This window comes from Cnephaeus nilssonii, assembly GCF_951640355.1.
Source record: "Cnephaeus nilssonii genome assembly, chromosome: 3".
Lineage (NCBI taxonomy): Eukaryota > Metazoa > Chordata > Mammalia > Chiroptera > Vespertilionidae > Cnephaeus > Cnephaeus nilssonii.
In genome coordinates, this window is record NC_137074.1 from 107,496,651 (window position 1) to 107,785,008 (window position 288,358).

The following is a 288,358-nucleotide window of genomic DNA, read 5'->3' on the forward strand; positions in this document are numbered from 1 at the left end:
AAGAAAGCACATATCTATCTTTTAAATATTTTTGAATGTTATTGAGCATATAATAGTAAAATATAGCACATTTACTTCTAAATTTTCTGTATTTATCTGAAAGAACCAGGACATTATTATTGTTGTTGTTAGTACATAAGAAAAACATACTGGCCAATGTGAAATTTACACAATAAATCCATTTTCCATTGTAAGTTTTGATATTAATACTATCAGGCCAATTACAATCAAATGTACACATGTTTTGTGTACATATAAAAGCAAAATACATGTTTGCCTGTTACAAAAGTGTTTTAGAGATGAGCAACATCAATATTGCCTTGATAAGGTGAAGAAATTGCTTGCTATTAAACTGTGCTTCAGTTTGCAAACTAAAACTTGTGCTATAGGAGGACATCAAAGGCTGTCCAGCTGTCATTAAAAGACATCAAAGGGCAACTTCCCTGAAGTCTTTAAGTTTTATGGCAGGTGCCTCATGGAGATGTCAGTTCATCTTGGGAAACAAGGACAAGACTCCATCTAAACTCAGTTGTCTTTGGTTCCTTTCATCTGTTTAGGAAGGTAGGCATCTTGGGTTAGAAAGTTTTGCAGTGACGAATACTGGACATCAAGCTTCTCTGATTTCAGTTGCTCTCAGCATGGAGGCTGCAGTCATGGTCTCTCCTGATGGACACATCTGGGAAACAGAAAAATGATCCTTGTGATAATCTTGAGTGTCTATGAGGCATGGAGGTATACACCTTTTTTGTGGGTCCTCTCAGGACACAAACACAAGGGTATTTTTTTTATACTTTGGCAACTCAGGATAAATTTGGAGAGGGACCATATCCAAATTCTAATGCACTACTCTCATTGTTTAACATGTTGCAGAGACATTTTCTACAGAAGAACAGAATAATGGGATTTCTATTTAAAGAAAGTAGCACAATAAATTTAATTTATATTCTTTTTAAACTGATTCATATAATCTTACCTTAATGGAGTATTATAATAACATACATGGAAAGTAATATCTTTACAATGAAATTAGGGGACAGCTATGGCTAATTTTTACCCAATTAGAGGAGTGCATGAAAACAAATACTTATGGTGGTAGATTACTTTGATGTTTTTATGATTTATTTTCTAGCCACATCTGTACCATCTCAGGGTGCATGCAGTAAATTTTGCTTAATAAGTATATCCTTCCTATTGTCATAAACTTAAAGCCTACCTTGACTAGTGGTTTTCACTTTACTAGAAACTAACAATTTATTGTGAGCTCTGAAAGTTTATTTATTTATTTATTTATTTATGTCTAAAGAATGAATATATTTAAAGAATGCAGTTAAAACCATTTTGTGCTGCTTTGATCATTCACTTACATGTCATTAAGTAGTCCAAGCATTGTGCTATGAAAGGGTTCTGTTTACAAATTAGACCAAAGAACATGTTTCACACTGAAGATCAGCATATATATTATGTTTTCTTTCAGATGCACATGACATGACACAACCTTAATATTAGAGCCAGATGATTAAAAGAATATTACCTGAGCCGTGAGAGTCACTGAATGAGCTATGCTAAATTGGTTGTTTTCTGTTTTGTGATTAATCGTGCTTCTAAACCATATTTTAGTGTGCTTTGTTTTTCTGTCCCCAGTCATCCCATATTATTAAAGAGAAATTCTGCATATCTCTCCTGGAGTCCAATTAAGGATTTGCATCATGACTAGATTTTTCACTTTAATTACTGTATATAAAGTAGGTTTTGACTTATTTCCATATTTATCAAACTATGCAGAAGAAGCAAAATTCATCAAATAAACAGATATCTGTGGCTATAATTGCAGCCTGCATCAAGCATGTAGGAAGAAAATATGAGGGTCCAAATTTCATTATGTAGAATATAATAAACATCTGAATAATTAAACTGTGTGTAAATCATAGGTTTGGCTCTAGTAAGAGTAGGAGAGACATCTTCATTTGATCCAAAAAATATTTAAAACATATTTCTAAAAAACACCCTGAACATTAAGACAAACAATGAGTTTAAATTCTTATGTCTCTAATCAAATAAGTGAAAAATATAACATTGGATAATGTACATTAAAATTATCTTTTTATTAATTATTATCTATAATACAATTTCTGTGTTCATAGACTTCCAAAAGTCCTTTTCTTCTTAGCAAATAAGAGAGTAAAACAAAAAGAAAGTTAACATTAACAAATTATTTTGATGATATTTCTTTGTAAGTAATTAACTGTGGGAAAGTAATCCATTAATTTCTAGGACCATGAAGATAATCCTGTCTTCTAAATATATGTAATTTAAAGCTCCAAATAATCATTCTACTTATAAATGTTTAACTATACTTCTTATTCAGTGTACTTAATAGTGTATTAAAGAAATTGTAACTAAATAAACATATTAAAATTTTATTGTATTAAAATTTAATGATTAGAAATATATTAATATTATGACCAAGATACAGCTTATCACAAGTGGAAAACACAGAACTTCTTACTATAAGCATGATTTTTCAACTTTTAAGACATTCAGAAAAAATATTTTAAATAATTTTTCATTTGGTTATTTAATTACAAAACCCAAATTGTCTTTATTATCACAAATGAATTATGTTTTTTAATTTCAAAAGTTTAACAGAGACATTTTTAAATTTAAATTTTACCTTAGTTAAAGCTTTTCTGACAAGGAAAGTTTAATTCTAATTATTGTAAGGGTGCTAAGGCCTTTGAATTAATTTATCTTCTAAGCTCTGCTGTGAAATGTAGCTGGTTACTTTTGAAATAGATATTTTAGGACAGATAAAGTGATGAACCTGCTTGGCTTCTTCTATGCAAAGATTCATCATATTTTGATTTTCAAAGGCTCCCAGAAGTGAGGATGTCAGGAAATAGGATCTGCTTAATGTTTTCTGAAATCATTCATTTTTCTCTTGCAATAGATATAGAAATTTTCTTTTTAACTTTATGTTACAAAATGAGAGAATGTGGCCATTTATTTATTGTTTTTGTTTATATAAATACTAGAGGCCCGGTGCACAACATTCGTGCACAGGGGTGTGTGTCCCTCAGCCCAGCTTGCACCCTCTCCAATCTGGGATCCCTCTCACAATCCAGGACTGCTGGCTCCCAACTGCTTGCCTGCCTGCCTTCCTGATTGCCCCTACCTGCTTCTGCCTGCCAGCCTGATTGATGCCTAACTTCCCTCCTCTGCCAGCCTGGTCCCTCCCAACTGCCCTCCCCTGCTGGCCTGATTGTCCCTAACTGCCCTCCCCTGCAGGCCTGGTCCCCCCCAAACTGCCCTCCTCTGCTGGACATCTTGTGGTGGCCATCTTGTGTCCACATGGGGGCAGCCATCTTTGACCACATGGGGGCAGCCATCTTGTGTGTTGGAATGATGGTCAATCTGCATATTACTCTTTTATTAGATAGGATAGAGGCCTGGTGCATGGGTGGGGGCCTGCTGGTTTGCCCTGAAGGGTGTCCTGGATCAGGATGGGTGTTCCCTTGGGGCATGGGATGGCCTGGGCGAGGTGCCTGTGTTGGTTTGCAGGCCAGCCATGCCCTCCGGCAACCCAAGCGGAGGCCCTGTTATCTGGGATTTATTTATCTTCTATAATTGAAACTTTGTAGCCTTGAGTGGAGGCCAAGGCAGGCCAGGATGTGTGGAAAGCTTGGCTTCCTCCATTGCCGAGAAAACCCAAGTCTCCATGGCCACAACCATCTTTTTTTTTTTTTTTTAATATATTTTATTGATTTTTTACAGAGAGGAAGGGAGAGGGAGAGAGAGTTAGAAACATTGATGAGAGAGAAACATCAATCAGCTGCCTCCTGCACATCCCCCACTGGGGATGTGCCCGCAACCAAGGCACATGCCCTTGACCGGAATCGAACCCAGGACCCTTCAGCCCGCAGGCCGACGCTCTATCCACTGAGCCAAACCGGTTTCGGCTACAACCATCTTGATTGGGTTAATTTGCATACTTGCTCCTGATTGGCTGGTGGGCGTGGCTTGTGGTTGTAGCAGAGTGATGGTTAATTTGCATATTACTCTTTTATTAGGTAGGATTTTTTATTATTAACTAGAGGCCCAGTGCATGAAATTTGTGCACAGGGGAGGGGGTTCCCTCAGCCCAGTCTGCACCCTCTCCAAACCGGGTCCCCTCGGACATCCCTCTCACAATCCAGGACCACTAGCTCTTAACTGTTCACCTGCCTGCCTGCCTGATTGCCCCTAACTGCCCCCTCCTGCTGGCCTGGTCACCCCCAACTGCCCTCCCTGCCAGCGTAGTCATCCCCAACTGCCCCCCTATCGGCCTGGTCACCCCTAACTGGCCCCCCACCAGGCTCACCCCCTTACTGCTGGTGTTGTCGCCCCATGCAGCCTGCTGCTCAGTTGTTTGGTCACCCTTCACTAAGGCCCCCTGCCAGCCTGGTTGCCCCACACAGCCTGCTTGTTCAATTGTTTGGTCACCCCTCACTGCCTGCCCCTGCCAGCCTGGTCACCCCCAACTGCCCCCCCTGTGGGCCTGGTCACCCCACACAGCCTGCTGCTCAGTCATTTGGTCACCCATCACTAACCCCCCTGCTGGCCTGGTCTCCCCACACAGCCTGTTTGGCATCTGTTTAGTTGTTTTGGATGCTACAGCCGCTTAGACTTTTATATATATAGATAGTATTACAGATGTCTTCCATTTTCCTTTTCTTTACCCCCCTCCCCGCAACCCCTCCCCCATAGCTCTTCAACCAACCAACATATTATCCATGTCCATGGCCTATGCAAATCCTATATAATAAAAGCTTAATATGCTAAGTGTCTGGATGTCTGGTTGTCTGTTCAACCAATCAAAACATAATATGCTAATGATATGCTAAGGCCACTCAACTGCTCGCTATGTTGTGCACTAACCACCAGGGGGCAGATGCTCCAACGGATAGATTAGCTTGCTACTGGGGTCCGGCCATTTGGGACTGAGTGAGACAGGCCAGACATGCCCTGGAGCCCTCCCGCTGTCCCTTTCTGGCTGGCCAACTTCCCGTGTCCCTCCCTGGCCCCAATCGTGCACCAGTGGGGTTCCTCGGCCGGCCCTGTGCCCTCTTGCAATTTGGGACCCCTCGGGCAATGTCGGTGAGCCATTTTGCCCTAATCCCACAGGCATAAAAGGCTAATATGCAAATCGACTGAATGGCAGATCCACCAGAAGCTATGACACACAATGACCACCAGGGGGCAGACACCCAATGCAGGAAGTGCCCCCTGGTGGTCAATGGGGGAGCACTGCTCAGCCACAAGCCAGGCTCACGGCTTACGAGTGCAACGGCGGTGGCAGGAGTTGCTCCCGCCTCTGCAGCAGTGCTAAGGATGTCTGACTGCCCGCTTAGGCCCACTCCCTAAGCCATCAGTTGGAAATCCCCTGAGGGCTCTTGCACTGTGAGAGGGCATAGACTGGGCTGAGGGACACACAACCCCTGAGTGCATGAATTTTGTGCACCAGGCCTCTAGTAAGTATATAAGTTCTTTGATTTATCTCTTCTCATCATCCAATCCCCACATCGAGATATGTCAGTCTGTTCCATGACTCCATGCTTTGGGTCTTATTTTGTTGCTCTTTTTTTTTTTAAATATATATATATATATTTTTTTTTACAGAGAGGAAGAGAGAGGGTTAGAGAGTTAGAAACATCGATGAGAGAGAAACATAGATCAGCTGCCTCTTGCACACCCCCTACTGGGGATGTGCCCACAACCAAGGTACATGCCCTTGACCAGAATCAAACCTGGGACCTTTCAGTCCACAGGACGACACTCTATCCACTGAGCCAAACCAGTTTCGGCTTTTGTTGCTCTTTTAATTTTGTTTTTTAGATTCAACAAATAAGTGAGATCATGTGACATTTGTGTTTTTCAGAATCACTTATTTCACATAGCATAATATTCTCCAAGTCAATCCATGCTGTTCAAAGGGTAAGATATCCCTCTTTTTTACAGCTGCATGTTTTACATTGTGCAAATGTCCCACAGTTTTTTATCCACTCATCTACTGATGGGCACTTGGGCTATTTTCAGATTTTAGCTACTGTAAATTGCACTGCTATGAACATCGGGGGTATGTATATTCTTTCTGATTGGTGTTTTGGGAGCCAGTGGTGCAATCTCTCAAGTCTTCTGGGCTGGGTATTCTAGGGATGTCCCCTACTTGGGATATTTGGGTTCTCTTGGTGTAGCTGGGTCTTGAGTGTTATTGTCCCATTCATGGATGAAGTCTCCTCTCAGGTATCTGGTTATGTGGCTCACTCTCTACACATTGACTGAACAGCACAAAATACAACTCCACAAGACATGATACAAAGTGAACAAAACATGAATATACTCATGACATCGATAAACCCAATAAAAGTGACCACCAGAGAAAAGAGAATTAGGAGAGAGAAAAAATGATATTGAAGGAAAAAAGGAAAGTGAGAAAAGATAAATAAAAAAATTATGGGGAGAAAACACCTCAGAACAAATAAATAAACCAAAAAATGCAAACAAGAAACACACAGAAAAAAGGGGGGACAGAATCTGTCGAGGCAGAGTAATATACAAAAAGTAAGGTTAAGGAATTGGATGTATAGGGGAAGAACTACAGTTTAGTATAGAAAAGGTAGAAAGAGAATGAATAGATAAGAAGAAAAAAAGAAAAAAGATAAAACAACAAAATATTTTTAAAATTTATTTATTTATTTATTCATTTATTTTTGGCAAAGGAGAATAGAGGAGAGAACAGATAGGCTTGAGTTTAGTGAGTGAAACTAAATTAAACAATTACGAGAAGAGGAGAGTAGGAGAGGAGAGGAAAAACAAAAGCATAAAAAATTGACTAGGGGAGAAACCAAGATGGTGGCATACTAAACACCTGAACTTGCTGCCACGCACAAACACATCAAAACTGCAACTAAAAGACAAAATGGATATCATCCAGAACCACTGGAAGGCTGGCTGAGTGGAAGTTATAAAAATAGAAGGAAAGAGAAAAGCACACTGAGACTGGGAAGAGGTGCGGATCCATGGAAGTGAAATGTGGAGGTATGGAGGTGCACGTGGAAAGGGGCTGGCAACAGGGTATGCTGTTGTCTTTTTCAATCGGGAGGGAGATACAAGCTCCTGACTGCTATGAATTCTAGTTCCGGGTGAGACTCTGGGGACCCAGGCTCATACAAGGAGAAACTGGACTGTCTGACATCGGGCCGAAACACGAGGGCGGCTTTCTCTCACAGGTGCTTGCAGCAATCATTGTTCCTGCACAGTGCTGTGGGACACAGAGACCCGGGGACCTCTTCAAGGCAGGGCTGACGGTCAGCCATTGCTGTTTGCTCTGCCCTGGTGATTTCCTGAGACCCCCACCGCACCCAATTTACAACCCCACCCAAGCTGTGCTCAGAGGCTTTTGCATATGAATGGCCTGGCCCTTTGCAATCTAAAACCTAACAAACTGCAGCTGGGTCAGAGAGCCCAAGAGCCTCCAAAAGAAGGCCCAAGGCTCGACAGCAGCTTGCATTGCTTCACAGCTGGGCCTCATCTGGGCACCTCCAAATCCCAAATAAAGAGGAGGAATCTGCAGATCTCTCTGTAGCTCCTGCTAGGTGGCCTCAGGCAGTGGCTGACATTGCACCTCCTTTGAGATCCAAGAGCCAGTGTACCCAGTGGTCAGAGTGAGACCATCCAGATTACAACTCTTCACACCCATAAGAGACACACTCAGGGGGCAGACTCAGTGAGTGCCAAAGCCCCACTGAAGCAAATCTTGACCCATAAGGGTGTCTCCAGCACAGAAGTTCTCCCATTGTAGACACAACTGGTCCTCACAGCCAATTGGCCTGGTGGTCAATTCCTCCCAGTGATACCAACAGGAATCAAGGCTTAACTACAACGAGACTGTGCACACAGCCCACAAAGGGGTGCACAAAGAGTGTCCACCTCAGGTTACTAGGGAGGCTGAGCCACTGGGCCCTATAGGACACCTAGCACACAAAGCCACTCTATCAACACAGGGAAGCAGCCAAAATGTGGATAAAAAGAAACAGGTCACAAATGAAAGAAATGGAGGAAAGCAAATGACTGGATATAGAGTTCAAAACCACTTTTATAAGGTTACTCAAGAATCTTCCAGAAACCTCCAAGAAATATAGTGAGACCCTCAAGGATATGAAAAAGGACCAACTAGAAATTAAGCATACACTGACTGAAATAAGGAATAATATACAGAGATCCAACAGCAGACTAGAGAATCCCAAGAATCAAATCAAAGATTTGAAATGTGAAGAAACAAAAAACACCCAACCAGAAAAGCAAAAAGAAAAAAGAATCCAAAAATATGAAGATGGTGTAAGGAGCCTCTGGGACAACTTCAAGCGTACCAACATTTGAATTATGGGAGTACCAGACGGAGAGAGAGAGCAAGATATTGAAAAACTATTTGAAGAAATAATAATAGAAAACTTCCCTTACCTGGTGAAAGAAATAGACTTACAAGTGCAGAGAACCCCAAACAAAAGTAATCTAAAGAGGCCCACACCAAGACACATCATAATTAAAATACCAAGGGCAAAAGACAAAGAGAGGATATAAAAAGCAGCAAGAGAAACACAGTTAGTTACCTACAAGGGAGTACCCATATGACTGTCAGTTGATTTCTCAACAGAAACTATGCAGACCAGAAGGAAGTGGCAAGAAATATTCAAAGTGATGAATAGCAAGAACCTACAACCAAGATTACTCTACCCAGCAAAGCTATCATTCAGATAAAGAGCTTCACACATAAGAAAAAGCTAAAGGAGTTCATCAACACCAAACCAGTATTATATGAAATCCTGAAGGGTATTCTTTAAGAAGAAGAAGAAGAAAAAGTTAAAGATAAAAATTATGAACAACAAAGTGACAACAAATACATATCTACCAACAAGTGAATCTAAAAACCAAGTGAATAAAAAATCTGATGAACAGAATAAACTGTTGAATATAATAGAATCAGGGGCATAGATAGGGAGTGGACTGACATTCTCGGGGAGAAGGGGGTGTGAGAGGTGTTGGAATAGACTGGACAAAAATCGTACACCTATGAATGAGGACAGGGGCAAAGGTGGATGTTAAGGGCAGAGGGTGGGGTGGAAACCGGGTGGAGGGGAGCTATGGGGGGGGGGAAGAGGAACAACTGTAATAATCTGAACAATAAAGATTTATTTTAAAAAAGAATAAAAAGAAAAAGAAGGTGAGTTCAGTAATTTGCATTATATAAAATACATTGTTATTTTGTTATTAGAGAATGAGAGCACAGACTACTTAGGTTTGCATTCTAGCTCTACCATGTATCAGTTTTGTGACTTTGAAAAAGTTATTTGACTTTTCTCTGTCTCAGTTTCTTCATCTGTAAAGTGAATTTAATAATGTTTCCTTCCTTAAGAGGATTAGCTGAGTTAATGTTTATAAAACACTTAGAACAATGCCTGGTAGATAGTAAACACTCTGTAATGAATACATAAGCAATCAAATCTGATTAATAGTATAAATATGAATTGTCACACTGGAGAGCCTCTGTTGTGCTTCATGCCTATTGTCATGAGCCTTGTTAAGATCACAAGTTTTGTAGCTGGAGGTATATTTTAAATAAAAGAGTGATATTTCTCTTGAAAAAAAAAAGTGAAGTGTCGTTTGCTTCAGCCAAGTTTTTTTATTGTTTTATCTTTTATTATTATTATTATTATTATTATTATTATTGTTTAAAGTATTACATATAGTAGTACACGTGTCTCATTTTTCTCCCCAATGCACCTTCCCCCAGCCTCCCCTACCCAACAGCAGATGCCCTCACCCTCCTCCCAGTATCTTGTGTCCATTGGTTATGCTTATATGCATGCATACAAGTCCTTCGGTTGATTTCTTAACCCCCTCTCCAACCCTCCCCAGCCTTCCCGCTGTAATTTGACAGTCTGTTTGATGCTTTACTACCTCTGTATCTATCTTTTTGTTCATCAGTTTATAATGTTCTTTATTATCCACAAATGAGTGAGATCATGTGGTATTTTTCTTTCATTGACTGGCTTATTTCACGTAGCATAATGCTCTCCAGGTCCATTCATGCTGTTGCAAATGGTAAGAATTCCTTCTTTTTTATATCAGTGTAGTATTGCATTGTGTAGATGTACCATAGTTTTCTAATCCATGCATCTGCTGATGCACATTTAGGCTGTTTCCAAATATTAACTATTGTAAATTGTGCTGCTATGAACATAGGGGTGCATATATCCTTTCTGATTGGTGTTTCTCTTTTCTTGGGATCTATTCCTAGAAGTGGTATTACTGGGTCAAGTGGAAGTTCCAGTTTTAATTTTTTGAGGAAACACCATACTATTTTCCACAGTGGCTGCACCAGTCTGCATTCCCTCCAGCAGTGAAGGAGGGTTCCTTTTTCTCCTCATCCTTTCCAGCACTTATCATTTATTGATTTATTGATGATAGCCATTCTGAGAGGTGTGAGGTGATACCTCATCATTGTTTTGATTTTCATCTCTCAGATGATTAGTGACTTTGAGCATGTTTTCATATGTCTCTTGGATTTCTGAATGTCCTTTTTCAAAAAGTGTCTATTTAGGCCATTTCCCCCATTTTTTGATTGAGCTGTTTATTTTCCTTTTGTTAAATTGTAGGAGATTAAACCCTTTTCGGAGATAACATTGGCAAATATGTTCTCCCATGCAGTGGGCTTTCTTGTTTTGTTGATGGTTTCTTTTGCTGTGCAGAAGCTTTTTATTTTGATGTAGTCCCATTTGTTTATTTTCTCCTTAGTTTCCATTGCCCTAGGAGCTGTATCTGTGAAGATATTACTTTGGCATATGTCTGATATTTTGCTGCCCATGGCTGCTTCTAAGAACTTTATGGTTTCCCTTCTGATGTTTAAGTCCTTTATCCATTTTGAGTTTATTTTTGTGAATGGTATAAGTTGGTGTTCTAATTTTATTTTTTGTTTTGCAAGTATCTGTCCAATTTTCACAACACCATTTAATGCGGAGACTTTCTTGACTCCATTGTATGCTCTTCCCTACTTTGTCAAATATTAATTGAGCATTATGGCTTAAGTCAATTTCTGGATTCTCTGTTCTCTTCCACTGGTATATATGTCTGTTCTTGTGCCTGAACCAGGCAGTTTTGAGAACAGTGGCTTTATAATATAGCTTGATATTTGGTATTGTGATCTCTCCAACTTTGTCCTTCTTTCCCAAGACTGCTGTGGCTATTTGGGGTCTTTTATTTTAATTACAAATGAAGTTTTAGAGAGTTTGTTCAAAATGTTTGAAGTATGCCATTGGTATTTTAAAGGGGATTTCATTGAATCTATAGATTGCTTTGGGTAGTATGGACATTTTAATGATGTTGATTCTGCAATCCATGAACATGGTATATTCTTCCGTTTGTTCATGTCTTCCTCTCTCTCTCTCTCTCTCTCTCTCTCTCTCTCTCTCTCTCTCTCTCTTTTTTTTTTTCCAGAATCGTGTAATTTTCTGAGTACAGGTCCTTTACCTCCTTGGTTAAATTTATTCCTAGGTATCTTTTATTTATTTTTTAAAATATATTTTATTGATTTTTTACAGAGAGGAAGAGAGAGGGATAGAGAGTTAGAAACATCAATGAGAGAGAGACATCGATCAGCTGCCTCCTGCACAACCCCCACTGGAGATGTGCCCGCAACCAAGGTACATGCCCTTGACCGGAATCAAACCTGGGACCTTTCAGTCCGAAGGCTGATGCTCTATCCACTGAGCCAAACCGGTTTCGGCTATTCCTAGGTATCTTAATGTTTTTGTTGCAATGGTAAATGGGATTTTTTTTTTTAAGTTTCTCTTTCTGTGAGTTCATTATTGTTCTATAAAAAAGCCATAGATTTCTGGGTGCAATTTCTGTAATTTTTTATCCTGCTACATTGCCAAATTCATTTATTAGTTCTAGTAGTTTTTTGATGGAGTCTTTGGGGTTTTCTATGTATAATATCATATCAGCTGTGAATAATGACAATTTTACTTCTTCTTTTCCAATTTGGCTGCCTTTCATTTTCTCTTCTTGTATGTTTTCTATGGCTAGCACTTCCAGTACTATGTTGAACAGGAGTGGTGAAAGTGGGCATCCCAGTCTCATTCCTGTTCTTAAGGGAGATGGTTTTAGTTTTTGAACATTGAGTATGATGTTGGCTATACGTTTGTCATATATAAGGCTTTTATTATGTTGAGGTATGATCCCTCTCTTCCCACTTTGTTGAGAATTTTTATTAGGAAAGGGTGTTGGATTTTGTCAAATGCTTTTTTTTGCATCAGTTGATATGGTTATTTTTGTCTCTCTGTTTATGTTGTGTATCACATTGATTGATTTCTGGATATTGCACCAGCCTTGCATACCTGGAATAAATCCCATTTGGTCATGGTGTATGATCCTTCTAATGTAATGCTGGATTTGATTTGCTAGAATTTTGTTGAGGATTTTAGCATCATTAGGGATATTGACCTGTAATTCTCTTTCTTTGTGGTGTCTTTATCTGGTTTTGGGATTAGAGTAATGTTGACCTCATAGAAAGAGCTTGGATGTGTGTCTTCCTCTTGAATTTTTTGGAATAATTTGAGAACGATAGGTTTTCGGGGTTTTTTTTGTTCTTTTTGTTTGTTTGTTTGTTTTTTTGAATGTTTGGTAAAATTCCCCTGTGAAGCCTTTTGGACCCGGGCTTTTGTTTGCTGGAAGTTTTTTGATACTCTTTCGATTTCACCAGTAGTTATTGGCCTATTCAGGTTTTTTGCTCTTCTGGTTTGAATTTTGGAAGCTTGTATATTTCTAGGAATATTTCCATTTTGTCAAGGTTGTCCAGTTTGTTGGAATAGAGTTGTTCGTAGTTTTTTTTTTTTTTTTTTTTTTTTAACAACCCTTTGTATGTCTGTGGGGTTGGATGTTATTTCATCTCTTTCATTTCTGATTTTGTTTATTTGGATTCTTTTTCTGTTTCTTGGTGAGCCTGGCTAGAGGTTCATCAATCTTGTTCTTCCTTTCAAAGTACCAGCTCTTGGTTTTATTGATCTTTTGTATTTTTTTTTTTGTGTGTGTGTGTGTGTCTCTATGTCATTTATTTCTGCTCTGATATTTATTATTTCCTTCTGCTCACTCTGGGCTTTTCTTATTGCTCTTTGTAATTCTTAAAGTTTCAGGGTTAGGTAATTTATCACCATTTTTTCTTGTTCTTTGATGTTGGCCTGTAGAGCTATGAACTTCCCTCTCAGGACTGCTTTCACCGTGTTCCATTGATTTTGGATTGTTGTACTTTCATTGTCATTTGTTTCCAGGATGCGTTTTATTTATTTTTTGATCTCTTTGGTAAACCAATCATTGTTTAATAGCATGTTATTTAGCATCCAAATGTTTGATTTTTTTATTGTTTTTATTGTAGTTGATTTCTAATTTAATGCCATTTTGATATGAGAAGATGCTTGATGTTATTTCTATCTCCTTGAATTTGAAGAGACTTTACCTGTGTCCTAATATGTGGTCTATCTTTGGAAATATCCTGTGTGCACTTGAGGATAATCTATATTCCATGGCTTTGGGGTAAAATATTCTGAAGATGTCAATTAATTCTATCAGATCTAGAGAGTCATTTAGGATTGCTGTTTCTTTGTTGTTTTTTTTTGTTTAGAGGATTTATCCAGTGGTGTCAATGGGGTATTAAAGTCCTTTACTATGATTGTCTTGCTATTGATGTCTCATTTGATATCTTCCAGAATTTTTTTTTTTTATGTATTAAGTGCTCCTAGATTGGGTGCATATATGTTTAGTAGAGTTATATCCTCTTGTTGAATTGCTCCCTTTAGTATTCTGAATTGGCCATCCTTAACTGTTGTTATCACCTTCACTTTGAGGTCTATATTGTCAGATATAACTATTGCAACACCAGCTTTTTTCTCATTTCCATTGCCTGAAAATTTTTTTCCATCCCTTCCCTATCAGTCTGTGAGAGTCCTTTGTTCTGAGGTGGCTCTCTTTTAGACAGCAAATATACGGGTCATTTTTTCTTATTCATTCAGCTACCCTAGGTCTTTTGATTGGAGCATCTAACCCATTTATGTTAAGGTTATTATTGGTAGGTACTTGTTTGTTGGCATTTTTCTTCTTTTTGCCTGTGTTCCGTCTTCCCTTTTTATTTCTTCTTTTTTACAGCAGTCCGTTTAGCACTTCTAGCATTGCTGGCTTGCTGGTAATAAACACTCTTAGCCCTCTTTTGTCTGTCAAACTCCTGTTTTCACCTTCAATTTTGAATGATATCCTTGCTGGGTATAGTATTCTTGGATTCAGTCCTTTGCTTTGCATCACTTTGTATATTTCATTTCATTCACCTCTGGCCTGATGTGTTTCTGTTGAGAAATCAGTTGATATTCTAAGGGGAGATCCATTTTTGGTTACTTTCTGTCTCTCTCTGGCAGCCTTTAAGATTTTTACTTTTTCATCGATGTTTGCCAATTTAATTATGTGTTTTGATGTCAGTCTTTTGGGGTTCATCTTGTTTGGGACTCTGTGTGCTTCTTGCACATGTGTGGCAATCATCTTTCCAACATCATGGAAATTTAATGTCATTATTTCTTCAAACAGGTTTTCTATTCCTTGCTCAGCTTTCCCTCCTTCTGGCACCCCTATTATGTGGATGTTGTTTCATTTTGTGTTGTCTCAAAGCTCCCTTAGGATTTCCTCCTGTTTTTTTAAGGTTTCTTTCCAGTTGCTGCTGTGCTTGGATGGATTTTTCTACCTAGTCTGCTAACTCAGCGGTTGCCAACCAGTGGTCCATGGACCACTAATGGTCTGTGAGGTCCGAAAGGTTGGTGACCTCTGTTCTAACTCACTGATGAGTTACTCACCTTCTTATAGTCTACTATTGTAGCTTTCCATTGTGTTCTTTACTATGGCTATGTCATTCTTCATTTCCTCTTGATTCTTACACATGTTAAATTGGTCTTCCATCCTTTTCAGTGTCCTTATAACCACTGCTCCTAATTCTCTGTCTGACAAATTGCTTTCCTCCATTTTGTTTATTTCCTTTTCTGGTGATTCCTCCTTTTCTTTCTAATGGGCTTGTTTCTTTGTCTCTTCATTTTGCTGTTCCTTTGTGATTATTTCTACATGTCAGATCCAACTGCTCTGCCACCCAGATTTTTTGTTTGTCATATATAGTAGATGTTTTGTGGAACCCAGTGGTGCAATCTCTTTGCTCTTCTGGGCTGGGCAATTTAGGGATGCCTCCTACTTGGGATATTTGGGTTCTCTTGGTGTAGTTGGGTCTTGAGTGTTATTGTCCCATTTGTGGATGTAGTCTCCTCTCAGGGTGTCTATTTATGTGGCTTGCTCTCTACACATTGACCAAGCAGCACAAAATACAGCTCAACAAGACATGACACAAAGGGAACAAAACATGAATGTACTCATGACACCGATAACCCCAAAATAAGTGAGCACCAGAGAAAAGATAATTAGGAGAGAGAAAAGAGGGCAAAAATGATATTGAGGAAAGAAAAAATGGTAAGAGAGAAAAGAAAAAGGAAGAAAAAATGTATGGAAAAAACAGCACAGAACAAACAGATAAACCAAATAATGCAAAAAACAAACACCCAGAAGAAAGGGTGGGGGCAGAATCTGTAGAGGTAGAGCTTATATACAGAAAGTAAGGTTAAGGAATTGAATGAATATGGCAGGGGGACCTCAGTTCAGTATAGAGGAGGTAGAAAGAGGATGAGTGGATAAGAAGAAAAGGGAAAGAAAAAAGATAATATATCAATAAAAAATAAAAATGGAATGATAAAAAAGTAATGTGAAAAAAATCAAAAATAAAGAAACAAAAAATCCAAATAAAATTAAGAAAAAATTTAAATAAAAGATAAAATTAAAAAAAAAAGGGAAATGTGATTCATTTTAGCTGAGTTTTAATGCCCCATGGGGGCTGGTTTAAGATTCCACTCTTCTGTACTGTCTGGCACTTCTCAGTTTCCTGTTAGGTGATCAGCACCATGTTGAAGTTCCAAGTGATCTACCACTTCCCTGTTGTGTCTATCTCCACTGCCTTGACCGGCAGCAGGCAGGACCAATCTGCCCACTCAACCTGTTTGAATGCAGACAATCTTAATTTCTCAAGCGGCTTTTTTTTGACAGGGCTATTGTTAGGGGTGTTGCTGTTATCACTTTCAGGGACTGAACAGCCTCTCTTCAACCCAGTCCCTTAGGGTTCTTAGGGGCTATTCAGATTTTTTGTGTCCTTTGTATCATTCAGGGTGTAGTCTTGGTGTGGCTATATTGGTTGTCTCAAGACTGCTGGGAGGGGCTAGCTCTTCAGGAGAAAATGGTTGCTTAAGTCTGGAGTGTCAGGAATGTCCTAGTGCTGGACTCCCAGTCACCTCTCCCTGACGTGGTCTTCTCCACAGCCTCTCCCCAGACTCCACAAGTCCACACCTTCACCTGCACCTCAGCCACAAGTGAGTGTTTGTATTTGAAAGGTCCTATGAACTGGGTTTTGCAAATAAAAGCAAAGACCAAAAAGAGGGGAAACAACTGTCCCACTGCGAGTTTCTCTCTCCTGGCACCATGTGGCTTAGGCAGTTCTTCAGACTGCCCACTCTGGTTTCAGCCTCTCATGGCTGTAGACTTAGGTCTAGAATCCTCTACCACCAACAGCTCTGTGTACTTCCTTTCCACAGTCATTTGTTATGCCTGTCTCCAAGGCAGATGGACTTGGTGCTGTGTGGCTTCCTTCTGAACCTCTCAGCTTGGAAGTCATGCAACTCTCTCCAGCCCAGATCCCCGATCCTACCATTCTCCAGGCATCCTCTGCCCTAACCAGCTTTGAATTGTCTCACCAGCTGCATCTACTTCACCATTTCTGGGTGGATGTTATTTGATTTAGATGTTCCTTCTATCTGCCCCGGGATAAGGCTTAGGACATGCCTGCCTCTTCAGCCACCTTTTATCTCCTTCTCTGTTGGATTATTACTCATGGCCTCTATTTCCCTTTACATGCTATTGTAGTTACACAAATTTCCTTAAGCATATTTATAACCATTGCATTGAACTCTATGTCTGATAGGTTGCTCGCCTACATGTCATTTAGTTCTTTTTCTGGAGATTCCTTTTTTTTCTTTCATTTGGGGGTTGTTTCTTTGTCTCCCCATTGTTTGCCTCCCAGTCTTTGTGGGGGAGTCTTATGTTGAAAGTGTCTTGAGGGGTCAAATGGTGCAGACTCTTTGTTCACTTTAGCTGAATTCTCTAGGAGTACCCCTTGTATGCCTTATTTGGGTTCTTCTCTTGTAATTGGGACTTGAGTGTTGATGTCCCATTTGTGAGAGCAGTCTCCCCTCCTACTGGCTGCCAGTAAAGTTCAATGCCAACATTGTCGTTCCAGCTATTATACAGGTGCTGACAGAACAGAATAAGACAAAATAGGACCAAAACAAAATTACCACAAAAATCAAGCTACTCAATGCAACAACAACAGGAAATAGTAAGAAAGAAAAAGAAGAGAAAGCAATGCAAAGCAAGAAAAAATAAAAAAAAATAGTATACTAAAAGACACACAGATAGGAGATATAATAAAAATGGGAAAGAGGAAGAAATGGCTATATGGAAGCAAGTAGAAAGCTAAAAGAAGTAGTATAGGAGGGAAAAAGAAAAGGAAACAGAAAATAAGTGACATAAAAATAGTAAATTTAAAATGTAGTGATAATGGATATAAGTATAAATAGAAAATCTAAAATGGGAAAAATGAGAGAAAAGAGAAAAAAAATGAAATAAGGAAAATCCTATATAATAAAGAGCTAATATGCAAATGGTCATTATGCCCTTGCGCTCTCATGCCCTCGTGCCCTCGCGCCCTCACACCCTTTTACTCTTGCACCCTCATGCCGGGGCCGGGAAACCTCAGGCTGGGCTGGGGGACCTGAGGCCACACCCCCCGCCCCAGTGCTGGGGTCAGGGGACCTGAGATTGTGCCCCCCACTCTGCGGGATTTGACGGGGGTGGGGCCTGCCGGTCTGGGTCTCGTGCGATTTTGAGGCACACATGTGTGGGCAGGGACTTGACTCTGGGTCCCGCGGCATGCCCCAGACTCTGACAGGAGGGAGATTTTCATATATATTTTACTAATTTTCTTTCATCTCTGACATTTCTATTATAGAGAAAGTGCAAATAGCAATATTAAAATATTTCCTCTAATTAATTCTCTTTTAATGTGCATAAATTTTGTGCACTGGGCCACTAGTTAATAATAACAAGAATAGACAAAAGTAGAATCAAATCAAAGAGAAATTAGAGATATGCAAAAAAAGACAAGAATGAAAAAAAGTGGAAAAACAAGCAAACAACAAAAAACAAAAACAAAAGAATCCATTCACACACACCAAAAAAAAAAAAAACACACAAAAAAAAAAACAAAACAAAACAAAAAAAAATGGAACCGCACATAATCACACACTCAAAAATCTTTGAGTCCACTCTTTGTTGAGCTCACTGGATTTTGCTGTGATGTTGTTGAATCTGGTCTATTCTGGCCCCCCTGGAAGCTTCTCTGCAGGTCAATGTGAGCAACCTGATTGAGGTCTAAGGAGTTGAAGCCCTTAGTAGTCCAGTAGGTGGGACTCTTTAGCCCAGAGGCTGGTTCTGCCTCAAACCCCATGCCTTGATTGTCCCTGTTCTAAGCTTTACTCCCTTCCCCCATGGAGCTGGGCTTTGTGGGAGTTTCCTGGTGTTGAGTGGGATGGCTTGATCAAACACATGTTGGGGGTGGTGCCAGAGGCTTGTAGGAGAGGGTGTGGGCCTTTCTTCTCCTTCTAATGCCTCAGGTCTGTCTGGTTTGCTGACACCTCCGCTCTGTCACTTGCATGGGCACAGATTTCCTGCCCCAGTGTGTTCCCCTTATGTCCAGTAACTGCAGTTCAGTCAGAAGCAGCTGTTTTGCTGGCTGGAAAGAAGAGACCTCCCCTGCATTCCAGGTGGGCAGGACTGATATTCCTGGACCTACTGTCCAGTCCCCTTTCTGCTTACCTGCATAAGTTCCTCTAAGAAATAGAAGGCCCCCGATTCAATATTAAGTGTGTCCTTCAGACCCCTCCAATGTATGCTGGCCCCGAGCTTCACTGTGTGGCCCTTCCTACTGGTCAGAGGAACTTCCCAGGCTGCAGCATGGCAGGCACTAGAGCTACTCTATCCAGGCACTTCAGCTCCAGGCTTCCACTGCTTCATTCACTCTGCAGTCTGCACAGCCAGTGCCCTCAAGGCCTCCTCTCTCAGTCTCAGCCCCTCCTGTATCACCTACAGAGCTGCAACCTCTTCAGTCTCCTCAGGTCCTCAGTTCAATAGGTCCAGGTCAGGGGAAGCTACATCCATCTCCCGGCTTTCAGTGCAGTCCCTGCCCCCGAACCCTGGCATTGGAGCCCTGAAGCTGGGCTCTAGGGCTGCAGTGGCAGCACAGTAGCAGTGGCAGTGGGTGAGTACACAGCAAGGGCAAGAGCCCTGACAGGTCAGTGGTGGTCGCAGGGTGGTGGCACAGTGTCCAGGCTGTGTCCTGTCAGGTGCACCGTTTCAGGCTGGATGCACTGCAGGTGCACAGAGGCCCTGCTGTTATCTGTTGCAGGCATGAGAGTCTGGGTTGTGACCTTTGTGGGCACAAGGTGGGGTGCACGTGATTTCGGGCTCAGGCCGCGGTGAGTTCTGATGATAGCAAGGTTGAGTGCCTAGCCGCTGCTGCACCTTGCAGCCTCCTTCCACAGAGGACCTTGTAAACCCTTCAAGATGGCGTTGTGGTTTCTGAGCCACAGCCATGCCCAGTGAGTGCTTGTGGCAGTAGAAGGGGCTCTTTGAACAGGAGGGCCTGAACCACACTCCCTCGAGACTCCTGCATGATCAAACTGTCCCCCCTCCACACACACACACACGCATGTCCACAAATGCCCTCTCCCTACCTCCCTCCCTCACACTCTCTCTCTCACTCCAGTCCTGCCAGCCCCATGTGGGAATCAGAGAATGTGGCCTTTTAAAGGTAACTGCAGCTAATCATAGCAAGGCCACTATGTTATATTTCATCCAAATAATGATTATATTCCCATGTGCAATTCATAGGGACAGTGAATGTATAACATTAGTTATGGAGGTGCAGTATGTGCCTTTTATTTTGGGGAGAAGTGAAGAAATAGGTTTGAATTTACTTGATGGGTTACTGTCCATCTCTTTGTAAGAATTCTGATAAGTGTATGAATATCTTCCTTGATCCATTTGAATGTTTTTGCTGGCCTTTCTGGACAGGCTCACTATTCCCTTCTTTACATTTAAATGCAGGGAACTATTGAACAATAAGAACATAACATCACAAGAGATTTTAATGTAAACACATTAAAAGTGAGTAGCAGAATTGAATAGAATCAGTAATTGGATATCTAATGGTTTCTCATCAGAAATAACGAGATGATTTATTTAGAACTGTTTTCAAAACCCATGTGTATAGATAAAGTCATTTAGATGGTCATAATCTAAGGTTATCACATCATGAAACCAGGAGAAAACGTTTCAAAATATTTGTCACTATGAGGGTGGAAATATTGATAAAATATTAAAAGGGCAATTAGAAATATAGAAGTTATAAATTTCAATGGTGAGTTATAGTTAAGTTTTCTGAATAGAGAACACTTTAGTACAACATTCTCTGAGCTATCTTTACCTTAGGGTTGAAAACAATTGTCAATAGTATTAGTTTTCTAGAATAATAATAATAATAATTTAAAAAAAAACCCTATAATAGCCCTGGCCAGTGTGGCTCAGTTGGGCATTGTTAGTTCATGGAAAGGTTGGCAGTTCAATTCCTGGTCAGGGCACATGCCTGGGTTTTGGGTTTGATTCCCAGTAGGGGCATGAAGAAGGTAGCCAATTGATGTTTTACTCTCACATCCATATTTCTCTCTCCCTCTCTCTCTTTCTCTAAAAATCAATTAAAAATCTTTAAAAACACTATAATAAACATACATATTTCGTGAATAATTCTGAAATAGCTTCTTATTTTCACACTGGTTTTGACTGCAGTGGCAGTGTTAAATGAATAATTTAGGAAATAAGAATTTTTTGAAGAAAAATATTTTAATCTTAATTTACAAAATAGATTTGCTTTGTCTAATACCCAGTGAAAAATCATGAACATAGATTAAGTTCCCTCCTCAAAAAGAGAATATAGTCCCTTTTACTGGTACCTGTAGATTTCTTCTTAAAGAAAGTATCTACTGATATCTAGACCTCTTCTAAACTCAAACAAGATATATTTCATTTTGTTACTTTTCTCTTCTCCTTAATCATACCTAAAGCTTGCACTGTAGAAAAGAAATGTTGTTTCAAGAAAAGATTGCTGGGCCTCACCCCAGATGCACTGATTTAGAATCTGAGGGAGTGAGTCCTGGGAATTTCATGGTAAACATCCTACGCAGTACTATGCTGGAAAATGTTTAATAACTTGTTCCATGAAAAAGTTCATGTGCATGTGTATACATATATATATACATTTATTTCATTATAAATTTGAAATTTTATTTTATAAAAATTCTGTATATCTATACATATATACACATATTATAAAGTTGTTAGATATAGAGAATATACAATGCACAACTTAAAAATAATAAAATATTCAATATTCTTTATTATAAATTTTATATAGTCAATTTATTTTCACAGAATGATTTCTTTAGCTTCTGCTGAACTCTTATCTGCAGCCACACTACAATTGCAACTGATGAACAAATATCTTTCCATGACTCTTGGTTGATATTTTTGTTTATGGTAAGACAAAAATGAACCAATGAAGAAAATATTGGAACTCATTTGTTAGTCAATGTTGTCAGTAATTTTCTTGCTGAATAACATAATAACTTTTTAAAATTAAAAGAATATTTCTTTAATTTTATGTGTCATGCACAATGTCTTAGTTATAGACATGTTATGCTTTTAATTTTAATCTGCATTTGACAACATAGACAATAAAATCAACAAAATAAAAAGCCCTATTTTATGGCATTTAAAAAAATTTCATGTTGTTAACACTCCACCTTAGCCAATTTCAAGCCACCAATATGATATACTTAAAGCAAAATTAGGAAGGGATGCCCAGTTGAGAACAATTATCTATTTCCACCCTAGTGATATGATAGAAGTAAATAAAATGAAGAACAAGATATTAGTAAAATGTGGTAAATAACTAGGCACAGATGATTTTATGTATTTATTAACTTTTTTTAAGATAATTTATTTTGATAATTTTAAATATATAAGGTAATTTATATTTTAAAAAATTTAATTTTAATGACTGTGTTTTACAACTGACTTGCAAAATTCCTGAAAGTTTAACAATTTAAATATTAATTTAAAATTAATAATCAGAAATATTAAAAATTATTAAGATAATATATATAAAAAAACTATCCTATATAATGAAACCCTAATATGCAAATTGACTGAACTGGGGAATGACTGGTGGAAGGACCAATCGCTATGATGTGCACTGACCACCAGGGGGCAGACGCTCAATGCAAGAGTGGGCAGAGCCAGACCACCAGCCAAGGTGGGTGCCAGCAGGGAACCTCCCAATCGCCCTTCTGGTCACCCCACAGATAGGCCCTGATCTCTGGCCAGGCCTAGGGACCCTACCCTATATATTGGGAACAGTCTTTTAGATTTAAAAATTAAAACCTGGCAAGGCTACTCTAACACTGAAAAAACAGGATGATGCAGTGATGACATGCATGGACTGTGGCTTGCACATTTTGTGGTCAGCCCTGATTCTGACACTTATAACTGTGTGACGAAGCCAATTACTTAACTTCTTTCTGTTTCAGTTTTTCCACCCATAAGATGGGGAAAATGGTACTACTGCCTCAGCAGGATCATGTTATGTACTACTTTTTATGCTCAGGGCAAAAAAAATGTAGCTGCCCATACAACAGCAAGATGCCTTTCACCTGTATGAAAAGTATGGTCACTGGTGCATGCAGCATCCCGGATTGCAAGAGGGATGTCCGACTGCCGGTTTAGGCCCAATAAACCTGCAGTCAGACATCCCCCAAGGGGTCCTGGATTGCGAGAGAGCGCAGGCCTGGTTGAGGAACCCTCCCGCCTCCGTACAATATATATGTAAATATATATACATACAGAGTACTTTTATAATGGGTTGAAGACAATTTATAGACATAGGCATGTGGTAGGTTTCTGTGTACGTGCATTAAAATAAAACTATAAAATGTTTCCTAGGGCCTTGAGGTACTTAGATTTGTGTTAATATTTATGGAAAATGCAGAAATATTAAAACTTTAGGACCTCATAAGAATTACTTTTTTTCCTTATACAGCCACCAGTTGTTTTTTTTATTTGGAAAAGTTTTTTTTTTTAATCTTTATTGTTCAGATTATTACAGATGTTCCTCTTTTTTCCCCCTATAGTTCCCCTCCACCCCATTCCCACCCTATTCCCACCCCATCCCATGCTCTCACCACCCCAACTGTCCTCATCCATAGGTGTAAGATTTTTGTCCAATCTCTTCCCGTACCCCCCACAAACCCAGCCCCCAGAGAATTGTCAGTCTGCTCCTTTTCTATGCTCCTGATCCTATTACATTCACCAGTTTATTCTTTTCATCAGATTTTTTATTCACTTGAGTTTTAGATTTACTTGTTGATAGAAATGTACTTGTTGTCACTTTGTTGTTCATAATTTTTTATCTTTACCTTTTTATTCTTCCTCCTCTTCTTAAAGAATACCATCAGCATTTCATATAATACTGGTTCGGTGTTGATGAACTCCTTTAGCTTTTTCTTATCTGTGAAGCTCTTTATCTGACTTTCAATTCTAAATGATAGCTTTGCTGGGTAGAGTAATTTGGTTGTAGGTTCTTGCTATTCATCACTTTGAATATTTCTTGCCACTCCCGTCTGGCCTGCATAGTTTCTGTTGAGAAATCAGCTGATAGTCATATGGGTGCTCCCTTGTAGGTAACTAACTGTTTTTCTCTTGCTGCTTGTAAGATTCTCTCTTTGTCTTTTGCCCTTAGCATTTTAATTATGATGTGTCTTGGCATGGTCCTCTTTGGATTCCTTTTGTTTGGGGTTCTCTGCGCTTCCTGGACTTGTAAGTCTGTTTCTTTCACCAGGTGGGGGAAGTTTTCTGTCATTATTTCTTCAAATAGGTTTTCAATATCTTACTCTCTCTCTCCTTCTGTCACCCCTGTAATTCGGATGTTAGTACGCTTGAAGTTATCCCAGAGGATCCTTACACTATCTTCATATTTTTGGATTTATTTTTTTTTTTTGCTTTTTTGGTTGGGTGTTTTGTTTTTTTTTTCATCATATTTCAAATCTTTGACTTGATACTTGGGATCCTCTAGTCTACTGTTGAATCTTTGTATATTATTCTTTTGTTTTAATTTATTTTCTTATTGACTAAGGTATTACATATGTGTCCATATCTGCACATTGCCCCCGAACCCACTCCTGTATGTGCCCTAACCCCCCTGCTGTCTGTGTCCATTGGTTAGGCTTATATGCATGAATACAAGTCTTTTGGTTGATTTCAACCCCTTACCCCTACCCTTCCCTACCTTCCCTCTGAGGTTTGAGCATCACATCAATGCTTCTCTGTCTTTGGAACTGTTTTTGTTCATCAGTTTATGTTGTGAGATCATGTGGTGTTTTTCTTTCACTGACTGGCTTATTTCACTTAGCATAATGCTTTCCAGTCCCATCCATGCTGTTGCAAATGGTAAGAATTCCTTCTTTTTTATTGCAGCTTAGTATTCCATTGCATAGATGTACCACAAGTTGTTTTTATTTATTTATTTATTTATTTATTTATTTATTTATTTATTTATTTATTTTTATTGAGGTATTATATGTGTACATATCTTACCATTACCTCCCACCCCACACCCATACATGCCCTCACCCCCCCCCAGAGTTTTGCGTCCATTGTTTATGCTTATATGCATGCATATAAGTCCTTCGTTTGATTTCTTATCTCCCCCACCTCTCCCTAACTTTCCCCCTGTAATTTGAAAGTCTGTTTGTTGCTTCACTGTCTCTGTATCTATCTTTTTGTTCATTAGTTTATAATGTTCTTTATTATCCATAAATGAGTGAGATCATGTGGTATTTTTCTTTCATTGACTGGCTTATTTCACTTAGTATAATACTCTCCAATTCCATCCAGGTTGCTGCAAATGATGAGAATTCCTTCTTTTTTATGGCAGCATAGTATTCCATTGTGTAGATGTACCACAGTTTTCTGATCCAGTCATCTGCTGACGGGCACCTAGGCTGTTTCCAAATCTTAGCTATTGTAAATTGTGCTGCTATGAACATAGGGGTGCATATATCCTTTCTGATTGGTGTTTCTAGTTTCTTCGGATATATTCCCAGGAGTGGGATTACTGGGTCAAATGGGAGCTCCATTTTCAGTTTTTTGAGGAAACTCCATACTGTTCTCCACAGTGGCTGCACCAGTCTGCATTCCCACCAGCAGTGCACGAGGGTTCCTTTTTCTCCGCATCCTCTCCAACACTTGTCGTTTGTTGATTTGTTGATGATAGCCATTCTGACAGGTGTGAGATGGTACCTCATTGTTGTTTTGATTTGCATCTCTCGGATAATAAGTGACTGAGCATGTTTTCATGTGTCTCTTGGCCTTCCTTCTGTCTTCTTTTGAAAATATTCTGTTTAGGTCCGTTGCCCATTTTTTTATTGGATCATTTATCTTCCTTTTATTAAGTTGCATAAGCTGCCTGTAGATGTTGGAGATTAAACCTTTATCAGTGATAGCATTTGCAAATATGTTCTCCCATGCAGTGGGCTTTCTTGTTGTTTTGTTGAAGGTTTCTTTTGCTGTAAAAAAGTTTTTTATTTTGATGTAGTCCCATTTGTTAATTTTCTGTTTAGCTTCCATTGCCCTAGGGGCAGGGTCAGTGAAGAAGTTCTTTTGGCATATGTCTGAGATTTTGTTGCCTGTGGATTGCTCTAGTATTTTTATGGTTTCCCGTCTTATGTTTAAGTCCTGTATCCATTTTGAGTTTATTTTTGTTTATGGTGTAAGTTTTGGTGATCTAGTTTCATTTTTTTGCATGTGTGTGTCCAATTTTTCCAACACCATTTATTGAAGAGACTGTCTTGACTCCATTGTATGTTCATGCCTCCTTTGTCAAATATTAATTGAGCATAGTGGTTTGGGTCGATATCTGGATTCTCTATTCTGTTCCATTGATCTATATGTCTGTTCTTGTGCCAGTACCAGGCTGTTTTGCGAACAGTGGCTTTGTAATACAGCTTGAAATCTGGTATTGAGATCCCTCCTACTTTATTCTTTTTTCTCAGGATTGCTGTGGCTATTCGGGGTCTTTTTTTATTCCAGATGAATTTTTGGAGAGTTCTTTCTAGGTCTGTGAAATATGCTGTTGGTATTTTGATGGGGAGTGCATTGAATCTGTAGATTGCTTTGGGTAGTATGGACATTTTAATGATGTTGATTCTACCAATCCATGAACATGGTATGTTTTTCCATCTGTTTACGTCTTCCTCTATCTTTTTTTTCGGTTTCCTGTAGTTTTCTGCGTATAGGTCCTTTACCTCCTTAGTTAAGTTTATTCCTAGGTATCTTAATTTTTTTGGTGCGATGGTAAATGGGATTGCCTTTTTAGTCTCTCTGTCTGTAATTTCACTATTGGTGTATAGAAAGGCCATAGATTTCTTGGCGTTAATTTTGTATCCCGCTACATTGCCGAATTCATTTATTAAGTCTATTAGTTTTTTGATGGAATCTTTTGGTATTTTTATGTACAATATCATGTCATCTGCAAATAAGGACAGCTTCACTTCTTCTTTTCCAATTTGGATGCCTCTTATTTCTTCTTCTTGCCTAATTGCAATAGCTAATACTTCCAGTACTATGTCAAACAGGAGTGGTGAGAGTGGGCATCCCTGTCTTGTTCCTGTTCTTAGGGGGAATGGTTTTAGTTTTTGCCCATTGAGTATGATGTTTGCTGTGGGTTTATCATATATAGCTTTTATTATGTTGAGGTATGAGCCTTCTATTCCCACCTTGTTGAGAGTTTATATCAAGAAAGGGTGTTGGATTTTGTCAAATGCTTTTTCTGCATCTATTGATATGACTATGTGATTTTTATCTCTCAATTTGTTTATGTGGTGTATCACATTTATTGATTTGCGGATATTGTACCATCCTTGCATTCCTGGGATAAATCCTACTTGGTCATGATGTATGATATTTCTGATGTATTGCTGGAGCCGATTTGCTAGGATTTTGTTGAGGATTTTGGCATCTATGTTCATGAGGGATATTGGTCTGTAATTCTCTTTCATTGTGTTGTCTTTATCTGGTTTTTGTGTTAGGGTGATCCTGGCTTCATAGAAGGAGTCTGGAAGTGTTCCTTCCTCTTGAATTTTTTGTAATAGTCTGAGGAGGATAGGTTTTAGTTCTTCCTTGAAAGTTTGGTAAAACTCTCCTGTGAAGCTGTCTGGCCCCGGGCTTTTGTTTGCCGGAAGCTTTTTGATGACTGCTTCAATTTCTTCCATAGTTACTGGCCTGTTGAGCTGTTTAGATTCTTCCTGATTGAGTTTTGGAAGGTTGTATTTGTCTAGGAATATGTCCATTTCCTCCAGGTTGTCCAGTTTGTTGGAATAGAGTTGTTTGTAGTATTTTTAAACAATCCTTTGTATTTCTGTGGGGTCTGTTGTTATTTCACCTCTTTCATTTCTCCTTTTGTTTATTTGGGTCCTCTCTCTTTGCTTCTTGGTGAGCCTAGCTAGAGGTTCATCAATCTTGTTTATCCTTTCAAAGAACCAGCTCTTGGTTTTGTTGATATTTTGTATTGTTTCTTTGGTCTCTATGTCGTTTATCTCCGCTCTGATCTTTATTATTTTTTTCCTTCTGCTTACACTGGAATTTTCTTGTTGCTCTCTCTCTAACTCTGAGTTGTTGGGTTAGGTAATTTATTACCATTGTTTCTTGTTTTTTGCAGTAGGCTTGTAGAGCTATGAACTTCCCTCTCAGGACTGCTTTCGCTGTGTCCCATAAATTTTGGATTGTTGTGTTTTCATTGTCATTTGTTGCCATGATGTTTTTTATTTCTTCCTTGATGTCTTTGGTAACCCAGTCATGGTTTAATAGCTGCTGTTTAGTCTCCATGTGTTTGATTTCTTTGGGTTGTTTTTATTGTAGTTGATTTCCAGTTTTATGCCACTGTGATCTGAGAAGATACTTGATATGATTTCTATCTTCTTGAATTTGGAGAGACTTTGCCTATGTCCTAACATATGGTCTATCTTTGAAAATGACCCATGTGCACTTGAGGAGAATGTATATTCTGTGGCTTTGGGGTGTAATGTTCTGAAGATGTCAATTAATTCCATATGGTCTAGTGAGTAATTTAGGATTGATGTTTCTTTGCTGATTTTTTGTTTAGAGGATTTGTCCAATGGTGATAGTGGGGTATTGAAGTCTCCTACTATGATTGTATTGCTGTCAATCTCTCCTTTGATATCTTCCAGGAGTTTTTTAATGTATCTTGGTGCTCCTGTATTGGGTGCATATATGTTTACCAGAGTTATTTCTTCTTGTTTGATTTCTCCCTTTAGTATTATGAAGTGGCCTTCATTATCTCTTGTTATGTCCTTCACTTTGAGATCTAATTTGTCAGATATAAGTATTGCTACCCCAGCTTTTTTTTCATTTCCATTCGCCTGGAAAACCTTTTTCCATCCCTTTACTCTCAGTCTGTATATGTCCTTTTTTTTGAGGTAGGTTTCCTGTAGACAGCAGATATATGGGTTTTGTTTTCTTATCCAATCTGTTACCCTTTGTCTTTTGATTGGGACATTCAATCTATTTACATTTAAAGTTATTATTGATAGGCACTTATTTGTCGCCATTTTTATTCTATACCCCTGTGTTCCTTCTTTGCTTCCTATTTCTTTCTTTCTTTTTTTTTTTTTTTACAGCAGACCCTTTAGCATTTCTTTCATTGCTGGTTTGGTGGTGATAAACTCCCTTAGCCCTTTTTTGTCTGTGAAGCTCCTGATTTCACCTTCAATTTTGATTGATAGCCTTTTGGGTACAGTATTCTTGGATTGAGACCCTTCCTTTGCATGACTTTGTATATTTCATTCCATTCCCTTCTGGCCTGATGAGTTTCTGTTGAGAAATCAGTTGCTAGTCTGATGGGGGTTCCTTTGTATGTAACTGTCTGTCTCTCTTTGGCTGCTTTTAAGATTCTTACTTTGTCGTTGGTGTTTGCCAACTTAATTATAATGTGTCTTGGCGTCGGTCTTTTGGGGTTCATTTTGCTTGGAACTCTGTGAGCTTCTTGGATTGGTGTGGGTTTTTTCTTCCCTATATCTGGGAAGTTTTCTGTTATTATTTCTTCAAACAGGTATTCTATTCCTTGCTCCGTTTCCTTTCCTTCTGGTACTCCTATTATCCTGATGTTGTTTTGTTTTGTGTTGTCCCGAAGTTCCCTTAGGCTCTCCTCATGCTTTCTAATTTTTGTTTCTAGAAGCTGTTGTAATTGGGTATTTTTTTCCATCTTGACTTCTAGCTCACTTATGCGGTCCTCTGCTTCTTCTAGTCTACTCTTGATGCTTTCTATTGAGTTCTTTACAGCAGCGATGTCATTTTTCATTTCTTCTTGGTTCTTCTTCATTTCCTCTTGGTTCTTACTCATATTGTCGAATTTGTCTTCCATCCTTTTCAGCCACCTTATGACCATTTCTCTGAATTCTTTCTCTGATAGGTTGTTTTCCTCTAATTCATTTATTTCCTTTTCTAGTGATGCCTGCTTCTCTTTCCTATGGGGGCTATTTCTTTGTCTCCCCATGGTCTCTCTTCTCCGGATGTCTGGTTATATAGTTCTCTCTCTCCAGCGTTGATTTAAAGGTACAAAATACAACACAACCAGGCACAACACACAAGGCACTGAACAGAATTGTATTCACGATATTAATAACCTACAATAAAGGTAACCACCAGAGAAAGACAAATTAGGGAATAGGAGTGGAAGAGGGAGAGTAAAAAGAAAGAACAACAACAAAAAAAGAGTGTGAATCTGAACTTGGGAAAAGAGCAGAAAAAAAAAGAAAAGAAAAAAAGTAAGAGAGACAAGAACAATACTAAGAGAGAAAAGGGGAACAAACTATATATATGGGGAGTAGACTCCACTAGAACAACCACTAATCCCAGCAACATGAGCCTGGAGATTAATACAAACTGCAACACCAACTAATATCAAGTGAGGCAAGGGAAAACAAAAGTAAAAAACAAACAAAAACAAAGCAAACAAAAGAACCAACCAAACAAACACAAAGAATAATCAAAACAATCTCATAAAAAAGCATAAAAATTCAATCTAATCAACATTCAAGCAAACAACAACAAAAGGCCAGAGAGAAAAATAATTTTTTTAAGGTAGTGTAGAGAGAGGTATGTATGGATTTGGAGCAGGGGGTTGGGAATTAGATATATAAGTAGGGTGAAATTTTACCCGAGGGTAAACTGAAAAAGTAGGGAAAATCTAAAGCCAGAAAGGGTTAAGATAAACAGGAGACCAAAAGGGGAAAGGTTAGGAGGAGAGTGATAGCAAAATGTTAGTGTTGTATTCTCTTGCATCCTTTGTCAAATATTAATTGAACATAATGGCTTGGGTTGATTTCTGGGTTCTTTGTTCTGTTCCTCTGTTCTATATGTCTGTTCTTGTGCCAGTACCAAGCAGTTTTGAGAACAGTGGCTTTGTAGTGTAGCTTGATATCTGGTATTGTGATCTCTCCAACATTGTTTTACTTTTGCAAGATTGCTGCAGCTATTTGGGGTACTTTTTTATTTCAGATGAATTTTTAGAGAGTTTGTTCTAGGTCTTTAAAGTATGTTATTTGTATTTTAATGGGGATTGCATTGAATTTATAGATTGCTTTGGGCAGTATGGACATTTTAATGATGTTGGTTCTACCAATCCATGAACATGGTATATTCTTCCATTTGTTCATGTGTTCTTCTATCTCTTTTTCAGTGACCTGAAATTTTTGAATATGGGTCCTTTATATCCTAGGTTAAGTTTATTCCTAGGTATCTTAATGTTTTTGTTGAAATGGTAAATGGGATTACTTTTTAGTTTCTCTTTCTGTGAGTTCTTTATTGGTGTATAGAAAAGCCATAGACTTCTGGGTGTTATTTTTTTATCCTGCTACATTGCCAAATTCATTTATTAAGTCTAATAGTTTTTTGATGGAGTCTTTGGGGTTTTCTATATACAATATCATGGCATCGGCAAATAAAGACTGTTTTACTTCTTCTTTTCCAATTTGGATGCCTTTTATTTCTCCTTCTTGTCTGATCACAATGGCTAGGACTTCCAGTACTATGTGAAAAAGGAGTGATGAGAGTAGGCATCCCTGTCTGTTCCTGTTCTTAGGGGAAATGTTTTTAGTTTCTGCCCATTGAATATGATGTTGGCTATGGGTTTATCATATATGGCTTTTATTATGTTGAGGTATGATCCTTCTATTTCCGCCTTGCTGAGAGTTTTTATCATAAAAGGGTGTTGGATTTTCTAAAATGGTTTTTCTGCATCAATGGATGTGATTATATGGTTTTTATCTCTCAGTTTGTTTATGTGGTGTATCACATATAGTCATTTGCGGATATTGTACCATTCTTTCATCGACAGAGTAAATCCCACTTGATCATGGTGAATAATCTTTCTAATATATTCCTCGAATAAATTTGCTAGAATTTTGTTGAGAATTTTGGCATCTATGTTCATGAGGGATATTGGCCTGTAATTCTCTTTTTTGTATTGTTTTTATCTGGTTTTGGGATTAGGGTAATGTTGGCTCTGTAGAAAGTGCTTGCAAGTGTGTCTTCCTTAAGAATTTTTTGGAATTGTCTGAGGAATATATGTTTATTTCTTCTTTGAATGTTTGATAAAACTCCACAGTGAAGCCATCTGGTCCAGTGCTTTTGTTTGTTGGAAGTTTTTTGATTGCTGCTTCAATTTTCTCCATAGATATTGGCTTATTCAGATTTTTTTATTCCACCTGGTTGAGTTTTGGAAGGTCATATTTTTCTAGGAATATGTCCGTTTCTTCTAGATTGACCTGTTTGATGAAATAGAGTTGCTCATAGTATTTTTTAATTTTTATTTTATGATTTTTCGTATTTCGGTGGGGTCTGTTGTTATTGCACCTCTTTTATTTCTGATTTTGTTTATTTGGGTCTTCTCTCTTTGCTTCTTGTTGAGCCTGGCTAGAGGTTCATCAACCTTGTTTATCCTTTCGAAGAACCAGCTCTTGGTTTCATTGATCTTTTGTATTAGTTTTTTTTTTTTTTTTTTTTTGGTCTCTATGTCATTTATTTCCGCACTGATCTTATTATTTCCTTCCTTCTGCTCACTCTGGGCTTTTCTTGTTGCTCTCTCTCTAATTCTTCCAGTTGTAGATTTAGATGGTTTATTACCAGTTTTTCTTGATTTTTTGAGGTAGGCCTGTTATGCTATGAACCTCCCTCTAGGACTGCTTTCACTGTCTCCCAAAGACTTTGGATTGTTTTGTTTTCATTGTCATTTGTTTCCAAGATGTTTTTTTATTTCTTCTTTGATCTCTTTGGCAACTCACTCATTGTTTAATAGTATGCTATTCAGCCTCCAAGTGTTTGAATTTCTTGTGATTGTTTTTATTGTTGTTGATTTCTAATTTCATTCCATTGTGGTCTGAGAAGATGATTTATATGATTTCAATCATCTTGAATTTGGAGAGACTTTGTTTGTTTCCCAATATGTGGTCTATGTTTGAAAATGTCTCATATGCACTTGTGAAATATGTATATTCAGTAGTTTTCAGGTAGAATGTTCCAAATATGCCGATTATGTCCATTTGATCTAGTGAGTATTTTAGGATTGCCGTTTCTTTGCTATTTTTTTTGTCTAGAGGATTTATCCAGTGATGTTAATGGGGTATTAAAGTCTCCTACTATGATTGTATTGCTATCAATCTCTCCCATGATATATTCTTGAAGTTTTTTTTATGTATTTGGGTGCTCCTGAATTGTGTGCATATATGTTTACCAGAATTATATCCTCTTGTTTTATTGATCCCTTTAAAATTATGAAGTGTCCTTCCTTGTCTCTTGTTATGATCTTCACTTTGAGGTCTATTTTGTCAGATATAAATATTGCTACCCCAGCTTTATTTTTCATTTCCATTTGCCTGATAGATATTTTTCCATCCCTTCACTTTTACTCTGTGTGAGTCCCTTATTCTGAGGTGGGTATCCTTTAGACAGCATATATATGGGTCATGTTTTCTTATCCATTCAGTCACTCTATGTCTTTTGATTGGTGCATTTAATCCATTTACATTTAATGTTATTATTGATAGGTAATTGTTTGTAGCCATTTTAATTTTTTGTGCCTGTGTTCATTCTTCCCTTTTTATTTCTTCTTTTTACAGCATTCCCTTTAGCATTTCTTGTTTTTCTGGCTTGGTAGTGATAAACTCCCTTAGCATTTTTGTTTTGTTTGTTTGCGAAGCTCATGATTTCACCTTCAATTTTGATTGATAGTTTTGCTGGATAGAGTATTCTTGGATTCAGTTCTTTACTTTGTATCACTTTGCATATTTCATTCCATTTCCTTCTACCTAGGTGTGTTTCTGTTAAGAAATCATTTGATAATCTGATAGGTGATCCTTTGTAGGTAACTTTCTGTCTCTCTTTTGCAGCTTTTAAGATTCTGTCTTTGTTGTTAACATTTGCCATTATAATTATGACGTGTTTTGGTGTGCGTCTTTTGGGATTCATCTTTCTTGGGACTCTGTACTTGTGTGACTTTTTTCTTCCCCATATCAGGGAAGTGTTCTATCATTATTTCTCCAAATAGATTCTATACTTTTTGGTGCTCTTCTTGTCCTTCTGGCAACCCTATTATATGTATGTTACTTTGTTTCATGTTGTCCCAGGTCTCCCTTAGGCTCTCCTCCTGCTTTTTAATTTTTTCTCCAGTTGGTTTTCAGATTGGGCTTGTTTCTCTGCCTTCTCTTCTAACTCACTAATTATGTCCTCTGCTTCTTCTAGTTTGCTGGTGAAACCTTCCATAGCATTTATGTTGTAGCTATATCACTTTTGATTTCTTCCTGATTTTTGCATAGGTTGTTGATTTTCTCATCCATCTGGTTTATGAACCGTATGACCATTACTCTGAATTCTTTTTCTGTCATATTGCATGCCTCAGTTTCACTTATTTCCTTTCTTGGCGATTCCTCTTTTTCTTTATTCTAGGGGTTGTTTTGCTGTCTCCCCATTCTATCTATCACTGGAAAGTCCAAATGCTGAGTTGCGGGGGCCTGAGCCATGTGCAGTGGAAGCATCACGCCACCCCTGTGTCACTGATGATCTCCAATACCACGATATGTCACTGAAGATCTCCAACACCAAGATATGTGCAGTGGGAGCATCACGCCACCCATGTGTCACTGAAGATCTCCACGCACCCTGAGAATCAGAGTCACCAGTGCTCACTGCAGCCTTGTGCGCACACCTAGAACCAGGGAACCCGCATGTGCCATGCTGAAAAAAAGTACCTATGGGTGTACGCCAGGAGTCAGAGACCCCATGTGCATGTGCCAAGAATCGAGTACCAGATCTCTGTTGCTTGGTGAGGCCTTGCCCCGTGAATCAGGGTCCCTGTGTGCGCATGCACGAAGAATTGCAGTCACAGGCGCTCAGTGTGTGTGCACTATGAATCAGGGATCCCGTGCGTGCAGGATGAGAAACAGAGTCCCCATGAGTTCGCACCATGTGTCATGTCACTGGTGCTCAGTGCTACCTCTAGCATAGAGAATCAGGGTCCCCAGTCTGCTTGGGGGGCTGGGTTGCACAGATGCCCTGTGTCAGCAGGAGGCCCACTCCTGCACTGCAGGAAACAGACTCTTGTGTGCGCGCTGTGCCCAGAGTCAAAGTTAAGTCGCACAGCCGCCCTGTGTCAGCAGGAAGCCTGCTTGTGCAGAGTGGGTCTGGCAGGTCCTATGCCACTGCAGCGGGACAGTGGGGAGAGGGATGGGGTCTGTGACTCACAGTAATCTTCAGCCAAGATGTCTGGAGTATTGGTGTCCGTGGGTCTACAGGTCTTTGTCCTGAGTGCTTGTAGGGTCCTGACTTGCATCTGAGACCAGATTGTGTGGTGGTAGAGGCTAGGGTGCTAGTCGCAAGCAGTCCTGCTCTTCAAGATGGCATAGTCTCTGTCGCATCCCTTGCTTTTCACCTGACACATAGTATGCTATAATTAAATACTTGTTAAATAAATGAATGCTTTTCCTTTTTCTTCTCTTCCCTTTCTTTGCCTTTCCTTCTCTTCATCTTTCTTTCTCTCTTTCTTCTCTCTCTTTCTTTCTTTCTTTCTATTATTTTTATTTTTAATTAATCAAGAAAATAATCCAGAGAAGATCAATAATGTAATCATTTAAAAACCTCTTTGAGTTTTCAATTAATAAAATGGTTATACTTATAGTGGACATTGCAATAGCAATGTTTATTTATTTATTTATTTATTTATTTCTTGTTGATAGTATTACAGATATCCCCCATTTTCCCCCTTTGCCCCCCTCCACACAGCCCCCACCTCACCCCAGGCCTTCCCCCCACTATTATCTGTGTCAATGGGTTGCGCATATATGTTCTTTGGATAATTTCTTCCCATCTCCTCCATTCCCATCCACTCTGAGATCTGTCATTCTATTCCAAATGCCTCTTGACCTAATTTGTTTGTCAGTTTATTTTGTTTGTTAGATTCCACATATAAGTGAGATCATGTGATATTTGTCTTTCTCTGACTGGCTTATTTCACTTAGCATATAATCTCCACACTATGTGGCTGTAAAAAATAATCTTTTACCCTTTGCAACAGTATGGATTAACCTGGAGATTATTATGCTAAGCGATGTTTAATTTTGAGGTATATTTATTTGGAAGTTTACAGTGCAAAATATATTAAGTTTATAAAAAAGAAATTAAGGGTATTATAAGCTTTAACTTGACAATATTTTACAAATGTTCAAGGAATCCCTTTATCTTTTTTAAGGACTATAAACACAGCAAGGAATGATCCATTCATTCTGTCAGACCATTTCTTACTTCCTATTTTGTATGTAATAAGATATTTTTCAGTTTTTTGAGAAAACTATCTATGTAACTCATGATTTAGTAAACAGTATGTTTATATATACATGTAGACACACCTTAGCTTTCTGCTTGAGAACTATAGGTAACATAATGTAGTGTGGCTGAAAATGGTAATGATCATTATTACTTTGTGTTCTTCCTTGTGGGACCACACTTATAATAGGCAAATCTTTTGTACTTCTACCCACAATTTTATTTGTGACAGTTTTTTTCTTTCATCTGTAAAAACCTGATTCACCTTCTATTGGATTATAGCTTTCTGAATCATACTATGGTTTATGCTACATCCCCAAAAGGCAACTTTGTGAATTTTACATAAATGGCATGTATTTTTGTTTAATTATCTCAAAATATATACTACAGCAGGGGTGAGTGACAGCTGCATGAGAATGTGTATATTCAATAATTTTCTTGCTGGGTTTGGCAGAGCCTGCTGTAGTTTCAGTCTCTTTGTTTACCATGTGCAAAAGGCTGGATCAACTTTCAAACACTTTTATTATGGTTTAATGGGGGAATCATTAGTAGATGAGTTTAACACTCCCAAATGCTAGATACTTAGTGGTTTTTTTCAGGATTAAAATAATGTCTCTTTCTAACCTTCAGTAGTTTAATGCAAATTTGCATACAGCTGTATCCAGTTAAGTGCCTTTCAGTCTTCTTGTTACATTAAGAATGTACAAGCATTAAGAGTGCTTGTAATACAATTGACTTTAAGCTGAATTTTACTTTAATGGCCCCCATTGTTATTTAGCTGGCATTAAAGGCTTAAGTACAAGAAAATCCATGTACAAAGTGTATCATTTTTATTTTAATTTAAACTCCCAAGAAATTTAGTGACTAAAACACCCGTTATACCATTTGGAATAATCCCCCTCCTTCCCCCAACACTCTTTGTAGCAAGAGACAAATGTTAGCAGAATCCTGAAATGCAGTTACCTCAGGATTGCTGAGCAAATTGATAAAGACTACAGTGATACAGATTGGAACCACAATGGCCAGGGACACAAAGCTGATGGAGTTTGGGCCTCTCTTTGGATGCAGTTAGGAAAAGGGCCATTAACACTGGTAAATAGGAAAAAGAGCTGTGAGTAGGATGCTAACAAATACGGCAATGTGGACCAGAACAGGAAGTGATTTCAGTGACTCTCTAAGGGAAATCCATTAGACAATCTTCCTTCAACAAATGCCAGAAATTATCCTGTATATGTGACATCTACCTGCTTATTAACATCTCTACAAGAATGTTTCAATGTTAATAAAATCTTTACTTTCCTAGAAATGTTAGAATATCCTAGGTGATTGAATTTTATGGTTCACTTTAACATTGCAACTCTGTAAAATAACTAGTCTGCATTTCATTGTATTCATAAAAAATTAGGGCATGACTCTGCATAAGGCCAGGAACTTTCTTGTCTTGGTATGTGGGAAATGCATTGAATATAACAGTAATTTCTTTGATGACCTGGGAACTAGTAGTGCCTCCTGTAGCTTTCATTCTGAATGTTTATTCTATTTGAAAATTAGTTCAGAAATTACTATAAAAGGTGAGACGACACTAAACTCTATGATTACCTCTGGAAATATATACCTTTGTATTTAACATGTTTTTTGCTTCTTTTTTGTAAAAGTAAAGTACTAAGAAAAATTTTGTTAATTGAGGGAACTGTATAGTTGAGTTCTAAATAATTGGTTATCACAAGCTCAGCTTTTCATATGTTTTGTTTATTCTTTTAAAGAGTGTTTATTGAAACCAAGCTACCTAATATAATTTGATAAATGATGTTTCATTGCCTAATGAACAAAAGATGGAAAAGATGGATGAGAAGACAGATGTGGTTATATCTGTTGGCCGAGATTAGTATATTACTGAACTACTACTTAACTATAAATCCATTGGAAGGAAAATGAATACCTGGAAAGTATGGTCAAAGAAAACATTTGGTAGAATAAATAAATATAACCAGGACCTCCAAATAGGTGGGTAGAAAATAGCAACTTGGAGAGCTTGCCATACCCAGAGATCCCCGTGCTAGATGTATGGGAGGAAGATTATGAGATAATCTTCGAAAATATTTCAGAAGGGCTGGATATCAAGATGTAACTTCAAGAAGCAAGGTGGTGATTCACTCACCATAGTAGACACAAAATTGAAGCTGGATTTGAGGGCTCATGCCTTGTCTACTTGGTGAAGTGATATTTATCTATTGTCTTCCTGTGGAAATGCAGGCCCAATGTGGCCAGATCTTATAATTATGGAATTAGAAAAAAATTAATATCCTGAATTTTTAAATGTTATAATTAATGCACACTAAAACAATAGAAAGTAGGTTAAAAAATTGATAGATCAGATGTATGTCTTCCATATTTATGTATATTCTTAAAATGACCTGTAACATCCTTACTTCTCCTCTTTACCCACTGTGCTAGTCCTTCATCACTCCACACTAGGGACACTTCCCGTTAAGTTCTTCAAATGATTCTGCTTCAGGAATGCTCTTCAGTCATCCATTTTATTTGGTTATCTTTCATTTATTTCTAAGATATTGGGAAAACAAAATGTTACCTCTCAGGAAAATTATTCCTGGCAACCACCCCGACTCAGCTCCCCCAAATTTGGTAAGCATTTCTCTCTTAGGACTTTGAACCTTTTTTTTTTTTTATCATAACTGAGAAAAGTTAGCTTGAAATGCAGGCAGATAGGGCAGGGGTTCAGTGGGAAACAAAGGCAGTTAAAACATTGGCAGGGGCAGACACGACAGTTTGAGCAAGCCTAATCATAGAAACCAACCATGTTGAAATAATAGAATGTTTTTGGACACAGAGCGGGAGGCATGGGAAGCAAGGGCGGGCTTGCAGTAACAAGGTGTACAGATGCACACACAAGCAGGGAAAGTTCAGGTCCTTTGCTGGGCAAGAACAATAAAGAAATCAATCAGGTGGTGACACAGGTAGACATAGAGCAGGCTTTTAACAAATATAAACCCCTGGAACTACAAGGCTTCACAGGTAATCCACTATTTGGCCCCCCACCCCATTGGAGAGTCTGAATCTGCTTGTAATAAATTGTCCACACTTTTGCTTAAATATTCTGATTAGAGGAGCTCATTCTTCGGCATCACAAGACACCACCCAGGAAAAATGCTTGGCTCACCATTCTGGTTATCATAACTATTCAGTTAGTATTTGTACTTTTTGGGGGGTAATGGTGAAAGAGTCAGATTATAATTATTTGATGTCTACTTTTCCATTGAACAATAAGCATCACAAGTATGGGGGCTTGTTTACTTTGTTTTTTTTTTTTTTTGTCTACTTTATTGAATGCTGTGTTGTTGTTTTTTTTCACAGAACTTAAAATAGTGTCTACATAGAACTTCAAAATATTTAACGTCAGGGTTCTTGATCTGGCATCTAGAAATCTGGAGAAGGCTGTGCGTAAATTTATCAAGAGTCCAGAGATGAAACATAATTTTGGAAGGCATTATGAGAGCCAGAGCAGCATGGCTAAAGAAACCAAGTTCTCCTCGACTCAGGACCCCTTGCTTTTTATTAACATAAATTGTCCTAAGGCGAGGTGGAGATATACATATCAAAGGGTAGGGTTTCATTTACACAGTCCATTGTCAAAATGGGAAATTGCCTGTGGCTGTTTGGGTGTTTAGCCAGTAGGAGGCAATAACATGTAGATTAAGATGCCCTGAGCTGTCTGGCAGCAAACAATGATTTTATGCATCCTTTTCAGGTGAGGGAAAATGCCTTTTGCCATTTTCCAGATGATTCAGCCCTGCTGACATGCTGGAATTGGCTTCCGGCATCTCACCCTTTTTGATTTTTTAATTGAACAAGAATATATGTTTTAATATTTTTAAATTCCATGCAAAGGATAAAGTTCTATCAAGTCTCTTTAAATTGCTGTCTGGCATTAAAGAAATCAGCCTACAGTCAGTTTCTTTTGGGCCAAGAGTAGTCCCAATTTAAATGTCCAACAGTTCCTTATGTGAACATGTCAGCAATTATATTTCATTTCGAGATGGTGAACAAATGGTGGCAATGCAGGTCTAACCTTCTCTGGTTTGGTCCTGGGAAACCTGCAGTGATGCACAGCTGCTAACTACCAGTACTGCAAGGTGTCTTCACCATTTTCATTTCTGGACTGTTTCTCCTCTGTCCTTGGGGGCCACTGCTATTTTGTGGCTGGAGCAATCTGGTCAGTTCCTCTCTGGGATCCATTGTTGCAGGAATCCACACAGGATTGGAGGAATTTTCTGGAAATATACAAACATATTCTCAACCAAAGGTTAATAAAGGAATATTTTCTATAAATTAGACTTAGGATATTTTCATTTTTGCTCAAACGATTTTTCTTTGGCTTATTTTGTCATCATGGGTGTTTTGCTATCAGTATTACAAATGAAAAATAATTTTCAAAGTAAAAAATGTAAAGGAATTAAGGCTTGATGTAATTTTCTTACAGGATATTTTTCCACTATCCCCCCTTTTTTTATTTAAATATTAGGAGGCTTTGGAAATTTTACAATGTAGTCTTGATAACTTTTATTTTTTTAATTTCTTTATTGATTAAGGTGTTACATATGTGTCTTTATTCCTTGATTACCCCTTCCATCCCCCCCCACTCATGGCCTCACCCCTCTGTTGTCTGTGTCCATTGGTTAGGCATATATTCATGCATACAAGTCCTTTGGTTGATCTCTCCCCCTTACCGCACCCTCCCATAACTTCCCTCTGAAGTTTGACGGTCTGATTTAAGTTATCACTTTTTGTTATTCATTATATTCCATAAATGAGTGAGATCATGTGATATTTATCTTTCTCTGAATGGCTTATTTCACTTAGAATAATGCTCTCCAGTTCCATCCATGCTGTTGCAAATGATAAGAACTCCTTTTTTCCATTGTGTAGATGTACCACAGTTTTTTAATCCACTCATCTGCTGATGGGCACTTAGGCTGTTTCCAAATCTTAGCTATGGTGAATTGTGCTGCTATAAACATAGGGGTGCACATACCTTTTCTGATTGGTGTTTCTAGTTTCTTGGAATATATTCCAAAAAGTGGGATTACTGGGTCAAATGAGAGTTCCATTTTAAGTTTTTTGAGGAAACTCAAAACTGTTCTCCACACCACAGTGGCTGCACCAGTCTGCATTCCCACCAGCAGTGCACGAGGGTTCCTTTTTCTCCACATCCTCACCAGCACTTGTTGTTTGTTGATTTGTTGATGATTGCCATTCTGACAGTTGTGACATGGTACAGATTTGTCATTTTGATTTGCATCTCTCAGATAATTAGTGACTTTGAGCATCTTTTCATACGTCTCTTGGCCTTCCTTCTGTCTACTTTCAAAAAGTATCTATTTAAGTCCGTTGCCCATTTTTTGATTGGGTTGTTTATCTTCCTTTTATTAAGTTCCCTGTAGATGTTGGAGATTAAACCTTTATCAGTGATGACATTTGCAAATATGTTCTCCCATACAGTGGGCTTTCTTGTTGTTTTGTTGATGGTTTCTTTTGCTGTAAAAAAAAAAAGCTTTTTATTTTGATGTAGTCCAATTTGTTTATTTTCTCCTTAGTTTCCATTGCCCTAGAAGTGGTATCGGTGAAGAAATTGCTTTATCATATGTCTGAGATTTCTAGCCTGTGGACTCCTCTAGTATTTTTATGGTTTCCTGTCTTATATTTAAGTCCTTTATCCATTTTGAGTTCATTTTTGTGTATGGTGTAAGTTGGTGGTCTAGTTTAATTTTTTTCCATGTATCTGTCCAATTTTCTCAACACCATTTATTGAAGAGATTGTCTTGACTCCATTGTATGTTCATTCCTCCTTTGTCAAATATTAATTGAGCATAGTGGTTTGGGTCAATATCTGGGTTCTCTATTCTATTCCATTGGTCTATATGTCTGTTCTTGTGCCAGTACCAGGCTGTTTTGAGAATAGTGGCTTTGTAATACAGCTTGATATCTGGTATTGAGATCTCTCCTACTTTGTTTTTCTTTCTCATGATTGCTGTGGCTATTCGGAGTCTTTTTTATTCCAGATGAATTTTTGGAGAGTTCTTTCTAGGTCTGTGAAATATGCCGTTGGTATTTTAATGGGGAGTGCATTGAATCTATAGATTGCTTAGGGTAGTATGGACATTTTAATTACGCTGATTCTACCAATCCATGAACATGGTATGTTCTTCCATCTGTTTATGTCTTCCCCTATCTCTTTTTTCAGTGTCCTGTAGTTTTCTGCATATAGGTCTTTTACCTCCCTAGTTAACTTTATTCCTAGGTATCTTAATATTTTTGGTGTGATGGTAAATGGGATTTCTTTTTTAGTCTCTCTTTCTTTAAGTTCACTAATGGTGTATAGAAATGCCATAGATTTCTTGGTGTTAATTTTGTATCTTGCTACATTGCCGAATTCATTTATTAACTCTATTAGTTTTTTGATGGAGTCTTTCGGGTTTTTTTATGTACACTATCATGTCATCTGCAAATAAGGACAGCTTTATTTCTTCTTTTCCAGTTTGGATGCCTTTTATATCTTCTTCTTGTCTAATTGCAATGGCTAATACTTCCAGTACTATGTCAAACAGGAGTGGTGAGAGTGGGCATCCCTGTCTTGTTCCTGTTCTTAGGAGAAATGGTTTTAGTTGTTGCCCATTTATTATGATGTTAGCTGTGGGTTTATCATATATAGCTTTTATTATGTTGAGGTATGATCTTTCTATTCCCACCTTGTTGAGAGTTTTTATCAAGAAAGGGTGTTGGATTTTGTCAAATGCTTTTTCTGCATCAATTAATATGACTATGTGATTTTTATCTCTCAATTATTTTATGTGGTGTATCACATTTATTGATTTGCGGATATTGTACCATCCTTGTATCCCTGGGATAAATCCTACTTGGTCATGGTGTATGATCTTTTTTATGTACTGCTGGATCCGATTTGTTAGAATTTTTTTGAGGATTTTGGCATCTATGTTCTTGAGGGATTTTGGCCTGTAATTCTCTTTCATTGTGTTGTTTTTATCTGATTTTGGTATTAGGGAAATGCTGGTTTCATAGAATGAGCTTGGAAGTGTTCCTTCCTCTTGAATTTTTTGGAATAATCTGAGAAGGATAGGTTTTAGTTCTTCCTTGAATGTTTGGTATAACTCTCCTGTGAAGCTGTCTGGCCCCGGGCTTTAGTTTGCTGGAAGCTTTTTGATGACTGCCTCAATTTCTTCCATAGTTATCAGCCTATTGAGTATTTTAGAATCTTCCTGATTGCGTTTTGGAAGGTTGTATTTTTCTCGGAATATGTCCATTTCCTCCAGGTTGTCCAGTTTGTTGGAATAGAGTTGTTCATAGTATTTTTAAACAATCCTTTGTATTTCTGTGGGGTCTGTTGTTATTTCTCCTCTTTCATTTCTGATTTTATTTATTTGGGTCCTCTCTCTTTGCTTCTTGGTGAGCCTGGTTAGAGGTTCATCAATCTTGTTTATCCTTTCAAAGAACCAGCTCTTGGTATCATTGATCTTTTGTATTATTTTTGTCTCTATATCATTTATTTCTGCTCTGGTATTTATTATCTCCTTTCTTCTGCTCACTCTGGGCTTTTCTTGTTGCTCTCTTTCTAATTATTTGAGTTGTAGAGTTAGGTAATTTATTACCATTTTTCCTTGTTTTTTGAGGTAGTCCTGTAGAGCGATAAACTTCCCTCTCAGGACTGCTTTCATTGTGTCCCATATATTTTAGATTGTTGTGTTTTTATTGTCATTAGTTTTCAGGATGTTTTTAATTTATTCTTTGATATCATTGGTAACCCAATCAATATTTAATAACATGGTATTCAGCTTCCAAGTGTTTGAGTTTTTTGTATTGTTTTTATTTTAGTTTATTTCTAATATTATGCCAATGTGGTCTGAGAAGTTGCTTGGTATGTTTTCAATATTCTTGAATTGGGGAGACTTTGCTTGTGATCCAATATGTTGTCTATTTTTGAAAATGTCTTATATGCACTTGAGAAGAACGTATATTTTTTGGTTTTGGGGTGAAATATTCTGAAGATGTCCATTAAGTCCATGTGATCTAGTGAGTCATTTAGGATTGCTGTTTCTTTGCTGATTTTTTGTCTAGAGTATTTATCCAGTGATGTCAGTCGTATATTAAAGTTCCCTACTATTATTGTATTGTTGTCAATCTCTCCCTTGATATCTTCCAGGATTTTTTTTTATGTATTTGGGTGCTCCTGCATTGGTTGCGTAAATGTTTACCACAGTTATATCCCTCTTGTTGTATCGATCCCTTTAGTATTATGAAATGGCCTTCCTTATCTCTTTTTGTGGCCTTCACTTTGAGGTCTATTTTGTCAGATATAAGTATTGCTATCCCAGCTTTTTTTTTCATTTCCATTTGCCTGAAGGATATTTTTCTATCCCTTCATTTTCAGTGTGTGTAAGTCCCTTGTTCTGTGGTGGGTCTCTTGTAGACAGCATATATATGAGTCATGTTTTTTTTTTTGTTTGTTTTTTTTATCCATTCAGCCACTCGATGTCTTTTGATTGGAATTTTTAGTCCGTTTATGTTTAATGTTATTATTGAAAGGTACTTCTTTGTAGCAATTTTTATTTTTTGAGCCTGTGTTCCTTCTTACCTTTTTATTTCTTCCTTTTACATAATTCCCTTTAGCATTTCTTTTATTGCTGGCTTGGTAGTGATAAACTCCCTAGCCTTTTTTTTTTTTTTTTTTTTGTCTGCGAATCTCCTTATTTCCCCTTCAATTTTGATTAATCGTCTTGCTGGATAGAGTATTCTAGGATTCAGTCCTTGCTTTGCATCACTTTGTATATCTCCTTCCATTCCCTTCTATCTTGATGTGTTTCTGTTGAGAAATCCTTTGATAATCTGATGGGGGATCCTTTCTTGGTAACTCTCTCTCTCTTGCCACCTTTAAGGTTCTCTCTTTGTCGTTCATATTTGCCATTGAAATTATGACATGTCTTGGTGTGGGTCTTTTGGGATTGATCTTGCTTGGGACTCTCTGTACTTGTGTAACTTTTTCTTCCCCATATCCAGGAAGTTTTCTGTCATTATTTCTTCAAATAGATTTTCTAAGTTCTCTAGTGCATGTCAGGAGTCAGAGGCTCCCTATGTCCACGCCGATAATCGAGTATCAGAGTCTCTGTTGCTTGGTGTGGCCTCGCACTGAGAATCAGGGTCCCTGTGTACACATGTGCCAGAAATTGGAGTCGCTGGCTCTTAGTGTGAATGTTTTGGGAATCAGGGATCCCAGGCGCATGCAATGAGAAGCAGAGTCTAGTCAATGGTGCTCATTGCTACCTCTTGCATGGAGATTCATGGTCTCTGATATGTTTGGGAGACCGGGTTGCACAGTCAAATTTAGCACAGTCTCCCTGCCTAGGCACAGAGACTTGTCACAAAAAACAAATTCCCCGAGTTCGCACATCCAGGCTCAAATTCAGCGCTGTCTCTCTGCCCTGCATGGGCGCAGTATCTTGTCACAGAAAATGATCTCCCCAAGGATGCGCACCTAAGCTCAAATTCAGCACAGTCTCCCTGTCTGGGCATGGAGCCTGGTCACGGGAAACAAACTTCCCATGTCCGACACCACAGCTCAAAGTCAAATAGAGCTGCCGCTGCTGTGTGTGTGCATAAAGCCTTATTGTGCGGCCTGGGTAGTTCCTATGCTGCTGCCACGGGGGTGGCGGGGGGGGTGGTGGCATTGGCTTTGTGACTCACAGAAATCTGTGGCCAGTGTGCCTGGAGTCTTGGTGTCCTTGGGTCTGCAGCTGTGGTCACAGGTCTTTTTCCAGAGTAGCTATAGGGACCCGGTTTGCTACTGAGACCAGACTGGGTGGTGGTGAAGCTAGGTTCCTAGTCTCAAGCAGTTCTGTTCTTCAAGATGGCATGGTCTCTGTGCCACTGGTGTCCTCCCTGTAGTGTTTGCGGTGGCAGCGGGGTTTTGCCATCTAAGATTGCCCAGATTGGTATCCCCTTGGAAGACCTGCAGGATCTAACTGTCCCTATTTCACTCACTCACACACCCACACACGTCCACACACTCCTCTATTGCTCCTTCACTCTCTCACACATTATCCCTCCCTACCTTCTTGCTGGTCGCCATCTTTTTTTCCAAATCAGCAATTTTAAATATGAGGAAGCACAAAACATCCAGTCAGAAGAGCAAAAAGAAATAAGAATCCAAAAATATGAAGATATTAAGGAGCCTCTGGTACAACTTCAAGCATACCAACATCTGAATTATGTGGGTGCCTGAAGAAGAGATAGAACAAGATATTGAAAACCTATTTGAAGAAATAATGACAGAAAATTTCCCCTACCTGGTGAAAGAAATAGACTTACAAGTCCAGGAAGCACAGAGAGTTCCAAACAAGAGGAACCCAAAGAGGACCACACCAAGACACAACATAATTAAAATGTCAAGGGCAAAAGACACAGAGAGAATCTTAAAAGAAACAACAGGAAAGCATTTAGTTACCTACAAGGAAGCACCCATGTGACTATCACCTGATTTCTCAACAGAAACTATACAGGCCAGAAGGAAATGGAAGGAATATTCAATGTGATGAATAGCAAGAACCTGCAACCAAGATTACGCTACCCAGCAAAGCTCTTATTTAGAATTGAAGGTCAGCTAAAGAACTTCACAGACAATAAAAAGCTAAAGGAGTTCATCACCACCAAACCAGTATTATATGAAATTCTGAAGGGTATTCTTTAAGAAGAGGAAGAAGAAAATATAAGATAAAAAGTATGAATGTTAAAATGGCAACAAATACATACCTATCAACAATTGAATCTAACAATCAAAATAGACTATTAAGAAATGTAATGAACAGAATAAACTGGGGGATCAAATAGAATCAGAGGCATGGAAACATGGACTAGACTGACAATTCTCAGAGGGAAGGCAGTTGTGTGGGAGGGAAGAGATAAAACAATCATCTTATATGCATATATGCATTACCTATGGAAACAGACAATAGGGTGGTGAAGGCTTGGGGTGGGGCAGGAATTGGGTAGAGGGGGATAAAAAGGGGCATCTGTAATACTCTTTACTATAAAGATATGCCCTATCTAATAAAGAGGGAATATGCAAATTGACCATCACTCCATCACAAAGATGGAAGTGTCCATAGCCACAAGATGATGGCGCCCAGTCCTCTCAGCCCTGCCAGAGTCCCCTAGTCCCGGGGTTTGGCCACTAAAAGTGGGCAGCATGAGCGGCCTGGCAGAGTTCTTGCTTTGTTGCCATGGAGACAAGGCAAGCATTTCCTCTCCACCCCTGGCTTCAGAAGGCCTTTGTGCAGCAGGCACGGAGCAGCCAGGGTGGCGGGGGGAACGCTTGCATCATCGCCCCAGGGACGAAGCAAGCATTCTGCACCTAGCCACGGAGGATTGTAATATGTCCATCATTTACCATTAAAAAAGCTATTTTCATATATATATGAAAATAGCTTTTTTAATGGTAAATGATGGACATATTACAAGACATTAGTTACTGAATACAAAGGATGTTGCTGTTTATCATCAGAAGTCACATTTTGACAAAGTTTAATCCTGAGAAGTAAAGATAATAATTTCATGATTGTAGGGCTTTTTTTTTTTTTCCCCTTGAAGGGCACTTAGAAATGCCTAAAGGTATATTCAGTATCCTAATGATATTAATTACCTAAATTATTCCTCAAATATCTTTATTCTGAAATTGGCAATGTATTACTTGTAAAGGATACTCACAATACCAAACATTTACTTGCACTTGTAGTGTTTGAAAAATGAGTGAACTGTCTAGCTGTGCACAAGGGACTCCTTTGATATACCCATGAGTGGAGTACAGATGGTGTCTTTGAGGAATGGATTCAAGTGCAAAACAACTAAGAGAATCTCAGATGGGAAGAGGAGAGAGAAGAACATGATGATGGGTCCAAGTTCAAATTCAAAGTAAGTCCCAGGTACTGACCCATGGGCATAGGGAGACCCTATAGTCACACCCACAAACCCCAATCATGAGAGGGGCGGAAGCAGGAGATATATGATTATACCTCATACTCAGTTCACATAGTATAGTATTGCTCCTTGATAGTTCAGATGTTATAGGTAAACATTCCTGCTGGTCAACCCCTTATTTATTTTTTTCCCCTTTGGAGCCCTCAACCTCAATGCATCCTCTCTCTACTGCATTCCAGCTGTAATTTTATAAACTGCATAAAAATAAAAACAGTGATTTTATCTGGGTTCTCATTACTGCTGGAAGTGGGGGAATAATAGAGTACATGAGGGTGCTTGATAATATCTAGTTCTGGAAGACACACAAAAATTTTAAGAAGACCCAACTAATGAAGTAATAAAAAGCTTTCCTCATTTATGACAGTGAGGATGTTCAAATTCCGTTTGAGAATCTATTAAATTGTTTTTATTTCTCACTTGTTTTAAAATATGCATACAATTTAGCCTTCAAAGGGTCAATTAAAACATCATCTAAACCTGTTGATATATTTCAGTTTTCCCAAAATAACAGATTTTTTTGGGGGGAGGGGGTCTCATGTACTCATTAAATCTGCAGATTTTATGTAATTTCCTTCCTATTAAAAATTACAAAGATGTAAGCATTATAGGCAGAAAATTATGGCCTAGATGTCAAGATTCTAAACAAGTAGCTGCTTCATGGCATAAAAGATAAAGAATCTATATAAAAGCCTAAATGACCAGATGACCAGACGACCGGACTACTGGCCAGTAGCTATGATGCGCACTGGCCACCAGGGGGCAGACTCTAAATGCAGGAGCTTCCGCCTTGTGGTCAGTGAGCTCCCACAGCATGAGCACCGCCCAACTGATGGAGGGGTGCCAGACACTGGGCTCATGGCTGGCAAGTGCTGCTGCTATGGCACGAGCCTCTCCTGTGGACACTCCCCCTGTATGCCAAGTGGCTGCAGTGGCAGGTACAGCGGAGCTGGGATGAACAGGAGCGGTGGGGCACCCAGCCCGGGCTTGGCCTCCTCCCCAGCTGCCTGCCACTTTGCGCACTACTTTGTGCTGTGTGGGATCGAGGTGGGCAACGGGCTGGAGCTCGGGGAGCTGGCAGGTAAGGCCAGGCTGTGGTGGTGCGGAGGTCCACTGATCCCCACAGGCCAGGCCGAGGGACCCCACCGATGCATGAATCCATGCACTGGGCCTCTAGTATAGTATAATATCTTATGCTGCTTTCTTCTTATTTCACTTTGTGTAAGGTAATGAATATGGTATGCATTTAAAGCAGATTGCTTTTCAAGTATAGGGTTTAACTAGAAAATGAGATGGATTTCAAAATTTCCTGTTCTAAAAATGATACATTCACAAACATGAGCTACAATGAACCTTCAGATAAGATAAGTCTGGGGCTTTCGAAGTAATAGCATTAGAGCAATAAAGAATGTTAACTTTAGCAAAATAAATTTTGTCATCCTTCTGTGATTTAGACCTGCTAAAAATATAAACTCTTTAAAAGATTTATTTAGTAGTTTCCATTATGCAGCTGTCTATTTAAATCATTCCAACTATCAGTCTCCATCAGAGAAAAATAAGAAACCTTATGTGAAAGCATCTGTAGAAACCTTCATTTTATTTATGACAAATTAAAGTAAGACTCTTGATGTCAGTTATTTAACAATAAGACACATTCTTTCGCACCTATAGTGCTGGGTTACTTTGGCATATCCCTCAGTGGTATCTTATACCTACTGCTGTTTGCTTCATTATATACAGATGCACAGCAGTGGAGACAGTAATAGTCTTTCTTAATTAAATAAAGCTAAATGTTAATTAGTCCAAAATTGATTTATTTTCAGTGCATGAAACATTTCATACTCAGCCTTCACTTTTAAAAAACAAGTTGTATTCTCATTTAGAACTTTCCATATTTCCCCTTTATTTTGGGTTTGTATTTGGAGTCTTGTGGTGGGCTCTAATCGCCATAGAGAAATTATAGGTCTACAGATGTTTTCAAGATGTTCCTCTGTCAGTAGCAGATTATCCCCTGTAGCAAAATCTCATTAAAGTGCAATTTACAGAGCTCTGCTGATGTTGCCATCAACCAAAATTAAAGGCATTAATTTTTCAAAGTTCACAGAAGTCCTTACATAAATGATGTAGCAGTTTGCAAGAACAATTTACAGAAGTGCTATTTGCAGAATTAACCTACATTAACAGAACAAATGTTGTAAGGGTTGAAGAAAGGGCTGGGCAGTGAAATTGCAGCTGTTTCCATTCTATATTAGGTACTTGATATAAAGAAGTGTTGAAATGTAACAATGACTGCTTGCTGCTTGAAAAGTTGAGAAGGGAAAGTAGGAATTTGAACGACCTTGCTAAAGAGTTAAGCTTACAATAGAGTGATCACCAGTTGGGGACACCCAGTGAGACCTAAAATTCTACTTTGAAACATCTGTAGTCAGTATCTTTTAAAATATTCTCATTTAGAGGATGAGTTTATGTAGCTCATGTTGTGAGTATTTCTCTTCAATAAACTGCCAAAATGTTTGACAATTTATTACCTATACCTCAATACTAGCTAAAAGGTATGTGCATAGTGGTGTTTGTGGCCCAAGATACTAAGGTTTGACTTTTCCCCGGTAGAATAGGTATACTTTTTTCTATTGTTATCATATTTATTTTTCTATATGTCCATTTTCTCTAACAAATGCTTGATTGTTGAATTTAAAACATTATTGTTGAAACTTCAAAAGGATTAGACATTTCAGAGATTAAAATCAGGAAAAAAAAAGACTTTTTGGAAGCTATAACTATTTTCCTCCCACATTTGTTTCAGAACAGAGTACAGTCCTTAAAACTCATTAATCTTTACTAGTCTTTTTCCTTTCATTCCATTCATTATTTCAGCCTGGATTTGAATCTCATTGTATAAATGAGAGGGCTCATCAATCACACCTGGTCTCAGCCACTCTTTCTCTGTAAGTCTCTTGCGTTCAGGATCTCAGGCAGGGATGTCCTTTCTTTATTTCAAAAAACATCTGGGTGATGCATGGTGGTCACAGTGAACTGTTGGGATGATATCTGTGCTGGTGAAAGGTTGATCTTGATAGTTCACACCAATGCAAACACAAGCTGTTTCAGTTTAGCCATTTAATGTGAAATTGTGTTCCTCAAGAACAGGTGTGCATATAATACAATGACCCCACAAATGCTCTTACATCCATATCAATTTTTGTGGTTTGACTTGTTTCATGCATGCCAGGCTCCATGTGCTCTGTCTGAACTTTGGGTAAAACCTGGTTTGATTACATAGTTGGGTTTATTCCCCTGTGAATCTCAAGAAGTTCATGGACTTTTGTCAGGAAATTCACCTTTGCGTGAGTTATTATAATAAATGTGCCTTTTAGAAATCTTAACCCATTATTCAACAGACAACATGATTACAAACATAAAATATATTTTATAAAATTACAAATATAAATTACAAAATTTAAAATATATCTGGACAGTATGAAAAGTCAGAATATGAGGGGAAATTTGGAAAGAGTACTTTTGCTTTTAGTAAACATGAAATTTAGGAATTTGACAATAAACACTGTTGTTTGTGAAAGTTTCCTTTCTGAAATGAGAATCCCTCAAGGGACCAGGTCGAATACATGTCCATCAGCCTTTCAGTTGAGATTTTCAAAGAGGATATCAATTATGTCCCAGAATGATGGGGCCATCTGTTAACCAAGGGCTGATTTCAAATCATCAAATATTGGTAGGAACATTAAGCTTTGCTAATTTGTATAGTATCATTATCTCTAATACCAAAAATACATTTGAGAAAAAGTACTCTTTAGTACATTCAAATATGAAGATATCTAGTTGGGTTCTTTAATATATACAATGGGTAAAGTTTACAGATATTACTTATATCTGCCTTGACACAGTAAAGGCAGCAATTGTTACTTTATTATATCTTAGATAATAAATGTGAGAAACAAACACAGATGGATTATGAATTTGATGAACTGTCCTACTCAAAATATTCTTGAATTCTAATCTAAATTTTCCTTGATTATATGTTTCTTAAGCTGTTTTAATATTCTACAAATACATGTATACGATGCCTTCTTAATAATATTAGTAAGATAAGTAATTTGATCATTAGATGAGGTTTTATGCTTTGTTTAAGGTGACCAACCTATGGACATATTGGCTGAATAATTTATTTTCATTTATATTTTATAATAAATTTTCCTTACTCATACAGAACGTCTCATTTAAAGAAATAATTAACCAATAGAAATATTAAATAATCCGACACAATAAGTATATGTATATTTATATATCTCATGCATAAAGATAATTATATAGCATCAGAACAACAGAATTAAAATTGAAGATAGTAATTTTGTGAATGATTTGGAAAACATGAATGCAGTAATAAGAATGCATAAAACAAACGTCTTTTTGAAATGTTCCAATTAACAAACTAAATGTTAAAATGAGACATATACATATTAAACAATATTGAATGTTACATTTTTAATATTACTAAAGATTAATCCCAGCTTGTTTCTTTTTCCATAAGTGGAGGTAATTTTTTTTTTACACTTGACTGGTCAAAACTGAATTCCATTTAAATAACAGATTCTGGAGGACCTATGTTTAAGAAAAGGTAACTTGAACTCATCCTAGAACTGAACTCACAATTCCTGGAGTTAACTAATAATTTGGACTAATCTTAATCCTTGCCGTTTGTGCAAGTAGCCCACATACTTTCTTCACAGGGGCAGCCTGCACAATATTTCAGTAGCTTGCTGCTAGTCTGACCTAGCAACACCTAGCCTAGTTCTCTCTTATGCTCTGACTTGATTTTAACCAATTTCTTGCCAGATACTCAGGTTTTTACCAGCAGTTTTGTTCCCCTGTCCTCTTTAGAAGTTTTCTATGTCCAGATTCTCTTCTTGAATATTTTACTTTAAGACAATAAAGTAGCAAAGAGAACTAAACATGTATTTCTTTTGCCAAATTTAGTCAAAATCAGCCCACGCCTTTGGCAATTATTGTGGAAGGAATGGACATAAACATGTTAAATGATATAATGAGCAGATGAAATAATGTCTATTTAGGTAACTGGTTATTTTTCATAATCTCTGGAAATTAGTTGTTCACAGTGGGAGGCACCATAGTGCGATTCCAGACAGATGGGGTGTGTGGATTCTTTTCTGCCCCAGAACTAAACACATGATTTTGAGGAATGACTTAACCTCTTAATGCCTCAGTTTCTTATTAGAAAAATGGAGGGGGTAATAGTATTTACCTCATAAGGTTGTTGTGAGATTATTTTTTCAGTGCCTGGCACACAGTAACCACTTCATGAATGCCACTTAAAAAGATTAATTGGCTGTTATCCTTAGATCTGGAAAAGTAAAGACAAGGCAAGTTCATGGCCTACACAACCAGAGTAAAGAATTCAGAACAATATGTAAAAACAGAAAGTTTCTCCTTTGGTTTTACATATGCATGATCTATACTATTTTTTGAAAATGTCTAGTTAATTTGCTTACAGAAAGCTTTTGTAATGTGCATTAAGAAACATGTTTTCTTCTATGCTTTTGGAGCCCAGGCAAATGGGTAAAACTGCTGTTTTCCATTCAGAGAACTTCAGGAATAGCTTGCTGGTAAAGCTGACATCTGCAATGAATCCAACACATTGCTTATTTATTTAATTTTGGTTAGAGAGGTCTTAAAAGCTTAGTGATGGAAATATCCATCTAAATCTTAAATATTAGAAAAGTTGAATTTTAATAATATTGAGAACTCCTCCCCCACCCCTCTTCCACCAGTATTTGTTTGTGGGTCTGAGAGTAATTCATTGATCTAAATCAAAGCCATCTTTTAGAAAATAATTATCTTTCATATAGGTTAAATCAATAAATGCTTATTCAGGAACAGTGCTAAAAATAGTGGTACCCCAAACCAAAAGGTAATAAGATCTTCTTACAGAGAGGGGAAACTGATATTTGCTTAAGTAGAGATCATGAAGATCTATAAAGAGGTGGAACAAAGAACTCTGAGAGTGCATAGGAAGACTGACTCACTGTAGCAGGTGCTGGCACATAAGGAGGGCCTAGAAGGGATCATAGAATTGCATTAGGGTGAAAACTAAGGAGACGGGATGTAAATAATGAGGCATAAAAACACATGATGACTTTTATTGGATTATAATAATAAAGTTAGAAATTAATTATTATAAAATAATGAGTATATGTTTATATTTTGAGGCATTTGACCAACATGTAAATGCATTTTTCTTTGCCCAAATACTGTCTCTTTCTGTTTTGTGCAAAATTATTATACATTCAAAACCTTTATGTTGTAAAAAATAGTATTAATCAAATAGTGTGTCATAGTCTTTATAACTTTCCTTGTTTCATGCTTAGTGTTATCTGTAAAATTTTACAAATAAATAGTATATTGGTCATAATAAAAGCCATAAGTTATTTATCTTATTCACACATTAACATGCAAATATATATGAGAAAGAAGCAGAGAGAGCAATTATTTTCTTGGATATAGCAAAAATCTTTCTTATATGTAGGAAAATACTAAAGGTTAAATTGATTAACCTTTTTAAAAAAATATAAAATCAATTACTTCCTGCAAATTCATTAGAAATGTAGACTTTTACAATTACTTAATCTTTTAAATATAATAAAATTTAAAGTTTATATCCTATTTTAAAATCTCTAAGGAATAATGTATTGCAATAAAACTACCTAATGTATAAAATTAAGCATGCTTTCACCTTTAGAGTACATTATGGATACAGCATACCACTCAAGAACAATGGATACATTACTTTGGAAACTATTAATATTTTTAAGAAAACTGTTTAAAAGTGTCTTACCATTTTGTTGCTTTTATTAAAAGCTGGAACAAAAAGGTGGGAGGGGATAAAAATGCCTTATACAAAAGATATAGCAGATAATTGCAATACTTTTTTATTTCATCAGTTTTAAATTTAATTTTTAAAATATATTTCATAACTTTAATATCAACAACAGGGGAAATTAAGTAATGACAAATGAAGGTGATTTGTGTTTCTGTTACATTACGAACTAACTAGTCAGAATGATGATGCACCAGGCTCTGATGCTAGGAAGCTCTGTGCTCAAATCAGGCTGATTTTACCAGATGTGTGACTAAAAGCAAGTCATTCACTTCAAGTCTCAGTTTTCTCTGTTATATAATGTGTACAATAACAGACTATCATAATAATATAGCACATGTAAAGAATTTAGCACATTGTTTTTGGGTAAACATTCATATATGTTTAATATTGACGATAACAGTATAATAAATACATAAATAAAGTTAATAATATTAATGATAAAAAAGTAATATGAACAAAGTAATATGAAAAATAAAGCCAGTTTTAAAATAGTATAAGGATCATGTTAGACTAGCTCATATTCCTGCTGTAGATATTATAAACTCTGAAAGCATGCATTATTTAACAAATATATATCAATTAAATATAATTTATCAGAATATATTAAAAATAAATTCAAGTTGAAAAATATTCTATAACAAAACTCTGAAATCAAGTATTTTTAGAACACATTTGGCCCTAACACTCCATATGTTGTGTTTTAAATTATATATAGTTATATCTATATCTACATATAGTTATATATTTTTAGTTGTGAGTATACAATTCATCCTTAAAAAACAACTATTTGTTTATAAAAGAAAATATGTATAGCACAACAAAAATGAAACTTTTATTAATGTTAGGTTGTATACTCAAATAAGATTGCCTTATCTGTAAGAATACTTTGCCCCCTGTAGGAGGTTCTTGTGAAATTGGAATTGGACTACCAATAATCAGCATGGTGGGATTTTCATTACCACAGAGGAAACATTTTAGTTTTCAGATATATATGTAACAGTACTGGATACTATTGGGAACGAAAATGGAAAAAAACAGGCACATGCTATTTTAAATGGTGGCAGTCACGGAGCTGGAGAGAGCAGGAGGCTAGGGTTGCCCCCAGCGATGGAGGAAGCCAAGCTTTCCGCACACCCTGGCCTGCCTTGGCCTCTGCATAAGGCTACAAAGTTTCAATTACAGAATATAAATAAATCCTACAGAAATGGCTGCCTCCACAGAGTGAGCAGCAGGCTTGGCTCCGCTCCAGGCTACAAAGTTTCAATTGTAGAAGATAAATAAATCCCAGATACCAGGGCCTCCGCTTGTGGCCGGCCTGCAAACCACCACAGGTCCCTCGCCCAGGCCGCCCCACGCCCCAAGGGAACCCCCACACTGCCAGCTGGCCCCCACCAATGCACCAGGCCTCTATCCTATCTAACAAAAGAGTAATATGCAGATTGACCATCCTTCCAACACACAAGATGGCTGCCCCCATGTGGTCAAAGATCCTGCCCCCATGTGGACACAAGATGGCCACCACAAGATGGCCAGCAGGGGAGGGCAGTTGGGAGGGACCAGGCCTGCAAGGGAGGGCAGTTGGGGGTGATCAGGCCTGCAGGGGAGGGCAGTTAGGGGTGACCAGGCTGGCAGAGGAGGGAAGATGGGGGTGACTGGGCCTGCAGGGAAGGGCAGTTGGGGACGACCAGGGGTGGGCAGTTAGGGGAAAACAGGCTGGCAGGGGAGCAGTTAGACATCAATCAGGCTGGCAGGGGAGTGGTTAGGGGGTGATCAGGCTGGCAGGCAGAAGTGGTTAGGGACAATCAGGAAGGCAGGCAGGCAAGCAGTTGGGAGCCAGCAGTCCTGGATTGTGAGAGGGATGTCCAACTGCCCGTTTAGGCCCAATCCCACTGGGGGGTCCCAGATTGGAGAGGGTGCAGGCTAGGCTGAGGGACACCTCCCCCATGCACAAATTTCATGCACCGGGCCTCTAGTAGATATATATATAAATTTTACAGCAGCAGAAAATATACGTGTGTGTGTGTGTGTGTGTGTGTGTGTGTGTGTGTGTGTGACAGAGAGAGAGAGAGAGAGAGAGAGAGAGAGAGAGAGAGAGAGAGAGAGAGTTTTATTTTAGCCTTCCCCCATCCCTATTTCACAGTGTTATGACAGTAACTCTTCTGACTAATGACAAAATGCATGGCTTCTGTCAGGTATGCCTTCCTTCAGTTGGGGAGAGTGGCCAGACAGAGTGAATGCAAGAGATGCTCCATGCTTCCTTCCCTTTGCACTTTTCACTCTTTCCACCCTTTCCATGACTTCTCCTGTGCTTTCCTCCTAATCTGTCATTTATACCACTTATTTTCAACTTTCCATGTTTCCTGCTTCCAATCCTTGTCACCTGTTTTATTAGTAGGTAAATTATAGGAGGGCATTATATAGCAAATCAGGGTGTGACCACCTGATCCACCTGTGTTCACTCCTTTCAAGAGTCATTTGAGATGATAAATTGGTTAATAATAGTCTTGCCAGCACTCTATGTACTATGACTATAGTTTAGTAGAAACAACAGCAGAACATCATTCACTGAGGGACTTTCAGTGCCAGGTAATACACATAACTCTGTGTGGTGATTATTACTCTCTTATTTTTATGAATGAGAAATCTGAAGTTTATAGAAGTTGAAAACTGAATGAGAGGGGCTCGTAGATTTAAATCCATCTCTATCTCCAAAGTCCATGGCCATAATCACTAGGGTTATTCCCTCAACTTTATTTTATTTAAAAGTCCATGTTTCTCTCTCCTCCTTCTGGTATGCCCATAATGCAAATGTTGGTACACTTCAAATTGTACCAGAGATTCCTTACACAATCTTCATATTTTTGGATTTTTTTTTGCTCTTCTGATTGGATGTTTTTTGCTTCCTCATATTCCAATTCATTGATTTAATTCTCAGAATCCTCTACTCTACTGTTGAATCCCTGTAAATTATTCTTTATTTCAGTTAGTGTATGCTTAATTTCTGACTGGTCCTTTTTCATGTCTTTGACATTGTGAGAATAAACAAGTAATCGTTTCTGTCAAAGAAGGGAGTTTTAAGCAGCCACCATTTTGAAACCACAAATGTCAACCCTTCCCTGTCCTTTGAATTAGCCAATTGTGCAAGAATGTGAACCTAAGCTCTGACCAATCAAGAACGAGGGAAATACAGCGTGCATCTGGAATAAAACCTGAGCAGACTCCCTGTATGGTGTGTGTGCTTACCAGACCTTGTGTTGGTTGCACAACCTTCTGCAGATGTAAAGATATTTGCCCTGTTGTCTGGCTCCTGAGTATCCTTCACCAGGACCACTGGTTCTGGGGTTTGCCTTCTTTCTAACAACATTCTCACTAAGATCCTTGAAAGTCTAACTAAGTTCCTTGAAGCTCTCATGAAGATCCTTGAATAGCCTTATAACAATGGTTTTGAACTAAGTATCCAGTAGTTTGCTTGGTTTCATTTCTTTCATTTGAGACATGTTTCTTTGTCTGCATTTTGGCTGCTTCCCTGTGTTTATTTCTATGTATTGGGTAGAGCTGCTATGTCTCCTTGAGTTGGTAGAGTGGCCTTGTGTAATAGGTATCCTGTAGAGCTCAGTGGCTCAGCATCCCAGTCTCCTGAGCTGGGCACTCTAGATGCATCCCTTTGTGGGCTGAGTGCACAATCTTGTTGTAGTTGGGCCTTGATTGCTGTTGATGTCTTTGGGAGGAATTGACCTCTAGAGCTGCTGTGCAGGAAAAACTTCTATGCAGAATGATTTGCTTCAGTGGGGCTTGGGTGTTCACTGAGTCTGCCCCTTGAGTGTGTTGCTTGTGGATGTGTAGAGTTGTAATCTGCTATGGTCTAAAGCTGTCCACTGGGTGTTCTGGCTCTAGAGCTTCCAGGGAGGTGAAAAGACAGCCACTGCTTGGGGCCATCCTCCAGGAGCTATTTGTATTGGACATGGAAGTGCCCAAGTGAGGCCCAGATATGAAACAATGCAGGCTGGTGCTAGTTTGAGGTCTTGGGCCTTTTATTGATAGGTTTGGGGCATGCTGACACCAGCTACAGCTTATTTGAGAGACTTTAGCAAAGTTTGAAGCCTGAGCAAGGACAAGCCATTCATATGGAAACGCTCCTGCAAATAGGTTGGGTAAGGCTGAAAATTGGATGGGGCAGGGTCTCAGGGAGTAACCTGGTGGACCAAACAGTGTGGGCCATGCTAATGGAAACTCATATATGGTTTCCAGTCAACCCTGTGACAGTGGAAGTCACAGCACAGGAATAACAACCCCTGCGAAAACCCCCATCTGGGAAAAATCCACCCCTGTGTTCCTGCCCTGATGCCTGACAATCCAGTCCTTCCCATATGTTTCTGGGTCCCCCAGAGCCACTGCCCAGTGCTGGAGCTCAGAGAAAGTGGGACCTTGTAAGTTCAATTCATGTGCAGGCCCTTTGAAAGGAACATCTGTGTCTCCAGCAGCCTTTGTGTTACCGAGGCCAAATCTCTGCTAATTTTTACAGCCCCTAGTTACAGGGACTTCTCTTCCCAGCTCTGGGACCCTGGGCTGTGGGTCTGGTGTGGGCCTGGGACCCCTTGCTCTTCACAGGCAGCCTCCATAGATGCGATCTCCCTCCATATTAAAGAAATAGCACTCTTGCGTGTCGGGCCAGCCCGGAGACGCTCCTACCAGTCTTAATGTGCTTTCTTCTTTACTTCTCTAATGTAGGACTTCCATTCAGCCAGTTTTCGGGCAGTTCTGGATGATGGTTGTTCTGTATTTTAGTTGTAATTTTGATGTGGTTGTGGGAGGTGGTGAATACAATCATTTTCCTACACCACAATCTTGGTTCTCCTTTGGTTGAGAACATTTTAAAGATTTAAAAGACAGACCATGTTTGTAAGAAAGGATTTACAATAGAAGAAGTAATTGGTTTTCAGAAAATTTAGGTTACAAATTAATAATAATAATAAAGATCCAGTGCTTTTGCTTTGGGCAGACCCAGATGATTTATAAAAGGTGAAGTTAAACATCATTTGACTTCCACTCAAACCAAAGCAAACAGGTTAAGCATTAGTGAGCAGCTTGCTGGAATCATGCTCTTTACAGAGCCCTGGAATAGTTGAGAGTTTCCTGTGGCAGATGTCAAAACTGATTCAACAATTAATCATTTAGAGAATACAAATCTAGGTTCTTGTTCTGCTTTTAGAAAAATGCTAATTGAACAAATAACAATAAAGCTTGTGATTTCCATTTACCTGGTCTCTACAGAAATTAAAATTTAGTGCTCTATTTGTTACAAACTATATAAGTACATACATACATACATACACCTGCTTAATTTGAATCAATATGAGTGCAATAATTTGTGCATGCATGTAATTATAGGAATTTTTATTATTGAAAAAGTCTGTTAGTTTTTATAGAAAAGGTGTGTTTATTTTCATGAACTCTTTAAATTTTGTTTCTTCCCCAGTACTTTCTAAGCTGACTGGTGCTTCTGAATGAAAATAATAACTAATTAGTGTGAAATTCTACTTGAATGATAGGATTTTTGGGAAAAGAATTACCAGATTATTTTACACATTCTAGTTTTTTGTAAATCATTGTATGTGACTCCCCAGAAGAACTAAAAAATTTTAATTTCTTTTTTAGTTCTGTATCCATTTGCTTAGCAATTTAATTGAGCGAAAATAAAAAAAATTGGATGAGGTTTTATTCTTAATCTTTGATTGACTTCTAAGCTTTTGCCTTTAGTCAGGATGTGCATATGGAACTTCTTAGAGGACCATGGGATACCATGATCCCACCCTGGAGTAGGAACAGCCTTGAAGCCACATTTGCATAGAGGTGACTCCAAGCCACACAGAAAATTTCCAGGGAGCTGGTAATGTCACAGAAGTAGCCTAAACTATATTGATGTTTCTCTTTACTACCACTCAAATTTATATACTTTCCTGTTTATGCTACATACTTTCAGCTCTTGAAATCTTTTCTATAAATAGGATTTATGGAAACACTTGTGTACTGGCAGAATTCTAATTCAACTCCCAGGTTTTTCTACCCCACAATGAGGTTAAATTCACTTTCTTTATGGCTGCAAGAACAATCTTTCCAGTGTCACATACTTGAACCACTTCACTTCATGTGTGAATGAGACAACAGGTGATTTGGATAAAGCAAAAGCCTGGGCTTAACCTCTAAGTTCAAGTTTTGGCTATGCTCTTAAATAATTATCTAGCCCGGTGACCTTGAGTGAGTTACTGAACTCAGTTTAGTGAGGCCTCACTTTTCTTTCTGTTGAAACAACTAGAATCTCATAGCTATAAGAAATGTTGGACTATGGCAAGGATCATAGACTCAAGTGTCTAGGCTGAGCAGCCATAGGTAACCTATGAAATGGTCCTGATGTAAGATAAGAGGATGTGAGGACTGTGATCACCCAGAGATACAATGCCCATTTTAGGAGAGGTAGTGGCTGATAGCTGATTGTTGTCATGTGAGAACCTGCCCAGATTGGACTGAACTTTATGTTTTCTTCAAGACAAGAGTATAAATCCAGATTTGCTGTGAAATCCTCTGATTTTTAAGTGTCCTTAAATCTTTGAAAAACAAACCAATTTGGTATGTAGGTAGTCAGTGGCTTCTAGTATGGGGTCCATGTAGTCCCCACACTGCCTTCAGCCACAAGATCATGAGATCAGTACAGACTACCCTGAAGCTATAGAGAGGGCTTCTGAGGACATTGTTGCTTTTCTTCATCTAGTGTGTGGGAATGTAAAATTTTGATTCTGGTTCCATTAGACCTTGAATAGTTATATTAGCAGAGAAGAAATTTCCAGGACCATGTTTTTTGTTTTGTTTTGTTTTCACTGAAATTCTGTGAAACTCTTTCTGGTTCCAAAATATCCAATAATTTGTACAAGCAGCAAAGACAGTATGGCAGATGACTGGTGTTCAAATCTTACAACTGCACATGTGGCACTGAAAAGAGGACTGTCTCAGTAGCAGACACCTGGGGAATTAGTTGGGGAAAAGGACTTTGGAAAATCAATCTAAAGCTATTTCAGTGTAGGCCAGTATAAAATAAAAGATAGATGTTTGAAAATCTCAGTATTCCATACAAATAAGTAATAAGGCAGTGTTTTGAAGAGACCTGCTTTGGGATTTTAAATTCTCTCTGCCTCAGTACCATCATCTGTAAAATGGTAAAATGGACATTATAATAGCAATATTAATACCTATGTTACCACACTTGCTATAAGGATATGATAAATGAAATAGTGCATGAAAAGTGCAGAATCATAAGTAGAGATTATGCAGACAGCTTTGGTGGTTTGTGTGAGTGGGGAGTTGTTGGGGGGTGGGCAGAGGGATTGAGTAAAAAAAAAAAGAAAAAGAACTCATTGAGGTGGGTAGGGGGTAGATGAAATGGAATAGGGTTTAGAAGGGATAAATGGTGATGGAAAAATTAAAATAAAATAAAATAAATAAATTTTAAAAGTGCTTAGAAAAGTGCCTACTACATGAGCACTAAACAAATGTTAGCTATTATTTTACCTTCTCCTTACACCATCTCAGACTTAGCTCTACTCATACAACATGAGGTGGTATTAAAACATCTTTTGCTTTGTAAAGATTCCTTAAAATATATGTTGATAAAATATATGTTGAGAGCGCATATATATATATATATATATATATATATATATATACACACACACATATATATATTAACCATAAACTGATGAATATCTATAAGTGATTAGCAAATTAATAAGTTGGGTTTGTATTAAATGTTGTTTCCTACCTAGTGCTTTGTGCATTTTAAACTGAGGATTGTTGTTCATATTTTTGGATGTTTGCATATCAAAATAGCACTGATTATATTATATTAATATTTTTACAAACTAGGCAATATATTATTATTTAAAAATATTTAATGTTATAAGCCAATAATTAGTAGAGCAAAGGCTAATTAGATAGTGTAATCATTAGGTTCAAAATTTAAATGTGCAGACAGCTCCTGGCCACTTCTATGAGCTGCCACTGGGTGTGTGCCTCTCCAACCAAGGGTGTACAGCTCCCTCAGCAGGGAGTTTTTCACTCATATGTGGGATATAATGATCAACATAATTTGATGAACATAAATAGATCCAGAGACAAATGACAGAGGAGGTGGAGGGGTTAGAGGGCAACCAAAGGACTTATATGCATGCATACTAGCATAACCAATGGACACAGATACTGGGGCAGTGGGGGCTTGCCTGTGGTGGGAATGGCTGGGGGGGGGTAGGGGGCGTCAATCGGGGATAAAGGTGACATATGTAAATCTTTAGACAATAAATTTAAAAAAATCAGATGCTAAAATTTCTATTGACTCCAATTTTGAGTTGTTAATAGGCTGAATATCCCCCTATAAATACAAAGACTATAGAGTAGTTTGTAAACGACTTTTAGTGGTTTCTGCAGATGTGGGTTCAGTTGCTTCTGGATTAGACTTAAATCAAGAATTTAGAATACAGTCTAGTTTGTAATCAATGTTATTATCCTTTGTACATTACAAATATTAAGCAATACCAATCATTTTTCTCTTAATTGAGTTATTTTTTTATTATAAAAGAAGTAGTTCTTAAACCAAATTAGGAACATAATTGAGCACTGAGAAGCAGATATATTACCACGCACACACATGCCATTTTATTAGTTATTATTTAAATCTTTATTGTTGAAAATATTACATAAATGCTCCTTTATCCCCCCATTGACCTCTTCCAGCCCACCCCTCTTCCCTAGCTCAGGCCCTCACCACCCCATTGTCTATGTTCATGGGTTATGTATATATGCATATAACTTCATTGGTTGATCTCTTCCCACCCACTCTCCCCTGCTTCCTTCTGAGATTCCACAGTCTGTTCCATGCATTTATGTCTCTGGTTCTACTTTTGTTCACCAGTTTATTTTGTTCATTAGATCCCACATATGAGTGAGATCATGTGATACTTATTTTTCTCTGACTGGTTTATTTTACTTAGCATAATACTCTCCAGTTCCATCCATTCTGTTGCAAATGGTAAGAATTCCTTCTTTTTTATAGCAGCATAGTATTCCATTGTGTAGATGTATCACAGTTTTCTAATCCACTCATCTGCTGATGGGCACTTAGGCTGTTTCCAAATCTTAGCTATCGTAAATTATACTGCTATGAACATAGGGTTGCACATATTATTTCTGATGAATGTTTCGGTTTTCTTAGAATATATTCCTAGAAGTGGGAACACTGGGTCAAATGGGAGTTCCATTCCTAATTATTTGAGGAAAGTCCATACTGTTTCCCACAGCTGTTGCACCAGTCTGCATTTACAACAGCAGCGTACTAGGGTTCCCTTTTCTCCACATCATCGCCAACACTTGTCTTTTGTTGATTTGCAGGTGTGAGGTGATACCTCCTTGTCATTTTAATTTGCAACTCTGAGATGACTAGTGATTTTGAATATTTTTTCAGATGTCTCTTGATCTTCTGTAAGCCCACTATGGATAAATATTTATTTAATCCTTTACCCATTTTTAAATTGGATTATTTGTCTTCCTTTTGTTAAGTTGTATGAGCTACCTATATATTTTGGAGATTAGCCCCTTATCAAATGTACCATTGGCAAATATGTTCTCCCATGTAGTGGGCTTTCTTGTTATTTTGTTGATAGTTTCTTTTGCTGTGCAAACACTTTTTATTTTGATGAAGTTCCATTTGTCTATTTTCTCCTTGGTTTCCATTGTCCTAGGTGATGTATCGGTAAACATATTGCTACAAGAGATGACTGATATTTTGGTGCCTATGGTTTCATCTAGGATTTTTATGGTTTCACATCTGACATTTAAGTTTTTTATCCATTTTGAGTTTATTCTTGTGTATGGTGTAAGTTGGTGGTCTAGTTTCATTTTTTGCATGTATCTGTCCAATTTTCTCAACACCATTTATTGGAGAGACTATCTTTGCTCCATTGTATGCTCTTGCCTCCTTTGTCAAATATTGATTGAGTGTAATGGCTTGAGTTGATTTCTGGGTTCTCTGTTCTGTTCCATTGATCTACATGCCTGTTCCTGTGTCAGTATCAGGCTGTTTTGAGTACAGTGGATTTGTAGTATAACATGATATTTGGTATTGTGATTCCTCCAACTTTGTTCTTCTTTCTCAAAATTGCTGCTGCTATTTGGGGTCTTTTTTGGTTCCATATACATTTTTGTAGTGTTTGTTTCTGGCCTGTGAAATATGCCATCAGTATTTTAATAAGGACTGCATTCAATTTATAGATTTCTTTGTGTAGTATGGACAGTTTAATGATGTTTCTACCAATCCATGAACATGGCATATTCTTCCACTTGTTTATATCTCCCTCTATCTCTTTTTTTCAAGTACAGGTCTTTTACCTCCTTGGTTAAGTTTATTCCTAAGTATCTTAGTTTTTTTTCTTTTTTTTGAAATGGTAAATGGCATTGTTTGTTTTTGGTTTCTCTTTCTGAGAGTTCATTATGGGTGTATAAAAATGCCATGAATTTCTAGGTGTTACACGCATGCCATTTTAACTCTTTTCATTTTAGTTTAGTACTGACAGGGTCCTCTTTACGGATATCTTTCTGTAAATTCAGTGGGTACTCATTCCACTGTTACTATCCATGTATATGTGAACAAATCTATTTGTGAAGTAGCTTTAAGTATAGTAGTTGAGCATATTTAATTTGTATTTCATATTTTGTAATTACTTGTTCAATGATATGTTTCCACTAACATTATTTACAGAATAGTAAAATTAGAGGAGAAATGATGCATGAACTGAATACAAGACCACAAGATCACATTTATTTTACACGAAAGGGTATGTATTTGAAAAACAAGATTAGCTTGGTAATTGAATCCTTTGGACATGGTTGTCAATGTTTTAGTTCGTTGATCTATTGCAAAAGAGGGATAAGACTATGTTTGTAATGGAATATTTTGAGAAATGGAACTTAGCTCTAAACTAATTTATTCATTGCCGCTTATAAAATATGTTTGTCAATAATTCTGTGCTTTTGCTGAGTGGCAATCTCTATGAAGGTAGGGACCATCTTGGCATTCTTACCTTGGCCTACTCAGCCCTACATGCCCAGAATCTTCCCTCCTTTCTTTTCCTACTCCTCACTAACTGCACTCTAGACACAATGATCTTGTTTAGCTTCTGAAAACCACTCTGTTCCTTTCTGTCTAAGAGCATTAGCTAATAACTCTTAGTCATCCTAAGAAGACCCCAGCATAAGATTAATTTCCCTTTACATGTGGCTGTCATGGTAATTGTCTGCTTCCTTAGTCAGAATGTGAGCATAGTGAAGATGGGATGCAAACTTTCCTTATGTTCCACTGATGGTACAGTATCCTGCATATAGCACATACTTGCCGGATGAATGAATGCTTGAAAAATCATATACCAAATAAATTGTTATTAAGCAAACATGTTGTTTCCAATTTTTTTCCAGCTCTGAAATCCAAACTATTTTTGTAAAAACTATTCATGTACAAATGTAATTATATATATACTGTATATATAAAGTGCAAATGCTAGCTGGGTCATGTACTAGTTGTATGAATTTGAGCAAATAAATGTTTAAAGACTTCTTCTGTAAAATGGCTATAATAATGTGTTCCTCCTAGTGTTGTGAGGCCTGAATGAAATAGGTACATAAGGTAGTGCTGACATGTGACAGGTACTAAATATTAGTCGTTTTGGTTTTATACAATGAATACTACTAGCAGTAGAATCTCTTGGCATCTCAGAGAGGCTGTGTATCAGGTAGTCACTGTGGTCAGATTTCCTTCTTCTGTAGCATTGGACTTTTTTCAGAAATTATATTTTTAAAATCTCGTTGTAAACCATCAGAAAGAAGACATGATGTTGTTGAAAATGTAGCATGGGACTGTGATTTCATGACCTGAGTTACTAGGTAGTTGTGTGATTCCAGCAAAGCAATGTAACTCTTGGCTTTGAAAAAACCACTTAAACAAAATAATCTCAGGATGGGAATTTTATGATTGGAGCTTAAATGTCTAAATAATTGCCTGGAAACTTAGCCCCTCTTTGAGACTTCAAGTTATATAGGTATAATGACAATCATTCTTTTGTCATTTGAGGGCAAGGAGGAGATGTTAAGGTCTTGGTTATAAAACTACCAATATTTTACCCAGTGAAGTATGGGTTAAATAAACCTTGTGGCAACCTGAAATCTAAAACACCTCATTTGATATATTTTTTCCTATTGCCAAAGCTCATTGTTATGGATAAAAATTTTAAATACAATCCAGTAGTGAACTGGTCTTACCAACTGAGTCTTTTTCTCTTTCTCAACCTATAAGTAACTTAAATTATAGAAAACATTTTTAAATACTAAGAACATCTTTGATATAACCTAATATAGTTCTCAACCATGGCTGCTGTTCCCCACATAACGGGAAATGGCCTGCTCGGTCATGTGATTTTTTTATTTGTGACTGAATGTGGACATATATAAGTAGTGAACAATGGCAAAAACAAAGGGAAATGTTCACAACCAGAAGTGGCATTTGATACAGAAAGGGAGGGTATACCCACACAAATAAGCAAAGGAAGACAATTAATGAATAAAACATATTTTTAGAAGCTCAGAAAAGTCAGTTGCACCATGGTAAGGCTGTTGCCAGGCAACATATCTTTTCACAATAAAGTCTTGTGAGTCAGATAACTCATGGAAACACTAAATTGGCAAATGTAGTTGCTCTCAGGAAACTTCTGCAGGGTAGAGAATGCTTCCAATCCTCAGCACAACATCAGGAACGCATCTCTTCTTATAACAACTTCTCCTTTGAACCGCATCATTTGTTTTTGTCTTTTCATGTGAATTCCCAGTCTTCTATGTCTGAAACCCTCTTCATCTTGCAGGCAGCCAGGATGCACATGCAGATCAGGAATGCATTCTTCATGGTCTAAGGCTGGGAGAATGCAAGCATCCCACTTCAGGTGTGGAATCTGCAACCTCTGCAGAAGAGTTTATAAGTATGAATAACTATAGCTATTTGATATCTATATTGGTGAAAGAGAAAACTAAAACAAAACAAACCTCAAGGTTTTTTTGTTTTGCTTTTTATGAAATCAATTTGGTGATAGAACAAAAATCCTCAAAACTTGGTCATCAGGAAAGACACAGGACACAACATCAGGAATAGTGATTGTCTTTTTGATGATGGAATGAGATGACCTCAGGACCACCCACCCTAGTATTAACAGAGCAGACTGAAAAAGCAGATTTTGAACAGTAACTTGACTTACAAAAACATACTTCCCTCTTAAATTTATTGCACCATAATGTATTCCCTTTAAGCTTTCCAGATCGTTCCCATTGCCAAATGTGACCAAAGCATCATCACAGTGACTAAACAAATTGAATGTTCTGTTAAAGACAAGCCCGAAAAAAAAAAATGAGTAAGGGAAAGAAAAGCCTCCTTATTGTACTAACACCACGTCAGGCCTTTAAAGAGCTACTATAGTGCCATGTGGTCCAAGTGGGCAAGTTTCTCTCCAGGGATGGAACTGCCCTGCACAGGCCAGTGCTGAACTCATGTCCCACTTTATAGAGTATACACAGCAACAATGGCCAGTTTTAAATATATTTGTGGTTATTTTCATATTATACTTTAAAGTAGATTCAGTTTTTGTATTATAGCATGACAAAATCTTTGGTTCCTTTAAGATAAATGAGATTTCAATGTTCCTGATGTTTATTGACTAAGATTAAACATTCATTATTATTAATATTACTAAAGGCCTGGTGCACGAAATTCATGCATGGGGTGGGGGGTGTCCCTCAGCCTGGCCTGCACCCTCAACAATTCAGGATCTCTCGGACATCCCTCTCGCAATCCGAGACCGCTGGCTCCTAACTACTCACCTGCCTGCCTGCCTGATCACCCCTAACCACTTCTGCCTGCTGGCCTGATGCCTCTAACTGCTCCCCTGCTGGCCTGATCACCCCTAACCACCTCTGCCTGCTGACCTGATCAACCCTAACCACCTCTGCCTGCTGGCCTGATTGTCCCCTAACTGCTCCCCCGCAGGCCTAATAACTCCTAACTGCCCTCCCCTGCTGCCAGAAACCAATCACTGTTTCACTAATAGAGAGATATGGACAGGAAGTCAGGAAGGCTGATCAACAACATTAAATTGCTCTAACCACTCACCCTTTAGATTAAACATTGTTAGCTGAAGCAGCCTCCACTTCTGTTTATCTTGTGTATATTTCTGTTATTTCCTGCCTAAGCACTATGGGTGTTTTTCCCATAGCCTCAATAAAAGGGATAGCAGGGCCAGAGCAGGGTGTAGTTCTCCCACTAGAGTTGGACTACCGCCTGGCCCCCCCATCGCCAAATTAAATTTCTTCTAGTCTCTTTTCATTTGTGTGTGGCCCTTCTCCAGAACCCGAACCCTGAACCACACAGGATGTGGAAAGGGGATCCCACACCCTGCTGGCTTGATTACCCCTAACTGCCCTCCCTTGCTGGTCTGATCACGCCCTAACTGCCCTCTCCTACCCTCCTGATCGCCCCTAACCACCTCTGCCTTGGCCCCTGCCACCGTGGCTTTGTCTGGAAGGATGTCCGGAAGATGTCTAGTCTAATTAGCTTATTACCCTTTTATTAGTATAGATTATTTTTTCTTTATTGTTGAAAGTATTATACATGTCCCCTTTGTTGTTGTTGTTATTATTGTTTCTCATTTACCCCTTCTACCCTGAGTCTGCCCCTCCCAGGCTTTCACCACTCTATTGTCTGTGTCCATATAAGCATATAAGTTCCCTGATTAATCACACCCCACCCACTCCCCATTCCCACCTTCCCTCCTTTTTATGTGGAAATTAGTGGCCCGGTGCATGAAATTCGTGCATGGGGCGGGGGTGTCCCTCAGCCCAGCCTGCACCCTCTCTAATCAGGGACATCCCTCTCGCAATCTGGGACCACTGGCTCCTAACTGCTCACCTGCCTGCCTGCCTGATCACCTGTAATTGCCTCTGCCTGCCTGCCTGATTGCCCCTAACCCCTCTGCCTGCCTGATTGCCCCTATCTCTCTGCCTCCCTGCCTGATTGCCCCTTACTGCCCTCCCCTGCCAGCCTGATCTCACCGCCAACTGCTCTCCCCTGCCAGCCTAATCTCTCTCCCAAGTGCCCTCCCCTTCTGGCCTGATCTCACCCCCAACTTCCCTCTCCTGCCAGCCTGGTTGCCTCCAACTGCCCTTCCCTGCAGGCCTTTTCTCTCCCCCAACTATCCTCTCCTGCTGGTCTGATCTTGCCTTCAACTGCCCTCCCCTGTCAGCCTGATTGCCCTTAATGGCCTCTGCCTCGGCCCCCACCATCATGACTTTGTCCGGAAGGAAGTTGGATATCTGGAAGATGGCTTGTCGACCTGATCAAATTAGCATATTACCCTTTTAGTTATATAGATAGATTATATAGGATAGGATTGCTTAAGTGGGGGGGGGGGGTACCTTTTTCATCAGGAGGAGATGCTCTTGGCAGACAAAAATACATAATCTCTATATTTGGACTGATAGCCAACCATATGCATTATACTGCCAAACCAGTCATTAAAAAATTGAACCGCTTTCTTACACCTTACATCAAACAGCTGTTACCCTTAAAACCCCTCCTCAGCCCCCACCTTAGGTTCTGCCTTCACAGTTCACCTAGATTTGGTTCTGATTTGTCAGTTTCTATGCCAGTCAGCATCAAAAGCTCCACCTTCTAGGCAGCCATTTTCTCCTCACACTTCACCCAGATTTGGTTCTGATTGGTCGCTTTCTATGACAGTCAGCATCTCTGGGCCTATCAACAGGCCTGATCACAAAGGCGGGGCTGATCAGCAGCCCCAGTAAAGGCCCAAGAGAAAGAGAAGTGCGGCTGCTGGCCAGGCCCAGAGCGAAAGACAGAGGCAAGTGCTGATCAACAGATGCCACAGAGGCTACAGATCAGACCCTGCCTCTTTCTCCCCAGGCCTCTCTCTGGGCCTGATCCACAGCCCCTCGGCAGTCAGTTGGTCGAGCTTTCAGTCATTTTGGGTGTTGTGGACCCTGGGTTTTTATATATTAGGATTCCCTCCCTCACTTGTTAAGTGTTAATATTTAAAAACATACTTACAAATACTTTACTATCCTTCCATTATCCATTTTTTATGTGTACTAATTTTCAAAGTATGATTGTGTTAAACAATATGAAAATTTTCTTTTGGAAAAGAATGAATTAAGCTGACAAATATTGAAAAGTAGCAAAGCTGAAGGGGAAAAAAGCCTCTTTTATACATGGCCCTCAATATTTATATATTCTAATAATTTTGTGTTATAGTTGTAGAAATTGAGACCCTGAAATATGGAATAAATTACTTCAGTTAATCAGTGTACTGTACTTTCCGGTGTATAGGATGACTTTTTAACCCAGGAAAATCTTCTCAAAAGTTGGGGGTCTTATACGCCGGAAAATACTGTAGGTTAGAAAAATCTCTGACAATGTATATCAGATTGCTTAAAACCCAAATACCGTATTTTCCAGCGTATAAGACCCCCGACTTTGAGATTTTTCTGGGTTAAAAAGTTGTCTTATACGCCAGAAAATACGGTAGTTTAGAGTCAGCAGCACTTCCTCACATTTATGCCTGTTTCTTATAATAAAGTATAAGACTGCAAAAATACAAATGAAAGAGTAGTATCCTCAAACTTTAAAAACAAAGGGAATAAAACTGCAATGCCATTTAAAAATAAGAATCTACATTTTATATTTCGTCACTAATTTTTAAGATAAAAATTTATTTAGGAGAAAATTTTATCTAAACCTGTGTCTTGAATATAAAAATATAGAGCAACAAATGTCAAATCTTGTATTGTGTAGCTATTTGTATATTTATTCAGATTGTCCATGCCTTATTCAATATATTTTTCTCTTTTTCATTTTATAAATGTAAAAAAGGAACAAGTTATAAAACACATAAAAAAGACTTTAAATGCTGTTAGTGACTGATGTGAATTGGTTGATGACCTAAAAAATATAATGTATTAAAGTTGATTGTCCAATTCTATAAGTATACTTGAATTTTTCCAAGAACTAAATATTGTCCCTTTATTACATATCTTAGAAATTATACTGAGTACCTGGCATATGAGTTAGTCATTTTAAGATGTTAATCTTGGGCAAGATACTAACCTTATTTACCCATGAGATAGAGATAGTAATATTTGCCATAAACATTTACACAGGGGCAAAATGCAATCACAAATATAAACTTGGCCAGTTGTAAAACACCATACAATCATAAGGAAATATTATATTCCTTATATACAAATATCAGGAAACAAAGAACTATATTGAATTTTCTTTGCTTTGTCTCAATGGGCAAATAATTAGCAGAAAATTAGTGTGGCAAAAATATATTCTGCCAGTTTTTCTGGCCTTTATGGCTATCTTGGAGTTTAAGGGTAGGGGATAAATATGTTTGGTCAATTGTTTCTTTTTATTATATGTCCATGAAGGTTTTCCATCCATTTGTCACTATTTTAAAATAATAAAATGTAAACTATGTGTTCTGAATAAACTGAAAATTTCACTACAAACTGTATTACAATAGAAATAATAATTTTGTTACAGAAATTCATATCAAATTATAATAATTTTAGTGTATCTTTTGTAACTGCTTGTTTCTCCTATTGCTTCAAAGCTAATTTAGGCCACATTATATACAAAATTAAATCTTATTTTTATAGCTACACCCTTGGGGTTCAATGGAAAGGCTTTATGAGCTAGAAATTAAAAGTACTGGTTGAAAATACTATTATATTATACCAGCTATTATTAAGGTAATTTACAAAGTTCGTGCTAAAACTATGCACATTTTTCATTGTTAGCCCTCATAAATTCAGTAAGCCCATGGGACTGTTTAGTATATAATTTGGCAAATAAAATCAATTGAAAAGTAAATAGCAAGTCAATGGCATTTATCACAAAAGAAAATTACACTGTTCCAAGAATAACATTTATTTAACCAAATTTTGTTATGATTTAACACATTTATACTAAATGATTCCAGAAAGACATTGGATGCTGCATTCTCAGCTATAAATGGATATGGTCTAAACATGGCAATTTCTTCTTTGAATTTGGAAAAAAATAATGAAATGTATTAGTGTACTTTTAACAAAATATACTGACCTTTTTGTAGTTTCTCTAGAAAAGTATGGTGTGATGTGTACACATCTTTATGTCATACAAAAGTCTGATAGTCCTCAGACAATTTAAAAATATATTTCAGAATTATAAAATAAGTAGTTTAAGCTAGGTAATATGCAAATACAAATTATTATTTTTAAAGACTTGAAAAGATCAGTAGTATTTGAATTGCTATGAGCATACCTATGCAAAGTTGTGATTTGTGATTTTATCATCTTTATTTTTGCATGTTAAAGTGCTTTACAATTATTCCCTGTGATTCTTCAAGTCCCTATAGCAAAATGTAAAAACAAAAACCAAAAAAAAAAAGCACAACAAAAGACACTTTGAAAAACTTCTGAATTTATTTTGTTAAGTGCATCATAAAATTTTTGATGGTACACGATATTATGGTATTTCATAACAAAAAAGCATCTCTATCAAGAGAATAATATTTGACTGCTTCCAACATGAAAAATAGCTATTAATATTTTCTATTGAAGGAAAAACAATTTAATGTTCTAGTTGATAGACAATTGACATATATTATCTTTTAGAGTTTACTTTTTCTGTTGCTATGCAGTAATAAATTATATTTCCACATGGAAGTGCCTTTTTTGGTTTCTTCTATTTAGAATGGTTGGTAGTTTTGAACAGATTGTGGTAACTACATTGCAGATTAATAAAAGTGAAGTTGTCTTCATATTGTGACAACCTTCAGAGTTAGGAAGAAGTAATGGATAATTTTAGAATCTAAAAGATGTCCATAGAAAGAATGGAATGACAACAATAGGCCTTTTCTAAGTCAGGAGAATCCAATCTTTTTGTGAGAACATAATACTTTGTCAGGCCAAAGCAAGGGTAACAAATTCAAATAATGGCATGCACCTGGCACTGTGTGAACTGTGCCAAACATAAGCCCACGGGAAATGATGGGCTTGTAATAAATTGACCAACCAGGGATGCCTGCTTAGATGCAAGCAAATTGAGAAATTTTAAAATCCTCCTGAGGCCAAAGCCAATCCTTCTGAAGGCTGCGTTTACCCAATGGTATTACCATTTAGCAATCCCTAAGCGTTTAGTATTACTTTGTGTGTGTGTATGAGTGTGTGTTCATATGTGGGTGCATGTGTATTTTCTAACCATGAGTTTTAAAATAGATAAAAAGTGGAAAGGGGCACTGTAACTGGTTGAAATGTTTCACATTGGCAATTCCACTAGATTTCAGGGAGAATATAGGTTACAAGTAGTGTAGAAATGTACCACATAAGTAGATTGTGGATACTTGAGTAGATTTTGGCTGACTAATAGATAACTTTTGGTATGGGCAAAGTAAAGCATATGAATGATACATGTTAAAGTAGTGAATTATTTAAAATTTCTACTTACTCTTTAGGGCAATTTCCATATTTCCCAAAACACAAAGAAAATGGATTTGTAACTGTTTACTTAAAAAAGCTGAAAATAGTTTCTTTACTGGATTTCCATATTTATAACTGCAGCAAATAATGTACCTAATTTGATTACATGAGAACTAATTCAATTTTATGATATCAACAACAATTAAATTTATCAAGGTTCATAAATTATGAGAATAGAGTAAAGAATAATGTGTGAAATTTCAACTATCTAAAATGTTTCTATACAAGATAATTTTTTTATATATTAATTCTCTAAAACATTTTATAATTTTATAAGAAAACACTATTGGTTTTTAGTTTAAGATTTGAAATTTGGATATTACCTTTGAACAGTTTTATATAATGTTAATCATATATATTATTTATTTAAAATATTGTGGTTATTTCTATTTATGGAACCATTTATTTGGAGCCATTAATCCAGGAACTTTTTTGCTCTAAGAAGGAAGACTAAATATCAAAGCTCTATGTTGATGATGAAAAAGAAGATAGCCATAGATTTAACATTTAATTCTCTAAACAATTATTGTATCCCTAAACAATTAGTTTACATGCCTTTTCTAGTGTCTCTAAATGAATGATTTAAAAATAAGACTAATAAGTAAATGGGGGAAATGAATATTATATTTAGGAATTTTATTAGGCTGTCAATTTAAATATTCATTCCTTGGACAAAGTGCAACTTCATACTTAAATAAATGTATATTAAACATTTTAAATTAATAGCACCAATTTTTCCCTGAGGTATGAGTCATTTAGACTTTTCTAGTATACTATTGTAAAGCATGACATTACACTACATTATTCTAGTATATTAATATTTTTATTATGAGTTCATCAGTAAGAGTACCAAAATTAAAATATATTTCTGTTATATCTAGAAAAATGTTTCAATAGTAGTGGTATCAATTATTTTAAAGCCAATTTTTAAAACAATAAACTTTTAAATCTGCTCCATTAAATGGCCTTTAATATGTAGATCATCAGACAATTAAATTTGACTATTTATTCACACAAGTGTTGTTAGCATATAATTTATTTTATCTTGTTACAACAGATCAGTTTTGGACACATCAGAAAATCAAATTTTGAGAGAAAGTTGAAATGAAATATTTGATGATATACTGTATTTTTTTTCTATCTTGAAAGCTCAGATTTTAAAATTTCAAATTATACTGGACTGATTTGTTAGTTTTAAAGCTTGTTTGACACTAACATATTTTAAATTGAAAGAAATAGAACAGCACCAAACTCTTCCTCAGGTACAGAAATACATTTAAAAATTTGAATAACAGTGAGCTCTTTACTACATGACAGATAATGCCTACATATTGTTATCTGATTAAGAAAAAATATGAAAATAGAATTTAAAGATGAACTATTTCTGTAACTAGGAGGAAATTGTTTTTAATTTACTTCATTTAAAGATTGAGGAAAATTGCATTGTTTAAAATGTTAATGTATCATTTTCTGCTTGACCTTTTAAATATTTGGGAGAGTGAATACTTAAAATGAATGAGAAGATTGTTTATTTACTAATTTACCTAGATTATTTGTCATCAATTATATTATATTAATTACAGAAAATATGCTCATAAATATTTTTTAATTACAGGTAATATGCTCATAATTACATATAATATGCTCTAAATGTTTTTTAAATATATTTTTATTGATTTCAGAGATGAAGGGAGAGGGAGAGAGAGATGGAAACATCATTGATCGGCTGCCTCCTTCAGGCTCCCTACTGAGGATTGGGCGCGCAACCCTGACACGTGCCCTTGACCGGAATCAAACCTGGGACTCTTCAGTCCACAGGCTGACGGTCTATCCACTGAGCCAAACCAGATAGGGCATAAATATTTTTAATAAGTTAAATTCCACCGACGAGTATTTACAAATAATATGCTCATAAATATTTTTATAAGTTAAATTCCACTGACATTGTTTTTGTAGACCCTTTCATGTTTATAAATATATAATAGCTCACCAAGTTTACTGTTTACTTCAAGTCTGACAGATAGCCAATTCTTCATTAATTAAATATATCTTCCCAAGTTGGTTTTTTAAAGACATACCAATGAATTCAAATTAGTTTGTAAAATGGTAGGCAAATCAAATTTGGATTCCCCTTACTTTGAATATCCACTTGTCTAGATTCTTCCCACCTGCTGTCATGTGTAAATTTTTTAAAAAGAGCTTTATCTATTTGGAAAATAAAGAAAGAAATTGATATTGTCTTGTGTTGTTTCATCCTTAAAGAGCAACCATTTGCAAGAAAATTATAGGTCCCTAGTGTTGAGTTTCTTTGCATATTAATTTTGTTAGCCTTACCTCCTGTGGTCTTTAGTTCTGTAAGGCCTATTAGATAATTTTTTTCCTTGTATCTTTATACTAGTATAAAATACATTCATTTTCTCTTAAAACTGAAATTTGCAGTACTAATCACACATATTTTTCCTTATTTTACAAATAGAGATTTATTTAATTAAGCATGGTAAGCACTGTAATAATCAATATTAGTTATATTTCTGTAATCTAAGTTCCTAAGAATATATGTTATAAGTAAATACAACAAGTATTACACAGTGTGCTAAACTAGTTAATGTAATATCATGGAATGTGAACTTGGAGTAAAAGTCTGAAATCGTAAGAATTACCTTTTACTGTAAATAAGTAATAGCACAAATAAGTTTAGAAAAACAAATAATTCATGTATATTAAAAATGTAATTATATAAAAAGCAGTCTATTTTAAATGGAAATCATCCATTGCTAGTGACATAAGCTTATGAGGATTAACTGAAAGGAAACGTACTTATCACTTTTTAAAATTTTGAATGGTACTTCTTTGATTTATTTAGCTTACACCAGTTATGTTGGTCATATTTGAATGATCATATATTGAAAATTCCTAAGTTTAACTTAGAAATATTGAAACCAATTTAAAAGATTAAATATGATAATGAAGAGAGAATATAAGACGATGAAATAGTGATTCAACTTGCCATTAGATCTCTGTTGAAAGTTGGACTAAGAATAATGAATGTAGAGTGAGTTTCAAATATATTTTCCTTTTAAAAACCGGCAGCAAATTTTTATTCAAAACACAGAAACTGAGTCTTTTAAGGCAAATGACCACTGCATATTGTTAGAAAAAGGCTCAGGGGCTTACACATTGATAATTTTGTAAAATTACAGGATAATTTTAGTTTTTAAAATTGTTTTTACTGTTGTAGGAAGGAAGCAATAAAGATAAATAAATTGTTACTGAAGTAAAAAAAATAATTCTTTTGTGATATTATTTAAAACAAATCACTGATTACTTCTATTAATTGATAAAAGTTTTAACCAGGGATTTACTAGATTTTAATATTTGTATATTTTTAGCATTATGAGCTTACAGATATATCCTATATAATAAAAGGGTAATATGCAAATCGACCGAATGGTAGAACGACTGGTCACTATGACCCACACTGACCACCAGGGAGCAGACACTCAACATAGGAGCTGCCCCCCAGTGGTCAGTGCGCTCCCACAGGGGAAGCACCACTCAGCCAGAAGCTGGGCTCAATGGCTGGCGAGCACAGCAGTGGTAGCGGGAGCCTTTCTTGCCTCTGCAGCAACACTAAGGATGTCCGACTGCCGGCTTATGCCTGCTCCCCGCAGGCCTAAACCCATCAGCCGGACATCCCCTGAGGGCTCCCGGACTGCAAAAGAGTGCAGGCCGGGCTGAGGGAGGATTCCCTACCCCCAGTGCATGAATGTCATGCACCAGGCCTCTAGTAAAGATATAATACCAAGGAGGAAGCAAAGTGCTTTATTATTGAAAATGATATATATAATATTGACCATTTTAAAAAATGGATTTTTTTAAAGAAAACCTCCTCAAGCCCTGGATGGCATGGCTCAGTGGTTAGAGTGTGGTTTGTGCACTGAAGGGTCACGGGATCTATTCCGGAGGGCCAACCAATCTATGTGTCTCTCTCTTGCTTTCCCTTCCCCCCATCCTTTCCAGTCTTTCTGAAAATCAATGGAAAAAGTGAGGACTAAAAAAAATATATACAAAGAGCCATCTATTTAATAAAATTATTTAAAAACAAAGCAAAACCGTCTTCAAATCTTGGAACTTTCTAAAAGTTGACCCTCTATGTATTCTAAGTAGGTCAAAGTGAAGAGAAAAGTAGAATGCCTAGTAATGTAACTTCTTCATCTGAATCTAAGATTATGTTACTGCTAGAGGCTCAGTGTATGAAATTCTTGTGCGGGTGTGGTCCCTAGGCCTGGCCAGCGATGGAAGCATGAGCATCTGGCATGGAAGGGCAGTCCCAGCTGACCTCTGGGCCTTGGGCAGCACCTGGGCCCTTGGGCCCCCCCCCACACCCTTCTGCCTGATTTATGGCATCTAAGTCCCCATGCAGAGATGTGATGAGCATGGCCGGACACCGTGGGCCGCGGTGCAGCATGGGCCTCTGGGCCGCCTAGCAGCGCTGCACGGAAGCCAGGCAGACAGCATGCTCTCTCCCTGCTGGCCTCACAGACTGGCTCCTGCACAAACCCACAGGGAGCCCGACCGGCCCCTGTGGTCCCAGCGGCTGTGGCCCTGCTCACTCAGAAGAGGCCACGTCGGTGTGGGACAGGCTCCTCATGGGCATCTGGCACCTGAGTGCAGGGGCTTCCCCGGAGCGCGAGCCCTGGCTCCTGGGGAAAGGTAGCAGGGGGAGTGAGAGTGAGCTTGGTGAACATCCCGTATTCTCGCCACACCTCCATCCCCTCCCCTGCCCCCTCCCCCACCCCAGGTAGTTGGCAAGAGGTTGCAACCCCCTGATTGGGCACCATGGGAGGTTGGCTGCAGCCACCCACTCCCAGTTCCTCATTCCAGCCCAGGACCCGGCTCTGATTGGACGATCAGGGCCTGCCGGCTGCAGGTTACCATCTGCAGGGAGATTGGTTAGTGCGGGCCCCTCCACCTGGCTCCCTCAGTGTTTGGGAGCTGGGAGGCAGCCCCACCCCTGCCAACGCCATCTGCGGGGTGATCCGCGGGGCCCCTGCTGCCCACTCATCTGTTCCACCATCCCACTGAGGTCCCACTCTCATCAGGTCCCATCGGGCGGCAGCACCTCCACTGCTGCCCGCTGCCAGCTCTGCGTTGCTGATGCTCACCATATTCCACACCACCCCCTGGTGGTCAGCACACATCATAGTGAGCAGTCAAACTCCCTGTTGAGGGACAATTTGCATATTATGCTTTTATTATATAGGATTAGAGGCCCCGTGTACAAAATTCGTGCACTGGGAAGGGTGTCCCTCAGCCCAGCTTGCACCCTCTCCAATCTGGGACCCCTCGGGGGATGTCCAACTGCAGAGTTAGGCCCGATCCCTGTGGACAACCCTCTCACAATCTGGGACCACTGGCTCCTAACCGCTCGCCTGCCTGCCTGATTGCCCCCTAACTGCTCCCTTGCTGGCCTGATTGACACCTAATTGCTCCTCTGCCGGCCTGATTGCCCCCAACTACCCTCCCCTGCTGGCCTGATCACCCCCAAGGCTTTTATTATAGATATGACCCTGCACAGAAAATTTTACTAACCCTGCTTTACAATAAGGGCTTGACGATTGAATTATTGGGACCAGACACCAAGATTTCCTTTCTTTGAATAGTGGAGGGAATAATTATCTTGTCTTTAAGTTGCCCTGAAATTAAAATGAGATAATGACTTAGAAAAGTATAAAAGCACCATATAAAGACAACTTTCTTTTTCATGTACTGAAAAGACAATAAAGTGGTAAAATGAAAAACACTATTTTTATTCTCCCCCTTCCTTCCTTTACAGCCTGTATTTAAACTTTGAAATTTATAAAAATTTCACTCAAATTTTCATTCAATATTATTTTGTATTGGTTTCAGGTTTTATATTAGTTACAGAATAGTGGTTAGACAACCATGTACTTTACAAAGTGTTCCCCGATATTTCCAGTACCCACCTGGCATCATACCATCATTACAACACTATTGACTATATTCCCTATTTAAGTGACAATGGGTTTACAGGTTCCTTTCAGTCTTTCTTTTGTGTTGCTCATCCTTCCTTTTCTTTCTCACTTCTTCCCTCATTTTCTTTATATAGTATCTCAATTGGCCCTCAAAGCTCAGTGAAGGCATTGGGACACGCTTAATACCTTTTACAGACCAGGAAACTGAGGCCAGTTCCAGTTGGCTGTGGAACTTGACTCAGCACACAGGGAGCCCTCAGAGCCATGCTCTTCGCACTTCCTAAGGGGCAGCCACCCGGCAAACAGAACAAACCTTCCAGTCAGGCTTCCAAGCCTCTTTGTCAAGCACCTCTTCATTGCGGACGCTCCACATTCTTTCCTCTCCCTGGTCCCCTGCCCCCATTCTTTACTGCCCCCCTTCTCCGGAGCAGGTGGAAGGCTTTGCACTCCCCATCTAGGTATGCTCTGCCATGGGGCAGGGTGGCACAGGCTTGCTTTTGGGTCAAGGCGGGAGCAGGAGTCGCTGCCTCTGAAGTGCAAAGGCTGCCTGGACGAGGCTGGTTAGCACTGGGAGCTTCTCTGAATCACGTCAGTCAGTCCGGTACCCTGCAGTGCGGCACCCCTCCACTGAGGTGGCACTGCCCCTCTTCCTCTGCCTCAGGGCTGCAGGTCCTTGCCCCTCTGCCTGGGCATCCTTCCATGCCCCTTGATACCTGGCCGGGCCCATCCTCGTCTTGGGGCCACTGCAGAACCTCTCTCTCTGCAGGCGAGGCAGATCCCTGCCCGCCAGTCAGTCCCCTGCCCCAGCCGGAGCCCCCTATGGTGCATCCCGCCTTGCCAGGTTTTTGCCTTTGATCTATGGCATTGGTGACAGCACACTCCTAGCAAGCTTGGTACCCAGAGGGACACAGGGTTAGTTCTTTGCCCAGAATGTTAGAGTTTGCAGTAGCATTTGCAATGTCGCCAAGAGCCTGCTGGCGAAGGCAGCGCCTGTGTGGGGTGTCCTCATAGAGGAATGGTGAGGTGCTGCTCGGGGGCCCCTTGGAACGCCTGCCTCCTGGCCAGCTGCTTTGCCAAAGCTGTGGCATTCGCCCTGGAGCTGCCCTTCAGACAGCCCAGCAGTCATGTTCACGGGCCCCACAGGAGTGGCTAAGCAGGCCAGCCACGCCTCCCTGGGCCCTGTTGGACTAGTACCTTGCAGTCAGCTTCTGGCGCTGCCCTAACGGCCTCCCCTGGCCCCCAATGGACCTGAACCCTGAGGGGTGGGCCATGGCGCTGCCCAGCCCACCTGCGTATGCAAATTCACATGCCATCTTTGATGGGTTAATTTGCATACTCGCTCCTGATTGGCTGGTAGGCGTGGCTTGTGGGTGTAGCTGAGGTACAGTCAATTGGCGTGTTTCTCTTTTATTAGTGTAGATTACCTTTTGAATGTATTTTCAAATATTTTCAAATATTACACTATGTTGAAGTAAGAATTAAAATGGAGTTTGCAATACATGAAATCACATTTCAAAAACCCAACAAAATATTTTGATGGGAATCAACAAACCCTTGTTCTATATCTAAAATATATATGCTTTTTATGCATCTTGAGTAGAAAAATCATATATATTTTTATATATAGGATTATATATATTTATATTATATATATATATATATATATATATATATATATTCCTATAAATATATAGGACATATATATTTCAGAGGTCAAGTAAAATATAAAACACAGAAATGTGTTTAAATAAAATTCTTATTATACTTAGGTATCAATATTAAATTTTAAGGCAAATATATACCAAATAATTGAAGAATGACTGTTAACACCTTTTTGGTTCTCAACTTTTAAAAAAAAATCTTTATTGTTGAGAGTATTACAGATGTCCTTCTTTTTCTCCCCATTGTCCCCCTCCACCAGGTTCCCTTCCAGCCCCAGGCCTTCACCACCCTATTGTCTGTGTCCATATGTAATGCATATATGCATATAAGATATTTGTTTAATTTCTTCCTGTTCAGAATTGTCAGTTTGTTCCATTTCCATGCCTCTATTTTTATTTCATTCACCAATTTATTCTATTCATTAGATTTCTTATTCATTTATTTTGATTTCTAGATTCAATTGTTGATAGATATATATTTATTGTCTTTTTATTGCTGATATTTATTATCTTTTTATTTTTCTTCTTTTCTTTCCTCTTCTTAAATAAGACCTTTTAACATTTCATGTAATACTGGTTTGGTGTTGATGAACTCCTTTAGCTTTTTATTGTCAGTAAAGAACTTTATCTGACCTTCAATTCAAATGATAGGTTTGCTGGGTAGAGTAATCTTGGTTGTAGGTACTGCTATTCATCACTTTGAATATTTCTTGCCATTCTCTTCTGGCCTGCATAGTTTCTATTGAAAAATCAGCTGACGGTCGTATGGGTGTTCCATTGTAGGTAACTAACTGCTTTTCTGTTGCTGCTATTAAGATTCTCTCTGTGTCTGTAGCCCTTGGTAATTAAATTATGATGTGTTTTGGTGTGGTCCTCTTTGGGTGCCTCTTGTTTGGAGATCTCTGTGCTTCCTGGACTTGTAAGTCTATTTCTTACACCAGGGAGGGAAAATGTCATTATTGCTTCAAATATGTTTTCAATATCATGCTCTTTCTCTTCTTCTTTCTTTATTGATTAAGGTAGTACATATGTGTCAGTATCCTCCCATTACTCCCAAACCACCATCACTCATGCCTTCACTCTTCTGTTGTCTTTTCCACTGGTTAGGCTTATATGCACGCATACAAGTCCTTTGGTTGATCTCTTCCCCTTACCCCCACCCTCCCCTACCTTTCCTCTGAGCTTTGATGGTCTGATCCATGCTTCTGTGCCTCTGGATCTCTTTTTGTTCATCAGTTTATGTTGTTCATTATATTCCAAAATGAGGAGATCATGTGATATTTATCTTTCTCTGACTGGCTTATTTTGCTTAGCATAACGCTCTCCAGTTCCATCCAAGCTGTTGCAAATAGTAAGAATTCCTTCCTTTTTACCACAGCATAGTATTCCATTGTGTAGCTATACCACAGTTCTTGAATCCACTCATCTGCTGATGGACACTTAGGCTGTTTCCAAATCTTAGCTATGGTGAATTGTGCTGCTATGAACATAGGGGTGCATATGTCCTTTCTGATTGGTGTTTCTAGCTTCTTGGGATATATTCCTAGAAGGGGATCACTGGGTCAAATGGGAGCTCCATTTTTAGTTTTTTTAGGAAACTCCATACTGTTCTCCACAGTGGCTACACCAGTCTGCATTCCCACCAGCAGTGCACAAGGGTTCCTTTTTCCCCGCATCCTCACCAGCACTTGTTGTTTGTTGATTTGTTGATGATAGCCATTCTGACAGGTGTGAGATGATACCACATTGTTGTTTAGATTTTCATCTCTCAGATAATTAGTGACTTTGAGCAGTTTTCATATGTCTCTTGGATTTTCTTCTTTCACTTTCAAAAAGATTCTGTTTAGATCCATTGTCCATTTTTTTATTGGATCATTTATCTTCCTTTTATTAAGTTGTATGAGTTCTCTATAAATGTTGGAGATTAAAAACTTATCGGTGATAACATTGGCAAATATGTTCTCCCAGGTAGTGGTCTTTCTTGTTGTTTTGTTGATGTTTTCTTTTTGCTGTGCAGAAGCTTTTTATTTTTATGCAGTCCCATTTGTTTATTTTCACTTTAGTTTCCATTGTCCTAGGAGGGGTATCGGTGAACAAAATTGCTTTGTCATATGTCTGAGATTTCGCTGCCTGTGGATTCCAATAGTATTTTTATGGTTCCCCATCTTATGTTTAAGTCCTTTATTCATTTTGAGTTTATTTTTGTGTATGGTGTAAGTTGGTGGTCTAGTTTCATTTTTTGCATGTATCTGTCCAATTTTCCCAACACCATTTGTTGAAGAGACTGTCTTGACTCCAATGTATGTTCATGCCTCCTTTGTCAAATATTAATTGAGCATAGTAGTTTGGGTCGACATCTGGATTCTCTATTCTATTCCATTCGTCTATATGTCTGTTCTTGTGCCAGTACCAGGCTGTTTTGAGAACAGCGGCTTTGTAATACAGCTTGATATCTGGTATTGATATCCCTCCTACTTTGTTCTTCTTTCTCAGGATTGCTTCAGCTATTCGGGGTGTTATTTTATACCAGATGAATTTTTGGAAAGTTTGTTCTCAGTCTGTGAAATATGCTGTTGTTATTTTAATGGGGAGTGCATTGAATCTATAGATTGCTTTGGGTAGTCAGGGCATTTTAATGATGCTGATTCTACCAATCCATGAATATGTCATGTCCTTCCATCTGTTTATGTCTTCCTCTATCTCTTTTTTTCAGTGTCCTATAGTTTTCCGCGTACAGGTCTTTTACCTCCTTAGTTAACTTTATTCCTAGGCATCCTAATTTTTTTGGTGCAATGGTAAATGGATCGCTTTTTTAGTCTCTCTTTATGTAAGTTCACTATTGGTGTATAGAAATGCCATAGATTTCTTGGCGTTCATTTTGTATCCTGCCATATTGCTTAATTCATTTATTAAGTCTAATAGTTTTACTTCTTTTCCAATTTGGATGCCTTTTATTTCTTCTTCTTTTCTGATTGCAATGGCTAGCACTTCCAGTACTCTGTTCAACAGGAGTGGTGAGAGTGGGCATCACTATATTGTTCCTGTTCTCCGTGGAAATGGTTTTAGTTTTTGCCCATTGAGTATGATGTTGGCTGTGGGTTTATCATATATGGACTTTATTATGTTGAGGTATGATCCTTCTATTCCCACGTTGCTGAGAGTTTTTATCAAGAAAGGGTGTTGGATTTTGTCAAATGCTTTTTCTGCATCAATTGATATGACTATTTGATTTTTATCTCCAAAATTTTTTATGTGATGTATCACGTTTATTGATTTGCGGATATTGTACCATCCTTGCATTCCTGGATAAATCCTACTTGGTCATGGTGTGTGATCTTTCTGATGTACTGATGGATCCAATTTGCTAGAATTTTGTTGAGGATTTTGGCATCTATGTTCATGAGGGATATTGGTCTGTAATTCTCTTTCATTGTGTTGTCTTTATCTGGTTTTGGTATTAGGGTGATGCTGGCTTCATAGAAGGAGCTTGGAAGTGTTCCTTCCTCTTGAATTTTTTGGAATAGTCTGAGAAGGAGAGGTTTTAGTTCTCCCTTGAATGTTTGGTAAAACTGCCCTGTGAAGCTGTCTGGCCCCAGGCTTTTGTTTGCTGGAAGCTTTTTGATGACTGCTTAAATTTCTTCCATACTTATCAGCCTCTTGAGATTTTTAGAATCTTCCTGATTGATTTTTGGAAGGTTGTATTTTTCTAAGAATATGTCCATTTCCTCCAGGTTGTCTAGTTTGTTGGAATAGAGTTGTTTATCGTATTTTTAACAATCATTTGTATTTCTGTAGGGTATGTTGTTATTTTGCCTCTTTCATTTGTGATTTTGTTTATTTGGGTCCTCTCTGTTCACTTCTTGGTGAGCCTGGCTAGAGGTTCATCAATCTTGTTTATCCATTCAAAGAACCAGCTCTTAGTTTCATTGATCTTTTGTACTCTTGTGTTGTTGTTTTTTTTGTGTGTGTGTGTTTTTTTTTTTGTCTCTATGTCATTTATTTTTGCTCTGATCTTTATTATCTCCGTCCTTGTGCTTACTCTGGGCTTTTCTTGTTGCTCAGGCTCTAAATTTTGAGTTGCAGATTTAGATGATTTACTACCATTTTTTCTTGTTTTTTTGAGCAGGCCAAAATCCCTCGCAGGACTGCTTTCATTGTGTCTCATAGGTTTTGGATTGTTGTTTTTTTATTGTCATTAGTTTCCAGGATGTTTTCAATTTCTTCTTTGATCTCTTTGGTAACCCAGTCTTTGTTTTATAGCATGCTACTCATCTTCCCATTTTTTGAATTTTTTGGATTGTTTTTATTGTACTTTATTTCTAATACCAGAGGCCCGGTGCATGAAATTTGTGCACTGGGAGGGAGGGTGTCCTTCCACCCAGCGTGGATCTTCCCCAATTTGGGACCCCACTGGGGATGTCCAACCGCCGGTTTAGGTCTGATCCCTGTGGCAGTCGGACATTCCTTTCACAATCCCAGACTGCTGGCTGCTAACCACTTGCCTGCCTTGCAGCCTGATCATCCCCTAACCAATCCCCTGCTGGCCTGATTGATACCTAACTGATCCCTTGCAGGCCAAATCAGCCCCAACTGCCCTCTCTTGCAGGCCATGTTGTGACACGAGGGCGTGAAAGTCAATTTGCACATTACCTCTTTATTATATAGGATTATGCCATTGTGGTCTGAGAAGATGTGTGATATGATTTCAATCTTCTTGAATTTGGGTAGACTTTGCTTGTGACAAATATGTGGTATATTTTTTTAAATGTCCCATATGCACTTGAGAAGAACATATATTCCATGGCTTTGGGGTGAAATATTCTGAAGATGTCAATTAAGTCCGTCTGATCTAGTAAGTCATTTAGGATTGCTGTTTCTTTGCTGATTTTGTTGTCTAGAGGATTTATCCAGTGATGTCAGTGGGGTATTAAAGTCCCCTTCTATGATTGTATTCTTGTCAATCTTTCCCTTGATATCTTCAAGGAGTTTTTGTTTTGTTTTGTTTTGTTTTTATGTATTTGGGTGCTCCTGCATTGGGTGCATATATGTTTATCATGGTTATATCCTCTTGTGGTATTAATCCCTTTAGTATTATTAAGTCACCTTCCTTATCTCTTGTTATGGCCTTCACTTTGAGGTCTATTTTGTCAGATATAAGTATTGCTACCCCAGCTTTTTTTTCATTTGCATTTGCCTGAAAGATATTTTCCATCCCTTCACTTTCAAACTGTGTGAGTCCCCTTTTCTGAGATGGGTCTCTTGTGGACAGAATGTATATGGATTGTTTTCTTATCCATTCTGCAACTTGATGTCTTTTGATAGGAGCATTTAGGCCTTTTATGTTTAAAGTTATTATTGAAAGATACTTGTTTGTACCCATTTTAATTTTTTATGCCTATGTTCCTTCTACCTTTTTATTTCTTCTTCTTAAAGCATTCCCTTTAGCATTTCTTGTATTGCTGGCTTGGTAGTGTTAAACTCCCTTAGGTTTGTTGTTTGTTTGTTTCTTTGTTTGTTTGTTTGTTTTTGTCTGTGAAGCTCCTTATTTCCCCTTCAATTTTTTAAATTAATTTCTTTATTGATTAAGGTATCACATATTTGTCCTCATTCCCCCAATCCAATCCCAAACTCCTCCCCACACATGCCCCCACCTCCCTGTTGTCCTTAACCACTGGTTAGGCTCATATGCATGCACACGAGTCCTTTGGTTGATCTCTCCCCTTTACGCCCGCCCTCCCCTACCCTCCCTCTGAGGCCCGACAGTCTGATCCATGCCTCCTTGTTTCTGGGTCTGTTCTTGTTCATCAGTCTATGTTGTTCATTATTTCCCCTAGATGAGTGAGATCATGTGCTATTAGAAATACACTTATAAGAACCGAAAATGAGACAAGCAATAATGGTTATGCTGACAGGCAAATGAATCAGTCTGTAGTGAGTCTCTTTCTGGGCCAACAGTTCTTTGGAGACCCAATTTCAATATCAAACAGTTCCTTATGTATACATGTCAGCAATGACATTGCAGTTCTGGATGGTTGACAAATGGTGGTAATGCAGGTCCGACTCTCTCTGGTTTGGTCCTGGGCAACCTGCAGTGATGCACAGCTGCTAACTGCTAGTATGGCAAGGCGATGTCAGTGTCTTCCATCTCTGGACTGCTTCTCTTCTGTCTTCATGGCTGGAGTAGTCCTGTCGATTCCTCTCTGTTGCTGGAATCCACATGGTCTTGGAGTTGTTTTTTGAAAATATACAAACATATTCTCTACCAAAAGTTAATAAAGGAATATTTTCTATAAATTTGACTTAGGGTCCTATTTCATTTTTTGCCCAAATGATTTTCCTCTGACTTGTTTTGACACCTTGTGTGTTTTTCATGGTTGTCTTGCTTTTAGCCTTACAATTAATTTTCTAAAGTATTAATTTTTTAGATGTAATTTGCTTACAGGATATTTTTCCTTACATGATATTCTTCTACTATCCCCCCTTTTTTGATTTAAATATTAGGAGGCTTTTGAAAATTTTATAATGTAGTCTTGATGGCTTTTGAATTTTAATTTTTTGCACTATAATATACTGTTTTAGGTTCATCACATGGTGCACAATTTTATCATGAGATGAACTACCAATAAAAATTTTAGTTAACACTTTAGGAACTCCTTTTTGTCCAGTACAATTAATTTTTCTAGAATATTCACTTGTTTCAACTAGCCAATTTAAATTTGCCTGAAAACTTGACTACTATTTTACTGTCAAATTTATTTCTCTATCAAAAATCTTATTTTGCCCTTTAAATATTAGTGGAAAGGATTATTTGCCTTCTTGAGTAGGTCCTGAGCATTCCTGGTGGTAGGCTGGATTTAGATATCATAAACCCACTTCCCTACACCATGGGTACAAGACAACTCAAAGAATTCTTGTTGGAGTGAGAGGGCAGCTACTGTCGGCCAAGTCTCTCTCTGTTACCTGGGTCCTGATTTGAGCTGGGCATGGGACATTATCAGCCCTGGGGGCAGGAGTCTTCCTTCAGAAGGGGTGAGTGTTCAGACCCCTGCAAAGTTGGGGGGTGAGGGTCTGTGCCCCACCTCTGTTGACCCTCAGGTTCTCTCCTGATGGCCCCTCTGTGACTGTGCCTGTCTTAGGTTGTTCCTTCCCTGAGGAATCTTACCCATCTCTGGCTAACCAGCCATCCTCCAGGGCCAAGCAGGGTGATGTGAGGTTCAGTTCTGTCTCCTTGGTAGCCTATGCCCCCATGGCCTCCACACCCAGCACCTGCCTTGGGATCCCCTTGCCTGCTGGCGGGGCCCCAGCACTGATCACATATCTTGGGGAACCCGGGTTTCTTCTCCAGGGAGGGCTCAGTTCGCCCCACTGGGTGAGAGACAGATCCATGATACCAGTCATCATGAGACTTCAACCTCGACATGAACAGAGAGCTCAGGCAACAGCTGTGAGCAATTGAACTGTGAGAAGAGGGTCCCTCTTGGCCTAAAGGGCAAGAGGGACTAATATAGAATGCTCAGGTGCCTTCCCAGGAGGCCCTCTACCCAATGAAAGCAAGAAAGTATAAATACACAGGGGTCTCCACCCAGCTTCCCTTTTGTATGACACAAAATCAATACAATGCCCCTTTGTGTGTAAACTTAAAGAGAGGTTTCTGGTTTGTGTGGACACCAAAGAAAGGGTGTCACTACTATCACTACTTGCCCCTGGTAGAGGTGCAGAAAATGTAACTAAGACTTTGTCTATACAAAAAGAAATGGACAGCCAGTTTGAAAGGGAATTGCCATGGCATACAACAAAGAATATCCTTACATGATATTATTCTACACTGTCATTAAAATTTTTCCCAGATTTGGATCACCCCCATTACTTATAATAGTTCCTCGCACACTTGGGGATAAAAAAAAAATCATCTGTTTGGTGCTTGGAGACAAACGTAACACATCTCTTGATATTTTAGGATTACAACAGCATAATATACAATTATCCCAAGCAAACTTACAAACTTATTCTTTGAATGTCTGGCAGCAATTTAGAAAGGATATGTAAGGATTTAATCCCTTTCAATTTTGAATGATAGCCTTGCTGGATAGAATATTCTTGGATCCTTTGCTTTGCATCACTTTGTAAATTTCCTTCCATTCTTTTCCAGCCTGATGTGTTTCTGTTGAGAAATCATTTGATAATCTAATGGGAGATCCCTTGTATGTAACTTTCTCTCTCTCTCTTGCAGTCTTTAAGATTCTCTCTTTGTCCTGAACATTTGCCATCATAATGATGATGTGTCTGGTTGTGGGTCTTTTTGGGCTAATCTTGTTTGGGAGTCTCTGTGCTTGTGTGAGTTTTTTCTTCCCCTCATCAGGGAAGTTTTCTGACATTATTTCTTCAAATAGGTTTTCTAAACCTTGTTCCTCTTCCTGTTTTCTGGCACCCCTATTATTCACATGTTTCTTTGTTTCATGTTGTCCCATCGCTCCCTCAGGCTCTCCTCCTGTCTTTTAATTTTTTTCTCCAATTGCAGTTCAGTTTGGGTGTGTTTTTCTTCCCAGTCTTCTAACTAGGTAATTTGGTCCTCCACTTCTCCTACTCTACTGTTGAAACTTTCCATGGTGTTTTTTTATTGCAGCTATATCACTCTTCATTTCTTCTTGATTCTTGCATAGGTTGTTGATTTTTTCATCCATCCAGTTTATGAACTGTATGACCTTTATTCTGAATTATTTTTCTGACATATTGCATGCCTCTGTTTCACTGAGCTGCTTTTTGATAATTTCTCCTTTTCTTTGGGGGTTTCTTTGTCTACCCACATTTGATCTCACTGAAGGATCGAGATGTCAAGTCATGCAGGGGCTGCTACACAGTTGACAGTGGCTCCTCTGGTGGGTGATGTTCACAGTTGTGGTGGTTCCTCTGTCGGGTGCAGGGAGGCTGGTTGCATAGCTGCTGTTCCTCAGATGGGGGTGGGCTTATCATGAGGCTGCTGCTTCTTGGATGGGGCAGACTGCTCATATGGCTGCCGCTCCTTGGATGGGGGTTGGCTGTGTGTTTCTCAGATGGAGCAGGCTGCTCATGAGGCTGCTGATCTTTGGACAGGGGCAGGTTGCTTGCAGGACTACTGCTCCTCACACAGAGGCAGGCTGCTCGTGCAGCTGCTGCTCCTCAGATGGGGGACGGGCTGCTTGCATGGCTGCTGCTCTTCGGAAGGGGGCAGGCCGGTCACCCTGCTGCTGCTTGTTGGACAGGTGCAGGCTGTGTGTGGCTGCTGCTCCTCAGACCGTTGCGGGCTGCGCAGGGCTGCTGCTCCTCAGACATGGGCAGTCTGCTCGTGTGGCTGCTGCTCCTTGGACCCAGGCGGGCTGCTCGGGCAGCTTCTGCTCTTCAAATGGGGTCAGGCTGCTCCAGAAGCTGCTGTTCCTTGGAAGGGGGCAGGCTGCTCATGTGGCTGCTGCTCCTCGGACGGGGGAAGGTTGCTCGTGCAGCTGCTGCTCCTTGGACAGGTATAGGGTGCAAGCTGCATGCAGCTTCTGCTCCTTGGATGGGGGCAGAATGTGCTAGGCTGCTATTCCTCGGACAAGGACAGGCTGCGTGGGGCTGCTGCTCCTCAGACAGGCACAGGCTGTGTGAGGCTAATGCTCCTCAGATGGGGGCAGGCTGCGTGGGACTGCTGCTCCTCAGTTGTGGGCAGGCTGCTCATGCGGCTGCTGCTCCTTGGACAGGAGCAGGCTGCTTACATATCTACTGCTCACGTGGTCGCAGTGCCCTGGGCTAAAGACTTGGGCCAGTCAGAGGAGAGTGCACTTTAGAACTCACAGGAGCCTTCTCCCAAGGTGGCTGGAGACACGGTGACCGTGGGACCACAGCTGATGTAGCAGGTCCCTGGCAGGGGTGGCTGTAGAGTCCCAGGTGTTATCTGAGGGCACCCTCAGTGGAGGTGAGACTGGGCTCACAGTTACAGTAGCTCTCCCCTTCAAAAAGATGAGGCCTCTGAGGAAGAGCCAGCCTCCCGGTACTGTTTGCAATGGTATCAGAGGCTGCCTGGTTAGGTGAGCCTGGTTAGCCTGCCCCCAAAGGTCTTGCAGGATCTAAATGTGACACACACACACACACACACACACACGACCACACACTCCTCTTTTGCTCCCTCACTCACTCATGCTCTCTCCCTCACTGCCACCTTCTTCTTGACTCTGTAGTTGGGTCTGGGGTGTTATTGACCCATTTGTGGATGGAGGTTCCTCTCCAGGTGACAGGTTATGTGGCTCGCTCTCTAGCACATTGGCCAGACAGGATAAAATTCACCTCAACAAGACATGACACAAAGGGAACAAAACACGAATAGTACTCATGACACTGATAACCCCAATATAAGTGACAACTTGAGGAAAGATAATTAGGGGAGAGAAAAGAGAGCACAAATGATATTGAAGAGAGAAAAAAAGATAAGAGAGAAAAGAAAAAGGAAAGAAAAGGCGAATACATTATATATATATATATATATATATATATATATATATATATATATATATATAGAGAGAGAGAGAGAGAGAGAGAGAGAGAGAGAAAACACCACAGAACCAACAGATAAACAAAAAAAATACAAACACCAAACACCCAGCAAAGAAGGTGGGGGAAAAATCTGTAGAGGCTGAGCTTATATACAGAAAATAAGGTTAAGAATTGGATGAATATGGGGAGGATGTCAATTCAGTTTAGAGGAAGTAGAAAGGGGATGAGTGGATAAGAAGAAAAAGAGAAGAAAATAATAACCCTATTTAATAAAGAGGTAATATGCAAATTGATCATCATTCCAACACAAGATGGCCACCCCATGTGGTCAAAGATGGTCACCCCCATGTGGACACAAGATGGCCACCACAAGATGGCCAGCAAGAGAGGGCAGTTGTGGGTGATCAGGCCAACAGGGGAGCACAGTTAGGGGTGACTGGGCCAGCAGAGGAGGTCAGTTTGGGGCAACCAGGCCTGCAGGGGTGGGCAGTTGGGCGGGACAAGGCCTGCAGGGGAGGGCAGTTGGTGGGATGAGGCCTGCAGGGGAGGGCAGTTTGGGGAATCAAGCCTCCAGGGGAGGACAGTTAGTGGTGACTAGGCCTGCAGGGGAAGGCAGTTAGGGGCAACCAGGCTGGCAAGGGACCAGGCCTGCAGGGCAGGACAGTTAGGGGCAACCAGGCCAGCAGGGGAAGGCAGTTAGGGGTGACTAGACCAGCAGGGGAGGGCAGTTAGGGGCAATCAGGCCAGCAGGGGAGCAGTTAAGCATCGATCAGGCTACCAGGGGAGTGCTTAGGGGGTGATCAGGCTGGCAGGCAGAAGTGGTTAGGGACAATCAGGCAGGCAGGCAGGTGAGCAGTTGGGAGCCAGCATTCCTGGATTATGAGAGGGATGTCCAACTGCCCATTTAGGCCCAATAATTGGGCCTAAACGGGCAGTTGGACATCCCTCGAGGGGTCCCAGATTGGAGAGGGTGCAGGCTGGGTTGAGGGACACACACACACCCCCATGCACAAATTTCATGCATTGGACCTCTAGTAATAATAATAAATTTACAAAAAAATTGATTTAAAGAATGGTATGAAAAATAAAAATAGCAAGTAAAAATAAAATAAAATAGAACAATGGGAAAATATTCCAAAAAGAAATAGAAAATAAAGCAATGAACAAAAAAAGAAAAAAGAAGAAAAATAAGAGATAGCAAAAACATGAAAATGAAAAAGTGAAGTGTCGTTCCTTTGGCTGGCTTAAGATCCTAATCTTCTGTACTGTCTGCGGTTTCTTAGTTTCCTGTTGCTGTGACTGAAGGCCTCTCTTTAGACCAGACATTCTAGACTCTCAGGGACTTTTCAGATTTTTTTTTAATCCTTTGTACCATTCATGGTGTAATCTGGGTGTGGCTGTATTGGTTGCCTGGAGATTGGAGGGAGGGGCTATCTCTTCAGGAGCAAATGGCTGTCCAGGTCCTAGGCTCAGGTATGACTCAGCACCAGACTTGCTGCCACTTCTCCTGGACCTCCTCTTCTATCCAGCCTCTCCCAGACTCTACAAATCCACACCTTCTCCCGCACCTCAGCCACAGGGTGTGTCTGTATCTGAAAGGTCCTATGAACTAGGTTCAGTGAAGAAAAGCACAGGCCACAGAGAGGGGTAAGACTGCACCTCTGCGAGCTCCCCTCCTGCTGGCACTGCATGGTCTGGACAGCCCTTCAGGCTGCCCTCTCTGGGCTCAGTCTTTTGTGACTGTGGGCCCAGATCTAGAATTCCCTGCCACCAGCAGTCCTGCGGACCTCCTTTCCACAGTCAGACGCTGTACCTGTCCCAAGGGATGTGGCTCGTTGCAGTGCAGATTCCCTCTGACCCTCTGGGCTCAGCAGTCTGGCAGACTCTCCTGCCCAGATCCTTGACTTTACTTTTCTCCAAGGGTCCTCTGCTCTTGGCTGCAAATTGTCTCACCAGCTGAGTCTCCTTCGCCAATTTGGGTTGGATGTTATTCGTTTCAGTTGATCGTTATATTTGCTCCAGGACAAGGATTGGGACACATCTGTCTATTCCGCCGCCATTTTGTCTCTCCCTACTTATATTCTTTATTTCAGTCAGTGTATGCTTAATTTCTGACTAGTCCTTTTTCTTTCTTTCTTTCTTTCTTTCTTTCTTTCTTTCTTTCTTTCTTTCTTTCTTTCTTCCTTCCTCTCTCCCTCCCTCCCTCCCTCCCTCCCTCCCTCCCTCCCTCCCTCCCTTCCTTCCTTCCTTCCTTCCTTCCTTCCTTCCTTCCTTTCTTTTTTTTTTTTTTTTTTTTTGCATTCTCACTAAGATACTTGAAACTCTCACTAAGTCCCTTGGATGTTTCTAGGAGATTATTGAGTATCCTTATAACTGTGGTTTTAAATTATATGTCCAGTAATTTGCTTTTTTTCATTACTTTCTGTTGTGACATGTTTCTTTGTCTCCGCATTTTGGCTGCTCCCCCATGTTTTTTTTTTTTTTTTTCTTTTCTTTTCTGTATATTGGTTAGAGCTACTATATCTCCTTGAGTTGGTAGAATGGCCTTGTGTAATAGGTGTCCTATAGGGCTCCATGGGTTAGCCTCCTCAGTCGCCTGAGCTGAATATTCTAGGAGCACCCCTTTGTGGGCTGGGTGCACAGGCTTTTCATTGAGATTTGAGTTGTGTTTCTGGCACTGGGAGGAATTGACCTCCAGGCCAATTGTCTGTGAGGACCAGCTGTGACTACAGTGGGAGAGCTGCTGTGCAGGAGACACCCCTATGGAGCAGGATTTGCTTCCGTGGGGCTTTGGTGCTCACCAAGTCTGCCCCTGGACTGTGGCACTTATGGATGTGTAGAATTTTAACCGGCTATGGTCTGACACTGACCACTGGGCCCACTTATTCTTGGATCTCCAGGGAGGTGCAAAGTCAGCCACTATCTAAGCCACACAGCAGGAGCTACAGAGAGATTTGCAGATTCCTCCTGTTTGTATTGGGTTTGGCAGTGTCCAGTGAGACCCCGTTGTGAAACAAGGCAGGGTGGTGCTAGTGTTGGATCGTGGGCCTTTTATTGATAGGTTTGGGGCTCCCTGACACAGTTGCAGCTTGTTTGAGACATTTTATCAAAGTCTGAAGCCTGTGCAAGAATAGGCCATTCATATGCAAAAGCTTCTGCAAATAGATTGGGTGGGGCTGTAAATTGGATGAGGCAGGATCCCAGGGAATCACCAGGGTGGAGCAAACAGAAATTGCTGCCAGTTAGCCCTGTGACAGGGAAGGTTCTAGCATAGGAACAGTGACCCCTGTGAGCATCTCTGTGTAGTAGAAAGCTGCCCCTGAGTTCCTGCCCCAATGCCAGACAATCTAGTTCCTCCTTGTATATGTCTATGTCTCTCAGAGCCTAGCTTTGCTGCTGGAGCTCACAGGAAGTGGGGCCTTATAAGTTCAGTTCATCTGCCAGCCCTTTAATAAGAACTGCTGGGTCTCCAGTAGCCTCTGTGTCACTGAGTCCCACTCCCCACTGGCTTTTAGAGCCCATAGTTACAGGGATTTCTCTTCCCATCTCTGAGATCCTGGGCTGGGGGTCTGGTGTGGGACTGGGACCCCTTGCTCCTCAAGTGGGTCTTCTGCAGTGACAATCTCCCTCCCAATTAAAAAAAGTGGTACATGAGGGTGTCAGTCCAACCCATTCTGCATCTCTGACCCCCTACCAGTCTTAATGTGCTTTCTTCTTTACTTCTCTAGTTGTAGGACTTCCATTCAGCCAGCTTTCAGGCAGTTCTGGATGTTGGTTGCTCTGCATTTTAGTTGTAATTTTGATGTGGTTGTGGTCGATGGTGAGTACAAGCATTCACCTACATTCTTTCTTGGTTCTCCTGGTTCTCAGCTTTTAATGTGTTTTGTTTTCTTGTTATCAATATATGCTTTGTTTTTCATTACAAATCCTGTGGATATTAAAATTATAATAGCAATTTAATAATGTGTTTTTCTATGCTCTCTAATTTTATTATTTTGTTTATATAACTATTGAAGACAACATTATCCAGAAAAATGGTTTTAACCTTTAAGTATCTGATCAAAGTATAGAATTATGAAAGCAGGGCCATATTATTAGGAGGAGTTTTAAGAATGTTGAATATGTTTATGTAGTTTCCTGTTGGTATAACAACAGAAATGTTGGAAGTGTAAGTTAGAGAGTGACATATGGTGATGTATTCTCACAAGAAAGGTGGTGACTACAGTCCCCACTACTTTGACTTCTTCCACTGTAGTTAGGCTTTGAAACAGCAAATAATTTTGTAATTTTAAATGAATATTGATTCCTTAATTCATTTGCTCTCTCATTGATTCTAAAATTGGCAAAAATGCATAAAATATGTGATGGGATTCCTTAAGTTTTATTAATAAAGCATAAAATAATGTTGGCAAATAAATACCATTTTTATTTTTAATTAAAAAAATTTAGTTGAAATATATGGTGCCCTGGCCCATATGGCTCAGTTGGTTGGGCATTAACCCTTGCACTAAAAGGTTGCTGGTTTGGTTCTGGATCAGAGCACATGAGGGTTCAATCCCTGGGTAAGGGGTGTGAAGGAGGCAACCCATCCATGTTATGCTCTCACATTGATGTTTCTATCTTGCTCCCTCTCCCTTCCTCTCTCTCTGAAAACCAAGTAAAATTAAAATATATATATATATATATATATATATATATATATGGTGATGGAAGGAAACTTGACTTGGTGTGGTAAACATGCAATACAGATGATGTATGGTAGGATTGTGTAGTTTATACTATATAATTTTATTAATCAAAGTCATCCCAATAAATTCAATAAAAAATAAATATTTTTGAGTTAAAATTTAAAACTGCACATTTTAATTCAGTTATTTGCTGCACTCAAGCATGTGCTTCTTAGTTCTCTGTACTATGACACCTAATTTTCTGTACCTGTCAAGTTGTGTCAAATTTTACAATAACCTGTACTCTGTTTCTTATCACACTCACTCCCTATGTTTAATTTATTAAAAAATGTATTTCCTTTTCTGTCTCCCAAACTAACTTATATGCTTTCCTTAATGCCCAACTCAGGGCAGTCTTCCCTAAACAGTATCTATTTTTCCTTTCTCCTTATTGCATACAGATGTTATGTCTATTTGCATGCTGCTTCATGGTATTGGGTTTCTGTTATTCATGGTATCATTCATATGTTAGCTCTTCAATGTAAATATATGTTCCCTGATAACAGGGCCTGGCCATAGAGTATATAACAGAATAAATCCTCATATTTCTTATTTCATTGTCCAATGTTCTTTTCACTTTATCATGATCTGATATTATGATGACAGCAAAAATGGAGTGTCTATTTTAATATGTTTAACTAATCCACTCATGTTTAATTGCTACATAGCCAGTCAAAACAAAAATATGAAATTAAATTCCTTCATGTATGTAATGTGGCATCTACTAGAAGTTTTCCAAGTTCCCTTAAAGTGAGTTTAAGAAACTTGAATAAACATTTTAAAAATCATTGCTGCAATGTTTAGCAGAAGTTGAACATAAAAAATAAATGTTTAAAAAATTGAGGATTCAAGATGGTGTCAGATAGGACGGCAGTGGGAAAGAGTGTAAGTGAGAGTGAGAGAGTAAAAGGGGAGTGTGTGGACATGAGAGGCATGTGTGTATGTGTGAGTGAGGGACAGTTATATTCCGCAGGACTGTTGGGATATATATATATTTTTTATTGAGTGTTTTTCTTCTCCTGTTCTTGCTTTAGTTTTTCTCTCTCCTTTCTTTTTACTCCTTGATGAAAATTGATCTTCTTTATCTGCTCTATATATACTAGAGGCCTGGTGCATCTGGGACCCCTTGAGGGATGTTCAACTGCCCATTTAGGCCCGATCCCGGTAGCATCAGTCCTAAATGGGCAGTCGGACATTCCTCTCACAATCCAGGACTGCTGGCTCCCAACTGCTCACCTGCCTGCTGTCCTGATTGCCCCTAACTGCTTCTGTCTGCCAGCCTGATCACCCCCTAACCACTCCCCTGCCAGCCTGTTTGCTCCTAACTGCCCTCCCCTGCAGGCCTTGTCCCCTGCAACTGCCCTTTCCTGCAGGCCTGGTCACCCGCAACTTCCCTCCTCTGTCAGCCTGGTCACCCCTAACTGCCCTCCCTTGCTGGCCTGATTGCCCCCAACTGCCCTCCCTTGCAGACCTGGTTCCTCCCAACTGCCCTCCCCTGCTGGCCATCTTGTGGCGGCCACCTTGTGTTCACAGGGGGACAGCCATCTTTGACCACATGGGGGCAGCCCTCTTGTGTGTTGGAGTGATGGTCAATTTGCATATTACTCTTTTATTAGATAAGATAGAGGCTTGGTGCACGGGTGTGGGCCAGCTGGTTTGCCCTGAAGGGTGTCCCAGATCAGGGTGGAGGTTCCCTTGGGGCATGGGGCGGCCTGGGTGAGGGACCTGTGGTGGTTTGCAGGCTGGCCACACCCCCCGGCGACCTAAGCGGAGGCCCTGGTTTCTGGGATTTATTTATCTTCTAAATTGAAACTTTGTAGCCTTGAGCGGAGGCCGGGGCTGACCAGGGCTGCTGAAGCTTGGCTTCCTCCATTGACAGGACAACCCTACCAGCCAATTGGCCAGTTGGACTGTTGCTTAGGCTTTTATATAGATTATTATTCTTTTTTTATTAGTGTTTTACATTCTATTTTTGTTTTATTATTATTTTTTATCATTATTTTACTCTATCTCATTTTTTCCTTTATGCCAACACTTTCTTCCTCACTTCCCCCCTTTTAATTCCTGTTTCTCTTCTCCTGTTCTTGCTTTAGTTTTTCTCTCTCCTTTCTTTTTACTCATTGATGAAAATTGATCTCCTTTATCTGCTCTATTGACACATAATTATTTTAGTAATCTCTGTTGGCTTACTCATATATCTAATTTCCTTTCCCCTGCTCCAAATCCATGCACTCTTCTCTTTTCTCTTTCTTCGTGAGTCAATATTTTTCTTCTTCTTCTTGTTTGTTTGATTGTTTGTTAGTTTGTTTTTGTTTTGCTTTTTATTTTATGCTTTTGTTTTTCCTTTCCTTGCTTGTTCTCTTCTTCTATTAATAGCTTAATTAATTTCACTCACCAAATTAAGGCCTATCTGTGCCCTACCCTATTCTTTTCCAAAAATAGATAAATACATAGAAAGATAAAAGGGAAAAAATTTTTATTGAGTATTTTGTTTTTTACTTTTCATATTACGCACTCATTCTCTTTCTACCTCCTCTATACTGAATCATGACCATTCCCCCATTCATTCAATTTCTTTACCTTACCTTCTGGAAATAAGTGCTGCCTCTTCAGATTCAGCTCCCCTCCTTTTGTCTGGGTGTTTGTTGTTTGCATTTTTTACTTTAGTTGTTGGTTTTGTGGAGTTTTCCCCCCATATGCATATATTTTCCCCTTCTTCTTTTCTCTCTTACTTTTTTTTCCTTTTCTCAATATCATTTTTGCACTCTTTTCTCTCCCCTAATTCTCTTTTCTCTGGAGGTCACCTTAATTTGGGGTTATCTGTGTCGTGAATACACTCATGTTTTGTTCTCTCTGTGTTCTGTCTTGTCGAGTTGTATTTTGTGCCTTTTGGTTGATGTGGTAGAGAGTGAGTCACATAACAAGACACCCTGATAGGAGCAAAAATGGGAGGACAAAGAAGCAGCCCCTATACCAAATAAAGGGAGTAATTACCAAAAAAGGAAGTTAACAAAATGGAAGCAACCACTTTGTTAGAGAAAGAATTCAGAGCAGTGCTGATAAGGACACTGAAAAGGATGGAAGATAAATTCAAAAACATGTGTAAGAACCAAGAAGAAATAAAGAAGAATCAAGAAGAAATGAAGAATGACATCGCTACAATACAGAACACAACAGAAAGCATCAACAGTAAACTAGAAGAAGTGGAGGACCGCATCAGTGAGCTAGAAAACAAGGTAGGAAAAAAACACCCAAGCAGCAACTGGAAAAATAACTTAAAAAACAGGAAGAGGGAACATTGGGACAAAATGAAATAAAACAACATCTGCAAAATAGGGTTGCCAGAAGGAGAGGAAACTGAGCAAGTAATAGACACCTTGTTTGAAGAAATAATGACAGAAAACTTCCCCGATATTGGGAAATAAAAACTCACACAAGTCCAAGAAGCTCACAGAGTCCCAAATAAGATGAACTCAAGAAGACTGACAACAAGACACCTCATAATTATTTTGAGAAACACCAACGACAAAGTAAGAATCTTAAAGTATGCCAGAGAGAGACAGAAAGTTACCTTCAAGGGATCTCCCATTAGACTATCAACTGATTTCTCAACAGAAACACATCAGGCCAGAAGGGAATGGAATTAAATATACAAAATGATGCAAAGCAAGGAACTGAATCTAAGAATACTATACCTAGAAAGGCTATCATTCAAAATTGAAGGTGAAATCAAGTGCTTCACAGCCAAAAAAGATCTAAAGGAGTTTATTACCACCAAACCAGCAATGCAAGAAATGCTAAAGGGACTTCTGTTAAAAGAAGAAATAGGAGGGAAGAAGGAAAACAGGCATAAAGAATAAAAATGGTAGCAAACAAGTACCTATCAATAATAACCTTAAATGCAAATGGATAAATGCTTCAATCAAAAGACATAGGGTAGCTGAATGGATAAGAAGAAAACCCATATCTCCGCTGTCTATAAGAGACCCACCTCAGAATAAAGGACTCACACAGACTGATAGTGAACAAATGAAAAAACATGTTTCAGGTGAATAATAAAAAAAAAAGGTAGGGTAGCAATACTTATATCTGGCAAGTTAGATGTCAAAGTGGAGGTCATATCAAGAAATAAGGAAGGCCATATCATAATACTAAAGGGATCAATACAACAAGAGGATAGAACTCTGGTAAACATATATGCACCCAATACAGGAGCACACAAATACATAAAAAAAACAAAAAAACTTCTGGAAGATATCAAGGGAGAAATTGATAGCAATACAGTCATATTAGGGGACTTTAATACCCCATTGACACCACTAGATAAATCCTCTAAACAAAAACTCAACAAAGAAACAGCAATCCTAAATGACTCACTAGATCAAATGGACTTAACTGACATCTTCAGAACATTTCACCACAAAGCTACAGAATATACATTCTTCTCAAGTGCAAAGGGGTCATTTTCAAAGATAGACACAGGCAAAGTCTCTTCAAATTCAGGAAGATAGAAATCATATCAAGCATCTTCTCAGACCACAATGCCATAAAATTAGAAATCAACTACAATAAAAACAATGAAAAAAAATCAAACATTTTGTTGCTAAATAGCATGCTATTAAACAATGATTGGGTTACCAAAGAGATCAAAGAGGAAATAAAAAGCATTCTTGTAATAACAACAATGAAAACACAACAATCTAAAAATCTATGAGACACGATGAAAGCAGTCTTGAGAGGAAAGTTCATAGCTCTACAGGCCTACCTCAAAATACAAGAAAAAAATGGTAATAAATTATCTAACCCTACAACTCAAAGAATTAGAAAGAGAGCAACAAGAAAAGCCCATATATGTACTAATATTTGTAATACTTTAAATGATTAAAAAAGAAAAAGAAAAAAGAAAGAAAACTAAAACTAAAAAAAAAACAAATAAATAAAAAGCCCAGAGTAAGCAGAAGTAAGGAAATAATAATGATCAGAGCAGAAATAAACGACATGGAGCAAAAAAAAAAAATTACAAAAGATCAATAAAACCAAGAGATGGTTGTTTGAAATGATCAACAAGCTTGATGAACTTCTAGCCAGGTTCACCAAAGAGCAAAGAGAGAGGACCCAAATAAACAAAAGCAGAAATGAAAGAGGTGAAGTAATAACCGACTCCAAAGAAATAGAAAGGATTATGAAAAAATACTATGAAAAATTCTATTCCAACAAACTGGACAACAAAGATGAAATGGACATATTTTTTTAGAATAAACAAGCTCCCAAAACTCAATCAGGAAGAATCAAAAAACCTGAATACGCCGATAACTACAGAAGAAATTAAAGTAGTAATCAAAATCTTCCAGCAAACAAAAGCCCTGAACCATAAGGTTTCACAGGGTACTTTAACCAAACATTCAAAGAAGAACTAAAACCTATCCTCAGATTATTCAAAAAAATTCAAGAGGAGGGCACACTTCCAAGCTCTTTCTATAAAGCCAGCATTACCCTAATTCCAGATAAAGACACCACAAAGAAAGTGAACTACAGGTCAATATCCTTGATGAACGTAGATGCTGAAATCCTCAACAAAATTCTAGCAAATCGGATCCAGAATTATATTTGAAAGATCATACACCATGACCAAGTGGGATTTATTCTGGGTATGCAAGGATGGTACAATATCCACAAAGCAATAAATGTGAAACATCACATAAACAAAGTGAGAGACAAAAATTACATAATCAGACTAATCGATGCTGAAAAAGCATTTGACAAAATCCAACACCCTTTCTTGATAAAAACTCTCAGCAAAGTGGGAATAGAGGGATCAGACTTTAACATAATAAAAGCCTTATAACAAACCTACAGCCAACATCATATTCAGTGGGGAAAAACTAAATTCATTTCCCCTAAGAACAGGAACAAGACAGGGATGCCCATTTTCACCACTCCTGTTCGATGTAGTACTGGAAGTACTAGCCATAGCGATCAGACAAGAAGAAGAAATAAAAGGCATCCAAATTGGAGTTGAAGAAGTAAAACTGTCATTATTCCCAGATGAAATAGAAAATTCCAAAGACTTCATAAAAAAAACTACTAGACTTAATAAGTGAATTTGGCAATAACTGGATACAAAATTAACACCCAGAAATCTATTGCTTTTTTATACACCAATAATGACCTCACAGAAAGAGAAACTAAAAAAAATTTTTTTTAAAAATCACATTTACCATTGCACCAAAAAAATTAAGATACCCAGGAATAAACTCAACTAAGGAGGTAAAAGACCTGTACTCTGAAAACTATAGGACATTGAAAAAAGAGTTAGAGGAAGATGTAAACAAATGGAGGAACATACCATGTTGGTGGATTGGTAGAATCTACATCATTAAAATGTCCATACTATCCAAAGCAATCTACAGATTCAATGCAATCCCCATTAAAATACCAATGGCATATTTCAAAGACCTAGAACAAACTATCCAAAAATTCTCCTGGTATAAAAAAAGACCCCGAATAGCCAGACAATCCTGAAAAAGAAGAATAAAGTTGGAGGGATCACAATACCAGATATCAAGCTATATTACAAAGCCACTGTTCTCAAAACTACCTTGTACTGGCATAAGAACAGACATATAGATCAATGGAATAGAACAGAGAACCCAGAAATTGACCCATTATGCTCAATTAATATTTGCCAAAGGAGGCAAGAGCATACAGTGGAGTGAAGACAATCTCTTCAATAAATGGTGCTGGGAAATTTGGTCAGGTATATGCAAAAAAATGAAAGTAGACTTAAATGTAAGTTGGGAAACCATAAAAATTCTTAGAAGACCTCATAGGCAGCAAAATATCAGACATTTGTCATAGCAATATCTTTACTGACACAGCTCCTAGGGCAATGGAGACTAAGGATAAAATAAACAAATGAGAGTACTTCAAAATAAAAAGCTTCTGCACAGCAAAAGAAACTATCAATAAAACAACAAGAAATCCCACTGCATGAAAGAACATATTTGCCTGAAAATGGCATCCTGGAGACACCAGGGAAGTCTACTCTGTCACTACACCAATGCATACAGTTTGGAGGAGAAGGTAGAATTTCTGGATTTCATGAATATTGAAATTTATTACTTAGGTTTTAATAAGGAAGAAGATAATGGAGCAAGGCAGTAAATATGTGGATGCAAAAATAACTAAAACATGAAATCAGATCTAAGTTAGACTGAGTTCGGCATTTGTTCTTGAAGGTGTTTGGAACCTGAAACCAGAATATTTCTGGAAATTGTGGATACTGTTAGGGGTTTGATGGTAAAGCTAAAGGCCCAATAGGAATACTTATTCTGTTGCTTAGAAGATGTAAGCCAGTTGAGTTTAATTTTAAACAGTTTAGTAGGTTTGGAGTACTCCTGAGGTTGGGGAAAAAATAGAATTTTGGACCATGAACTAAAAGAATACATATTCTGGAATGAAACTGATTTAACACCAGTCTTGATCCTTTGAAGGATTCTCAGGGTGCTGAGTGAAAGAAACCTGTTACTTGTCAACTTTATTTTCTTTTGCTTATTTTTTCATCAATTTTGGGTTATTTCAAACTTCAGATCAACACTAACTTTCAATGCCTACTAGGTGCACAGGTCCAAGGTAGTTGCAGAGATATAAATATATACAAAGTCATAACCTTTGCTCCATTTAATATCCAGTTGGAAAAATAAAGCCAAAATATAAGTAAAGTTTTAAAGTAATATAAACAATACAGTGTAAGAAATTGCAAGGTAGCACATGATAACTTCGGAAATCAATAACACTCTTTGTGGTCTGTAATTAGTGCTTTCCACAGCACTCTGACTACCAACAAGAAAAGTGTGTGTGTATTCTATATGATAATAATATAAAACTAAATTTTACGTTGGTAATCAGAGATTGGGCTGATGGTCACTTTTGGGTTTTGATTGCCGGTTTCTCCTGACAAGTCATTTACAGAACTGGGATAATGTTTGCAATCATTATTTTATTCACTCAGAAAATATTATTTTACTGCTTGCAATGGAATGAAAATGTACTAAATAAGACATATATGTTTCCTCCTTCTTGGAACCTGCTGCCTAGAAGAAGACAGATGTGGAATAATTAATTTTAAGTGTAATCTGTGTTACAAAGAGAAGTAGACAGTGCTGTGTAAGTATATGCCAAGACCTAATCTAGTGTGCAAGTGTTAAAGAAATACCTTAAAATTCTTTATTTTTTATTGGTGAAAGTATTACAGATGTCCCCTTTTATTTATTATTTTTTTATATTGATCTTCCCACTCCACATGCACCCCTTCCAGGCCTTCACCACACTGTTGTCTGTGTCCATGGGCTGTGATATGCATATAAGTTCACAGGTTAATCTCTCCACCAACCATCCACCCTGGCCTTCATTCAGATTTGTCAGTCTGTTCCATGCTTCTGTGTCTCTGGATTTATTTTGTTCATTAGATTCCACATATGAGTGAGATCATGTGATATTTATGTTTCTCTGACTGGCTTATTTCACTTAGCATAATGCTCTCTAAGTTCCTCCATGCTGTGTCAAAGGGTAAGAGATCCTTCTTTTTTACTGCTGCATAGTATTCCACAATGTAAATGTACCACTACTTTATTATTATTATTTTTTGATCACACAGCAATGTCTTTTATTATGTATGGGTTTTACTGTTTAGCATATTAGAACTTGAAAAACTGATCATTGCCTACAACAGGGAAAATTATTCCTAAAACATACTTAACCAGGAGGCCAACTCATCTGCCAACCTCCAAGAACATGGAGATGAACATAATAGACAGACTGTCCCCCATCTGTGCCTTCATTCACTACCATACGATACCTCTTCTTTAAGCCCAGATCAACAGCACATTTCTTGCTAACAATCATTAAATGTCCAAGAAGATTTTCATCATCATCTTCTGCTACAGAAATCTGTGATATATGCTTCTTAAAATGTGTTGGCGCTTGAGGGAAAATGTCATGGAAGGCAAGACACTGGTTATCCTAAAAAATGATTTTGGCTGGGATTTCCTTGCGAATGATCTTCCTGAAGAAGATCGTGTCACCACCAGGCCGAGCGGCCTGAGCCTTGGCGATCTCATCTGCCATGGTGGCCTCACTTCCGCAAGGCTGGGAGGCGGGGTGCGCAGCTCTGGAGGAGGAAGGAGCTGGGGAGTGGAAGCCTGCACCCAAACTGTGCTGGGACCACTGCTCAGCGGCCCAGCTGGTTCTGTGCTTTCCTGTACCACTACTTTTTTATCTACTCATCTACTGATAGGCACTTGGGCTGTTTCCAGGTCTTAGCTATTGCAAATTGCAGGGCTATGAACGTAGGGGTGTATACATTCTTTCTGATTGGTGTTTAGGGTCTCTTAGGATATATTCCTAGAAGTGGAATCAATGGGTCAAATGAGAGTTCTATTTTTAATTTTTTTGAGGAAACTCCATCCTGTTTTCCACCGTGGCTGCACCAGTCTGCTTTCCTACCAGCAGTGTACTAGGGTTACTTTTCTCCACATGCTTGCCAGGACTTGTCATTTGTTGATTTGTTGATGGTAGCCATTCTGACAGGTGTATGGTGATACCACATTTTCATTTTAATTTGCAACTCTCTGATGATCAGTGACTTTGAAAATTTTTTCATATGTATTATGGTCTTCTGTATGTCTGCCCATTTTCATATGTATTATGGTCTTCTGTATGTCTGGTCCTTTGCCCATTTTAAAATTAGACTGTCTTCCTTTTGTTAAGTTGCATGAGTTCCTTTTATATTTTGGATATTAATCCTTTATCAGATATATCATTGCCATATATGTTATCCCATAAAGTGGGCTCCCTTTTCATTATGTTGATGGTTTCTTTTGCTGTGCAGAAGCTTTTTATTTTGATGTAGTCCCATTTGTTTATTTTCTCCTTAGTTTCCATTGCTGTAGAAGATGTATCAGCAACATATTGCTACAAGAGATGTCTGAGATATTGCTGCCTACGATTTATTCTAATATTTTTATGGTATTACAACTTAGATTTAAATATTTTATCCACTTTGAATTCATTCTTGTGTATGGTTTATTCTTGATCATAGTATTTATTTACATTCCTTTGGTGGTCTAGTTTCATTATTTTACATGTAGCTGTCCAATTATCTCAACACCATTTATTGAAGAGACTGTCTTTATGCCATTGTATGCTCTTGCCTCCTTTGTCAAACATTAATTGCGCACGGTGGCTTGGGTTCTCCGTTCTGTTCCATTGATCTATGTGTGTGTTCTTGTGCAAATACCAGGGTGTTTTAAATACAGTGGCTTTGTAGTATAACTTAATATCTGGTGTTGTGATTCTTCCAATTTGTTCTGGATAACAAAATTATACAGGTTTCAGGTACACAATTTTACAACATACCCTCTGTACACTATATTGTGTGTTCCTCCCCGCAAGCAAGTTTCCATCTATCCCCATTTATCCTTCTTATACCTTCCTTCACCTCTCCCAACCCAGGCAGATGGCTGGTCTTCTGTGTGTCTCCTCCTCCGGCTCCCCCCAAGTAATTAGCACAGTGTGATTCTCTGTGTCCATGTGTTTTTTCTCTCTCTTTGTTTAATGTATATATTTTTAAGTTGTCACTGTAGCCACCTACACCCTTCCTTTCATGGATCACTTTTGTAGGCTACTAGTACAGGGTTCCAGGGAAGAAAGTTGGGGCCTGGTACCCCCACTATGCTGCCAACCCTGCACTTAGAGAAAAAGTCAAAACAAATTATCATAACAATTAGCATCTGTACTTGGAAGATGGGCAAAGTGAGGGGGCTCAGCCTTAAAGAGTTGATGTTGATAAAACCAAGGGCATCCATTGGCTAGTAATTTCCCTGCATGTTCATGCTTACCAGCTGCTCCTTGTAGAGGGACAGTGGGGACTCCCTGCCCAGGATGTACAACTGGCCCTTGAAGACAGATACCAGAACTTTCCTTTCCACATAATCTTGTCTCTTGGTGATGCAGTGACAAACAAATTCATACTCAGAGCTGTGCCAGAAACTGGTATGCTGGGTGAATATCAAGCCAAGGCTCTGTTTTATTTTGCACACTTCCCAATCCATGGTGAAGGCCTCAATGTTTAAATGAACATGGTAAAGGACTACCTCAGATGGGATCTTGTAAATACCTTTGGACTTCATCCTGATGAAGTGGTTTTCCTGATGTTACTGTGGCCCAGGCCATGCTTGCCTGCAACTTCATTCAAGTAAATAAAGAGCTTCAAGGACATACCATGAGTGGTGCCATCCTTGATGTTGGTCACCTTCTCAGGGACCCCTTTCTTGAGCTCAATTTCAACAATGTCAAGTCTGTTTGGACCTTTGGCCAGGTCCTGGGTCTTTGTGTTGTGGTCTGGAGGTGCTTGGTCCTTGAGGTCCTCCAGGATTCTAGCCTCATAGGTGATGTACATGAAGTCTTTCCATGCTGCATGGGTCCTTAAAGGTGACTGGGATGGGGATTCCATGTTGCTTTATGTAGTCTATAAGATCTGGACCTGGTTGTAGAACTCAGGCATCCTCCAGGGAGTGATGACCTTAATTTGGGGGTGCAGGGGGGAGGTGGAGGGGCAGTGAGTATCAGGTTAGCTTAAAACAGATCTGGTTATTCCCCTTTCCCATGGCACCTTGGGACACATACTTGACTCCCTTTCACTGGTGGTTCTCTACTTGTTTGTGGGGATGCAGGGCCTGGCCAGAGAGGTGCCCAGGAGGAAGCGGTCTTCTACAGTGCACTAGACTGGATGGCAGGGCAAATGAAATTCACAAACTCTTTGTTGACATCCTTGATGAACACCTTTTTGTCCCCAAGCTTCAGCACTTTGCTTGTTTCCTTGAAGTTTTCATTCTTACTGATTTGGGCCAGGCAGGCAATGACATCATAGCCTTGTTCCTGCAGCCACAGGAGAATGCAGGAGGTATCCAGGCCAACACTGTAGGCCAGAACCACCGAGACTTTGCTGGACACTGTCTGGGGTTGGCAGTGTGTGTTCTTGGCTTCTGGAATCTGTCGTCACCTCTTGGCAAAGCATTTGGGATCCAGGTGGTAGTGACAGAGCAGGGCCAGTTGCAGTGGGTATCCTGCAAAATAAAACAGAGCCAGGGCAAGTTTTTTTTTTTTTTTTCTCTCTCTCTCTTTCCCCTCCCCCCTCAATATCTCCATACCCACCTCCTCAGCTGTCAGCTTGCTCTTAATGAGTCCATTTCTATGTTGCTTGTTAGTTCATTTTGTTCATGACAAATTTCACATATGAGTGAAACCATATGGTACTTGTCTTTCTTTGAGTGACTTATTTCACTTAGCATAATGTTCTCCAGTTCCATCCATGCTGTTGTAAAAATTAAACTTCTCTTCCTTTTTGTAGTTGAATAGTATTCCATTGTGTAAATATTAGTTTTATTATTCACTCATCTGCTGATAGACACTGGGCTGCTTTCAAATCTTGTTTGTTGTACATAACTCTGCAATGAACATAGGGGTGCAAGTATTTTTTCTAATTAGTGTTTTGGGTTTCTTTGGATAAATTCCCAGGAATGGAATTCCTGGGTCATAAGGCAGTTCTTCTTTTAATTTTTTGAGGACACTCCATACTGCGTTCCACAGTTGACTGCAGCAATCTGCATTCCCACCAATAGTGCCAAGGCTTTCCTTTTCTCCATACCCTCACCAGCACTTGTTGCTTTATTGAGGATAGCCATTCTGACAAGTGTAAGGTGATACCTCATTGTGGTTTTAATTTGCATTTCTCTGATAGTTAGTGATATTGGGCATCTTTACATATGTCTATTAGTGCTCTGTATGTCCTCTTTTTATGTTCTTCATAAATTTTGGATATTAACCCCTTATTAAATGTATTGCAAATACGTTCTCCCATTCAGTGAATTGTCTTTTCATTTTCTTGATGGTTTATTTGCTGTGCAAAAATTTTTAGTTTGATATAGTCCCATTTGTTTATTTTTTCTTTTGTTTTACTTGCCCAAGGACACATATTAGAAAAAATATAGCTATAAGAAATGCCTGAGATTTTACTGCCTGTGATTTCTTTGAGGATTATTATGGTTCTGTGTCTAACATTTTTTTTTTTTTTACTTTTTAAAATATTTTTATTTTTCAATTTCAGTAACATACATTATTATATTAATTTCAGGTGTATACCCCAGTGATTAGACATTACATAACGCATTAAGTGGTCATCCCAATAAATCTAGTAGCCATCTAACACCATACATAGTTGTTACAATATTATTGAGTATATCTCTTATGCTGTCCTTTACATCCCCATGACTATTCTGTACAACCAATTTGTACTTCTTAATCCCTTCACCTTTTTCATCCATCATCCCAACCTCCCTTCTATCTGGCAACCAACAAAATCTAATCTGTATCTATGAGTTTGTTTTACTTCTGCTTGTTCATTTTTTTGTAGATTCAATTGTTGATAAATATATATTTGTTGCCATTTTATTATTCATATTTTTCTTTTTTTCAATCTTTAATTTCTTTTTGATTAAGTTATTACATATGTGTCCTCATCCCCTCAATAAACCCCCAAACCCACCCCACTCATGCCCTCACCCCCCTGTTGTCTGTGTCCATTGGTTGGGCTTATATGCACGCATACAAGTCCTTTGGTTGATCTCTCCCCCTTACCCCCACCATCCCCTACCTTCCCTCTGAGGTTTGACAGTCTGATTGCTGCTTCACTGTCTCTGGATCTGTTTTGTTCATCAGTTTATGTTGTTCATTATATTCCATAAATGAGTGAGATGATGTGGTATTTATCTTTCTCTGACTGGCTTATTTCATTTAGCATAATGCTCTCCAGTTCCAACCATGCTGTTGCAAATGGTAATAATTTCTTCTTTTTTTACCGCAGGATAGTATTCCATTGTGTAGATGTACCACAGTTTTTGAATCCACTCATCGGCTGATGGACACTCAGGCTGTTTCCAAATCTTAGTTACGGTGAATTGTACTGCTATGAACATAGGGGTGCATATATCCTTTCTGATTGGTGTTTCTAGCTTCTTGGGATATATTCTAGAAGTGGGATCATTGGGTAAAATGGGAGTTCCATTTTTAGTTTTTTGAGGAAACTTCATAATGTTCTCCATTCCCACCAGTAGTGCAAAAGGGTTCCCTTTTCTCTGCATCCTCATCAATACTTGTCCTTTGTTGATTTGTTGATAATATCCATTCTGACTGGTGTGAGATGATACCACATTGTTGTTTAGATTTGCATCTCTCATATAATTAGTGACTTTGAACATGTTTTCATGTCTCTTGGCCTTCCTTATGTCTTCTTTCAAAAAGTATCTATTTAGGTCCTTTGCCCATTTTTTTATGGGATTGTTAATCTTCCTTTTGTTAAGTTGTATGAGTTCCCTGTAAATGTTGGAGATTAAACCCTTTTTGGTGATAACATTGGCAAATATGTTCTCCCACGCAGAGGGTGTTCTTGTTGTTTTGTTGATGGTTTCCTTTGCTGTGCAACAGCTTTTTATTTTCATGTAGTTCCATTTGTTTATTTTTTCTTTAGTTTACATTGCCCTAGGAGCAGTATCAGTGAAGAAATTGCTTCAGCATATGTCTGAGATTTTGCTGCCTGTGGATTCCTCTAGTATTTTTATGGTTTACCGTCTTACATTTAAGTCCTTTATCCATTTTGAGTTTATTTTTCTGTATGGTGTAAGTTGGTGGTCCAGTTTCATCTTTTTGCATGTATCTGTCCAATTTTCCCAACACCATTTATTGAAGAGACTGTCTTGACTCCATTGTATGTTCATGCCTCCTTTGTCGAATATTAATTGGGCATAGTGGTTTGGGTCGATTTTTGGGTTCTCTATTCTATTCCATTGATCTATATGTCTGTTCTTGTGCCAGTACCAGGGTGTTTTAAGAACAGTGTCTTTGTAATACAGCTTGATATCTGGAATTGAGATCCCACCTACTTTGTTCTTCTTTCTCAGGATTGCTGCAGCTATTCAGAGTCTTTTTTTTATTCCAGATGAATTTTTGGAAAGTTCTTTCTAGGTCTGTGAAATATGCCATTGGTATTCTAATGGGGATTATATTGAGTCTATAGATTGCTGTGGGTATTATGGACATTTTGATGATGTTGATTCTACCAATCCATGAACACGGTATGTTCTTCCATCTATTTATGTCTGCCTCTATCTCTTTTTTCAGTGTCGTGTAGTTTTTCACATATAGGTCTTTTACCTCCTTAGTTAAGTTTATTCCTAGGCATCTTAATTTTTTTGGTGCAATGGTAAATGGGATTGCTTTTTTAGTTTCTCTTTCTGTAAGTTCACTATTGCTGTAAAGAAATGCCATAGAATTTTTGGCATTAATTTTGTATCTAGCTACATTGCCAAATTCATTTATTAAGTTTAATAATTTTTTATTGAGTTTTTAGGGTTTTCTATGCACAATATCATGTCATCTGCAAATAAGGACTGTTTTACTTCTTCTTTTCCAGTTTGGATGTCTTTTATTTCTTCTTCTTGTCTGATCACAATGACTAGTACTTCCAGCACTATGTTGAATAGGAGTGGTGAGAGTGGGCATCCCTGTCTTGTTCCTGTTCAAGTTATTTCTTCTTGTTGCATTGCTCCCTTTAGTATTATGAAGTGGCCTTCCTTATCTCTTTTTATGTCCTTCACTTTGAAATCTAATTTGTCAGATATAAGTATTGCTACCCCAGCTTTTTTTTCATTTCCATTCACCTGAAAAACCTTTTTATATCCCTTCACCATCAGTCTGTGTGCGTCTTTTTTTCTGAGGTGGGTTTCCTGTATACAGCAGATACATGGGTCTTGTTTTCTTATCCACTCAGTTACCCTATGTCTTTTGATTGGGGCATTTACATTTAAAGTTATTATTGATAGGTACTTGTTTGTCACCATTTTTATTCTTTACCCCTGTGTTCCTTCTTCACTTCTTTTTACAGCAGATCCTTCAGCATTTCTTGCATTGCTGGCTTGGTGGTAATAAACTCCCTTAAGTCCTTTTTTGTCTGTGAAGCTCCTGATTCCACCTTCAATTCTGAATGATAGCCTTGCTGGGTATAGTATTCTTGGATTTATAGAATAAATATTTCATCACTTTTTATATTTCATTCCATTCCCTTCTGGCCTGGTGTGTTTCTGTTGAGAAATCAGTTGATATTCTAATAGGAGATCCCTTGTAGGTAACTTTCTGTCTCTCTCTTGCAGCCTTTAAGATTCTTACTTTGTCATTGGTGTTCGCCAATTTAATTATGATGTGTCTTGGTGTTGGTCTTTTGGGGTTCAACTTGTTTGGGACTCTACGTACTTTTTGGACTTGCATAGTTTTTTTCTTGCCAATATCAGGGAAGTTTTCTGTCATTATTTCTTCAAATAGGTTTTCTATTACTTGCTTCTCTTCCTCTCCTTCTGGTACCCTGATTATGTGAATGTTGTTTTGTTTTATGGTGTCCTAAAGCTCCCTTAGGCTCTACCCTTGCTTTTTAAGTCTTCTTTCCAGTTGCTGCTGTGTTTGTGTGTTTTTTACTACCTTGTCTTCTAATTCACTGATGCAGTCCTCAGCCTCTTCTAGTCTACTGTTTAAGCCTTCCATTGTGTTTTTTATTGCAGGTATGTTATTCTTCATCTCCTCTTGGTTCCTTTTCATGTTGGTGACATTCTTATTCAGCTCCTTATAGTTCTCATTGAGTTGTGTGTATTTGTCATTGAGTTGTGTGTATTTGTCATCCAGCCATTTAAACATCCTTATAACCATTACTCTGAATTCTTTTTCTGATATGCTGGTAGCCTCAATTTCATTTAACTCCCTTTCTGGTGATTCTTCTTTTTCTTTCCTTTGGGGATTGCTTTTTTGTCTTCCCATGTTTTGCTGTAAAATTTTAATTGTAGGTCTGATTGGTTTGATACTCAGGTTCTTTTGGGGATGGTGCTACTTGTGTGATCTCTCAGGTCTCCTGGGCTTGGTAATCTAGTGTAGCTCACAAGTTGAGCTATCGGGGTTCTCTTGATGTAAGTCTGTGAGCTAGAAAGGTATAACTGCAGTGTCTAGAAGTCAGCAGCCATGGAGGGGAGTGTCCCAATTTTTGCTGTCTTGTGCCCTTGATTGAAATCACACGTGTCCAGCGGGGACTCACAGTGGCACCCAGGAACCGTCTGTTAGAGTGATGAGTCTCAGGAGGCCTGCGTTCTTGAAAGGCATGACTGCGGTGTCCAGAGTTCTGTAGTTGTGGGGTGGGCAGACTCAACTTTTGCTGCTGCACCTGTGGTGGATATGTGCACACTCCCAGTGGAGGATCACAGGGGCCCTGCTGTGCGTTTGCCAGTGTGGGACGCTGAAGTACTCTGATGGGACCTGGCACTGAAGCCACGTAATTGAGGCGTCTGTGTGCAGGTAGCCGGGATGAGTGAATTCAGAATTTCTACTGCCAGGGGGAGTTCATCCTGTTTGTCCAAGATCACACCCAGCAGGGACTCACAGCAGCTCCCACAAGCACCCTGTGGATAGATGGGCTCAGGGTGCCTGCCCATTGGAAGTGCACGTGCGGACTGGCAGTGCATTTGCCTGCACAGAGCTCTGATGCACTTTGAGGGGCCCTGGCACTGAAGTTAAGCAGCTGGGGTGTATGTGGGCAGTTATTCAGGAGGAAGGAGTTCAGAGTTTCTACTGCGGGCAGCGAGTCCTTGTCTGTACAGAATCACACCCAGTAGGAGCTCAAAGCAGCTCCCCAGTGGACCCTGTGGATATATGGGCTCAAGGTGCCTTCCCTTTTGAAATGTGTGCGTCTGTGAGTTTGCCAGCACAGAGCTCTGACGCACTTTGGGGGGCCCTGGCACTGAATTTACACAGCTGGGGTGTCTGCGGTCAGTTATTCAGTTAGAGGAAATTCAGAATTTCTACTGCGGGGCAGTGTGCCCTTGTCTGTAAAGAATCACACCAGAAGGGGCTCCCAGTGGCTCCCAGGAGCTCCCTACAGAATGGTGTGCCCTGGCTGTCTGCGCAGCTGGAAACACGTGAAAGGAAGTAGTGTCCAGAGTTCTGCCACTGGGGAGGGGGAAGATGCACTTACTGCTGCCGGAGCGGTGCACCTTTGGAGGTGGAGGTCCCAGGGTCTGCGGGTCTGTGGGTCTGCAGCTGGAGTAGCAGGATTTTGGCTGGAGTGGCTGCTGGGTTGCGGTCAGTGTCAAAGTCCTGTCTGTGTGGTGGTGCTGATGAGTTCCTAAAAAAAGGCCATTCTCCCCTTCAAGATGGCATGGGCTCCGTGCCGAAGTCCCGCAGTCTGGGGAGTGCCCGCAGCGGTGGTAGTCTCTCCTTGTCCAAGAGAGCCTGTCTACCAGCCCCTGCTGTTCCTGAGAGATTTAACTGTCCCTCACTCACTGACACACACACCACGCACATCCACACACTCTCCTTTCATACCCTCACTCACTCACTTCCTCTCCTTCACCTCCGTCCTGCCAGCCGCCATCTTTTTCCTCGCCATAGATTTCTTGGCATTAATTTTGTATCCTGCTACATTGCTGAATTCTTTTATTAAGTCTAATAATTTTTGATGAAGTCTTTAGGGTTTTTTATGTACAGTATCTTGTCATCTGCAAATAATGACAATTTTACATCTTCTTTTTCAATTTGGATGCCTTTTATTTCTTCTTGTCTGATCACAATGTCTAGCACTTCCAGTACTATGTCGAACAGGAGTGGTGAAAGCGGGCATCCCTGTCTCATTCCTGTTCTTAGGGGAACTGGTTTTAGTTTTTGCCCAATGAGTATGATGTTGGCTGTAGTTTGTCATATAAGGCTTTTATTATGTTGAGGTATAATCACTCTATTCCCAAATTGCTGAGTGTTTTTATCAGAAAAGGGTGTTGGATTTTGTCAAATGCCTTTTCTGCATTAATTGATACGATTATGTGATTTTTGACTCTCAATTTATTTATGTGATGTATCACATTTATTGATTTGTGGATATTGCTCCAGCCTTGCATCCCTGGAATAAATCTCACTTGGTCATGGTCTATCATCTTTCTAATGTAATGCTGGATCCAGTTTGCTAGAATTTTGTTGAGGATTTTAGCATCTATGTTCATCATAGATATTGGCCTGTACTTCACTTTTTTGTTGTGTCTTTATCTGGTTTTGGGATTAGAGTAATACCTAATAGAATGAGCTTGGAAGTGTTTCTTCCTCTTGAATTTTTTTGAATAGTCTGAGAAGGATAGGTTTTAGATCTTCTTTGAATGTTTGCTAACCATCCGGTTCAGGCTTTTGCTTGCTGGAAGCTTTTTGATTACCATTTCAATTTCATTAGTAGTTAACAACTTATTCTGGTTTTTTTATTCTTTCTGATTGAGTTTTGGAAGGTTGTATTTTTCTAGGAATATGTCCATTTTGTTGAGGTTGTCCAGTTTGTTGGAGTAGAGTTGTTCATAGTATATTTTACAATCCTTTGTATATCTGTGGGGTCAGTTGTTACTTTACCTATTTCATTTCTGATTTTGTTTATTTGGGCCCTCTCACTTTGTTTCTTGCTGAGCCTGGCTCGAGGTTCATCAATCTTGTTTATCCTTTCAAACAATCAGCTCTTGGTTGTATTGATCTTTGTATTTTTTTTGTCTCTATGTCGTTTATTTCTGCTCTTTACTTTGTTATTTTCTTCCTTCTTGTTACTGTGGGCTTTTCTTGTTGCTCTCTTTCTAATTCTTTAAGTTGCATGGTTAGAGAATTTATTACCGTTTTTTCTTCCTTCCTTCCTTCCTTCCTTCCTTCCTTCCTTCCTTCCTTCCTTCCTTCCTTCCTTCCTTCCTTCCTTCCTTCCTTCCTTTCTTTCTTTCTTTCTTTCTTTCTTTCTTTCTTTCTTTCTTTCTTTCTTTCTTTCTTTCTTTTTCTTCTTTCTTTCTTTCTTTCTTTCTTTCTTTCTTTCTTTCTTTCTTTCTTTCTTCTTTCTTCCTTTTTTTTGAGGTAGGCCTCTAGAGCTATAAATTTCCCATCTCAGGTATGTTTTCATTGTGTCCCATAGATTTTGGATTGTTGTGTTTTCATTGTCATTTGTTTCCAGGATGCTTTTTATTTCTTCTTTGATACATTTGGTAACCCACACATTGTTTAGTAGCATGCTATTTACCCTGCAAGTGTTTGATTTTTTTTCATTGTTTTTATTGTAGTTGATTTCTAATTTTATGCAATTGTGATCTGAAAAGACGCTTGTTATGATTTCTATCTTCTTGAATTTGAAGAGACTTTGCCTGTGTCCTAAGATGATGTCTATCATTTTTTAAAATTTATTCATTGATTAAGGTGTTACATATGTGTCCTTATTCCCTCATTACCCCCCCCATCCCCCAATGGACACAGACAACAGGGGGTTGAGGGCATGAGTGTGTTCTATCTTTGAAAATGTCCCATGTGTACTTGAGAAGAATGTATATTTTGTAACTTTGGGGTGAAATGTTCTGAAGATGTCAGTTAAGACCATCTGATCTAGTGAGACATTTAGGATGGCCATTTCTTTCCTGGTTTTTCGTTTAGAGGATTTATTCAGTGGTGTCAGTGGCATATTAATGTCCCCTACTATGCATCACTGTTGATCTCTCCCTTGATATCTTCCTGAAGTTGTTTTATGTATTTGTGTGCTCCTGTATTGGGTGCATATATGTTTACCAGAGTTATATCCTCTTGATGAATTGCTCCTTTTATTATTATGAAGTGACCCTCCTTATTTTTTGTTATGGCCTTTTCTTTGAGGTCTATTTTGTCAGATATAAGTATTGCAACCCCAGCTTTTTTCTCATTTCCATTTGCCTGAAAAAAATTTTTCCACCCCTCACTATCAGTCTGTTTGAATCCTTTGTTCTGAGGTGGGTCTCTTGTAGACAGCAAATATATTGGTCATGTTTTCTTATCCATTCAGCTACCCTATGTCTTTTGATTGGAGCATTTAGTCCATTTACGTTTAATGTTATTATTGATAAGTACTTGTTTGTTGCCATTTTTATTCTTTATGTTTGTGTCCCTTCTTGCTTTTCTGTTTCTTCTTTTTACAGCCGTCCCTTTAACATTTCTTGTATTGCTGGCTTGGTGGTAATAAACTCTCTTAGCCCTTATTTGTCTCTTAAACTCCTGATTCCACCTTCACTTTTAAATGATATCTTTGTGGGTAGTATTCTTGGATTCAGTGTCTTGCTTTGCATGACTTTTTAGATTTCATTTCATTCCTTTCTGGCCTGATGTGTTTATTTTGAGAAATCAGATGATATTCTAATGGGAGAACCCTTGTAGGTAACTTTCTTTCTGTCAGCCTTTAAGATTCTCATTTTGTCATTTTTTTTTCAATTTTTTTATTAAGGTATTATATGTGTACATATCTTACCATTGCCCTCCCCACACCCCACTCCCATATATGCCCCCACCCCCCAGAGTTTTGCATCCATTGGTTATGCTTATATGCATGCATACAAGTCCTTTGATTGATCTCTTATCTCCCCCACCTCTCCCTAACCTTCCCCTTGTAATTTGACAGTCTGTTTGATGCTTTACTGTCCCTGTATCTATCTTTTTGTTCAAGTTTATAATGTTCTTTATTATCCATAAATGAGTGAGATCATGTGGTATTTTTCTTTCATTGACTGACTTATTTCACTTAACATAATGTTCTCCAATTCCTCCCAGGTTGCTGCAAATGATGAGAATTCCTTCTTTTTTATGGCAGCATAGTATTCCATTGTGTAGATGTACCACAGTTTTCTGATCCAGTCATCTGCTGACGGGCACCTAGGCTGTTTCCAAATCTTAGCTATGGTGAATTGCGCTGCTATGAACATAGGGGTGCATATATCCTTTCTAATTGGTGTTTCTAGTTTCTTCGGATATATTCCCAGGAGTGGGATTACTGGGTCAAATGGGAGTTCCATTTTCAGTTTTTTGAGGAAACTCCATACTGTTCTCCACAGTGGCTGCACCAGTCTGCAATCCCACCAGCAGTGCACGAGGGTTCCTTTTTCTCCGCATCCTCGCCAACACTTGTCGTTTGTTGATTTGTTGATGATAGCCATTCTGACAGGTGTGAGATGGTACCGCATTGTTGTTTTGATTTGCATCTCTCGGATAATTAGTGACGTTGAGCATGTTTTCATGTGTCTCTTGGCCTTCCTTCTGTCTTCTTTTGAAAAGATTCTATTTAGGTCTGTTGCCCATTTTTTTATTGGATCATTTATCTTCCTTTTATTAAGTTGTATAAGCTGCCTGTAGATGTTGGAGATTAAACCTTTATCAGTGATGCCATTTGCAAATATGTTCTCCCATGCAGTGGGCCTTCTTGTTGTTTTGTTGATGGTTTCTTTTGCTGTGAAAAAGCTTTTTATTTTGATGTAGTCCCATTTGTTAATTTTCTCTTTAGCTTCCATTGCCCTAGGGGCAGTGTCAGTGAAGAATTTCTTTTGGCATATGTCTGACATTTTGCTGCCTGTGGATTGCTCTAGTATTTTTATGGTTTCCCGTCTTATGTTTAAGTCCTGTATCCATTTTGAGTTTATTTTTGTGTATGGCGTAAGTTGGTGATCAAGCTTCATTTTTTTGCATGTATCTGTCCAATTTTCCCAACACCATTTATTGAAGAGACTGTCTTTATTCCATTGTATGTTCATGCCTCCCTTGTCAAATATTAATTGAGCATAGTGGTTTGGGTCAATATCTGGATTCTCTATTCTGTTCCATTGATCTATATGTCTGTTCTTGTGCCAGTACCAGGCTGTTTTGAGAAGAGTGGCTTTGTAATACAGCTTGAAATCTGGTATTGAGATCCCTCCTACTTTATTCTTCTTTCTCAGGATTGCTGTGGCTATTCGGGGTCTTTTTTTATTCCAGATGAATTTTTGGAGAGTTCTTTCAAGGTCTGTGAAATATGCCGTTGGTATTTTAATGGGGAGTGCATTGAATCTATAGATTGCTTTGGGTAGTATGGACATTTTAATGATGTTGATTCTACCAATCCATGAACATGGTATGTTCTTCCATCTGTTTACGTCTTCCTCTATCTCTTTTTTCAGTGTCCTGTAGTTTTCCGTGTATAGGTCTTTTACCTCCTTAGTTAAGTTTATTCCTAGGTATCTTAATTTTTTTGGTGCGATGGTAAATGGGATTGCCTTTTTGGTCTCTCTGTCTGTAAGTTCACTATTGGTGTATAGAAAGACCATAGATTTCTTGGCGTTAATTTTGTATCCTGCTACATTGCCGAATTCATTTATTAAGTCTATGAGTTTTTTGACGGAGTCTTTCGGATTTTTTATGTACAATATCATGTCGTCTGCAAATAAAGACAGCTTTACTTGTTCTTTTCCAATCTGGATGCCTTTTATTTCTTCTTCTTGTCTAATTGCAATGGCTAATACTTCCAGTACTATGTCAAACAGGAGTGGTGAGAGTGGGCATCCCTGTCTTGTTCCTGTTCTTAGGGGAAATGTCTTTAGTTTTTGTCCATTGAGTATGATGTTTGCTGTGGGTTTATCATATATAGCTTTTATTATGTTGAGGTATGAGCCATCTATTCCCACCTTGTTGAGAGCTTTTATCAAGAAAGGGTGTTGGATTTTGTCAAATGCTTTTTCTGCATCAATTGATATGACTATGTGATTTTTATCTTTCAATTTGTTTATGTGATGTATCACGTTTATTGATTTGCGGATATTGTACCATCCTTGCATTCCTGGGATAAATCCTACTTGGTCATGGTGTATGATCTTTCTGATGTACTGCTGGAGCCGATTTGCTAGAATTTTGTTGAGGATTTTGGCATCTATGTTCATGAGGGATATTGGTCTGTAATTCTCTTTCATTGTGTTGTCTTTATCTGGTTTTGGTATTAGGGTGATGCTGGCTTCATAGAAGGAGCTTGGAAGTGTTGCTTCCACTTGAATTTTTTGAAATAGTCTGAGGAGGATAGGTTTTAGTTCTTCCTTGAATGTTTGGTAAAACTCTCCTGTGAAGCCATCTGGCCCCGGGCTTTTGTTTGCTGGAAGCTTTTTGATGACTGCTTCAATTTCGTCCATAGTTATTGGCCTATTGAGCTGTTTAGATTCTTCTTGATTGATTTTTGGAAGGTTATATTTTTCTAGGAATATGTCCATTTCCTCCAGATTGTCCAGTTTGTTGGAATAGAGTTGTTCGTAGTATTTTGTAACAATCCTTTGTATCTCAGCGGGGTCTGTTGTTATTTCACCTCTTTCATTTCTGATTTTGTTTATTTGGGTCCTCTCTCTTTGCTTCTTGGTGAGCCTGGCTAGAGGTCCATCAATCTTGTTTATCCTTTCAAAGAACCAGCTCTTGGTTTTGTTGATCTTATGTATTGTTTCTTTGGTCTCTATGTCATTTATCTCCGCTCTGATCTTTGTTATTTCCTTCCTTCTGGTTACACTGGGCTTTTCTTGCTGCTCTTTTTCTAGCTCTTTGAGTTGTAGGGTTAAGTAATTTATTACCATTGTTTCTTGTTTTTTGCAATAGGTCTGTAGAGCTATGAACTTCCCTCTCAAGACTGCTTTCGCTGTGTCCCATAGATTTTGGATTGTTGTGTTTTCATTGTCATTTGTTGCCATGATGTTTTTTATTTCTTCCTTGATCTCTCTGGTGACCCAGTCCTTGTTTAATAGCATGCTGTTTAGTCTCCATGTGTTTGATTTCTTTGGATTGTTTTTATTGTAGTTGATTTCCAGTTTTATGCCACTGTGACCTGAAAAGATGCTTGATATAATTTCTATCTTCTTGAATTTGAGGAGACTTTGCCTGTGACCCAGCATATGGTCTATCTTTGAAAATGACCCATGTGCACTTGAGAAGAATGTATATTCTGTGGCTTTGGGGTGAAATGTTCTGAAGATGTCAATTAATTCCGTCTGGTCTAGTGAGTCATTTAGGATTGCTGTTTCTTTGCTGATTTTTTGTTTAGAGGATTTGTCCAGTGGTGATAGTGGGGTATTAAAGTCTCCTACTATGATTGTGTTGCTATTAATCTCTCCCTTGATATCCTCCAGGAGTTTTTTTATGTAATTGGGTGCTCCTATATTGGGAGCGTATATGTTTACCAGAATTATTTCTTCTTGTTGGATTTCTCCCTTTAGTATTATGAAGTGGCCTTCCTTATCTCTTGTTATGGCATTTACTTTGAGGTCTATTTTGTCAGATATAAGTATTGCTACCCCAGCTTTTTTTTCATTTCCATTTGCCTGAAAGATATTTTTCCATCCCTTCACTTTCAATCTGTGTGAGTCTCTTGTTCTGAGGTGGGTCTCTTGTAGACAGCATATATATGGGTCGTGTTTTTTTATCCATTCAGCTACTCGATGTCTTTTGATTGGAGCATTTAGTCCGTTTACATTTAAAGTTATTACTGAAAGGTATTTGTTTGCAGTCATATCTATTTTTGTGTCTGTATTCCTTCTTACCTGTTTATTTCTTCTTTTTACAGTATTCACTTTAGCAATTCTTGCATTGCTGGTTTGGTGGTGATAAACTCCCTGAGGCTTTTTTTGTCTGCAAAGCTCCTGATTTCCCCTTCAATTTTGATTGATAGTCTTGCTGGATATAGTATTCTTGGATTCAGACCTTTGCTTTGCAACACTTTGTATACCTCCTTCCATTCACTTCTAGCTTGTTGTGTTTCTGATGAGTAATCATTTGACAATCTGATGGGTGTTCCTTTGTAGGTAACTCTCTGTCTCTCTCTTGCCGCCTTTAGGATTCTCTCTTTATCATTTATATTTGCCATTGAAATTATGACATGTCTTGGTGTGGGTCTTTTGGGGTTGATCCTGCTTGGGACTCTCTTTACTTGCGTAACTTTTATCTTTCCCATATCCGGGAAGTTTTCTGTCATTATTTCTTCAAATAGATTTTCTAATCCCTGCTGCTCTTCTTGTCCTTCTGGCAGCCCTATTATACGCATGTTACTTCGTTTCATGTTGTCCCGAAGCTCCCTTAGGCTTTCCTCCTGCTTTTTAATTTTTTTCTCCAATTGCTGTTCAGCTTGAGCTTGTTTCTGTACCTGATCTTCTAACTCACTAATTCGGTCCTCTGCTTCTTGTAATCTACTGTTGAAACTTTCCATGGTGTTTTTGATTGTAGCTATATCACTTTTCATTTCTTCCTGATTCTTGCATAAGTTGTTGATTTTCTCATCCATCCGATGTATAAATTCCATGACCATTACTCTGAACTCCTTTTCGGTCATGTTGCAAGCTTCATTTTCACTAATTTCCTTTCTTGGCGACTCCACATTTTCTTTCCTCTGTGAGTTATTTCGTTTCCCCATTCTGGCTATTACCAGAAAGCTCAAGCTTCTGTTTGCGTGGACCTGGGTCGTGTGCTGTGGGGACTTCGCTCCACCCTAGTTTCACTGAAGTGCTCTGACACTAGGATGTGTGACTGTCTTTGGTTGGTGGGAACCAAACTTGCCCAGGATCAGTGTCCCCAGTGTTCCGTGTGGTCTCGTGTGCACATTTAGAATCAGGGGCCCTGTCTGCACCACACTGTTGGTATGTGCCGAGAATGAGATCCTTAGCATGTGCCAGGAGTCAGAGTTTCCCTGTGTCTGCACCAAGACTCGAGTGTCAAAGTCTCTGTTGCCTTGTGCGGTTTCTCGTTGAGAATCAGGGTCCCTATATGTGCACGTACCAACAATTGGGGTCGTTGGCTCTTAGTGTGAATGCGCTGTGAGTCAGGGATCCCAGGCAGCTGTGTCCGGCGTGCCAAATTCCCTGAAGTGGGGCTGCGTCCTGTGTGTGCTCTCTCTACTGAGCCAAACCGGCTAGAGCGCACATTCTTAAAAACCTGAAGGTGAGCCGGCTCAGTGCACTCTCCCAAAGTCCCAGAAGGGGGGCGGAGTCCGTCCTGTGCGCCAAATTCCCCAAAGGGAAGCCCCTCTGTGCACGCTTTTAAGAATCTCCGAAGGGGGAGCTGTGCCCCGCGAGCCAAATTCCCCCAAATTCCCCGAAGGGGAGCCCTCTGTGCGCACTGACAGATTTCCCCGACGGGGAGCTGCTTCTGTCCCGTGCGCGAGCGCGCGCCAAATTCCCTAAGAGGGAGCGAGACCCTGCGCAAAGCTCGGCAGCTTGGGCCAGGGGCGGGTCTATCAGTTACTATGACGCTGTCTGTGCGCGCGCCTGTGAGCAGCTTGGGCAAGGGGCGCGTCTATCAGTTACTATGGCGCTTTCCGCACGCCTGTGGGCGCTCAGCAGCTTGGGGGAGGGGCGGGTCTATCAGTTACTATGGCGCTATCAGCGCCTGCGAGGAGGGGGATAGGCTCTTTGACTCACGGAAATCTGCCGGGAAGTCTGGATTCTTGTTTGTTTGTCTGAAGCTGTGATAGCAGTTCTCTGTCCCCAGTGGCTGCAGGGTCCTGGTTTGTGTCAGAAGCCAGGATCCGAGTCTCGGGCAGCTCTGTTTCCCAAGATGGCGTGGTCTCTGCGTCCGCACCAGCCGCCGAGAAGTGTCCGCTTTGTGCGCGGGGCTCCGCCGTCTAGGGCTGCCCTGTTCGGGAGCCCCTAGGAAGACCTGCAGAATCTAACTGACCCTATCTCATACACACACACACACCACACACATCTACACTCTCCTCTATGGGTTCCTCACTCACACTCTCTCTCTCCCTACCTTCCTGCCGGTCGCCATCTTTTCCCAACCCCTCATTTTGTCATTGATGTTTGCCAATTTAATTATGATGTGACTTTGTGCTGTTCTTTTTGGGTTCATCTTGTTTGGAACTCTATGTGCTCCTTGGACTTATGTGTTTTTTGTTTTGTTTTGTTTTTCCTTGTCAAGATCAGGGAAGTTTTCTGTCATTATTTCTTCAAACAGGTTTTCTATTCCTTTCTCCACTTCCTCTCTGTCTGGTACCGCTATTATGCAGATGTTGTTTCATTTTGTGTTGTCCCAAAGCTCTCTTAAGTTCTCCTCCTGCTTTTCAAGTTTCCTTTTCATTTGCTGCTGTGTTTGTGTGTTTTTTCCTACCTCATCTTCTAATTCTCTGATGTAGTCCTCAGCCTCTTCTAGTCTACTGTTTAACCCTTCCATTGTGTTCTTTATTGCAGCTATGTAATTCTTCATTTATTCTTGGTTCCTTTTCATGTTGGTGATATTCTCATTCAGCTCCTTGTAATTCTCATTTAGTTGTGTGTATTTGTCACCCAGCCATTTGAGCATCCTTATAACCATTACTCTGAATTCTTTCTCTGACATGTTACTTACCTCTATTTCATTTAATTCCTTTGCTGGTGATTCCTCTTTTTCTTTCCTTTGGGGATTGTTTTTTTACTCACCATTTTTGTTGTAACATTTTAATTGTTTCTGTGTCTTAGATCCAACTGCTTTGCTACCAAGGTTCTTTTGGGGTTGGTGCTACTGTTGCAGTCTCTCGGTTCTCTTGGGTTTGATAATCTATCCAAACTCCCTACTTAAGCTATTTGGGTTCTCTTGATGTATTTGGATCTTGAATGTTAGTTTCTTATTCATGAGTGAAATCTCATCACAGGTTGGGGTTGTGACTCTCCCCTGGGTTTATTGTGTAAGCTGTTTTGGATGTGATTGTGGTTCTGGCTCTTGTGGAACAAGTTGTCTGAGGTCTCTCTGGTATGTGCTCACTGTGTGTTCCCAGAGTCCACAGCTTGGGAGATGGAGTCTCGGGGCCTGAGGCTCAGGTACTGTGACTTTGGCCTGTGTGGTGTGACGCTTGCTAGAATAGCATCACTCTGAAACTCACTACGAGTGTCCTGGAGACTGTGGCAGTGCAGGGGGGGTTGTCTCATAGTCTGTGGTTGAGGCAGTGGAACTCTGGCTGAATGATTCCCCTCTCTGTATCATGAGAGTGTTCAGGATCCAGCAGCTGGGGTGTGAGAATCTTGGAGACTGTGGATGAACCAATGTGACCTTGTTCAGGGAGGTAAGTCCTCATTAACTCACCAAGCTGTCCAGAGGTAGGCATCCAGGAGGGGGATTTCATGGATCCTGCTGAGGGAGCTGTGCGCCCTTGGTTGGAGAGGCACACACCCTGTGGCAGCTCACAGAGCAGCCCAGAAGCCATCTGCAAGGGATGTGCACATGTGGGGCCCACACACTGGATCAGAGAAATTGTGGTTGTGCCTCCATCCCTGTGGAGGGAGAAGTCCCAGTTTCTATTTTGGGGGATGTGCACTCTTGGTTGGATATGCATGGCCAGTGGCTGCTTACAGAGGTGCCCTGGAGCTGTCTGCTGGAGTACTGGGCTCAGGAGGCCTGTGTACTGGAGTGGGTCTACCGTGGGGACTGGATACCAGTGCCAGGGTTGTGCGTTACGGTGGCTCAGAGAAGCACCCAGTGGCCACCTTCCTGGGCAGCAGGCTCAGGGGGCTTGTGCTCAGGATCAGTGTGACTGCAGTGACCAGAGGTTCACAGCTGAAGAGGGAGAAGTTTGAGTTTCTGCTGCCAGGGCCTTTTGCCCTTTGTTTGGATATGAGTGTGCATAGTGGCAGCTCACAGTGGCACCTGGGAGTTGCCTGCTGGGGCAGCAGCTTCATGGGGCCTGCATGCTAAAACCACACAACCGTGGTGTCTATGGGTAGGCAGCCAGAAAGGAGGAAATCCAAATTTCTACTGTGGGGCCATGCACCCTTGTTTGAAGATGGGCACACCCAGTGGGGCTCAAGGAGGCACCTAGGAGCCACCTATAGGGGCAGCAGGCTCAGTAGGCCTCCATGTAGGAAAGGCGCAACTGCAGTGTCTGGAGGTCAGCATACGGGGAGGGGTAAGTCCCAATTTTTGCTGCCTTGTGCCCTTGCTTGAATTTGCACATGCCCTGTGGGGCCTCACAGAGGCACCCAAGAGCCGCCTTTGTGGTGGTGGGTTCAGGAGGCCTGCACTCTGGAAAGGTGCGACTGTCGTGCCTGGAGGTTAGCAACTGTGGAGTAGGAAGACTCTGTTTTTGCTGCCGGGGCCTTGCGGCCTTGGTTGGATTTGCACACGCCCAGCTGTGGCTCACAGAGGCATCCGGGAGCTGTTTGCCAGGTTGGTTCATTCAGAGGGTCCCTTGTGCTGAAGCCACATCATCGAGGTGTCTGTGGGCAGACAGCCGGGATGGGGGGAAGTCCAAATTTCTACTGCTGGGGCTGTGCGCCCTTGTTTGGGTATGAGCAGGCCTAGCAGGGGCTCACAGAGGCACCCAGGAGCTGCCTTTGGGGTGGTGGGCTCAGGAGGCCTGCGTGCTGGAAAGGCATGACTTTGGTGTCTGGAGGTCAGCAGCTGTGGAGTGGGAAGACTCAGATTTTGCTGCCTGGGCCTCCCACCCTTGGTTGGATTCGCTCATGCCCAGCGGCGGCTCACAGAAGCACCCAGAGTCCATTTGCCAGGGCGGTGCACTCAGCTCTCAGAGGGGCCCTGGCGATGAAGTCGCATGACTGAGGTGTCTGTGGGCAGGCAGCTGGCAAGGGGGGATTCAGAATTTCTACTGCTGGGGCCATGCACCCTTGTTTGGATAAGAGCATGCCCAGCAGGGCCTCAGAGCGATACCCAAGAGCAGCCTGTAGGGTGGTGGGCTCAATCCTGCATGCTGGGAAGGCAGAGCTTAGGTGTCCTGGCTGCTGGGGAGGGGGAAGTCACACTTACTGCTGTGGGAGCCATGACCCTTGGAGGTGGAAGTCCTAGGGTCTGCAGGTCTATGGGCAGGGCAGCAGGATTTTGACTGGAGTGGCTGCAGGGTCATGAGCATGTCCAAGGGCAGTCTGGGTGGTGGTGCTGATGAGCTCCTAGAAGAGGCTGCTCTCTCCTTCAAGATAGTGTGGGCTCCATGCCCAAGCCCCTCAGCCCAGGGAGTGCCCGCAGTGGTGGCAGGTGCTCCCTGTCCAGGAAAGTTTGGTCTGCCAGCCCCTGCTAGTCCTGCCAGATTTAACTGTCCATCACTCACTCACACACACACACCACACATCCACACACTCTCCTTTCACTCCCTCACTCACTTACACCCTCTCCCTCACCTCCATCCTGCCAGCCACCATCTTCCCTCCACTTTTTACATATTTTTAAGCAATGCCTTTTAAATCAAGTGCAAATAGTAGAAAACTTTGAGGCAGGCAAATAGCAGTGAGAGGAGTAAATAGATGTGAGGGATACTTAAGAGACATAAATGACAAAGACTTGTCAACTAATACTTTGAAGTGTATGAGAGGGAGTGGAGAAGCATGACCACTAGTCCTCAGGCTTGAGTAATTTTTTTGTTGTGGAAAGTATAACATATGTCTCCTTTTCCCCACTTTGACCTCTCCGCACCCACTGCCAGGCATATAAGGCTTTTGGTTGAACTCTTATCCCCAACTTCTACCCTCGCCTGCCCTCCCTCTGAGGTTTGACGGTCTGTTTGATGCTTCTATATCTCTGGATCTATTTTTGTTCATCAGTTTATGTTGTTCATTATACTTCACAAATGAATGAGATCATGTGATCTTTATCTTTTTCCTACTGGCTTATTTCACTTAGCATAATGTTCTCCAGGTTCATCCATCCTTTTGTGAATGGTAAGAGTGCTTTCTTTTTTACAATAGCATAGTATTCCATGGTGTATATGCCCCACAGTTATTGAATCCATTTATCTGCTGATGGGCCCTTAGGCTGTTTCCAAGTCTTAGCTATTGTAAATTGAGTGGCTATGACCTTAGGGGTGCATATATTCTTTGTGATTGGTATTTCTGATTTCTTAGGATATATTCCTAGAAGTGGGATTACTGGGTCAAATGGGAGTTCCATTTTTAATTTTTTGAGGAAACTCCATACTGTTTTCCACAGTGGCTGCACCAGTCTGCATTCCCACCAGCAGTGTACCAGGGTTTGTTTGTTTCTTTCTTCACTTTCTCACCAGCACTTGTCATTTGTTGATTTGTTGATGATAGCTATTCTGAGAGGTATGAGATGATACCTCATTGTGGATTTGATTTGCATCTCTTGCAATGATTAGTGACTTTGAGCATTTTTTCATATACCTTGTGAACTTCTGTATGTCCATGTTGGAAAAGTGTGTATTTAGGTCATTTGTACATATTTTTTGATTGGATTGTTTATCTTCCTTTTGTTAAGTTGTATGAGTTCCCTATAAATTTTGGAGATTAACCCCTTATCTGTGATAACATTGGCAAATATGTTCTCCCATGCAGTGGGCTCTCTTCTTGTTTTGTTGATGGTTTCTTTTGCTGTGAAGAAGCTTTGTATTTTGGTGTAGTCCCACTACTTTATTTTCTCATTAGTTTCCATTGTCCTAGGAGATGTAATAATAACGATATTACTATGACATATGTCTGATATTTCGCTGCTTATGGATTCTTCTAAGATTTCTATGGTTTCTCATCTTAAGTCCTTTATCCATTTTGAGGTTATTTTTGTGTATGGTGTAAGTTGGTGATCTAGTTTCATTTTTTTTGCATGTATCTGTCCAATTTTCCCAACATCATTTATTGAAGAGACTGTGTTGACTCCATTGTATGCTCTTGCCTCCTTTGTCAAATATTAATTGAGCATAATGGCGTGGGACTATTTCTGGGTTCTCTGTTCTGTTCCATTGGTCTATATGTCTGTTCTTCTGTCAGTACCAGGGTGTATTGAGAATAGTGGCTTCACTATTGTATACTTTATTCTATTCCCTTCTGGCCTGGTTTGTTTCTGTTGTGAAATCAGTTGATAGTCTAATGGGAGATCCCTTGTAGTTAACTTTCTCTCTCTCTGGCAACTTTTATGATTCTTACTTTGTCGATGACATTTGCCATTGTAATTACATGTCTTGGTGTGGGTCTTTTTGGGTTCATCTTCTTTGGGCCTCTGTCCTTTTTGGTCTTGTGTGACTTTTTTCCTTCCAACATCAGGTTGTTTTTCTGTCATTATTTCTTCAAACAGGTTTTCTGTTCTTGCTCAGCTTCCTCTCCTTTTGGCAACCCTATTATGCAGATGTTGTTGCATTTTGTATTGTCCCACAGCTCTCTTAGACTCTCTTCCTGCTTTTTAAGTTTTTTTTCCCCCATTTCCTGCTCTGCTTGGGTGTTTTTCTCCTTGTCTTCTAACTGTCAGCTTCTTCTATCCTCCAGTTGAAACCTTCCATTGTGTTATTTATTGTAGGTCTGTCATATTTCATTTCTTCTTTATTCTTACACATGTTGGTGAATTTCTCTTCCAGCCTTTTGAGCATCTGAATAACCATTACTCTGAATTCTTTGACAAATTGCTTGCCTCTGTTTCATTTATTTCCTCTTCTGGTGACTCCTCATTTTCTTTCCTTTGGGCATTGTTTCTTTGTCTCCCCTTTTTCTGTTGCTTTGTATTTGTTTCTATGTAATGTGAATTGCTGTCACTTTGTGGCCCTGGGTACCTGCTTGAGCTCCGAGAAGTTGAAGCCCCTAGAATTCCAATTGCCCATGACTCCTTAGCCCAGAGTCTGGGTATTCCTTAAGTCTCATGCCTTTGTCTCTGCTCTGAGTTGAATTCCTTTCCCCTATGGATCTGGTTCCTCAGTTTTCCAATGTAGTTGCTTGAGAGTCAGCTGGGGTCATGTGCACATTTCTTCTGGTGTGTGATACCAGCGGGGTCCTGAAGTGCAGGATTCGGGCACATGGAATCCTGGTGTGTCTAGCTGGGTCCTGGTATGCGGGGTGTTGGTGCATGGGGTGCTAGCGTGCAAGGTGCCAGCATGGCATTCAAGCACTGGATAGCAGGGTCCTTGAAGTGCGAGGTGTGGGCGTGCAGCAAGTGGGCATGCTGGGTCCATATGCGCAGGGTTCCTGAAGCGCTAGTTCTGGGTGCAGGGACCAGACTCACAGTGTCTTGGTGAGCTGGGTCCTGTTATATGGGGTGCTGGAGGGTGTAGTGCTGGTTTGTGGGGTGCTGGAGCAGCGACTGGGCACTGGCGCCCAAGGGTTCTTCAAGTGTTGCATCCAGGTGTGCTGTCCTGAGTGCGGGAACTGGTTGAGTGGGGAGGCGCAACGCAAGAGGTCTCTCTAGCCTGCAGTAACTAATGGGAGCCAGCACTTAGGTTGGGCGCCTCTTACTGCAGGGTTGGCAGGTGAGCGGCTTACTGTGTGGGTGCCAGGTGATGTCAGACAGCAGTCTGGGTGTTGGTGTGGGTGTGCTCCTGGCCTCTGCTCCTTCTCCCTTCAAGATGGCTTTGGCTCTGAGCCCAAGTCGCACTGGTTAGGGAATGCCTGCCTGGGCAGCAGAGGCTCTGCATCCAGAAGAGCCCTGTCCACTAGTCCCCGAGATTCCTGTGAGATCTAACTGTCCCTCACTCACCCCCCCAACACACACACACACCACACATGTCCACACACGCCCCTCTCACTTCTTTACACACTTACACTCTCTCTCTGCCTGCAATCCTGCTGGCTGCCATGTTGGGATCCCCTGGCCTGAATAGTTATATGACAAGATATGAATCCTTGGAAGAGGATCAAGTTTGGAGTGAGGAGGTAATAATGGAGGAAAAAAAAATACATTCCTTAACTGAGATGTGAGCTTTCAAAGTAATAATACCAACTAGTGATTAACTATTTAGATCTTGAGATTACAAAGTGGTTTGGGCTGGATATATATGCTTGGAGTCTTTGATATATAGTATGGAAGCCCAAGGAATGATAACATTGATACAGAAGGGAGAAGCAGCAAGAGAGCAAGATAGGGACAGAGGAAAAGAAAAGGAAAGAAGTTTTGGAGAAGGAAACTCTCAATTATAATAATACTCAGAAAGTTCAGTAAGAATTGAAAATATTCTTATTATTTAATACACAGTACTCTTCCAGTTATCCATGTAACCAATCACCCCCAAACTGCTAGTTTAAAGCAGTAACTTATTATTATCTTTCATGGTTTTGGGAAAGATTTGGCTCAGCCATTTTGTCAGCTGCTGAGGCTGAAATCATCTGAAGGCTTGATCAATCAGGGCAACAAAGATAGCTTCCTCGCCCACATGTTTGTGCCTCACTGCTTCTGAACACGGTCTCTCTCCAACAGAGTAGTCTACACTCCTTACAGCTGTAGTATAGTCAGAACAAGTGTAGTGATTTTATTTATTTCTTTTTTTAATCTTTGCTGCTCCATTTTTAATTCCTAACAGTAGAGTCTGATAAGAAAAATAGAGAAGTCATTAATTAATTTTAAATTATTTATAAAAATTACTTTGCCCAACTTATAATTATTTCCCCCAAACAGTTTCAAATGCCTAACAGAATGAAAGAAAAAGCAGTTCAACATTGATTTTAATGAACATTTTAATGCTATGTATAACAGAACATTACAAAACAATGGAAACAAAGTTCTATCAATAAAAATTTTCAACACAAAGTGGGAGGTAATAATTTGATACCTATATTATAACATTTATTTATTTTTTTATATATTTTATTGATTTTTTTACAGAGAGGAAGGGAGAGGGATAGAGAGTTAGAAACATCAAGGAGAGAGAAACATTGATCAGCTGCCTCCAGCACACCCCCTACTGGGGATGTGCCCGCAACCAAGGTACATGCCCTTGACCAGAATCGAACCTGGGACCCTTCAGTCCACAGACCTGTGCTCTATCCACTGAGCCAAACCGGTTAGGGCTATAACATTTAGTTTTAAAAAATATTCTCAGTTTGAGGGTTTGTACAATTTTGCATTCCAAACTCCGGAAGAGAAGGACAGCAGAAACTGCCATACTAGTTAAGGGCTGCACTTAAATATGATACCATTTTGCTTTGGATGTCATAGGGCTAACTAGATGCATGGGAATGGTGTGAAAAAATATATTTCGTTTGATGAAGGAGTAGTAGAAGCATGTGTGTGATTGGAGATATTGTTGTGGCTATATTTTAAAGTACATTATTCTATGTTACTAACTACAGTTATCATTTATTGCATATCACATACACTGAGATGTAGTAGGAGCTGTATATACATTATCCCCATAGCTTACTATGAAACTTTTAAGGTAGATATTATTATCCTCATATTACTAAGTGAGAAAAACAAGCTCAATGTGGTTAAAAGACTGGTTAAGGTGTCATAGCTAAGAACATAACAAATGCCCACTTGTTATTCTTAGATTTAGTAGACTACTGAACTCATGATGTTTCCTGTAATTACTTTAAAGCGATAATTAGTAAGAAATGTTTGTCCCATTGTCAGTGGAAAACATTTATGAGGGAGGAGGATAAAGTGAAGGAGGAAGGGAATGAGGGGAGAGCTAGAAGAAAGAAATGAAAGTTTTATGAAGAAGGCAACTTGCCAATTGTGTTTACTTCCATATCTGTAGGGCCTAGACTACTACTGCCCACCAACCATATGTTAAGTGATTTAAAAATGTATTTAACTATTTCCTATTTTCTTACAATTATAATTAGCCTCAAAATAATATTTATATCAATGCATTGTACTTTTTATTAAAATATTTCTTTAGGAAAATGTTTGTGATTATACTGTTAATAATTGCCAATATCACCACCATCATTATCTCAATGTATGAAGTAGCTACCTTCTGTGATCATTATCATGCAGTTCTTATCTTCAAAATGCTAATTGTTTCAAATAAAGCAGAAAAATATAATGACATTTAGAATGCCCCTAAATATTTATGTCAATCTATAAGACAGAGGATACAAACCAAAGGTTAAAGTTATATGTAAAAAGGTAAAGAGTGTATCATAAAAGTTTTGTGTTTAAAAAGAAGTTTAGGAAAAATATTTTGGTTAGTATGAGAACATTTCATATACTTTCACTGGTTCTTTAAATAAGGAAAACTTATTTGGAGAAGGAAGACACAGGAGATTATGCCCTGTGCTCCATTATTTCTGAGATTCCAGGAAGGCAAGAACGAAGAGAGAAGACCACAGGTGCTAGAAACTTTTGGAGAACATGGAGCATTTGTGAACAAAACTTTTCTTACCTTCAGTACCAACAGTTATGACATTTTGAATGTTGTTCTTTTTCTTTTTCAGATTTTTCTCTAATTCTCTTCTGTGTAATTTTGTACTTCTGGAACTTAAGAATCACTCTGCAGACATCCTGCTTGGAACATAAAGCCTTAATTAAATGCAATGAAAAGTGTTTAGGGACTGGTTTTAGAATCTCTGGTGATTTAAAGCCTGCCAAACCTTCCATTGTTTCTAAGAGAACATTTTTTTTTTTGAACAAGTACAGTGTTGAAAATTATTTCAAATGATAAATATTAGAAGTTACTAGGAAAAAGACAGAAAAGGAAATGTGCAAAGGAAAAGACATAATATCCAAACTTTCCTAGAGTTTTTGTGGGCAAACCAAGGTTCAGCAATGTAGATTAATTTATTTGTCTACTATGAGGAACCTGTATTCATAATTCATTTGTTCATTTATTGAACAGTTATTGAGTGCCACCAGGTGCTAAGCATTGTACTGGGTATTGCAGATATGGACATAAACAAAACAAAAAATCCCATCTTTACTGAGTTCTCATTCATTTTTTTGTTTCTTGAAATTTAAATCTTCAGAGTAGATTTCTATCTTTAATTTTAAATTGAGCTAAAATACTTAGTACTGTTTTAGTTATGACCAGCATTGGCTAGAAATGCCACAGAATCTCTTTCCATGGATCTTTAGATTTCTGCTATACATATATTTCGTCTGCTTTTAAAATTAAAGACAACATAAAACACCTGATTACATCATCTGGATAAGTAACTAAAGAAAAAACCAACATTGTTAACTTTACTCAACAAGAGCTAACAAAAATATTGAGCCTGTAGAGGTTCATCTGAAATTGGACAACCCACCTTTCACACACTTTGATTTCAACTTTCACATGTGCATTCACACCATGTGTTGTATGGGTCAGTGGACTGAAACCACATGGTGGGCAAGGTAGTTAATATTATCAAAGGAGCATCTGGAGGATGTTCAAGGTTAATGAGAATTCCATTCTTAAACATTTTATTGAATACTGAGAGTTCCTTCTAAGACTCTTAGATTCAGTAAAGTATCATTTTTACCAATATGAGCTTAAATTTTGCTTATTACATGAACAGTTTCCCTTTTCTCAAATAATATATCAGAAATAAATAAATAGCACTACCAAATTTTTCCTATTTATTATATGAATGAGTATAGACTTACAAGCAATCATACACATCTTTGTAAAAAACATAATACAAAAGAAAATTATGGTATGCAAATATGGTCTCAAAGGAGTTTTCCATAAAACATGGACTTTGGGTTATATTGCAGCATAATTACTTAAGTGAAGCACATTTGAAATATTCTATTCTTTTTTTGAAGAAATTTCTCCTGCTCAAATTTGTTTTCTCCTGTTGTTTCATAAGAAAATTCAGTAAATAGTCTGTTGCAGGTGAGAACACAGAGGCTAAGAAAGGGAAAGTGATTTCTCTAAAGTCACACAGCTGGTAACTGGATAAGTCAGGATTTAAATGTGTGATTTTCTGATTAGATTGTCCAGGAACTTCATTTACTTTTTTATTATCCTCTGATTTCTGGCTTCTCTGGTTGTCCTGACCTAATTTGGGTTTCAGAGGGGTTTTTGTTTTTGTTATGTTGTGTGTGGTTTTTTTTTCTGTGCACCAGCATTAAGTTAAATAACAAAACTGTCAACATAAGAAACATTCAAACCTGTAGAGAATTTTTGTCAGTTTATTTGAGCCAAACTGATGACAATCACCGGGAAACAAAATTTCAACAAATTGAGATAATGCTCCAGAGAATGGCAGTTTTGCACCTTATTGTATACATTACAACCAAAGGAGGAAGTACAATGGGTTACATGAAATCTATTGGTTGATAGATTAGGGAGGTGAGAGAAAGCAAAGTGGGGTAACCACTGGATAAACACTTCTTTTACAAAGGTGGGTGCAAGACAATTAACAGTCAGCAATTAATTCAATAACTATGAGGGGATTTGTAGTCTCTGCACTTGTGGTGTGGTATCTGTACTTTGAGAAGTTTGGAACAAGGAAATTACTTTGATATTCCAAAGATATATTATCATATAAGAAAGAGACAATAGAAAGGCTCAGGTAAGGTAAATATTTTACTAGGGAAGATTTTAGCATACAACATGACTATCTGCCATGAACTGCTTTTAGTTAAAAAGTTTTAATTTCAGACCATCCTTTATGGTTACTTTAGATCTATTTTTTTTTCCAATTTTTTTATTAAGGTATTATATGTGTACATATCTTACCATTGCCCTCCCCACACCCCACTCCCATATATGCCCCCACCCCCCAGAGTTTTGCATCCATTGGTTATGCTTATATGCATGCATACAAGTCCTTTGATTGATCTCTTATCTCCCCCACCTCTCCCTAACCTTCCCCTTGTAATTTGACAGTCTGTTTGATGCTTTACTGTCTCTGTATCTATCTTTTTGTTCAAGTTTATAATGTTCTTTATTATCCATAAATGAGTGAGATCATGTGGTATTTTTCTTTCATTGACTGACTTATTTCACTTAACATAATGTTCTCCAATTCCTCCCAGGTTGCTGCAAATGATGAGAATTCCTTCTTTTTTATGGCAGCATAGTATTCCATTGTGTAGATGTACCACAGTTTTCTGATCCAGTCATCTGCTGACGGGCACCTAGGCTGTTTCCAAATCTTAGCTATGGTGAATTGCGCTGCTATGAACATAGGGGTGCATATATCCTTTCTAATTGGTGTTTCTAGTTTCTTCGGATATATTCCCAGGAGTGGGATTACTGGGTCAAATGGGAGTTCCATTTTCAGTTTTTTGAGGAAACTCCATACTGTTCTCCACAGTGGCTGCACCAGTCTGCAATCCCACCAGCAGTGCACGAGGGTTCCTTTTTCTCCGCATCCTCGCCAACACTTGTCGTTTGTTGATTTGTTGATGTTAGCCATTCGGACAGGTGTGAGATGGTACCGCATTGTTGTTTTGATTTGCATCTCTCGGATAATTAGTGACGTTGAGCATGTTTTCATGTGTCTCTTGGCCTTCCTTCTGTCTTCTTTTGAAAAGATTCTATTTAGGTCTGTTGCCCATTTTTTTATTGGATCATTTATCTTCCTTTTATTAAGTTGTATAAGCTGCCTGTAGATGTTGGAGATTAAACCTTTATCAGTGATGCCATTTGCAAATATGTTCTCCCATGCAGTGGGCCTTCTTGTTGTTTTGTTGATGGTTTCTTTTGCTGTGAAAAAGCTTTTTATTTTGATGTAGTCCCATTTGTTAATTTTCTCTTTAGCTTCCATTGCCCTAGGGGCAGTGTCAGTGAAGAATTTCTTTTGGCATATGTCTGACATTTTGCTGCCTGTGGATTGCTCTAGTATTTTTATGGTTTCCCGTCTTATGTTTAAGTCCTGTATCCATTTTGAGTTTATTTTTGTGTATGGCGTAAGTTGGTGATCAAGCTTCATTTTTTTGCATGTATCTGTCCAATTTTCCCAACACCATTTATTGAAGAGACTGTCTTTATTCCATTGTATGTTCATGCCTCCTTTGTCAAATATTAAGGGTCAATATCTGGATTCTCTATTCTGTTCCATTGATCTATATGTCTGTTCTTGTGCCAGTACCAGGCTGTTTTGAGAAGAGTGGCTTTGTAATACAGCTTGAAATCTGGTATTGAGATCCCTCCTACTTTATTCTTCTTTCTCAGGATTGCTGTGGCTATTCGGGGTCTTTTTTTATTCCAGATGAATTTTTGGAGAGTTCTTTCAAGGTCTGTGAAATATGCCGTTGGTATTTTAATGGGGAGTGCATTGAATCTATAGATTGCTTTGGGTAGTATGGACATTTTAATGATGTTGATTCTACCAATCCATGAACATGGTATGTTCTTCCATCTGTTTACGTCTTCCTCTATCTCTTTTTTCAGTGTCCTGTAGTTTTCCGTGTATAGGTCTTTTACCTCCTTAGTTAAGTTTATTCCTAGGTATCTTAATTTTTTTGGTGCGATGGTAAATGGGATTGCCTTTTTAGTCTCTCTGTCTGTAAGTTCACTATTGGTGTATAGAAAGGCCATAGATTTCTTGGCGTTAATTTTGTATCCTGCTACATTGCCGAATTCATTTATTAAGTCTATGAGTTTTTTGACGGAGTCTTTCGGATTTTTTATGTACAATATCATGTCGTCTGCAAATAAAGACAGCTTTACTTGTTCTTTTCCAATCTGGATGCCTTTTATTTCTTCTTCTTGTCTAATTGCAATGGCTAATACTTCCAGTACTATGTCAAACAGGAGTGGTGAGAGTGGGCATCCCTGTCTTGTTCCTGTTCTTAGGGGAAATGTCTTTAGTTTTTATCCATTGAGTATGATGTTTGCTGTGGGTTTATCATATATAGCTTTTATTATGTTGAGGTATGAGCCATCTATTCCCACCTTGTTGAGAGCTTTTATCAAGAAAGGGTGTTGGATTTTGTCAAATGCTTTTTCTGCATCAATTGATATGACTATGTGATTTTTATCTTTCAATTTGTTTATGTGATGTATCACGTTTATTGATTTGCGGATATTGTACCATCCTTGCATTCCTGGGATAAATCCTACTTGGTCATGGTGTATGATCTTTCTGATGTACTGCTGGAGCCGATTTGCTAGAATTTTGTTGAGGATTTTGGCATCTATGTTCATGAGGGATATTGGTCTGTAATTCTCTTTCATTGTGTTGTCTTTATCTGGTTTTGGTATTAGGGTGATGCTGGCTTCATAGAAGGAGCTTGGAAGTGTTCCTTCCACTTGAATTTTTTGGAATAGTCTGAGGAGGATAGGTTTTAGTTCTTCCTTGAATGTTTGGTAAAACTCTCCTGTGAAGCCATCTGGCCCCGGGCTTTTGTTTGCTGGAAGCTTTTTGATGACTGCTTCAATTTCGTCCATAGTTATTGGCCTATTGAGCTGTTTAGATTCTTCTTGATTGATTTTTGGAAGGTTATATTTTTCTAGGAATATGTCCATTTCCTCCAGATTGTCCAGTTTGTTGGAATAGAGTTGTTCGTAGTATTTTGTAACAATCCTTTGTATCTCAGCGGGGTCTGTTGTTATTTCACCTCTTTCATTTCTGATTTTGTTTATTTGGGTCCTCTCTCTTTGCTTCTTGGTGAGCCTGGCTAGAGGTCCATCAATCTTGTTTATCCTTTCAAAGAACCAGCTCTTGGTTTTGTTGATCTTATGTATTGTTTCTTTGGTCTCTATGTCATTTATCTCCGCTCTGATCTTTGTTATTTCCTTCCTTCTGGTTACACTGGGCTTTTCTTGCTGCTCCTTTTCTAGCTCTTTGAGTTGTAGGTTTAAGTAATTTATTACCATTGTTTCTTGTTTTTTGCAATAGGCCTGTAGAGCTATGAACTTCCCTCTCAAGACTGCTTTCGCTGTGTCCCATAGATTTTGGATTGTTGTGTTTTCATTGTCATTTGTTGCCATGATGTTTTTTATTTCTTCCTTGATCTCTCTGGTGACCCAGTCCTTGTTTAATAGCATGCTGTTTAGTCTCCATGTGTTTGATTTCTTTGGATTGTATTTATTGTAGTTGATTTCCAGTTTTATGCCACTGTGATCTGAGAAGATGCTTGATATAATTTCTATCTTCTTGAATTTGAAGAGACTTTGCCTGTGACCCAGAATATGGTCTATCTTTGAAAATGACCCATGTGCACTTGAGAAGAATGTATATTCTGTGGCTTTGGGGTGAAATGTTCTGAAGATGTCACTTAATTCCATCTGGTCTAGTGAGTCATTTAGGATTGCTGTTTCTTTGCTGATTTTTTGTTTAGAGGATTTGTCCAGTGGTGATAGTGGGGTATTAAAGTCTCCTACTATGATTGTGTTGCTATTAATCTCTCCCTTGATATCCTCCAGGAGTTTTTTTATGTAATTGGGTGCTCCTATATTGGGAGCGTATATGTTTACCAGAATTATTTCTTCTTGTTGGATTTCTCCCTTTAGTATTATGAAGTGGCCTTCCTTATCTCTTGTTATGGCATTTACTTTGAGGTCTATTTTGTCAGATATAAGTATTGCTACCCCAGCTTTTTTTTCATTTCCATTTGCCTGAAAGATATTTTTCCATCCCTTCACTTTCAATCTGTGTGAGTCTCTTGTTCTGAGGTGGGTCTCTTGTAGACAGCATATATATGGGTCGTGTTTTTTTATCCATTCAGCTACTCGATGTCTTTTGATTGGAGCATTTAGTCCGTTTACATTTAAAGTTATTACTGAAAGGTATTTGTTTGCAGTCATATCTATTTTTGTGTCTGTATTCCTTCTTACCTGTTTATTTCTTCTTTTTACAGTATTCCCTTTAGCAATTCTTGCATTGCTGGTTTGGTGGTGATAAACTCCCTGAGGCTTTTTTTGTCTGCAAAGCTCCTGATTTCCCCTTCAATTTTGATTGATAGTCTTGCTGGATATAGTATTCTTGGATTCAGACCTTTGCTTTGCAACACTTTGTATACCTCCTTCCATTCACTTCTAGCTTGTTGTGTTTCTGATGAGTAATCATTTGACAATCTGATGGGTGTTCCTTTGTAGGTAACTCTCTGTCTCTCTCTTGCCGCCTTTAGGATTCTCTCTTTATCATTTATATTTGCCATTGAAATTATGACATGTCTTGGTGTGGGTCTTTTGGGGTTGATCCTGCTTGGGACTCTCTTTACTTGCGTAACTTTTATCTTTCCCATATCCGGGAAGTTTTCTGTCATTATTTCTTCAAATAGATTTTCTAATCCCTGCTGCTCTTCTTGTCCTTCTGGCAGCCCTATTATACGCATGTTACTTCGTTTCATGTTGTCCCGAAGCTCCCTTAGGCTTTCCTCCTGCTTTTTAATTTTTTTCTCCAATTGCTGTTCAGCTTGAGCTTGTTTCTGTACCTGATCTTCTAACTCACTAATTCGGTCCTCTGCTTCTTGTAATCTACTGTTGAAACTTTCCATGGTGTTTTTGATTGTAGCTATATCACTTTTCATTTCTTCCTGATTCTTGCATAAGTTGTTGATTTTCTCATCCATCCGATGTATAAATTCCATGACCATTACTCTGAACTCCTTTTCGGTCATGTTGCAAGCTTCATTTTCACTAATTTCCTTTCTTGGCGACTCCACATTTTCTTTCCTCTGTAAGTTATTTCGTTTCCCCATTCTGGCTATTACCAGAAAGCTCAAGCTTCTGTTTGCGTGGACCTGGGTTGTGTGCTGTGGGGACTTCGCTCCACCCTAGTTTCACTGAAGTGCTCTGACATTAGGACGTGTGACTGTCTTTGGTTGGTGGGAACCAAACTTGCCCAGGATCAGTGTCCCCAGTGTTCCGTGTGGTCTCGTGTGCACATTTAGAATCAGGGGTCCTGTCTGCACCACACTGTTGGTATGTGCCGAGAATGAGGTCCTTAGCATGTGCCAGGAGTCAGAGTTTCCCTGTGTCTGCACCAAGACTCGAGTGTCAAAGTCTCTGTTGCCTTGTGCGGTTTCTCGTTGAGAATCAGGGTCCCTGTGTGTGCACGCACCAACAATTGGGGTCGCTGGCTCTTAGTGTGAATGCGCTGTGAGTCAGGGATCCCAGGCAGCTGTGTCCGGCGTGCCAAATTCCCTGAAGTGGGGCTGCGTCCTGTGTGTGCTCTCTCTACTGAGCCAAACCGGCTAGAGCGCACATTCTTAAAAACCTGAAGGTGAGCCGGCTCAGTGCACTCTCCCAAAGTCCCAGAAGGGGGGCGGAGTCCGTCCTGCGCGCCAAATTCCCCAAAGGGAAGCCCCTCTGTGCACGCTTTTAAGAATCTCCGAAGGGGGAGCTGTGCCCCGCGAGCCAAATTCCCCCAAATTCCCCGAAGGGGAGCCCTCTGTGCGCACTGACAGATTTCCCCGACGGGGAGCTGCTTCTGTCCCGTGCGCGAGCGCGCGCCAAATTCCCTAAGAGGGAGCGAGACCCTGCGCAAAGCTTGGCAGCTTGGGCCAGGGGCGGGTCTATCAGTTACTATGACGCTGTCTGTGCGCGCGCCTGTGAGCAGCTTGGGCGAGGGGCGCGTCTATCAGTTACTATGGCGCTATCAGCGCCTGCGAGGAGGGGGATAGGCTCTTTGACTCACGGAAATCTGCCGGGAAGTCTGGATTCTTGTTTGTTTGTCTGAAGCTGTGAAAGCAGTTCTCTGTCCCCAGTGGCTGCAGGGTCCTGGTTTGTGTCAGAAGCCAGGATCCGAGTCTCGGGCAGCTCTGTTTCCCAAGATGGCGTGGTCTCTGCGTCCGCACCAGCCGCCGAGAAGTGTCCGCTTTGTGCGCGGGGCTCCGCCGTCTAGGGCTGCCCTGTTCGGGAGCCCCTTGGAAGACCTGCAGAATCTAACTGACCCTATCTCATACACACACACACACCACACACATCTACACTCTCCTCTATGGGTTCCTCACTCACACTCTCTCTCTCCCTACCTTCCTGCCGGTCGCCATCTTTCCCAATCCCTACTTTAGATCTATTGATTTGTAAGGCCATGATGCTTGCCTCCACTGAGCTTGTCAGGTTTAGTATGTGGCCCCTTTTTGTCCAGAAAAGTAAGAGAAAATTTTCAGGAGTGGAACTTTACTCTTTAAAAAAATGATTTTTTATTGGTTTTTAGAGAGATAGGAAAGGAGAAGCAGAGAGAGAAAAAAATACCACTGCTGGTGGGAATTAGTGCAGCCATGGTGGAAAACAGTATGGAGTTTTCTCAAAAAATTAAATAGGGAACTCCCATTTGACCCGGTAATCCCACTTTTAGGAATATATCCCAAGAAATCAGAAATACCAATCAGAAAGGACATATGCACCCCTATGGCCATAGCAACACAATTTACAATAGCCAAGATTTGGAAACAACTTAAGAGCCCATCAGCAGATGACTGGATTAAAAAGCTGTGGTACATCCACACAATGAAATACTAGGCTGCAGTAAAAAAGAAGGAATTCTTAACATTTGCAACAGCATGGATGGACCCGGAGAGCATTAGGCTAAGCAAAATAATCCAGTCAGAGAAAGATAAATATCACATGATCTCACTCATTTGTGGAATATAATGAGCAACTTAAACTGATGGACAAAAATAGATCCAGAGAGAAAGAAATATCAAACAGTCCGTCAATCTTCAGAGGGAAGGCAGGAGAAGGTGGGGGTCAGAGATCAAACAAAGGACTCGTATGCATGCATATAAGCATAACCAATGGGCACAGACACTGGGGGAGGGGGGGGCATGTGCGGGGGGGCAGGTAGGGGTGGCCTGTGGGGGGAAAAGGAGACATGTGTAATACTATATGTAATACTTTAAACAATAAAGAATTAAAAAAAAGAAACATCAATGTGAGAACAAAACATAAATCGGCTGCCTTCTGAATGCTCCCTACTGGGGATTAAGACTGCAACCTGAGAACATGAACTTGACCCTGAATGGAATCTGCACAGGTTGGCGTCGACCAACTGAGGTACACATGCCAGGGCTGGAACTATACTTTGCCTGTGCAACTTTGATTTGAATTAATTTTACTCTTTTTACAATTTTCTGGAGTAGATGCAACTATATTTAATACAAAAGGCTCAGCACACGAAATCGCGATGCTCACCTCCACTGCCCTGCAATACTCTCTGAAGCTCCCCACCCCACGAAGCTCCATGACGTTGGCCTCCACAGCTTCAAAATGCTCACCACTGGATGCTCACCACCCACCGCCCACCACCGCTTAACAGTCCCTAGTCCTGCCCCACCACCACCCCCGGGGGGAGGTACCGAGAGGTGGTCAATGCACCTCAGCTATTGGTCGATGGTAAATATGGTTGTGACGCTGCTATGGTCACTGGCCTTTTTAAAATATATATTTTTTTATTGTTTAAAGTATTACATATATTAGTACATATATTCCCCCCCCCCACATTGACCTTCCCCCAGCCTCCCCTAACCCCTGTCGCATGCCCTCATCCCACCCCCCCAGTGTCTTGTGTCCATTGGTTGTGCTTATATGCATGCATACAAGTCCTTTGGTTGATCTATTTCCCTCCCACCCCAACACTCCCCAGCCTTCCCGCTGTAATTTGACAGTCTGTTGGGTGCTTTACTGGCTCTGTATCTATTTTTTTATTCATCAGGTTATAATGTTCTTTATTTTCCATAAATGAGTGAGATCATGTGGTATTTTTCTTTCATTGCCTGGCTTATTTCACTTAAGATAATGCTCTCCAGGTCCATCCATGCTGCTGCAAATGGTAAGAATTCCTTCTTTTTTTATAGCAGCGTAGTATTCCATTGTGTAGCTGTACCACAGTTTTCTAATCCACTCATCTGCTGATGGACACTTAGGCTGTTTCCAAATCTTAGCTATGGTGAATTGTGCTGCTATGAACATAGGGGTGCATATATCCTTTCTGATTGGTGTTTTTAGTTTTTTGGGATATATTCCTAGAAGTGGGATTACTGGGTAAAATGGAAGCTCCATTTTTAGTTTTTTGAGGAAACTCCATACTGTTCTCCACAGTGGCTGCACCTATCTGCATTCCCACCAGCAGTGGACGAGGGTTCCTTTTACTCCACACTTGACGTTTGATTTGTTCATGATTGCCATTCTGACAGGTGTGAGATGGTACCGCATTGTCGTTTTGATTTGCATCTCTCGGATAATTAGTGACTTTGAGCATGTTTTCATGTGTCTCTTGGCCTTCCTTCTGTCTTCTTTCGAAAATATTCTATTTAGGTCCATTGTCCTTTTTTTTTTTAAATTTCTTTATTGATTAAGGTGTTACATATGTGTCCTTATTCCCCCATTACCCCCCATCCCCCCACTCATGCCCTCACCCCCCTGTTGTCTGTGTCCATTGGTTAGGCCCATATGCATGCATACAAGTCCTTTGGTTGATCTCTACCCCTTACCCCCACCCTCCCATACCTTCCCTCCGAGGTTTAATGGTCTGATCGATGTTTCTCTGTCTCAGGAACTGTTTTTGTTCATCAGTTTATGTTGTTCATTATATTCCACAAATGAGTGAGATCATGTGATACTTGACTTTCTCTGACTGGCTTATTTCACTTAGCATAATGCTCTCCAGTTCATCCATGTTGTTGCAAATGGTAGGAATTCCTTCTTTTTTAGTACAGCGTAGTATTCATATGTCTCTTGGCCTTCCTTCTGTCTTCTTTTGAAAAGTTTCTATTTAGGTCTGTTGCCCATTTCTTGATTGGATTGTTTATCTTCCTTTTGTTGAGTTGTATGAGTTCCCTGTAAATGTTGTAGATTAAACCCTTATCAGTGATAACATTGGCAAATATGTTCTCCCATGTAGTGGTCTTTCTTGCTGTTTTGTTGATGGTTCCTTTTGCTGTGCAAAAGCTTTTTATTTTGATGTAGTCCCATTTGTTAATTTTCTCTTTATTTTCCATTGTCCTAGGAGCCGTATCAGTGAAGAAGTTCCTTCAGCATATGTCTGAGATTTTGCTGCCTAGGTCACTGGCCTTTTATTATATAGGATCGCCCAGACATTTTTGAAGGGTAAAACATAATCCAGGTAAAAATATAATAGTGATGCTTCTTTAATTCAAATATGACAATAGTTTTTAGCTAATTTGTTGTGAACTTTTATCAAAATACTAGAGGCCCGGTGCACAAAATTCGTGCACGGCGGGGGGTTGTCCCTCAGCCCAGACTGTACCCTCTCCAATCTGGGACTCCTGGAGGGCAGTCGGACATCCCTCTCACAATCTAGGACTGCTGGCTCCCAACTGCTTGTCTGCCTGCCTTCCTGATTGCCCCTAACCGCTTCTGCCTGCCAGCCTGATCACCCCCTAACCACTCCACTGCCAGCCTGGTTGATGATTAACTGCTCCCCTGCCAGCCTGTTTGCCCCCAACTTCCCTCCTCTGCCGGCCTGGTCACCCCTAACTGCCCTCTCCTGCAGGGTTGATCACCTCCAACTGCCCTCCCTTGCAAGCCTGGTCCCTCTCAACTGCCCTCCCTTGCAGGCCGGGTGCCTCCCAACTGCCCTCTCCTGATGGCCATCTTGTGGTGGCCATCTTGTGTCCACATGGGAGCAGGATCTTTAACCACATGGGGGCAGCTATATTGTGTGTTGCAGTGATGATCAATCTGCATATTACTCTTTTATTAGATAGGATAGAGGCCTGGTGCACGGGTGGGGGCCAGCTGGTTTGCCCTGAAGGGTGTCCCAGATCAGGGTGGGGTTCCCTTGGGGCATGGAGCGGCCTGAGCGAGGGGCCTGTGGTGGTTTGCAGGCCGGCCACGCCCCCTGGCAACCCAAGGGGAGGCCCTGGTATCTGGAATTTATTCTCCTTCTACAATTGAAACTTTGTAGCCTGGAGCGGAGCCAAGCCTGCTGCTCCCTCCGTGGCGGCAGCCATCTCTGTGGCAGTTAATTCACCTTCTACAATTGAAACTTTATAGCCTTAAGCGGGTGAGCCCGGCCAGGGTGTGGGGAAAACTTTGCTTCCCCTGTTGCCACTGGCAACCCTGGCCTGCTCTCTCAAGCTCCATTCTGCCGCCATTTGTGTGAATTTGTTTACCTTCTATAATTGAAACTTTGTAGCTTGAGTGGAGGCTTAGGCCTGCAACGGCTATGGAAAGCTTGGCTTGCTCTGTTACCTGGGAAACCTTGCTCACTGTGGCTGTAGCCATCTTGGATTGGGGTTAATTTGCATACTCGCCCTGATTGGCTGGTGGGCGTGACTTGGCTGGTGGGCGTGGCTTATGTAGCGGAGTGATGGTTAATTTGCATATTACCATTTTATTAGAGAGGATTAACACATGGCCCTGGCCAAGTAGCTCAGGTGTTTAGAGTGTTAACCCCATACTCCAGTTAGGGGCACATACAACAATCAACCAATGAATGTATAAATAAGTGGAACAACAATTTGCTCTCTCTCACTCTCTCTCTCTCTCTTTCTCTCAAATCAATCAATCAATAACATTAAAAAAGAAATATTGAAAAAATACAGAAAAGTGCACAAATTACAAGTATACATCTTGACTTTTTATTAACTGATCACACCCATCTGCACCCAAATTAAAAACAGTATTTCATCAGTACCTAAGAAGCCCCTATTGTGGCCTCTTCCAGGTTTCAGGAGTTTTTTATTTATTTATTTATTTATTTATTTATTTATTTATTTAATTTATTTTTTTTAGGTTAGAACCTCTTCTTAATTTATTTTTTATTTTTTTCATGATTGATAAATCTTTATTGCACAGACTTTTACAATTGTTCCTCTTTTTTCTCCCCATAGCTCCCCTCCACCCAGTTCCCACCCCACCCTCTGCCCTTACCCTGCCCCACCTCCACTGTCCTCATCCATAGGTGTACGATTTTTGTCCCTTCTTTTCCCACACGTCCCACACCCCTTTCCCCCACAAGAATTGTCAGTCCACTCCCTTTCTATGCCCTTGACTCTATTATATTCACCAGTTTATTCTGTTCATCAGATTTTTTATTCACTTGAGTTTTAGATTCACTTGTTGATAGATATGAATTTGTTGTTCATAATTTTTATCTTTACCTTTTCCTTCTTCTTCCTCTTCTTAAAGAATACCTTTCAGCATTTCATATAATACTTTTTGGCGTTGATTAACTCCTTTAGCTTTTTCTTATCTGTGAAGCTCTTTATCGGACCTTCAATTCTGAATGATAGCTTTGCTGGATAGAGTAATCTTGTTTGTAGGTTCTTGCTATTCATCACTTTGAATATTTCTTGCCACTCCCAGCTGGCCTGCATAGTTTCTGTTGATAAATCATCTGGAAATCGTATGGGTGCTCCCTTGTAGGTAACTAACTGTTTTTCTCTTGCTGCTTCTAAGATTCTCTCTTTGTCTTTAGCTCTTGGCATTTTAATTATGATGTGTCTTGGTGTGGTCCTCTTTGGATTCCTTTTGTTTGGGGTTCTCTGCACTTCCTGGACTTTTAAGTCTATTTCTTTCACCAGGTGGGGAAGTTTTCTGTCATTATTTCTTCAAATAGGTTTTCACTATCTTGCTCTCTCTTCTTCTGGCACCATTATAATTTGGATGTTGGTACGCTTGAAGTTGTCCCAGAGGCTCCTTACACTATCTTCATATTTTTGGATTCTTTTTTTCTTTTTGCTTTTCTGGTTGGGTGTTTTTTGCTTCTTTGTATTTCAAAACTTTGACTTGATTCTTGGAATCCTCTAGTCTGCTGTTGGATCTCTGTATATTATTTTTTATTTCAGTCAGTGTATGCTTAATTTCTAGTTGGTCCTTTTTCATATCCTCAAGGGTCTTGGTAAGTTTATTGGCCTTTTCTAGAAAATTCTTGAAAAAACCTTATAACCGTGGTTTTGAACTCTATATCTGGTCATTTACTTTCTTCCTTTTCTTTCATTTGTGACCTGTTTCTTTGTCTCCGCATTTTGGCTGCTTCCCTGAGTTGATAGAGTGGCTTTGTGTTTTAGGTGTCCTATAGGGCCCAGTGGCTCAGCCTTCCCAGTTATCTGAGGTGGACAATCTAAGTGCACCCCTTTGTGGGCTGTGTGCACAGTTTTGTTGTAGTTAAGCCTTGATTGTTGTTGGTATCACTGGGAGGAATTGACCTCCAGGCCAATTGGCTGTGAGGATCAGCTGTGTCTATGCTGGGAGAACTTCTGTGCTGGAGACACCCTTATGAGACAAGACTTGCAAAAGCCTCTGCGCACAGTTTGTATGGGGTGGAGTCTCAGGGTAGAGCAAGCTGCAGAGCAAGCAGCAATGGGTTCCCGTCAACCCTGCCCTAAGAGGCCCCTGGGTCTCAGTGTCCCACAGTAATCGCTGCAAGCACCTCTGAGAGAAAGCCGCCCTCGAGTTTCGCCCACTGCCAGACAGTCCAGTTTCTCCCCGAATGAGTTTGGGTCCCCAGAATCTCGCCCGGAAGTGGAGTTCAGAGCAGTCGGGTGCTTTTGTCTCCCTCCCGATTGAGAAAGCCAGCCGCATACTCAGTTGCCAGCCCTCTCTGAGAGTGCACCTTCATACCTCTGCCTTCTGCAGCTCCTCTGAGTCTCAGTATGCTTTTCTCTTTTCTTCTAGTTGTAGAATTTCAACTCAGCCAGCCTTCCTGTGGTTCTAGATGATGTCCATTTGGTCTTTTAGTTGTAGTTTTGAAATTGTTGTGTTAGGCAGCAGTTTAGGTGTTTACCTATGCTACCATCTTGGTTTTCCAGGAGTTTTTAAATATATTTAATTTATCCTATATTGGGTGCATATATGTTTACCAGGGTTGTATCTTCTTGTTGGATTGATCCCTTTATTATTATGCAGTGCCTTCTTTATCACTTGTTATGAACTTTGTTTTGAAGTCTATTTTGTCAGAAAAAAATATATTGCTACCTCTGCTTTTTGTTTGTTTGTTTGTTTCCATTTGCATGGATTATTTTTCCCATCCCTTCACTTTCATCATGTGTGAGTCTTTTGTTCTGAGGTGGGTCTCTTGTAGACAGCATATATGTGGGTCATGCTTTCTTTTCCATTCAGCTACCTTATGTCTTTTGACAGAAGCATTTAATTCCTTTACATTTAAGGTTATTATTGAAAGGTACTTCATTTTTATTCTTTACTAGAGGCCCGGTGCACGAAATTCGTGCATGGAGAGGGGTTGTCCCTCAGCCCAGCTTGTACCCTCTCCAATCTGGGACATCCCTCTCACAATCCAGAACTGCTGGCTCCCAACTGCTTGCCTCCCTGCCTTCCTGATTGCCCCTAACCGCTCTTGCCTGCCAGCCTGATAACCCCCTAACCACTCCACTGCCAGCCTGTTTGCCCCCAACTTCCCTCCTCTGCTGGCCTGGTCACCCCTAACTGCCCTCTCCTGCAGGGTTGATCACCTCCAACTGCCCTCCCTTGCAAGCCTGATCCCTCTCAACTGCCCTCCCTTGCAGGCCTGGTCCTTCTCAACTGCCCTCCCTTGCAGGCTGGGTGCCTCCCAACTGTCCTTGTGGTGGCCATATTGTGTCCACCTGGGGCAGGTTCTTTGACCACCTGGGGGCTGGCCATCTTGTGGTGGCCATATTGTGTCCACATGGAGGAAGGATCTTTGACCACATGGGGGCAGCTATATTGTGTGTTGCAGTGATGATCAATCTGCATATTACTCTTTTATTAGATAGGATAGAGGCCTGGTACAGGGGTGGGGGCCAGCTGGTTTGCCCTGAAGGGTGTCCCTGATCAGGGTGGGGTTCCTTTGAGGCGTGGGGCAGCCTGAGCGAGGGGCCTGTGGTGGTTTGCAGGACAGCCACGCCCCCTGGCAACCCAAGCGGAGGCCCTGGTATCTGGAATTTATTCTCCTTCTACAATTGAAACTTTGTAGCCTGGAGCGGGTGAGCCCGGCCAAGGTGTGCAGAAAGCTTTGCTTCCCCTGTTGCTGGGGACAACCGTGGCCTGCTCTCTCAAGCTCCATTCTGCCGCCATTTCTGTTTGAATTTGTTTACCTTCTATAATTGAAACTTTGTAGCTTGAGTGGAGGCTTAGGCTTGGCAAGGGCAGGCGGAAAGCTTGGCTTCCTCTGTTACCTAGGAAACCTTGCTCTCTGTGGCTGTAGCCATCTTGGTTGGGTTAATTTGCATACTCGCTTTGATTGGATGGTGGGCGTGGCTTGTGGGTGTGTCGGAGGTATGGTCAATTTGCATATTTGTCTATTTTAGGTAGGATGCCTATGTTCCCCTCTCTCTTTATTTCTTATTTTTCTTACTGCAGTTCTTTTAACATTTCTTACAATGCTGGTTTGGTGGTAATAAATACTTGTAGCTTATTTATTTATTTATTTATTTGTCTGAGAAACTCTTTATTTCACCTTTAATTTTGAATAATAGCTTTGTTAGAGTAGGCTTGGTTTCAGATCCTTGCTTTTCATTTATTTGAACACTTCATGACAATTCCCTCTGGCATGAAGTGTTTCTGTGGAGAAACACTTATGGGAGCTCCCTTGTAGGTAATTAACTATCTCTTGCTTGCTGTCCTTAATATTCTCTCTTTGCCTTTAACTTTTGCCATTTTAATTATGATGTGTCCTGGTGTGGGTATCTTTGGGTTCCTTTTGATTAGTACACCGTGCCTCCTGAATTTTTGTGTGTTTTTCCATCACCAGGTTAGTAAAGTTTTCTGTTACTATTTTTTCCAATAGGTTCTCTATCCCTTTCTCACCTTCTTCTGCCTCTTATACTCCTACTGGGGATGTTGTTCTATTTCATATTTTCCCATAGTTCCCTTAAAATGTCCTCATGCTCTTAAAGTATTTTTTCTTTTCACTGTTCTAATTGTGTAATTTCTTTTTCTATCTAGTCTTCTAATTCACTGATTTGATCCTCTACTTCTTCTCACTTACTGTTAATTTCTTCCTGGGTATTTTTTATTTCAATTATTTCATTTTTCATTTCTGACTGATTGTTTCCATGGTTTTTATGTTCTTTTTCTTGCTGTTGAGCATTCTATAAATCATTACTTTATGCTCTGTTCCTGATGAATTGCCTTCCTCTATTTCTTTTAGCTCTTTTTTTTTCCTGGAGATTCAATAATCTTTCCTGTGCTATCCTATATAATAAAGAGGTAATATGCAAATTGACCATCACTCCAAAACACAAGGTGGCCATCCCCATGTGGTCAAAGATGGCCAGCAGGGGAGGGCAGTTGGGAGGGATCAGGCCTGCAAGGGAGGGCAGTTGGAGGTGATCAGGACTGCAGGGGAGGGCAGTTAGGGGTTACTGGGCATGCAGGGGATGGCAGTTGGGGGCGACCAGGCCTGCAGGGGAGGACAGTTAGGGGCGACAAGTCTGGCAAGGGAGGGCAGTTAGGGGTGACCAGACCATCAGGAGAGGGCAGTTGGGGGTAACCAGGCTAGCAGGGGAGGGCAGTTAGGGGTGACTGGGCCAGCAGGGGAGCAGTTAGGTGTCGATCAGGCTAGCAGGGGAGGGCAGTTAGGGGTGACTGGGCCAGCAGGGGAGCAGTTAGGTGTCGATCAGGCTAGCAGGGGAGTTGTTAGGAGGTGATCAGTCTGGCAGTCAGAAGTGGTTAGGGGCAATCAGGCAGGCAGGCAGGTGAGCTGTTGGGAGCCAGCAGTCCTGGATTGTGAGAAGGAAGTCCGACTGTCCATTTAAGCCCAACCCCGCTGGGACATCCCTCGAGGGGTCCCCGATTCGAGAGAGTGCAGGCTGGGCTGTGGGACACCCTCAAACCCCCGTGCATGAATTTTGTGCACTGGGCCTCTAGTAAAATAATAAGATTCATAACTTGTTTTGCTTGGCCCTATGACTATTTTGCAACTTTCTGAAACATAAAGCATTCTTTTTGTATTTTTTAAATCTTTATTGTTGAAAGTATTACATATGTCCCCTTTTTCTCCCATTGACCCCTTCTAGCCTGCTCCCAGTCCCCACCCCAGGCCTTCACCACACTATTGTCTGTGTCCATGAGTTATGCATATATATACATACAAGTTCTTTGGTTGACCTCTTTCCACCCACCCCTACCCCCACCTTTCCTCTGAGATTCATAAGTCTTTTCCATGCTTCTATGTCTCTGGATATATTTTGTTCATCAGTTTATTTTGTTTATTAGATTCCACATATGTGTGAGATCATGTGATACTTGCATTTTCTTACTGGCTTATTTCACTTAGTACAATACTCTCCAGGTCCCAACAGGCTGTCTCAATGGGTAAGAGATCTGTCCTTTTTTACTGCTGCATAGTATTCCATGGTGTAGATGTACCTAGCTTTGTACCTACTCATTTGCTGATGGGCACTTGGTCTGTTTCAACATCTTAGCTATTGTAAATATCACTGCTATGAACATAGGGGTGCATATGTTCTTTCTGATCAGTATTCCAGGCTTCCTATGATATATTCCTAGAAGTGGGGTCACTGGGTCAAATGGCAGTTCCATATTAAATTTTTTGAGGAAACTCCACACTGATTTCCATATTAGCTGTACCAGTCTGCATTCCCACCCGCAGTGTAATAGAGTTCCTTTTTCTCAAAATTCTTGCCAGCACTGGTTGTTTGTTGTTTCATTGATGGAAGCCATTCTGAAAGGTGTGAGGGGGGGTACCTCATTATCATTTTAATTTACATCTCTCTCATGATTAGTGACATTGAGCCATTTTTCCATATATATCTTGGCCATTTGTATGTCTGCTTTGGACTATGTCTATTTAGGTCTTCTGCCCATTTTTAAAATTTTTATTTTATTTTATTTTTAAAATCTTTATTGTTGAAAGTATTACATATGCCCCCTTTATCTCCCATTGACCTCTCCCAGCCCGGCCCCAAACCCCACCCTAGGCCTTCACCACCCTATTTTCTGTGTCCATGGCTTATGCATAAATGCATATAAGTTCATTGGTCGATCCCTTCCTATCCAACCATCCTCCCCTAGCATCCCTCTGAAATTTGACATTTTATGTGATGCTTCTATGTCTCTGGATCTATTTTTGTTCATCAGTTTATGTTGTTCATTAGATTCCACATATGAGTGGGATCATGTGAGACTTATATTTCTCAGACTGCCTTATTTCGCTTAACATAATGCTATCCAGGTCCATCCATGCTGTGGCAAATAGAAAGAGTTCTTTCTTTTTTACAGCTGTGGAGTATTCCATTGTGTAGGTATGCCACAGTTTTTTAAACCACTCATCTGCTTATGGGCACTTAGGCTATATCCAAATATTAGCTATTGTAAATTGGCCTTCAATGAACATAAGGGTGCATATATTCTTACTGATTTCTTAGGATATATTCATTCTGATTGGTGTTTTTAGTTTGTTGGCTTATATTCCTGGTAGTGGGATCACTGGGTCAAATGGGAGTTTCATTTTTAGTTTTTTGAGGAAACTCCATACTGTTCTCCACAGTGGCTGCACCAGTCTGCATTCCCATCAGTAGTGCACGAGGGTTCTTTTTTCTCCGCATCCATGCCAGCAGTTGCCATTTGTTGATTTATTGATGATAGTCATTCTGACAGGTGTGAGATGGTACCTCATTGTTGTTTTGATTTGCATCTTTTGGATGATTAGTGACTTTGAGCATGTTTACATATGTCTCTTGGCCTTACTTATGTCCTCTTTTGAAAAGTATCTATTTAGGTCTTTTGCTCATTTTTTGATGGGGTGGTTTATCTTCATTTTGTTAACTTGTATGAGTTCACTGTAAATGTTGGAGATTAAATCCTTGTTGGATATAACATTGGCAAATATGTTCTCCCATGCAGTGGGCTTTCTTGTTGTTTTGTTGATGTTTTCCTTTGCTGTGCAGAAGCTTTTTATTTTGATGTTGCCGTATTTATTTATTTTATCTTTAGTTTCCATTGCCCTAGGAACTTTATTGGTGAAGATATTGTTTTGGCATATGTTTGAGATTTTGCTGCCTGTGTATTTCTCTGAGATTTTTATGATTTCTTATCTTACGTTTAAGTCCTTTATCCATTTTGAGTTTATTTTTATATATGGTGTAAGTTGGTGGTCTAATTTCATTTTTTTGCATGTATGTGTCCAATTTTCCCAACACCATATATTAAAGAAACTGTCTTGATCCATTGTATGCTCTTGCTTCCTTTGTCAAATTTAAATGAGCATAGTGGTTTGGGTTTATTTCTGGATTCTCTATTCTATCTCATTGGTCTATATTTCTGTTCTTGTGCCAGTGCCAGGATTTTTTGAGAACAGTGGCTTTGTAATATAGATTGATAGCTGATATTTAGATTCCTCCTACTTTGTTCTTCTTTCTCAGGATTGCTGCAGCTATTCGGGGTCTTTTTTTATTCCAGATGAATTTTTGGAGAGTTTGTTCTAGGTCTGTGAAATATGCTATTGGTATTTTATTTTATCTTTTAAAAAATATTTTATTGAATTTTTACAGAGAGGAAGGGTGAGGGATAGAGAGTTAGAAACATTGATGAGAGAGAAACATCGATCAGCTGCCTCCTGCATACCCTGCACTGGGGATATGTCTGCAACCAAGGTATATGCCCTTGACCAGAATCAAACCTGGGACCCTTCAGTCCACAGGCCATCTCTCTATCCACTAAGCCAAACTGGTTAGGGCGCTGTTGGTATTTTAATGAGGAGTGCATTGAATCTAGATTGCTTTGGGGAGTATGGACATTTTAATGATGTTGATTCTACCAGTCCATGAACACTGTATCTTCTTTTTATTTCTTTATTGATTAAGGTATTACATATGTGTCTTTACCCCTGATTGCCTCCCCACCCCCCGCTCATGCCCTCACTCCCCTGGTGTCTGTATCCATAGGGTATACTTATAGGCATGCATACAAGTCCTTTGGTTGTTGTAGGAAGTGGTTATAGGGTTAAGCCTCGGACTGACTTGCTGGTAAAGTCACAAACAAGTCCCAAGCTTGGAAGGGCACAGTCCTCTAAGCATAATTAAGCTTGATCCTGTAACTGATCCCTAGATCTTTCCTGGGTAGCTAGTGGGCTGTGGGAGGGGCAGCAAGTGCTGCCAAAACAAGTGAAACTTACAAGAACATTGTCAATTGCCTTGTTTGTCCCTGACTATAAATAAAGCCTCAGCTTTGCAGTCTGGATCGGTTCTGTGGCCTCAGCCAGGCACAGAAAGATCCACCCAGGCTCCCAGCTTCATGAATCTATTTCTGCGTCTTGTTTTCTTTATTTCTATTATTTTCTCAATCCCTGGCCGCCTCCATTTAGAACCGGTTCGTTCATCTCTCTTTTCGCACGGGACGCGGAAAAGGGAGATCCCCACCATGTCTGGCCCCCGCCGCATCAGGCCCCTGCAGGTTGTTCTCTCCCCATAAGCCCCAACATCCCCTGCCTTCCCTCTTAGGTTTGATGGTCTGATCGATGCTTCTCTGTCTCTGGATCTGTTTTTGTTCATCAGTTTATGTTGTTCATTATATTTCACAAAAGAATGAGATCATGTGATAATTATCTCCTTCCAACTCACTTATTTCGGTTAGCATAATGCTCTCCAGGTCCACACATGCTGTTGCAAATGGTAGGAGTTTGTTTCTTTCTTTTTAACAGCAGCGCACTATTTCATTGTGTAGATGTACCACAGTTTTTTAATCCCTCATCTGCTGACAGGCACTTAGGCTGTTTCCAATTCTTAGCTATTGTAAATTGTGCTGCTATGAACAAAAAGGTGCATATATCCTTTCTGATTGGTGTTTCTAATTTCTTAGGCTATATTCTTAGAAGTGGGATCACTGGATCAAGTGGGAGTTCCATTTTTAGTTTTTTGAGGAAACTCCATGCCCTACTCCACAGTGGCTGCACCAATCTGCATTCTCACCAGCAGTGAAGGAGGGTTCCTTTTTCTCCGCGTCCTCTCCAGCACTTGTCATCTGTTGATTTGCTGATGATAGTCATTCTGACAGATATGAGATGGTACCTTATTGTCATTTTGATTTGCATCTCTTGGACGATTAGTGACTTTGAGTATGTTTTCATATGTCTCTCCGCCTTCGGTATGCCTTCTTTCAAAAGAATCTATTTAGTTCCATTGCCCATTGTTTGATTGGGTTGTTTATGTTCCTTTTGTGAAGTTGTATGAGTTCATTGTAAATGTTGGAGATAAAAGCCTTATCAGAGATAACATTGGCAAATATGTTCTCCCATGCAGTGGGCTTTCTTGTTTTGTTGATGTTTTCTTTTGCAGTGCAAAAGCTTTTTATTTTGATGTAGTCCCATTTGCTTATTCTCTCTTTAGTTTCAATTGTCCTAGGAGCTGTATTGGTGAAGATATTGCTTCAGTATATATCTGAGGTTTTGTTGTCTGTGGATTCCTCTAGTATTTTTATGGTTTCCCGTCTTATGTTTAAGTCCTTTATCCGTTTTGAGTTTATTTTTGTGTATGGTGTAAGTTGGTGGTCTAGTTTCATTTATTGCATGTATGTGTCCTATTTTCCCAACACCATTTATTGAAGAGACTCTCTTGACTCCATTCTATGCTCTTGCCTCTTTTGTTAAATATTAATTGAGCATAATGGCTTGGGTCGATTTGTGGGTTCTCTATTCTGTTCTATTGGTCTATATGTCTGTTCTTGTGCCAGTACCAGACAGTTTTGAGAACAGTGTCTTTGTAATACATCTTGATATCTGGAATTGATATCCCTCCTAAAGTTCTTCTTTCTCAGGATTTCTGCAGCTATTTGGGGTCTTTTATTATTATTATTATTCCAGATGAATTTTTGGAGAGTTTATTCTATGTCTGGGAAATATGTCATTGGTATTTTAATAGGGATGCATTGAATCTATAGCTTACTTTGGGTACTATGGACATTTTAATGATGTTTATTCTACCAATCCATGAACATGGAATGTTCTTCTATCTTTTTATATCTTCCTCTATCTCTTTTTTCAGTGTCCTGTAGTTTTCTGAGTACAGGATTCTTACCTCCTTACTTAAATGTATTCCTAGGTATCTTGAACTTTTTGGTGCAATTGTAAATGGGATTTTTTTAAAAATCTCTCTTTCCGTAAGTTTGCTATAGGTGTATAAAAATCCCATAGATTTCTGGGTGTTAATTTTGTATCCTGCTACATTGCCAAATTCATTTTTTAATTCTAATAACTTATTGAAGGAGTTCTTAGGGTTTTCTTTGTACAGAATTATGTGATCTGTGAATAATGACAGTTTTACTTCTTCTTTTCCAATTTGGATACCTATTATTTATTTTTCTTGTCTGATCGCTATGGATAGCACTTCCAGTACTATGCTGAACAGGAATGGTGAAAGTGGTCATCCCTGTCTTGTTCCTGTTAGTAGGGGAAATGGTTTTTTGTTTTTGCCCATTGAGTATGATGTTGGTTGTAGGTTTGTCATATAAGGCTTTTATTATGGTGTGGTATGATCCCTCTATTCCAACTTTGCTGAGGGTTTTTATCAGGAAATTGTGTTGAATTTTGTCAAATGCCTTTACTGCATCAATTGATATGACTATGCTGTTTTATCTCACATTTTGTTTATGTGATGTATCACATTTATTGATTTGCAGATATTGTATCAACTTTGCATTCCCTGAATAAATCCCACTTGGCTATGGTGTATGATCTTTCTGAAGTTTTGCTGTATCTGATTTTCTAGAATTTAATTGAGGATTTTGGCATCTAGGTTCATGTGAAATATTGGCCTATAATTCTCTTTCATTGTGTTGTCTTTATCTGGGTTTGGTATTATGGTAATGCTGGTTTCATAGAATGAACTTGGAAGTCTTCCTTCCTGTTGAATTTTTTGGAATTTTCTGAGGAGGCTAGGTTTTATTTCTTCTTTGAATGTTTGGTAAAACCACCCTGGGAAGCCACCTGGCCTTAGGCTTTTGTTTGTTGGAAGCTTTTTGATGACTGCTTCAATTTCCTCCATAGTTATTAGCATATTGATATTTTTAGTTCCTTCCTGATTGAGTTTTGGAAGGTTGTATTTTCTAGAAACATGTACATTTCTTCTAGGTTGTTTAGTTTGTTGGAATAGAGTTGTTCATAGTATTTTTTTTTACAATCATTTGTATTTCTGTGGGGTCTGTTGTTATTTCACCTCTTTCATTTCTAATTTTGTTTTCTTGGGTCATCCCTCTTTGCTTCTTGGTGAGCCTGGCTAGAGGTTCATCAATCTTGTTTATCCTTTCAAAGAACCAGCTCTTGGTTTCATTGATCGTTTTTTTTGGTTTGTTTGTTTGTTTGTTTTTTTGTTTTTGCTTTTTGGTCTCTATGTCATATATTTCTGCTCTGATGTTTATTATCTCCTTCCTTCTGCTTACTCTGGGCTTTTCCTGTTGGCCTCTTTCTAATTCTTTAAGTTGTAAGTTTAGATAATTTATTATGATTTGATTTTTTTATTTTTTTAGGTAGGACTGTAGAGCTCTAAATTTCCCTCTCAGGACTGGTTTCCCTGTGTCCCAATGATATTGCATTATTGTGTTTTCATTGTAATTTGTTTCCAGGATGTTTTAAATTTCTTTTTTGATCTCTTTGGTAACCAAATCATTGTTTAATAGCATGCTGTTCAGCTTCCAAGTGTTTGAATTTTTTTATTGTTTTTATTATAATTGATTTCTAATATGTCATTGTGAAGCATTAATCTATTTACATTTAAGTTTATATTGATAGGTACTTGTTTGGAGACATTTTTATTTTTTGTGCCTGTGTTCCTTCTTTCTTTTTTATTTCTTATTTTTACACTAGTCCCTTTAGCATTTCTTACATGCTGGCTTGATAGTGATAAACTCCCTTAGCCTTTTTCTTTTCTTTTTTTTTTTTGTCTGTGAAGCTCCTTATTTCCCCATCAATTTTTAATGATAGCCTTGGTGGATAGAATATTCTTAGATTCAGTCCTTTGCTTTGCATCACTTTATAAACTTCCTTCCATTCCTTTCTGGCCTAATGTGTTTCTGTTGAGAAATCATTTGATAATCTAATGGGAGATCACTCATACATAACTTTCTGTCTTTCTCTTGCAGCCTTTAAGATTCTCTCTTTGTCCTGACCGTTTGCCATCATAATTACAATATGTCTTAGTCTGAGTCTTTTCATATTCATCTTGTTCGGGACTCTCTGTGCTTGTGTGACTTTTTTCTTCTCTAATTTAGGAAAGTTTCCTGACATCATTTCTTCAAATAGGTTTTCTAACCCTTGTTCCTCTTCTTGTCATTCTGGCTCCCCTGTTATTCATATGTTGCTTCTTTTCATGTTGTCCCAAAGCTCCCTTAAGCTCTCCTCCTGTCTTTTAATTTTTTTCTCCAATTGCAGTTCAGTTTGTCTGTGTTTTGCTTCCCTGCCTTCTAATTCATTAATTGAGGCCTCTGCTTCTCCTAGTCTACTGTTGAAACTTTCTATAGTGTTTTTTTTTAATTGCAGCTATATAACTCTTTATTTCTTCTTGATTCTTACATAAGTTGTTTATTTTTTCATCCATACGGTTTATGAACTGTATGACACTTATGCTGAATTCTTTTTCTGACATACTGCATGTGTCCATTTCACTTAGCTCTTTTTCTCACAATTCCTCCTCTTCTTTCCTTTGGGGATTTCTTTGTCACCCCATTTTTGCTCTCACTGAAGGATCTAGGTGTCGAGTCATGTGAGGGCTGCTTCTAGGGCGGCAATGGCTACTTGTGTGGTGACTGTTCCTCAGGTGGTCATGGCAGCAGCTGCTCCTCAGTTGGCAGTGGCTTCTTGGTTGGATAGTGCTCACTCAGTTGCTTGCAGCAGTGGTGGCTCTTCTGGCTGGCAGGGACAGGCTGTTCATGCAGCTGCTGCTCCTTGGATGGGGGCAGCCTGTGCACAGCTAGTGCTACTCAGATGGGAGTGGGCAGCTTCACGGCTGCTCTTCCTCGAACAGGGGTGGGCTTCTCATGTGGCTGTTGCTCCTTGGATGGGGGCAGGCTGCTCCTGCTGCTCCTCAGATGGGTTTGGGCTCTTAATCTATTAGTTTTTGTTAGAGTATTTCCAGTTTTCTATGTACAATATCATGTCATCTGTGAATAATGACAGTTTTACTTCCTCCTTTCTAATTTGGATGCCTTTTATTTCTTCTTCTTGTCTGATTGCTATTGCTAACACTTCCAGTACCATGTTGAACAGGAGTGGTGAAAGTGGGCATCCCTGTTTCATTCCTGTACTTATGGGAAATGGTTTTTGTTTTTGCCCATAGAGTATGATGTTGATTGTAGGTTTGTCATATAAGGCTTTTATTATGTTGAGGTATGATCCCTCTATTCCCTCTTTGCTGAAAGTTTTTATCAAAAAAGGATGTTGAATTTTGTTGAATACTTTTTCTCTATCAATTGATATGATCCAACACCAAAAATGGGTGTTGGATTTTGTCAAATGGGTGTTGTGATTTTTGTCTTGCAATCTGTTAATGTGCTGTATCACATTTATTTATTTTCAGACATTTTACCAGCCTTGCATCCTCGAAATAAATCCCACTTGATCATGATGTATGATCTTTTTAATGTATTGTTGGATCTGATTTGATGAAATTTTGTTGAAATTTTTAGCCTCTATATTCATCAGGGATATTGGCCTGTAATTGTCTTTCTTTGTAGTGTCTTTATCTGGTTTTGGGATCAGGGTAATGCTGGCCTCATAGAAAGACCTTGGAAGTGTTACTTCCTCTTGAATTTTTGGAATAGTTTGAGAATGATGTATGTTGGTTCTTCTTTGAATGTTTGGAAACACTCCCCTGTGAAGCTGTCCAGACCAGAGCTCTTGTTTGCTGGATTTTTTTTTTTTAAATTACTGCTTCAATTTCATCAGTAGTTATCAGCCTATTCAGGGTTTCTAATTCTTCCTAATTGAGTTTTAGAAGATTGTATTTTTCTAGGAATATGCCCATTTCATCAAGGTTGTCCATTTTGTTGGAATAGAGTTGTTTATTGTATTTTTTCATGATCTTTTGTATTTCAGTGGTGTCAGTTGTTACTTCACCTCTTTTATTTCTCATTTTGTTAATTTGGTCCTCTCTTTTGTTTCTTGGTGAGTCTGGTTAGAGGTTCATGAATCTTGTTTATCCTTTAAAAGAACCAGCTCTTGATTTTATTGATCTTTTATATTGTTTTCTTGGTCTCTATGTCATATATTTATGCTCTGGTCTTTATTATTTTCTTCCTTCTACTTACTTTGGGCTTTTTTGTTGCTCTTTCTTGCCCAATTTTTTTATTGGTTTATTTGCTTTCCCTTTGTTGATTTCTATGAGTTTTTATACATTTTGGATACTAACCTTTATCAAATGTATCATTGGCAAATATGTTCTCCTTTTTTGTTTTGATGATGTTTTCTTTTGTTATGCAGAAGCTTTTAATTTTGATATAGTCCCATTTGTTTATTTTTTTCCTTTGTTTCTCTTTTGCTAGGCATTGTATCAGTGAAAATTTGCTACATGAAATGTCTGATATTTTGTTGCATATGTTTTCTTCATAGATTTGTATGGTTTCAGGACTTATATTTAAATATTAGAGGCCAGGTGCATGAAATTTGTGCACTTGGGGTGGGGTCCCTTAGCCTAGTCTGCACCCTCTCACAGTCTGGGAGCCCTTGGGGGATGTCTGCCTGCTGGTTTAGGCTCGCTCCCTGTGGGTAGCGGGCCTAAGCCAGCAGTCAGACATCCTTAGCACTGCTGCAGAGGTGGAAGAGGCTCCCGCCACCGCCACTGTGCTCACCAGCATTGAGCCCAGCTTCTGGCTGAGCAGTGCTCCCTTTTTGAAGTGCACTGACCACCAGAGGGCAACTCCTGTGTTGAGCATCTGTCCTCGGGTGGTCAGTGTGCATCATTGTGACCAGTCATTCCGCATTTAATTGATTTGCATATTAGCCTTTTAGTATATAGGATTTTATACATTTTTGGTTTATTCTTGTGTATGGTGTAAATTGGTGGTTTAGTTTCATATTTTTACATGTAGCTGTGCAATTATCCAAACATTATTTATTTGAGAGACTGTCTTTACTCCATTGTATGCTCTTGCCTCCTGTATCAATGATTAGTTGAGTATAATGGCCTGGTTTGACTATTGGGTTCTCTCTTCTGTTCCATTGATCTATATGTCTGTTTTTGTACCAGTATCAGCTTGTTTTGATTATATTGGATTTGTAGTATAACTTGATATCCTTCCAACTTTGTTCCTCTTTCTCATGATTACTGTAGCTATTCAGGGTATTTTTTGGTTCCATACACATTTTTGGAGTGTTTGTTCTAGACATTTAAAGTATACCATTGGTATTTTAATAGGAATTGCATTGAATCTGTAGATTGCTTTGGGTATTATGGACATTTTAATGATGATAATTCTACTAATCGATAAACACAATATGTTCTTCTGTTTGTTTATATACTCTTCTATATCTTTTTTCATTGTTTGATGATTTTGCTAATACAGGTCTTTTACTTCCTTGGTTACACTTATTCCTAACTATCTCGATATTTTTGTTGCAATGGTAATTAGGATTATTTTTTTAATTTTTCTTTTTGACAGTTCATTATTGGTGTATAAGAATACCAAGATTTCTGGGTATTAATTTTGTATCCTGTTACATTGCTAAAATCTTTTATTAAATCTAATAATTGTTTTGTGTGGAAACCTTGGGTTTTTCTATGTACAATGTCATGTTATCAACTAATACTGACAATTTTACAACATTTTTTCCTATTTGTGTGCCTTTTATGTTTTCTTCTTGCCTGATCACTGTTGGCTAGGACCTCCAGTACTATGTTGAATAATAGTGGTGAAAGTGGACAACTGTGTCTTGTTCCTGTTCTTAGGGAAAGTGATTTTAGTTTTTGCCCATTGGGTATGATGTTGGCTGGAGGTTTCTCAAATATGGGCTCTTATATGTTAAGGTATGATTCCTCTATTCCCACTTTATAGATTGTTTTCATTAAAAAAAAATGGGTGTTGGATTTTGTCGAATGCTTTTTCTGCATCAATTGATATGATCATGTGATTTTTGTTTTTCAGTTTATTTATGTGGTGTATCACATTTGTTGATTTGTGAATATTATATAAGCCCAGCATCCCTGGAGTAAGTCCCACTTGGTCATGTTGTATAATCTTTTAAATGTATTTATGAATCTGATTTGCTAATATTTTCATAAGGATTTTAGCATCTATGGTCATCAGTGATATTGGGGTATGAGTCTCTTTCTCTGTTGTGTCTTTTCTGAATTAGGAATTAGGCTAATGTTGGCCTCAGAAAAAGAACTTGGAAGTGTTCCTTCTTTTTTGGAAATTTTGCAGTTGTTTGATGAGGATCAGTGTTAGTTCTTTGAAAGTTTGGAAAAACTCCCCTATGACAGCACCTGAACCAGTGCTTTTATTTGCTGGGAGGTTTTTTTATTATTATTATTTTAATTTTTTTAAAAAAATCTAACATATATTTATTTATTTTTTAATTTCTTTATTGATTATGGTATCACATAATTGTCCTCATTCCCCCGTTCCCATCGCAAACCCCTCCCCACATATGCCCCCACCCCCCTGTTGTCCATGACCACAGGTTAGGCTTATATGCATGCATACAAGTCCTTTGGTTGATCTCTCTCCCTTTCCCCCACCCTCCCCTACCTGCCCTCTGAGGTTCAACAGTCTGATCGATGCTTCCCTGTCTCTGGTACTGTTTCTGTTCATCAGTTTATGTTGTTCATTATTTCCCCTAGATGCGTGAGATCATGTGATACAAGAAATACACTTATAAGAACTGAAAATGAGACAAGCCATAATGGTTATGCTGACAGACAAATGAATCAGTCTGTAGTGAGTTTCTTTCTGTGCCAACAGTTCTTTTGAGTCCCAATTTCAATGTCAAACAGTTCCTTATGTGTACATGTCAGCAATGATATTTCAGTTCTGGATGGTGGACAAATGGTGGTGATGCAGGTCTGACCCTCTCTGCTGTGGTCCTGGGAATCCTTCAGTGATGCACAGCTGCTGTCTGCTAGTATGGCAAGGTGTCGTCAGTGTCTTCCATCTCTGGACTGTTTCTCTACTGTCTTCATGGCTGGAGCAGTACTGTCAATTCCTCTCTGTTGCTGGAATCCACATGGTCTTGGAGTTGTTTTTTGAAAATATACAAACATATTCTCAACCAAAAGTTAATAAAGGAATCTTTTCTATAAATTTGACTTGGGATCCTTTTTCATTTTTTGCCCAAATTATTTTCCTCTGGCTTATTTTGACACCATGTGTGTTTTTCATTGGTGTCTTGCTATTAGCATTACAAATGGAAGTTAATTTTCTAAAGTAAAAATTTTCTAGATGTAATTTACTTACAGGATATTTTTACTTACATGATATTCTTCTACTATCACTCCCTTTTTTTATTTAAATATTAGGAGGCTTTTGGAGATTTTATAATGGAGTCTTGATAGCTTTTACATTTTAATTTTTTGCGCTAAAATATGACTGCTTTAGGTTCATTACATGTTACACAATTCCACCATGAGATGAACTGCCAATAAAAATTTTTGTTAAAACTTTAGGAACAGCTTTTTGTGCAGTACAATAAATTTTTATAGAATATTCGCTTATTTCAATTAGCCAACTTAAATTACTCTGAAAACTTGACTACTATTCTACTGTCAAACTCAACACTCTAACAACAATCTTATTTTACCCTGTGTATATTATTGGAAAGGATTATTTGCCTTCTTGAGTACGCCCTGAGCATTCCTGGTACTAGGCTGGATTTGGATATCTAAAATCCACTTCCCCATACCATGGGTACAAGACATCTCAAACAAGTCTTGTTGCAGTGAGAGGGCAGCTGCTGTCGGCCAAGTCTCTGTCTGTTACCTGGGTCCCAATTTGAGCTGTGCATGGGAAGTGAAGCAGCCATGGGGGCAGGAGACCTCCCTCAGAAGGGGTGAAGGTTCAGGCCCCTGCAAAGTTGGGGGGGGTAAGGGTCTGTGCCCCACCTCTGTTGACCCCCAAGTTCTCTCCTGATGGCCGCTCTGCGACTGTGCCTGTCTTAGCTTGTTTCTTCCCTGAGGAAACTTACCAATCTCTGGCTAACCAGCCATACTCTGGGGCCAAGCAGGGTGATGTGAGGTTCAGTTCTGTCTCCTTGGTAGCCTATGCCCCCGTGGCCTCCACACCCAGCACCTGCCTTGGGATCCCCTTGCCTTCTGGCGAGGCCCTGGCACTGATCACATATCTTGGTGAACCCAGGTTTCTTCTCCAGGGAGGGCCCAGCTCACCCCACTAGGCGAGAGACAGATCCATGGTACCAGCCACCATGATGCTTCAACCTCGGCATGAACTGAAAGCTCAGGCAACAGCTGTGGGCAACTGGACTGCTAGAAGAGGGTCCCTCTTGGCCAAAACGCAAGAGGGGCCAATATAGAATGCTCAGATGCCTTCCCAGGGGGCTCTCTACACAGTGGAAGGGATAAACTCCTTTCATGTCGTTTTTAAATTGCTCCCAGACATTCAAAGAATTGCTTTGTAAGTTTGTTTGGAATAATTGTACATTATGCTGTTGTAAAATATTAAGAGATGTGTTACCTTTGTCTCCATGCACCAAAAAGATGATTTTTTATTTATTCCCAAGGGTGCGAGGTACTATTATAGATAATGGGGGTAACACAAATCTGGGAAAAATTATAATGACATTGTAGAATAATATGTAAGGATATTCTTTGCTCTAGGCCATGGCAATTCCATTTCAAACTGGCTGCCAATTTCTTTTTGTATATACAAGGTCTTAGTTACATTTTCTGCACCTCTTGGTTCTGTTGATCTTTTGTATTTTTTTTTTGTCTCTATGTCATTCATTTCTACTTGATCTTTATTATTTCCTTCCTTCTGCTCACTGTGGGCTTTTCTTGTTGCTCCCTTTCTAATTCTTTGAGTTGTTGAGTTAGATGATTTATTACCATTTTTTCTTGTTTTTTTTTTTTTTTTTTTTTTTTTTGAGGTAGGCCTGTAGAGCTATAAACTTCCCTCTCAGGACTTCTTTCATTGTGTCCCATAGGATTTGCGATGTTGTGTTTTTATTGTCATTAGTCTCCAGGATGTTTTTAATTTCTTCTTTGATCTCATTGTTAACTCAATCATTGTTTAGTAGCATGCTATTCAGCTTCCAAGTGTTTGAAATTTTTGGAATGTTTTTATTGTAGTTTATTTCCAATATTATTCCATTGTGATCTGATAAAATGCTTGATATGATTTCAATCTTTTTGAATTTGGGTAGACTATGCTTGTGACCCAATATGTGGTCCATTTTTGAAAATGTCCCATGTGCACTTGAGAAGAACGTATATTCCGTGGCTTTGGGGTGAAATGCTCTGAAGATGTCAATTAGGTCCATCTTATCTAGTGAGTCATTTAAGATTGCTGTTTCTTTGCTGATATTTTGTCTAGATGATTTATCCAGTGATGTCAGTGATGTATTAAAGTCCCTTACTATGATTGTATTGATGTCGATCTCTCCCTTGATATCTTCCAGGAGATTTTTTATGTATTTGGGTGCTCCTGCATTGGGTGCATATATGTTTACCAGAGTTATATCTTCTTGTTGAATTGCTCCCTTTAGTATTGTGTAATGGCCTTCCTTATCTCTTATTATTTCCTTTACTTTGAGGTCTATTTTATCTGATATAAGTATCGCAACCCCAGCTTTTTTCTCATTTCCATTTGCCTGAAAAATGTTTTTCCATCCCTTCACTCTCAGTCTGTGTGAATCCTTTGCTCTAAGGTGGGTCTCTTGTAGACAGCAAATATATGGGTCATGTTTTCTTATCCATTTAGCTACCCTATGTCTTTTGATTGGTGCATTTAATCCATTTACATTTAATGTTATTATTGATAAGTACCTGTTTGTTATCATATTTTTCCTTAGTGTTTGTGTTTCTTCTTGCCTTTCTCTTTCTTCTTTTTACAGCAGTCCCTTTATCATTTCTTGCATTGCTGACTTGGTAGTGATACACTCTCTTAGCCCTTTTTTACTCTGAAGCTTCTGATTCCACCCTCAATTTTGAATGATAGCCTCGCTGGGTATAGTATTCTTGGATTCAGTCCCTTGTTTTTCATCACTTTGTGTATTTCATCCCATTCCCTTCTGGCCTGGTGTGTTTCTGTTGTGAAATCAGTTGATATTCTGATTGGAGATCCCTTGTAGGTAACTTTCTGTTTCTCTCTGGCAGCCTTTAAGATTCTTGCTTTTTCGATGGTGTTCGTCAATTTAATTATGATGTGTCTTGGTGTCAGTCTTTTGGGGTTTAACTTGTTTGGGTCTCTATGTACTTCTTGGACTTGGATAGTTTTTTCTTGCCTATATCAGGGAAGTTTTCTATCATTATTTCTTCAAACAGGTTTTCTATTACTTGCTTCTCTTTCTCTCCTTCTGGTATCCCTATTAAGTGAATGTTATTTCATTTTGTTTTGTCCCAAAGCTCCCTTAGGCTCTCCTCTTGTTTTTTAAGTCTTCTTTCCAGTTGCTGCTGTGTTTGTGTGTTTTTTCCTACCTTGTCTTCTAATTCTCTGATGCGGTCCTCAGCCTCTTCTAGTCTACTGTTTAAGCCTTCCATTGTGTTCTTTATTGCAGCTATGTCGTTCTTCATCTCCTCTTGGTTTCTTTTCATGTTGGTGACGTTTTCATTCAGCTCCTTATAGTTCTCATTGAGTTGTGTGTATTTGTCATCCAGCCATTTAAACATCCTTATAACTATTACTCTGAATTCTATCTCTGATAAGCTACTAGCCTCGAATTCATTTAACTCCCTTTCTGGTGATTCCTCTTTTTCATTCCTTTGGGGATTGTTTTTTTTTTTTTTTTTTTTTTGTCTTCCCATGTTTTCCTGTAATGTTTTAATTGTAGATCCAATTGTTTTGCTGCCCAGGTTCTTTTGGGGATGGTGCTACTGGTGTAACCTCTCAGTTCTCCTAGGCTTGTTAATCTAGTGTAGCTCCCTACTTGAGCTATTTGGGTTCTTTGGTGTAGGCCTGTGAGCTTGAAAGGCACAACAGCGTTGTCTAGAAATCAGCCGCTGTGGAGGGGAGTGTCCCAATTTTTGCTGTCTTGCACCCTTAATTGTAATCACATGTGCCCAGCAGGGGATCACAGTGGCCCCCAAAAACCATCTGTTAGGGTGTTGGGGCTCAGGGGACCTGCTCTTTGGAAAGGCGTGACTGTGGTGCCCAGAGTTCTGCAGTCTTGGGGTGGGCAGACCCAGCTTTTGCTGTTGCACCTGTGGTGGATAGGCGCTTACTCCCAGTGGCGGCTCACAGGTACACCCTTGGTATGTTTGCCAGTGAGGCACACTGAAGGACTCTGAAGGGCCCTGCCAGTGTAGCTGCGCAATTGAGGTGCCTGTGGTCCGGTATCCAGGCTAAGTGAATTCAAAGCTTCTACTGCTGGAGGGGAGTGCGCCCCCTGCTTGTTCAAGATCGCACCCAAGGAGAGCTCACAGTGGCTCCCACTAGCGCCCTATGGTTAGTTGGGCTCAGTATGCCTGGCTGCCGGAACCTTGCATCTGCGTAGGCGTGCTCTCTGGGCGCAGAGCTCTGATGCACTCTTAGGGGTCCCGGCACCGCGGTTAAGCAGCTGGGGTGAATGTGGGCAACCCTCTAGGAAGAGGCAATTCAGAATTTCCACTGCAGGGCCGTGTGCCCCCATCTGCACAGAATCACACCCTCGGGTGCTCTTGGTGTCTCCCAAACGCTGCTCAAGGAGACGCACACAAACCCGGAGTAAATTATCCTGGCTGCTTATTGGGCTAGGAATGCATGCGCTCATGTGTGCCCCCGCGCGTGCGAACCTGGGGTTCTGCTGTTGGGGAGGGGGAGTTGCACTTACAGCTGCTGAGCGGTGTACCTTTGGAAGTGGAGGTCCCAGGGTCTGCGTGTCTGCATCTGGGGTAGCAGGATATTGGCTAGAGTGGCTGCTGGGTCAAGGGGCAGTTCCAAGGCCTGTCTGGTTGGTGGTGTTGATGAGTTTCTAAAAAAGGCCGTTCTCTGCTTCAAGATGGCGTGGGCTCCGTGTTGGTGTCCCGCCGTTGGGAGTGCCCGCAGCAGTGATAGTCTCTCCTTGTCAAGGAGAGCCTGTCAGCCCCTGCTGCTCCTGCGAGATTTAACTTTCCCTCACTCACTCACACACACCCCACGCACATCAACACACTCCTTTCATACCCTCACTCACTCACTTCCTCTCTCTCAGCTCCATCCTGCCAGCTGCCATCTTTTCCAATCCTATTATTTTAATTTTTATTAGTGCTTCAATTTCATCAGTTATTATTAGCCTATTCAGGTTTTCTGCTTTTCCTGATTCAGTTTTCAAATGTTGTATTTTTATAGGAATACTAGTAGCCCGTTTGCATGAAGATTCGTGCAATAGACCTTCATTCACCTGGGTGCCTGCACCAGTTTTCTGCTGGCACCAGGGACCCAGGCCTTGGCTGTGGCCACCGCCTTCTGCCTTTTTCAGGGTCGGGGCTTGGCCCCGGGCAGTGGCCTTGGGCTCAGCGTCACCCAACATCCTTGCTAAGGATCGCAGGAGCCGACCCCCAGTGGTTTCCTGCGATCCGTGCAGGCTGCCCACTGGTGCCCAAGGCCGGGAAAACCTCCGCCCCAGGCTTTCCTGGCCTTGGGTTCGCCGCACCCAGCGTCCCTGCTACCTATCACAGGAGCCGACACCCAGTGGTTTCCTGCGATCGGTGCAGGCTCCCCCCTGGTGCCCAAGGCCCGGAAAGCCTCGGCCCCTGGGAGCAGCAGGAGGGGCCGGGCAACACCCCCCCAGGTGGCCGATCGACCGCCAGAACCCCCGGGAGGGGTGGGAGGAGCCGGGCCACGTCCCCCCTGGTGGCCAATTGCCTCCGGGACCCCCGGGAGGGGCGGGAGGGGCGGGAGGGGCCCTGCCACGCCCCCCTAGGTGGCCGATCGCCCCAGGCACCTCCAGGATCGGCGGCATGGGCCCAGCCACGCCTCCCCGGGGTGCCGATTGCCCCAGGCACCCCCCGGAGCGGCGGCATGGGCCCGGCCATGCCCCCCCGGGGTGCCGATAGCCCCAGGCACCCCCGGGAGCGGTGGCATGGGCCTGGCCATGCCCCCCCAGGGTGCCGATGGGCCCGGCCACGCCCCCCGGGGTGCCTATCGCCCCAGGCACCCCGGGAGCAGCAGCATGGCCCCGGCCACGCCCCCCGGGGTGCCGATCGCCCCAGGCAACCCCGGGAGCAGCGGCATGGGCCCGGCCACTGGACACCGCCATCTTGATCTTCTCAAGGGCGGATATGCCACCCGGAGTCCCGCCCCCAGCCTCCGCCGGCCCAATCGTGGGCATAGCGGAGGTGCGGTCAATTTGCATGTTTCTCTATTATAAGGTAAGATGTCCATTTCATCCAGATTGTTGGCATATAGTTGTTCATAGTATTTGCTTACAATCCTTTGTATTTCTATTGTGCCAGTTTTTAATTCATTTCTTTCATTTCTGATTTCATTTATTTGGATCCTCTCTCTTTGTTTCTTTATGGGTTGGGCTGTAGATGTATAAATCTTGTTTATCGTGTTCAAGAAACCAGCTCTTGGTTTCATTGATCTTTTGTGTTTTGTGTGTGTTTGTGTGTGTGTGTGTGTGTGTGTGTGTGTGTGTGTGTGTTTTATTCTCTATGTCATTTATTTCTGCTCTGATATTTATTCTTTATTTCCTTCTACTTACTCTGGGCCTTTCTTGTTGTTCTCTTTCTGGATCTTTAAGTTGTAGTGTTAGATAGTTCATTAACAATTTACTTGTTTCTTGAGATAGGCCTATAGTACTATGAACTTCCCTCTCCAGACTGCTTTTCCTGTGTCCCATAGTTTTGGGTTTTTGTGTATTTATCTTCATTTGTTTTCAGGAACTTTTATATTTCCCCCTTGATCTTGTTGAAACCTATTCATTGTTTAATAACATGCTATTTAGCTTCCAAGTATTATGTTTTGGGGTGCTTTTATTGTAGCTGATCTCTAGTTTTATGTCATTGTGATGGGAGAAGGTGCTTCATGTGATTTCAATGCTCTTGAATTTATAGAGACTTGTTTTGTGCCATAGCCTGTGGTCTTTCTTTAAGAATGTGGTCCTGGCTGGTTTGGCTCAGTGGATAGAGCGTCAGCCTACAGACTCAAGGGTCCTGGGTTTGATTCTGATCAAGGGCACATGCTTGGGTTCTGGGCTTGGTACCCAGGTGGGGGGCATGCAGGAGGCAGCCAATCAATGATTCCCTCTCATCATTGATGTTTCTATTTCTCTCTTCCTTTCCCTTCCTCTCTGATCTCAATAAAAATATATATTAAAAAAAGAATATACTGACAGCCTGGTTTGTATGGAACAGTGACTGAGCATCGATTATGAACCAGGAGGTCACAGTTCAATTGCTGGTCAGGGCATATGCTCAGGTTGCAGGCTCAATCCCCAGTGTGGGGTGTGCAGGAGACAGCCGATAAATGGTTCTCTCTCATCATTGATGTTTCTAGCTCTCTCTCCCTCACCCTTCCTCTCTGAAATCAATAAAAAATATATTTTATTTAAAGAAATGTGCTCTTGATAAAAATGTATATTTTGTATATTTAGAGTGAAATGTTCTGTAAATGTCTCTTAAATTCTTTTGATCTAATGTGTCATTGGCATTTCTGTTTCCTTGTTGATGTTTTTTTCTAGAAGATCTATCCAGTGATGTCACTGGAGTGTTAAAGTCCCCTACTATGATTGAATTGCTGTTGGTCTATCCCTTTAATTCCTCCATAAGTTTACTTATGTATTTGGGTGCTGCTATATTTCCAGGTTTACCAGAGTTCAACCCTCTTTTTGCATTGATCCTTTAATATTATGAAATGGCCTTCATTGTCTCTTGTGATGCCCTTTATTTTGAAGTCTATTTTGTCAGATATGAGTATGGTTACACCAGCTTTTTATAATTTTCATTTGCATGAAAAATTTTTTTCCATCCCTTTACTTTCACTCTGTGTGTATCTTTTGTTCTGAAGTGGTTCTCTCATGTTTTCTTATCTATTCAGCTACCCTATATCTTAAAATATATTTTTATTGATTTCAGAGAGGAAGGAAGAGGGATAGAGAGATGGAAACATCAATGATGAGATAGAATAATTGATTAGCTGCCTCCTGCACACCCTACACTTGGGATCGAGCCTGCCACCCGAACTTATACCCCAACTTGGAATTGAACCATGACCTCCTGGTTCATAGGTCAACACTCAACCATTGAGCCATTCCAGCTTGGAAGCTACCTTATATAATTTGATTGGAGCATTTAATCCATTTACATTTAAGGTTATTCATAGGTACTTATGTGGGTTTTTTTTGGCCATTTATTATGCCTCTATAACCCCCCTCTTTTTATTTCTTCTTCTTACAAGGGTCCTTTTAACATTTTTTGCATTGCAATAAACTCCTTTAGCCTTTTTTGTCTGTGAAGCTCATAATTTCAATTTCAATCTTGGATGATATTCTTGCTACATAGATTAGTTTTGGATTCAGTCCCTTGCTTTTCATTACTTTGTATACTTCATACCACTGCCTTCTGGCCTGAAGTGTTTCTATTGAGAAATCAGCAGATAGTTTAATGGGTTCCCTTGTAGGAAACTTTCTGTCTCTCTCTTGCAGCCTTTAGGATTTTTCCTTTGTCTTTAACATTTTCCATTTTAATTATGATATGTCTTGGTGTGGGTCTTTTTTGGTTCATCTTCATTGGGACTCTCTGTGCTTCTTGGACTTGTGTGACTTTTTTCTTCACCAAATCAGGGAAGTTTTCTGTCATTATTTCTTCAAACATGTTTTCTATTCCTTTCTCGGCTCCTCCTCCTTCTGGCACCTCGATGATGAGGATGTTGTTTCATTTCATGTTGTCCCAAATCTCTCTTGAACTCTCCTTCTGCTTTTTATTTATTTTTTTTCTAATTAGGTGTTGTTGTTGTTTTTACCTTGTTTTGTAACTTGCTTATTCGGTCCTCAGCTTTCTCTAGTCAACTGTTGAATCCTTCCAGGGTGTTCTTTATTACAACTATGTCATTCTTCATTTCCTCTTGATTTTTATTCATTTTGGTGTATTTCTCATTCAGCTCTTTATAATTCTCATTAAGTTGCTTATAATTCTCACTCAGATGTTTGAGCACCTTTATAACCATTTCTTTGAATTCTTTATCTGACAAATTACTTGTCTCTATTTCATTTAGTTCCCTTTCTAGCAAGTTCTCCTTTTCTTTCATCTGGGGGCTGTTTCTTTGTCTTCCCATTATTAGCAGTCTGGTAGTCCGGGGAGGTAGGTGAGGTGGGTGGGTTGGTGATGGTGGGTCCATTTGTTCAGAGGTAACCCGGTCCACTGGGTTGCAGCGGTGTGTCTGATCTTCTGATGGCACCAGGTTAGGTGCCTCTGGCCTCTGTGGCATGTCCCTATGTCAGGTCAAGTATACTGGGCAGTGTCAGGCAGTGGGGCCATTTGCCCAGGTGTTCCATGTATGACACAGTGGGTCATGTTGACAGGTCTGTTTGTCTGTGGGCATTTAGTCATGGTAGCAGGACTGGGTGTACCATGTCAAAGTGGTGGGGCCAGTCATGCAGGAGCACTTGGTCAGGCATGCTGTTTGGGATGACAGGTCCCTGTGTCCAAGCTGGGCCTGTTTGAGGGAGGAGGGTCAGGCCAGACACTGCTTCATAGTTCAGAGGGTGGGCCTGGCTGGGTGCTGTTCTTTTGGTGCAGGGATTGGGTGTGGCCGGGTACTGCTCAGCTGGTGCAGTGGTCAGGCTGGGTGCCCTGCATGCCTCTATGGTGGGGTAGGCTCATCAATCTATTCACAGAGTGAGTACTTGCTAATAATGAGGCAGGGCAGCCTTTATCTCCTCTATGGAGGACATGGGGGATAAAAAATTCTTTATATTTCATAATAGTAGAGCTATAACACTCTTTTAATGGATTTTGAATTCCATTTTTTCTGACTACTGATTATTTCAAATTGTTTATTGTTTAAACTTTCTGAAATTAAGCTTTCAAAAGTAGATAAAATCAATGTTATAATCAGATGTTTGGTTGAACCAAATAATCTAAGGAAGCTGATACATGCCTTTTATTTAGTTGCTACATGACAAATATATAATGGTGGCCCAGTCTTAGAATATCTAAATGTAAAAAGGAATCTTTGTCTTAGTATAGTAAAATAACAACATTTAAAATATTTATCCTCTTAAAAAAGGGAAAAGGGCCTGAACAGACACTTCTCCAAAGAGAACATGCAGATGGCAAATAAACATATGAAAAATGCCCAATGTCACTAATCATCAGAGAAATGCAAATTAAAGCCACAATGAGATATCACCTCATATCTGCTAGAATGGCTATTATCAATAAATCAATAAACCACAAGCATTGGTCAGAATGAGGAGAAACGGGTACCTTCATGAACTGTTAGTGAGACTGTAAACTAGTACAGCCACTATGGAAAACAGTATGGAGGTTGCTAAAAAAATTAATAATAGAACTGCCTTATGACCCAGCAATTCCATTTCCGATTATATATACAAAAAAATCCAAAACACTAATTCAAAAAGATATATGAATCCCTATATTCATTGCAGCATTATTTACAATAGCCAATATATGAGTTAATCCAAGCACCCATCAAAAGACGATTGGATAAAGAAGAGGTGGTACATATATATGATGGAATATTATTCATCTATAAAAAAGCATGAAATCTTACCATTTGTGAAGCATGGATGAGCATAAAGGGCATTATGTCAAGTAAAGTAACTCAGATAGAGAAAGAAAAATACAATATAATTTCACTTATATGTGGAATCTAAAGGGAGGGAACTGAGAAAAATTGTGAAGGGATTAAGAAATACAAATTGGTAGCTACAAAAGAGTCACAGGAATGTAAAGTACAGCATAGGGAATATAGTCAATAATATTGTAATAGTTATATATGGTGCCAGGTGCATACTGGAAATATCAGGAGGAACACTTTGTGAAGTGTATGGTGTCTGACCACTGCACTGTACATCTAAATCTAATACAAAATCCAGGAACTTATATGCAGACTAGAGGCCTGGTGCATGAAATTCGTGCACTGTGGGGGGGGGCGGGAATTGTCCTTCCGCCCAGTCTGCACCCTCTCCAATCTGGGACCCCTTGGGGGATGTTCAACTGCCGGTTTAGACCTGATCTCTGTGGGATCGGGTCTAAACCAGCAGTCAGACATCCCTCTCACAATCTGGGACTGCTGGCTCCCAACCAGTCACCTGCCTACCTGCCTGATTGCCCCTAACCGCTTCTGCCTGCCAGCCTGATCACCCTGAAAATACTCCCCTGCCAGCCTGATTGATGCCTAACTGCTCCCCTGCCAGCCAGATTGCCCCTAATTGTCCTCCCCTGCTGGCCTGATGGCCCCCAACTGCCCTCACCTTCCAACCTGGTTGCCCCCAACTGTCCTCCCCTGCAGGCCTGGTCACCCCCAACCACCCCCAGCCTGGTCACCTCTAACTGCCCCCTGCTGCTGGCCTGATCACCTCCAACTGCCCTCCTGCCGCCTGGTCACCCCTAATGGCCCTCCGCCGGCCAGGTCGCCCCATTCAGTTGGCTTATTCAGTCGTTTGGTCATCCCTTACTACCCCCCCCCCGCCCCCCGCTGGATTGGTCGCCCCACACAGCCTGCTTGTTTAGTCATTTGGTTGTCCCTCACTAACCCCCCTGCCGGCGGTCGAGGCAGGCATGTTGTGAAGGTGTCACAGTCAATTTGCATATCACCTCTTTATTATATAGGATTGCCCTCAACACGCCCCACCCCCATTTATGCCCTCACCTCCTGATGGCTGTGTCCATTGGTTATGCTTATATACATGACTACAATTCCTTTGGTTGATCTCTTCCCCCTAAGCCCCACCCTCCCTTACATTCCCTCTGAGGTTTATGCTTTTCTGTCTCTGGATCTGTTTTTGTTCATCAGTTTATGTTGTTCATTATAATCCACAAATGAGTGAGATCATGTGATATTTATCTTTCTCTGACTGACTTATTTCACTTAGCATAATGCTCTACAGGACCATCCATGCTGTTGCAAATGGTAGGAGTTCCTTCCTTTTTATAGCAGCGTAGTATTCTATTGTGTAGATGTACTACAGTTTTTTAATCCACTAATCTGCAGATGGGAACTTAAGCTGTTTCCAAATCTTACCTATTGTAAATTATGCTGCTATGAACATAGGGGTGCATATATCCTTTCTGATTGGTGGTTCTAGTTTCTTGGGATATATTCCTAGAAGTGGGATCATTGGGTCAAACGGGAGTTCCATTTTTAGTTTTTTGAGGAAACTCCATACTGTTCTCCACAGTGGCTGCACAAGTCTGCATTCCCACCAGCAGTGAAGGAGGGTTCCTTTTTCTCTGCATCCTCTCCATCACTTGTCATTTGTTGATTTGTTGATAATAGTCATTCTGACAGATGTGAGATGGTACCTCATTGTCGTTTTGATTTGCATCTCACAGATGATTAGTGACTTTGAGCATGTTTTCATATGTTTCTTGGCATTCTTTATGTCATCTTTCAAAAGGTGTCTATTTAGGTCTCTTGCCCATTTGTTGATTGGATTGTTTATCTTCCTTTTGTTAAGTTATATGAGTTCCCTGTAAATGCTGGAGATTAAGCTCTCATTGGAGATAACATTGGCAAATATGTTCTCCCATGCAGTGAGCTTTCTTATTGTTTTGCTGATGGTTTCCTTTGCTGTGCAGAAGCATTTATTTTGATGTAGTTCCATTTGTTTATTTTCTCTTTAGTTTCCATTGCCCTAAGAGCTGTATCGGTGAAGATATTGCTTTGGCATATGTCTAAGATTTTGCTGCCTGTGGATTCCTCTAATATTTTTATGGTTTCCTGTCTTATGTTTAAGTCCTTTGTTGATATTTAGTTTATTTTTGTGTATGGTATAAGTTGGTGGTCTAGTTTCATTTTTTACATGTATCTGTCCACTTTTCACAAAACCATTTATTGAAGAGACTGTCTTGATCCATTGTATGCTCTTGCCTCCTTTGTCAAATATTAATTGAGCATAGTAGTTTGGGTTGATTTCTGGGTTCTCTACTATTCCATTGGTCTATATGTCTGTTCTTATGCCAGTACAAGGCAGTTCTGAGGACAGTGGCTTTGTAATACAGCTTGATATCTGGTATTGAGATCCCTCATACATAGTTCTTCTTGCTCAGGATTGCTGCAGCTATTCGGGGTCTTTTTTTATTCCACATGAATATTTGGAGAGTTTGTTCAAGGTCTGTGAAATATGCCATTGGTATTTTAATGGGGAGTGCATTGAATCTGTAGATTGCTTTGGGTAGTATGGACATTTTAAAGATATTGATTCTACCAATCCTTGAACATGGAATGTTCTTCCATCTGTAGATGTCTTCCTCTATCTCTTTTTTTCAGTGTCCTGTAGTTTTCTGAGTACAGGTCTTTTACCTCCCTAGTTAAGTTTATTCCTAGGTATCTTAATTTTTTTTTTTTGTGCAATGGTAAAGGGGATTGCTTTTTTAATCTCTCTTTCTGTAAGTTCACTATTGGTGTACAAAAATGCCTTAGATTTCTTGGCATTAATTATGTTCTGCTACATTGCCAGATTCATTTATTAAGTCTAATCATTTATTGATAGAGTCTTTAGAGTTTTCTCTGTATAGTATCATGTCATCTGCGAATAATGACAGTTTTACGTCTTCTTTTTCAATTTTGAATTCTTTTATTCTTCTTGTTTAATTGCTATGGCTAGCACTTCCAGTACTATGTCAAAATGGAGTGGTGAAAGTGGGTATCCCTCTCTTGTTCTTGTTCTTAGCTGAAATGGTTTTAGATTTTGCCCATTGAGTATAATGTTGGCTGTATGTTTGTCATATAAGGCTTTTATTATGTTGAAGTATGATCCCTCTATTTCCATTTTGCTGACGGTTTTTATCAAGAAAGGGTTTTGGATTTTGTCAAATGCTTTTTTTTTTGCATCAATTGATATGACTATGTGATTTTTTTATCTCTCAATTTGTTCATGTGATGTATCATGTTTATTGATTTTCGGATATTGTACCATCCTTGCATCCCTGGGATAAATACTATTTGGTCATGGTGTATGATCTGATTTGCTAGCTTTTTGTTGAGAATTTTGGCATCTATTTTCATGAGGGATTTTGGCCTGTAATTCTATTTCATTGTGTTGTTTTTATCTGGGTTTGGTATTAGGGTAATACTTAATAGAATGAGCTTGGAAGTGTTCATTCCTCTTAAATTTTTTCAATTAGGCTGAGGAGGAGAGGTTTTGTTCTTCTTTAAATGTTTTGTATAACTCTCCTGTGAAGCCATCTGGCACTGGGCTTTTGTTTGCTGAAAGCTTTGTGATGACTGCTTCAATTTTTCCAGAGTTAATGGCTTATTGAGATTTTTAATGTTCCCTGATTGAGTTTTGGAAGGTTGTATTATTCTAGGGATTTGTCCATTTCCTCTATGTTGTCTAGTTTGTTGAAATAGAGTTGTTCAACATATTTATTTTTATAATCATTTGTATTTCTTTCGGGTCTGTTGTTATTTCACCAATTTAATTTTTATTTTGTTTATTTGTATCTTCTCTCTTTGCTTCTAGGTGATCCTGGCTAGAGGTACATCATTCTTGTTTATCCTTTCAAAGAACCAGCTCTTCGTTTTATTGATCTTTTATATTTTTGGGGGTGTGTCTGTCATTTATTTCAGCTTTATCTTTATTATCTCCTTTCTTCTGCTCACCCTGGGCTTTTCTTGTTGATCTCCTTATAATTCTTTAAGTTGTAGAGTTAGATGATTTATGACTTTTTTTTTTTTGAGGTAGGACTGTAGAGGTATAAACTTTCCTCTCAGGACTGCTTTAACTGTGTCCCATAGATTTTGGATTGTTGTGTTTTCATTGTCCTTCATTTAAAGTATGTTTTTCATTTCTTCTTTGATCTCTTTGGTAACCCAACCATTTTTTAATAGCTATTCAGCTTCCAAGTGTTTGCATTTTTTGATTGTTTTTATTGTAGTTTATTTCTAATATTATGCCATTGTGATCTGAGAATATGCTTGATATGAATTCAATCTTCTTGAATTTGGAGAGACTTTGCCTGTTACCCTATATGTGGTCTAACTTTGAAAATGTCCCATTTGCACTTGAGAAGACCGTATATTCCGTGGCTTTGGCGTGGAATGTCCTGGAGATATCTATTAAGTCCATCTGATCTAGTGAGTCATTTAGGATTGCTGTTTCTTTTCTGATTTTTTGTCTAGAGTATTTACCCAGTGATGTCAGTGGGGTATTAAAGTCCCTTACTATGATTGCATTGTTGTTGATCTCTCCCTTGATATCTTCTAGGAGTTGTTGTGTTTTTTTATGTATTTGGGTGCTCCACATTGGGTGTATGTATGTTTACCAAGGTTATATTCTCTTGTATCAATCCCTTTAGTATTATGAAGTGGCCTTCCTTATTGCTTGTTATGGCCTTCACTTTGAGGTCTATTTTGTCAGATATAAGTATTGCTACCCCACTTTTTATTCAATTCCATTTGCCTAAAAGATATTTTTTCATCCCTCCACTTTCAGTCTGTGTGAGTCCCTTGTTCTGAGGTGGGTCTCTTGTAGACAGCATGTATATATGTATATGGGTCAGGTATTTTTTTTCTTCATTTTTTTAAATTTAATAAATCTTTATTGTTCAGATTATTACAATAGTTCCTCTTTTTCCCCCATAGCTCCCCTCCACCAGGTTCCTACCCTACCCTCTGCCCTTACCCCTCCCCCCACTGTCCTCATCCATAGGTGTACGCTTTTTGTTCAATCTCTTCCCGCACCCCTACTCCCCTTTTCTCCCAAGAATTGTCAGTCCACTCCCTTTGTATGCCCCTGATTCTATTATATTCACCAGTTAATACTGTTCATCAGATTTTTTTATTCCCTTAGTTTTTAGATTCACTTGTTGATAGATAAGTATTTGTTGTTCATAATTTTTATCTTTATCTTTTTCTTCTTCTTCCTCTTCTTAAAGAATACCTTTCAGCATTTCATATAATTCTGGTTTGGCAGTGATGAAGTCCTTTAGCTTTTTCTTATCTGTGAAGCTCTTTATCTGCCCTTCAATTCTGAATGATAGCTTTGCTGAGTAGAGTAATCTTGGTTGTAGTTTCTTGCTATTCATCACTTTGAATCTTTCTTGCCATTCCTGTTGGCCTGCATAGTTTCTGTTGAGAAATCAGCTGACAATCGTATGGGTGCTCCCTTGTAGGGAACTAACTGTTTTTCTCTTGCTGCTTTTAAGATTCTCTCTTTGTCTTTTGCTCTTGGCATTTTAATTATGATGTGTCTTGTTGTGGTCCTCTTTGGATTCCTTTTGTTAGGGGTTCTCTGCGCTTACTGGACTTGTAAGTCTATTTCTTTGACCAGGTGGGGGAAGTTTTCTGTCACTATTTCTTCAAATAGGTTTTCAGTATCTTGCTCTCTCTCTTCTTCTGGGACCCCCATAATTCTGATGTTGGTACGCTTGAAGTTGTCCCAGAGGCTTCTTACACTACCTTCAACTTTTTGGATTCTTTTTGCTTTTTGTTTTTCTGGAGGAGTGTTTTTTGCTTCTTGGTATTCCAAATCTTTGACTTGATTCTTATGATCCTCTAGTCTTATTTTAGGTCTCTGTATAATAATTTTTATTTCAGTCAGTGTATGTTTAATTTCTAGTTGATCCTTTTTCATATCCCCGAGGGTCTCGTTAAATTTATCGGCCTTTTCTAGGAAATTCTTGAAAAACCTTATAACCATGGTTTTGAGCTCTATATCTAGTCTTTTGCTTTCCTCCATTTCCTTCAATTGTGGCCTGCCACTTTGTCTCTGCATTTTAGCTCCTTCCCTGAGTTGATGGAGTTGCTTTGTGTGTTAGGTGTCCTAGCAGGGCCCAGTAGCTCAGCCTCCCCAGTTACCTATGGTGGACACTCTTGGTGCACCCCTTTGTGGGCTATGTGTGCAGTCTTGTTGTAGTTAAGCCTTGATTGTTGTTGGTATCACTGGGCGGAGTTGACCTCCAGGTCAGTTGGCTGTGAGGATCAGCAGTGTCTCTGCTGGGAGCGCTTCTGTGCTCAGCTTAGGTGGGGCGGAGTCTCTGGGTGGAGCAGACAGCCTTGGTTTCCCGTCAGCCCCACCCTAAGAGGGCCCTGTTCTCAGTGTCCCATGACAATGGCTGCACGTACCTCTGATAGAAGGCTGCTCTCAAGTTTTACCCACTGCCAGACTGTCCATTTTCTCCCCAAATGAGTCTGGTACCCAAAGTCTCACCCGGAGCTGGATTTCAGTGCAGTCAGGAGGTTTTGTTTTCCTCCCGAACGAGAAAGCTAGCTGCACCTTTGCTGCCCACCCTCTCTACACGCTGCGAGTAAGCCAGCCGCGTATTCAGCCACCCGCCCTTTCCACGCACACGGGTCTCCGCAATTCCACAGTCTCAGTGTCCTTTTCTTTTTCCTTCTAGTTGTAGAATTTCCACTCAGCCAGCTTTCTGGTGGTTCTGGACGATGTCTGCTCTGTCTTCCAGTTGCGGTTTTAAAATTGTTGTGCGAGGCAGCATTATAGGTGCTTACCTTATGCCGCCATCTTGGTTTCTCTGGGCCATGTACTTTTATCCATTCAGCCACTCAATGTCTTTTGAATGGAGCATTTAGTCTGTTTACATTTAAAGTTATTATTGATAGGTACTTGTTTGTAGCCATTTTTATTTTTTGTGTCTGTGTTCCTTCTTCATTTTTTATTTCTTCTTTTTACACTAGTCCCATTAGCACTTTTGCATTGATGGCTTGGTGTGATAATCTCCCTTAGCTTTTTTTTTTTTTTTTTTTTTTTTTTGTCTGGAAACTCCTTATTTCCCCTTCAATTTTGAATGATAACCTTGCTGGATAGAGTATTCTTGGATTCAATCCCTTGCTTTGCATCAGTTTGTAAATTTCCTTCCATTCCTTTGTGGCCTGATGTGTTTTTGTTGAGAAATCATTTGAAAATCTCATGGGAGATCCCTGGTACGTAACTTTCTGTCTCTCTCTTGCATCCTTTAAGATTCTCTCTTTGTCCTGAATGTTTGCCATCATAATTATGACATGTCTTGCTCTGGGTCTTTTTGGGTTCATCTTGTTTGGGACTCTCTGTGCTTGTGTGACTTTTTTCTTCCCTACATCAGGGAAGTTTTGTGACATTACTTCTTCAAATTCATATTCTAACCCTTAGTCCTCTTTCTCTCATTCTGGAACCCCTATTATTTGTATGTTGCTTCATTTCATGTTCCAAAGTTCCATTAGGCTCTCCTCTTGTCTTTTTTTCTCTCTCTTATTACAGTTCAGTTTGGGTGTGTTTTGCTTCCCTGTTTTCTAATTCACTAATTCATTCCTCTGCCACCTCTAGTCTACTGTTGAAACCTTTCATGGTGTTTTTTTTTTATTTGCAGCTATATCACTCTTTATTTCTTCTTGATTCTTACATAAGTTGTTGATTGTTTTCATCCATCTAGTTTATGGACTGTTGACACTTATTCTGAGTTCTCTTTCTGACATATTGCATGACTCAGTGTCACTTAGCTGCTTTTCTGGCAATTCCTCTTTCCTTTTGTTTGGGGGTTTCTTTGTCTCCTCATTTTTGCTCTCACTGAAGGAGCTAGGTGTCAAGTTGTGCAGTGCCTGGTCCTCGGGAGGCAGCAGCTCCTCAGTTGGCAGCTGTCCTCAGGTGGTTGTGGCAGTGGCTGCTCCTCCATTGGCAGCTGCTTCTCTGGTGGGCACTTCTTGCAGCAGTGGTGGCTCCTCTGTCTGTTTGGGGGAGGCTGCTCCTCGGATGAAGGCAGGCTGTATGCGGCTGCTGCTCTTTGGATGGGGGAAGGCTTCTCTCACAGTTTCTGCTCCTCGGATGGGGTCAGGCTTCTCACATGGCTGCCACCCCTTGGACGGGGGCAGGCTACACATGGCTGCTGTGGACTGGCCACTCACAGAGCTGCTGTTCCTCTGATAGGGGCAGGCCCTATGAGGATTCTGCTCATCAGACAGGGCCAGGTTGCTCACCTGGCTGCTGTTCCCGTGGTTGCGGTATCCTGGGCTAAATTGTTGTGCTGGCCAGAGGGGAACATGCTTCGGAACTCACAGGAGCCCATACCTAGGGTGGATGGAGTATTGGTGACCATGAGATCATAGCTTAGGCAGCAGGTCCCTGGCAGTGATGGCTGTAGAGTCCCAGATATTATCTGAGGGCACCCTGGGTGGAGCTGAGGCTGGGCTCCCAGTCACAGCAGTTCTCCCCTTCAAAAAGTGGCCTCTGTGGAAGAGCCTCCCACACTGGGACTGTTTACAACAGTAACAGAGGCTGCCTGGTTAGGCAAGCCCAGTCAGCCGAAGGTCCTACAGGATCTAACTGTGCCACACACACACACACACACACACACACACACACACACACACCACATGTCCACACAGTTCTCTTTTGCTCCCTCACTCACTCATACTCTCTACCTTACTACCACCTTTTCCTGCCTCTGTAGGTGGGTTTGGAGTGTTATTGACCCATTCATGGATGGAGTCTCCTCTCTAGGTGTCTGGTTATGTGGCTTGCTTTCTACCACATTGGCCAAACAGGATAAAATTCACCTTGACAAGAAACAAAACAAAGGGATCAGAACACGAATGTACTCATGACACCAATAACCCCAACATAAGTGACCACCTGAGAAAAGAGAATTAGGAGAGGGGAAAGAGAGCACAAATGACATCGTAGAGAGAAAAAATGGAATGAAAGAAAAGAAAAAGAAGAAAAAGGAATAAAAAGATATATATATATATATATATATATATATATATATATATATATATATGGAGAAAACACCAAAGAAGAAACAGATAAAGCAAACATAGAAATATCAAGTACCCTATAAGAGGGTGGGCAGAATCTTATGTACAGAAAGTAAGGTTAAGGAATTGGATGAATGTGAGGAGGACCTCAGTTCAGTATAGAGGAAGTAAAAAGAGAATGAGTGAATAAGAAGAAAGAGAAAGAGAAAAAACATAAATAAAAAACAATAGAATAAAATAAAAAAATTGGAATGATGAAAAGTAATGCAAAAATAAATGGAAAATAAAGAAACAAATGAAAAAAAGGAAAATAAAGAAAAAAGAGATAACAAAATATTAATAAAATAAAATAAAATAAAAATAATAATGAAAAAGTGAGGTATCGTTCCTTTCCGTTGATTTTTAATTCCCCATGAGGACTGGTTTAAGATCCCACTCTTCCATACTGTCTGCTGCTTCTCAGTTTCCTGTTGCTGGGACTGAAGGCCTCTCTTTAGGACTGTCCCTGTGGGTTCTCACGGATTATTCAGATTTTTTTTGTATCCTTTGTACCACTCAGGGTGTAGTCTGGGTGTGGCTGTACTGGTTGCCTGGAGACTGTAGGGAGGGGCTAGCTCTTCAGGAGAAAATGGCTGCCTAGGTCTAGCACATCAGGTATGCCTCAGTGCTAGATTCGCAGCCACCTCTCCTGACCCTCTCTTCTGCCCAGCCTCTCCCCAGACTCTATAAGTTCACACCTCCACCTGCACCTCAGCCGTGGGTGAGTGTCTGTATTTGAAAGATCCTATGAACTAAGTTCAGAGCACAAAAACAAAGACCAAAAAGAGGGGAAAGAGCTGTGCCAATACGAGTCTCTCTCCCCCTGGAATGGCACCGTCCAGGCTCCCCACTCTGGGCTCAGTTTCTCGTGGCTGTAAGCCCATATCTAGAATCCCCTGCCACCAGCATTCCTGCAGACCTCCTTTCCACAGTCAGATGCTACTCCTGTCCCAAGGACGTGGCCTCGGTGCTGTGAGGTTTTCCTCTGAATCTCTGGGCTTGGAGGTTTCACAGTTCTCTCCAGCCCAGATGTCTGATTTACCATACTCCAGGCATCCTCTGAGCTTACCAGCTGCGAATTTTCTCACCATCTGTGTCTACTTTGCCAAATTGGGGTGGATGTTTTTCTATTTAGTTGCTTGTTCTATCTGCTTTGGGACAAGGCTTGGGAAATGTCCATCTATTCTGCCACCATTTTGTCTCCTGAGTCTGATTTATTTTGTTAATAAAAGCATCCTTGAAGTGATTGAGAAGCCAGACACTTTATTATAAAGAGTACATCATTCCTATAATTGTTATATTAATAATACATTATATTTGAATATTTCTTTATAATTTATAAACCATTTGAACCATTGAAGTAACTACAATAACTAAGTTGAATATGATTTTGAAAACTGCTTTTGAAAGTCAAATATGATGAACAGAATAAATCAAAGAGAAAATACAGAATTATCCTCTGTGTGATAAATTTATAAAAGTCAAATAAGTATTTGTTAATAAATAATTTTGATTTATAACTTATTTATATCTCAATACTCTTAAAATCTTGAATTTCAAAAGACATACAATTAAAATTATTTAAAAAATCTTTGTTAGTGGGAGGAGGGGGTCAATGGGGAAAAATGGAGACATCTGTAATATTTTCATCAATAAAGATAGATTTTAAAAATCCATTAGCTTCCTGGGTATAGTATGTTGGCTTTTCAAGTTAGTTATTTAATCAGATTAATAGAAAGAAAAGTTTATGAATTTCTTTCTATTTATTTATGGAACTTACTGTATATCAACTTATATATATGCATAGATACATTAAACATCCTACCATTTGTCTACAGAAGTAAGGGCTCATGATCACCTTAAAATATATACTTCTTTACAATTTGGGAAGACAAATTATATCAAAGATAAAATTTTAGCACATATATTTTAAGAATCACTATTTTTTTCTACAGTTACATCTTTTACCATTAATCAAATATATTGAAAAATTTAATGATTTATCATGATTATTTTTATAAGTAATTCAGATTACTTTGAGAATGAAGGGAAGAAATTATGTACATACTATAAAAACTACAGTATAGTTGAAAAATTTAAGCATACTCTTTTGACTATATTTTCACAAGGACATTGCTATATGATTAAAAATTATCAAGAAGAAAATGGAAAAAAATTAAATATAATGGTTTAATACTGTTTATGCAGCTCTCAACGTTTTTATGTTTGGATATCTTTTGTTCGCTTTTTATTAGAGCATTTGGTGATATGTTAGAAAACATATTAACTTAGTTATTGTGAGATTTATATCTGTTCTTAAAAACATACCCAAAGGATATTTTGTTACAACATATTATATTTTAACTAGAAGCCTGGTGCATGAAATTTGTGCATGGGTAGGGTCCCTAGGTCTGACCAGCAATCAGGGCCGATCTTTGGGGCAACTGGCAAGGTGATGGGCGGTGGGGGCTTGCACTTGCCTTGGCTGACCTGGGGCCTACAGGCTGGGGGAAGCTCCTGCATTGAGTGTCTTCCTCCTGGTGGTCAGTATGCATCATAGCGACAGTCGTTCCACCAGTTGTTCTGCTGTTCACTCAATTTGCATATTAGGCTTTTATTATATAGGATTAAGCAGATTTCCATGTAATTCTCTTGTGTATTTTATGTCAATTGTCAAATAAATAAATATCTCCATCTTTTCTCTGACAGTAATTAAACAATTTTTATGCTACTTTGATATTATAATATATTTACTTTAACTAATTAGATTTATTGGATTGATCATCTTGACTTACAATGTTTCTTGCCTGCATTCAATGTGTTAACAAAACATAGAAAATGCTCATCCTCATTAACTAATTAAAGTGATAGTTTTAAATTTATTTTTTTGTGTTAAAATTGCCTTCTCTGTGTATCTCTTTACAAAGTTTTAATCTTTAACAAATTTCAAATGCTTATTAGTTATTTTAGTTATTCTCAATGATCTTTTATATATAATATACTTTATTGAAATAATTTTGTACAATATTCTTATTTTATTTCTGTTTATATAAAAGCATATTTTAAATAAACTGATTCCTTGTCCTTTCAAGAGCAGTTCTCACTATAAACAGACCATATTTGGTTTAGTGTTAATTTTGAAAACTTTAAAGTCCATTATGAAATGAAAATTTTATGCAGTTCAACAAATAAATATTACATATGTGGATTGAAAATACCAGTAAAATGACATCAAATACACTTCATAAAATAGATGTACAAATGCATTTTGGTTCTTTTCTCCTTTATATTTTTAGACACTCTTTATGTGCATAGAATGACTTCAATATGAAACATTTTAAATGATGCTTGAAATATCAGTCACTTGACTTTGTTGTCACACACAATTAAATCCAACTCATCTTCCCTCAGTTAATAACAGCAATCTTACCAACTCTAGTGCCTAATTAATACCAGCTATTTGTCACAAAGACATGTATATCAGAAAGCTTGAAATATTGTTTTGTGCTGAAGTGTAGCCAGCCAGCCCTGCAGTATAGTATCTGTGTTATTATGATTGGCTTTAAAGATTTCAAAGGTCTGGAAGTTTATTGTGTTCAAGCTGGGATGTGACAGCCCATAGAATGTGTTAATGATGTGACAGGTCCCTTTAGGTATTTAGGGGGAAAAAATGCAACTGTCATGAAAGGTTCAACTTAATCATTCACTTAGGTGATGGGCAAAATTAAGAATAAAGTCCCTCTGGTAATTTGCTTAACCTGCAGTTTCTAAGCTACATAACCGAATACACCACCATAAATTGTCCTATTTTTGTTGCAAAAGTATTTCTGCTTCTGTTTCCTTCAAAAACTCTTAACCTGTATTATTCTATATATAATTAAAATAGTATCTCTCAAAGAAGTAATACTTTTCCCTCTGAAATTCATTTAGAGTATTAAATAAGAGCATGCCTTTAATTTAAATAGTAATTACCAGTCACCAAATTTGGTAAAAGTGTTTGAAGTAAATACAGATAGAACATAAAGTATACAATTTTATGAAAAAAACTAGAGGCCTGGTGCACAAAATTTGTGCACTGGGGGGGGGGGGGGTGTCCCTCAGCCCAGCCAGCAGCCTCTCCAATCTGGGACCCCTCAGGGAATGTCTGACTGCCAGTTTAGGCCTGATCGCTGTGGGATTGGGCCTAAACCGGCAATCAGATATCCCTCTCACAATCTGGGACTGCTGGCTCCCAACCTCTCACCTGCCTGCCTGCCTGATTGCCCCTAATCGCTTCTGTCTGCCAGCCTGATCACCCCCTAACCACTCTCCTGCCAGCATGATTGTCGCCTAACTGCTCCCCTGCTGGCCCGATTGCCCTCACTGTCCTCCCCTGCTGGCCTGATCACCCCCAGCTGCCCTCTGCTGTGGGTTCGGTCACCCCCAACTGCCCTCCCCTAAGGGCCCGGTCGCCCCCAACTGCCTTCCCCTACTGGCTTGGTTGCCCCTAAGTGCCCTCGCCTGCTGGCCTGGTCACCCTCCCAACTGCCCTCCCCTGCCAGCCATCTTGTGGTGGCCATATTGTGACCACATGGGGGTGGCCATCTTGTGTGAGGGTGTAATGGTCAATTTGCATATTACCTCTTTATTATATAGGAATGATAGGCAGAAAAGTCAGGGTCATTTGTTGATTAGGTACTTAACAAACTTATTCATATGTATTATTAACAGTCAGAATTCAGATCTAAACATTCATCAAGTTACTAAATATTTTTTAAAAGTACCAAATTACTATTAAAAAAAAACTCATATTTTTGCAGCTTAGATTTTTCTTCTAATATATAAAACCCCTATAGGGATATGAAGAAAAATAAAGTGCTGCTAAAACAAGTATTCTCTCTCTCCTCTTTCTTAAGAAAGGAAAGAAAGAAAACACTAGAGAAGTTGCCTGATTCAGATTTCTTATTTTAAAATTTCATATTTAACTGTAGTTGCCCTACAATTTTCCTCACACTCCAGTTTTTCCAGATTACTGGCTAGAGGGCTTGTTTTTCCTCTCAGAAAGATGTTTAGCACTAGGTTTACCAGTCACATAGTAACTTTTACTCCAGTTTGTTTCTTATTGAAATCAATGGGAAGAAATGGCTGATTGTAGATGCAAAAAACAGCAAAGTACAAACTTGCTACAAAACAGTGACTCCTAGGAAATACAAATACTTTAACAAAGGAAGAGATCCCACTTCTCTCAATGAGCTCCAAATGACTACTTATAGAGACAGCAGTGAGGCAGAGGCAGGTGGTTGAAACTAAACAATGCTAAAAAAGAAGAAAAAGAAAGAAAGAAGAAAGAAGAAAGAAAGAAAGAAAGAAAGAAAGAAAGAAAGAAAGAAGAAAGAAAGAAAGAAAAGAAAGAAAGAAAGAAAGAAAGAAAGAAAGAAAGAAAGAAAGAAAGAAAGAAAGAAAGAAAGAAAGAAAGGAGGGAGGGAGGGAGGGAGGGAGGGAGGGAAGGAGGGAGGGAGGGAAGGGGGAGGGAGGGAGGGAGGGAGGGAGGGAGGGAGGAAGGAAGGAAGGAAGGAAGGAAGGAAGGAAGGAAGGAAGGAAGGAAACAATGCTGGTGGACAACAAAGCATTCTTGTCAGGTCAGCTTAGTTTTCAAAGATGCCAAGTTCATGACTTTGCTTGTTTGTTCTACATGGGGACTAGAAATGCTTTTTGGGTTTAAATCCAACTGGAAAAAAAAAAGGAAAAGAAATTTAAGACCCTGAAGTTTCTTTAGATCTAGTGTGCTAAATCAATGATTGGAACATTTTGATTTTTCATTGGTCTCATAAATAAAAACACAGCATCCCTCTCCCCAATTTGGAGCATTAATTTTTCATCTGCCTTTAACTAAATGTAATGTCTGTTTTGTTAAATAGTCTGTAATTCTTAGGCAGGTATTAAGCCTGGAAAAAAATGGCAACGTGATTGTGTTTGGTGTGTTGGAGGGGATATGGGTGGTGCAAAGACTTGTATGTTAGCTCTGACAGGTCCTTGGAAAAACTGGAAACCAGAGAGCAGTCCCACAGAAGTCGGTGGCACACAGTTGCAAGTTCCTACCATGGCTGTTCATCGGAATGGCAGCAGCTGCTGTCTATGACCTCCAGCTCCTCCATCAGCCTTTCAAATACCACTTCAGCCAGACCAGAGGTCGGCAAACCACAGCTCATGAGCCACATGCGGCTCTTTGGCCCCTTAAGTGTTCTAACGCCACTTCTTCAAAATAGACTCACCCCGGCCGAAAACTGACTTCTGCACATGGTCCACAAAGTTCAATCACACTGTATGTGCGCGCCCGCACGTGGTGTTTTGTGGAAGAGCCACACTCAAGGGGCCAAAGAGCCGCATGTGGCTAGCGAGCCACGGTTTGCTGACCACTGAGCCAGACCATTGCCAGAAGGAGGATGTAGCTGCAGCCCTGTGTCCATTCAAGATTGTGCATCATCAGCCAGGTTGGGACCAAGATTCTATGACCTTCGTTATACTGGAGAGAGGGTTAGGGCTCCTCTAGGAGTATTCCAAAGGCAGTTCCAAGTGCTTGGACCAGGCAGGCAGCATATGTAGAGGGAGGAGAATAAGCCCTCTTGAGGGAATTATCTTTTTTTTGTAACTGTATTTTTGGCCTTCTTCCTTCTGTTTTGTTTCTTCTTACTCCAATATAAAAATTCCATTTGAAATTAGGTCAGAATATTTGTATATATATTAAGTCCCTCCTCTGGTTAGGATACTCTAGTAAGTATCTGCCAGGTTGAAGCTCTAGACCCCTTTGTTGACAGTCACTACAGTTTCCTGTGTGAAGCATTTTACTGTGTCTTCTATTCAGTTGCTGGCAAAGTGTGGTGATTTCCTCCTTTAAAAGAAGACACTTTTAAGTAATAGGAATTCCAAGATTTGTAGGAGCTTATTCTTTCAGAATAAATTAATGAATTGAAAGAAGTGAAGATGTAATTTTATTTTCACAGACTTTGAGACTTTTGTCTAAGTCTATTTTTGTTTCTTGGTGAGCAATTAAATCATCATTTAATCAAAATGGAGAATAAATATTATTTTCTTATAGAATTTCCATCCTTATTAGACTTGCAAACAAATATTCAGAATATCAGTGGTTCTGAAATCACCCTTAGTTTCGTATCTTGTTTACCTGCCTGTGCTGGTGCTCCCAGGTATGTGCATGTTGATTGATATGACTGTCAGGGAACATAGTTTGGGAGCCCCTGATTTTCTGAAGTAGGATGGTCAGAATTTTCTAAACAAAAAGATGTAGAATAACACTCATGACTTGAACATGGATTGTTTCTGGACTTCATATTTTTTCAGTTCCTTTAAACAGCAGCTACTTATAGTATACTGTTCAGAAAGTGCTTATAATTGGTTTTATGAACTTACATGGAGTTTATCAATATGCATAATTTTATTCTTTGAAGTGTTAAATGTGTAAAATTCACCTAAGGCTTGCCAACTTATTTTTTCTAGGCTGTAATTGTTTTACTAGTGTATTGAAATTTCATGTGATGATAGTAAACAATTACCCAGTTGAGTTCTTAACTGTAAGTGGACTTTTTTTCATTATGTGAATTAAAAATGTAAAGAAATTTTAGTTTGCATTTATATTAGATAACTGATATGTAAAGTCAGGCTACTTATAATTTTTGGCCAAGCACTGGAATTTTATCTGTGGTTTAATTAAAACTTCACAGCGTGACATCCTCATTACAAATCATATTTCGAAAAAGAAAGCCACATGAAATGAAGTTTTATTATATCTATTTGTTTATTAGGAAGTAAATTTCTACTTTGTCTTTTCATACACATTTTGTAGTTTGATATAAGACAAATAAAAGGAAGTTATTTTTTAAAAATAAATCTTTATTGTTCAGATTATTACAGTTGTTCCTCATTTTTCACCCCATAGCTCCCCTCCACCTGGTTCTCACCCCTTCCCAGGCTTTTGTCCTCCCTCCGCCCACTGTCCTCGTCCATAGGTGTAAGCTCTTTGTCCACCCTCTTCCTGCATTCCCTACACCCCCTTCCCCCGCCGAGAATGGTCAGTCCACTCCCTTTATATGCCCCTGATTCTATTATATTCACCAGTTTATTCTGTTCTTCAGATTTTTTATTCACTTGATTTTTAGATTCACTTGTTGATAGATAAGTATTTGTTATCACTTTGTTATTCATAATTTTTTATCTTTACCTTTTTCTTCTTCCTCTTCTTAAAGAATACCCTTCAGCATTTCCAGGAACAAAATGCAAACATCTAAATAAGTGATAGTTATCTTCAAATGCCTAGTGTGTGAGAAATAAATACATGCATACATATTTAAACTGAAGAATGCTAGTGCCTTTGAAAGAGCAGACATTATAAATGGCTTCTAATTTTAGTTAAAACAACATATAGCATTTACTTGTTATATTTCACAGAGGTGATGCCTATAGTTTTTAAAAAAGGAATGGAAGACTAAGTCTTCTGTGATTTATACAGTGACTTAATTTTCCATAATCTAATTTCATGAACCATGAGTTACCTTTCTCCTATGGAGACTGAAATATGCATTGACATTTGTTTCTACAGTGCTTTAAATACTAGAGGCCTGGTGCATAAAATGCATGCATGGTAGGGTCCCTAGGCCTGGCTGGTGATCAGGGTCGATCGGGGCCTTCCTTCCCTTGGCTACTGGCTGCCGGCCAGGGCCTTCCTTAGTTCCACGCCAACCCCCGGTGGTCACTGCATGTCATAGCAAATGGTCTAACTCCCAGTTGGTCAAACTCCCGAGGGGACAATTTGCATATTAGCTTTTTATTATATAGGATTATTTCATTATATTTGTTATATTTAGACATAATTTGTATAAATGTTTCCATTTGATTTACATATGACACACCCTTTATATATCAGCTCAGTCTACTCTATCATGAACCCAAATAGGAGATATGCAATATATCCATAGATCTTCCTTTGAGAATTTCTAAAATATTTTTGTTATATAACTTTTTCAACTTTTAATTGAGTAAAATTTATCAACTCTTCTTATAGTCAAATGTTCCAGCACCCAAACTCAATAAATAACCCAAATTACTTCCTAAGAAATTATAGAGGAGTCTTTCTGGGTTAGCAGACTTAGTCATGTGATGAACTAAAGCAATGGAGTAATAAAAGTGGTAATGCCAATTTACAAGCTGAAAACCTATAAACAAGTAAATAATCAGTACTGTGCCTACTAAATTTGTCTTGATTCCTCTAATAAAAAAGAAATAAAAATGAAGGATTGCTTAGTTAAATATTAAATTCTAGGAGATTAAAAAAATAATTTCCTCTTATCTTGGTATTTTCCTTTATCCTAGTGTATGGAATTCTTAGAAATCACCATTGTATTTATTTTTTTAAAATTAAAATGTTGTAACAACTGCAGTGTTTTGCATTGTATGAATATTTTATTACATGATGAAAAAGAATGTGAAAGGCTTAAGTGTTTATTTTTTCATTTAAATATTTTACAAGGAAAAACCTACTAAGATACATCTTCTTTTCACGGGTGCCCTCATGGGTCTCACAGAAGGGAGATACAATACATATAGTTTTACAACTCAGTGCACTTAAATTTCATAAAAGAGAGGGACAAAGGTAGCTTCTGTTTTAAGTGGAACACTAACATCTTATATGTGTGACATCTCAAACCCCAGGTTCTGTTCCTGCCATGTAGGGAAAAAAACGACTGATTTGTTCTCTATTTAAGGGGCCCCAAACCCTCTGATCCAAAGTTATTAAATCAGGCAGAATGATAGTGGACCATGCATTTTGTTTATGCACATGGGAAGGCTTGATTTATAATCTCTTTTATGTACATGTACTTTTATAAAGGAAAAACAATTTTTATCTCAGATGAGGCCCCCATACTCATGTTACCTTTATAATCATTGAGCAAATTTGCAAAAGCATTTTCATATAAATGTCAAATAAATTTTAAAAAACTTATATGGAAAATGGTATAATTAAACTCATTTTTTAATTATTCTCTTCCCTTATATTATAAATATTTGTTTTTTTTCATATAAGTTGATTTTAAAAATAATGTTTACAGCCACAATACAATACTGGTGTTTTATAGGTGTGAAGTACATATATGTTTAAGTGCTTTGGATGAAAACCTAATTTATGATGGATAAATTTCAAATAATATTTTTCCATGGAAAAATTAACTTTACTTAAAAGTGAAAGCATATGGTATTATAGATTGTGGAATAAAATAACAAGGATTTTATAGGATTAAAGAAAATGGATATAAGAGGAAAGTGGTTAAAAAAGAAAACATTCATCTGTTATTAAGAGAACACTTATTTAAAAGAGAGAATGATTGATAGCAATACTATTATAGTAGGAGACTATAACAGCTCACTGAAACCACTGGATAGATGTTCCAGACTCCCCCCCCCAAAAAAAAAATCAACAAGGAAATCTGAACCTTAAATGACACACTAGATCTGGTGGATTGAATTGTTATTTACAGAACATTGCATTCCAAAGTGGCAGAATAAACATTCTTCTGAACTGCACATGGATCATTCTCAAAGATAGACCACATGTTAGGGCACAAAATAACTCTTAACAAATTCAAGAAGACTGAAATCATATCAAGCACCTTCTTGGATCACAACAATAAAAACTACAATAAAAACATTTAAAAACATTCAAGCGTATTATTATTAAACAATAAAAAGATTACCAATGAGATCAGGCAGAAATAACAAATTTCCTGTAAACAAATGAAAATGAACACACAATAACCCAAAATCTATGGGACACAGTGAAAGCAGTCCTGAGAGGAAAGTTGATAGCATTATAGTCCTATATCAAGAAACAAGAATCTGCTCAAATAAATCATCTACCCCTACAACTAAAATAATTAAAAAGAGAACAACAAGAAATCCCAGAAGTAGAATGAAGGAAATGAAAAAGATCAGAACAGAAATAAATGACATAGAGACTAAAAAAATTAATACAGAAGATAAATGAAACCAAGAGGTAGTCCTTTGACAAAATAAACAATATTGATGAACCTTTAGCCAGAGTTATTAAGAAACAAAGGGAGAGGACCCAAATAAATAAAATCAGAAATGAAAGAGGCAAAGTAAAAACTGACACCACAGGGAGAAAAAGATGGCAACTGGCAGGACAGCAGTGAGGGGGAGAGTGTGAGAGAGTGAGGGAGTGAAAGGGGAATGTGTGGATGTATGGGGTGTGCATGTGTGTGTGTGTGTGTGTGAGTGAGGGACAATTAGATCCTGCAGCACTTTTGAGGACTGGCAGACTGGGCTGTCTTGGAGTGCGAGACCCTGCTGCTGCTGCAGACACTCCTGGGCGGCCTGCACTGGCACAGAAACCATGTCATCTTGAAAGGTAGAACTGCTGTGACTGGGAGCCCAGCCTCACCACCACCCAGACTGACCTCAGATGCAAACCAGAACCCCACAGCCTCTCTGGACAAAGACCTGCTACCACAGCTGCTGACTCATGGACACCAAGACTCCAGTATCCTGGCCACAGGCTCCAGTGAGTCCTGGAATGTATTCCCCTCCTGCTGACCCACCATAGTGACATAGGTCCTTCACATCCCGCAGCACATGAGAGGGCTTCCTGCAGACACACGGTAGCTGTGCTGTTCATGCTACCCAACCCAGAATGCCCGTGACTCATTCTTGATGTGAATGCACAGGGCTGCTACTGCTGACCTGCAGCAGCTGCACAACCCACCCCCAAGCACTGTCAATATAGCTCACAGCACACACACATGGGGCTGAGGCAGAACCACCCTTGAGTGCACCTGTGACTCTACCCCTTGGCACATGCAAATGGGGCTGATGCCGACCAGTGGTGGTTGCAGCACACACACCTGAGCGCCCTTGACTCTGTCTCTTGGCGCATACACACAGAGCTTCTGCGGGGGCTCCAAGTACCCGTGACTCTGCTTCTTGCTGCTGACCCTCTGCAAAAGTGCTACCCAAACCCAAGGGCACCCAAGATTCTGTCTCTAGGAGTACATGCACAAGGCTGCTGCCTACCAGTGGCAGCTGTACTGCCTGCCCCTGAGCTCTCATGATTCTTCTGTTCAGGCACATGTGGGGATCCCACAGAGCCACAACGGCCAGGTGTTTCAGTGCCTGAGCTCTCCCACGACTCTTGAAATACATGATGCCCCCACCAAGCCCGCTGCCGCAGCTCAGGCCCCTACAAATTGGTGCTTAGACCCTTCAAGTGATAGAAAATGGGGAGATAACGAAACAACCACTAAAGGAAAGAAAAGGAGGAATCACCCCCCCCCCCCAAAGGAACTAAATGAAATGAAGGCATGTAATATGTCATAAAAAGAATTTAGAGTCATGGTCATACAGTTCGTAAACTGGATAGATGAGAAAATCAACAACCTATGTCAGAATCAGGAAGAAATCAAAAGTGACATAGCTATAATAAACATGATGGAAGGTTGCAACAGTAGACTAGGAGAAGTGGAGGACCGAATTAGAGAATTAGAAGATAGGGCAGTGAAACACACCCAATCTGAAAAGCTCCTGGAGAAAAATAATTAGAAAGCAGCAGGAGAGCTTAAGGGAGCTTTGGGACATGAAATAAAGTCACATACATCTAGTAGGGGTGCCAGAACGACAAGAAGAGGAGCAAGGATTACAAAACCTATTTGAATAAATAATGAGAGAAAACATCCCTGATCCCTGATATGAAGAAGAAAAAAGTCACACAAGCACAGAGAGTCTCAAACAAGATAAACACAAAAAGACCCACACCAAGACACATTGTAATTATAATGGCAAACGTTAATGACAAAGACAGAATCTTAAAGGCTGCAACAGAGAGACAGAGTTACCTATAACAGATCTCCCATTAGATTATCAAATGATTTCTCAACAGAAACACATCAGGCCAGAAGGGAATGAAATGAAGTATACAAAGTGATGCAAAGCAAGAATACTCTACCCAGCAAGGTTATCATTCAAAATTGAAAGGGAAATCAGGAGCTTCAGAGACAAAAAAAAAAAAATGCTAAGGTAGTTTACCACTACCAAGTCAGCAATGCAGGAAATGCTAAAGGGACTGTTGTAAAAAGAAGAAATAGAAAGGGAAGAGGGAACACAGGCATAAAAAAGAAAAATGGCTTCAAACAAGTACTTATCAATAATGACATTAAATTTAAATGGACTAAATGCTCCAATCAAAAAAACATAGAGTGGTTGAATAGATAAGAAAACATCTCCCATATATGCATTCTACAAGAGACCCACCTCAGAACAAGGGACTTACACAGACTGAAAATGATGGGTTGAAAAAAATATCTTTCAAGCAAATGGAAATAAAAATAAAAAACTGGGGTAGCAATACTCATATTTGACAAAATAGACCTCAAAGAGAAGGCCATAACAAGAGACAAGGAAGGCCACCTCATAATTATAAAGGGATCTATACAACAACAGGATATAACACTGATAAACATATATGCACCCATTACAGGGGCACCCAAATACATAAAAAAAACAACAACTGGAAGATATCAGGGAAGATATGGACAGCAATATAATCAGAGTAGGGGACTTTAAAACTCCAATCACAACAATGGATAAATCCTCTAGACAAAAAATCAGCAAAGAAACAGCAATCCTCAACAACTCACTAGATCATATGAACATAATCAACATCTTCAGAACATTAAACCCCAAAGCTACAGGATATACATTATTTTCAAGTCCACATGGAACATTTTCAAAGATAGACCACATAATGTGACACAGGCAATGTCTCTCCAAATTCAAAAAGATTGAAATTTTATCAAATGTTGTCTCAGATCACAATGGCATAATATTAGAAATAAACAACAATAAAAACAATCACAAAAATTCCAACACTTGGAAGCTAACTAGCATGCTATTAAACAATGATTGGGTTACCAAAGAGATCAAAGGAGAAAAAAAAACAGCCTGGAAAAAATGACAATGAAAACACAACAATCCAAAATCTATGGGACACAGTGAAAGCATCCCTGAGATCTAAGCTCATAGCATTACCGGCCTAACTCAAAAAACAAAACAAAAACAAAAAAACAAACAAAAAACTGGTAATGAATTATATAACTCTGCAACTTGAAGATTTAGAAATAGAGCAATAAGAAAAGCCCAGAGTGAACAGAAGGAAGAACAAAATAAAGATCAGAGTGGAAATAAAAGACATAAAGCCCAAAAAAAGACAAACCAAAAGATGAATGAAACCAAGAGCTGGTTCTTTGAAAGGATAATCAAGATTGATGAATCTCTCGCCAGGCTCACCAAGAAGCAAAGAGACAGGACCCAAATAAATAAATTCAGAAATGAAAAAGGCAAAACAAGAACAGACACAACAGAAATTCAAAAGATTGTAAAAAAAATACTATGAGCAACTCTACTTCAACAAACTGGACAACCTTGAAGAAGGACACATTCCTAGAAAAATACAATCTTCCAAAACTCAATCAGGAAGAATAAAAAAATCTCATTAGGCTGATAACTATGGAGGAAATTGAAGCAGTGATAATAATAATAATAATAATAATAATAAAACCTTCCAGCAAACAAAAGCCCTGGACCAGACAAGTTCTCAGGGAAGTTTTACCAGACATTCAAAGAAGAACTAAAACTTTTCCTCCTCAGACTATTCAAAAAAATTCAAGAGGAAGGAATACTTTCAAGTTTTTTCTATGAATCCAGCATTACTCTAAACCCAAAACCAGATAAAGACCGTACAAGAAAGAGAATTACAGGCCAATATCTCTGATAAACATAGATTCTAAAATCCTCAACAAAATCCTAGCAAATCAGATCCAGCATCACATTAGAAAGATCATACATCATGACCAAATGTGATTTATTCCAGGGATGCAAGTATGGTACAATATCTGCATATCAATAAATGCGATACATCACATAAACAAACTGAGATATAAAAACCATATAATCATACCAATTGATGCAGAAAAAGCATGTGAAAAATTCCAACACCCTTTCTTGATAAAAACCCTCAGCAAGGTGGGACTAAAAGGAGCATACATTAACATAATAAAACCTTTAGATGACAAACTTACAGCCAACATCATACTCAATGGGCAAAAACTAAAACCATTCCCCCTAAGAATAGGAAAAAGACAGAGATGCCCACTCTCACTACTCCAGTTCAACATAGTACTGGAATACTGGCCATAGCAATCAGGCAAAAAGAACAAATAAAAGGCATCCAAATAGGAAAAGAAGAAGTAAAACTGTCTTTATTCACAGATGACATGATTTCATACATAGAAAACCCCAAAGACTCCACCAAAAAACTAGTAGATTTAATAAATAAATTCGGCAACATAGCATGATACAAAATTAACACCCAGAAATATATGGCTTTTTTATACACCAATAATGAACTCACAGAAAGAGAAACTAAAAAAGCAATTCCATTTACCATTGCAACAAAAAATTAAGATACCTAGGAATAAACTTAGCTAAGGAAGTAAAAGACCTATACTTGGAAACTACAGGGCATTGAAAAAAAGTATAGAGGAAGACATACACAAAAGGAAGAACATACCGTTTTCATGGATTGGTAAGATCAACATCATTAAAAAGTCCATACTACCCAAAGCAATCTATAGATTAAATACAATCCCCATTAAGATACCAATGGCATATTTGAGAAATCTACAAAAATTCCTATGGAATAACAAAAGACCGCAAATAACTGTAGCAATCCTGAGAAAGAAGCACAAAATTGGAGGGATCACAATACCACATATCAAGCTATATTACAAAGCAACGGTTCTCAAAACTGCCTGGTACTGGCACAAGAACAGACATATAGACCAATGGAACAAATCCACCCTAGCCATTATGCTCAATTAATATTTGATAAAGGGGCTACAAGAATACAATGGAGTCAAGACAATCTCTTCAATAATTGGTGTTGGGAAAATTGGACAGATACATGCAAAATAATGAAAGTAGACCACCAACTTACACCATACACAAAAATAAACTCAAAACATATAAAGGGAGCAGCAGAAAAACATGGCAGCGGGAAGGGAGTGAGAGGTCCGTGCGGCCCGGCACCCGCAGGAGGAAATAGAGGGAGCAGCTGAAACAAGAGGAATCCAGCCCGAATTGGCGAAGGAGAAGCAGCTAGTGAGACAGTTTGCAGCTGGGAAGGGCAGAGATCTCCTGGAAAAAGGTAAAACAAGGATCTGGGCAATAGAATCTGCCGGATCTCTAAACCCAGAAGGTCAGGGGAAAATTACACGGCGCCAAGCCGCGGCCCTGAGGACAGGCAAAATGTCTGACTGTGAGAAAAAGGGTCCATGGGACTGCGGGAGGTAGTAGATTTTACACCTTGGAGTCTGATTTGGGATCTGAGCTCAAAGGCAGCCCTGAAGGGCTAACTGCCTGACTGCGCAGTGCCAGCAAGAGAGGAGATTGCAAAGACGCGGTCCCTCTTTGCGCCAGACCCTGCATCTTTCTCCACTGAACCTAGTTCGTAGGACCTTTCGGATACAGACACTTACCTGTGCCTGAGGTGCAGGAGAAGGGGAGGAGTGGTGGAACCTGGGGAGAGTGGGAAGAGGTGGAAGCGTGTCTGGGGCTGAGTCACATCCGATCCCTGGTAGCCATTTTCTCCTAAGAGATAACCCCTCCCTCCAGTCTCCAGGTAACCAATATAGCCACACCCGGATTCCACTCTGATTAACACTATAGGATTTGAATACTCCCTGAGGCCATAGGTACTACTCAAAAGAAAAACCTTTAGCATCTATTACCCAGTTACACTACCAGAGCTCTTCAGAGTGCTTCAGTGTGCCTCGCTGGCAAACTTACCGCGGGTGCTCCTGTGAGCTGCCACTGGGAGTAAGCGCCTATCCACCATAGGTACAGCATTAAAAGCTGAGTCTGCCCACCCCACAACTACAGAACTCTGGGCAACACAGTCATGCCTTTCCAGAGTGCAGGCCCTCCGAGCCACATCACCCCAACAGACAGTTCCTTGGAGCCATTGTGGGTCCCCACTGGGTAAGCGTAATTTCAATTTAGGGTGCAAGACAGAAAAATTGGGATACTACCCTCCACAACTGCTGACCTCTAGACACTGCAGTTGTGCCTCTCAAACTCGCAGGCCTACATCAAGAGAACCCAAATAGTTCAAATAGGGAACTACACTAGATTACCAAGCCCAGGAAAACTGAGAGATTATACCAGTAGCACCATCACCAAAAGATCCTGGGTAGCAAAGCAATTGGAACTACAATTAAAACATTACAGGAAAACATGGGGAGACAGAAAGGAAATTCTCAAAGGAAGGAACAAGAAGGGAGTTAAATGAACTTGAGGCTAGCAGCTTAACAGAGAAAGAATTCAGAGTATTCGTTATAAGGATGTTTAAACGGATGGATGACAAATACACACAACTCAATGAGAACTATAAGGAGCTGAATGAAAATGTCACCAACATGAAAAGAAACCAAGAGGAGATGAAGAACGACATAGCTGCAATAAAGAACACAATGGAAGGCTTAAAGAGTAGAGTAGAAGAGGCTGAGGACTATATCAGCAAATTAGAAGACAAGGTAGGAAAAACACACAAACTCAGCAGCAACTGGAAAGAAGACTTAAAAAGCAAGAGGAGAGCCTAAGGGAGCTTTGGGATGACAAAAAACGAAACAATATTCGAATAATAGGGATAAAAGAAGGAGAGGAAGAGAAGCAAGGACTAGAAAACATGTTGGAAGAAATAATGACAGAAAATTTCCCTGATATTGGCAAGAAAAAAACTATCCAAATCCAAGAAGCATACAGAGTCCCAAACAAGTTGAACCCCAAAAGACCGACATCAAGACACATCATAATTAAATTGACGAACACCAACGAGAAAGCAAGAATCTTAAAGGCTGCAAGAGAGAGACAGAAAGTTACCTACAAGGGATCTCCTATCAGAATATCAACTGATTTCTCAACAGAAACACACCAGGCCAGAAAGGAATGGAATAAAATATACAAAGTGATGCAAAACAAGGGACTGAATCCAAGAATGCTATACCCAGCAAGGCTATCGTTCAAAATTGAAGGTGGAATCAGAAGCTTCACAGACAAAGAAGGGCTAAGAGAGTTCATCACTACCAAGCCAGCAATGCAAGAAATGCTAAAGGGGCTGCTGTAAAAAGAAGAAAGAGAAAGGCAAGAAGAAACACAAACACTAAGGAAAAATATGTCAACAAACAGGTACTTATCAATAATAACATTAAACGTAAATGGATTAAATGCACTAATCAAAAGACATAGGGTAGCTGAATGGATAAGAAAATATGACCCACATATTTTCGGTCTACAAGAGACCCACCTTAGAGCAAAAGATTCACACAGACTGAGAGTGAAGGGATGGAAAATCATTTTTCAGGCCAATGGAAATGAGAAAAAAGCTGGGGTTGCGATACTTATATCAGATAAAATAGACCTCAAAGGAAAGGCCATAATAAGAGATAAGGAAGGCCACTACATAATACTAAAGGGAGCAATCCAGCAAGAAGATATAACTCTGGTAAACATTTATGCACCCAATGCAGGAGCGCCCAAATACATAAAAAATCTCCTGGAAGATATCAAGGGAGAGATCAACATCAATACAATCATAGTAGGGGAGTTTAATACACCACTGAAATCAATGGATAAATCCTCTTGAAAAAAAAATCAGCAAAGAAACAGCAATTCTAAATGACACACTAGATCAGATGGACCTAATTGACATCTTCAGAGTATTTCACCCCAAAGCCACGTTCTTCTCAAGTGCACATGGGACATTCTCAAAAATAGACCACATTTTGGGTAATAAGCAAAGTCTCCCAAAATTCAAAAAGATTGAAATCATATCAAGCATTTTCTCAGACCACAATGGCATATATTAGAAATAAACTACAATAAAAACATTCCAAAAAATTCAAACACTTGGAAACTGAATAGCATGCTACTAAACAATGATTCGGTTATCAATGAGATCAAAGAACAAATTAAAAATATCCTGGAAATGAATGACAATGAAAACACAACATTGCAAATCCTATGGGACACAATAAAAGCAGTCCTGAGAGGGAAGTTTATAGCTCTACAGGCCTATCTCAAAAAACAAGAAAAAATGGTAATAGATCATCTAACTCAACAACTCAAAGAATTAGAAAGGGAGCAACAAGAAAAGCCCACAGTGAGCAGAAGAAAGGAAATAATAAAGATCAGAGCAGAAATGAATGACATAGAGACCAAAAAAAAAAAACAACAATACACAAGATCAACAAAACCAAGAGCTGGTTCTTTGAAAGGATAAACAAGATTGATGAACCTCTAGCCAGGCTCACCAAGAAGCAAAGAGAGAGGACCCAAATAAACAAAATCAGAAATGAAAGAGGTGAAATAACAACAGACCCCACTGAAAAACAAAGGATTGTCAAAAAATACTATGAACAACCCTATTCCAACAAACTAGACAACCTGGAGGAAATGGACACATTCCTAGAAAAATACAACCTTCCAAAACTTACTCAGGAAGAGACTAAAAATCTCAATAGGCTGATAACTATGGAAGAAATTGAAGCAGTCATCAAAAAACTTCCAGAAACAAAAGCCCAGGGCCAGACGGGTTCACAGGGGAGTTTTACAAAACATTCAAGGAAGAGCTAAAACCTATCCTCCGCAGACTATTCCAGAAAATTCAAGAAAAAGGAACACTCCCAAGCTCCTTCTATGAAGCCAACATCACCCTAATACCAAAACCAGATAAAGATAACACAATGAAAGAGAATTACAGGCCAATATCCCTCATGAACATAGATGCCAAAATCCTCAACAAAATTCTAGCAAATCAAATCCAGCAGTACATCAGAAAGCTCATACACCATGACCAAGTAGGATTTATCCCTGGGATGCAAGGATGGTACAATATTCGCAAATCAATAAACGTCATACATCACATAAACAAACTGAGAGATAAAAACCATATAGTAATATCAATTGATGCAGAAAAAGCATTTGACAAAATGCAACACCCTTTCTTGATAAAAACTCTCAGCAAGATGGGAATAGAAGGATCATACCTCTACATAATAAAAGCCATATATGACAAACCCAAAGCCAACATCATACTCAATGGGCAAAAACTAAAACCATTTCACCTAAGAACAGGAACAAGACAGGGATGTCCACTGTCACTACTTGTGTTCAACATAGTGTTAGAAATACTAGCCATTGAAATCAGACAAGAAGAAGAAATAAAAGGCATCCAAATTGGAAAAGAAGAAGTAAAACTGTCCTTATTTGCAGATGACATGATACTGTAGATAGAAAACCCTAAAGACTCCATCAAAAAATTATTAGACTTAATAAATGAATTTGGCAGAGTAGCAGGATACAAAATAAATGCTAAGAAATCTATGGCATTTCTATACACCAATAATGAACTTACAGAAAGAGAGACTAAAAAAGCAATCCCATTTACCATCACACCAAAAAAATTAAGATACCTAGGAATAAACTTAACTAAGGAGGTAAAAGACCTATACACGGAAAACTACACAACACTGAAAAAAGAGATAGAGGAAGACATAAACAGATGGAAGAACATACCATGTTCATGGATTGGTAGAATCAACATCATCAAAATGTCCATACTACCCAAAGCAATCTATACTTTCAATGCACTTCCCATTAAAATACCAACGGCATACTTCACAGACCTAGAACGAACTTTCCAAAAATTCTCTGGAATAAAAAAATACCCCGAATAGCTACATTAATCCTGAGAAAGAAGAATAAAGTAGGAGGGATCTCAATACCAGATTTCAAGCTATATTACAAAGCCACTGTTCTCAAAACTGCCTGGTATTGGCACAAGAACAGACATATAGATCAATGGAATAGAATAGAGAACCCAGAAATCGATCCAAATCGCTATGCACAATTAATATTTGACAAAGGAGGCATGAACATACAATGGAGTCAAGACAGTCTCTTCAATAAATGGTGTTGGGAAAATTGGACAGATACATGCAAAAAAATGAAACTAGACCTCCAGCTTACACCATACACAAAAATAAACTCAAAATGGATCAAGGACTTAAACATAAGACAGGAAACCATAAAAAATACTAGAGGAACCTACAGGCAGAAAAATCTCTGACATATGCCAAAAGAACTTCTTCCCTGATACTGCTCCTAGGGCAATGGAAGCTAAAGAGAAAATAAACAAATGGTATTACATCAAAATAAAAAGCTTTTGTACAGCAACGGAAACCATCAATAAAACAACAAGAACGCCCACTGCATGGGAGAACATATTTGCCAATGAGGTCAACGATAAGGATTTAATCTCCAACATTTACAGGGAACTCATGCAGCTTAACAAAAAGAAGATAACCCAATCAAAAAATGGGCAACTGATCTAAATAGACACTTTTCGAAAGAAGACAGAAGGAAGGCCAAGAGACATAGGAAAACCTGCTCTAAATCACTAATCATCAGAGAGATGCAAATCAAAACAACAATGCGATACCATCTCACACCTGTCAGAATGGCCATTATCAACAAGTCAACAAATGACAAGTGCTGACGAGGATGTGGAGAAAAAGGAACCCTCGTGCACTGCTGGTGGGAATGCAGACTGGTGCAGCCACTGTGGAGAACAGTATGGAGTTTCCTTAAAAAACTAAAAATAGAACTCCCATTTGACCCAGTTATCCCACTTCTAGGAATATATCCTAAGAAACTGGAAACATCAATCAGAAAGGATATATGCACCCCTATGTTCATAGCAGCACAATTCACCATAGCTAACATTTGGAAACAGCCTAAGTGCCCATCAGCAGATGAGTGGATTAAAAAACTGTGGTACATCTACATAATGGAATACTATGCTGCGGTAAAAAAGAAGGAGCTCTTACCATTTGCAACAATATGGATGGATATGGAGAACATTATGCTTAGTGAAATAAGCCAGGCAGAGAAAGATAAATATCACATGATCTCACTCATTTGTGGAATATAATGAACAACATAAACTGATGGGGGGGGGGGAAATAGATCCAGAAACAGAGAAACATCAATCAGAATGTCAAACCTCAGGGAAGAAATTGTGAGGTAACTAGAAACCCAAGAATGCACGAGAACGCCTTTCCAGCCATGATAGCAATCATCAGATGTACGGTAATTTTACCTGGGACAAGAGGGTAAGTATTTTGGACTTATGCTCCTGACCCTTCATGGGTAAGACCACTTATGTGGGCTGATCCTCTGACTAATGTAGTTACCAACAATACCAAACACCTTGGTCATCCAGGAGGTCCATGGTTGGGGCAAGAAAGTATAAATACACAGGGGTCTCCACCAAGCTTCCCTTTTGTATGACACAAAATCAAAACAATGCCCCTTTGTGTGTACAATTAAAGAGAGGTTTCTGGCTTGTGTGGACACCAAAGAAAGGGTGTCACTACTATTACTACTTGCCCGCGGTAGAGGAGCAGAAAATATAACTAAGACCTTGTCTATATAAAAAGAAATGAACAGCCAGTTTGAAAGGGAATTGCCATGGACTAGAACAAAGAGTATCCTTACATGATATTATTCTACACTGTCATTAAATTTTCCCCCAGATTTGGATCACCCCCATTACTTATAATAGTTCCTCACACCCGTGGGGGGGGGGGTCATCTGTTTGGTGCTTGGAGACAAACGTAACACATATCTAGATATTTTAGAATTACAACAGCATATTATACAATTACCCCAAACAAACTTACACACTAATTCTTTGAATGTCTGGCAGCAATTTAAAAAGGAAATGAAAGGGTTTAATCCCTTCCACTGTGTATAGGGCCCCCTGGGAAGGCACCTGAGCATTCTAAATTGGCCCCTCTTGCCTTTTTGGCCAAGAGGGACCCGCTTCACACAATCCAATTGTCCACAGCTGTTGCCTGAGCTTCTGTTCAGGCCAAGGTTGAAACCTCGTGATGGCTGGTACCATGGCTCCGTCTCTCACCCAGTGGGGTGAGCTGGGCCTCCTTGGAGAAGAAACCTGGGTTCCACAAGGTATGTGATCAGTTCTGGGACCCTGCCAGCAGGCATGGAGATCCCAAGGCAGGTGTTGGGCGAGGAGGCCATGGGGGCATAGGCGACCAAGGAGACAGAACTAAACCTCACATCACCCTACTTGGCCCCGGAGGATGGCTGGTTAGCCAGAGACGGGTAAGATTCCTCAGGGAAGGAACAACCTAAGACAGGCACAGTTGTATAGGGGCCATCAGGAGAGAACTTGGGGGTCAACAGAGGTGGGGCACAGACCTTCACCCCCCCAAGTTTGCAGGGGCCTGAACCCTCACCCCTGCTGAAGGAGATCTCCTGCCCCCATGGCTGCTCAGCTTCACATGCCCAGCTCAAATCGGGACCCAGGTAACAGAGACTTGGCTGACAGCAGATGCCCTCTCACTGCAACAAGACTTGATGGAGATGTCTTGCACCCATGATCCGGGGAACTGGGGTCTATGATATCTAAATCCAGCCTAGCACCAGGAATGCTCAGGGCCTACTGAAGAAGGCAAATAATCCTCTCCACTAATAATTACAGGGTAAAACAAGATGGTTGTTAGAGTATTAAATTTGACAGTAAAATAGTAGTCAAGTTTTCAGACTAATTTAAATTGGCCAATCAAAATAAGCAAATACTCTAGAAAAATCAATTGTACTGGACAAAAAAGCTGTTCCTAAAGTGTTAACTAAAATTTTTATTGATAGTTCATCTCATGGTAAAATTGCATAACATATAATGAACCTAAAGCAGTCACATTTTAGTGCAAAAAAGTAAAATTTAAAAGCTATCAAGATTACAGCATATAATTTCCAAAAGCCTCCCAATATTTAAACCAAAAAAGGGGGGATAGTAGAAGAATATCATGTAAGGAAAAACATCCTGTAAATAAATTACATCTAGAAAATTTTTACTTTAGAAAATTAACTTTCATTTGTAATGCTAACAGCAAGTCACCCAGGTAAAACATACATGGTGTCAAAACAAGCCAAAGGAAAATCGTTTGGGCAAAAAAATGAAAAATGATTGCAAGTCAAATTTATAGAAAATATTCCTTTTGGTCGATAATATGTTTGTATATTTTCAGAAAACAACTCCGAGACTATGTGGATTCCTGCAACAGAGAGGAATTGACAGGACTGCTCCAGCCATGAAGTCAGAAGAGAAACAGTCCAGAGATGGAAGACGCTGACATGCCTTGCCATACTAGCAGTCAACCACCATTTGTCCACCATCCAGAACTGAAATATCATTGCTGTTATGAACACATAAACAACTGTTGGACATAGAAACCGGGACTCAAAAGAACTGTTGGCCCAGAAAGAAACTCACTATAGACTGACTCATTTGCCTCTCAGCATAATATTATTGCTTGTTTCATTTTCGGTTCCTATAAGTGTATTCCTAGTATCACATGAGCTCAATCATCTAGGGGAAAAGATGAACAACATAGACTGAAGAACAAGAACAGCATTGATCAGACTGTCAGACCTCAGAGGGAAGGTAGGGAAGGGTGGGGACAAGGGAGATAGATCAACCAAAGGACTTGTGTGCTTGCATATGAGCCTAACCAGTGATCACGGACAACAGGGGGAGGGGGACATGCGTGTGTGGGGGGGGGTTTGGGAAGGGAACGGGGGGGGGGGTTGATGAAAAATATGTGATACGTTAATCAATAAAATAATTTTTAAAAAAACGTATAAAGGACTTAAATGTAAGATGGGAAACCATAAAATTTTTAGAAGAATTCATAGGCAGCAAAATATCAGACATATGTCATAGCAATATCTTTACTGATGCAGCTTCTAGGGCAATGGAAACAATGGAGAAAATAAATAAATGGGACTACATCAAAATAAAAAGCTTCTACACAGCAAAGGAAACCGTAAAAAAAACAACAAGGACGCCCACTGCATCAGAGGACATATTTGCCAATGTTATCTCTGATATGGGTTTAATCTCCAAAATTTACTGGGAAATCCTAAAACTTAATAAAAGGAAGATAACAATCAAATCAGAAAAATGGGAAAAGCACTTCTATAGACACTTTTTGAAAGAGGGCATAAGGAAAGCCAATAGAAATCTGAAAACATGCTCACAGTCACTAATCATTTGAGAGATGCAAATCAAAATGACAATGAGGTACCATCTCACATCTGTCAGAATGGCTATCATCAACAAATCAACAAAGGACAAGTGCTGGTGAGGATGTGGAGAAAAAGGAACTCTTGTGCACTGCTGGTGGGAATGCAAATTGGTGCAGCCACTATGGAGTTTCCTCAAAAAATTTAAAAAATAGAACTTCTATTTGACCCAGTGATCCCACATCTAGGAACATATCCCAGGAAATCAGAAACACCAATCAGAAAGTATATATGCACCTCTATGTTTATAGCAGCATAATTCACCATAGCTAAGATTTGGAAACAGCCTAAGTGCCCATCAGCAGATGAGTGGATTTAAAACTGTGGAACATATACACAATGGAATACTATCCTGCTGTAAAAAATAAGGAACTTTTACCATTTTCAACAGCATAGATGGACCTGGAAAGCATTATGTTAAGCAAAATAAACCAGTCAGAGTAAGATAAATATCACATGATCTCACTTTTTTTGTGTAATATAATGAACAACATAAACTGATGAACAAAAATAGAGCCAGAAAAAAACATTTTAGCATATAATAGAAGGAATCCCATCATTTGCAGATTTTTAATATTTCCTACAACTTTTGTGACATGTACTATGTTAGTACAGTTTTGGTAATATTATATTTCAAAAATCTTTTTTTCCTGAAATATAAATGTTTATTGCATGTTAATGGGTGAATTTTTTTTGTATCTACAATCTGGTAATAGATTTATTGTGTATATTGTAAAAAAAAAAAAAAAAGATCCAGTGGTATGCATGCATGAAATAGAATAACAGATCTCAGTGGGGGTGAGAGAAGACAGAAAGACGTTAACCAAAGAAACTATATGCATACATGCATAACCCATGGGCACAGAATGATATGAGGAAGGCCTGGGATGTGGCATGGGTTGGGTGGACAGGGAGAAAAAGGAGAAAATGGTAGACATCTGTAATATTATCCTATATAATAAAGAGCTAATATGCTAATTAGACCAAAAGGTGGAACGACCTTCTGAAACGACCAGTGGGCGGGGGCAGGGCCACAGGGCCGCGAAGCAGCCAGGGCTGCAAAGGCCTACTTTTGCAGAATTTCATACATCCGGCCTCTTGTCAACAATAAAAGAAAATTGTATTATCCCATTTTGTTGTAGTCTTTAGTCTAGTGAGTTTTAGTTTGCTTAAGAAACTCATAATGAAGTCAGTTAATTTCTGCCACTATTCATTCAAACCCACCAATTTAATATTTTTCTTATTAAAATAAACATTTTGTACTGCATTAAAGATAAAATTATATATGTCCGCTGACATTAAAATGTTTTTTTGGCCAGGCAAAGTGCCATCACCATATGGTTGTTTTATGATTGTGAGGTATTCCTTTCTCCTAAAGTTCTGTCTGATTCTAGAACCTAAAGGAGCCTTTGTAACTCAAGATCATCTTTAAACAGGCATTATCTAGGTATTTTTGCAAAGAGCTTAGAAATATGCTAACTAATCAATACAGCCAGTAGCCATTGCATAGGATGGGATTTTAGATGCAGCATGCTTATTTTTCTGTCTATAAGCAAGAATACAGTATCACAGTGATCTATGTAGAATGACCAAGAAGAAAGTAGTATTTCTTATACCTCTTTATTTTGTACATTTGTCTGATTTATGCTTACCCTGTGATAACTAACACTTTATACAAGCCTCTTCATACAGCAGTATGTCCTTTTTTCCTAATGATCCTGAATATTAATTTCAAACTTTGCTGTGCCTACCAATCTGTTACAGCTGGGCATATGGAAGAAGACCATTCTGATTCAGTAAGCCTGGAGGGCTTATGTTCTGCATACTTAACAAGCTCCCAGATGTTGCTAATATTCCTGGCCTGTGTAGAAAGGCCAGTACTTTCTGATTTAGGAAGAACTAGGGAGACTTTGGTTCTCAGTAAAACCTAAAAAAAAAAAACCAACAAAAAAACCCAAACACCTAAAAAAGTCTCCTTTGACTTGATTCAAAGTCTGGCTGGCTGAAGAGGAATTGGTGAGTGTTGTGAAGTGTTGATGACCATATGCGCATGTAGAGTGTCTCCTGTAGACTTTTTCTAGCATAGAGCTTTTCTTTACCTTCAATAATCCCCCATGATTAACAAGAGCAGAAGAGATGATATGGGAAACCAGCAGTCTCACAGAATATAGATGATCAGAGGGAAGAGTATATATGTAAAGACACAGTAAATGCAAGGCTACATGGAGTATCTGACTAAGGAGTTAGAGAACTGTTCCTGCAGCTTTGCTTGACCCACTACCTCTACCTACTGCTAGAAGACTGGAATTACTTGATTGCTGGTTCACTATGTAGTGACAAGGCACAGTGCAGATAACCTGTCAGATATATTTAGATTTAAGTGTTGGATTTCTTGAGTCTTCTATTTACCAGGTGAATAACCATGGGCAAGCTACTACCCCCTCAGATGCAACTTGTTTATTAGTTAGCCAAGACTGTGACTGTTTTACAGGACCAATAGATGCAGGGATCCAACACTAACTGTCAAGCGCCATAACAATTGACTTAAAACAACAACAACCCAGATTATGGCAGTTTAATATTTGTTGGATGAATTTGCTTTTTGGCACTTCAAGACCGTCTCCAGGACTAGCTAAGTCTATCACTGGCAATTGCTACAGCAAACTGTCACTCTTATTTTGGAGTACTGTTATTTCCTAGATTTAATGTGGCTTCCCCCTGGATGAGAATCATAGTGCCTCTTCTTCATTGCACTACAATCTTTTCTTTGCTTTCTCCATTTGCTGAGGAACCTTAGTGTCCCTCAATGCTAGGGGCCTCTAGTCCCTATCATCCTCATTCTTTTGGTGGGAAGGAGAATGGGTGTGTGCTTCCACACTAAACTGAAAAACAGATTGAATAACAGCTTCACTTTATTCAAGCTCTGTTCCTTACCTGTGAGGAAACTCATTGCTTTTCATTTTTCTGTTTTTTCCTGGCAACATGTTAGTGGGATACTTATTTGTGATGCAATGAAGTTTTTAATATGTGTTTCTTGGGTCCTTTTTTATGTGGATTGTTAATCTATAACATGTTGCACCTTCTGGTGAGCTTCCAGGGCAGAGGCATAAATCAATAGATTCTTACTGCCTTTCTTATAGACTTTATGAAAGAGGATCCAATCAACAGTTTTAGTTTGGGTAAACCTTTATTTTATTCCCTGTCTCTGGGATTCTTGAAAAACAGAAACACTTTTCATTTCTGGCAACTTGCAAATAGAAAGTGATGATGATGGTGATAACTATTAGGTTGTCAAATGGGCCACCAGTTCTGGGGTCTCAAATTCTAGTTATGTGGCTTATAGTTGTGTCACCAGAATCCTAGAGCAAGATATTTCATCTTTCTATGTATTGGTTTTCTGATTTTTAAGAATGGATAAGACTTTTGCCTCAGGATGGTTATGAAGTTTAAATGCAGTGACAAATGTAGACTACACCACAGTGCTAGTTCATGGTAAACATTTCATAAAGGTAGCTGTGACTACTATTATAATCTGTGCTGATATTTATGCTTTCTATTTGAATGAATAAATGTGAAAATGTTTTATAATCACATGATTCATGGATCTTTCATGGTATCAGCTTAATATATTCTAATTTCAATCATTCAATTCTCTAAGAATCTTCCAAGTATAAAGATAGTGGCTTTTATACCTGTTTTATTTCCAAATATGTGCTTACACTTTATAGAGACAACTGTCGGGAGAAACAACCAACCAGAAGAGATAGTATATATAAAAAATCATGAAATCATAGTACATAATGTTACATATAGCAGGTCCTCTCTATACAAGTGAAGGATGGGTTCTTAGTGAGAGTTTGGAAGGATGTGGCCTGAGGATTCTTGTTTTTAAATATTTGTGCCATTTTGGAGGCCCTGGACAGACTCAGTTCACCTCCAAGTGATTTACTGTGGATGATAATGATGATGATGATGATGATATTTTAAAATATACTTTTATTGATTTCAGAGAGGAAGGGAGGGAGAGAGAGAGAGATAGAAACATCAGTGATGAGAGAGAATCATTGATTGGTTGCTTCCTGCACACTCTGCACTGGGGATCGAGCCCACAACATGTGCCCTGACTAGGAATGGAACCGTGACCTCCTAATTCATAGCTTAACTCACAACCACTGAGCCATGCTGGCAGGCAACCTGGGGATTCTTAATGAGCAAAACGCTCATTAAGGCTCATCTATGGGATGATGAGGATAATACTCGGACACTGGTAAACATACCACCTGTTTGTGTATATTTGCTTGGAACATTTTTTCACTGCACATCTTATACAATAAAGGGCTAATATGCTAATTTTCCCCTTGGGAGTTTGACCAGGAGACCGGAAGTTCGATCGCTCACTATGACATGTGCTGACCACCAGGGGGTGGCGTGGAACATGGTGGGCAACTAGTGGCTGTGGCGGGGCACTGAGGGAATGGGGGAAGGAGGAGGAGGGGAGGCCAGGAGGCAGGGAACCTCGTAGTGGTGGTGCATGAGTGGTGAGGGAAGGAGGAGGCAGGGAGGTGGGGAGGTGGGGAACCTGATTGGCCCTGATCGCCGGCCAGGCCTAGGGACCCTACCCATGAATGAATTTCATGCACTGGGCCTCTAGTTAAAATTATAATCCTATCTATAAAACAGTAATATGCAAATCATCACTCCGCTACACTCACAAGCCACGCCCACCGGCCACGCCCACCAGCCAATCAGAAAGGGAATATGCAAATACACATAACCAAGATGGCTGCAGCCTTGGAGAGCAGTTGTTGGAACTGGGATATTGGAGCCGAAGATCAGAGGGGAATATCAGAGCCAGCAGGGGTCCCCCACAGGTGATCAGAGCCAGCTGGGGTCCCCTGCAGGCGATCGGAGCCAGCTGGGGGTCCCTGTCGAGGGCCCGAGCCTCAGCCAGAGGCTTGCGGCATTGGCTGGGGGTGGAGCTGGGCCACTGGAACCAACTGGGGTCCCCTGCTGTGATTGGAGCCAGCTGGGGGTCCCTGACCAGGGCCCAAGCCTCAAACAGAAGCTTGAGGCCTTGGCCTTGGATGGAGCGGGGGATAGAGCCATCTGGGGGTCCCTGCCCAGGGGCCGAGCCTCAAACAGAGGCTTGCGGCATTGGATGGGGGCGGAGCGGGGAGATCAGAGCCAGCTGGGGGTCCTGCCCAGAGCCCAAGCCTTGGCCAGAGGCTTGCAGCCTTGGCTTGGGGTGGAGCCCTCCAGTGGAGCCAGCTGGGGTCCCTTGCAGGTGATCCGAGCCAGCTGGGGGTCCCTGCCCAGAGCCCAAGCTTAGAGGCTTGCAGCCTTGGCCGTGGGTGGAGCAGGGCAATAGAGCCAGCTATGGGTGTCTGTGGGCAATTGGAACCAGCTGGGGGTCCCTGCCCAGGGCCTGAGCCTCAAACAGAGGCTTGCGGCCTTGGCTGGGGGTAGAGCAAGGCGATCAGAGCCAGCTGGGGGTCCCTGCCCAGGGCTGGAGGCTTTAGTCCTTGGCAGGGGTGGAGCCGGAGATCACAGGAGATAGGTGTGAACTACAGAGGAAATACCTTTTCTGACCACTCATTGGCTAAGCTCCCTGTATGCCACTGGTAATATTCTTAGTAACTTGGGTATAAGAATCCAAAAAAGTGATCTAGGGCTTTTCCACCACACTCCTGGAGAAAAAAAATGAAGGTCCACTGCTGGAGGGCTAAGAAATGTCATAACCTGCCCTACACAGTTTGGCTCAGTGGATAATGTCTAGGTTTGCCAACCGCAGAGTCCAGGTTAGATTCTGATCAAGGGCATGTACCTAAGTTGCAGGCTCCTCCCTGGCTGGGGCCCAGGTCAGGGCTCAGGAAGGAGGCAAGCAATCTAAGTATTCCTCTCACTTTGATGTTTCTCTCTGTCTTTCCCTTTCTCTTTCACATTCTCTAAAAGTCAATGGAAACATATACTCAGGTGAGGATATAAAAAAAAAAAAAAAAGAAAGAAATGTCATCCTATCTAATAAAAGAGTACTATGCAGATTGATCATCACTGCAACACACAATATAGCTGCCCCCATGTGGTCAAAGATCCTGCCCCCATGTGGACACAAGATGGCAACCACAAGATGGCCAGCAGGAGAGGGCAGTTGGGAAGCACCCGGCCTGCAAGGGAGGGCAGTTGAGAAGGACCAGGCCTGCAAGGGAGGGCAGTTGGAGGTGATCAACACTGCAGGAGAGGGCAGTTAGGGGTAACCAGGCCGGCAGAGGAGGGAAGTTGGGGGCAAACAGGCTGGCAGCAGAGTGGTTAGGGGGTGATCAGGCTGGCAGGCAGAAGCGGTTAGGGGCAATCAGGAAGGCAGGCAGGCAAGCAGATGGGAGCCAGAAGTCCTGGATTGTGAGAGGGATGTCCGACTGCCCGTTTAGGCCCAATCCCTGGGATCGGGCCTAAACGGGCAGTCGGACATCCCTTGAGGGGTCCCAGATTGCAGAGGGTACAGGCTGGGCTGAGGGACAACCCCCCTCAGTGCACGAATTTCGTGCACCGGGCCTCTAGTATATAAAATAAACTCCACACATAAGTGGCTGTAGCAGCTTTTGATAGTGTTTGTTTTTAGTTGGGCCAATAAGCTCCAGGCTCCTAGCTGGGGCTGAAACTACAATCACCTTGGGCAGTATGGAAGCATAGGACTTGTGTTTTAAAACAAAACATGGTAACTCAGTTTATGTAAGTTTCAGCAAATGTAATTCACAAATATTGGTGTCACTATGGGAAAGATGCACAGGCTACCCTCTATAATAAAAGGCTAATATGCAAATTGTCCCCTCGACCAGGGGGTGGGGCCAGCCAGCCAACCACCGGCGGCTCTGCCCCCTCGCTGGCCCCGCCCCCAATCGGCCCCCACCACCATGATTGGGGGTGAGGCCAGCTGGTCATCCACCCACAGCCCTGCCCACGGCTCGCCCCATCCCAATCAGCCCCGATCAGGCTAGGCCAACTGGACCCCACGTGTGCACAGATTTGTGCAACAGGCCTCTAGTAGAGTTATAAATGTCCATGAATTAAAATATGCTTGGGTAACAAAAATTGGCCATAATTAGTTTACATAAGAAAATTTGCTTTAATTATTTTCTGATTTTTTACTAATTTGTCTACTCATTAAGCATAATGTTGGATCACTAGGTAGTTACTTTGTGTTGTATTATTGTTGGGAGATGAATATGTTTGCATAATTATGCTGTCCTTAGTTTTGAAAATAATTAAAAAATAATTTTTATTTTTCAATTACAGTTGACATAAAATATTACAATAGTTTCAAGTGTACAACATAGTGATTTCACATTTATATAACTTACAAAGTGATCACCCCAATAAATCTAGTATCCATCTGACACGATACATTATCACAATATTATTGACTATATTGCCCATGCTATATTTTATGTCCCATAACTATTTTATAACTACCAATTTTTACTTCTTAATCCCTTCAACTTTTTCACCCATCCTCAAAAGCCCCTGCCATCTGGAAACCATCAAATTATTCTCTGTATCTATGCATTTGTTTCTGTTTTGTTTGTTCATTTATCTGGCTTTTCACATTCTACAGATAAGTGAAATCATATGTTACTTGTCTTTCTTTGAGTTATTTCACTTAGTATATAATACCTTCTGCATCTATCCATGTTGATATTGATGGTAAGATGGCATTCTTTTTATGGCTAAGTTATATTCCAGTGCATATATGTACTACTACTTCTTTATCTATTCATCTATTGATGGACACTTAGGTTGCTTCCCTATCTTGGCTACTCCTATGCAGTGAACATAGGAGTGCATGTGTCTTTAAAACTTAGTGTTTTGGGTTTCTTTGTATAAATAATGAGAAGTGGAATTGCTGGGTCCTTCTTTATATCTTGTTATAATCTTTGTTTTTAAAGTCTGTGTTGTCTGGTATAAGTATTGCTATCCCACCTTTTTTTTTAAAAAAAAATTGTTTCTATTTCCATTAAATATCTTTTTCCTATCCCTTTACTTTCAGCCTGTGTGTATCTTTTGATCTAAAATGAGACTGTCATAGGCAGCATATATAAGGGTCTTGTTATCCATTTAGCCACCCTAGGTCTCTTTTAAATTGATTTTAAAGAGAGAAAGGGAGAGGGAAGAAAGAGAGAGAGAGAGAGAGAGAGAGACAGAGAGAGACAGAGAGAGACAGAGAGAGAGACAGAGAGAATCATCAATGTGAGAGAGAAACATTGACTGGTTGCCTGCCTCATGCACCCTGACTGAGGAATTGAATGCGCAACCTGGGTATGTGCCCTGGCAGGGAATCAAACATGCCACCTTTTGTTTTGTGGGACAATGCTTCCATCATCTGTGCCACTCTGGTCAGGGCCATCCTACATCTTTTGTCAAGAAAGTCTGTTGGATTTTGTCAAATGCTTTTTCTGCATCGATTGATATGATTGTGATTTTTGTCTGTCAATATGTTTAAGTGATGTATCACATTTATTGATGTGAGGATATTGTATTATCCTTGCATCCCCGGAATAAATCCCACTTGGTCATGGTGTATGATCTTTCTAATGTAATGCTGGATTCAATTTGCTAGAATTTTGTTGAGGGTTTCAGCATCTATGTTCATCAAGGATATTGGCTTGTATTTCTCTTTATTTGTGGTGTCTTTTTCTGGTTTTGGAATTAGGGTAATGCTGTCTTCAGATAAATAGCTTAGCAGTGTGCCTCTCTCTTAACCTTTTGCACTCGGATGTCGAGTGTGACTCGACACAGTTAGCATTAGAATAAAGGGATCGAGAAAAAAGCAAGCGAGTCCAAAGAGTTAAATTTTTTGGAATAGTCTGAGGAGGATAGGTTTTAGTTCTATTTTAAATGCTTGGTAGAACTCCCCTATAAAGCTGACTGGACCAGGGCTTTTGTTGGCTAGAAGACTTTTTATCACTGCTTCAATTTCTTTGGTAGTTATCAGCCTATTAAGGTTTTTTTTTTTTTTTTTATTCTTCCTGATTGAGTTTTGGGAGTTTTTATTTTTCTAAGAATATGTCCATTTCATCTAGATTGTCCATTTTGTTGGAATAGAGTTGTTCAAAGTATTTTTTCATAATCCTTTGTATTTCTGTGGGGTCAGTTGTTACTTCACCTCTTTCCTTTCTGATTTTGTTGATTTGGGTCCTTTTTCTTTGCTTCTTGATGAGACAGGCTAGAGGTTCCTCAATCTTGTTTATCCTTTCAAAGAACAAGCTCTTAATTTTGTTAATATTTTGTATTGTTGTGTGTGTTTTTTGTCTCTATGTCGTTTATTTCTGCTCTGATCTTTATTATTTGCTTCCCTATACTTATGCTGGGCTTTTCTTGTTGCTCTCCTTCTAACTCTTTGAGTTGTAGGGTTAGAGAATTTATTGCCATTTTTGTTCTTGTTTTTTGGGGTAGGCCTGTATAGCTATGAACTTCCTTCTCAAGACTGCTTTCACTGTGTCCCATAGATTTTGGATTGTTGTGTTTTCATTGTCGTTTGTTGCCAGGATGCTTTTTTATTTCTTGTTTGAACTCTGTGGTAACACAATCATTGTTTCATAGCATGCTATTTAGCCTCTAGGTGTTTGATTTTTTCATTGTTTTTATTGTAGTTGATTTCGAATTTTATGCCATTGTGATCAAAGATGCTTGATATGATTTCTTTTTTTAAATTGTGCATTTTTTAATTATTTTTTTATTGTTTAAAGTATTACAAAAAGTAGTACATATGTCTCCTTTTTTTCCCCATCGAACTTCCTTAGCTTCCCCTACCCCCCGGCACATGCCCTCACCCCACCCCACCAGTGTCCTGTGTCCATTGGTTATGCTTACATGCATGTATACAAGTCCTTCGGTTGATCTCTTAACACCCACCCAACACTTCCCAGGCTTTCCGCTGTAATTTGGCAGTCTGTTTGATGCTTCTCTGCCTCTGTATCTATCTTTTTGTTCATCAGGTTATAATGTTCTTTATTATCCACAAATGAGTGAGATCATATGGTATTTTTCTTTCACTGCCTGGCTTACTTCACTTAGCATAATGCTCTCCAGTTCCATCCATGCTGCTGCAAATGGTAAGAATTCATTCTTTTTTATAGCAGCATAGTATTCCATTGTGTAGACGTACCATAGTTTTCCAATCCACACATCTGCTGATGGGCACTTAGGCTGTTTCCAAATCTTAGCTATTGTAAATTGTGCTGCTATGAACATAGGGGTGCATATATCCTTTCTGATTGGTGTTTCTGTTCTCTTGGGATATATTCCTAGAAGTGGTATTACTGGGTCTAATGGCATTTCTATTTTTAAATTTTTGAGGAAATGCCATATAATTTTCCACAATGGCTTGCACCAGTCTGCATTCCCACCAGCAGTGAAGAAGGGTTCCTTTTTCTCCACATACTCTCCAGCACTGGTCTTTTGTTGATTTGTTGATGATAGCCATTCTGACAGGTGTGAGGTGGTGCCTCATTGTCATTTTGATTTGCATCTGTTGGATGATTAGTGACTTTGAGCATGTTTTCATGTGTCTCTTGGCTTTCTGAATGTCCTCTTTCGAAAAGTGTATATTTACGTCTTTTGTCCATTTTTTAAATTGTGATGTTTATCTTTCTTTTGGTAAGTTGTATGAGTTCCCTGTAAATTTTGGATATTAAACCCTTATTGGAGATAACATTGGCAAATATGTTCTCCCCTGCAGTGGCTTTCTTGTTGTTTTGTTGATAGTTTCTCTTGCTGTGCAGAAGCTTTTTATTTTGATGTAGTCCCATTTGTTTATTTTCCCTTTAGTTTCTCTTGCCCTAGGATCTGCGTCAGTAAAGATATTGCTATGACATATGTCTGCAATTTTGCTGCCTATGGAGTCTTGTAGGATTTTTATGGTTTCCCATCTTACATTCAAGTCCTTTAGCCATTTTGAGTTTGTTTTAGTGTATGGTGTAAGTTGGTGATCTAGTTTCATTTTTTTTGCTTGTATCACACCAAATTTCCCAACACCATTTGCTAAAGAGGCTGTTTTGACTCCATTGTATGCTCTTGCCTCCTTTGTCAAATATTAATTGAATATAATGGCTTGGGTCCATTTTTGGGTCCTCTATTCTGTTCCACTGGTCTATATGTCTGTTCTTATGCCAGTTCCAGGCAGTTTTGAGAACCATGGCTTGGTAATATAGTTTGGTATATGGTATTGAGATCCATCCAACTTTGTTCTTCTTTCTCAGGACAGCTGTGGCTATTTGGGGTCTTATTTGTTCCAGATAAATTTTTGAAGAGTGTGTTCTAGAACTTTGAAATATGCCATTGGTATTTTAATAGGTATTTCATTGAATCTATAGATTGCTTTGGGTAGTATGGACATTTTAATGATGTTGATTCTACCAATCCATGAACATGGTATGTTCTTCCATTTGTTTATGTCTTCCTCTATCTCTTTTTTTCAATGTCCTATAGTTTTCTGAGTACAGGTCTTTTACATCCTTGGTTAAGTTTATTCCTAGGTATCTTAACATTTTTGGTGCAATGGTAAATGGGATATTTTTTTCATTTCTCTTTCTGTGAGTTCATTATTGGTGTATAAAAAGGTCATCTATTTCTGGGCATTAATTCTGTATCCTGCTACATTTCCAAATTCATTTATTCGGTCTAGTAGTTTTTTTGATGGAGTCTGTGGGTTTTTCTATGTATAGTATCATGTCATCTGTGAATCTTCTTGAATTTGAAGAGACTTTGCCTGTGACCCAATATATGGTCTATCTTTGAAAATGTCCCATGTGCACTTGAGAAGAATGTATATTCTGTGGCTTTGGGGTGAAATGTTCTGAAGATGTCAATTAATTCCATCTGAACTAGTGAGTCATTTAGGATTGATGTTTCTTTGCTGATTATTTGTTTAGAGGATTTGTCCAATGGTGATAGTGGGGTATTAAAGTCCCCTGCCATGACTAAATTCCTGTCAATCTCTCCTTTGATATCCTCCAGAAGATTTTTTTATGTATTTGGGTGCTCCTGTATTGGGTGCATATATGTTTACCAGTGTTATTTCTTCTTGTTGGATTTCTTCCTTTAGTATTATGAAGTGGCCTTCCTTATCTCTTTTTACGTCCTTCACTTTGAGATCTAATTTGTCAGATATAACTATTGCTACCCCAGCTTTCTTTTTTATTTCCATTCGCCTGAAAAACATTTTTCCATCCCTTTGCCATCAGTCTGTGTGAGTCCTTTTTTTCTGAGGTGAGTTTCCTGTAGACAGCAGATATATGGTTCATGTTTTCTTATCCACTCAGCTACCCTATGTCTTTGAATAAGGCATTTAATCAATTTATATTTAAAGTTATTATTGATAGGTACTTGTTTGTTGCCATTTTTATTCTTTATGCCTGTATTCCTTCTTCACTTCCTATTTCTTCTTTTTACAGCAGACCCTTTAGCATTTCTTGCATTGCTGGTTTGGTGGTAATAAACTCCCTTAGTCCTTTTTTGTCTGTGAAGCTACTGATTTCACCCTCAATTTTGATTGATAACCTTGCTGGGTACAGTATTCTTGGATTCAGACCCTTCCTTTGCATGACTTTGTATAATTCATTCCATTCCCTTCTTGCCTGATGTTTTCTGTTGAGAAATCAGTCGCTAGTCTGATGGGGGAATCCTTTGTAGGAGACTTTCTGTCTCTCTCTGGCTGCTTTTAAGATTCTTTGTCGTTGGTGTTTGCCAATTTAATTATGATGTGCCTTGGCATCGGTCTTTTGGGGTTCATTTTGCTTGGGACTCTGTGAGCTTCTTGGATTTGTGTGGGTTTTTTCTTTTCTATATCAGGATAGTTTTCTGTCTTTATTTCTTCAAACAGGTTTTCTATTCCTTGCTCAGTTTCCTCTCCTTCTGGTGCCCCTATTTTGCAGATGTTGTTTCATTTCGTGTTGTCCCAAATTTCCCTTAGGCTCTCCTCTTGTTTTTTAAGTTTTTTTACTAGTTGCTGCTCTGCTTGGGTATTTTTCCTACCTTGTCTTCTAGTTCACTGATGTGGTCCTCTGCTTCTTTTACTCTACTGTTGATGCTTTCTATTGAGTTCTTTATAGTAGTGATATCATTTTTCATTTCTTCTTTGTTCTTCTTCATTTCCTCTTGGTTCTTACACATATTATTGTACTTGTCTTCCATTCTTTTCAGTGACCTTATGACCATTTCTATCAATTCTTTCTCTGACATATTGCTTGCATCCATTACGTTTACTTCCTTTTTTTTTGGTGATGCCTGCTTTTCTTTCATATGCGGGCTGTTTCTTTGTCTCCCCATGATTTCTCTCCTCTGGGTGTCTGGTTATGCAGTTCTCCCTCTCCTTTTCCTAGGTGAAATCTGACTTTTCTGTGAGAAGGTGCAGAGCTCATCTGAGTCTGCGTATTCATGCTGCTTGAGGTCCGGTATTCCTGGATTCACAGCTGTTCCCTGGGTGTTGTTGTTGTAGATTCCTGGGATGCATAGGCTTCTGATAACAGTCACTCTCCCCTTCAAGATGTGATATGATTTCTATCTTATTGAATTTTTTTTTATTGATTTTTTACAGAGAGAAAGAGAGAGGGATAGAGAGTCAGAAACATCGATGAGAGAGAAACATCGATCAGCTGCCTCTTGCACACCCCCTACTGGGGATGTGCCCGCAACCAAGGCACATGCCCTTGACCGGAATCGAACCTGGGACCCTTGAGTCCGCAGGCCGACGCTCCATCCACTGAGCCAAACCGGTTTTGGCTATCTTATTGAATTTGAAAATGACCCTGTGCACTTGAGAAGAAAGTATATTCTGTGGCTTTGGGATGAAATGTTCTGAAGATGTCAATTAATTCCATCTGATCTAGTGAGTTATTTAGGATTGCTGTTTCTTTGCTGATTTTTTTGTTTAGAGGGTTTATTCTGTGGTGTTAGTGGGGTATTAAAGTCCCCTGCTATGACTGTATTCCTGTCAATCTCTCCCTTGATGTCTTGCAGAATTTTTATGTATTTGTGTGCTCCTGTATTGGGTGCATATATGTTTACCGGAGTTATATCCTCTTCTTGAATTTCTCCCTTTAGTATTATGATGTGTCCTTCCTTATTTCTTGTTATGGCCTCCACTTTGAGGTCTTATTTTGCAAATCTAAGTACTACTAAACCAGCTTTATTTTTCATTTTCATTCGCCTGAAAAACCATTTTCCATCACTTCACTATTAGTCTGTGTAAGTCCTTTTTTCTGAGTAGGGTCTCTGTTGACAGTAGTTATATAGATCATGTTTTTTTTTATCCATTCAGTTAACCTGTGTCTTTTGATTGGGACATTTAATCTCTTTACATTTAAATTTATTATTGCTAGGTACTTGTTTGTCACCATTTTTATTCTTTATGCCTGTTTCCTTCTTCCCTTCTTATTTCTTCTTTTTACAGCAGACCCTTTAGCATTTCTTGCATTGCTGGATTGGTGGTAATAAACTCCCTCAGTACTTTTTTATGTGAAGCTCCTGATTTCAACTTCAATTTTGATTGATAGCCTTGCTGGGTATAGTATTCTTGGATTCAGACCCTTGCTTTGCTTGCCTTTGTATATTTCATTCCATTCCTTTCTGGCCTGATGTGTTTCTGTTGACAAATAAGTTGATAGTCTGATGGAATATCCCTTGTAGGTTACTTTCTGTCTCTCTCTGGCAGCCTTTAAGATTCTTACTTTGTAGTTGGTGTTTGCCAATTTAATTATAATGTGTCTTGGTGTCAGTCTTTTTTGGGTTCATCTTGTTTGGGATTCTGCTAGCTTCTTGGACTTGTGTGAGTTTTTTCTTTGCTATATCAGGAAAGTTTTCTGTCTTTATTTCTTCAAACAGGTTTTCTATTCCTTGCTCAGTTTCCTCTTCTTCGGGTACCCCGATGATGTGGATGTGGTTTCGTTTCATGTTGTGCCAAAGTTCCCTTAGGCTCTCCTCCTATTTTTTAGTTTAGTTTTCTTTTTTTTCTCCGGTTGGTAGTCAGCTTGGGTATTTTTTCCCACCTTGTCTTCTAGCTCACTGATGCAGTCCTCTGCTTCTTCTAGTCTACTGTTGATGCTTTCTGTAGTGTTCTTTATTGCAGCGATGTCATTCTTTATTTCTCCTTGGTTCTTCTTCATTTTCTATTGGCTCTTGCATATGTTGTGGAATTTGCCTTCCATCCTTTTAGTGTCCTTATGACCATTGCTCTGAATTCTCTCTCTAACAAATTGCTTGCCTCCATTTTGTGTACTTCCTTTTCCAGTGATTCCTCCTTTTCTTTGGTATGGGGGCTGTTTCTTTGTCTCTCCGTGCTCGCTCCTCACAAGGTGTCTGGTTATGTAGCTCTCCACCGTATTGACTTAAAAGCACAAAATACAACACGATAAGACACAGCACAGAGAGCATCAAACACAAATCTATTCATGATACCAATAACCCCAAATAAATGTGACCACCATAGAAGAGAGAATTAGGGGAGAGAAAGAGTGCAATAATGATATTGTGAAAAGAAAAAAAATGTAAGAGAGAAAAGAAAGAGAAGAATAAAGAAGGTGGAAATATATGTATATGGGGCAAAAACTCCAAAAAACCAACAACTAATCCAAGAAATGCAAACAACAAACACCCAGAAAAGGAGGGAAGGTGTATCTGAAGAAGTAGAGCTTATTTCCAGAAGGTAAGGTCAAAGAATTGAATGAATGTTGAAATAGCCCACCAGTGTACAGGAGGTAGATAGAGAATGACTGTTTATGATGAAAAGTAAAAAACCCAATACTAAAGAAAAAAAGAAAAAAAACTTATATATTAACATATTTATATAAAGGATTATATATATATGTAAATTTTTCTGTTTCTTTAATCTATCTAACATTCACCTATTTTTTGAAAAGGAGAATAGAGAATAGATAGGCCTGATTTGATAATTGAAACTAATTAAGCTATTATTAGAAGAAGAGAACAAGTGAGGCGAGGAAAAACAGAAGAATAAAAAAGAAAGAAAAAAAAAACAGAAGAAAACAATCAAAGAAACAACCACCACAAGACAGAAAGGAAGAGGGAAAAAAAGGAAAAAACATTGGCTATTGAAGAAAGAGAAACAAGAAGTGTGCATGGACTTGGAACAGGGGAGAGGACATTAGAGATATGAATAAGATCAATTTTTAACAGGGAATAAAAGGAAAGGATAGAGAAAAACTAAAGCAGGAACAGGGTCAGAGAAACAAGTGAAAAAGGGAAAAAGTGAGGAAGAGAGTGTTGGCATAAAAGAAAGATTGAGATATATTAAAATAATGCTAAAATAAAAATAGAATGTAGAACACTAATCCAAAAATAAAATAAAATAAATAAAAAATAAAATAAATAAAACTTCAAAAAGGTAAAATAATAGTAATAATAATAAAAATAAAAATCTATACTAATAATAGCCTAGGGTCTTATGATGGGATGGGATGACCAAATACCAGGAAGTGCATGAAGCACCTCTAGGTTCCTCCCCCCGACCCTCACCTCCCACCCTGCCCCCAGGCTCCCATCGCTGGATGGCCAACGGGGAACCAAGCGGAACCAGGCTGGTGGCAGTGGAGTGGGACTGGGGACTGGTGAGCAGGCAAAAGGTTGACCTCCTGGTCTCTCCCCGCAGCTGGCAGGCTCCAATCGATCATCAGTTTCTTCTAAAAGGAAGTGGCGCCTCCGCTGCACAGCCTCCTGGGATGTGGACTCACCACAGTGAAAGGCTCCAGAGTGGAGACTTCAACAAGGACTTAGGCTCCTGCAGCAACCCTCAGCCTTCACTGCTGGGAGGTGGACAGTGAGCGTCAGCTTTAAAGCACAAACACCCTCCTCTGGAAAAACCGCCACCTCCCTACTCCACAGCTGCTCCCCGTCTGCAAGAAACTGTGCATGCTCCTCCCTGCGGGATGGGCGGGGCCAGAGCCTGAGCTGAGTGGCTCTGTGATGGGGGAGGGGTGGAGCCAGGCGGCTGGGCCAGTGCAGGGATGGAGGAAGGAAGGGTGGGGCAGGAGCAAGGGGGCAGCCCTGGTTTAAATGATAGCTTTATCTCCATTTGTAACTGGAACAACTAAGCCATGAGGAGACAGAAGCGGACCAGGAGAAAGGGGAGCAGCCCCTCCCACCAGCGCCCTCACACTCCGCCTGCCAGGCACCCTCAGGACTTCCCTGGTGTAGAACCAGGTGCTCATGGGAAGCTTAATGAGTGTCCCCGGGATTGTGAACACTCACTGTGCTGGGTGACAAGGGAGGGGTCGCCTGCCAGGGGGCATCGGCCAGGAAATCAGCTCCAGGCGCCACTTCACACTGGCCCACCTAGATGCAGGGAGGCGGGCTCAGGGCCTCCCTCCACACCAAGGACCGGGCTATGTGGCTGACAGTCCAGGCTCAGCACCCCGGAAAGCAGCAGAATGGGACGCCCACACCTCTGGGTAAAGAGCCACACACAGCAGCACTCAGCTGCCCACCCAGTGTACACAGGGCTGGGAAGCGAAGCGGACTGGATGTGAACGGATGGCCCTTCATCCCTAGCTGCCGCCTTGGGGCCCCTGATCCAGCCCCTCAGAGTCTCCGCCTGTTTGACCCTAAACCTGGAATAATGATACCAGTCTTGCAAGTTAGTGAGAAAAGTTAGAAATAAGGGGTGCAAAGAACCCAGAAAACACATGTTCCTTGGTGGGAGTGGAACACATGGAGCCCATGTACCCGAGCAAACAGCACAAACACCCGTCGTCCCCACACCATGTGCTGCCGCCTCTGAGTTCCCGCGGCCCTACCTCACTGATGCCTAGCTCCAGGGAGACCACCTGTTCTAAAGCCCAGCAGGCACCAACCACTGGGTGGGGTAGGCCAGTCCACTCTGTGCCTCACTGATTTACCTGCACAATCAGGTAGCAATGCCGGATGACGGGCACTGAGAGCAGCTCCCACGTGGCAGGGAGAGTGCCCTCCTCCTCAATCAGGGCCACGTTCAAACCACTGCTAAGGCTAGCCTGGTCCTCACTCCTCAGCCATGCACTGAGCTGAGACCAGAGGGTAGCTGTGCTCAGAGCTGAGCTCTTCACACTTCCACCAAGTCCCAGAGACTGGCACCTGCCACCCAGAGACAGGCAACCAACACCCAGAGATTGGCACCCGCCACCCAGAGACTGGCACCCAACACCCTTGAGACTGGCACCCACGAGAGCTGAGCTGTTCTCCTGGCTCCCCCAGCATTGCATTAATTTGCCTAATATCCATTAAGAGCTTTAGAGGTTCACTCAGTAGAAAAGGAAAGCAACCCAAACTAAGCTAAACAAACAAAATAGTCACTGTATGCCCAGAAAAGCATCCTTTTTAAACCTGTGCTCCCTTTCAGATCCTGCTGTCCCTGTGGAGTTAGGTAAAATGTTCTCAGCGCCCTTCTATTGACCCCCTCAGGAAACATTTCTGGAGCCCACGGGGTATTGGCCCCAAGCCAGGCCCTACAGAGAAACACGGGGAGGTCCTCCCTGTCTCTGAGGAGCTCTTCCTGTGGTCAGAGCAGAGCCGAGGACAGGACAATGCATCTGTCCTGTATGCACCGAGATAGAAAACAACCAGATTTAATCTAAAACTCACTCCTGCTGGGACACCCAACACTCCCATGGGGACACCCCACATGCTCCTGCCAGGGCACCACATGAGCTGCCACTGGATTAAAGTCAAAAACCATGGCAGCGTGCACACTCCCCACTTCTGAGTCTAGAATTGGAAGACATTCAGCTCTCCAGACACCATCTATGATAATAAAAGCATTATATGCTAATTAGACCAGATAGCCAAACAAAGTTTCGGACATCATTCTGGATGTCCTTCCAGACGAAGCTGCTGCAGCAGGGGCTGAGGCAGAGGCAGTTAGGGGCAATCAGGCAGGAAGGTGAGTGGTTAGGGGTGATCAGGCAGACAAGTGAGTAGTTAGGGGTGATCAGGCAGGCAGGCAAGGAGTTAGGAGCCAGCGGTCCCGAATTGTAAGAGAGATGTCCAACTGCCAGCAGTCGGACATCCCCCGAGGGGTCCCAGATTGTGAGAGAGTACAGGCCAGGCTGAGGGAACCAAACCCTCCCTCTGCCCCTGTGCATGAATTCCATGCACTGGGCCTCTAGTATAATAATAAAAAAGTAAAATAAAGTGAGAAAAAAAATTAGCTTCTTAAGTAAAAGATAAAAAATAAAAAAGTGAAGTAGTGGAGGTTGTTTGCTTCAGGTGGGCTTCAATGACCCATGGGGGCTGGTTTAAGACCCCTCTCTACTGTTCTGCCTGGCATGTTTGTTTCCTGTCAGGTAGTCAGCACAGTGTTGAAATTCCCTGCAATCCACCACTCCTCTGTGTCATAAGCCACAACCTTGTTTTCAAGCAGGCAGGATCTCTCTGCTCACATTGTTTCTTTGGCTGCCTTTAGTTGTATTTACACAAGTGTCTGTTTCTGACATAGCCCCTGGGTGGCGGTGTTTCTGTATTAGTTTCAGGGACCAAATGGCCCCTAACCCAGTGAGTAGACTTTTTTTTCCCTGCCACACTTAAGACTGGGTTGGAGGGACAGACTGTCCCAGAGCTGGTTTCCTGCTTATCTATACCTATTCTGATCCCCAGTTTCCACAAAAACAACTTTCCCCTGCAGTCTCAGTGAGTGTTTTTAATCGAAAGATCCTACGTACTGGGTTTAGCAAGCAAAAGCAAGGAAGTTAAAAAGACAAAGGCATTGCGCTGATTCGCGTCTTTCTCCCCCAGCACTGCATGGCCGGTAGAGAACTTCAGGCTGCCTTTCTGGGCACAGTCTCCCATGGTTGTGGGCTTAGATCTAGAGTCCCCCTCTGCCAGTACCCCTGTGGACCTGCTTCTACATTCAAGGGCTACACTGACCCCAAGGGCTGCAGATTTGGTGGAGACCTTCTGAGACTCTAGCCCCTGCTGCATGTGTTTCTCCCTCCAGCCTGGATCTCAGATCTCACCTCTTTCCAAGTGATCTCTGACCTTTATGTCCATTGATTGCCTCACCAGCTTTGTTTAATTAGCCAATTCCAGGTAGATGTTATTTGATTTAGCTGTTGCCTCTCTCTGCTCTGTGAGAAGGCACAGGACCTGTCCGCATATTCAGCCACCACCTTGTCTCCCCCTGGACAAACTTTTTAGGTGCCTGTGGCCAGGAAGGCTGTAGTATCAGTGTTTGTGGGTTCACAGTTGAGGCAGCTGGTCCGTGGGCATTGTGGCTGTAGGGTCCCGGGAGATATCTGAAGTCTCCCGGTTGAAGGTAAGTCTGGGCTTCTGATCACAGCCGCTCTCCCCTTTAAGATGGTGTGGTCTCTGTGGCAGAGCCAGCCATTCTGAGAGAGATTTCATAGGTAGTAGGGGCTTCCCAGCCAGGGGAACCTGGTCCGCCAGTATCCAACAGTCCTGTAGAATATAACTGTCACTCACTCACAAATACAGATACTCCCTGCACGTCCGCACACTCTCCTTTCACTCTCTCACTCACACAGTATCTTACAGCCTGCAGTCCCATTGGCTGCCATCTTGGATCTCTCCATCCTACATCTTTTGATTGGAGCATTTAATGCATTTACATTTAAAGTAATTGTTGATAATGTAATTATTCTCATTTTATTATTCATACTAGAGGCCTGGTGCACAAATTTGTGCATGGGTGAGGTCCCTCTGGGTGGCCTGCGGGGATCGGGTCAAAACCCACAGTCCAGCACCGCCTGCAGCTCTTACTTGCTGCTCACGCTTATTCCAGCCCCAATGCGCCTCCTGTGGGCTCGTGCCCAATCAGTCCCGATCAGGAGAGGCTCATGCTGCCACAGCAGCACTCGCCAGCCATGAGCCCTGCATCTGGTGCCCTCCCGAGGGGAGTGGCCTGTGGGATTGGGCCAAAATCGGCTCTCCTAGATTGCGAGAGGGTACAGGCCAGGCTGAGGGACCCCACCAGTGCACGATTGGGGCTGGGAAGGGACCACGGGAGGACTCCAGGACATGTCTGGCCCCATCTTGCCCAGTCCTGATTGGCCAGATCCCAGCAGCAAGCTAATTTACCCATCAGAGCGTCTGCCCCCTGGTGGTCAGTGCACGTCATAGCAAGCGGTTGAGTGGCCTTAGCATGTCATTTGCATATTACGCTTTGATTGGTTGAACAGTTGACTGGTCACCAGATGACCTGACACTTACCATATTAGACTTTTATTATATGGGATTTTTATATTTCCCCCTTCTTAATGAAGTTTCTTTAAAATTTCTTATAATTCTGATTTGGTGGTGATGAACTCCTTTAGCTTTTCCTTGTCTGGGAAGCTCTTTATCTGACTCTCAATTCTGAAAGATAGCTTTGAGGTGTAGAGTAATCTTGATTGTAGATCCTTGCTTTTCATCACTTTGAATATTTCTTTTCACTCCTTTCTGGCCTGCAAAATTTTTGTTGAGAAATCAGCTGACAGTCTTATGGGAGCTCCCTTATCAGTAACTATTTGTTTTCCTCTTGCTGCTTTTAGGATTCTTTTTTAGTCTTTAACTTTTGGCATTTTAATTATGTGTCTTGATGTGGGCCTCTTTGGGTTCATCTTGTTTGAGACTATCTGCGCTTTTTGAGATTGTATGTCTATTTAGTTTGCCAAGTTAGGGAATTTTTTGTCATTATTTCCTCAAAAATAGTTCTTTAATTCCTTGTTTTTTCTCTTCTCCTTCTGGCACCCCTATAATGTGAATGTTGTATGTTTGAGCTTGTCAAAGAGGCCCCTTAAACTATCCTCATTTATATATATTTGCATTTTGCTTTTCTGATTGCATGTTTTCTGTGTCCTTGTCTTCTAAATCATTTATGCTTACATAAACCAAGTGAGAGACAAAATCACATATTCATATCAATTGATGCAGAAAAGGCATTTGACAAAGTCCAACACCCTTTTATGATAAAAATGCTCAGCAAAGTGGGGATAGAAGGATCATACCTCAACATAATAAAAGCCTTATATGACAAATATACAGCCATCATCATACTCAATGGGCAAAAACTAAAACCATTTCCCCTAAGATCAGGGACAAGACAGTGATGCCAGCTTTCACCACTCCTGTTCAACACAGTACTGGAAGTGCTAGCTATAGCCATTATACAAGAAGAAGAAATAAAAGGCATTCAAATTGGAAAAGAAGATGTAAAATTGTCATTATTCTCAGATGACATGATACTGTACATAGCAAACCCTAAAGACTCCCTCAAAAAATTATTAGACTTAATAAATGAATTTGGCAATGTAGCAGGATACAAAATTAACGCCAAGGAATCTATGGAATTTTTATACACCAAGAGTGAACTTACAGAAAGAGAGATTAAAAAACAATCCCATTTACCATTGCACCATTAAAATTAAGATACCTAGGAATAAATTTAACTAAGAAGGTAAAAGACCTCTACTCAGAAAACTATAAGATGTAAAAAGAGATAGAAGAAGACATAAACAGATGGAAGAACATACCGTGTTAATGGATTGGTAGAATCAACATATAGATTCAATGCACTCCCCATTAAAATACCAACAGCATATTTCACAGATCTAGAAAGAACTCTCCAAAAAATTCATCTGGAATAAAAAAAAGACCCCAAATGACTGCAGTGATCTTGAGAAAGAAGAACAAACTAGGAGGGATCTCATACCAGATATTAAGATGTATTACAAAGCCACTGTTCTCAAAACATCCTGGCACTGGCACAAGAACAGATATATAGACCAATGGAATAGAATAGAGAACCCAGAAATTGACCTAAACCACTATGCTCAATTAATATTCGACAAGGAGGCATGAACATACAATGGAGTCAAGACAGTCTCTTCAATAAATGGTGTTGGGAAAACTGGAGATATACTTGCAAAAAAATGAAACTAGACCACCAACTTACACCATACAAAAAATAAACTCAAAATGAGTAAAGGACTTAAACGTAAGATGGGAAACCATAAAAATATTAGAGGAATCCACAGGCAACAAAATCTCAGATATATGCCAAAACAATTTCTTCCCCGATACAGCTCCTAGAGCAATGGAAACTAAATAGAAAATAAACAAATGGGACTACATCAAAATAAAAAAGATTCTGCACAGCAAAAGAAACCATCAAGAAAACAACAAGAAAATCCACTGCAAGGGAGATCATATTTGCCAATGATATATCCAGTAAGGGTTTAATCTCCAACATTTACAGGGAACTCATGCAACTGAACAAAAGGAAGACAAACAACCCAATCAATAAAATGGGTGATGGACCTAAATAGATACTTTTCGAAAGAATACATAAGGAAGGCCAAGAGACATGTGAAAACATGCTCAGTCACTAATCATCCGACAGATGCAAATCAAAATGACAATGAGGTACCATCTCACACCTGTCAAAATGGCTATCATCAACAAATCAAAAAATGACAACTGCTCGCAAGGATGAGGAGAACAAGGAACCCTTGTGGACAGCTGGTGGGAATGCAGACTGGTGTAGCCACTGTGGAGAACAGTATGGAGTTTCCTCAAAAAAATAAAAATGAAACTTCCATTTGACCCAGTGATCCCACTTCTAGGAATATATCCCAAGAAACTAGAAACACCAGTCAGAAAGGATATATGCAACCCTATTCATAGCAGCACAATATACAATAGCTAAGATTTGGAATTAGCCTAAGTGCCCTTCAGCAGATAAGTGGATTAAAAAACTGTGGTTCATCTACACAGTGGAATACTATGCTGATGTAAAAAGGTAGGAACTCCTACCATTTGCAACAGCATGGATGGAGCTGGAGAACATTATGCTAAGTGAAATAAGTCAGTCAGAGAAAGATAAATATCACAGGATTTCACTCATTTGTGGATTATAATGAGCAACATAAACCAGTTAACAAAAATAGATCCAGAAACAGAGAAGTATTGATCAGATGCTCAAACCCCAGAGGAAAGGTAGGGGTGGGTGGGAGTCAAAGGGGGAGAGATCAACCAAAGGACTTGTATGCATGCATATAAACATAAGCAATGGATGCAGACAACAGGGGATGAGGGTGAGGGCAAGATTGGGAGGGTGTGCGGACAATGGAGGGATAAGGACACATTTGTAATACTTTAATCAATAAAGGAAAATCATTTATGCTTTATCTAACCTACTTTTGATTCCCTATTATATATTCTCCATTTTAGTTATAGCATTCTTCATTTCTTACTGATTCATTTTATGTTTTCTATCTCCAGTTTTATGTTTTCTATCTCTTTGTTGAAGTTCTCACTGAGATCATTGAGAATGCTTATAACCAGTGTTTTCAACTCTTCATCTGATAGATTGCTCGTCTCCATTTGCTTAGATTTATTTATTTATTTATTTATTTATTTATTTATTTATTTATTTATTTAATATATTTATTTTGTGTGTATGTAAGGTTTTGTTCTCTTCTTTTATTAGGTGCATGTTTCTTTGTCTCCTTCTTTCAGCTGCTTCCCTGTGTTTGTTTCTATATATTAGGTAAAGCTGCTGCCTTTCCCTGTCTTGGTAGAGTGGACTTATGTAGCAGATATTCTGTGGGGCCCAGTGGGTTGCTTCAGGTATGTCCCTTTTGTGGGTTGAGTATATAGCCTCCTATTGTTGTTGGCACATTATCAGCCTTGGTTACTGTTGGCACATCACTGTGAGGGAATGATTCTCACTCAGGCTGATTGGTTGTGAGGGCTGGTCATAATGACAGTGGAGGATCTGTTGTTGCAGAGACTGATCCTACACAGCCAAATTCACTGTATAGGGGCTTTGGTCCCTGCTGAGTCTGCTCTTTGGGTGTGTCATTCTTGGAGGAATTTTTTTGATTTGATGTGGTCTGAAGCTGGACATGGGGTGTGTTGGTTCTAGGACCTCTTGGAAATTGCAGGCCAGGGTTAGCCACTGCCTGTGACCTGCATGGGGCCACTTGGTATGAGTAAAAAAGTGGTCTCCACATGGTTTCCACTTATCCTGGGCTTGGAGATGCCTGGGGGAGGCTAAGTTGTGAATTAAGGCTGGTTGCCACTATTGCCAGGCTTGAAGCTGCTTAGCAAGAGGTTAGGGGCATGAGGCCAGATTCTGCTTGTTAGGAGTGTGTGAATCTTTGAGAACATTTAGAAATGTCTGTAGCATGAGCCAACACAGGTTATTTGTATGGAAAAGCCACTGGAAGAGGTTTGGGTGGGACCACATGCATGGTGCCAGGGAATCAACAGGGACCAAAGGAAGTTATAAGAATGTTAGCCAGGTTGGTGGAAATTCAGATATGGCATCTATATGCCAGCTCTGTATGGGGGAGGGTTCATCAAAGAGCAATGGCCTCTTATACCACTTCTGTCTGAGAGAAATGTGATTCTCTATCCCTTGCCTTGAAGAAAGACAATTCAGTTCCTCCCTTTATGTCCATGTTGACTTTTAAGCTACTATCCTAGTGCTAGAGCTCAGAGTGAGTGATGCTAAGTCCCAGTGAGCCCTCCATCTCACTTAGCCTTGATCTCTAATGGTTTTCACAGACAGAAGTAATAGGCACTTTACTTTCTGGCAATGGGATCCTGGGCTGGAGGATCCTGGTGTGAGTCTGGGACTCCTTCCCAATTTTTAACAGCCATATGTGGGGTGGGACCAGCCAGTTCTGTGTCTCTCCCCACTTACCAGTCTCCATGGGGTTTCTCCTGTATATTATTAGTTTTAGGACTTCTTTTCAACTAGACTATAGGCAGTTCTTAATAACTAGAGGCCTGGTGTATGAATTCGTGCACCAGTGGGGTCCCTTGGCCTGGCCTTTGGGATTGGGCCAAAACCAGCTCTCCAATATCCCCCGAGGGGTTCTGGATTGCGAGAGGGTGCAGGCCAGGCCGAGGGACCCCACTGGTGCACAATCAGGGCCGGAGAGGAACATGGGAGGTTGGCCAGCCGGGTAGGGACCATGGGAAGGGTCCAGGCCATGTCCGGCCTGTCTCACTCAGTTCCGATGGACCAGACCCCAACAGCAAGCGAATCTACTGGTCGGACCGTCTGCCCCTGGTGGTCAGTGCATGTCAATGTGACTGGTCTACTGGTCAATTGCCTGACCCCTGGTGGTCAGTGCACATCATAGTGAGCGGTTGAGCAGCCTTAGCATATCATTAGCATATTATGCTTTGATTGGTTGAATGGCTGACCATACACTTGGCATATTAGGCTTTTATTATATAGGATGGTTTTTCTGTAGTTTAGTTGTAATTTTGATGTGGTTATGGGAGGAGGCAAGCAGAGGTTTTACCTACTCTTTCATCTTGACTGGAGGCTCTGAAAGAAAATTATTAAATTCTATATTATAAATTATTTTAATTTTTTAGGAAATTGTTATTATTATTTTGTTAATCCTCACCTGAAGATATTTTTTCCATTGATTTTTAGGGAGAGTGGAAGGGGGAGAGAGAGAAACATCTATATGAGAGAGACACATCAACTGGTTGCCTCCCACATGAGCCCTTACCAAGGTCAGGATCAAGCCTGCAACCAAGGTACATGCCCTTGACTGGAATCAAACCCAAGACCCTTCAGTCTGCTGGCCGACACTCTAACAACTGAGCCAAACTGGCCAGGGCCAAGTAGTTAATTTTAAAGTAGTATAAAAAAATTGTGAAAAGCCAAAGCAATAGAACTCTGAGAGATAGATATTATTGTAACAGTAGTGTTTGATATGTTTATTAATTTAATATTATTGACTAGAGGCCCGGTGCATGAAATTCGTGCACGGGGATGTGTGTCCCTCAGCCCAGCCTGCACCCTCTCCAATCTGGGACCCCTTGTGGGATGTCCAACTATCCGTTTAGGCCCAATCCTGGTAGAATAGGGCCTAAACGGGCAGTAGGACATCCCTCTCACAATCCAGGACTGCTGGCTACCAACTGCTCACCTGCCTGCCTTTCTGATTGCCCCTAACCGCTTCTGCCTGCCAGCCTGATCACCCCCTAACCACTACCCAGCCAGCCTGATTGATGCCTAACTGGTCTCCTGCCAGCCTGATTGCCCCTAACTGCCCTCCCCTGCAGGCCTGGTCACCCCTAACTGCCCTCCCCTGCAGGCCTGGTCACCCCTAACTGCCCTCCCCTGCAAATCTTATCCCCCCCAACTGCCCTTCCCTGCAGGCCTGGTTGCCCCCAACTTCCCTCCTCTGCTGGCCTGGTCACCCCCAACTGCCCTCCCTTGCAGGCCTGGTCCCTCCCAACTGCCCTCCCCTGCTGGCCATCTTGTGGTGGCTATCATGTGTCCACATGGGGCAGCCATCTTTGACCACATGGGGGCAGCCATCTTGTGTGTTGGAGTGACAGTCAATTTGCATATTAGTCTTTTATTAGATAGGATGGAGGAAAGTTAAAAATTAATACATAACTAAGGCTGGAGTTGCCTCAAATGATAATAATTGATTACATGAGTCCATTTATCTAATGGGAGAGCATGGTTACAAATCAGAGGATGGCCTCTTTCTTTGGTGGAAAACCTGTAATGCAGCCCTCAATTTTACATGCAAGATTATATTATTTCTTTACAGTAGGTCTTATAACTCCATAGGGCAAAAATATAATTATTTAATATTTCTGAATTATAGAACTCATTTGCTAGAGGTAGTTTAAAATGAGAATGCATTAATATCACCAAATTTAGTAATACAATGACATTCTAAATTTGCTATTCTTTGTGTGGGGGAGGGCTCATCAAAGAACAATGGCCTCTTATACCACTTCTGTCTGAGAGAAATGTGTTTGGACAGAATAATTATTTTGAAAAATCAGTGTTTTTTATTGTTTTCTTTTTCTGTTATCACAGATTTTTACTATTTAGTAAGTAATCTAACTTGGCATAATTTAAACTCAGGTTTTTATTATACCATATCATGTTTTTAGGAGCTCTTTTTACAAATATATTTTTATTGATTTCAGAGAGGAACGGAGAGGAAGAGAGAGATAGAAACATCAATGATGAGAGAGAATCATTGACTGGCTGCCTCCTGCAGGTCCCCCATTCAAGATGCAGCTGGAAAATCAGGCATATGCCCTTGACTGGAATCAAACCCAGGACCCTTCAGTCCACAGGCTAATGCTCTGTCCACTGTGCCAAACCTGCTAGAGCTGGGAGCTCTTAAAGATCCTATCTCAGTCCAAATTTCTATTGCTAAATTTCAGAATCAATATTTTTAATTAGTGTGAATGAACAGTAAATATCGCCCCCCCCCTCTTTTTTTTGTATTAAGAGAAGGGAAAACCCACAAGACATAGCTGACTTTTTCTTGACATTGCTTGGGGAAAAATTTGTTATAAACAGCCAAAGTTCTGTGTGTAATGGTTGAAAGTCAGTTGCTTTGTAGAAAAAGTAGATTGTAGTTGTGAGTATCCTCAACCATAAGGCTTTGCTTATAAGAATTCATCCTCTGAAATGCAACATTTTTGCCCCCCTCCTTTTTTTTGCTGGATGAACAGCCTAATGTTCCATGAACTGTACTAGAAGTAGCATTTTATGCAACATTGAAAGAGTCAATTAATTTGCATAATTTCATGAGTATTTCCATGACTTTAAGGTAGTCTAGCTGGCACAGGAACCTCATCTGCCCAATACATGTTTTTTATTATGACAAATTAATCATTTTAAGCATAATTAATTATACTTATGACAAACTGAACCCTATACCCAAGGGTTCTAAATTTTCATAGCATAAATATAATATTAATGTTAGTAAAGTTAGTGATTTAGTGAGTACCTTAACAGGCAACAATGCCAAAGGCTGAATAAAATTAATATTTTGTTTCTCATCTGCAGACTTCAGTAAAATTAATGAGGAAGGAGGACTTATTGTAATATATAATAGATACACATTCACTATTTTCAAACTGGGCATTCTGTTTACATCAGAGCTCAGATATTTTGTGTACTTTTCACCAGACTGCGTTGGCAGCATCTGTTCTCTTCCGGAAATAAAAGTGGGCACTAATTACTTTCAATGCCTGTGCATATTGACTCAACAAAGAAATTAATTTAGATGATATATTTAGTGATCAATATGATTTTTAAAATAAAGTTTTAAATATGCATAGTCTTGAATATTTAAAATCAAAGTAAACATAATTACACTATTAAGTATTTACTGCATATATGACTAAATATGCTAACATAAGAAATAATCTGAAATTTGTTCTTAGTTTTTCCAAATAATTCTTATAATTACATGGGAATATTTTCTGGAAAAACCTCACTTTTTTTGTGTGACTTGTATATTTTGGGATACACTTGGAAATATTCCTAGGATGGTCCTGGACTAAGATAGTATTACAAATTTAGTAAAAACAAATAGGATGAATCTAGTCAACACATCTGCTAGATGACTTTTTTTAAAAATTTCTTTATTCATTAAGGTATCACATATTTGTCCTCATCCCCCCATTCCCATCCCACACTCATCCCCACACATGCCCCCCACCCCCCTGTTGTCCTTAACCGCTGGTTAGGCTCATATGCTTGCACACAAGTCCTTTGGTTGATCTCTCCTCTTTACCCCCACCCTTCCCTACCCTCCCTCTGAGGCCCGACAGTCTGATCCATGCCTCCTTGTTTCTGGGTCTGTTCTTGTTCATCAGTCTATGTTGTTCATTATTTCCCCTAGATGAGTGAGATCATGTGCTATTAGAAATACACTTATAAGAACCGAAAATGAGACAAGCAATAATGTTTTTGGTGACAGGCATATGAATCAGTCTGTAGTGAGTTTCTTTCTGGGCCAACAGTTCTTTTGAGACCCAATTTCAATGTCCAACAGTTCCTTATGTGTACATGTCAGCACTGACATTACAGTTCTGGATGGTGGACAAATGGTGGTAATGCAGGTCCGACTCTCTCTGGTTTGGTCCTGGGCAACCTGCATTGATGCACAGCTGCTAATTGCTAGTATGGGAAGGCCACATCAGCGTCATCCGTCTCTGGACTGCTTCTCTTCTGTCTTCATGGCTGGAGTAGTCCTCTTGATTCCTCTCTGTTGCTGGAATCCACATGGTCTTGGAGTTGTTTTCTGAAAATATACAAACATATTCTCGACCAAAAGTTAATAAAGGAATTTTTTCTATAAATTTGACTTGGGATCCTATTTCATTTTTTGCCCAAATGATTTTCCTCTGGCTTGTTTTGTCACCTTGTGTGTTTTTCATGGGTGTCTTGCTTTTAGCCTTACAATTAATTTTCTAAAGTATTAATTTTCTAGATGTAATTTACTTACAGGATATTTTTCCTTACATGATATTCCTCTACTATCCCCTCCTTTTTTGATTTAAATGTTAGGAGGCTTTTGAAAATTTTATAATGTAGTCTTGATGGCTTTTAAATTTTAATTCAAATGCACTAAAATGAATTTTAAAACTTAGGTTAAGTTCCAATCTAGAAGAAAGAACAGCTTATATTTGTGAATATTTCTAAGGAATTATGAAAAGAATCACCATCTGTAATTCTTTGAATTATTTGTCTTTGTTCATATCGACATTGAGTAGCATTTGTAAAGTTGCATTTTTATCTGTTTTCAATTTATAAATGTTTCATATTTTCATCTTTGAAAAGAACTGTTGGTAAATAATAGTTAGGCAAGTATATTGCATATACATAAATCTTCAATATGGCATGTGTGTACATTTTTCTTATCTTACCTAATAAAAGAGAAACATGCAAATTAACCATCACTCCGCTACACCCACAGCCAATCAGAGTGAGTATGCAAATTAACCCAACAAAGAAGGAGGTTAATTTGCATATGCAGGTGCGGAGCCGTGTGAAGCCTGCTATGAGGGGAAGCGGGGCGGCAGAGGAAGCTTCCGGAAGTGGTGCTCTGGACTTGCTGGCTTCTGGGCGGCTGGGAGTGAAGCCAGGGGAAGGAAGGCCTATTCTTGCACAAATATCATGCAACGGGCCTCTAGTATCAAAATAATACACAAAATACTTATGCATCTAAAGTAATTATTATAGAGCCCTTAAGATGTAGTATAGCTGAGTTCAGTGGTTTGATTGTGTGTTGATTTTACCACTGGTTTCATGGTAAATACTCTTAGTTTGGGTACTTAATACACTTTTAATTTAAACAGTCAATAATTTAGCAAATTTATAGAATTTACACAGTAGACTTTTTTTGTATAGCTAAAAATAACAGCCTATAAAAATAGATAGCCTAAGGATTTTATATTTTGTAAACAAAATATTTTCTTCTAAACCTTAAAAAACCGCAAAGTGTCTACATTCTGTGTAAATCTGTATTATTAATTCACTGTAAAATAGATCCAGTTGGAGTACTTGTTTTTACATTAAATTAACCCTTGATGTTTTTTAATGCTTTGATTTAGCCTCTAATTTGTAGAACACAAATGCACCAGGAGCTGTTGAAAATATCACTTTTGGAGTGCTGTTCCTGGCCAATAAACCCCAACAAGTCATCTTCCTATCTGGTTATACAAAATATCATTGAAAAAGTAGTCATTGCTTTGAAGTATCACTCCAATTATAGGTTTTAGCCCCATAGGTCACATTCAGATTATTTACACAATGCCACTATAATTCTGTATCAATTTTTCTGTGTCCAGTATGCTCACCTGCTCCACTGAAGAAAATTTTAATCACTTGCTATAATGGAGCTGACCTGTGTTTGATAAGCTTAAATAACATTTGGCTGATTCATGTATATTTTATGCATTAACTTTCTAAAACACATTTAGCATCAAAAGCAAACTATACTAGGATTACCTTTCCTTCTTTCAGAATCAAAGAACTGAAATGACTTTTCATCATATTGATTTTATTCCTTCAGCTAAATGATAGATATATATGTTCATACCATAAGCCTGTAAAACATCTATTTGACAACCATTAATGATTTGGGTATCTTTCATTGTAAGTTTAGCCATGTGTCTCTTTATACTCGAGTTAAATGTCGGTGTTGATACCTGACAGCAAAAATGGACAGATTTACCATAATGGTTAAATTGCTTAAATTTATTGCATTAGATATTTCCTGGCAAATGCATCTGCCAGCAGGAAATATAAATACTACTTTTGCATCAAAGGAACTGGCTCTGTCATTTCTGACTTTTTTTATAATATTCTGAACTACATTTGCATCAAAAGGATTGTGATAGAACATGTTTTTAATTAGTTGTGCTGACAATAAAATAATTAGAAGGAAATTTATATGATGATAAAGAGAAAAGTAGAAAAAACCACTTGTCCATGGAAGTAGAATATGGTCTTCATCACTTACGATTTTAAGTACAAATTCCTGGTAGGGGAAACTACTAGGTAAAGTTTATTTTAGAATCTACTAAATATATAAAGTCCTGTGATTTGATTAGTAAGCTGAAAGTATATTATTTTGTTCCCTGTTTTTCCCACCTCCTTCCTTTAGAAAATCAATGTATATATCAAAATAAACAACTTTTACATATTTTTCTACTTTGCAAAATTACATGACTTAGGATTGTGGATTGGTTTTTCACTCATCTACTAATAAACTTTTTTAAATATAGAATTTTGAGATATTGAGAAAATAAGAACCTTTAGATACCATTCAAGTTGCTTATTTTTACTTATATAATTGAATATTACATGATTTTGAAGACCCAAAGTGAATTTCTGCATATTTAAAATAAAGAAACAAAAACAAGTTAACTATTTGGATTTTGCCCCCTTATTTTACTTGTAGTAACTCATACCATTCACATTACTTCAAAACTGGTGTAGTAAAATGGACCTAAATAATACATTTCAGTCCTGATCAGGTGTTTGCTTACCCACATAAAGTAATTTGCTTCCTAGCACAGTTGGGTTCCTTTTTGCAATTGTTTTATTTTTTTATGAAGTAGAGAGAAAACATTATTTTTGTAAACCAATGATTTAATCTAATTGATGACAAGTCAATGGCCTAGAATAGCAATGGTTGCCTCAAAACACCTCTCAGTTTGCACATTTTAGGGCCTACTAAGCTGGAGAACTGAAGCATGAGGCAAATGAAAAAATATGAAGTTCATAATCTAGGGAGACCTGCATGAAGACAGCCATAAAGCCACAACTGCCAGCTCAGGTGGAAAAATGTTGAAGTGAGAAATGTATTCAATAAATAGAAAACACAGCATGGAGCTGAAAAGTGTGCATGAAAAACTGGTTAGGAGATTCAAGAAATGGAAAAGGAAGCAGATGGAGCATGAGTGTACATTAAACAGTAGTGTTCATAGCTTGTGACATAAAGTATTCCTCTGGGAGTCTAATTCTTAACTATCATCAAATTCATTCAATTTAAAATATCATGGTCTTGTTATCATCTAATTTTGCAGAAATTTTATTGAAAATATTATTGTGATGGACTGTTTTTCATAGTTGAAAATGCTTACTGATTAAATAGAAAAGATCATGAAAAAGTTGATAACTTGATATTGCTGTAACTTTCCTTTATCAAGTTCTTCTTGCCTTGTTGGAAGCATGATTTCAGTGCATAAGCATGTGTCTGTCTTTGACATCTAGGGTCTCAAAGGCATATGAAAATTGTGGGTACTTGTAAATGGAAGCTGTGAATTTTTATGGATGTATTTAAAAGGAACTTCCAACTATATATAGAATATGTTAGGACTCCCAGGACAGAGTGTTAGCTCTATAAAATAAAATAAGAAAGGAGACTGTCAGTGATTGTGTTTTAAAACTGCAGGATCTTGTTACTTTCACCAAAAAATATCAGAATTTTTATTCTGAGTTCTTTTGATTTATTCATTTGGTTTCTATAATGAGGATATACTCTGAGAGTGATGGTTGACCTCTGTTGAACACTCTCATGCCAAAGTTTAGTACTTGGTTATGTTTAATAATCCATAATGGATTTTTATGGGCCCATTTTGTAAACTGTGCTTTAGAATCTCTGTATTTTTCATCTATATATTTTTCTGAGCAATGAGGTATAAGTTATATTTTACATCTATACTAATCAAAGGGTAATATGCTAATTAGACTGGGAGACCTTCCAGGAGACCTTCCGGACATCCTCTGGACAAAACCATGGTGGTGGGGCTGAGGCAGAGGCAGTTAGGGGTGATCAGGCCAGGAGGGGAGGGCAGTTGGGGGTGATCAGGCCAGTAGGGGGGTCAATAGGGAGTGAGCACGCCAGCAAGTGGGGGCAGTTGGGGTCAAGCAGGCTGGCAGGAGGGGGCAGTTGGGGGTGATCAGGTCAGCAAGGGGGAGTAGTTGGGTGCAAGCAGGCTGGCAGGCAGAGTGGTTAAGGGTGATCAGGCAGGCAGGCAGAGGCAGTTAGGGGTGATCAAGCAGTCAGGCAGGCGAGTGGATAGGAGCCAGAGGTCTCAGATTTTGAGAGGGATGTCCCAGATTGGAGAGGGTGCGGGCTGGGCTGAGGGACATGCCCCCCATGCATGAATTTCATGCACTGGGCCACTAGTTTCAGAATAATACTTTTCATTTGTCCCAAATGTGTTTTTCTCCAAAAAGCATAGATTTAATAGATAATTGTATATTCATACTATAAAATTGTAATTTTATAGATTAAAACTATATCATTTCTTCTTACATTCATGCTCTTTATGCAAAAGAATCTCAAAATTTTCCCTTTCCTCATATTTCTTTTTTTCCTTCGTCCCAGCTTCTCCTTTCCCATGTTTGTTTCTTGTGACTACTTTCTATAACACTTCCCATTAATTCCTGATTTCTTAGCAAGCTGAAAAGTGCCTTACCATTTGATTTCTTCCCTACCCATAAGCAAACAAAAAGAATCAGACAATACTAGATACAGAGACCAATAAAACAAAACCACTAGTTTTCTCACAATTTAGCTAATCAGTAGTTATTTTTCTTTTATTTTAGATGTATCCCTAGTCCTTAAAAAGAAATCACATGGATTTATTTATTTATTTATTTATTTATTTATTTATTTATTTATTTATCTATCTAGTGAGCCACTTTATTCTACAAACATGTACTTTGAAACCCATAAAATTTGGTGTCTTTTGGTTGTCATGAAAATGACAAAACCAAAGGCTTTTAATTACAACCTTGCCAATGTCTTTTCCTAAATTTTATTTTCTCTTGAAATCTCTGTTCTTTTCCTACTGATAATTTTCTCTCTTTTGAAATGTTTCTATTCTTTTTCTTTCTTCTCTGTGTGTATTTCTCCAGTTCTCTCATTGCCTACCTGTGACTCCTCTTCCACATCAGAAGCTCAGGAGACCTGTTTACATTATCCTTTGGATAGTCACCTCTTCAATGACTTATCAATCATCTCTGTGCTGACTCCTTTCTGAATATAGTTTATTTATTAAGCACCTTTTTAAAAATGATGTTTTATTGTTAACACTGTTACAGATGTCCCCCACTACCCCCCTCTTTGCCCTCCTCCATCCAGCTCCCACCCTTCACCACACTGTTGTCTGTATCAATGGGCTATGCACATATATTATTTGGCTAATCTCTTCACCTTCTTTCATCCAGTCCTCTCCCCACCCCCCACCCTGCCCCACTCTCTTCCCCTCTGACAATTGTCAGTCTGTTCCATATGGAAGTCATTTTCTAAGCCCTAATCCGCTTCATAATAGATTTTCTTTAGTGATTTTGTATCTTCATTGTGAAATTTGCCATTATTCCAAGTTTCAATGTTTTACCTTTAAATCATTTTTTAAAGTCATTTTCTTTTCCTTTATTTTTATTTTCTATCGTAGCATCCTCATTGTTCTAATTACTTTGAGAAGAAATAATTATTACCTCGGTCTCTACCTAACTCCTTTCCCCCTCATGCTGTGGCAGTCATTTGCCAAGTTCCGTTGAAATTTCTCTTTGTTGCATTGAATTTTTTTCCTTTACAATTCCTAGAAGATAATTACAGTCCAGGCTTTTGAGATCTAATGGCAAGCCTATTGCATAATCCTTTCCATTTACTTTATATTTTTTCAACCTGTGTAAGCTTCCAAGACTTAATATTATTTTCACCTTATGCTACTTTGCTGATCAAAGACTTGCAATACTGTATTTGGTTTTTAGCAGTGTTTCCCAGTGTGGAATACTAATTAAAAAAAAAAAAGGTGCTCTGAGGAACAAAATTTTGATAGAAAATAACCAAAACAATAGTTTTGGATATACAACCTCAAATATAGTGTCAAAGTCTATTTGCACACTAGAGTTTCTAGTAATAACATTGAACTTATATGTTCTCAAAATAATTTTCTGCCTAAAGAACTCTATTTTTTTAGCAAAACACATTTTATATATAAAAATTAGTGTTCTGTAGAATATAATTTGGAAAATTCTGGACTATTGGATAATATCTAAAATCCATTCATGAGCAAATATAATGAAAGATTGTTAACATTTACCAAGTCACTGAAAATCACTTTATAAAGTTCTTTAAGTATTTTTAGTTAATCATTATGATATCTCTGAGGTGGTATTAATATGATTTTCATTTTCCTAAGGCTCAGGGAAGTTGAGATCCTTGGTCCAGATGACTTAATAACCAAATGGCATAAGAAGGTTAGAAACTCTAGCCCTGGGACTCCAGAGTCACAGCTCGTCTACACTAAGTAGCTTCTAATTGGGTCCTGGGTTATCCCCGCTCTGCTTCAATTTCCCCATTTTAAAACTTAGCCTTCCTATGGGCCTTCTAGTAGGGCTGGTTTACTATATAGTACAATCCCACTCCCACCTTCAAACACATTTATCTCCTTACTTTCTGAGAAAATATTCTTCCCAAGCAAATTTTCTTCTCTCTTCATTCTGTCCAAACTAATTTCTTAATGTCTCCCTCAAAAATGTTAGCAGACCACAATGTCTTGATCCAAATTTGACTTCTCTAGTCCCCATCTAGATTTACCATTATGCTAGTCATTTACTATTAGACTATACGATTAAAAAACAAACAAAATAAGAACAGAATAACAATTATTTTCCCATTCCTTGCTAAAATTATAATTTTCTAATTTTAGAGATAGAACTGCAGTTTTATATTGGAATGTATGAATGAATAAGAAAGTGACATGGTCACTGAGAATAACTTATAATGGCATATTGAAGAATTGTCCCTATGTTATTAAAACTTCTCAAGTGGAAGGTAAAGCAATTTTTTTCTTTTAAAAAAAACAATGTTAAAACTTACTTTATTGCCCTAGCCAGTTTGGCTCAGTGGATAGAGCCTTGGCCTGTGTACTGAAAGGTCCCAGGTTCAATTCCGGTCAAGGGTACATGCCTGTATTGCAGGCTTGATCCCCTGTAGGGGGGGTGCAGGAGGCAGTGATCAATGATTTTCTCTCATCATTGATGTTTCTATCACTCTCCCTCTCCCTTCCTAACTGAAATCAATAAAAACATATATTTTTTTAAATTACTTAAATACTAGGTATATATATATATATATATATATATATATATATATATATATATATCCTATCTAATAAAGAGGTAATATGCAAATTGACTATCACTCCAAAACACAAAATGGCCAGCCCCATGTGGTCAAAGATGGCCCCCCATGTGGACACAGATGGCTACCACAAGATGGCTGGCAGGGGAGGGCAGTTGTGGGCAATCAGGCCTGCAGGGGAGGGCAGTTGGGGGCGACCAGGTTGGCAGGGGAAGGCAGTTATGAGGGACCAGGCTGTCAAAGGAGGGAAGTAAGGGATGACCGAGCCAGCAGGGGAGGGCAGTTGGGGGGAACCAGGCCTGCAGGGGAGGACAGTTAAGGGTGACCAGGCCTGCAGGGGAGGGCAGTTGGGAATGACCAGGCCAGCAGGGGAGGGCAGTTAGGGGTGACCAGGCTGGCAAAGGAAGGCAGTTAGGGGTGACTGGGCCAGCAGGGGAGGACAGTTAAGGGTGACCAGGCCTGCAGGGGAGGGCAGTTAGGGGAGACCAGGCTGGCAGGGGAGGGCATTTAGGGGCAATTGGGCCAGCAGGGGAGCAGTTAGGCATCGATCAGGCTGGCAGGGGAGTGGTTAAGTGGTGATCAGGCTGGCTGGCAGAAGCAGTAAGGGGCAATCAGGCAGATAGGCAGGTGAGTGATTGGGAGCCAGCAGTTCTGGATTGTGAGAGGGATGTCCGACTGCCCATTTAGGCCCAAGCATGCTATTAAACAATGATTGGGTTACAAAAGATATAACAGAAGAAATAAAAAGCATCCTGGTAAAAAAAAATGACAATGAAGACACAACAATCCAAAATCTTTGGGACACAGTGAAAGCAGTCTTGAGTGGGAAGTTCATAGCTCTACAGGCCTACCTCAAAAAACAAGAAAAAATGACATTAAATTATCTAACACTACAACTCAAAGAATTAGAAAGACAACAACAAGAAAAACCCAGAGTAAACAGAAGGAAGGAAATATAAAAATCAGAGAGGAAATAAATTACATGGACACCAAAAACAAAACAAAACAAAAAGAAAACACACACAATACAAAAGATCAGTGAAACCAAGACCTGGTTCTTTGAATGTATAAACAAGATTGAGGAATCTCTAGACAGGCTCACAAAGAGAGAGGACCCAAATAAACAGAAATGAGTAATTAAAGAGGCGAAGTAACAACTGAACCCACAGAAATACAAAGGATTATGAAAAAATACTATGAACAACACTATTCCAAAAAACTGGACAACCTAGACAAAATGGACATATTCGTAGAAAAATAAAAGCTTCCAAAACTCAATCAAGAAGAATAAAAAACCTGAATAGGGCAATAACTACTAATGACATTGAAGCAGTAATCAAAAATCTTCCAGCAAACAAAAGCCTGGTCTGCACAGCTTTACAAGGGAATTCTACCAAACATTCAAAGAAGAACTATAACCTATCTTCCTCAGACTATTCCAAAAAATTCAAGAGCAAGGTACACTTCCAAGCTCTTTCTATGAAGCCAGCATTAGCCTAATTCCAAAACCAGATAGAGATACCACAATGAAAGAGAATTACAGGCCAATATCCTTGATGAACATAGATGCTAATATCCTTCACAAAATTCTAGCATATCAGATCCAGCATTACATTTGAAAGATCATACACCATAACCAAGTGGGATTTATTCCAGGCATGCAAGGATGGTACAATATCCGCAAATCAATAAATGTGATACATCATATAAACAAATTGAGAGACAAAAATCACATAATCATCCAATCAATGCAGAAAAAGCATTTGGAAAAATCCAACACCCATTCCTGATAAAAACTCTCAGCAAAGTGGGACTAGAGGGATCATACCTCAACATAATAAAAGCCTTATATGACAAACCTACAGCCAACATCATACTTAATGGGGAAAAACTAAATTCATTTCTCCTAAGAACAGGAACAAGACAGGGATGCCCACTTTCACCACTCCTGTTCAACATAGTACTGGATGTGATAGCCAAAGCTATCAGACAAGAAGAAGAAGTAAAAGACATCCAAATTGGAAAAGAAGAAGTAAAACTGTCATTATTGGCGGATGACATGATACTATACATAGAAAAACCCAAAGACTCCATCAAAACACTACTAGACTTAATAAATGAATTCAGCAATGTAGCAGGATACAAAATTAACACCCAGAAATCTATGGCATTTTCATACACCAATAATGAACTCAAAGAAAGAGAAACTAAAAAACAATCCCATTTACCATTGCAACAAAGAAATTAAGATACCTTCCAATAACTTTAACAAAGGAGGTAAAAGACCTGGACTTGGAAAATTACAAAACATTGAAAAAAGAGATAGAGGAAGACATAAACAAAGGGAAGAACATACTGTGTTCATGAATTGGTAGGATCAACATCATTAAAATGTCCATACAAACCAAAGCAATCTATAGATTCAATGCAATCCTCATTAAAATACCAATGGCATATTTCAGAAGTCTAGAACAAACTCTCCAAAAATTCATATGGAATTTTAAAAAGTCCCCGATTAGCTGCAGCAATCCTTAGAAAGAAGAACAAAGTTGGAGGGATCACAATACCATATATCAAGCTATATTACAAAGCCACCATTCTCAAAACTGCCTGGTACTGGCACAAGAACAGACATATAGACCAATAAAACAGAACAGAGAACTCAGAAATAGTCCCAAGCCATTGTGCTGAATTAATGCTTGACAAAGGAGGCAAGAGCATACAATGGAGTCAAGACAGAATCTTCAATAAATGGTGTTGGGAAAATTAGTCAGATACATGAAAAAAATGAAACTAGATTACAAACTTACAACATACATAAAAATAAACTCAAGATTGTTAAAGAATTTAAATGTAAGATGGGAAACCATAAAAATCTTAGAAGACTCCATAGGTAGCAAAATATCAGACATGTCGTAGCAATATCTCTAATGATACAGCTCCTAGGGCAATGGAAACTAAGGAGAAAATAAACAAATGGGACTATATCAAAATATAAAGCTTCTGCACAGCGAAAGAAACCATCAACAAAACAACAAGATAGCCCACTGCATGGGAGAACATATTTGCCAATGCTATGTCTGATAAGGGTCTATATTGCCAAAATTTATACGAAACTCCTATCACTTAACAAAAGGAAGATAAAGAATCCAATCAAAAAATGGGCAAAGTACCTAAATAGACAACTTTCGAAAGAGGACATACAGGAGGCCAAGAGATTGCATCTGAGAGATGCAAATCAAAACAACACTGAGGTACCATCTCATACCTGTCAGAATGGCTATCATCAACAAATGACAAGTGCTGGCGAGAATGTGGAGAAAAAGAAACCCTAGTACACTGCTGGTCGGAATGAAGACTGGCACAGCCCCTGTGGAAAACAATATGGAGTTTCCTCACAAAGTTAAATTAGAACTCCCATTTAACCCAGTAATTCCACTTCTTGGAATACATCCCAAGAAACCATAAACACCAATCAGAAAGGACAGATATACCCTTATGTTCATAGCAGCACAATTTACAATAGCTAAAATTTGGAAACAGCCTAAATGCCCATCAGCAGATGAGTGGATTAGAAAACTGTGTTACATCTACACAATGGAATACTACGCTGCTGTAAAAAAGATGGAATTCTTACCATTTGCAACAGCATAGATGGAACTGATGAGCATCATGCTAAGCGAAATAAGCCAGTCAGAAAGATAATATCACATGATCTCATTCATTTATGGAATATAATGAACACCATAAACTGATGAACAAAAATAGATACAGAGACAAAGAAGAAACAAACAGACTCTCAAACTACAGTAGGAAGGTAGGGGAGTGTCCGGGGGGGCGGGGGTAAGAGGTCAACAGAAGGACTTGTATGCATGCATATAAGGATAACCAATGATCAAAGACCCTGGGGGGTGAGGGCATGTTCTGGGTGGTAGGGGAGACCAGAGGCGATGTCAGTGGGGGAAAAAGGAGACATATGTACTACTATTTGTAATACTTTAAACAATAAAAAAATAAAAATAAATAAAAAACCATGGTGCATCTACACAATGGAATACTACGCTGCTGTAAAAAAGAAGGAACTTGTACTATTTGCAACAGCATGGATGGAACTGGAGAGCCTTATGCTAAGCAAAATAAGCCAGTCAGAGAAAGATAAATATCACATGATCTCACTCATATGTGGGATATAACATAAACTGATGAACAAAAATAGGTCCAGAGACAAGGTAGCACTGAATAGACTGTTCAACATCAGAGAGAAGGCAGGGGAGGGGGGTGTTAGAGATCAACCAAAGGACTTGTATGCATGCATATTAGCATAACCAATGGACACAGACACTGGGATGGTGGGGGCTTTGCTCTGGGGGGTAGAAATGGCTGGTGGGGGTCAATTGGGGAAAAAGGAGACCTGTGTAATACTTAAACAAACAAACAAAAAAGAGTAGCATAGGTTTAGAGAAAATAAGAAAATCTTCTTTTCTTTTTCACCCACTCCACCTACTTTAATCCTGTTCTCTAGAGTTAATCACTATTAATTTATGCATTTTTTAAAATTTTCATCCAGACGCTCACCTACATTTATATCAAAATCTACAGCTCCTAAATCCTATGTCCTCATCTATACATGCTATTCAAAGAAGTAGTGATCTGATTCCACATGACCTAAAAATATTATAATTCTTTATTATTAAAGGGGCAAGGTGGATGTTGTACACAGTTCTTCAACAAAGACATAAACACACTTCCTAAAATCTCCATAGACATCTCTCCCTTTCTATTTGGAGTTTCCCCCAATAATCCCTGAACAAAAATCTTGCTCTCTGACTTCTGTAATTACTTACTTTCTGCTCCACCCCCTGACCCCCCCCCCCCCCCTCAGCTGCATGTCATCTTTGCAGACACTCCTGATCCTGAAAGAATGAGCTGCTTTCTGCTCTTATTGCTTTTCTCTTCAGAATCAGATCAATACACTTTAAATTTGCCTAAATGAGTAAATCTGCTGGAATAAAGCCTTTCAATGCACTCTCATCTAAATTTTAAATTCAGCTTTGTTGTTCTAATTTTCCTTGTACTTGTTGATTTGTCTTTTATTTTCTTGTTTATATTGCCAATTTTTTCTTTATTATGTAGCTCTTATATACTTAGCTCTTGGTTTTTAGGATCAATTCGATAGGATATATACACACTATGAATAATTATAAAGGCAGTGTTTATTAAAATACATTTCATTTTCAAAATTGAGCAATCAGCTGTTCAAGTGTGATGTATTTTTTGGGATACTCAATATTCTTTGTTTGGTTTTGTTTTTATCTTCATAGATTTATCCTTTACTTGAATCAATATTTTACTCTACATTTTTCCACATTAGCTTCTTTATTTTCTCCTATACTTATAATTGCCATAAAAATCCCTTCAAATATTGTTTGGATTTTTATATTCAAGATATTTGAAAAGACTACTCTTATTGTCATTCATTTGTACTTTGTCTAATTTTAGTTTTATTTTCTCTTTAATGAAAGAAAATGGGTATTATATAATTTGTATGACTTTATTTTCTGAAAATTGTCAAGTATTTTTTGTAGAAATAATACATTGTTTTCAAAATGTAATTGATATTATAAACATTTCTCCATTAAAATAAATATTTAATTTAGATAATAAAAACACGAGAATTATATTAATTATGTCAAATTTATATTAATGCCTTTTTTTCTGAAATAACACATTTTCCATGTAGCTAACCTGAGGCCGAGGAGCCTGGCAGGGCAGGGGCTGTTAGTGTGGAGCTTCGCAGGGCTGCTGAGGTGGAGAAGCTTCGCAGTTCAAGGGCAGGGACAGTGGAGCGAAGCGGAGGAGCAGGGCAGTGGCTGTTAACTTGGAGCTTCCTGAGGCGGCTGAGGTGGAGCCTCGCTGGGTGGCAGCTGTGAGCATGGAGCTTCGCGGGGCATGGGCGACTGAGGCTGAAGAGCCTCGCAGGGCAGGGGCTGTGAGCTTGGAGGTTCATGAGGCAGGGGCCACAGAGGTGGAGGAGCGATGTTGGGTGGCAGACATGGTCCTGAATGCAGCTAGGCCTAGGGACCCTAACCTTGCATGATTTAATCATGCGCTGGACCTCTAATTTTAAAATAAATAAATAAAAAAAACACAACAGAAGAGGTAAAGTTTCTGCTCTTTTAGATAATGCATCTTTATTTTAATTCATATAACATAGGCTTGTCACATATTTTTTAGAAAAACCAATATAGTACCTATGTTACTTTTGGAAACTTGGATATTGACTCTCATTTGGTATAGTACGTATTTTTATTCATCATAAATAAATGTCATACATGCTTTGGAAATATGTTAACAGCATCATATTGATAGCTGTAGGTATACCTTCAACAATTTATTTTACCTCTTTCCATATCTGTTTTACCACTTTGAAAAAGAGAATAATTGAATGATTAAATAATTAAATGATTTCTGTTGTCCTTCTATTTATAAACAAACACCAAAATCCATCCAAAAAACTAAAATCTGGTTCAAAATGTAAATAGGAGATCCAATATGGTGGCTGGCAGCACGGCAAGGAGGGAGAGAGTATGAGTGAGTAAAGAAGTGAGAGGGGAGTGTGTGGACGTGTGTGGTGTGTGTGTGTGTGGGGGGGGGTGTGAGTCAGGGACAGTTAGATCTCACAGGAGTCTCAGGGACTGGAAGATTGGGCTCCAACATGGTGCTCCACATTCAATAGAATTATTGAATGGTATATATGGTGATGAGGGTCTTAGGCAAAGACTTTGGAGAAATCAACAACCAAGTAACAGGGATTGTATACTGGGGCTCTCCGAGAACAAATATGATTTTTATGGCCAGAATGTTTGTTATTCAAACATCAAGAGGTCTGTATATGTAGATACATATATATTGAATGTATAAGCAGGGCTTGTACTCTAAAGCTTACTACAATCCCTTACTATTGTTTTAATTAAATGCAGACTCAATAATTTATGATCCATTTCTGGCCTCTTCATATGTTCCTTATTTTATAGTAAACTAGAAGCCCAGTGCATGATTTAATCATGCACGTGTAAGCTGTCTGTCCGCTGGTCGGCAGCCCCGAAGTTCCTGGGCCCCTAGGGCGAGGCGGGGCGGGGGCGTGGTCCTCCTGCGGCCGGAGCCCAGGCCGGGGTCTGGCCTTTGCCTCCCGCCCAGGAAGGCTGAGGCCGCCGCCACGTGCTCCTGCGGCCCAACTGCCGCCAGACTCCTCCCCGGGAAGCCGAGCCGCCCGCCCACCGCCCGCCGCCTCCAAACCTCCAAAACGCCTGCTAGGCTCGCTGCCCCAGAGGCCTGTCTGTGCCGCAGCACAGCCATGGCACAGACGCTGAGCTCACGTCGCAGCTGGCAACGTGAGCTCAGCGTCCTGCCGGCCCAATCACCACCCCAGCCACCCCGAGTCCCGCCCCCTGTGTCACCCGTTGGCCCAATCATGGGCGTAGCGGAGTGATGGTAATTTAAATATTACCTTTTTATTATGTAAGATATTAAAAAGTTCCACCAGACTGTAGATGTAATCTATGGGTCTTCGAAAAATAAGAAAACTGTTACAAAACATTTTATTCTCTAAGAACTCTGGGAGATATGCTATTTCCCTTTTTATTTTTAACCTAATGGGATTTTGAACTATATAACAATTACATTTCTTATTTCAGTTTTATTGGCAGAGGTTTTGAGTAAAATTTTTGGGCCCATCTGTTTAGTAAATGGCCTCTATATTTTTTCTTGTTTTAGCTACATTCCAAATCCTTGGTCCTTTCCGTTTTTTTTTTGTTTGTTTGTTTGTTTGTTGTTGTTTTTTTTTTTATTGATAACTTTTTTCTTTAATTGCATCTCTGTATAATTTTTGTGATTTAATGTTATAACTAGAGTCCTGGTGCACAAAATTCATGCACGGAGAGAGTCCATGTCCCTCAGCCCAGCCTGAACCCTCTCCAATCTGGGACCCCTTGAGGGATGTTCACTGCCTGTTTAGGCCCAATTCTGGTGAGATTGGGCCTAACCAGGCAGTAGGACATCCCTCTCACAATCCAGGACTGCTGGCTCCCAACCACTCACCTGCCTACCTGCCTGATTGCCCCTAACTGCTTCTGTCTGCCAGCCTGATTACCCCCTAACCACTCCCCTGCCAGCCCAATTGCCTCTAACTGCCCTCTCCTGCAAGCCTGGTCTCCCCCAACTGCCCTCCACTGCTGGCCTGGTCCCTCCCAACTGCTCTCCTCTGCAGGCCTGGTCCTCCCAACTGCCCTCCTCTGCACACCTGGTCATCCCTAACTGCCCTCCCCTGCTGGCCTGGTAATCCCCTATGGCCCTTCCCTGCAGGCCTGGTCCCACCCAACTGCACTCCCCTGCAGGCCTGGTCACCCCAAACTGCCCTCTCCTGCAGGCCTGGTCTCCCCCACCTGTCCTCCACTGCCGGCCTGGTTCCCCCCCCCCCAAACTACTGACCCTACAGGCCTGGTTCCCCCCAATAGCCCTACCCTGCAGGCCTGATCACCCCTAACTGCCCTCCCCTGCTGGCCTAATCACCCCCAACTGCCCTCCCTTGTACCCTGGTCCCTACCAACTGCCCTCTCCTGCTGGCCTGATCATCCCCAACTGCCCTCCCCTGCAGGCCTGTGTCCCCCCCAACTGCCCTCCCTTGCAGGCCTGGGTCCCCCCTAACTGTCCTCCCCTGCAGGCCTGGTCCCCCAAACTGCCCTCCTCTGCCATCCCTGTCACCCCTAACTGCCCTACCCTGCTGGCCTGGTAACACCCAATGGCCCTACCCTGCAGGCCTGGTCACCTCCAATGGCACTCCCATGCAGACCTGGTTCCCCCAAACTGGCCCCCCCTGCAAGCCTGGTCCCCCCCCCCCAACTGCCTTCCCCTGCAGGCCTGGTCCCCCCAACTGCCTTCCTCTTCCAGCCCTGTCACCCCTAACTGCCATCCTCTGCTGGCCTGATCGCCCACAACTGCCCTCTCCTGCCGTACATCTTGTGGTGGCCATCTTGTGTCCACATGGGGCAACCATCTTTGACCCCATGGGGGCAGCCATCTTGTGTGTTGGAGTGATGGTCAATCTGCATATTACTCTTTGGTTAGATATGATACTATATTTGTTAAAATAATTATGTTTATAAAAGGCTGGAAGACTAGCTGCCAAATGCTAAGACTTCCTGTCTATTACAGGTGATTTATATTTCTGTTCTTATGAATTCATTTTATTTTTTGATCTCTTGTAGCTAAGAAAATGAGAGAAATATTAAACTTTACAAGTACAAGTAGATAAGTCAATAATTTACTTATTGACTTTGTGAGGTGTGGGCTGAATACTGTGACTATACTTCCCTCCCCACTTATGATACTGCATTGGCAAAAGCTTTGCACTGCTTTCACTGATCATTGTTTTCCTAGCTTTTTAAAGAGTCCGACCACTAATAAGACTCATTGCCAGCCTCCTCTTTAGGCTGGCCCAGGTAAAATTTCAGAAGAGAAAAAATCTCTGTTCCTGAATATGGTTTATTGCCAGCTGCCTGTGAGTGCTGCTCTTTCTTTTTCTTCTTGCTGCTTCAGTTCAGTGTAGGTTGATTCCACATCTCTTCTCCTTTCCCTACTTCTCCTCAACCAAATGGGATTCTCTCAATTCTTCTTTAAGCTCTCTAATTTTGTAAGTTTTATTTTTTTTCTTCACTGACTTAAAAAAATGAATGTATTCAATAATATTGTAGGGACTTTTGGTTTACTGAAGAAATAAATAAAATGAGATTCTTCCCTTGTTCATATATAAAAAATCCAGAGCTTCTATGAATGTCCATTTTATATGAAAGCATAATATGAGAGGAAGAACATATAGGTGTGCAAATGATTTCTGGGTGAATTCCTAACCATAAATAATGAATGGAAGTATCAAAGAAAAAACTAATAGCTTTGACAAGGTAAAAATTGAAGGTACCATGTATTGAAAAGTAAAAATGACAAATTGATAAGCACTACCAATGATTGGACATTAAAGGACCCTAATATTTTGAGTCTCTTTAATAGTTAAACCAAATTATTGAAGAGCCTTTTCAAAGATAAGTTGCTTACATTTTTTGTTCTATAAGTCTTGCTTGTAGTCATGTATTTTAAGAAGTCAGAAATGTCTCTATGCTTTCTTTTGTAGTTAATTTCCCCTATTGTCTTCATAATAGTTGTAGTAATCTAGTTTTCACAAGGCAATTACATTTTATGCAGTGCAGTGATAACATAGGCACAGGAGAGATTTTTATGACAGTAATTGTAGAATATATTGGCATATGGTAGAGAATCTGTTTTGAAACTCCCTTATTGTTTACAGAATTGCCTTCATATTTAAAGTTTGAAACATATTTGTGAAAAGGGTAGTATTATGCACATCCTATATAATAACAGCCTGATATGCTAAGTGTCCGGTCATCCGGTTCTCTGTTCAACCAATCAAAGCGTAATATGCTAATGATATGCTAAGGCCACTCAACTGCTCACTATGATGTGCACTGACCACCAGGGGGCAGACAGTCGACCAGTGGACCAGTCGCTATGATGTTCACTGACCACCAAGGGGAAGACACTCTGACCGGTAGGCTAGCTTGCTGTTGGGGTCCGGCCAATTGGGACTGGATGAGATGGGCCAGACATGGCCCAGAGCCCTCCCACAGTCCCTCCCTGGCTGGCCAACCTCCCGTGTCCCTCCCCTGCCCCGATCATGCACTGATGGGGTCCCTCAGCCTGGCTTGCACCCTCTCACAATCCAGGACCCCTCAGGGGGAGCACATTGACTGTAAGGTAGTTCCATCTATATAATAAAAGCCTAAGCGACTGTTAAAGCAAAATGACCAGAACGACCAGTCACTATGATGCGCACTGACTACCAGGGAGCAGATGCTCAATGCAGGAGCTGCACCCTCATGGTAAGTGTGCTCCCACAGGGGGAGTGCCGCTCAGCCAGAAGCCAGGCTCACAGCTGGTGGGAGCCTCTCCTGCTTCCACAGCAGGGCTAAGAAGCAGCAATCCAAGTGGTAAGGAGTGAGCAGGCGGGTGGTAAGGAGTGAGGGGTCCCAGACTCCAAGAGGGCACACGCCAGGCTGAAGGACCTCACCCCCCATGCACGAATTTAGTGAACTGGGCCTCTAGTTTTATATATGAACTAGAGGCCCAGTGCATGAAACTTGTGCACAGGTAAGGTCCCTAGGCCTAGCCTGTAACCAGGGCCATCTTCCTTGGCTTTGGGAAATCAGAGCCTAATGGCTGGGGGAGGAACTGAGAGATTGGCCGGTTCAGCCTGCTAGTGGCCCTACCCCCACCGAGGGTCACTCTCTGTGTGTGGGGTGACTGGTGGGGTGGGGGCCTTGGCCTGGCACTGCCTGCATCTCCCACCACCCACCCCCAGGTCCCCATTCGCCCCCGGGTGATTGGAGCCTGTGGGCCAGGGGGAGGGACCGAGAGGTTGGCCATTCCTGCCTGCTCGCCAGCCCCACCCCTGCCACAGGTTGCCCTCTGTGTGTGGGGTGACCAGCAGGATGGGGGCCTAGGCCTGGCAATGCCTGCATCCCCCACCACCTACCCCCAAGTCCCTGTTCACCATCGGACAATCAGAGCCTGCTGGCCAGGGGAAGGGACTGAGAGGTTGACCATTCCACCCACTTGCTGGCACCACTGCCTGCCACCACCCACACTGGTACCCCATTCGCCATCAGGCAATCAGAGCCTGCTGGCCGGGGAAGGGACCAAGAGGTCAGCCATTCCGCCTGCTCCCTGGCCCCACCCCCACCGCAGGTCGCCCTCTGTTTGTGAGTCAACCGGTGGGGCAGGAGCCTTGGCCTGGCACTGCCTGCATCCCCTGCCACCCACCCCCAGTTCCCCGTTTGCCATTGGGTGATGGGAGCCTGCCGGCCAGGGAAAGGGACCAAGAGGTGATAAGTGCATGTCATAGTGACTGGTCGAGCAGTTGTTGTGGTAGTTCTGCCATTATGATCACTGGGCTATTATTATATAGGACTAGAGGCCCGGTGCACGAAATTCGTGCATGGGGGGAAGGGGGTGTCCCTCAGCCCAGCCTGCACCCTCTCCAATCTGGGACCCCTCCAGGAATGTCTGACTGCCCTACCGGGATCGGGCCTAAATGGGCAGTTGGACATCCCTCTCACAATCCAGGACTGCTGGCTCTCAACTGCTCACCTGCCTGCTTTCCTGATTGCCCCTAACCACTTCTGCTTGCCAACCTGACCACCCCCTAACCACTCTGCTGCCAGCCTGATTGATGCCTAACTGCTCCCCTGCCAGCCTGTTTGCCCTAACTGCCCTCCCCTCCAGGCCTGGTCACCCCTAACTGCCCTTCCCTGCAGGCCCAATCGCCCCCAACTTCCCTCCTCTGCCGGCCTGGTCACCCCGAACTGCCCTCCCTTGCAGGCCTGGTCCCTCCCAACTGCCCTCCCCTGCTGGCCATCTTGTGGCAGCCATCTTGTGTCCACATGCGGGCAGCCATCTTGTGTGTTGGAGTGATGGTCAATTTGCATATTACTCTTTTATTAGATAGGATACCGAGGCTGAGAGAACTTTTATGACTTGCCTGTTATGATCAAACTTCTGAAAATGGAAATGAAACACAGAAATTCTGTTCTCACTTGTATGCACGCTCCTAGATATATCTGGGTATTGATTGGCAGGAGGTGTTAGTAAATAACATTTTGTTATATTTGTTTTTCAATTTTGGGTCAGGCACTTGCCATTTATCCACTGTCCTATACTACCCCATTTATATTTTGCTTTAATGATAACATATTTAATATTTACATAACTGCTGGTTTTAAAAAATATATATTTTCTTATATTCCTGAAATGTTACCATGAATATTGAATAATAGCAAATAACAGATATTTGCCATGTGCTATTTAATCCTCACAACTATCTGTGAAAATATTATTATTCCTGTTTTATAGATGAGAAAACTGAGGCATAGAGAACTTGCCCTTGGCTATCCAGGAGCTATTATTTCAGAATCATACAGATCTTTGGCTCAATTCTGTGTATTTTTATATGAGGTAAAATGTATAAGATTTTATAAACAAAGCCAAGATTTCTAGCATGTATCTAAATCTAGTTACAGCCAGGGAACTAGCTGCTAGCAGTGGTAGCTCCAGAGTCTCTCATTTAATTAGGAAAATATTTTCAAAATTGTTCCACAGTTTATCTATACAGTGAGAAATACTTTGTACTTTGAGAATGTAGGAAAAACAAAACTTGATGCTACTTCTTTTATTTGAGAAAATATTGTTGTGAATTCCTAGGTTGCTGAATGAAACATTTTTTCTCCTAAAACCTTCATTTTTATTTATTTATATAAAATGTATTTATATCAGAATGCTCTCTGTGAAATATATTTCTGCTCACATTTACAACATCAATTTTTAGTGACACATTTTCAATATCAATGACAACACAAATGCTTTTGTCAACCAGCAATATGGAATAATTAATCAGGATCCATCAGCAGAGGAGGATTGTGGTGTTCTGTGTTGGTTTGTAGAACAGGCTGGGGTGGGAGGCCTCTCAGCAGGCCTCGTCACATCACCTGTAATTTTTCACATGCGTATACTTCATCACTAGTGACATTCTGGCTTTCAGATCAGTCATCTCTTAAATCTTAAAATTGATATATCAGTCTCAACATAAAATGCTATCATTCTGTAGACCAACTGTTTACCAGAGTATAACTCCTCCTGTGTCTCATTTCATCATACTGTTCCACACAGTGATGTTTCAATGTGAAATGAAGTTTTTTCATGCTGTGCTTCTGAGTAGAAAAAAGACAGAAGTACATGTATGATAAATGGTGAAAATTCCATGATAACCCTTGCAAAACAATACAATGTGGAAGCATTATACTTGCATTAATAATTTAATGCGTAAGTGTGGCTTTTAAACTTTTTTCTCTGTGTGTTTTATTTATTTTTAAATAGTGTATTTTTATTACAGTTGATATATAATAGTATATTAGATTTAAGTGTACAACCCAGTGATTAGACATGTATATCAATTTGTACTTCTTTTTTATAAATTAAATTTATTGAGTGACCAAGTACTATTTATGTGGTAATGAAGAGAAGAATGATTACATTTGCTATGATCATTTTATATTCAAATTTATTTAGAATTAGCAAAATACCACTTCAGTTGAATTGTAATGGTGAAATATTTGTGGAGACATCATCTTTTTCAGTTGTCCATATAGTTTTTTTAGAAGGGGAATTTACTTGAAATTTTATTAAATCCCATTCTCTTCTATGTGGAGTAAAGGACCAAACCCTAGATTTAAATAATAAGATATTTTAGGGAAAACTTTGGTTTAATTTGCTTATTGTTGTCTGAAAGACAATGTGGGTTTGTAGTCTTTCTTTGGCTGTAAAGTCTTTCTTTGTGGCTTTGATGGTGGTCTGGTTGATTCAACTGATTTGGCCCACTGGCTGAGGTTTATATACTTCATTCACAAACCTAAAAGCTACGCATTGGTGGATGATGATGACATCCCTAGGGAGACCAGAACCGCTTAATTTTTGTCAAATGGAAATGATGTTTTACTGTTAGCATGTCTTTATTAAAGATCTGATAGACCACTTTAAAATAAAAAATAAAATTGTTTAACCAAAAGTGAGTTGAAATTATGTTTTTAATTTGATGTAGTACTGCACATACTCAGCATTTTCTCTGAGAAAACAATTTAGCTTGAACTTTTAATTCTTGATTTTCTGTTATAACAATATTTAATATTTGCCTTTTTAGACTATTGTGGTAAAACTATAATTTGTTGTATGATAACAGCCAATCATTAAGCCATAGCTAATAGATTTGCAATAAATAATTAATGAATAGTGAATGAATTAAGTGGTCCCAAGTAACTGTAGAAAAAAAGATATGAGAAATATTTCTACAATAAGATTGATTTTCATGAAAATACTTTAATCAACAAAGTGACTAGTTTTGTCCTTTGTGAAAAGCATGGAAATTAGCAATAATTAATTGGTTTGTTTACATTTTTCTTGTGTGTGTACACACAAATGCAAGAAAATAAATAGTTCTAAAATTATTTTCATAACTGACCTTCATATATTGGAATTAAAATTATATCAAGCCCAGTTCTCTTAGCAGATGAGGTATTCTAATACTATTAAAAATATGGATATTTAAAAAATGGCACATTGAAAGGGAACATTCACCAGAAAACTAAAGGCTAATAAGACTAATGTGCTTTATATTAATTTGAAAATTCTGTAACCCAAATATTAAAACAAAATTGAATTTGTAGAGTTTTTTGTTCAATTTTCAACTTACTCAAATCCAATGTTAGTTTTGAAAATAGAGTACTTTTATTATTTTATGCACAAAATTCATGCACGGGAGGGGGGGTCCCTCAGTCCTACCTGCACCCTCTCCAATCCGGCACCCCTCAGGGGATGTCCCACTGCTGGTTTAGGCCCCATCCCGCAAGAGCCTAAACTGGTAGTTGGACATCCCTCTTGCAATCCGGGACCATTGGCTACTAACCGCTCACCTGCCTGCCTGCCTGATCACCCCTAACCTCTCTGCCTGCCTGACTGATCACCCCTAACCAACTCTGCCTGCCTGCCTGATAGCCCCTAACCACCTCTGCTTGCCAGCCTGGACGCCCCTAAGTGCCCTCCCCTGCCAGCCTGGTCACCCCTATCTGCGCTCCCCTGCTGGCCTGGTCACCCCTAACTGCTCTCCCCTGCCAGCCTGATTGCCCCTAACCACCTCTGCCTTGGCCTCCACCACTGTGGCTTTGTCCAGAAGGACATCCGGATGAATGTCTGGAAGACATCTGGTCTAATTAGCATATTACCCTTTTATTAGTATAAATATGTCAAATTATATCTATCATCTGGCTCATATTATTATTTAAAAAATATTTCAATAGCAGCTGCTTTGTAAATCTCAATTAAAATTGATGTGTTTCATTAAAAAAATAATAGACTGTTTACAGCAGTTTAAGGTTCACAGAAAAATTGAGCATAAAATAAAGTATACTCCCAAATGCCCCTGCTCCACATGCCCACAGCCTCTCCCACTATCAACATTGCAAACTAGGTACATTGGTTGTTACAATCTATGCATCTAGTAGCTCTATTTTTAATTCTAAAGTGGATAAATGAATGAATGGGTTCATTGTTTAACTGTCTTTGTGAGAAACTATTGAATCATCTAAGAGATTTTCAAAATAATCCTGGGGAAATTTAAACAATTTACTAACTTGTAAAGTCCAACTAAAATTAATACAATACTCATTCCTAGACATTTAAAATATTTATTTATTGCTAGCATAAATCAATGTGTAATTAGTAATATGATGGAGAAAAAAAGGAAAGCTAATGTTTTTGTCCTCTAGTCACATACAAAAGAATAGGGGAATATGTACATGAGCAGTTTTGATGCTAGTTTGAACATTGTGGTATTGTGAGAGACACAGTAAAAATGTTTAGGGAAGCAGCACTGGAATAATGTAAGAAGACTTCAGTCAAGGTTTCAGAGTAGAAAAAAACATTTGAGTAAGGTCTTGAAAATGTAGATTCAGGTGTGATAGGCTTTCCAGGTAAAATATAGGCTGCTTAGGTAAATTTGAATTTCAAGTAAATTTGGGACATACTAATATTTTAAAAATTATTTTTCATTTATCTGAGATACAGAATTCCCAATTAAATTTGTATTATTTGATAATTGTGACAATTCTAGCATGGGGTACATTCTGCTGAAAGAAAAAAAGTGTTCAAAGGTACAGAGGAAAAAATATCAGGGTACATATGGAAGTTGAATGAATCTCTGATGACACTGGATGTAGGGAATAGTTTGTGTTGTGTAAAGCGAGGTTATTAATAATTATACTGGGTCAAGTAGGCATAAACTGCAATTTTTCTGGGCAGAGTGGATGTAAAAATGCTGAGGCCATGACGGGTGGTGAGCCCATAACACAGGTTTACCTAAAGGGAAGAGGTAATTGGATATAGACAGGATAACTTCTGAGCTGCTGTGTAATAGCTGCCCTTGACAAGAGAAAATATAATAATTTAGGGAAAACAAAAGAGGTCCAGTTTCAAGTGTTTTCTCTGTGAAAATAATTCTTCAATGACTGGTTTTAAACCATATTTTTGGGATTGTGAAAACCCAGAGCACATACCAAACTTTTCAAATGCATCTCACTGTTGAGTGATACTTGTATTATAGTTGAGCTGAAGGACTTCATTCCTGAGACTATGAATGCACACATTTGGCTCTTTTGGAAAAGAACATTGCAGATTTCACAGGAGGGTCTCATCATATACTTGTTTATTAAAATTGATAGGAACATAAATTAACAGTATCTTCCATTGCATCTAGAAAAACTCTGGGATAGAGATGGAACATATTGAAAAGAGAGGAATGTAAAGTAAAATTATTCCCCATGATATAAAATGATTATGATGATATATGATAGATCTGTATTAAGACATTATAAATACATGATATTGAATCAGCAGTTAGAACTTTCGATAAACTATTTTTATTATTTAAAAAACTTCAAACATACAAAAAGGCAGAGAGAAGAGTGCAATGAACTCTGCTATACCCATGACTTGGTTTTATCAATTATTAACATTGGCCACATTTGCTTAGTGTTTTTCTCTTTCATGTTCTTTGTTAGAAATATAAAGCAAAGCATATGATTGACACATTAGATTTACAACAACAAATTGATAGGGATTTAGAAATGGAATTGAAAATATAAGTGATTTACTTGGATTTTGTTTGTATGGTTATTGTCTAAGATTGTAACTATATTTATATGTTGAAATAATAATGCATCACCTAATTAAATCCATGAGTTTATGAGGACTACCGAGGCCCTAATCTTTGAATTTGAATGCTATTTAATTTTACCCTAAAACTCTTACCTTATTAGAAATATTTGTACAAGAAGCTCTAACAACTTTAAATTTAGTGATTTGCCAATATCTATACAAAATGGTAGCCTAAAAAAGAACAATGGTTTGAGTCTACAGGCTGTCCTAGAAAATGTATACACACTAAACGGCTGATAGCTCAATTGATATTTCTTTCTTTTCAGATTTAACCCATTGGAATTAATAGTTATTCAAAATGTGTATATATTTTTTGCAGGACACCCTGTATTCATTTATCATTTGGCCTCATAAAATGTCTTAGTTAATAGGAAATATTTATTCAGATGACTAAATAATAGTTAAATTCTGTATTTCATCCAGGAGTAACAGAAGTAATCTTTAGCAAAATATATTTTATGGGTCAGTAAAACGAAGATGAAAAAGCAATATATATGAATATATGTATCATTGTTATGAAAAATTGATCTACTTATATTTCTTCAGACTGCCACAGTCTGGTCTAAAAAAATGGGTCACTTTTATAGAATTCACCTATAATTTGGAGGCTTTGATATCTACCTGTGAATGTAAGTTCCCAGTTCTTTATAAAATCTGCCCCAACCATTTCTGGAGGTGTCCAGGGCATTAATCCAACTTGCTCATGATCAAATCTGATATGCCTGACACACCTGCTACTATGGCTGGTCCTCCTCTCCCGCCATCATTCTGGTCAGGCCACTTGTCTTTACTGGGTGCTGCCACCATTTCCCCTGGGAATTTTCATGTTTACCAGAGACTTCTACTACTGCTGGATGACTCAAAGCCTGCCACACATGCTGTGGACCAGGCTGCTGCTATAGCATCTTGTCTGCCCCTACCCCCAAATTTTAATTGACAATTTTGGTGTAAGTCTGGAACTAGGTTATTTACTTCCTCAACGATTAATTTGTTTGATCAACATTTACATTAAGTTTGGGGGGGCAGGGGTGAAAGAGGCCTAATATATGGTGACCAAAGATGACTTGACTTTGGGCGGTGAGCACACAGTGCAGTATACAAATCTTGTATCATAGGAATCTACACCTGAAACCTATATGATCCTATTAACTAGTGTCAGCCCAATAAACTTAATATAAGCACATAAATAAATAAATAAATAAATAAATAAATAAAATTAAGTTTGCTTTTCACCCTAATTACAAATGTATCTCATCAAATTTGGAGGAGACATACAAATCACTAAAGACAAAAATTCTAAAACATCCCAAATTCACATGACTACTACTAGCATTTTGGTAGATATTTCTCATAAAGATTCTTTTTCTTTAAAAAAGTTCTGTGTACAATATGTCTTAGTATATATTTTACTCTATTCGGTATATTCAATACTTTCTTCTCTGCCCATAAATTTCCTTATAGAACAAGTGCTTTTTATTTATTTTTATAAAAGAGCTGGAATAGTATTATATTATGTAGATTAAAATTACATCCTTGAGATTTTTATTACATGAGTTTACTTTTTATTTCAGTTTTCTATTATTAATAGTAACAACATTCCAATGAACATTTATATGTATACTAGGGGCCAAGTGCACGAATTCGTGCACCTTGAAAGGAACTGTGGGCCACGAGGCTGCAGTGGGCACAGGGGTGGTTCTTGGCCCATCCTCAGTGCCCCTGCCCAACCCATTCCCGCTGCTCCCACAGCCACCGCTCCCATGCTCTGACAGCACTGGCCCCGTTCAAACCCACTGACTGTGCGGAGTGATTGGGTCTGGCGCCGTCAGTGGGTGGAGGGGAGGCTGCTGCCCTGATTGGCCCTCTGGATCAAGGGAAAGTGGAGAAGCCCTCAGGGGTGATCAGGGCCTGCAGCCACCACTCACACCCACTGATGGCGCTAAGTGATCAGGACCAGCGTTGGGCACTGACAGTGGGTGTGAGCAGTGGCTCTGGCACTGGCTGTGGGTGTGAGCAGGGCTGGCGCTGGCAATGGGTATGAGCGGCAGCTCCAGCGCTGGCAGCAGGTGTGAGCACTGGGCGGGACCATGGTGCACAGGAGCAAAGAATTTTCAGTAATCACCAGAGGCTCGCCCCAATGACAGTGACCAGCACCTCGCCTTGGTCTGGCGCCCCGCTCACCTGCTCCACCATCCCGCCGTGGCCAATGCCTGCCATGTTCTGCACACGCCCCCTGGTGGTCAGTGCACATCATAGTGACCAGTTGTTCCGCCATTCAGTCTATTTGTATATTAGCCTTTTATTATGTAGGATACAACTTTGCTCAAATCTCTGTTTTTTTTTTTAAGTATAGATTTTTTTGAAGAGGAGTTGCTGAATTGAAGAAAATAAAAATAACATCTTTTTCATTCTTGTCAACATACCCTTCAGAAAAAATGTGGTGATTCTTACATACAGTGGTTTATAAGGATATTGCCATTTTTATCTTTGTTAATTGATAGTGAAAAAAGACAGCTCATATTTAGATTTTTATATATTTTCAAGTAATGAATGACAAAATATTTGCTCATATATTTCCAGACATTTGGCTGTCCTTTATGAATTTTATGTTATTTGTTCAAATTTTTATTAATTTTCTTATTGGTTTATTAGAGTTTATAAGAACACCTTTTATATTATGGATACTTTTACTTCATCATCTATATTGCAGATAAATTTCCATTTTAATTTTAAATGTTTTGTCATGTAGAAGTTTCAAAAGTTTATATAGTCATTGGATTGTCCCTCTATTATTTCATTCTTTGGTATTTAGAAACGTCCTTCTTCACTCTCAAAATAATACAAATATTCATCTGATTTATATCTGCATACTTTATACTAAACTAACTATTTTACCCATTGAGGATATTTCAGTTGACTGACATAAAATAGTGATTTTCTGGGGTTGTTCTCAGGTTAACAGAGCAGTGCTCTATGTGCCCTATTGTCCTACAGAGGTTTCTAACAAGTGGGTCTTAGTGGTTTCTAATTCCATTCCCCTCTCTCCCTAGGACTCAGGAAAAACTTGTGGGGACTCTACCAAGATCAATGTGATTTAGCTATGCTGTCATAGCACCACTTTCTCATTGCAACTGCAATCCTTATTTTGGACCAATGGTAACCTTAGAAATAGTTTTTCAAGCTGTCTCTTTTTAGATTCTCATGTAATGAGTGTTCTGGCAAGTTTCTTCCATGATCATCTCTTAAGGTCCCTGTACATATTTAATATATCTAAATCTTTGCTTGGCCTGAAGTAGGAACTTTTCTACATTTGGAAGTTTTCTACTCAAACTAAAAATTTGGAAGTACTCTTTAAGTAGTACTAATTTTGATTTAAAGCAGGTCATATTTATTGAGAGAAAATGATAAAATATAAGTGGTTTGAGAAAAATATTTCCACACATTACCATATTTTTCCATGTATAAGATGCTATTTTTTTCTAAAATCATTAGACTGAAAATCAAGAGGTGTCTTATACATGGAAGTCAGCCGAGGAGGAAGCCACACGGGTGCATAGCTGCCCATCCCTTGTCAAACAGCCTTCCTCCAATCACAGCCTTATTGTTACTAATGTCAGCTGATGTCATCATTGAAGGTGGAAGTGGAGAGTGCAGATGCAACAGGGACCCAAGCATTCTGAGCCCATAAAGCTGTTAAAAAAAAAAAAAGATAAATACCGGTAAGTAATTGTCTTACTTTGCAATATTCACACGAAATGTAATCAGTTATGCAAAAGAGCATGAAAATAGAGTTGCAGAGAGACAATTTGGACCTCCTCCCACTGAGTGTATGATCAGACAGTGGAGAAAACAGGAAGAACGACTCCTTAAGATGCCAAAAAAGAAGAAGGCCTAAAGAGGAAAACCACCAAAAATGGCAAACTTGGAGCAGAGACTTAAGACTTGGATTATGGAGCAGCACCAGAGTAGCTTATGTGTCTCAACTAAGCTTATTCAATGTCAGGCAAGAATGTTTGCAAGCGAAGTGAACATTGTTGATTTTATAGGAAAGGCAAAATGGTGCTTCAATTTCATGAGGAGAGAAGGGTTGGCCATGAGAACACGAGCAAAGTTAGCTCAGAAAATGCCACCAGTTTATGAGGATGATCTCACATATATAGACAGTGACTCAGAAGACAGCAGTGATACAACAGAAGCTGAAGAAATTGATATGTTTGGAACTAATAGTGATGAAGAAGAGAGCAGTGATGCAACACAGGCTGAATGAAGTGATATGCTGCATAATATCATAGTACTGGTATGTAAACATTACCTGTGGTAATTACTAAATAAAATGTGTTCTATTTTATGTTTAAAATATTGATTTCTTACTTTGGGTTGGGGCATCTTATACATGGGGGTATCTTATACATGGAAAAATATGGTAGATATCAGATATACTCTGTATAAGTTAATACAGGCAGGGAGTCACAAAAGCACTTATTTAAAAGTTCAGAAATAGAATGCAAATAAATGCAATGGGATGGGACAAAGATATCAGGAGAGGTGGAGGCTGTGTTGAACTTTAAAACAGGAGAGCATACTAAAAGGGTTTCAGCTAAAAGTTTTCAAGCAAAAAGATTAATCCAGGATGAGAAAATGGCGGCAGAAAAGACAGACATGTTCTGAGCCTTGTCCCAGAGCAGAAAGAAAGAACAGCTGAGGTTCGCACAGGGAGTGTTTGTTAACAAGCTAAGGGGCAGCTAAACTCCAGGAGAAGGTCGGGGAGTGCTAGGCGGGGTTCCCCTAACTGGGCAGCACCCACTGCGGCTGGGTCCCCTCCCGGAGCTATGGGCTCAGATGGGGAAACCGTGCCATCTTGAAAAGGAAAGTGGATCTTATTGGAAGCCTGAAAATCCACATCTGCAGCAACCACCGAACAGCTGGGAGCCCCAGAACACCTTTCCCCAATTGGCACAAACACGTGGATTCAAAGGAGCTCTTCACTCCACCACGGAAAGGTCAGATTTTGCCGGGGATAAGGTGAGGTCTCTGGTTCCGGCGGGAGAGAAAAATGTGTGCACTACGGGAGCTGGAGGACAGGGGAAGTCTGTGCCTAGAAAAGTCCATGGCTGTTGGAGCTGGCGTGATCCATGAATGTAGAAGGGGGTCCTCAGAGCTGCTAACAGAAGGGATCTCTAAAAAGCAACCCATTTTGATCTGACGCGGAGGGATAGCCTAAGAATTTCAAAGGTGTGCAGGCTGCTTAGACTTGAGTGCAGACCCATTGTTCGCACACTTGGGCTTTTTCCTCTTCATTTCCTTGCTTCCGATAACTAAGCCCAATACATAGGATCACCCAGTTGGGGACACCCTGGGAGACTGAAGGGGGAAGGTGTTTTTCTGGAACCTGGGGATCGGAGCGGGGAGCGACCGTCGGAGAGCCAGCTCTGGGGCAGCCCACCTCCACAAACCGGTATTGAGTGCCACAGGAAAAGAAGGCTAGAGAGGCCATAGAGACCTGGAAGTCAATCCAGAAACACTGCCCCCCAGGGGCTGAATCACAAATTGACTCTTGTGTAATCAAAAATAAAGGAATATGATAAAGTAAGACACTGCCTGCTTAAAAATCAGGACTGGCTTACAACACTGAGGAGCAGTGGAATGCAGGGAACTGCAATACTGTCCAGACTGGGAAACAGGCAAGCCAAACAGAACAATAGAGGAAGTGAATGACCTTCACTACTGCACTTTTTTTAATTTTTTTATTTTAATTTATTTATTTTCATTTTTTGCATCTTTTACTTAAGAAACTATTTTTTTTCTTTTTTCCTCACTTGATTTTACCTTTTTAATTATTACATTTTTATTTTCAATCAGCATTATTACTCCTACTATTTTACCTTTTTTTAAGTGTCATTTTATTTTCGCTTTATTTTACTTTGGGATTACTGTTCTATATTCTATTTTCATCTTTCCTTTAGCATAGTTTTACCTTATCTCAACTCTACCTTTATGCCATCACTCTCTTCCCAACCTTTCCCCTTTTGGTGTCCTGTCAATCTTAACCCTTTCCTGCTTTAGATTTTCCCTGTTCTTTCTGTTTTTTTTTCCTACTTAAAAATTTCATCCTACTTATATATCTAATTTCCAATCCCCTGCTCCAAGTCCATACACACCTCTCTCTTCGCTGTCTTAACTATCAAAAAAATTGTTGTTCTCTGTCCTTTTGTTGTTGTTTGCTTGAATGTTGATTATATTGAAATTTTATGCTTTTTTGTGAGATTGTTTTGCTTATTCTTTTTTTGTTTGTTTGTTTTTTGTTTGCTTTGTTTTTGTTTGTTTTTTACTTCTGTTTTCCCTTGCCTCGCTTGATATTAGTTGGTGATGTAGTTTGTATTAATCTCCAGGTTCTTGTTGCTGGCATGTGCTGGGATTAGTGGTTGTTCTATTGGAGGTTACTCCCCATATATATAGTTTGTACCTGTTTTCTCTCTTTGTCTTGTTCTTGTCTCTCTTACATTTTTTTTCCTTTTCCAATTTCATTTTGACAATCGTTTTTCTTTTTATTTTTTTTTTTTACTCCTCATTTTCTCTCCTATCCCTAATTTGCCTTTCTCTGGTGGTCACCTTTATTGGAGGTTATTAATATTATGAATACATTTCTGTTCAGTGCCTTGTGTGTTGTACCTGGTTGTGTTGTATTTTGTGCCTTTAAATCAACATAAGAGAGAGAGAACTACATAACGAGACATCTGGAGAAGAGAGACCATGGGGAGACAAAGAAACAGCCCACATATGTAAGAAAAGCAGGCATTAACAGAAAAGGAAGTAAACAAATTAGAGGCAAGCAACCTATCAGAGAAAGAATTCAGAGAAATGTTCATGAGGTGGCTGAAAAAGAATGGAAGACAAATTCGACAATATGAGTAAGAACCAAGAGGAAATGAAGAAGAACCAAGAAGAAATGAAAAATGACATTGCGGCTGTAAATAACTCAATAGAAAGCATCAAGAGTAGACAAGAAGAAGCAGAGGACCTCATCAGTTCTAGAAGACAAGATGGGAAAAAATACCCAATTACAACAGCTTCTAGAAAAAAAAATAAAAAGCAGGAGGAGAGCCTAAGGGAACTTTGGGACAACATGAAACAAAACAACATCTGCATAATAGGGGTTCCAGAAGGAAAGGAAACTGCACAAGGAATAGAAAACCTGTTTGAAGAAATAATGACAGAAAACTTTCCTGATGTAGGGAAGAAAAAACCCACACAAATCCAAGAAGCTCACAGAGTCCTAAGCAAAATGAACTCCAAAAGACCGACGCCAAGGCACATTATAATTAAATTGGCAAACACCAATGACAAAATAAAATCTTAAAAGCAGCCAGAGAGAGACAGAAAGTTACATACAAAGGAACCCCCATCAGACTAGCAACTGGTTTCTCAACAGAAACTCATCAAGCCAGAAGGGAATGGAATGAAATATACAAAGTCATGCAAAGGAAGGGTCTGAAATCAAGAATACTGTACCCAGCAAGGCTATCAATCAAAATTGAAGGTGAAATCAGGAGCTTCACAGACAAAAAAGGACTAAGGGAATTTATCACCACCAAACCAGCAATGCAAGAAATGCTAAAGGGTCTGCTGTAAAACGAAGAAATAGGAAGTGAAGAAGGAACACAGGGGTATAGAATAAAAATGGCGACAAGTAAGTACCTATCAATAATAATTTTAAATATAAATGGATTAAATGCCCCAATCAAAAGACATAGGGTAACGGATTGGATAAAAAAACAAGACCCATATATCTGCTGTCTACAGGAAACCCACCTCAGAAAAAAAGACGCACACAGACTGAGGGTGAAGGGATAGAAAAAGGATTTCCAAGCGAATGGAAATGAAAAAAAAAGCTGGGGTAGCAATACTTATATCTGACAAATTAGATCTCAAAGTGAAGATAATAAAAAGAGATAAGGAAGTCCACTTCATAATACTAAAGGGAGCAATCCAACAAGAAGAAATAACTTTGGTAAACATATACGCACCCAATACAGGAGCACCCAAATACATAAAAAAACTTCTGGAGGATATCAAGGGAGAGATTGACAGCAATACAATCATAGTAGGAGACTTTATTACCCCACTATCACCATTGGACAAATCCTCTAAACAAAATATCAGTAAGGAAACATCAATTCTAAATGACTCACTAGACCAGATGGAATTAATTGACATCTTCAGAACATTTCACCCCAAAGCCACAGAATACACATTCTTCTCAAGTGCACATGGGTCATTTACAAAGATAGACCATATGTTGGGACATAGGCAAAGTCTCTCCAAATTCAAGAAGATAGAAATCATATCAAGTATCTTCTCAGATCACAGTGGCATAAAACTGGAAATCAACTACAATAAAAACAATCCAAAAAAATCAAACACATGGAGACTAAACAGCATGCTATTAAACAATGACTGGGTTACCAGAGAGATCAAGGAAGAAATAAAAAACATCATGGCAACAAATGACAATAAAAACACAACAATCCAAATTCTATGGGACACAGCGAAAGCAGTCTTGAGAGGGAAGTTCGTAGCTCTACAATCCTACTGCAAAAAACAATAAACAATGGTAATAAATTACCTAACCCTACAACTCAAAGAGTTAGAAAAAGAGCAATAAGAAAAGCGTAATGTAAGCAGAAGGAAGGAAATAATAAAGATCAGAGCGGAGATAAACGACATAGAGACCAAAGAAACAATACAAAAGATCAACAAAACCAAGAGCTGGTTATTTGAAAGGATAAACAAGATTGATGAACCTCTAGCCAGGCTCTCCAAGAAGCAAAAGAGAGGACCCAAATAAACAAAATCAGAAATGAAAGAGGAGAAATAACAACAGACCCCACAGAAATACAAAGGATTGTTACAAAATACTATGAACAACTCTATTCCAACAAACTGGACAACCTGGAGGAAATGGACATATTCCTAGAAAAATACAACCTTCCAAATCTCAATCTGGAAGAATCTAAACAGCTCAATAGGCCAGTAACTATGGAAGAAATTGAAGCAGTCATCAAAAAGCTTCCATTGCCATGGCGATGGCGCAGGCATTCTGCACCGCCCCAGCCACTCCTGGTCTCTGGGCAGCATGGGAAGGCGGAAAGACAGCTCTGGGCCAGAGTGAAGGCAGTGCGGACAGCCAGGGGAAGGAAGGCCCATTCTTGCATGAATCTTCATGCATCAAGCCTCTAGTATGCATATAAGATCTTTGGTTAATCTCTTTCCACTCCTACTTTCCTCTGAGATTCATAAATTTGTTCCATGTTCCCAAGCCTCTGGTTCTATTTTATTAATCAATTTATTTTAATTATTAAATTCCTTGTTAGCTTATTTTGATTTTTAGATTTAATTGTGGATAGTTATGCATTTGTAGCCATTTTATTATTCATATGTTTTTAAATATTACTTGAGTTTTACTTTAAATGAGTATAGTAAATCAGTTATTTGGATTTTCTTTAATGAATTTTTTTAAAGATTTTTATTATTGAAAGTATTACATTTGTTTCCATTTTCCCCCATTGATCTCTCCCAGCCCACCCCCGCCTCCCACCCATGGCCTTCACCACCCTATTGTCTGTGTCCATGTTTATGCACATAGGCATAGAAGTTTATTGGTTGCTCTCTTCCTACCCACCCACCCTCCCCTGCCTTCCCTCTGAGGTTGACTGTCTATTTGATGCTTCTATGTCTTTTCATCTATTTTTGTTTATCAGTTTATGTTGTTCATTAGATTCCACATATGAATAAGGTTATGTGATACTTATCTTTCTCAGAATTGGCTTATTTCACTTAGTGTAATGATATCTGGATCCATCTATGCTGTTGCAAATGGTAAAGTTCTTCCTTTTTATACAGCAACATAGTATTCCATTGTGTAGATGTACCACTGTTTTATTTTTTACATCTACTTATCTAATGAGTAGAGGCCCGGTGCACGAAATTCATGCACCGGGGGGGGGGATGTCCCTCAGTCCAGCCTGCACCCTCTCCAATCTGGGATCCCTCTCACAATCCAGGACTGATGGCTCCCAACTGCTTGCCTGCCTGCCAGCCTGATCACCCCCTAACCACTCCCCTACCATCCTGATTGACACCTAACTGCCCTTCCTGCAGGATTGGTCACCCTCAACTGCCCTCCCCTGCATGCCTGGTCCCCCCCAACTGCCCTCCCCTGCAGGCCTGGTTCCCCCAACTACTCTCCACTGTAGGCCTAGCCACCCCCAACTTCCTTCCCTGGCTGGCCTTCCCCCCCACAACTGTCCTCCCCTGCAGGCCTGGTTCCCTCCAACTGCCCTCTCCTACAGGTCTGGTTCCCCCAACTACCATCCACTGTAGGCCTGGTCATCCCCAACTTCCTTCCCCTGCTGGCCTGATACCCCCCACAACTGCCCTTCCCTGCAGGCCTGGTCACCCCCCAACTGCCCTCCCCTGCAGGCCTGGTCCCCCCAACTGCCCTCCTCTGCCAGCCTGGTCACTCCTAACTGCCCTTCCCTGCAGGCCTGATCACCCCCAGCTGCCCTCCCTTGTAGGCCTGGTCCCTCCCAACTGCCCTCCCCTGCTGGCCTGATTGCCCACAACTGCCCTCCTCTGCAGGCTATCTTGTGGTGGCCATCTTGTGGCCACATGAGGGCAGCCATCTTTGACCACATGGGGGTGGCCATCTTGTGTGTTGGAGTGATGGTCAATTTGCATATTACTCTTTAATTAGATAGGATGGGCACTTTAGGCTGTTTCTAAATCTTACCAACTGTAAATTGCGCTGCTATGACATAGAGGTGCATATGGTTGGTTTTCTGATTTCTTAGGATATAGGCCTAGAAGTTGGATCACTGGGTTAAATGGGGGTTCCATTTTTAATTTTTTGAGAAAAATTCATACTACTTTCCACCGAGGCTGCACCAGTCTGCATTCCCACAAGCAATGTACCAGGGTTCCCTTTTCTCCACATCCTCGCCCACACTTCTCTTTTGTTGATTTGTTGATAATAGCCTTTCTGACAGGTGGGAGGAGGTACCTCATTGTTGTTTTGATTTGCATCTCTGAGATGATTACTGACTTTTTAATATGCCTTTTGGCCTTCTGTATGTTCGTTTTGGAAAAGTGTCTATTTAGATCCTTTGCCCATTTTTTAAAAGTTCTTTATTGTTTAATGTATTACATAAGTCTCCATTTTCCCCACTGACCTCTCCTTGCCCTCCCCCAACACCCAGCACAAGCCCTCCCCGTCCCCTTATCCTCATATGCATGCATACAAGTCCTTTGATAGATCTTTTACCCCTTACCACCTCCATGCATTTCCTCATAGGTTGGACAGTCTATTAAAAAACTGTGCTACATTTAGACAATGAATACTATGCTTCTGTAAAAAAGAAAGAACTGATACCATTCACATTTTGTTAGTTCTTCTTTAATATTTGATAAAATTCCTTTTGTTAGTTCTTCTTTAATATTTGATATGTACTTGTTTGTAGCCATTTCTATTCTTTAGGCCTCTGTTCCTGCTTCACTTTGTATTTTTCTTTTTACAACATTTCTTTTGATAGTGATAAACTCTCTAAGCCTTTTTTTTGTCTGCTAAGCTCCTGATTTCCCCTTCAATTTTGAAGGATAGCCTTGCTGGGTATATTATTCTTAGATTCAGTCCCTTGCTTTGCATCACTTTGTATACTTCCTTTTGTTAGTTCTTCTTTAATATTTGATAAAACTCCCCTGTGAAGCTGTCCGGACCAGGCCTTTTGTTTGCTGGGAATTTTTATTTTTTATTATTGTTTCAGTTTCATCAGTAGTTATCGGCCTATTCAGCTTTTCTGATTCTTTCTGATTGAGTTTTGGAAGATTGTATTTTTCTAGGAATGTGTCCATTTTTTTCAAAGTTGTCCAGCTGTTGGAAAATACATTCATAGTATTTTTTTTTTTTTTTTACCGTCTTTTGTATTTCTGTGGGGTCAATTTTTACTTCACCTTTTTGTTTCCCTTTTTGTTTATTTGGGTCTTCTCTCTTTGTTTCTTGGTGAGTCTGGCTAGAGGTTCATCAATCTTGTTTATCTTTTCAAATAACTAGTTCTTGGTTTTAGTGATCTTTTATTTTTATTTTTGTCTCTATGTCATTTATTTCCTTCTTTCTACTGACTCTAGGCTTTTATTTTTGTTCTCTTTCTAATTCTTTAAGTTGTAGGATTAGATAACCTGTTAACATTTTTCTTGTTTTTTGAAGTAGGTCTGTAGTGCTATGAACTTCCCACTTAGGAATGCTTTCACTGTGTCCCATAGGTTTTGGGTTGTTGTGTGTTGATTTTCATTTTTATCCACAATGGTTTGTATTTCTTCTTTGATCACTTTGGCAACCCATTCATTGTTTAATGGCTCACTATTTTGCCTTGATGGGGTTGATTGTTTTTATTGTAGTTGCTTTCTAATTTTATGCTATTGTGATCTCAGAAGTTAACAGATATTATTTCAACCATTGTGGTTTTTTTAAAAAATTATTTATTGTTTAAAGTATTACATATGACTTCTTTTTCCCCCATTAAACTCTCCCCAGCCCTCCCACCCCCCCCCCAGCACATGCCCTCAACACCAATGTCAGTGTCCATTGGTTATGCTTATATGCATGGATACAAGTCCTTTGGTTGATCTTTTACCCCCCACTACTACTCTCCACTGCCTTCCTTCTGAGGTTTAACCAGCTGTTCAATGCTTCTCTGTCTCTGGATCTATTTTTTGTTCATAAGTTTATGTTGTTCATTATATTCCACAAATGAGTGAGATCATGTGATATTTAACTTTCTACAATTGGCTTATTTCACTTAGCATAATGCTCTCCGGGTCCATCCATGGTATTGCGAATGGTATCAGTTCTTTATTTTTTACAGAAGCATAGTATTCATTGTCTAAATGTAGCACAGTTTTTTAATCCACTATATGCTGATGGGCACTTAGGCTGTTTCCAATATTAGCTATTGTAAATTGTGCTGCTATGAATATAGGGGTGCATATATCCTTTCTGATTGGTGTTTCTGATTTCTTGGGATATATAGAAGTGGAATTACTTGGTCGAATGGGAGTTCCATTTTTAATTTTTTGAGGAAATGCCATACTGTTTTCCACAGTGGCTGCACCAGTCTACATTCCCACCAGCAGTGCAAAAGGGTTCCTTTTTCTCCACATCCTCACCAGCACTTGTTGTTTGTTGATTTGTTGATGATAGCCATTCTGACAGGTGTGAGGTGATACCTCATTGTCGTTTTGATTTGCATCTCTTGGATGATTAGTGACTTTGAGCATGGTTTCATATGTCTCTTGGGCTTCTGTATATCCACTTTTAAAAAGTCTCTATTTAGGGTCTTTGCCCAAGTTTTAATTGGATTGTTTATCTTCCTTTTGTTAAGATGTATGAGTTCCTTATAAATATTAGAGATTAAACATATGAGTATATTACTGTCGATCTTCTCCTTGATATCTTCCAGAAGTTTTTTTTTATGTATTTGGATGCTTCTGTATTGTTTACCAGAGTTATATCCGCTTGTTGAATTGCTCCCTTTAATATTATGAAGTGTCCTTCCTTATTTCTTGTTTTGGCCTCCACTTTGAGGTCTAATTTGTCAGATATAAGTGTTGTTACCCCAGCTTTTTTTTCATTTCCATTTGCCTGAAAACATATTTTCCATCCCTTCACCTTCAGTCTGTGTGATTCCCTTGGTCTGAGGTGGGTCCCTTGTAGATAGCATATATATGGGTCATGATTTCTTATCTATTCAGCCATTCTTTGTCTTTTGATTGGAGCATTTAGTTCATTTACATTTAATGTCATTATTGATATGTACTTGTTTGTAGCCATTTCTATTCTTTAGGCCTCTGTTCCTTCTTCACTTTGTATTTTTCTTTTTACAACATTTCTTTTGATAGTGATAAACTCTCTAATCCTTCGTTTTGTTTTGTTTTTTGTCTGCTAAGCTCCTGATTTCCCCTTCAATTTTGAAGGATAGCCTTGCTGGGTATATTATTCTTAGATGTAGTCCCTTGCTTTGCATCACTTTTTATATCACCCCCCCCCCAGTGTCTTTTGTCCATTGGTTATACTTATATGCATGCATACAAGTCCTTCAGTTGATCTCTTACCTCCCCCCACCCTCCCTCCAAAGTTCCCGCTGTAGTTTGACAGTCTGTTTGATGCTTCTCTGCCTCTGTATCTATTTTTGTTCATCAGTTTACAATGTTCTTTATTACCCATAAACAGTATGGCGTTGCCTCAAAAAAATTAAAAATGGAACTGCCATTTGACCCAGTAATACCACTTCTAGGAATATATCCCAAGAAAACAGAAACACAAATCAGAAAGGATATATGCACCCCTATGTTCATAGTGGCACAATTCACCATAGCTAAGATTTGGAAACAGCCTAAGTGCCAATTTGCAGATGAGTGGATTAGAAATCTGTGGTACATCTACACAATGGAATACTATGCTTCTGTAAAAAAGAAGGAATTCTTACCATTTGCAACAGCATGGATGGAACTGGAGAGCATTATGCTAAGTGAAATAAGCCAGTCAGTGAAAGAAAAATACCTCATAATCTTCTTTGTCTCTTTTATAGTTTTTGTTTTCAAGTGTATTTTGTCAGATACAAGTGTTATCATTTCTTGCTGTGCTGGTTTGACAGTAATACACTTTTTTAAGTCTTTTTTTTTTGGGGGGGGGCAGGAAGCTCTTTATTTCATCTTAATTTTGAATGATAGCCTTGCTAAATAGAGTAGTCTTGGTTTCAGATATTGGTTTTCATTACTTTGAATACTTCATGCTATTCCCTTCTGGCCTGTAACATTTCTTCTGATGAATCAGCTGACAGCCTTATCAGAGCTTCCTCATAGGTAACTAACTTTTTCTCTTTGCTGCATTTAAGATTCTGTCTTTGTCTTTCATCTTTGTCATTTTAATTATGATATGTCTTGGTGTGGATCTCATTGAATTCATTTTGATTGGGAATCTCTGTGCTTTCTGAACTTGTGTTACTTCCTCTTTCACCAGGTTAGGGAAGGTTTTGTCATTATTTCTTCATAAAACTATTCTGTTCCTTTGCTCAATTTCTTCTCCTCCCTGAACCCCTATGAGGCAGGTGTTGTGATGTTTCCTCTTGTCCCAAAATTCCTTTAAACTATCCTTTAATTTTGGTTATTTATGAATTAGCTGAGAAGCTTCCCATGGAATATCACTGAACTTGGCTATTGGTGAGCTACCTTGGGCTCTTTCCCTCAGCTGAGATTTGCAAGAGGAAGAAGGCAGAAAAGCATCAGAATCAGTAATAGAAGCCTCTTTCTACAGCAGCAGCTCTTCAGGGTCTTTTACTGTCAAAGCTTAAATTTTTTTCCAGCTGGAAAAAGAGCAATGCTTACAACATCCAGCTCCAGTATCACAAGCAGGGCAGTGAAGGGTAGATTTGGAGTTCAGAGATAATATATTGATAACTGGCAAAAGTAGGAAACATACTTATGCAAAAGATTAATGGTTAAGCCAATAATTTATCTGATCGTTTTCCATAAGCAGCAGGTGGTTAAAGTTGACCATGACCTTTGAAACATTATATTTTCACATGGAAAAATAAAAGATTTTCCCAATCTTGAGGGATGTTTAGGTATACCTTCAGGTTTAAGTACTTTATGCAAATTACTGGTATTTAAAGTATACTTAGTGATGACAAGAGTATTAAAAGTTTAAGACTTTACTGTTATAAGGGCTATAAGATTACACTAAGATCACTCTTTTTATATACCAAAAAAATCTGTTAATTGTAGCTGAAGCAGGAATTTTGAGGGAACATAGGCAGGCTTTGGGATTTTTTAGAATTTGGGTCCATGGGAAAAACACAGGGCTACAGACTGGGAGAAGGTACATTTCCATAATACAAGAAAGCCAGGTGCAGTTACATTTCCATAAGACAAGGGGGCAGCAAGCAACAGGTATATTTTCATAAGACAAGGGAACCGGAAGTAGCCAAGAAAGGTCTATATTTACAAAATAAAGAGAAGGAAGCCCTTCATTCAGGAGAAGAAAAGCCCAAAGGGAATAGGAAAACAATAATGAAGGATGTGGGGGAGAACCTCACATGTCCATGTGAGGTTCAACCTTTGAGCCCAGGAGTTACTATAGTAACGAACTCTAAGGGGATAGTGACCAGTAGAGGAGATATCAAGGCACCAGGATTTGCAGCCTTTGTAAGCTGTAGGGAAGAGGGACCCTTTCCCCCTCCCTACATGGGAGTCTGTATTTGTTCTTCAATAAATCTCCACCTTTGCTATCCGTGGATTCATTATTCGATTCTGGCGGACAAAAGAATCCGGGTTCCAGTCCAAAAATTATGTATCAGATGGTGCGTTGGCCAGAAATTTCTCTGTAAATTAATCAACCCTCTTCACATCGAATGGTGAGTAGCCACGGATTCTGTCTCTTTTCTGTCTCTTGTATGTATGATTTTGGAGGCAGACGGCCGCCCGCCAGTCACTTAAACTTGGCTGCTGTCTAAAAAGCGTGCATCTCTCTCTCTCTCTCTCTCTCTCTCTCTCTCTCTCTCTCTCTCTCTCACTGCTCTTTTCTGGATGTATTCTCCAGGGCCAAAACCAAAGCGGGCATGGGTCAGTCAAGTAAAGGCCACTAGGGCGACTGCCGCTAGGGAAAAAAAAGTCTCCCATGGAAGGATAAACTGGTGCCGGGTCAGGTTAGAGCGTTAGGCTTCTGCCAGTCACAAGTCAAAGCCGGCCATCCACTAAATGAGTGCTTGGGTCCCTGCCCAGCTCCGAAGATCAAAGAAGCAATTCTCTTTCCGGTCCGGGATTCTCGGATGTTCTTAGAGTAAGAGCCACAGCGGAGGTGCTGGGAGAGAATCTCTCCATGGCGTTCAGACCGCCTCAATAGGGTTTTAAAAACACATGTAATTAAATTCTTTTTTTTTTTTTTTTGTGGAATTTAATCTTTATTTACAGGAGACTGCAAGATATGAAATTCCACATAGACATAAGAAACTCACTGAGAATGGAAGTTTCATACAATATGTACAGTTTGGAACTGTTCAAGTATAGATTTGTTGTAAAAAGTGCTACAATAACAAACCACATTTAAAGAGTTCTTAGTAGAGAAACAGTAAGACATACTTATACCAAACATAGTACACAACAAACAACTTTATGTTTCAGTTGTACAGTCTAAAAGTTAAAGGTCCCAGAAGTGCCATCCTGAACTTGGAATGTATAACCTTCAGTGGTAGTTTCTGGCACAACATTTTGATCTTCCTCTTCCTCTACAGAAAAATATTTCTCAATCAAATTTAGTGAAGTTTTGTACACAGACTCATTTTCATGGTTTTGTAGAGCTTCAATTGTGTCCAAACCTCCACATTCTTCAATCATTATACTTAGTTTCTCAGTTTCACCTAGTTTCTCAGCAGCCTGAAAGATATTTGAAATGGCATCCAGAATAACCAGAATAATCAGAATAATCTTGGTATCTTTTGCAGTTAAGAGGTTCATCAGTGGTTCTATTATGCCACAATGAACGAGGTATACAATTTGTTCAACTGTTCCACCACTTGTATAGTTGGTCACAGCCCATACAGCTTCCTTTTGTGTCTTAAAGTCTGCCTTCGAAAAAACAATAATGAGGAATGGGACTAATCCATGATTCACAACTTGCTGTATCTGGTCCTGGCGGCCAGCTGGGATGTTTGACATTGTCCATGTAGCTTCCTTCTGAATATTAGTTTTGGAGTTCATTAGCAGGCTGGGAAAGATAGCAAGTGCTCCCGCATCTATTACAACCTGCATCTGTTCATCTGTCCCAGTGACAATATTTCCTATGGCTCTTAGTGCAGGAGTCACAATTGGCAATTCAGTAGCTCCTAAGAGCTTCACAAGTTGGGGCACAACTCCTGTTTTCACAACCATTTCAATCTGTTCATTTGGACGATCAGTAAGGTAGGAAATGGCCCAGCAGCTATCTGCTAATACTTCTGGATCATCATGATGCAGGAGACGAACTAAAGTAGGAAGAATCTGCTCAACAGCATCTAACGGGGGTACAGGATTCTTGTTGCGACAAAGGTTTGAAAGTGTCCAGGTCAGATTACGTAAGTAACCACATGCTAAAGATGACATATCAGGAACTGCAAGAAGAGCCAACAGTGGGTCAACTGCACCATACTTGATAACCAAGTCTCGGAAAACTGAACCATCACCTGCAATGTTTCCTAGAGCCCATACGGCTTGTTCACTGACGTGATCGTGGGGAGATGCCAACAGAGAAATGAATGCTGGGATAGCACCTCCATCTACTACAGCCTTGGTCTGTTCCAAAATCCCAGAAGCAATGTTAGCGAGGGCCCAAGCAGATTCAAACTGGATGGGACTACAATCAGTTCTGCCCAAGAAGGACACAAATTTTGGGATCAAACCAGCCTGGATTATGGTGTCTATGGGTGGCTGTATTTCCCTAGAAAGCAGTTTCCTTGCAGCCTGAGTAGCTTGGAGCTGGCTTTCCAAATGGTTGCTATTTATGCCTTTGACAATGTCCTCAACAGACCAATTTACAGTGCCCTGGTTGTTGCGGTTTTCCTGCAGTGGAGAAGTAGCATCATCAGGAAATGAGTTCACATTTCTCCTCTTCAGCATCTGGTCATCCTTCTTAGCTTTCCTCAGCTCCACATTAACTTCTATTCGGTGCCGCCTCATTTCTGTACTGTCTTTCCCCTTGTTCTTGAATCTGTTAAGGCGGGCAGCTGGCGAATTAGCATTCTCGTTGGTGGACATGGTTATGAGACAAAGGGAGAAGCTCTACACAGCCGGCTCATGTTGGTGCCAGGGTGTAAGCTGACATGGTCCTTGCACCTGAAGGGACTAACAAGGCTGGGACCCTTACCCACACAGCTTTCCCAGACTTGTTTGGATGGCGGTTATCAGTAGAATGAGAGCAACCCTTTAATGGCTTACCAAGAACTCTGTAACTATTTTACTGAGATTTGCTGTACCAAGAATTTGTCCTTCTGCTCTATCTCTCCCTTAGAGATTAAGAGGAACAAAGAGTACATTCCTCTTCACAGACCTCCTATTCAGTGTTTTGTGTATAAAAGGCATTAGAGTTAATAAATGGCGCTACAGCCTCTCGAAGACTCGTAGACCTCCCGACCCCGCTGTCCTGTCTTTCTTTCTTTTCTCCAATCCCACCTCCCTACCTCAGCCCGGCTCAACCTGTCAGGCTGGCCCTGACAGGCTCAGGCTTTCACAGGAGACCGTGAGTGGAGGACGGGCTGCGGTTCGGTTGCTCTGAGAACGTCTTCCTCGGGTCGGCCCTAAGACGGTGTACACATGTAATTAAATTCTGACCTGTCCAGGGAATGCATACAAGGGTTGGTCACCCAGCATCCTGGGTCCTCGCAGCTGTCTTAGATAGCTGGGAGGGAAACTGAGACACGGTTCCAAGAACAGCACATTTCTGACCCACTACATACATCCACTCCCCTGGCCCAGGTCCCAAGCAGATTTTAATCAGAGAATCATCTGCCTTTTCTACTGCTTTCTATCTCAGTCAGGTCAAATAGTATCCAGCCAACACCGCTGCCTCCGCAGTCTGGTCACAATAAGCTTAAAATCCTAAGCCTCCATTTGCGCAGGCCTTTATGGTAGGGTCCTGGGGAAAACTTCTAGGCAAGAGTTAAGAAAGGAAGAGCCAGGTAACTGTTTTCCACCCCTGTAGAAGTTTTAGCCTTTCAGAGAATTCAGCATTAGACCCAGACCCAGCTGTTAAGTTAGCCCATTAATTACTTGGTAACTCGCCTCTCGCCTTCATTGCGATTCTGTAAAATGGTCGCACACTCTCGGGAGCATTCTTAAAAGTCTCATTTTCGCCAGGTTTTATTTCCCAGTCCATTTGAAATTTGGAAAGGTGATCCATTCCTCATAAATTAAGGGATGCTTCTGGGACTTTTCTATACCTGTCTAGAGGAAAGGCCAGTTCAAGGGGAGGCACCCCACCTGACTTTAGGTGGCCCTTGGCCTGAGCCCATCTCTTCATGGATGCTGTAGAATAGCCTTGAGATGGTTTTTCTTTGAAAAATGGGGAATGCGAGGCAATCGGGCGAGCCACATGGCTAAAATGGTCCATTGGAAAATGCTAAGGTTCTGGGGATGGCCAGTCCCAAACCCAGGACGAGAGACATTGCTATTAATGGAGTACCTTGTGAAATGCCTGTGGATTGTGCACACTTGTAAACATTGTGTCTGAGAGTGTTTCTGTTAATGTTTCACGTTGATGTTTGAATCAGTCTGTTGGAAGATAGGGGACGTCCCCATTTGCCAGGACTCAGCTGCTTGCAGACAGGAGGAGCAGTGGCCGGGTTTGAATCCTGAGAGTCTCTTTGCCTGTGATAGCACCTCGGTTACTGATTGCTAGCTTGGTTTGCTCTTCTTATGAAGACAGAAAGCACTATGTCTGTCCTGTGCAGGCTTTGTGTGGCACTCAGAACCAGAGGCTGCTCTGCTAGGTTAAGATTTTAAGACTACAAGGCTAATTTTAAAGTGTAAATTTGTGGAGGTTGCATATATGTTAACCCAGGGAAGTTTACATAAAGACCACTAGCTCAAGTTGTATGAGTGTCTTCCCCACCCGGGGCGAAGCAGGAAAAGGAAAAAAGAGACCTTTTACTCAGACCAGCCACTTTTTGGTTCCAAAGGCAGCGGCAGGGCAGGAAATTGGCAAAGCCCCGCCCAGCAGCACGTCCATCAGACCGCATTTGGCAGTAACGGTACTGGGTGGCCCGCGCCTGCCGGTGACGTCACAAACCCGCACAGGCCGTGCCGAGGCGGGAACTAAGGTAATCTATGAAGTGACCACAGCTTTGCAGCTTCTGCGCCCTTGGGGGCAAGGCGGCAAGGGAATGGGCGAGCGGTAGGCATGTTCTCCCAGCAGTTTTTCTGACATTCAAAGTATATCATATAAAAATTTAACGGCAAAATTGAAAATAATTAATTCTGTGGTCAGGACCAAATCCTTAATGTTAAAAACCGGTTCAAGTTTTTAATAATCTTTAAATTGGGTATATTTGACAGCTTTTCCAAATGTAATATTTCAAGAATTTAACTGAAGGATATCTTTGTTATTATCTCAAGGGCCCTGAGATAATACAAAGATTTATTCTTTCTCCCTAAAAAGAAATATCTTTGAACTAAATTAGTCCAATGCAATATACTTGAGGTTGCATGAGGAAATTCTGCCAAATAAAAAATTAATTGCAATGTTCTATTCAAAATACATATACTTTGAATGTCATAAAGATTTTAGTCTACTTCAGGAAAAACTTACGCAGAACCAAGTTCAAACAGGGAACTTTCAGTCAGGGACAAAGAGCAAGTGTGACAATTCTGAGTCTGCCAGTGACATTCTGGGGTTTTATGTTTCTCGTACCAGGATTTATAAATTATTTTCAATGCTTTAATGCGCCGTCTGCAATAAGCCATGTGCTACATGTTATATACAAATTGTTTGTTGTACTAGAAGGTTGTGGTCTCAGCAGATGCATTTTAAACAAATCTAGAACCATGCCACTTTTGAATTTGGTCATTGGACAACCATTGCCTTACTTTGGTGCATTTAAGTCTTTAGAAAATTCATGGAAAGGACTCTAACTTAGTACTCTAAATTGCAGGCTTCTAAGCAGGTCATAGTTGAACTAAAAGGTGTTTTGTAAAACTTCAGGAAATTACGGCACCCCTTTCTTAGCATACCTGAATAAAAGAAGCTTAAAGTTTAATAAAAAATCTCTTCCACCAATATTCACCATTAATGAAAACTAAGAAGTTGTGCCTTTGTAATTCCCTGCAAAGTCAACTAGCATGTCCCTCTCCCATCAGGTGAAGCAACCAAGTTGGTTGCCTAGTTTAAAAGAAGGTGACATTTTTAAGGTTTGAAAATAAACAGCAGAAATTAAGAGTCATTAGAAACTAAAAGTTAATCCAGTGAGCAGGAAGCTTAAAATATAAAATCAGGCAGAGGATAAATTCTTCAATGACGGGGGCAGACAAGGAGTGGGGGCCGGAGTTGTTGGTGCTTTACCCGGATCACTGGATATTGGCCAAACCAGGGTTCCGGGTACTGTATGAACTCTCTTAAGTCTTCATCCTAGAGTAGACCCCTCAGAAATTCAGGTCAGCAGGTACTCCAACCCATCCAGTTCAGTGGGTAATTCAAACATTACAATTTTACCATGAGATGAACTACCAATTAAAATTTTAGTTAACACTTTAGGAACAGCTTTTTTTGTCCAGTACAATTGATTTTTCTAGAATATTCGCTTATTTCAATTGGCCAATTTAAATTAGTCTGAAAACTTGGCTACTATTTTACTGTCAAGTTTAATACTCTAACAACCATCTTATTTTACCCTGTAAATATTAGTGGAGAGGATTATTTGCCTTCTTGAGTAGACCCTGAGCATTCCTGGTGCTAGGCTGGATTTAGAACCTAAAGCAGTCACATTTTAGTGCTAAAAAGTAAAATTCAAAACCTATCAAGATTACAGCATAAAATTTCCCAAAGCC

General features: G+C 39.8%; 1 protein-coding gene and 2 pseudogenes across 3 annotated transcripts; all 3 read right to left on the reverse strand.

Moving 5' to 3' along the window:
- Positions 1–106,552: 106,552 nt before the first annotated feature.
- Positions 106,553–106,924, reverse strand: LOC307097421 (adenosine 5'-monophosphoramidase HINT1-like; annotated as a pseudogene). Its single transcript has one exon. The product of its transcript is annotated as an adenosine 5'-monophosphoramidase HINT1-like (transcript).
- A 1,535-nt stretch (positions 106,925–108,459) lies between these two features.
- On the reverse strand, positions 108,460–230,237 carry LOC307096783 (argininosuccinate synthase-like; annotated as a pseudogene). The gene is made up of 3 exons: positions 230,107–230,237; positions 228,314–228,527; positions 108,460–109,813 (listed from the first exon to the last, which is right to left on the reverse strand). The product of its transcript is annotated as an argininosuccinate synthase-like (transcript).
- Positions 230,238–282,975: 52,738 nt separating this feature from the next.
- Positions 282,976–284,608, reverse strand: LOC307096474 (importin subunit alpha-1-like). The gene has a single exon (XM_079766140.1). It carries the CDS (start codon positions 284,573–284,575, stop codon positions 282,977–282,979), a length of 1,599 nt encoding a protein of 532 aa, XP_079622266.1. The 5' UTR covers positions 284,576–284,608; the 3' UTR covers position 282,976.
- Between the last annotated feature and the right edge of the window lie 3,750 nt (positions 284,609–288,358).

Coding starts and splice junctions, on each gene's coding strand:
- LOC307096474 (XM_079766140.1), bottom strand. CDS start 284,575: ATGTCCACCAACGAGAATGCTAATTCGCCAGCTGCCCGCCTTAACAGA.